The sequence below is a fragment of the Rissa tridactyla genome, chromosome 2 (assembly GCF_028500815.1).
Source record: "Rissa tridactyla isolate bRisTri1 chromosome 2, bRisTri1.patW.cur.20221130, whole genome shotgun sequence".
NCBI classification, from domain to species: Eukaryota; Metazoa; Chordata; class Aves; order Charadriiformes; family Laridae; genus Rissa; species Rissa tridactyla.
The window spans coordinates 145552171-145795963 of record NC_071467.1 but is presented as its reverse complement, the minus strand read 5'-3'; the positions used below and the strand labels follow the sequence as shown (position 1 = coordinate 145795963).

The window sequence follows — 243793 nt, the reverse complement described above, 5'->3', positions numbered from 1 at the left end:
AAATATGTAAGTAATGAAAAAACCCTTAGAGGCTTTCAGGGTACACTTTACCTCTGTTTTCCTGAATGTTTAAAGCATTTAAAATACTCAAAAGGCTGAAAATTATTTTTATAATTGTAATGAATGACTTCGCATGTTACAAATTTCATATAATTTATAAAGGGAGCTTGTAACCCACATGGCCCAGATCTGGTCCGGCCTGTTAAATACAGCAGCTTATAAAGGTGAACAAAAAGAAAAGTAGGCCTGATACCTTCTAAAGGATATAATAAACAGGTAGCAGAATATAAATTAAGTAATCAAAATTAGCGCATACATAATTAATGGGCAGTAGCAAGAAGATGAATTGTTTCATGACTCCTTTTAGGATCCATTGTTTGAGAGATACCAGAAGGGTTGAGAGAGAGGACTAAGTTTTATCATGCTGGGTACTGTATTTACTGTCTCCAAGGACTTATAATTCACTGTGACACTACTGCGTGTCTTTCTCTTACAACATAAATGCAACGAGGAGAGTTTACAGTTAAAACCAGCCTGGCCAGCAGTGCCAGTCCTGTTGTCTATACTAAAACTTGCAGTTCTGTCAACAGTTTAGTCCATTGCGCAGCAGTAGTATCAGGTTCAAAATCTTCTAACAGGTGCAAAAGCAAACTAGCACAGAAAACTGAAAAGATTAATTCTTGGAGAGCTGACTTTGTAATTTTGAGAACAAATTAGTTGTAATTCCATAGATTCCCATGTTATAATTCAGGTATTTCGAACACAGTATCATACCAACTCTTCTGTGGCCACAGTTGAAAAATAAAGCTTTTCCTTTGGCTGCAAGAAAAATAAGGATTCTATATTTCCATAACTGAATTACATTTCCCTGTCACAGAATGATCACAGTCTAGTTACAGAGGAGGTGATATGTCCTTCAGAAACTGGTAAGGAAAATCAGGCAGCATTTATTTATGAAAATGAGAGGAAGAATCCTACGCAAATACATGTGCACACATCAATACAAACACTTATATTTGACAAGAGTGCTGATGTGTCTTCTCCACTCTGAAGCTAATTTAAACAGAGGCATAATAAGCAGTGGTTTTCTCATCCCAAGCACTGAAGTGACAGTGGTTTTAAGTATACAGGACTTTTGAAGAGAGAAGTGTGCACACAACTGAATTGTGCGGAAACACTGGGATTTGGGATTAAGCATTGAAAGCAGTAAGGGTTTCGTCTGCCCTGTGCAATTCAACCAAGTGCCAGCCAGCCGCCTTCTGTGTCTGAGCAATGCATGAGTTGTGTGGCCAATGGCTTACTCATATTCTATATCAAGTCCAAAAGACAAATACAGAGGAGTCAGAGTGTTTGGACGCATTGATCTCTGCCCCTGTGGCTGTTCAGTTGTTTGAGACTCAGTAGATGGAATGACCCATCCTTGCTATGGCCATGCTCTCCCACGCTGCAAGCAGTGGGTAAAGATGCCAGTGCCTGCCTGACGCAAGCAGGTCTGGCCGGGGCTGTGGGTCTCCTCCTGTCAGCCCTCTCCCCAGGTACGAGCACTGCTGCACTGGCTCACGCTGCCCTCACCTGTTTTCACTGCTGTTCTCACCACAGTGCTCCGTCTTTCCTGTTTCTGTAAGACGCGCTTTGGATCAGCCTTTGCAGTGTCTCAGTCTCTTGCACAATCCTCTTTATATGACATTTGTAAGTCTCATATAAGGCATAAGGTATGCTGCTCTTGCATGATGTTCAGTCTAACTATAAAATAGCTATACATAAAAATGTATGTATAAAAATGTATATCCTTATATGACCTCCTTATGTGCGCCTTTCCGTATTTTCTTATTGCAGGAGGAGCAGCATACCTTATGCCTAGCCTGTGATCCCGTCCTTGTTCAGGCATGATGTGCAGTCTAACGACAAAATAGCTGTACATAAAAATGTATGTATATCAAAAGATTTTCATATGGTAACACAGATAGCTGGCATGCAGAGCAGCCTGACTGTTGAGCGCTCTGTGCTTCCCACGTGGTGGTGATACCGGCCAGGCTTCTCCTCTGGAGGTCCTAGGCTGTGCTGAATTTAATCACCAGAATACCTCTGTTATGAGCTCCCAATTTTTACAGTTAACCTACAAATAACTTAAAAAAAAAATTAGTCTCTTCTATCATATCTTTCCTTTTTTCTTTTGGGGAAGGTGATTTTAATTTATCAGGTTCACTAAGCTGGGCATATATGCGGTAGGATCCTGTACTCTTTGTAAGTATAGAACAGGAAAAGCACTTCCACTATTTACTCATCCAAAAGGCAAGTGTAATGATGTATTCCCAGATTTCTGTAGCACATACCAGGAAACAATTTTATCTCTAGTCATCTCCATGGGAAGCAGGTGGTGTTTTTCTCATTTGCACAGTTTCACGCAACGTTCTCTCAGCTATTTCCTATTTCCTCCTGAAAATAGCAGTGACTGTTTCTTTATCACAGGAGCTGATATTACAGGACCTACTATAGTAATTTAAGGAATTTTTTTTTGTCTAAGGGCATAAAAGCCTGGGCTTTACAAAGTGTGCAGAGGACATTAATTGTAAAATTTACTTTTGGTTTACTTTATTTTTAACTCTACTTTAAAGAACCTGTAGGGTGTTTTTGTTGGTTTTGTTGTTTGTTTTTTTTTAAACCAGGTGTCTTGGTTAAGTAATGTCACACAGGCATACCAGAAAGAGAAAAGCCATACAATCTTTAGACATCTTTCTGTATCTGTGATTGGTGCAACTTCTTTACAAACTTACAAACTTAGCCAAAGATGTAGAATAATGTGTGTCCATCCAGCAAAGGAGTGCAGGGGAAAAAAATTGAAAGCTCAGGAGGAAGCATGTTAGCAGGGGTGCCCCATGTTTTAAGATAGCCCTTGATAAAACAACTGAAGTAGGTATTCCTAAAGGAAGGGGGTACTTCCATTCTAAGTAGCTATCAATAGCATTTTTACTTAGGAGCCTTTATTATTTACTGGATATCTAGAAAAAAGGTAAATAATAGAGGTAATACAAGCGTGTTCTTAAGCTCCTGAGGCATAGGCACAGATGTCCTGGTGCAGAAACCTGTTCTACTTATTCCACATATTCTCTTTTCTTTAAAAGAGGTCTTTAGCATGACATCATCTTCATGTCAGTCAGAGACTTTAAGCATAGGGAGAGGGTAAGAAATTCTGCCTACAGTTCTCACAGAAGCGCCAAAGAGAATCTGTTTCCTGTTACAGATATTTGGTAGAAGGTCCTCTGCTCTAGCCCTGCTCCTCTGTGTGCTTCTTCGCTGGGGCCTGTTAGTGCCAGGTGCCCTCCTGTGGCTTGGAGAAAGGTGTTTTCATAACTCAGGAGGAACGATGCACGTCTTAAAACACAGAATGATAAACTGCCCCCCTGAGGCAAACACTGCTATTGTGTACAATTGAAGAAGATCTGAAAGGGGACCAAGGCAGTACATCATCAAACAAAATTATGACAAAAAAATGGAAGGATTTATTTTAAAAAATTACATTGGTGATTTTATTTCTCTAAACTGGAGAGTTATATAAAGCAGTATAAGATAGCCGTTTATTATACATGCTTGGATTTTAAAAGGGGCATCTCTGTATACTGAAAGCATCATTATTGAAATAAAACCCAATGGAAAGATCACCTACTGTTGTACTTTTATTATCAATTTGAACCTGTCAGAAAAATGTTGATATTTACTGAATAATAGAAAAGTTCTATGCTGTAGAAAATGGCATAATTATTCCCAGAATTCAGACTAGAAGTAGGTATAAAGGAGTCTCTTCAATTTTTTTCCATCTTTCCATCTATATTCTGGTAAGGAAATAATATTAAATTCACAGATAGAGGTATTATATCAGGTTTTACATGAAAGAAAAAATAGTGTTGTAAACTGTGAAGCTGAGAATCTGAGATGAGCAGTGTTTCCCATCATAGTCCAGATAACACTGATGTAATACAGCAGGAAAAAATAATGTAAAGATATGAGTAATGATTTCCCCTGCGTGCGAAAAGGAGAATTTCTGCATTGAGTTAAATAAAATGATTTCACATAGTGAATATCTGTGAGAGTTTTCCCATAACACCTCTGGAGCCGGCTTTTCAGCCACGCTCCCTTATGTGAAAAATCTATGTGTACTCCCCAAACTAAACAAACTGTAACACTTTGTAGGGAATTTTGAAAGGAGCATGTATGTGTGTGTGTTTATATAAAACCATGAACTTTATTTTTGTGGCAAGAGGAGACTATTATCTGGGTAGGAAAATGCAAAGCTCGTGTAAGATTTCACCGATTCATAGGCAGTTTTTTGTTAGTTGGAATATACAGGGATTTTGTCGGACTACATGTCAGTATGTGCATCTTTTTCTTGGATATCCACAGTTGCTTCTGATCCAGTCATTCTGGTTGAAGTAGGTAGCAGGTTTTGTCTTTTCCTCCTCAAGTAGAAATAAACTATACTTCCAGCTCCAACTATAGAAAGGGCTAGAAGAACGTACAGCCAAATGATGCCAGCGGAAAGTACTTTCTCCATTTTTTCTTCTGTAAGCGGATGAAATGGAATCAACAGTTTTGATCTTAAGAGATTTCAGGATCTAATATTTAAGGGGAATTCTTTAACCAGAAATCAGACAAATGCAATATGCATGTAGATTTTCAGTTCAGCGAGTGGTTTTGTTATTTTTTTTACTAACAAACCCAAACAAAATATGATTAAATCTGATCAAAACCCAATTTACTTCCTATATCTAGATACAGATATACTCCTATATCTAGATACAGATGTAGTTTATGGACTTTTTATTTTTAAGTACTCTCAAAAATAGTACCTATAAACTATGTAATTATACTCTTGTTGTATTTGAGCATCTCCTTATAATTCTACTTAAAAGGAAGTATTCTTACCTGTGTTTTCTGTTGACATCTCTGTGTTTTCAGGCACTTTTGAAAGGAAAATAAAATGTTTATTCTGACCGCTTTAAAAACAAATGAGGCATTTTAAACTTCCTGAGTGCAGATATTCCTGACAATTCCCCCTCAATCCAACTTGCTGATGACATTTCTCTCCCAGAGGGATGGAGCTAAGCATGTGTGAACCGCTAGTTGGATGATCGGCTCTTTCATCCCGAGAGCATCTGACCTCCTCAGTTGAGATACCCAACAAGACATGAACTTAGAGTCAGATTTCTGTTATTTCTAAAAATGTTTTAAAATGTTAATTTCTGAGAAACCGCCCACAGGATCCTTAGTCGTTTTAGGGTATTTTCTGAAACAGGAAAAAATTGCCGAATGAAGGTGTCAAGTGTTAGAGATGTGTCATGAGCATTTAATTTGAGCTGAAAACATCTTCTTTGAGTTCAGCCCCTTCTGTCAGAGGCAACCATTCCATGTGGATGTATTTCCTAAGGTAATTGCACTTCCTAAACTTAGCAGGTAAGGGAAAGTTGAACAGAAATATGAAGTTTAACCAAACAAAATGTTCATGTTCTGGACCACTTCCACTTAATCTCAGTTGGTGATCGAACTCATGCATTTTTGCGCAGATGACAGTTTTGCTATCAGGATGGCACCAGCATTTCATTAAACATGATTCTATTATACTGTAGATAAAGGATGCCACAAGAATGTATGTTATCATTTTCCTCTAATCCATCAGCTCAGAGGACTGTAGTGAAAGGAATCACCAATTCCAACATTTCTGCAAGACAGTTTTCATTGCACTCAACAGAACAAGATTTTTTTTGAGAATATATTCGGCTGAAATTAAACAAAACATTGCTTTTGAGCTTATACTGTGTGATATTTGAGGGAAAATGCCACTGGCAACTGGCTTTTTATTAAAAATGAGTGGTCTTTGACCATTCTTTTCCTTAAACACAAGGATCAGAAGCAGTCATGATGGCTGCATGGGGGTGATGGTAATTTTACAGGACTTCTTTAGCCTTCTGAGGAGGCAGTTGGAAGCCATGTGGCAGTATTTAGGCAGCTGAATCCTGCTATTAGTGTCTATTGGTTTTGAACACAAACCTGTAATGTTTTACATTTTTACATTATACAATGAAAATATATTATCAGGCATTATTGACCTTAATGTATTAGAAATATGACTTACTTTTTGGTTTTTTACAGATATATCCTTTTTTGAAAGAACAGACATTGGTGTTCCAGAAGCCGGACAATGCACATACTTCTCCACACTCTTTATACCTTCTGTTTGAAGGTTCTCCCATTTGCCAGTTGACAAAATCCATTGCAGATTTGTCTGTCCATTCCCACTGTCCTAATATTTAAAATGGGCGTATATGTATAAAATACAGGGAGGTAGGCAGATGGAATAAGTTGTGATGGGGAAAACAAGCAATTATATTACGAATAGGTAGTTAAATGTTTCAGTTACATTTGTAAGCATATGTAAGCATGCTTTGAAATAAACTTTGTATATTTTTTATATACGTCTACTTTCAAGTATACAAAGTTGCTTTCTTTTAATATAACATATCATCATTTTGTATGATATGATAGTGTATGATTAAATATTGAAGATATTACCTCTGTCATTTTTCTTTAGCCCTATCCAAAAGTTCGGTGATTTTCCGTGGAGTATCTTAATGGTGTCTGACAGAAAGTTTGTTTCAGTATAGTCTCCTACTGATACCAAATTAGCAGCTGAAAAAATATTAATGAACACATCACAATGTCTCATTTTCTTACAGCTTAAGTCAATAAACATATAAAAGATATGCAAAAAGATACAAAAGACACTGATTTGTGCACATAATAGTCACTAGTCTCGTTATGGTTATTATATAGCTATGTTATATTTTGAGCATGACTGTGAGCTGTATGGATGAAAATCAGCACAAAAACATAGATTTTTGTTTAGCCTTTGGTATTTCAGAGAAGAAAAATTGCTCTCCTGCAATACTTTTTGGACAGGTCCAACCACTCGCCAGAATGTGATGCAAGGAGGCTGAAAGTAGTACATATGATGTAGTCAGCACCCTGCCCCTTGCCACTACAGCTCTGTCATCCACCAGCGGCTGGGCAGCATTTTTGGCAGTGCCTGATGCTAGGTACTGCAAGGGTAGAGAGGATGTGTAAGCAGCTAGAGGTTGCGGTCCAGAAGACGTCCAGAAGTTGATTTATAATTGCCATATGCCCTGGCAGTACAAGTACACAAAGCTGTGTTGGGGTCATCGGGAAATGACTACCTTCCTGGCCTGGCATGTCGGCAAAAGTGTTGGAATTTAGAATGTGGACAAATGTCCAAATGTGACCTTTTATTCTGGTTATTAGTGTAATGTTTATTTTTTCTGGTAATTGTGTGATTTGTCTTTCTACAGAACCATTTCAGGAATTCTGTTGTCACACAGCTGTAAAGTGTAGCCTTTGCAGAGCTACTTTTTCTGTTTACTCAGTCATAGGTCAGTGTTTTCAAAGATACAAGGAAATGCTGCTAGAAATCCTTGTATTCTCTCTTACAATTAGAATACTATCACTCAGACATATAGTGCTGATGTGTAGGATATTTCCTATCTTGGTCACACTGAAATGCATGCTGCATCACAGCAATTCTCAGTGTACAGTCAGGAGGAATAAAAAATGTAAAGTGTCTTTTCCTTCCTCTTGATCCACACACAGCTCTTCTCTCCAGATCCTAGACAGCAGTGGGGGCTGTTCCAGACCAGGAGCTGCATGACTGGATGTGTTTTACTGGTTCATGAGAGGTAAATGACTCTTCCATCTCGCTTCTTGTTTAGCCAGTGAGATCCAATTAATAACCTGTGCCCTGGAACTACCAAAGACAACTTTCCTATGAGTTTGTGTCTCCTAGTTTACACTGTGTGTGGATTCCCTTTTGTTTGGGGAAGGGAAGGCTAACCCTGCAGTCTGTGCCTCAGTGGGACTCTTAAAAGTGTTTATCTCCCTACACAATTACTGACTTCCATAAAACTAGCAGGAATTTCATATTTTTGAGATATTCATATTTCGCCTATTATTTGAGATATCGGATGCCTCTGTCTCTGACAATGTTTACTTTTATAGTGAAAAAGAATGCTCAGAAAAGCAAGCTAAAAAGTATTAAGTTTGAAGTTTTAAAGTAATATAAGATTTGCTTAGCAATACGATTCATTATTTCATGTGTTTAATTACATCCTGAATTTTTCTAAGACAAAACACTCACCTAGTCGGGCACATTCCTGATGAGCTTGAGACCAGCTTCTTTTCCTGGAGGCGTCAAAGTAATAGCAGTGGCCATGGAAAGGTATCCAAGATTTGTGTCCTCTTGATTCAGGGCATTTTCCAGGAAGTTGTGGGGGCTCAGTAGGCACCGTGACTGATAAGAGATCAGGTAGCTGGATTCTTTATTTCATAAAATTTGGTTTTCCTGTTATACTAGTCAAACGGAACTAAACAGACTATATTAAGTTTGTTACCATAGAAGAAATGAAGCATGTTCTAAAAAGAGCTTGAATATGGGGTTGATTTTGTGTTTGAGAGCACATTTTGCTTCATATTCATTTATCAAGTTGATTAGGAAGATACATTAGTCTATCAGAAGAATAGATTCTATCCAATGATGATTTTGTAATTACTGTAGTCAATAAAATATCCAGCTGGTTTTCTGACATAAATGTCTGCCAAATTAGTTAAAACTGCTATTTGTAAAATGTCCCCTGACACTTCAGTCTCATTTTTTGACAGGATCAAAACCTTATGGCAGAAACTGTGATTGTGAATGAAAGTGTTGGTATAACTAAACATGGCTTGCAGGATTTTTTATTAAACTGCATCCTGAATAAATTCCATAGTGATTGATATAACAGGAAGATTTTGGATGAGAAGATAAATGCAGATGGAACGAAAATTAAATGTTCTGCCAAATTACATTTTCTTCCTGTGAGTCTTCTACAGTCTATTTCTTTCCCTATTAAGGGAACATTCAGCTCTCAAATTAGATTCCAGAATATTAAAGTGGAAAGAGACATTATATATCAAATCTGAGGACTTTTGTCAAATTACAACATCTTTGAATGTAATTTGGTATGTAATTTTAAATTTTCTAATGATTCAAGATCTTCCATAATGTTAACAAAATGAGAACATAGCTAAATTGTGAAATCATATTTATATTTATTTCCATAGAAATTATAGACGTTTGTGCTTGGCTCAAGGGTCCTCAAGGGGTTATTTACTTTATCCTTGTACTCACAGGTGACATGAAGTTGATATGTAATTATATCATTTCTAACAGATGTTTGTCCAGTCTGTTCTTAGCAACCTGTAGTGATGGAGATTCCCTGACCTGTACAAAGGATTTATTAAAGGCTTCCGTACTGATAAAATTAGAAGGTTTTTCTTGCCGTGTTTAAGTCTGTTACTCCTTTCCCACTCATATCAGACATAGAGAAGAATTTAATTTCATTCTTTAGGGCTTGTTTTTAATATTTAAAATTTATAATGTGGTTTCTCTTTGTCCTTTGTTTCTTAGCCTTTTGTCCAACTCCAATTAAATTTTTCTTTTTAATCCTTGTTTCCTGGCCATTTGAAAACCCTAGTTGACCGAGAGCCTTTTCAAACTTTGGTGCCCCAAACTGGCTACAGAATTTCATCTGGTGCCTAATCAAAACAGATCTCATAGCAAGTGAATGACTTTTCCTATTAGAATGAATAGTTAAGAAATTAATGATTATTCAATCCTTTGTTTCTTAGGATTTTAGTAATTATTATTATGAATTAATTTATTTCTGGGAAGAATTCCTGTCAATATTTAGAGCTATATAGTTAGCTATTCGTGTCTTCCTGTATACTAGTGTATAAGTACTTTTCCAGTGGCTTGTTATATTAGCACAGTCGATAAATCTACAGGCCTTCTAGTTTCTCATATTCAATTGCTTACCATTTGATTTTTTACAGACAGAAAAGAGTTTTTCCTTGCAAGACGCTGTCTTCCAGGTGCCATCAATGTCTAGATAGACACATGCTAATGTCTGTTTTGGTTCCCCGCTGGACCACTTGCTGTAAGCTAATCTCCATCTGTCAATCCATTGATACTTGCCATTGGTCTGGAAGCAAAATCTGTATGGTAATTTCAAGGTTGCTGAGAGTGACATAGCTGCTACACACGATACTCAAGAGAACTCTCGTGTAACCAGTATGGACTCCTATGCTTACTGTTGCCCCCTTTTTGTGCTTGTAAATGCTAACTGCAACAAAATGCACAGTGTCTGTTATCCACAAATATGAATGCAAAATGATTTTTTTTCTCCCCTCCAAAACGTATCTAACATTAATTCAGAGCATTTTTCAAGCACTGGGAAATGGAAGGGATAAAAGAAAGGGGGCATGAGAGAAGGCATAAAACTGGGAGTCAGATAAGACGTCATGTTGGTAGGACCACCCAAAGGTCTGCATGAAAAATGGGAGTGTGGGTGGGAGTTTTCTTAATAAGCAGCGCCGATCGCCATCCCTTTTGTTATAGTTGTCATGACTGTGAATCATGGGGAAGAGTGTAGCATGTCAAAACACACCTACCATCCAAATGTTCGCTCTCCCCTGTCATACAACTGATACAGACGTCTCACAAACAGAAGGGATTTTTTTCCATAATATTCTAACTTCCTCATGAGAACACCATTAAGAATTGCATTTTCAAATGAAAAAATGTACCCATTGGTCAATATGCACCATATCATATAGCCTCCAGATTCCTATAACTAATTTTTACCCTTGTTTCTGTTCACAACTGTATTTTGCTACTGCTACCATAAATAAGACTATTCTAGTAGAATGTGTGAGCATAAACACACACACAAAAAACGTTTCTTCGCAGGTCTCAGATCTGCAACCTGAGATATAATATCACTGATCACTAGGTATATAAATGCATGGCAGGGGGGCAGGATGGACATTATTCCTGGAATATTTTTTATATTAAAATAAACTAAAAATGTGGGAGATTTTACAATTTATATTTGAGAGTCTTTAAATTACTCCAAATAACACACAGGGTTGTTATGTACTGGTTTGCAGGAGCATTTCCTTGTGCATTTCAGAGTTCATTAAAATCTCCACTGTATGAGTCTTATTTGAAGAATATCAGTAGGTCCTGTACTGATGTAGCATGCTGTTTGCAGCACTACACTGGCAGAAATTCCTGTAGGTTACAAGATGAGAGCGTAACGTAAGATCAGGTCCAGTGTCAGCTTGACTACCTGTATGTAATGGATGTGTTCTTACCGCGTTGCTGTTAAGACCAATCCACAGAGGCTCTCCATATTCCCATGCAAGTAAGAACAACAATGCCTGGTGATATGGGTCTAAAACGCTGGCAAGTTCTGAGGCATTGTTATTGCAGTTTTTCTGTGCTTCCTCCCAATTCATTTTCGAACGGGTGACAGCATAGCTAACGCCACCAGAATGGTCAAAAGCGAATTCCAGCGATGTTGCTGATGACTTAAAGAGTTCAGGATCTGTAGCAATAAGGTGAAAAAAAAACCCAACCCAAGAACAGTAAAATCTGGAGGCCATATTTGACTTGAGCAACTGAATGACATCTTAATTATTTACAAACCTAGTAGAAAATGGAATGGAACACCTTCTCAGTAGCTGTTTATAAGTAACAGATAACGTCAAAACAACAGTGAACTTACTGCATGAAATAAATACATTTTCAGCCTCTGAGAATTTTGAATCAGTAAATTCATAGTATCTTGTATTGCAAAGGTAAATTCACCCCATCAGTCAAAAACCCCACACCTACCCTGTGTGTTTTCAAAATACTCTTTGGGGCTTAGCAGCTTTGTGACTGTCAGGTTTATTTGGGTTGGAACTAGATGATCTTTAAGGTCCCTTCCAACCCAAACCATTCTGTGATTCTGTGATTTGGATAAATCTAAAACTTACCAGTTATGATAATCTATAGATCGTTATGAACTTATGTAATTAAAATGTTTTTGGGTTTTGGCTATTTAATTACACTTTTGAAAATAAAATGATTTTGCTTTCCTAAATTCTGACATTTTATTTATTGTCCCCTTCTCTAAAGCATTGCTAAGTAACACTGGGGTGCAAGATGGTCCCTTAGATTTTACCAATCCTTTGCCTAAAAAAAAAAAAAAAGATGACTGATCTAAAGCATGTTAAACAAGGAAATTGGTTTTAATCCTTGTATTATAAATTTCAAGATTAATGATACAGAGCTCACCGCTATTCTTCTGGCATATATACCCTTTGTACTTATAACATTCCTCATTGTTCCATTTTCCTGTGTCATCAGCATGACCTCTCTTCAGAGAAACACAATCAAACTGTTGGAGTAAGAGAAAGAATACGAGTACATTGATATTAGAAGTTATAAAACAAAGTACTATAACCCCCTGGGTTGTTTCACTCCTTTTTTCTTTGAATTCTGATATTGTAGGGTTTGTACTAAAACTCTAGAAACACCTTTTTATCCTTTTCAGTCCTTTCTGGCCTTGTATGTGGTGGCCAGCTCCACCTTGGTACTGTCTTTGTAATCTTCAGTTCAGCCTGCTTGTTCATTTGGTTATTTTTGAGGAGGTGTACTTGAAAGGCACTATTATTTTCAAGAACCTTCTGTAACACCTTCTGTCTTGACTAATGAGTGACTATCAGTGAGTTTGTTGAGTAAGAATGAAATAAAAATAAATGGAGGTCATGCTATGTATTTGGCTTGCAAAGCCAACTTTAAATAGTGGTTATTCTTGACAGAATCATCTAAATGATGGTCCTTGACAGAGTTATCATCAGCTCTAGTTCTCAGAATTTGTTTCAGCTACACCAGATCAGGTGCTGAGTGCTTCAGAAGATGGAACTTGAAGTTTATTACAACCTGCAACAGCCTTATTATGGAAATAAATGGAAGAAAGGCAATGTGGATGTGCAAAGCAGTCTATATTGGTCTGAATATGTAGAACTCTCTTTTATTTACAGCATTCTGAGGTTTAATTTCAGTGCTAGCAGTGGAGAGGGTTTGATTGGTTTAGAAAGTAGTTGACATCTGTTGGCCCGTAGCAATTCAACTACAATTTTAAATAGGGAAGAAGTAGAAAAAAATGGAACTCTTTCCTCTTGCATCCTCTCCTCCTTCTTTTTCAAACATGAGTTAACATGTCAAACATGAAAATATTTCCAATGTGTATTTACTTCTAAAACTCTAATGTTGCATTTATGTTTTCTCCAAAATGAACAGCAAATTACTATGAAAAAAACAACTTTACACAATCTATCCAATCTTTATTCAATCTGCCCATTGCTGCAATTTTTCCAATTTGGCAAAATTGCAGTAACGCCATTTTGTGCTCTGAAATAGCTAGAATACTCAAACATTGAAACTTTTTATCACTAATCCCAGTGAACAACTTGGGGAGAAGGCTGAAGCAATGACTGTAGCAAAGTGAGCAGTTTACTTGAAGTGATATTTCTCCTCAGATTTAACTTGATGGTAAACGCTAGGTGGTATTTACCTGTTGCAGGTTGTGGCCATCTTCTGGACGCAGACTGGGAAACAAAACAGGTTCTACAAGTTTTGGGGAATCTGGAGCCCAGTTTGTATAGGAGACAGCACTTCCATCAGTCCAAACAAAGTTGAGTTCTCTGAGTAGGTCATTCAAGCCAATCCAGGGATCATTTGAAACATCCTTCAAATGGTAAGTGAGAAAAGCTGGAAAAAAGCCAATCGAAAAGATGAACATGTCATGTCATCAGACTGCTCATAAACAAGTCCTAAAGTATTTCGTTTATTGAAGTCTTGTAAATACATTTTAATTAGCATTTGATTAGAAATTTACCCAGGTTTATTATTTCAAGGTTATGCCAAGTGTTTGCCTGTGAAAATTCTCAAAGAGTGAAAGTATTTGGAACTACAGAGCAAGATTGGAAAGAGGAAAGATAAAAAAAAACCTGCCTGACCACCATGTTATCTAATGAGTTCACTTATTTCAACACTCAGGATGAGCTGATTGACTGATGGAAATGTGTAGCTGTATACAGGTGCAAATGGAAGCCCGGGAACATAGGCAAGGTGAAAATGTGTCTTTCTCTGGCATTCTACTTCTGAATTAAGTTGCAGAATTTAGGCAGTCATTTCAGAGATATGGTAATATATCCCTTTCTACTTCTGGCAGAAACAGCCCATGGTTTCGTTTTCTTTCTCTGTGTCTAAAACTACAAATGCCAGGTCTGGATCTTTTATTTTATGCTAATTCATACCCTATAAAAAATGTAAAGCAGTTTGCACGGAACAGGAGGAAGCAGCCCTTAGCATCACTTAGTCTTTAGCATGACAGATGGTTCCAGTTCTTCCAAAAACATTTCATGCCATGGCCATATAACCTATGTTGAGTATACATATTATAAAATACATATATTTATGTACTGTCTCTTTTTGTTATGTTCTTCTTTGCATGAAATGACCACTGTGTACAGAGTAAATGCTATCTATTACCTAAAGCGGTGTTGCAGTGTACCTTGTACTTGTTCATTATGTATGCTCGCCAGATTTCCTCCAAGGCTTGTACAGGTTCTTCTTGCGCTATGCCAGTTTTCATAGGAATGGCCAAAAAATTTGTAACACTAGGGAAAAATTAGTATAGACTGTTATTGAGTGACAGCAAAAGGAATCTACGATGGAATTACACTTGTTTAAGCAGAAATTAGCCCAACTCAGACACACAAAATAATTTTCAAAAATTAACAGGGACTTAGCTCTGAACCAAGGCAAAACCATTCACAAATTTTAAATTTACTCTCTGTCTTTCTGTGAGGGACTGAGAAAGTCTCTATACACTATACACTACACTATACTCTTTACACTATAGTTGGTACTTTCATTTGAATTCAGTTCAATTTTTTGAAAGTACATACAATATAGCAGTTTTTCCAATGTATCTCAGATGACCACTTCTCAGGAAAACAATTAAAAACCTGTAAACCCACTAATTGGCAAGAACTAGTCAACTGGTTCAATTTTTAATGCAACTTTGCGTAATCAACGTCAAAAGATATCTGGAAGACAAAAGGTGTCTTGTATATCTTTAAGTACCTTCCCAAGGACTAATATCACTGTACCTAGATGGATGTTATCATACCTGATTTTTAAATAAAAGCCAATCTTTAGGACATCCTCCAGGAGGTGAAGGTACCGCTAAAGGAAGTGTTGAATTTTTCGAAATTCGGTGCCTCTCACAGATATAGCCGTTTGAAAAACCACAGCTGACATCATTCCACAAGCCTGAAATCAATTTAAATATAGATAATAAGACACTAAATAAGATTGAAATTTGTGGCAAAGTGAACTGACTTCCATGCTTGGAGGTTCGAAAGCAATCTGCCTGGGAATGTGAGATAACAAGCTTCAGCCCAACTCTACCTCCCATCATCACTGCTTACAGGAGGACTTTGGTCCTGCTGTGACTGTTGGAGTAGAGGCCATACGAGATGGCTGATATGGCAACTCCATGACCTCTTGAGTAGATCCCACCTGAACAGCTTTGTTGCACTGAAACATGCAAGCGTAAAGTAACACTTTATCAGTGAAAACACTATAAAACATGAAACTCCATATGTGTTCTATTCCTTTGCAAACTATTCCCTAATTATTTTTTTTGAAAGACCAATTTGCTGTTGATTTGGATAGAACATATTTTTTGTGCAGTGGTTATATTGTCCCTGCATTCCCCGTTAAAATAAGTTTCTTTTATTCCACATTTATGGCCCCTGAAGAAGCCTCAGATATAATGACTACATTTTATTATGCATATTTTCTCAAATTGCTGGGAAAAAAATGGATTAAAGCTGGCAAGTTATTTTTAACAAACAGGGTAGGAGCAGTACCCATAAAAATATTTTTTGTTTTAAAGTTTTATAACTCACCATCCTTTTTATTTAAGACCACACAATTTTCTTGACCGTGTGCAAAGTTGGGCTCACCCTGGGACCAGGCTGTGTAGTGCACCGGGCTTCCATCCATCCAACTGGAAAAAAATCCAACAACAAAACAGTAGCAGTTGCTCAGGTAGTGTGCATGGAGCAGTTCAGAAAAATCTACCTTAACATACTAAAAATATATTTTTTTAAAATACAGCTGAGTCTGTCTGTAAATTGAGTTTCCATTAGAATTAAAAGACCTTTGATAATGAAATCGCTGCATGCCAATTAAAAGAATAAAAACTCCTTTATTTTCATTAGACATTATCTATGTATTCGTAGCATGCGTATTACCTATAAAAATGCCATTTAAACTAGTGCTTTTACAATGTATTTAAACCAAGGAGAGCACACATTTCAACATGCAATATAACTCTCTGAATCTGCATTTAATTCCCTTGCTGTGGTCCCTCTAGAAGGAATTCTGGCAGTACAAAACTTCTACAACCACTTTTTATGAATCTTGATGTATCTTGTTTACCTACCTAAACTGTTGATCAGCATTCTGAAATAATCCTATGAGATATGATTCCAATTTGCCATTTTTTAAGATCTAAACACAAAAAAATGTACTTTTAGTTAGTGCTTTCTAATATTTAGCAGTTATCTAATATCAAAAAGTGTAATTTTTGTGCTATGGAAGCAAATAGATGAATACACGTTGTATAAATGATCACATGTAGTCACAGAGAGAACCTCTGTTGATGTAAATACCATACAACACATACTTTTGCTTTATTATCTTTATTATGCTGCTTTCCCACTTTTGGCTGCATTATTGGTATGATCAAAGCTTTTAAAGTTGTGTTCTCAATTTAAAAAGAAACTAGTAAGACTTGAGAAAAAAATTAGTATAAAATTTTTTGGTACTTTCCTGTTCTTAACCATCCATGTAATTCCTGTGTCTCATGCTGTCTGTCCTCTCCTCCTTTCCTATCCTTTCCCACATAAACATGGAATCATAGAATTGCCTGGGTTGGAAGGGACCTTTCACTAAACCATATCTCTAAGCACTAAGTCTGCCCATCTTTTAAATACCTCCAGGGATGGTGCCTCAACCACTTCCCTGGGCAGCCTGTTCCAATGCTTAATAACCCTTTCAGTGTAAAAATTTTTCCTAATATTCATTCTAAACCTCCTCTGGTGCAACTTGAGGCCTTCTCCTCTTGTCTTATCGCCTGTTACTTGGGAGAAGACATGAATCCCCACCTCACTACAACCTCCTTTCAGGTAGTTGTAGAGAGCGATAAGGTCTCCCCTCAGCCTCCTTTTCTCCAGGCTAAACAACCCCAGCTCCCTCAGCCGCTCCTCAGAAGACTTGTGCTCCAGACCCCTCACCAGTTTCATTGCCTTTCTCTGGACCCGCTCCAGCACCTCAATGTCAAAGCAAGCATCTAATAGTCTGAAACAGAAAGGAGGTTGTGTGGCTACTTCGGTATTACTAAACCAAACAGGATTATGGCCCAGTTTTGAGGCAACGTCCATGCTGTTAAATTTTCAGCATGCCCCGACACAGCTTTGGCATGTACCTATCAGAACCATCTCAGGCAACATGTAGGCAGTGCCCTTGAAATACATGAACAGTTTTGGTGCATGTTGCAGGGAAACTATTTCATGAAGGTCATAGTTTGTCAGTCCCTGACCTGGGCCAGGCTATACCTTTCTTTGAAAAGTTGTTTTGTTCAGCAACATTATGTGGTATGTGACCATCAGAGCTACACTGGCAGTAGCCTCACATCTACGTATAACATTGTATTCTAGAACATGACATCCAGATGAGAGGTAACCACCCTGTTAAAAGGACAGTTTTCTCAGTATACACCTAATCTGCCTGTTCAGTGCTCCTTAGGTATATTTGGTCATGGGCAGAACTCTATTTAGATTAGAATATACAAGAATATACGCACCCTAGTAAATGGTAGATTCTTTTGTATTTATTTTCCTACAGAAAAGCTCTATTCTGTAGAATAAATACTTTTTCATTGAACATTTAAATCTACTGCTAATAAAAAGTAGTGGTAATATGGAACAAGCACATTCTCCTGTACTTCACAAGCATGTGCAGCAGGGTATATAGGCCATATATTGTATAACATAGCCAAATTTCCTCTTACATTTTTCCACAAAAATTTTCTTTCACTATTATTTCCAATAGTAGCAAGATCTCCATGATTGTTTTTGCAGAATGTTCTGGCTTTCTCCATAGAGACCTTTTCCATGCTGAAGAAATATTGTTTGTCTCCTTTTATAATCCAGCCATCTTCTGTGACTTCATACGCTGCAACACAGAAGAGGAATCTCTATATTCTTCACAGTTCTTAGGCAAAGAGTGATATTACACTTTAGGTAAGAGAAAATAAACAGAAGCTTACTGGCAGAAGGGCCCGGAGGTTCTGGTTTCAAGGGTGTCCCTATAATGAAATGGGGAAAAAAAATGAAGATGTAAAATGTTCAAAAACGTTGAGCCAGTATAAGTGTTCAATTAGTGGAAATTATCTTCATGTCTATCAATTTTTCATATTTTACATATTCAATGCAGAATATATTTATATCATGTCTTTGATACAGAGAAAAAAAGGATGTTCAGGGAATAACAGATGCATTACAGGCCCACATCTCTGTCTTCATAGATTATTCGTAAATGCATTTTATACATCCTGAATGTTCCCTAAATTACGTGACTGAAGTTAGTCTGAATGGCTACTTGTTTCTGAAAGAAAACTAAATAGTGAAAATACTTTACTTCAATGTTGGTGTACTTTGCACAATAATAAGAGATTCTTTATGGATATTTTCTTGCATATGAACAAGAAATTAAAATCCTAAACAAATTTTTGCTTCAAAGTATTTTATATTTTATTAGTATTCATTTGTTTGTGAAACTTTTTTTTTCCTGTGTAACTGCTTTTTGAAGAATCACATTTGACTGAAGATCCACCAGCTTTTGAGGAATAATTTAAAAGAAAAAATTCCACATGACACGGAGTGGGGTATTGGAGCAATGTTTCTCTAAACATGCAAGGCCAAGACCTATAAAAATGTAAAACAAGCATCACCTTTATAATTTTTTTCCCCAGGAATTCATCATAATGTTTGTTTTGCTGTATGTGTAATTACATTAAATCAAGTGTGTGCTTGGGTGAAAAAAAGAGTCATGTCATCTTTTAAAAACAATCATCTCCTGTATGATTGGATAAAAGTTTTAAAAGAAAAAAATATATGTCTGTTCTGGAAGTACAAAGCATTATGGCTATTTCAGTATATTTCAGTATGACATTATGCACTGCTGACTAATGATCGTAATTTCTTCACGCTATAATTTCTGCCATTCATACACTAATAATAATTAGCAGTATACAATTCCTATTGACAGTTTTGCTAATGATTTTTAGTTGTGCTGAAGTTACCAGGAAAGATATCTTCACATCATCTCTTTGAGGTAGATGTCTATGACCATTACTCTTTAAGTATGAGAAGCTGAGACAATGTGCCTTGAATTTTGAATAATTCACCAGTACAGAAATTATCTTATTTAGAAAAGCATCACTTTAAATGTTAACTCTTACTGGTTGTGGGAAGGAGCCTAAGGAGCCACCAAAGCAACATTTCTGTTAGTCTTGGAAGTAAAATGTGTAACTCAATGCAAAGCTGTAATTGATTCCTCTCTTATTTTGCTGAATATCTTTCTCAACAGTAGTTACATTTTGAAAACAAACAAACAAACAAACAAACAAACAAGCAAACAAACCACCACCAAAACCCAGAAGTATAAATGTAGAAGAATTTGCTACTAGTATGAGAGGAAGACGTGAGCCTGCCTATTGTCTTAAAGTATATAAATTTTGAAGCTTGGATTACCATCTTTTGATTACAGCAAGCCTGTTGTTACAGGAGTTTCTTCACATGTCATCTTACAAAGAGCAGGATTCTAGTATGCTGGTAGTCTTGTTTAAATTAGGGTAGGTGACTAATGTGTCCTTGTGTAGCATTCTAGCTGCACCTGAGCGGAGGAGTGAAGTTTCACTTCACAAAGAATACGGAAATTGAAAGTAATCTTTTTCTTTCAAATTGTTCCCCCAACTTGGAAATTCCCTACGAGCAAAAGTTCCAAGAAACATTCAGTTTCATGTCAGTCAAAGCTTCTGGTTTGATAAAAATCTGCTTTTATGCAGAGCAGTGAATTTTGCCAGATAAGCCCTTGAGCTTGCTTTCACCTTATTGTCTATGATACTATAATTATATAAACAAGTATGTTTTCAGTAAATCTTATATATTTTTTAAATAAAACAAAGTTTATCTTTAAGAGTTGAAACATTGTAGTCTGAAAGTATTTCTATGTGTTGACCTATTTTTCCTTATGTAAAATTCCCGTGAAATCAACCAAATTTTTTACCAGCATGTAATTTCCAGAATTTCCTGTTTTGATAGAATGGGATTACGTTTAATTTCTTCCTAATGTGAGTTTAGAGTAAAAATTAACCTACCTTTCTTTATTTCACAAATCCAGTTATGATTGTATTCGCAGTGCACCTTAATCCATGATATGGAAGATGTTTCACTGATTGCTCCACAATATTCAAACGCAGTATTGTAAAAATAATGGTTTGCCTTATAATTCACCTACAGAAGAAACAGAGCTTTGGTTTTTATTCTTATCGTACAGGGAAAAAAGTTGTATTCTGGAAGGAAAGAGAAGCAGCACTGAAGTTTCAAACCACTCCTTACTTTCCTCCTACGGCGGTGCAGCCTACGTGGGCTATTAAAGCAATACAGTCCGCAAGAAAAAAGAAATGCTGCATTTGCGCAGCGTTGAACAGACTCTAGGAGTCCCGTGAAAACTGTAATCAAATGAGGTTATCAATCAATAGGAGGGGAAAGGAACGTGGCAATATGTTACCAGAAACTAATAAAAATCAGGAGAGACCTTTCTCATATAATTGCCACTTAGATAATCACCTCTGTAGCTGCAGCTAGTACTCCATGTTACCGCTGTTGTGAAGGTGTAACCTCAGAGTTTATTGGCCTTTTTCTTTTTGAAACCAGTATGAAGAATAATGATTTAGAGTTACCCAGTGGCAAGGTGGGCATTTTTGGGAATTCTTATACAACTTTCATTTACACCAGTCATGGAAACAGCTCCAATGGCGAAAAAGTCAGAACAACAAGAAACTAGCAAGGTCAAACACTCACCGGCGATCCATCACTCCAGGAAAGTCCGCCATCAGGATCCAAACACTGCAAACCTATCCAGAAAGGCTGAGATGATGGGGTTTTTTTCCTAGATTATGAAAAAATGTATCATGGAAGAAGAGGACAGATGTGGCTAGCTCTGATAAATTTTGCAAATTACATGGGTCAGTAACTCTCACATTTATTGAAGACTTCAAATGGAGTAGAAATTTTAAAAATAACAAAATGCTGTTAGCCAGCAAACTCCCGTTAGCAAGTCAGTGAAGTTCACACCTTAAAATTTTCTACTTTGCAAATGGTTGTGTTGAAAACACAGCACATCATTGTTTTTCTTCATTGATGTTGTGATTATAGTGTTCTTTGAGAAAGAAAATGTTCAGGTTTGCTGGAAGTCACAATTTAGTTTCAAAATGTTTCAGTGAACAAACTTAGAAATGAATCTGAAGGAGAAGCGTTCAACCAATTTGGTTGCTGGGTTGGTTTTTTTTTAATTTAAAAATTTGCAGATGATGACACATTTCTGGAACTCCAAAAATGTCTTTGCAAATGGTACCCATATGATACATTTTCTCAGTTCTTTTTCTTATGAGTATGATGATAAACAGATATAGATTTTCAACTAATTATCTCAGGAACAACTCAAGTATATTATCATTTATTCCTATATAACATATTGTTACACCAAAATATGAATTATTAGATATTTTGTTTACTTACATTATTAAGTTTGCTATCACTGTTTGCTCTTCTTCACTTCTAATGGCGGCCAGGTCTCCTCCTATTTCTCTGCAGAAATCTCGGGCTTCAAACCATGTTCTCTTTTGGTTTTCTTCTCTCACAAAAACCTATGGATACAGGTAGAACACTATGTTTACAGCACGTCAAAAATAAATCTCATGACTGCCTCGTATAAGCAAAATAGGAAAATATTCCATTACATATATATAATATGGATTAAAAAGTATGTTAATTGGATGAGCTTACGTATCACTGATAGAGTGATAACTGCAGTGATTTCTGTGAAGAGCTGTGTAAAATCTTGCTACATTTGTGCAATAACGTAGCATTCTCTGAAGTTTAGATGCCCTATTTGATGCGCTTTTGTCTCATGAGTAGGACAACTGGAAAAAAAATACTTACTCTGAAGCATGAATTAGTGCTACTGGTTGTATCCCAACCCAAGGGACATTTGGAATCAGAAAAGTTGTCGGGAGCTAGAGGAAGAGTGATTTTTTCAGCTAGTTTTTTGCAGAGGAATTTTGCCTTTACTTCACAGTTCTGAACATCCCATAGTCCGGCTGCATTTCCAGTCCTTAGGGCAACACAACCGGCTTCATTCCCTTTGTGAGATGTAAAAGAAAATTGAAAAGTGTTTTAAAGTAGTTCCCTTTACATTTTTACGGCTCATGTGATTCATTTACAAAAAACTTTGAAATATTAAGTGTAGTGTCCACTCAAAGGGGGAGCAACCAGAGTCCGTCATCATCTTTCCTCCCCTTTGAAGAGCTTTACAAGTGCATGAACAACCTGCTGCCTGCCTCTTTCCTATGCCACTCACTGCAAAGATTTGGCAGCCCATTGCCCAGGCTGGAAGGGATTTCACCCATTCTGCTCGGTTCGATTTTGCTCTTATAAGCAATGAGGACCCGGAGAAGAAATATTTTCATGGCATCGTAGAAAGTCATGGAATCATAGAATCATTTAAGTTGGAAAGGATCTTTAAGATCATCAAGTCCGACCATTAACCTAGTACTGCCAAGTCCACCACTAAACCATGTCCCTAAGTGCCATATCCACATGTCTTCTAAGTACCTCCAGGGATGGTGACTCAACCACTTCCCTGGGCAGCCTGTTCCAATGCTTGATAACCCTTTCAGTGAAGAAATTTTTCCTAATATCCAGTCTAAAACTCCCCTGGAGCAACTTGAGTCCATTTCTTCTTGTTCTATTGCCTGTTACTTGGGAGAAGAGACCGACCCCACCTCACTACAACCTCCTTTCAGGTAGTTGTAGAGAGCATCAAAGTCTCCCACGAGCTTTCTTTTCTCCAGACTAAACAACCCAAGTTCCCTCATAAGACTTGCCCTCTAGACCCTTCACCAGTTTCATTGCCCTTCTCTGGACACGCTCCAGCACCTCAATGTCTTTTGTATAGTGAGGGCCCAAAAATGCACACAGTGTTTGAGGTGTGACCTCACCAGTGCTGAGTACATGTATGAAAGACATGACTATTTCAAAGGCAGAATGTTCATATGTGTCATCATGGATGTGTTTTAGCAAAGTTGGGAAACAGTTTAGAATTACAATACAGAAAGTTCCTCAGTAGCATAAATTTACTCCTATGGCAGAGTACCAGGCATTGCCGCGTTCCAGTTTGTGTAGAGAACACCTTCACCAGTCACCCACTTGAACATCCCTGGCTCTTCTGTGTCTGAGAGACCAATCCAAAAATACTTCTCGGAGTTCAGACCAACAAGGCTGGTCAGGTAGGCTTGTTCATACCTAAAATGGCAGGAATCAGATGGGGATTAAGCCTAGCTTTCCCTTCATCTGCCATTTCTCAGCATCCTAAACTACACAAGACTAGAATGAATGGAGTCACCATTACGTTTCCTTTTATGTGGACATATGTTGCTTAACTGGGTACCAGATGGACTAGATTTAATAGTAGGTGAAGCTGTGCTATACTGAAAAACTGCTTCTTACAGAACAGAAGCATCTGTGGTCTGTTCTTTCAGAGGAGAGTACTGGAAAACATCAATGTGTAAAATACATTTAGTTAGAAAAGACATTCTGGATTTATGGATTTTAATTTTTTTTCTCCAGAAGAAGGATATCCTGTTTTTCTAGTTTCACATTTTTTTCCAAAAAGTTCTCGCCTGTTTTATAAAACTCCAATATTATTGCATCAGATATACAGTTTTTAAAACTCTTTTCGTACCTGTCTCCTATACTTGTCAAATAACCACTGCTCCTTTCACAGGTTTTCTTTGCTTCTGAAAATGTTACAGAGGTATGTCCAACTAAGTAGCAGTAAAATCCATGTCTTCCCCAGCCCTGTCAAGTACATGTGAAATATACTTGCAGTAAAAAGAGCATATGTTACAGTGCTTGAACTTCAGTGTATACTCTTAAATCAACATATTTTTAATATAACCTAGTGCGATAATGTATTCATTTGAATTCCAGTGGACCAATGGAAATTAAGCTTAGTAAACATCCAGAAAGAAGAGATTTAATGCATATGAGTCCCCCTTTTTTGACGATTATTAGTAACTGATAAATTTTAACTCATAAAAAATCAGAGGTACACAGAATGGAGGGTGTATTCAGAAGCAGGTGAATAAAACACTTCCTTAGTCAGAACCAAAGAGAGTAGTCTGTGTTATAGTGAGATGCTGACTCAAGTTTCCTGATGTTTCTAGCTAAAAGAACAGTAACTAGAGTAATTAATTGCTGTAACTCATCAGCTCACCTCAAGTCTGACTGAAGAGGCGGCATAAAAACTATTAAAAAGCAAAATTCTCAAAATTACAGCTGAATTCCAAGTCCCTTTTCCCTTCTATACCAGTTCAAGATTCGCTTGCTGCACCCAAGAAAGGTAATAAAATCTGTGTTCAGTATTTGGCTGCTGTCTAATTCCAGGCCTCAGCTCTGTTCCCCATATGGGGTTGTGGGAAATGTTACTAAATATAGAACAGAGATAAATAGGAAAGTAAAAAAAGAGAAAAAGAGAAGAAAAAAAAGGCGGTAGAATACAATAACTTGTTCAAAACAAATCCACTCATAAAAGCAATTTGATTGGTTTGATTTGGCTTCAGCAGTGAGATTTGTCATAATCTTACATCACGTCACATAGTCCAGAAATGGCTCTCAGTCTCTATTATGTCTTAGATAACCACAGATGGTTGTAGAACAATATAACAAATAGGCAGAAAACCGCAGTAGAGGCTTTAGCCTCTTTCACAGGCAGTTCTGAGAGATAATGGGCCTGACTCATATTGGCCAAAAAAGTTTCAAAATAACTTCATTTTAAATAAGGATATGTAGTGCAAATTATCACCCCGAATTTGATATACAATCACACATGTTAGGGAGGAGAAAAAAAAAAAAAGAGATAGTTTCAATGTCAAGTAGAGCTTGTGAAAACAATGGATTTTGCTAACCAGATTCTTGGTTGCGCTTTCTTCTTACCTTCAGGCAAGCAGGATCAGTCTTTTCTGTCCCAGAACCTCCTTGTAGTGGGTCTGTTCTGCAGATGTAACCCAATTTTCTATCACAGGCACTGTCTGCCCAGTATCCATCCTGAATGCAGTTTGGGAAGAGGTGAAAAATAGTGAGGCAAAACCTGTTTCCTTTAGGAACATTACTGATCATTTTGTTTTAAATATTGCTTCAATGGGACAATAAAGATCTATACTTTTTAATGAATTCCAAGTATTTGTGCTCAATTTTGAGGTTATATTAAGCTATGCTTGGCATAGAGTTTACACTCACAATCAGATATGAACATTTATCTAGTTGTCTCCAATTTAATTTTAAATTTAATTTAGAACAACCATCTTTCTGAGTGAATAAAGATACCATTCCCTGATTTGTTTCTAAATTAAATTAATTAAAAAAAATAGAAATAGAAGCAAAAATCATATAGTATAGTGCTACACAAATATGGAATGATTCTACCTCTCCTGCCATAATGACACAATCTTCTTGCCCATTGATTGCATGGGTTGGTTCTCCAGGCAACCATTTGGTGTATGTCACGGGAGTCCCATCGCTCCACTCGAAGTACATTGGAGTGCTGAGATCATTCAGACCAATCCACAGCTCATCCACAGCTTCTAACAACAGAAATTCACTTGTTTTAGTACCCAAGTTGAAACAGTCTATAGGAGCAAGGTTTTATGGACGTGAGCTGAAATTGCCATGTTACAATACAAATTCATCAAGATTAAAGACAGAGGAGTTTATTTTAAGATCCAATTCACATTCTTGTTTCAAGAAGTTAAAAAATGAGATACCAGCAGGAAATGAGATTCCTCAGCTTTATCGGTAGAAGTCCATTACTGTCTGTACAGCTACAAGGTGTCTGAGGCAGATAATCCGCCCAAGTACTGCAGTAACTAGAGCTGTCATTTCCTTAAGTGATTTCATGCAGTGAAAAACAAATGCGCATCAAAATGAAAAGAATGAAAAAGAAAATTAGGAGAGCACTAATGGTTCCTCTTGTGGGTTTTCAGTGTTTGGTTTTTTTTTAACCTATATATCTGTGGGCTTCTCTATAAATATTCATCTCAAGCAAATAATTTTCTTTTTTTAAATCTTGTATGGTTCCTAATAATATGGTTCTCCATTTGTACCAAACACTGCCCTGTAGAAATACTCACTGTAGCCAAGCTGAGAGAGTATGAAGCCATGCTCCTCGGGGTTGTGGATACTGGCCAGATTGCCATTGCTCTCATTGCAGGCAATCAGGGCTTCTCTCCATACTCTGGGGTCTCTGTGAACACTGTAACAGTGATCTCCATACGGCAACCATCCTTCTGGGCATTTAACAGGCTCTGCATCCCCTCAAAATCGATAGATAGTTCAAGTTTTTAAGTAGTGCAAACTGAAATCTAGAAGAACTGCAATTACATTTGAAATCAGTCAACTAACTAATTAGAATTAAAATGGAGCGATGACAGATAAGCAGTGCTTCTATTCATTCCTCATACATGTTAAACATTTTACTCTATTTGCTGTCGCACACTGTACTTTTACAGAAAAAGTACTGCATTTAAACAAAAGAAGAGAATAATGGAGCCAGTGGTAACTGGGTTTCACTAGTGTGAAATACGCACTTTTGGACAGAGGAATATTTTGGAATGCCACGTGTAGTGTTTTCACCCATTATATTTTGCATATTTCATAAAGGCATTATTAATGCAGCACAAGTAATGCTCTGGACACGTTGCTTTCCGTAATAAGTCTCATTAAATAAACCAGAGAAAAGCGTAATAGAAAAGTGGTCTGAACTTGTTCTTTTTGCCATCTTTTAGGTTACAGGCAGTCCCCCTGAGGAGGTGGTTTGAGCCTACTGGTGCCATCTTTCCATGACTTCAGTGATAAGCCTCGGTGTTTTCATTAGAATGCACTGCAGGAAGGGTGAGGCATCTCTAACATTATTTTCACATCCATACAGTCCGTGATACTTTTGTGACAGTGTATGGCTTAGACCACTGCCTCTGGAACCGGGAATAATAACATAAAATAAAAATTGCTTGTGTGGTTACTGGGTTCCAGGAACATTTCCAGTATTTAAATATATTTGGTTAAAGGAATAACAGTATGGTTTGTTCTGTGCCACTCATCAAAGCAGAACAACAAGTGGCAATGCTTTTTTTTTTAAATAGCAAATAGCTGTGAAATTTCATTTTAGTGACACAAATTCTGTCTTTATCAAGGGGTTTTTATTTGCTTGACACACCTGGTGGAAGAATGAAAGGATCCAGCGTGGAGTTTTCCTTTTTACAGATATAGCCAACTTTCAGCTCACATGGCTGGTTTTCCCATTTAGCATCTCTTCTGGGATTTAGTACTGCACAGAGTTTCTCAGGCTCAGGCTCAGGGCTTCCTTCATAGAATAAAGACCAAATTATTTTTATGTAGCACAGGTTTTATGTCAGCAGCTGAAAGAACAATTTTCTTCCAGCCTTTCCAAGTGTCAATTATGGACTCATGACTTCATTGCTACAGTTATTCTTCTACCAGAGATAAGGAAATGTAATTTAAAAGTACCCATCAAAACATTTCTTCAGATGCTCGATGCATAATTCACACTTTCTGCCATATTTGATTGCAGAATAGCGGTCTCAAAAATAAGACATTCCAATAAGTTTTGTGAAAATTGTTGGCTTGCACAGAAGAGAGACTAAACTTCGAGCCTGCACTGACGGAAAGGCTGCAGCAAGTCCTTTTCTTGTTCCCCCCACCTGTTTAATCAGCCTGTGTGTAGGGGTCAGCCATACATCTGCTGAGAAATATCCGCCTTAGGACCAGTAGCAGAATAAATTATGTTGTTGCCCAGTCAGTAGATGCCGGACTGAAGAGTCCAGACATTGGAGGGGTACCTGGTGCTACTACAGTTGCAATGCCGTACACAGACTGTTGGAAATCAGAGTTCATATTTTTACAGCTCATAAAACATCTAGTTTTATATCCAATTTGTGGTCAGGACCCAGTTATGTTAATAGGACTAAGTAATGAGCTTAAAACACCATGTTACAGTCATGAAATCAGAGGACATGGTTTGAGCTAATATCTTTGGGCAGGAACACAGTAAGGCAGCATCTTAACATAGGTCATCTTCACACAAGGAATTTTACAGATGTGAAGAGAGAAGAATGTTCTTCAGAGTAAGAACCATCAGCTGCTAACAATAAAAAGAAATTTCAAAACCTGAAAATTAGACTTCTAGCTCTGCACTGTAGAGCTAAACCAAGCTCAGTGAATGAATATTATTTGTTAAAAATATGAGACAAAAGCAAAATGCCACTGATCTGTGGGATACGTTGTCTGGCAGCTGAGTACGGAGTGTTGGGAACCTAGATTGGACAAAGCCTGACAGGGTAAGCTCCCTCTTCATGGGCGCATGTTATATGGCTTCTAGTTTCTAGAGCTGTGTTTAGCAGAACACAAAAACAGTCATATGGAATTCCTAAAATAAAATATAAGGCACATCTTTTGGATGGTCACATCCAAATCACATGTGAAAACAAATTTTCTCATGTCTGCAATGCCCTTGTGGGGGAGTCTTTCCTTTCTATGTCAGGTTCTGGTCCAGCGGCTTTCAGTGGTGTGCTGGAACAAAGAAGTTCCATTCAGACCCTTTGGAAAGATCCTTTCTGCATGTCTCTGGCAACTTGGCTGCAGGTTTGCTCCTTGCTGCAAGCAGAGCCTCCTCACCTGCCCTCATGCTTCCTGTGTGCCTCTCCTCTGCCTGCCTCTGCAACCAGCCCTCCAGGAGGTTCTCCGGGGCCACGGTCCTTGGGGAATGAGCAGTGTTTTCCTCTTCTCAGAGAGGTCCACAGTGTGATAACTTGCTTTTTCTTTTTCCCTCCCCCCAAAAAGTGTAAGTTATAATAATTTTGCAGTAAACTGTAAATGCGTAGATTAACTCATCATAATAGCCATCATGTGGGGACACAGGAACTCCAACAGTGTGGGCTGCTTGACATGGGAGCTAGCTGCTCTTCTGTTCTGCAAGGCTTAAGGAGTTTGACCAGCTCAGTGGAAGGCAGAAAACCCTCCACCAGACTTGGCAGCTCTGGGCTTTCCCTTCGTCCTCTGTGCCAGATAAAAACAGGTGTCACCTCTGAGACTTGGAGAAGCCCAAAAGATGGAACATGTGTGCATTTATTCAGCATCCAACATTCAGCATTTGCTGCAAACAGCTGTTGCCATGACAATCATTAAGCAACTTTCAAAAATAAGTTGCCAATGCTGCGAACTCTATTTACAGTCTCTCTTGAATGTTAAAGAGGAGACGAGAAAAGGGGAAAAGCATAAAAAGTGAAGGGCTTTGCAAGACTGATGCTCACTGACAGCTGAGTCCTTGCAGGATGCGAGGTCTCATAACCCTTGTGAGATTTGAAAAGATACAGGGGTTTTAACTGACTTGAAGGCATTCCTAGCATGCTGCAGCTCAACTAGTGCTTTTCACTTTATGTAATTCTGATAGGAGGTGAGTTTATTTAACTCCTCTGCTTGAAACTCCTTGTGATATACCCAGTGAAGAAAAGCATCATTTTCAGCTTTTTAATCTGACGTATCTCATAAGCTTTTCAACTCCATTTCCTCGTGATGATGGGGAATACTACAGGACAGTAATTAATATGCATTCAGCATTCTGGCGGGAAACATTCATTCCAAAAACTTAAAAAAACAATTACTACCTTGTGCCCAGTTAAAGTATCTGAAGGGAATGCCGCCACTCCACTGCCAGCCACTGTTGAGGTTCAGGCTGTTAAGCCCAATCCAGAGAGAGGATCTCTTGCTGTCAATCAAATCTAGGTAACAGAAAGAATTCTAATGAGATCTGTTAGGAAATGCTCTGCATTTTCAAAGTTTGGGGGACGATAATAAATGTCTGCGCAGTGATTTCTAAGTTCAGTACAGAATCCATGTTTGCTGGTAATAAACTCAGGGAGTTTATTCTGTAGTTAAAGAGAATTGTGAAAGACTATTTTGCAGATTAGTTTATCTGAATGAAATCTATATTCTACAGTTCTATATAAGCAATAAACTTTGAAAACTGAAACACTGAATATTTATGTTACAAGTTCGCTTGAGTGAGATGCAAATGATACAGGGCCTTAGTTCTGTGCCAGAGTCTACGCAAAAGTCCAGCAAATCTTTAGATTTTTAATAGTGTTATGCATAAAACTTGTATGGTATTTCTGAAAAGCTAGTTCATTAGATATATGTGAAGAATACTGATTTCTTAACCCAATAGTCATATAATGACTGTATTCTATAATGACTTTCCTTTTTGTAAGGTCCATTTCGGGCACCTTTCTGGTGTTTTCTGATCTTGAGCCAACTTTTAGTTAGTTAGAGGGAAATTCTTCATTTTCTTTGCAAAGAATAATAATAATAGAAATAATTTAAAATGGCAAATCCACAACTTACAAAAGTTCCACTGATAAAAAGCTTAATTTACAGTAATTGTGCTATTTCTCTAGCAATACGTATACTATTATTACACTGGCTATTCACTGTAATATGATTAAAGCACTGAAACATTTGTGATCAGTCCAAAAATCTATTAGACACTCTTTTTACAGAGTTTTGCTTATTAGTTCACCTCTGAGATATATTTGTTCATGTATCTCTGTGACACTTAATAATTCTGCATTCTGCTGCTGGCAGCTCTTCCTTGCTTGGTGCCACGTGAGAGCTGACTGGTAGTTTATCTGGTAGTAGGTTCCTGTCAAAGGATCTGCGCTCCAAAATCTGTCATTGTCTGTGTGAGAGAAAGGAGATTTAGTATTGCAGTTTGTTATAAACATCTTACATAAAATGGTATGAGACAATTTAACTGCAAGCTTACTTGTGAAATGAGATTCTGGAGCAAATAAGGCTCAGAACCCCCAGACCCATACTCTTTGTAAAGTAAAAGACTTTGCTATCGACATTAGCAGAGCTGGGCCTTTCATTCTTTATTTTCAATTTTCCCCTGTCAAATCTAATAATCTCCAGGTGAAAAAAAAATAAAGAGATCAATAAAGCAAACCTGCACCTTGGTCATTATCCACTCTGAAAACCTTTTTAGCAACTCATAGGCTATGCCCCAATTACTTCTTAGCTGCAATAGAACTGAAATGCAAATATTTCCAATGATGGAAAGTTTGCTCTTCATCATTAATTACATTTCCAATGCTACAGTCCTGGGGAAAAGGGGTTGGAGAGCTGTCTGGTGGAAAAGGAGCTGGGGGTGTTGGTCGACCGCCGGCTGAATATGAACCAGCAGTGTGCCCAGGTGGCCAGGAAGGCCAACAGCATCCTGGCCTGTATCAGAAACACTGTGACCAACAGGACTAGGGAAGCAATCGTTCCCCTTTGCTCTGCACTGGTGAGACCGCACTTCGAGTTCTGTGTCCAGGTTTGGGCTCGTCACTACAAGAAAGAAACTGATGTGCTGGAGCGTGTCCAGAGAAGGGCAATGAAACTGGTGAAGGGTCTAGAGAGCAAGTCTTGTGAGGAACAGCTGAGGGAGCTGGGGTTGTTTAGCCTGGAGAAAAGGAGGCCGAGGGGAGACCTTATCGCTCTCTACAACTACCTGAAAGGAGGTGGGGTCGGCCTCCTCTCCCAAGTAACAGGCAATAGAACAAGAGGAAATGGCCTCAAGTTGCACCAGAGGAGGTTTAGACTGGATTTTAGGAAAAAATTTCTTCACTGAAAGGGTTATCAAGCATTGGAACAGGCTGCCCAGGGAAGTGGTTGAGTCACCATCCCTGGAGGTATTTAAAAGATGTGTAGATGTGGCACTTAGGGACATGGTTTAGTGGTGGACTTGGCAGTGCTAGGTTAACAGTTGGACTTGATGATCTTAAAAATCCTTTCCAACTTAAATGATTTTTTGATTCTATGATTTTTTTAAACTGTATTTCTTATTTCTAGTCTGCATGTGTTTTAGGTAATTGGAATTTAGAAATTGTCTTGTGAGAGCCCACTGTTAACAAAATTATTCCCTGGGCAAGTGCTAATAAGCTGTGATTACAACTTCGCCTAGCTTTCTATTTGTTGAGGAAAAGATATTGAATTTCTTGAATGATTCATTAGATGAAATGTTTTCTATTTTTATTGTGTGTGTTTATTGCTGTTTCACTTCAGATTTTTAATATACTTTTAAAATTGTAGATTCAGTTGTTAACGATAGTGTCTCAACAATTTTATAATGCCAAATACTTCATGTTTGCCAGTTTCTAAAGTGAGGATGTTCTGGGATTTTTCAAGCTGCTACGTGCAATATTACACCATGAAATAATTTTCAGTATTATTAGTGAAAATGATGGTGGTGGTTGGTAGTTGATAATGAGTTGAACCTGGTTTCCCTGTGCAATACTCCTATCAAAATGTCGAATAGTGAGTCTGTGGTACAGCACTTAAAAATTAGGTCTGAGGTAGCATTTTTAATACCTTCATTAACACCGTATTTCAGTGTCCTTCATCCTGCACTCAGATGCACATACATTTATTTGTTCAGATAACACTATCCTGTCATGTTATCTGAAAAATTACGAGGGAAGGACTAACAATGCTGCTATTTCAGTAAGACCTTTGAGCCAATCTTCTTATATTATGTCTTTCAGAAAACAAACTACATCCTCCCATGCCTGTAGACCAATCTTATTAGACAGAACAGGGATTTGCATGGGTAGAAGAGGTTATACTACTGTTACCACAAATAGCAACGAGGCAAGGAGAATTAGGCTGTGAGCATCATCTCAATTGATGTTTTTATGCTGAACGCAGTCATATTTAAAGTGTACTGGTCTTTTCCTGGGTGGTAGCTACTGATGGATGCACCCAGACAACTATCAGCCTAACTGTAGACTCATTTTTGTTTCTTCTGTAAGGAATGTTATGGCATGGCAGAGACATTTTTGAGTAAAATAAAGTCATTACAAGTTTTTTCCCTTCTGCATTAGTAACAGCTTCTCCGTATTGATGTATTAACCTAACAGTGTTGTGTTATAGCATCTATGTCAGCATTTGGGACTTACAGCCAGTCGGACAGAACCCATACAAATGGTCTGTGTCGAAGTCGGGGGTGGTTGCACACCAGAGCAAGCCGTCTGACCTGCCGGCAGCCGTACACCCGGCGTGCCATTTACCGCTCAGCCGAAAGGGGAAGGCACATGGAGCTCCATTGGCATTTCCTAACAGTGTAAACAGATCTGAGGAGGCAAAAGAGAAATGGTAATATAGGTACAGGAATCTGTGGGACCCAATTCCCTACGTATCTGTACACTCCGTACAGGTACATGGAGAAAACATTACAAGTGTCACACCAGTGTGACTGGGGACCTGCTGTCACCAACAGTGTCTTCCAAGGAATTTCTAGGTAGGTCTTGCCATTTACCATTTACTTATGGTATTGCCAGCTGTAATGGTTCAAAATAGAGCAGTTTCATATTGTAGCCAAGAACCATGAAAAAACTGTAGTGATTTTTGTCTCATTTATTTATAAATAATTTTCTAAAAATAGCATTATTTGGTTTTTCATGTAACTTCCTGTCATTCACTAAAAATAAATCATTGATTTAGCTCTTATAAAGTTGCGGGTTTTTTTGTCATCTGAAATCTTGTAGAGGAACTGAATGGTAGCATGCATGGAATTATTTCCTTATATTCACTATAGGAGTATTAAACTCAAAGATTTTTGCCTTTAATACAACAATGCTAATCCAACTTCACTAGTACTAGTATACAGTTAAATTAAGCACTTTGATTAAAGTTAACAATTAAAAACAGCCTAGATCTACCTTTTGCTTTAAAAATAAAGAAAAAAAATTGCACATTTTGCATCTAATTTATTCTCTCTGAAGCTAAGCACCTGTATGTCTCCAGAATGGAAGAACACAGGCCTGACTATGTGAATGAATCATGTTCCACTCCAGTATTGCCAGAGGTGGAACAGCTGATTTGGTTGAACAGCTGACTAAGGGCAGCAGAAGTCAAAGGACCCTATCCTTGAGGCAAACAGGTGAGTTCAAGACACTGTCAGGATTAACCTTTAAACTTTACCTTCATGGCCTTTAGAACACAAGTCATCCATGGTTCCGTAGATCTTCCATTTATTCATCATCGCTGATCCTGTGTTCAGCATGATACTGTCTTCTTTCCTTTTGCCAGCGCTGAGGAATAAGTCCTCCCCTTGGATTGCCAAGGTTGCATTTCTGCACTCCCATTTCTGGAATTCACTTTTCTTGTTGCAGGGGTACAAAGAAATTTTAGCCTGATTTTGCTTGTAGGGCACTCCCAAACATTGTGCAAATGCCATGCTCATCACCTGGTGATCAGACACCCACCTGAATTTTTGTAACTCAGTGTTTTTGTTGCAAGCAGCTGTTGTGACTGCGTGAGAACTCTGAGCAATTAAACAGAGCTTAGTATCTGCATTGTGGATTAAAAATATTTCATTGTCTGTAAAACAAAATAATCAGAATTAAGGTATTTATGGTGAGCACGTGATGAGGGGAGCTTGTGAGGAAAGAGACACGCTGTTTATTCTATGCTGATCTGACTCATACCAGGAGACTAAATCTGAGTCACTTTTGCAAAGATCAAAGAGCATTTTCAAGACTTTTATTTTCTTCTGGGAGGAAAAATAACTGCAGTTCGTGTAAATACAATACAGAGGAATAAGAGCACATAAAATACATTATGACAGCTTCAAAAATTATATCACTATAATGGAATTTTCATTACTCTAGTAGATTTTATTTTCTAAATCCCTCCTGAAATACACATTTCTTTCAAGATTTCCAAAAGAGACCTTCCTGAAGATTTGGATGCTTGCTGTCACTTCATGCGTTATAGATTTAGTTCACGTTGCATACGTCTCCACAGGTTTGCATTTGTACTTAACACAGTTAGTGAGCGAGCCTTCTGTGACTCTTGCTCCTTCTGTAATTGGCATGTTTGGTTATGGTTTGGGGTTTTTTTAGGATGAAAAACTGTGGAACAGTGACTTATTACCTTGCCTTGTTACAGTATCCTCTCATTAGTACATCTATCATAAGAAGTCAGCATAATGCACGCAATCAAATTATAAACCTCACAAGAACCAACACTGGGCAGTATATAAAGGTACTATAGGTGTGTGCCTGTGCATTGTTATGGAAAGACAATACGTGAGTGCTAAAGAAGCTAGCTAATGCTCCCAAAGGATCATAGGCATCCTAATTTAGTAATCCACCAAGACAAGTAGGCCCTGCTGGGAAGGGCAGCCCAGCACCTGGAAACAGAGATGTAGCATCGCTTCCGTATCCACCTGAGAGAATAACCACAAAAGGGACAGTGAGATACCCTTCCAAACACTAAAGTAAATATGTAGGACAAGGGTAGGATGTTAGGGCACAGCCAGTGTTGAGTAGTGAACAGAACAGAAAGCGTCTGGGAAAGTCTGGGAAGCTATGGCAGGAAGAATAGTTCTTGTTAGGATATCTGTATTTAATGCTTGAGCTCTCCCAAGAAGGCCTTGTGTTTGACCAGCTTAGTAATCTATGGAAGTTTCACTTCTTCAGATCTAAATTTGGAGCTAAGACCTAGTTTCTTCTTCTCTTGTCCATTTAGACAGGAAGTTTTAAATCTTATTAAATCTTTTATTTCTTACTGCTAACTAAATAAGTGTGTCATGTAGTGCCCTAAGTTTCAGCTACTGCCCCTCGTAGTATTTTTGGGTCTAATAATAGGAGTTCTCGTTGGACACTGTGAGGCTCGTGCTTGGGCTGTCATGTGGGTTTGAGTCCCAGCTCGCAGAGCAGAGGGGAGGCCCCCTTCTTTCACAGGCTAGTGCTGGCACAGCTCACGCGGCACAGCGTCTGCTTTTGGAAGCTGTGATTTGTACCCCGCTCCTCCACAAATCTAATGAATTGAAAGACAAAGGAAAAATGTCCTTGAACCTTATCACCATCTTTACATCAAAAGGGAGCTGTGATCTGTCCTTGGTCAACATCAGAGCCTTAACTGTGCCTCTCATCCTTACCCTGAAAGATGTAGTGGTTGTTCCAGGGCTGTCCTTGACTCTGATCTTTTTAATATGTTTTTCACTGGCGTCTGCACAGCCACAGTATTGCACCTCACATCAGTCCACCAGCTCCATCTCGTCCCACACAACATCATACTAAGGCTGGGACATACACGTACAGCACCCTATTTAATTCCTTTCTCTTTTTCATTTTTCATACCTCAGTCACATATACAGACAAGGACTGTGGAGCACACTGTGAAGTCCATCTACTTCACAGAGCAGACATAACCAAAAATTAAGTAGTATCCAAAAGGAAATCTTTATTCGTGTACATGACTGTGTCCTGACTTCTGATTCACAGCTTTACCCCATCTTCAATCTTCCCCTCTTTTTAAAGGTGAACAAGTATCTCTGTATTTGCATATTTTTTAAACTTCTGTGGACCACTCCAGCTAGGATTAATATGAAATGCAGGGCAGCCAAGCTGCGTTAAAATCTTAAAAGAGCCTGAGAAACGAGCAAGACAACAAAAACGCCCCACTTTCACATCCACTTTTGCCAGGGATAAAAAACAAAGACTCACCGAGTGTCTGAAAAGCGGTGTGAACGAAACAGAGGAAAACTAAGACTGTAGAAAAAGTCAGGTGCTTCATTTCTTTCTTCTTATTCGCAAAGAGATGAGCTGAAATTAATTGATGCAGAAGTCCTTAAGGAACCAGTTGGCGCTGGCTCCTTCTCCGTTTTGGAGAGTTTTAGTTGAAAGAGAAAACTCCAGGCTCTAAATAAGGAAATATCCTGTCACATGAGGTATTTTGAAATCTATAAATAATTACAAAATTCAAACTTTGCCTCTGAAAGTGAAGTTTCCTTTGCCTTTAAATGCAAGTGGCAGAGTTTGAGCAGCTCAACATCATTCCAATGATAAATTATTTTTAACTTTCTTTGTTCTGCTCTGGGATTGTAAAGTCCTGACCCTCAAAAACAAAGAAGCAGGGAGAGCAACTTTAGATGGAGGTACTTTAAATCTCATACATACATACCTGGGAAACTCAGAAAACGAATACGCAAATTTCTTGGCCAGATAAATCTTCACTGCTACAAAAGATGCATTTATTTAATTTGGTGGAAAGAGCAATGCCGACTATTTCAGTATGAAAATTTAACCCAGACAGGAAAATTAAATTTTGCTCCGTAACTTGACAAACTGGGCCCTATGTATATACCTGGCTTTTATCTTCTGTGATTTAACAACTGGTAAAACTACTGTGCTGTTATTTCATGAGAATTTATCTCAGGAGAATGAATACAAATTAGCCAAATCTTTACAAACCTTTCTGTTAACTAGTGATTTTGACAACAAAACTGTCTTTCAAAATTATTTAATCCATAAAGGACAAATAAATTTTAATACTTAATAATTCTTTCTCTGTACCAAGTGTAAATGAGACATGAAAAGATGAATATTCACAAACGTTACAAATGAGCTGCATCCCTTTATTAAGTGGATATCAGCCTCAACTACGATGCAAAATCCCTTATTTGTTTTGAAGGAAAAGGAGGAAAGATATTTAGCAGAAATTGCCCATAGAATTTTCTCTCATTTTTCACAATATATTCTGCAAAGGCAAAAGGTCACTTAATGTGAGAGAAGAAACCTATTTACAGAGCATAGCGTCTTCAGAGGTGCGTTACCAATATCAACTATCAAAATTACAAATAATGATATTATTTCGAGTTTTTTTTTTTTTCATCTGTTTACTCTTTTCATTTGGGTTGCCTTTATCATTAGCCGTCAAACAGCACTGAATCCAATTCAGCGTCAGTATTTACCAAAAAAAAAAGATAAATATGGGTATGTGTTGTAACTTACACGAAGCAAAAAAAACAGGTGTAAGATGAAGGGAACTGTCAGTAAAAATAATCTGAGTACCTAATGCCCTTCATTCCCAATCCTCTGCAAAACGTTTTGTGTGCAATATCTACAAACCAGTAATCCAATGTCATGCAAATGTCTCCTTCCCAGTGACTTCTCCTATACAGTTCTTATGCAATTTCTAAGGATCTGTTTTTTCCCAGAGATCCTTGAGATCTTTTTCCTTTTTTTTTTCCTTCAGTCTGTTATAGACAACATAGGTTTCATAGAAAACTTAAAAAGCACAGTCAGTCAACCTCTAAAGCATTTCACCACCAAGACACTGTGGTGTGCCCCTCTGCCTTACTGGTGTGTAGCATGGATACAGAGCTCCATCGTCGGTCCATTTACCAGAGTTGGAGAATAGTAAGAGAAGGCATCCTAAAATGAGCAATCAAGTGAAATAAAAACAGGAATGGATTGTTCCAGCTTTATTTGGCATCCACTTTATTTTATAGTTCATTTATGTTTCTTTTTAGTCATATGCCTTGTTCATGTTTGTGTGTTACCTCCTGTTAGCTTCTCTCTTAAGGTAAATGACTCATTAGATCATGAAACCATATAACATCTCTGCATGCTAATTAAACAACACTGAAGTATTATTGTGTAAGATATAGATCCTTTATTGATATATTCTCATGTTTATAACTGATACAAAATATTCAGAGTCATAGAATGGGACTGAGCGTTTGCAAAGATTTATTTGTTTTGCAAAATCTAAGTTGAAGCCATGAATGAAGGACAAGTATTTGCATTTCACTTATAATACTATGGCAAGGAAGATACTTGGGTAAAGAGTGTAAAACAGGGGCAATAATGCAAATCTCTACTTATTCCAAACACCGTTTTACTTGAGTAACAGCACGCAGTCTCCCGTACGCCGTGGTGAGGTGTGTTCTCAAAGGGCAGGGTTTGGGGCTGAGTGGTCTGCAAAGAGAGTGCTCACCATATGGCTGCACTTGACTCACTAAGTGATGGTGTCACAAATCTCTAATAAGAGAGAACGCTGGGGTATTAATCCATAATTTTAAAATCTAAATTCACACTAGTTCTGCTATTTGTCACGCTTGTTTAATTATCCATGTTATACATTAGTGAGTCTTAGTCCTGAGAGTATTTCTTGAAGAGCATAGAGCTATATCTCTTAATCCTTACCAAAGGAATAATTGCTGATTTTAGTTCATAGTGTCTATAAGGTCAACAAAGATTTCCGTTGTTCCAGCTAGGTTATTTTTTTTTAAGCTTAACGATTTAGTTTGGCTGTGTTATCCCCTTAGACGATGCTATGTTCATTTTTTTCTTTGTTGTTGGTAGAATCATTTTCATCATCCTTTCCAGTTAGGACACAGCTGTATTCTATCAGTGTGCTGCGCCGCCTCGCCTCTCTTTCAGTCACACTTTGAGTTTTGATCTTGAATAAGAAATAAATCATGAAGCCCATCCCTAATAAAATGATGAGGACGAGAGTAAGTAGTATCCACATATTCATGTGACCATGGGCTTTGTCCTTTTTAACATCTGTAAATAAACACAAAGCAAACAGAAGTGGGTGTACTGTGGCCGCCAATAAATATGAAGAGGACTGAAAACTATTGGTCTCATTTCCCCCTTAGTTACCAGGTTGTTGTGAAGCAGCAACTCGCATTTATGAAGGAAATGGAATATAACCTCAACATCTCCCGGCCTTCTCCCACTGTTCTCTTAGGGCAAGGATAGGAGGGTGGGCAAAGACACTATGCTATTTAAGGTGTAGATATTATCGTACGGGTTTTTTTAGGATAAGAGTTTTGTTAAAAATCTATCATAATGTCTCTGTGCCAGTGCCACTCGTAGACCTTAGCGTGCAAAAGAAGGAGCAAAGAAGGGGTGGTGAGTTTACCAAAGTATTTAGTTATCCTGGGATGCCCTAAGTGTCTCATAGGTACTGCTAAATTATGCTGGGAATTAATTCAGTGTCAACTAAGTAAATTAAGTTCATAGAAAGAAATATATAAAAGACAAATAAATAATAAATAGCAATTCATAAAAAAAACCAAGTATTCCTTTTCATGTTTCTCTGAAACTATTGGGAAGGAAAAATAAATCATACCTTCCATGTTTGCAGGTGCTTTAAGAATAGCTGCCAAAGATAAAGACAAATGTTTAGTGAAAATCTAATAAGGTCACATTTTCATCCTGACAGTTTCTGTTAGCAAAAGGTCTAGAAATCTGCGCGTCAAAGTTACCTCATCACTTCTCCTGGAAACACATTTGCTAAATTAACTGAGATGAAATGGTGCGATTGATTTTTAAGCTGATATTCACTGTAATAAAACTGCAGTGTTTTCCATGTTAAAGCCCCTTTCTCGCTTCTTTTGTAATAACAAAAGAGTCTCCAAACACAGGTAGTTTCTGACTATTTTAGCTGGACTGTCTCTTCTCACACGGATAATAAATCTTGCCCTTTTTGCTGGGTCTGCATGCCAGTGGAGACTGGGAACAACTTGATCAAATACTGAGATATTTGACTCTTTTCCTGTACTGAATGCAATTCCTTTAAGACCCATCAGTTTTTAATTTGCCATAATTCATTTGCATCTGTAATTACATTCATAAGCTCGAGTTTGAGTTTTCTTATGCAGTTTTCCCTGGCTGTGCGAAGGGGGCGCCATCTGCCAGATGTTTCCTGGGGCGTTGGGTGCAAGCTGGGTGATGGCGGGTCCAAGAGCGGATCTGGGATCGGCCCCACGGGCAGCGGGAGCCTTGGGAAGAGCCGGAACACGCGTTCCAGCGTGGGAAGCACCGGGAGCCGGGCCGTTGCAGCAGAAGAACAGCAACGCATTAAGCTCCAGGGTGTTTGTGAGCACGAGGGAAACGCAACTCCTAAATTGTTCCTTGGAAGGATGCAGAGCTCCTTGCAATGCAAGATTTACTTGTGCTGAAACCTCCTTCTGCTGGAGAAGGTGGTGTCAGGGAATATTCTCTGTACTTTAGCATTGCACGTAGGGGCCACTCATAGTCGAACCCAGCAAATTAAGTATGTGTTGACACCGAGTTTCTGCTTTCTGATATATCGGGTAACAAAGAATTAACTTTCTGTAGCGTCTATTGCACTGACTACCCAAAGAAAATTAGGATCTGCCCTAAAAGCAGAATTTTCCTTTTCAGAAAATGCTGTGACGCTGCTATGAATGCGTACGGCTGCTTTCCCCACCAGCTACAGCTTTGCTCTGGGAGGGGAAAAGGACAGAACCTCAGAAACATCCCAAACCTCAGGGTTGCGAAACAGGGCAGGAAATCAGACTTTTTTTTTGCGGAGTTAACAGTTAAACTCCAAAATAACACATGGCTGCTTGGCTCACAATATTCTGATATTTCTACTTCCTGACCAAAGCAGATGGTGGTCAGTTACACAGAAACACAATATTAAAAAAAACCACAAAAGCCAACCAAAACACTTGTACTATTTTCAAAGGTCACTATACGCGCTCTGGATCGTGCTTCCGTTCTGTTATTATTTAAGTGATATTGCTTCATCCATGTCTTACTGGAACAGCATGTATCGTAGTACAGCAAGAGGAAGAAAAGCAAATTATTGATGCACCCCTTGTTCCATAGAGGGTGAATACAAATGTTAGCAGGAAAATATGTGTCTATGTTGGAGGGGCGCAAAACAACAAAGGAGTTTAAAAAATTTTCAGAAAATATTGATCATCTTTAGTTATTAATTGAATATTCAGAGAATGCAAGAAAGTCTGAAGTTATGATGCAATAAAACATGAAAAGGGCAGACAGAAAAAAGGATAACTCTATATATTAGTATTAGTTTTGTCTGGTGATATTGAAGACTGTAAATACAGTGTTTTACGTTGGTCTTTTGTAATGACCAGATTGTGCTATTAATGCTGGAATAAAACCATAAAAATCAAGAGCAGATATTAAAGAAGTCACTTACTCTTTGGTTTCTTACAAATAAAACCCTTTTGGGAAGAGCAAGGAAGGATACTCCAGTAGCCGGAGAATGCAGACAACTCCACGCAGTAATCAAGCTGGTCCTCCGAGGGCTGTCCTTCACCCCAGTTGACAAAGTCTAAGGCACTGTTGTCTTGCCAAAGCAGCTGCCCTAATGTTGCAAATGTTAGTAGCAATACTGTTAGTTCCACATCAAAGATCTTCACTAATATTAGTGAATATGAATGTTATTACTTCACTCAGCCTAATAAAGCAATACTACTTTCTTCAAAAATCCCATCTGTGCTTACTTTCTAATGCATTGTATTTCTTCTGATTCTCTTCTTAAAAAGAATATAATTGCGTTTCCAAATTATGATTTGCAGATTTTCCAATCATAATTTAGTTTTAATTTATGCATCCCCATATTTTTGTCAAGGATACTAAAGTTTCAAACTGAAAAAAAAAATAAAGCTAGGCTTTTTTTTTTAATTTCTAAATTATTATTTCAGCAGCGCTCATTCAAAATCAATCAACTTTTACTGTAACGCTTGAAGATATGCTTAGTTAAAATTAAAACATTTCTTTTCTGCATAAACTCCGAAATAAAAATTTTGAAGTACCGATGAGTTAAAATGAATCTGAAAAAAAAAAAATCCTTTCTGACTGATTGTGGATTGACACTAGTGGTGTTTTTTCCAGGTGCATGTTTTCCACTGCACTCTTCTGGTTGCCAGCAGCCTAGTTTTCTCCATACAGAGAAACAGAGAAGCTTGATGCTGTGGGTTCCAGCTGGACACCTGCAGGTGCTCCCCAGCCGTGAGAAGATAGGAGCCAGCTGGGGTCATGTTCCCCACCAGGGCACAGAGCAAAAAGGGTGGGAAAGGCTATCTCACAGACCAGAAATAGGAGACATCTCCTCAGGGAGGGCTGAGGTCAGAGGGATGAATGCATGTCATTGGCTGTGGTCTTCTGTGAGGGTCCTTGGTGACGCTGCAACCGTAAGCGGCTGTGCAAAATTATCATCAATTGCAGCAATTCCTGAATCATTCTAATTTAGAAATGAGTCTCCGTGATTGCCTCAGGTATGGACAGCTGAAATTACTTGTTATATCTCAGTTTCTTAAAAAGCAGTATCTTCTGTGTTGTGCCTCTCAAGAGATATTTCTATCACCTCTCCACATCTTTTCTACTGAACCAGATATGGACAGGATATTTGAATTGAGGCAGTCCCATGCTGGCATCCCTTTGGTGGAACCATGCAATATCCAAGACCTGTAACTGAAGCCAAGCAAATTTCTTTTCTACGGCCTTCCACACCTATTGGATAAAACCATCAACTTCCAAGAATTTTTAGATTATATGCTGTCAATATATCTTTTTGTTTCTAACTAGGTTCTACTATACTTCAATTAGCTCCTTAAAAACAACGATGTATGTTATTCATATTTCTGTCCATTTCATGAAGTCTATTTATGATTATTAGTAGAAGTTAAAATAGTTACCATTTACATTTCTGTATATTCCTATCCAAAAGCCACTTGTCTTGCTTGTGAATAAGTCTGCATGCTCTACTAAAAAGTTTGATTCAGCCACATCTTCTACAGAAGCCAATGTACCACCTATAAGAAAACCAACAGAAAATGGTTGGAGATGTCCTCTACCCTAGAAGTCAGTGGTAGTTACAGCCTGTGATACAGGATAAGGCTAAGGATAAAACCTCTCCTGCTGGGAGGGAGTAAGCAAGGATTTAGACAGAGAGAAGAAAGTAGTGTTCCGCTGTAAGGGAACAGCACAGACTGTGAGTGGCGTCATCAGAAATGGAAGACATGAAAGCACAGTGAAAATGATGATTTTTAACCACCAGGCATAGTGCATATTACTTTCAAGTGATTGGATGATATTTTTCATAGGTATTACAGATGATTTTTTATTTGTTCTTCATGGTTTGGCAAGATATTACATAGCATGTAATATTGTGCAGCAAACAGATTTGCAATTCAAACTGAAGTATTAATTTTTTTCTGGCAATGGTGGTGGAAGAAGAAGGCTAAGAGGATCTAAAAAGATATGAAATGAAAGGACCCATTTTTGGGGGGCAGTATAGTGCTTCCTTTTCTCTTCCATGGCCTTCTGAAGCACGGATGAGGTAGCTGATGATTCAGCAGCACAGGTGGAAGAGGGCCAAGGAGCAGCTCATGGTCTTGGCCAGGACCAGATGCCTCGGAGATGGGAGAGAGAAGTGTTTGCCCTCCCCGGGCTCTGAGGCTGCCAGGGAGCCCTGCTGATAGAGCAAGAATTTTCAGGCAGAATGTGCAGCCCCTTTTGGATCACACACCCCGTGTTAAAAATCAGTGATTATTACTATATTTACTTCTGCTTTTGTGTAGGGAGAGATATGGAAGACAAGGGATAAGGCTGGAAAGAAGGTAACCCGTTTTAAAATCTCACTAGAAAGAGAAATTTTGTGAATGAAGAAATGAAACAAGAAACAAACACAGCTGGGAAAGAAAAAAACCAAACCCAAGAAAAATCAATGACCTTAATTTCAAAATAAATGAAAAGCAAACAGCATCAACGGTGAAAAATAAATGAGACATTGATTTCCTTTTTATAATATGTGTAGAATTTTCAGCATTAGTTTTCAAGACTTTTTCAAAGTTTTTTTTTTTTTTATGTCAAGATTGAAATCCTGTCTTTGGGTAAAACTAATAATTACCTGATTGAACGCACTGAGTCACAGACTGAGCCCAGCTCATTTCATTGGCATTGAAGTTATAGCAGTAGCTTCGGAAAGGAATCCAAGAGATGTGATCAGAATCAGGACATTTTCCAATATCCTGTGGGGGATCAGAAGGAAGTACATCTAAAAGAAATAGGATAAATAGGTGCTTTCATTCAATAGGGATTTCTTGACATGAAATCAAGTTTTAAAAAGCCCTTTCTTAGAAGTACTTAAAATATTCTTCGTCACACAGTGCTAGAATTATCAGTGACTATGTCAGGAGTGACAATGAGGAGCAGAACTGCCCAGTCACAGCTGAATGGCTCAGTGTGAGCCTGCCCTCTTCTGTGTTACCGACTAAATCAAACTTTGACTGTCTCAAGGATATTTGAGTGTTCAGGGGTTTCTGGTTCCAGTTTTTTTGTTATAACCAACAAATTTGTATAAATAAAAGATACAGTAAAAAGGAGAAAAAGAAAAGCCAGAAAACTCTCAAACCCTCAAGAGGTTCAAATAACAATTTGATTTTAAATGAAATATCATCTAAATCATAGTTTGCCATGGAAATTTCTCATTTAATATTTTCCTCAAGATAATAATGCTTACATAAGATTTCTGAACAGCTTTAACTCTGACAGTGCATGGAATAAACCTGAAGCTCATTGAATATTTATGTAGTAGCCCTTCAATTTCCTGCAAGCAGTGACACTGTGGAATAAACCAGTAACACTGTCAGTTGGTACATGCATTTTTTAAAATGAAGTTGCAAATGAATAGATATGAAGTTCAGAGCATGGCCTGGAAAAGAAATTAAAGAAAAACTACATAAAAGCTGATCAAAAGAAACTCAGGATTTCCATTAAGTCTTTGTCACTAGAGCTAACAGAGGTTTCTCTAATACAAATGAGAAAGAAAAAAGTTTCAGTCCCATCCCAAGGTTTGTCTGTAGCTTTTAATTTGTAGTATTCCTCAGTGACACCCATAGAGTCACTATGAAGCGTGAACTTTTGTTTGGGCCGATAACAGACTCTTCTTCTTTCCCAGATACAACTCTTCCTCCTTTCCCCAGTTCTAACAACAGTGAAGCTGTAAACCAGTGTCTGGATGCTGCTTATGTTGAAGGAACAACATTTATTTTATACTCAGTGGACTTTACAGTCCCTCCCACAAAATCCCTGTCACACTTTAGACTTGAAGTGAAAAGTTTAGTACTCCCGCAGTCTGTGTTCTGTCTGCCTGCGACGTAGGATAACTCCTACGGCCGTTATCGCCCCAGTCCAGTAAAATGGCACTGTCTTGGCTGGTGAATGACAACGCCATCAAAACGGAACATTGTTCATGCAAAATAAAGGTATTGACATTACATACCCAGGCTTATTATTCCTTAATATATACTTAGAAAATTCGTATTTCAGTCAAAGCAGATTGAGCAAGGCTTCTGCCATAAAACCAAAAGCGATTACGATAGCTTACCCTCAGATTTTTTGCAGACAGGAAAATGTTTTTCATTACAAGGTGCTGTTTTCCAGGTCCCACGGAGCTCTAGATAGACACAGGCTATTCGCTCTGACGGTTCTTCATAATACCAGTTCGAAAAAGTTATTTTCCTTTTATCAGTCCATCTGTAATAGCCATAACTCTAAAATTGAAAAAGACATTTGACATAATTTTTCTACACTCCCATCTCCTGTTTCAGGTAAGTGGATTTATACAAATGCACATTTTCACCGTGATATATAGAGCTCAGTTGTCTGTCTGTGCTAGTACTGTTAAAATAGTAATTGAATCAGGATTCAGCAACATCAAAATAAGACACAGCAGTATGCCTCCTGCACTGAAACAGCCCATGAAGGTGTTTCGAAGGCTAAATGATGTTTCCTGGGTACTGCTGGTGCTCAGTCCCTTGTTGGGCAACGTTGTGAGGTGGAATCCCCATCCCAGAAGTGTCAGGTCACCATGAAGAGCACTGCGACCACAGCAACATGAAACCTGTGGGAAGCGCAGGTGGAAGTGGGTCTCAGGGTCGGCTGTCAGACAAGGACTCTAAGCTCAAGTACAGTTTTGAGGAGAAACATTCAGGAGCAAACTACAGCTATCACTTTGAAAAATCTGAGAAAATTATTTTGTGAGGACCAAAAGAAAAATATGCAGGAGCAGGAAGTCTTGAGTCTTTGTTTAGTCTTCCCCCTCTCCTTTTTTTTTTTTTTTTGTCCCAGGAAGAATTATGAGAATTACAAGGAAAAGGGAACAGATTCAGATAGTCTATTGCTGACATTAAGAACTGGGAGATAAAATGTGATCTCACTTTAGTGTCTAGACATGTCAAGTGGCCAGGTACGCAAGCTCCCCCTGAGCTTGGCACCATCAGGGCAAGATTTCTGCCCGGGGAACAGGAGGAATCACAAAGCCTCACTCTGCGACAGCAGGGCCAGCTCATTTATAAGGACCAGGAGAACACGTCCGGTGCTCCAAACTTGTTCATAATGGAATTTTAACTGCTTTTCTAAACCATGTTTCTATGACTTTAAAAACGACGAACTTTGATATCAAATGGACGTAAACACTATTATTTTGTTTTGGATAGGGATTTCCTGCGGACTTGTGCAAGTGGGAGGATTCAAGTCAAGGTTTGTGACTACTAATCACTTATATACTCTAAGATCAAGCATTTTGTCTGGTAGGAAGAGGCACTGTTAGAATCATGGAAACACGTTTTGTTCAGCAACAAGTTAACTGTCTCAGACAATGCAGTCTTCTAAGAGGCTTTATCAGAGTGCTGCTATATCATATAATCAGAAACACTATTTTTACACAACATTTATTGCAAGTTTTCCCTAGATATACTGAATTTCAGACGTGTTTTGCTATGTTATATATCAGTGTGGAATCACAATTAGTAAAAACGATCGCTAGTTAAGAAAATTATTACTGACGAAAGAGCTCTTTTTTATTTTCAAGGTACTTTAGTCAGCTCAAAAAACAGTGCAATAGGAACATGGTAGTTAAGTGCATTGAGCAACTGCATATTCACTAGAGAAGCCGAAGGTCATTTTGGCACTCAGTCACAGAGCTAATAAGACTGATGTTCACTTGAGTGTTCCCGTACACAGCGGTGGACCTGGATCTCTGTATCCTCTTCTTCTGGTACAGTATAAGTTTTACTGCTTTTAATCTTTTGGACTTAGCAGAACAAGGAGGGTGTTCAGAGGCACATGGTAGCTCCTGTGAACACTTCTGAGACAAAAAGTAATGAAAAAGCTACAGTTGCCAAGGATCGCGAGGCATTAGCCTTAGGGACCCTGTTGGTCCCTTTGAGTAGAGTTCACCTCTCCTAAAAATGGCCATCTAAAAGTTAACCAGGTAGTTTGACTTAGGCGTCTAAGACTTCCATAGAGTTAGTAAAGGGGCCCACACTGTCAGAGGTTCCCAACCTTCTCCACTGTCTAAAATGGAGTTTCATGATTTAAGATGGATGAAGTTAAATGAAGTGAGTGCTGTCCACCAGTCCTAGGTTCCTAAATCTGTTCATGCTACAATTCTTCCTGCTGATAGTAATCCAACCGTAGCATTTAACTGCACCACCTATGAATTTATTAAACTTACCACATTGCTATTGAGCCCAATCCATAAGGGTTCTCCATATTGCACTGCCTGCAGCAGCAGGAATGTATTACTGTAATAATCAAAAATGCTGGCAAGCTCTGAAGATTTCTCCTTGCAGGCTTTTCTTGCTTCTTCCCAATTCATTTTAGAAGGAATGATTAAATAGCTGCTGTTATCATAAGGGATGAAATCAGAATCTGGAGCAGTTGTGGAACGAAGCAGTTCAGGCTCTGTAGGAAAGAGGTACAAATTTGAGAGGAAGGGGAGAAAAGAGTGAAAATTACTAGCTACCTGACTAGCAGCATTATTTTTGAGTAACGGATGAATGCAGTGTGGCAGCACAGCAGCAAGTAAAAGCATTTCTTGTTTAAAACGCAGAAGACCTATTTTAATGGTAACTTGGAATTATTTGTAACTATAGTGTAAACAGTGCATCCAGAGATTAGGGAGAGGCAGAGGACGAGCTGTGCCTATCTGTAGAGATGCACAGCACCAGATTAAATGACGTGAATACTGGTCACGCAGTGATCCTCCCCCAGGGGGTCTCTAGGTTCCCCTCCCACAGTGCAGGTGAAATTCCTCCCAAGCAAGCACGGTGCAGGATCTCCACACTGCTTCAGTCTCAAGATAGGGCTGAATTTCATTCTAAGTAAAGTTTGCAGCTCTGCTGCTACTTCTTTCCCAGGTAGGATGAAGTGAAAGAGGAAACAGTAGTTGTACCTTAAATGATATATGTGGAAGTAGAAGACAAAGACCTAGAGCTAGTAATGGGGACAGAAAAAAAGGACAAAAACTGCCTTTGTGTTCAGTCAGTGTCAAGAATGCCCTGGCAATTTTTTTTGCTAGTGACACCCTTGTGCAGCTTTCTGCACTTGCACAGGTCCGAGCTGCGCAGCATCTGGCCCAGCTGTGGCTTCTTCCTCTATTTTTACTTGCTGCTCAGCAGTTCCCTGTTTCTATTCCTGCGCACTCCGCAGGGTAGCAGTGCTCCGGATGTGTCTCCCACCCTGAGGATACACGAAGAAAACTAGAACTTTTGTTCTTCTGATTATTGCTGGTCTTGCGATATAAAAGCATTGCTAGAGACTGGTGAGCAAAATAACCAGTTTAACTGACCTTAGTTAACCCCCCAGTGGGGTATGTTTGAGGGGGTATTTTAGGGGGGTTAAGTCCAGGGGTGAGGGTTGAAAAGCTGCTTTTAGTGTATTGTCTAGCTAGCGAAGATACCTATGGTGGAGGTTATTAATGAATTCGTCTTTATGCTTTGTATTTGCTTTATGCTTTTTGCATCACAACTGGCTCCAAAAGGAAAAGCAGACGGGCTATTGTTGTGGGTGACTCTCTACTGAGGGGGGCGGAGGGACCAATATGCCGTCCTGACCCACTTCACAGGGAAGTCTGCTGCCTCCCTGGGGCACGGGTCAGGGATGTGTTGGACAAACTTCTGGCGCTGGGAAACTCCTCTGACTATTACCCCCTCTTAGTATTTCAGGTGGGTAGGGATGAAGTGGGTAGAAGGAGCCCAAAATCGATTAAAAGAGATTTTAGAGCCTTGGGGCGGCGGCTTAAGGGATCAGGAACACAAGTTGTATTCTCCTCTATCCCTTCAGTGGCAATCATGAATGAGGAAATTAACAGGAAGAGGCAACAGGTCAACTCGTGGCTCCGGGACTGGTGTTATCGGCAGGGCTTTGGGTTTTATGATCACTGGCTGCTATGTGAGTCACCTGGCCTGCTGGTGGCAGGCAGGACGCACCTGTCCCAGAGGGGAAAAGAGTTTTGGGGCAGGAGTTTGCAAGGCTCATTGACAGGGCTTTAAACTAGATATGAGGGGGGAAAGGGAGATAACTGGGCCTGTCAGGAATAAACTCAAGGGAGGCATGCCAGGGCTTGAAGGATGGTTGACTCGTGAGGACTCTCACTCTGCCATTTCATTTGAGAGAAGGGACAGACATGTAGAAATCATGGAAGCACCTGAGAGGGGTCTGGTGGGAAATGGGGCTCACACTCACAAAAAGGTGCTGGAGTCATTGACGCATCTGAAGTGCATCTATACCAATGCACGCAGTATGCGCAACAAACAGGGGGAGCTTGAAGCCATGATGCACCAGGGAAACTATGACATAGTGGCTATCACAGAAACGTGGTGGGATGCCTCACACGACTGGAGTGCCACAATCGATGGCTACAAGCTCTTCAGGAGGGACAGACAGGAAAGGAGAGGTGGACGAGTGGCCCTATGTATTAGAGAATGCTATGAGAGCTCAGAAATCAAGTATACTGATGATGGGGTGGAGAGTGTTTGGATTAGGTTAAGGGCTGATAAAGCTGATATCGCTGTGGGAGTCTGCTATAGACCTCCCAACCAAAGCAGTGAGGTGGATGAAGCTTTCTATAAGCAGCTGGGGGAAATCTTGTGGTCACTTGCCATTGCTCTTGTGGGGGACTTTAACCTCCCAGATATCTGCTGGGAATACAACACAGCAGAGAGGGAACAATCCAGGAGGTTCCTGGAATGTGTGGAAGATAACTTCCTCACACAGCTGGTAAGTGAGCCGACGAGGGAAGGTACCCTCCTGGACCTGCTTCTTGTGAACAGGGAAGAACTTGTAGGGGAAGTAAAGGTTGGTGGCCGTCTAGGGCACAGTGATCATGAGATGATCGAATTTCTGATTCTTGGGGAAACAAGGAGAGGGGTTAGTAAAACTGCCACCTTAGACTTCCAGAGGGCAAATTTTGACCTGTTCAGAAGACTGCTGGACAAAATCCCTTGGGAGGCTGCCCTGAAGCATATAGGAGCCCAGGAAGGCTGGACATACTTCAAGAGAGAAGTCTTAAAGGCACAGGAGCAGGCTGTCCCTGTGTGCCGAAAAAGAAGTAGGTGGGGAAGGAGACTGGCATGGCTAAATAGGGACCTTTGGCTGGACCTCAAGAACAAAAGGAGAGTCTATGACCTCTGGAAGAGGGGGCAGGTCTCTCATGAAGACTATAAGGATATAGCGAAGCTATGCAGGGAGAAAATTAGGAGAGCCAAAGCGCAGCTAGAGCTCAACCTAGCTACAGCTGTTAAGGATAACAAAAAATGTTTCTATAAATTCATTAACAACAAAAGGAGGATTAGGGAAAATCTCCCTCCCTTACTGGATGCAGAGGGAAACATAGTCACAAAGGATGAGGAAAAGGCTGAGGTGCTCAATGCCTACTTTGCCTCAGTCTTTAGCAGTGGAACTAGCTGTTCCCTGGGCACCCAGCCTCGTGAGCTAGGAGACAGGGAGGGGAAGCTGGACGAGGTCATCACAATTAAAGAGGAAGTGATCAGTGACCTGGTACACCTCTTGGATGCGCACAAGTCTATGGGACCGGGTGGCTTACATCCAAGAGTGCTGAAAGAGTTGGCAGACATGCTCGCCAAGCCACTTTCCATTATTCACGGGAAGTCATGGCTAACTGGGGAGGTCCCAATGGACTGGAGGGTAGCAAATGTAGCACCCATCTACAAAGAAGGCAGGAAGGAGGATCCGGGAAACTATAGGCCTGTCAGTCTGACCTCGTTAGCAGGGAAGGTCATGGAGCAGATCATCTTGAGTGCCATTACAACTCATATAACGGACAAGCAGGGGATCAGGCCTAGTCAGCATGGGTTTATGAAAGGCAGGTCCTGCCTGACAAACCTGATTTCCTTCTATGACAAGATGACCAGATTATTGGATGAGGGAAAGGCTGTGGACATTGTCTACCTAGACTTTCGAAAAGCATTTGACACTGTCCTCCATAGAATTCTCATGGAAAAACTGGCGGCTCATGGCCTGGATGAGCATATGATCTGCTGGATCAAGCACTGGCTGGATCGATGGTCCCAAAGAGTGGTGGTCAATGGAGTTAAATCCAGCTGGCGGCCGGTCACAAGTAGTGTCCCTCAGGGCTCAGTGTTGGGACCTTTTCTGTTTAACATCTTTATTGATGACCTTGATAAGGATATAGAGTGTATCGTCAGCAAGTTTGCAGATGACACGAAGCTAAGCGGGAGTGTTGATCTACAGGAGGATAGGGAGGCTCTACAGAGAGACTTGGATAGATTGGATCGATGGGCCAACGCTAATGGAATGTGCTTCAACAAGGCCAAGTGCCAGGTCCTGCACTTGGGCCACAACAACCCCATGCATCGCTACAGGCTTGGGGAAGTGTGGCTGGAGAGCTGCCTGGCAGAAAAGGACCTGGGGGTTCTAATTGACAAGCGGCTGAACATGAGCCAGCAGTGTGCCCAAGTGGCCAAGAAAGCCAATGGCATCCTGGCTTGTGTTAGAAATAGTGTGACCAGCAGAAGGAGGGAGGTGATTGTCCCCCTGTACTCAGCACTGGTGAGGCCACACCTGGAGCATTGTGTCCAGTTCTGGGCACCTCAATACGAGAGAGATATCGAGGTGCTGGAGCGAGTGCAGAGGAGGGCCACGAAGCTGGTGAAGGGCCTGCAGAATAAATCTTATGAGGAGAGATTGAAGGAGCTGGGACTGTTTAGTTTGAGGAAGAGGAGGACATTGTAGAGAGGTTGGTGCTGGTCTCTTCTCACAGGTAATTAGCAATAGAACAAGAGGGAATGGGTTCAAGATGCAGCAGGTAGGTTTAGGCTGGACATTAGGAAAAAATTCTTCACAGAAAGAGTGGTCAGACACTGGAATAGGCTGCCCAGGGAGGTGGTGGAGTCACCATCCCTGAATGCGTTTAAGACTCATTTAGATGTGGTGTTAAGGGATATGGTGTAGGGGAGATGTAGAGTGGGGTTGATGGTTGGACTCGATGATCCCAAAGCCTTTTCCAACCTAAATGATTCTATGATTCTATTTGCATTTGCAAAATAACCTAATTCAGGTACCTCTATGTGTGCTAGTTGGGTAAAGCACAGGTGGCTAAACTTTTATGTCCATAGAGAAAAAAGGCATTTTGAAGGCACAGCTCTTCTAACGTGTTTTGGCCATTTGCCTCAGGATGAGGCAGGTGAATCCTGCCATCAAAGTGTCAAATTGCCACGTTCAGGCAACTGATTTAAGAGTAGATGTCTGCAGGGTAGGTGAAGTCGGCCCCTGAGAGTGTTGGTGGGTGTGCTGGGAGGAGAGAGGCTGTAAAGCCAAAACTATTTTATAATCCTTATCCCAGAGCGTGTTTTGTGTCTGGAATTTCTGAGCTGGGAAAGTAGCTCTGCTTCTTCCCTCACCCCGGCTGCAGGCACAGGCGGGCAGTTACAGCTGAGAACTCATACAGTTCAGTAAATATCTTCCAACAAAGAAAGCGAAAAGTAAAACTTACTGCTGTCCATCTGGCAAATATAGCTTTTGTTATGCTGGCAGTCCGTGTTTTCCCAGTACCCTGCTTCATCTACAGAGCTTTTCTTCATTGCAATACAGTCAGTCTAGGGAAAAATTAAAGAAGAAAATGATAGCTGATCAAGTCCAAAATGTCTGGCAAAATAATAAAAATAGGTTTAAGGAGACAAAGTTAACGGCTTGCTTTTCTAATTTTCTGGCTCTTATTTTCATTTACTGTTTCTTGGAAAATAAACTTATTGTATTATATATGTTAAGCAAATGTACTTTCCTTGGCAGATTACTGCAAGAACTCCTATCAGTTTATTAAAATTCCTTGGAGTGCACCAGAGCTATTTTTACTATGCAGTTTATGGTAACCTGTACTGAATTTGTTGAACTTTCATTTGGATTCATACTGTACAAGGAGAAACAATAAAACAAAGTAAAAATCACAGCTAGTGATAATTAACGTTTTCAGTAAAATCTAATTATTCTAATAATTCTAATTTATTCTAGTGGTAATTATAATACATCACCCCTTTTTCTGCAGTTCTAGACTTCTGCAAAGGAATGACAATAAGTATAGACTCTAAACAGGCCTATTAATCTCTAGGTACAGCTTTAAAAACTTGATCTCTGAAATATTATTCAGCTGCCTCTGCTTTAAGCCACTTTAAGGATCCTAGCTGAGAGAGAAGTCAGGCTGGTTACACTGTCCTTGACTATGTTATTTAAGTTATGCATTTTCTGATATATTTTTTTTTCTGTTTACCTGTATTGTAATATAATTCCTGTCAACTTCTATGACTTTATCTCTAAATTGGAATTGGCTTGCCCACTTTGAATAGTCAAAAATGCTTCCGTCTGTCCAAAGAAATACACCGTCATTGTTAATATCATTCAGTCCTATCCACGTTTCACTGGCAACATCCTTTAGGTAGAAGGTGAAGAAGGCTATTAAAAAAAAAACAAAACAAAAAACAGATAAAGAGAGTAGCTGAGGAGTTGCCTTTCTTCAAATTCAGTATAAACCAAAGTTCAAATAAAACAACCATTCAACTTTTAAAAATATTGCTAATATCAGATTCAGTATTGTTACACTATGAGTTAATGGTAAAAGAGAAAAATTACAATGGGTAACAGCTGAAGCAGTTGATTTCATTTAAAAAAAAATGAAGAAAAGTTTTTTACAGAAAAATTATAGAGATTTCTTGGAAATATTGTAGAATTTAGAGCTAGAAGGGACTTCAAAAGGATTAATCAGTCTTGCCCCAAGGCACATATGTCATTTCTGATGGATGTTTTCTTACTTTCTGACTTGAATATCTGTGGACATTTCATTACTATGAACTATAACTATTTATCACATCTTCCAAGGCCATGGGGAACAGATTATTCTGTTCCCTCCACAAGATGCTTTTGCCAAGAGGTGGGAAGTGTCATAATATCTCATTCCATTCTTCTCTCTGGGTCAAGCAGCTCCAGGTCTTCCTTCATAGGTTATGCTATTTACATCTGGAGGCTAGTTTGGCCTCGTCATTAGATGGTGAAATGTCCTGGCTTCATACTTAGCACCAAAAGGTTCAGACGTCGTACCTTGCACTTGCTCATTGTGTATAGAAGCCAGATTTCCCCCTAATTCTATACAAGCACTTCTTGCAGTGTGCCAAGTCAGTCTCTCTTCTTCTCTGAATCCAAATATTTTATAACACTGCAGGGAGAGTAAAGGATTAGACAAAATTTCAGTTATCAAAGTATTAAAACCATTGGTTTTGATTAATTCAGTTCTGGTCCCTGCAGGTAAAGAGCAGCAGATGGGGGATACACTGAGCCAGCAAGAAGGAGACCCAGCTGATCACAGCGATGTGTCTGCAGCACTTACAAACCTGTCCCAAGGCTGTCCAAGGTTAGTGCGGGGCAAGAGCGGGCGACCTCCAAAAGCTTTTGAGGAATTATTTAGAGGAATATTCATTCTTTTTCAGGAATTAATCCAAGACTCCTGGGTAGAGATTTCAGGTCATGTTACTGAAAAGTAGACTTTTTGAGGGACTGAAACTATTTCCTGACTGGGAACATAATTTGGGGCAGGCGTCTCTCAGGTCAAGTTCTTTCAATTATATACCACAGACGTAGTGCTAAAGCCTGAGGTTGTGGGAGCACCCAGCACGAGCGGAACAGCATCAGGGAGAAGTGCCCTTTTGTACCATGTATTAGTATCCCATGGGGAGTTTTCCTGAATATCAGTCTAAAAAAATGTTTTTGTGGTTGTGTATATTCTGAGGGACAGAAGACGTGTTTTAACTGGCATATGCTGCTTCTCCCTTTTTATGCCCTTTGAATGCATAAAAACTTTTCCTATTGATTGCACTGTGGCATTGATTTGTGGTTTTCATTTGTTGGGTTTTTTTTAAGTTCATATGGCCAGATGTACTTTTGCTTAACTTAGCAAAAAACAAAGCTTGCTTGTTTTCTACATTTGATTTGACGTTTCTTGCTGTTTGTGTTACTCAGCTTAAGAATAGTTGTTATGATAGTCGATTACATATGGATAGCGTGACCTTTCATTTTTTCATCTCAGTGTTACTCAGAAAAAGGGTCTTACACTTACAGATGAAGATAATGGAACAGTATATCTGTGCAGTAAGTATGTCTAAAATAAACAGAAAATTCTAGAAACTGAAAAAGTTACTATGGCTAAAGGCACGTGGGCGTTTACAAAAATTATAAACTAAAACATGCAAACTCAACTTTTTTGAGATTTAGGTACAGACTTGACAACATGAAAATTGACTACACTGCTAATTAGAATACCACTCAATAAACTGGTGTATAAGGTGAGAGGATTTATGTAGTGAGACGAAACAGATAGTTGTTTTCTCTACCTATAGCACATCTTCTAAATATGGCTGAGATTTGTTATTGCACCTTATTGTTGAACAAAAGCCAAGTTTCAGGACATCCTCCCAGAGGTGTAATTACAGTAGGAGCAAATCCTGAGTAATTTGAATTGTGCCTTTCACAGATGAAGTTGTTTTTCACAGCACAGCTTATATCTTTCCAAAAGCCTGTAAATAAATGAAATACAGAGAATCACTGTCTGAAACTCTCATACCACCATTACAGCAGTCAGCCCCCGGCGGAATTCATAAAGCACAAATTAAACCTTCCGAAGGCAGGTGGAACAGTTGCCGTTTACACTGTTTCCCTAATACGCTCCTCCTTCCTTTGGGGTACATTCGTCTTGAAACCTCAGCATGCTTGATATGAAAAACCGTCAGTATTGTTCAACCACCTGTTCATGGGGTAGCCCCAAATTTAAATATGTAGCAAGCATTTTAGCTTTTGATGCTAAATTTTCAACCAAGTATTTCTCACCAAATTTACTCACCAAAATCTTCTGACATTATCACACAGTTTTCATCATTATTGGCAAAGTTGGGTTCATTTGGAGCCCAGGCAACATAGTTCACTGGGGTCTTATCCAGCCAGCTGGAAAAAACAAGAGGACAGTGGCTGCTGGACAGATATCTCCAGCAGTCCTTTAGTTATAAGGTCTGTAGCTAAAGGGCCAAGCAAGGTATTAAGAGTAACCAGAGGGCAAAGGCCCTACACATACTGGAGAGGACTTATCCACAGCATTACTGCTGCTTGGCATCTGGTTAGTACTATGACATTCAAGTCCCATCAGCGTCCCACTTTGCCAGAGGTTGGATCGACAACTTCATACTCGAGGCGAAGGCTTCTTATGGCCTGGAAGAGACTGAAACCCCAAGATCTCACCAATGCACTGCCTTCCCTTTCATCTGAGGAAGGTGTCCTCCTGGAAGCCTTCTACAAACAGATTTCTAAAGCAGGTTGCCTATGAGCAATTTCAGAAAGCTGTTGGGTAAGATGTTGCTCACACTCCTTGCTTCCAGCTCACAGAAATTGAACCACTGGGGTTAGTCTGATTAAACCCTTACATCCATATTTTATCAAAATCTCCTGGGCTTTCTCTGTAGCCATTGGAGATCTGGTCAGAATTAATCTCATCCTAAGGCTGATGTCTAAAGTGGATCAGGTAAATAATATCCTAAATTAGCTGCTTCTCTTCACTTCCTACGAAGGGTTGCTTGGGTGTTTAACTCAAGTTCTGTCAGTGCAAGACTTCAAGTGAAATGAATATTAGCCATGAACTTTTTTTTTTTTTCTTTCTCAGATTTGGAAGGAAAACACATTGCTCTGCTTAAATATAGAAGAACTTAACACTTCTGATCTGAGACTTCACCTGAAAACTATTCAGAGGTCAGTTGCACAAAAGTTATTAACTTGTAAAATGAAAGCACAAGCAAATGCTCCCATAGAGCAAGATGAAATTACCATCATTTGTTGTCCATTACCAGTTTTCCTTTACTCACCTGAATTTCTGATCAAAGCTGACAACTAGGCCAATTAAATATGATCTCCCTCTGAGTATTGTGTAAACCTAAACCAAAAGTGATTAACAGTTAAGCACTGAACTCAACACCAAGGAAAAATCTGGAAGCCACTTAACCATTGTTGTGATAATTTTTTTCCTCTTTTTTTTTTTTATTTTTTATTTTTTTTTTTTATTTTCAGGATTTGCGCCTCAGGAAAGAACATTGTAGGTTCAGACCCAGGTTTCAGGCAGGCAACAGGGATATGGGGAACATCCTCAAGTGAGGAAAACACTGGACAGAAAAGCAATAATCACTGTGCTGAACACTACATATCTTCGAAGAGATATGGGGCCTGGGAAGGGGCCTGGGAAGCAGCCTGGGCCTGAACTATCCTTTGCTGCACCTTTAATGTTTGCATGCCTTTTTCCTCTACCTACGAAAAGCAATAGTAATTTATTTACAGTTCCAGAAGAAATATATTGTTTTATATATAAGTAATGTAGGACAATAGCTCAGGCCTCTAGCCTAGCTAAATAGCTAGACTGTTCTCTTTATTTTATCAGCTGTTCTGCTTCAGAATTCAATTATAATTAATAGACTCAGTGCTTACATATTTCCATAGAAATTGTCTTTTGCTTTCATTCTCAATGACCACAAGATCTGCAAAGTTCTTCTGACAAATTCTCCGTGCTTCTTCCATATGGACACGTTCTTTGCTGAAATAGTACTGCTTATTTTCATATATAATCCATCCATCGTCAGTGGCTTGATATTCTGACAGATAAAGAAGCATATATATTACGTTCATATCTGGTCTGTACGAAGTCTGAAAACTATACAGTACATGTTTGCTTGAAAGAGGAAAAATATCCTACCAAGTTTGTAGTGTGGTTCAGGTTTTAGCAGTGTACCTGTAAAATAGAATATCATCATGAGCAACATTCCAAATACACACACAGAAAAAAAATAATCCAGAGATTTCCTTTATGTAGTTGCAGATGCTTTGTATAATAGAGAAAAAAAATGAAACTATGAATTATCTAATGCATTTTCAAGATTTTAGAGCACATACCAGTGGATTAAATTTAAAAAAAACCCAAACATATAATTTAGAAACATTTATCTAGTGAAAAATACATTATCTTTAAAGCACACATACTTATCTCCAAAAGCACTGTATTGAACAGTCCAGGATGTGCAGTAAACACTTTGTAGATGAAACTTGAATCGGTTTGAAAATTTATTTAGTATTTTTACTTGCCATGCTATTATTAATTTTTATGACATTCATGGGACTAGAGCCAAACAACATAATCCAGCCAATGTATCCAACTTTCAACTTTACCTACATAATAGTAAAATATTCAGAAGTACAGAAAGCTTTAATGCTGATATTTTGTTAATACCACACCTCATTTCTGATATGTAGATGCCATTTCTCCTATCCTGATGTCTTGGCTGTCACTAGGAAAGTCTGTTTTTAAGAGAGTCCTGGAGAGAGCCAAAGTAGGCTGGGGAGCCAGTAGATACCAAACCCCAGTTTCTTATTACAGGACGGAGCATGAGGAAGCAATTAACCTGTTGCTATTCCCAGAGCCAGCTAAAGGCCCTCAAAGGTAGCTCTGCTTGCTCTTGGGGGCCTGTTATTTTGCTCTTTGCAAGGACCACTAATTCTGTTATTAGCTTTCTCCATTTCTTCTGTGGTTTGATGGAGACAAATATGTTATTAAAGAAATTACAGGAACAGTTTAGATGAGAGATAAGCAAACAAATTAAAAAGCAATTTCAATTTTTCTGTTGGGAGCTTTTAAATATTTTCTGCTTCAGCAGTTAGTACAGAATAGAACTAAAATTATTCACGTATCTTCATGATGAATTTGCATACTTTGCCTTATTTGGATTTTATTTTTTAATCCTAACATAACTATAACATTCCTTGCTTCTCCATAAAAAATGGTATGCCTTAAGTAAATATATGGCTTAAATGAATTTAAGGGATTTAACAGCACACCAGAAAGGGCTGCACAGAATGTACTACTTTGAGCTGGTATACGGAAGTCAGTGTTTTGATGGTGCGTTTGTATGACTAATCTACCCACAAGGGAACAGCGATTCTTCCTTTTTGGTTAAGCAATTTTTCAATTTTTCAATTGTAGCATAGTGTCTTACTCACTGTTTAAGGATAACAGTTCATTGGCAGAGTCATCAAATATTAGATACACTTAGTGCTTTTTATATAACTGCTTCTCCCTTCCCCTTCCTATTGTGCCTCCTACTAGTTCCCTGTGTGCATCCTATTTCTTTTCATTTCAAGAAGCTTTTAAGAAGCTCCTGCTCCGTGGAGATGCACACAAGTACTCAGTTTACAACCAGGAAGCAGGGATGTAAAAGTAGGACCAAGAAAGCAAAACAAGTTCTTTCATTATCCATTGTCACTTGGGGTCCTCAGCCTGTGAAGCCCCAGTTTCCCACTGGCAGGCACCCCAACGCGTGTCCATCGGGTCCGTGTCAAGCCCTGGCACCAGGTGCAGGAGGCCTGGCGTTAGGGCCCTGCTTTCCACACAAAGCTGGTGGATGCAGGAGTCCTTCAAGGCTACACCAGACTCTACTTTTGATCTCTTTTTCAGGGTTGCCAGTTTCTATAGCAACTGATCCCTCTGGTTCCCATTATTCATTTCACAGTAGGAAGCTTTTTTCTCTTTTGTAGAGGGAACTCTAGTGTCCTGCATCTCCTGGGTAAGCCTGAAGCTGATAGAAATACAGGGAGGAGATAAAAGGAGACGGTATAAGTACCTTTGCCTTGCAAATTTATTCAACCCATGGCAGAAAGAGATAAAGCCAGAGATAAAGTAATAGGGACATCTTTAACTTCCTGCATCTGAGAACAATTGAAATACCTCAATTCATTCCTCTTGCTTTATGTGTTGCCTTCACTGCAAGTGATTTTAAAATGAACAATTCCCAGTATCTTTCTTCTTTTCAATTTGTTTAAATCCATACAACTTGTTTTTGAACTTGGGTTTATTGCTCCAATTAAATGGGAAAGCAATCGTACCTTTTTTTGTTTCACAAATCCAATTAAGTAAATGTTCACAGTACAAGTCATTCCAGCGCATTTGGGGTGATCCATTAAACATAACACAATGTTCGAGTTCGTTATGGTTGTTGGGTTCATCTTCATCCCAGTTCTCATAAATTACCTGTGTCGGAAATACGTCTCAATTACTATGTGATTTCAGCGGAGTGGAAGTAATTGAGGTTGCCATTGTAACACAATTTCAGGGTCTCATCATCTCAAGTACCTTTTTAATGGGATCGATAGGAGTTCAGGTAGGTCTGAGGGGGCTTTGAAAGTCATGCTGATCATCTCACTTTCCCCACCGCTCCCCGGAGAAAGTGTAAAGATTACATGGTATAGAAAAGAATGTGTCTGATGGAGGAAAAACTGACGGGCCAAGGGAGTCGTGTTTATCTTGCTTTGTGAAAGATGGCAACTTCACTCCTCTGTAGTGACATACAGCAGTGCCCAGTCTGGGATGCTGTCAAGATCTAAGAGCACAGGCTGTGGAAGACGGGATATAACGTGGTACCAGGGATGAAACAGAGGCAATTTTGTACTTCCATTAGTGTGCTAAGACACTGCCACCACTGAGCACTGCAGCCACTCAGCTGATGGATAAAGGGCTGCCGTGCACCTGGTGAAGTTTTAAAGAGGTTGGAAAAGAGGCGTAAAAAGATGAAAATCTATATATTTGAAAGGACAGGAAGTCAATTAATATCCAGCAAATAAGTACTCACAGGGGAACCATCAATCCAGGCAAATCCTTCATCAGGATTTAAGAGAAACAAGCCGATCCAGAAAGCCTGATTGTGCAGTCCTTTATCCCTAAAATAAATCATATGGTATAGATACATGAGTATAGAAAGAGGGGCCACCATTTAAATGCTGGAAAGTGTGGAAACATACTGCTTCCTGTCACGTCTGAATTGGGAGCTACTCCTTCACCGTTGGCCCATAGCCAGGCTCGCTGCCTGCACTCTTTTCAAGATGATCAGAGGGCTGGAGCACCTATGCCGTGAGGACAGGCTGAGAGAGTTGGGATTGTTCAGCCTGGAGAAAAGAAGGCTCCGAGGAGACCTTATAGTGGTCTTCTAGTACCTAAAGGGGGCTGACAGAAAAGATGGGGAGGGACTCTTGATCAGGGAGTGTAGTGATAGGACATGGGGTAATGGCCTCACATTGAAAGAGGGTAGATTTAGATTGGATATCAGGAAAAAATTCTTTACTGTGAGGGTGGTGAAGCGCTGGAACTGGTTGCCCACAGAAGCTGCGGATGCCCCATCCCTGGAAGTGTTCGAGGCCAGGCTGGATCAGGCTTTGAGCAGCCTGGTCTAGTGGGAGTTGTCCCTGCCCATGGCAGGGGGGTTGGAACTAGGTGATCTTGAAGGTCCCTTCCAACCCGAACCATTCTGTGATTCTGTGGGTTTGGTAGTGCTCTGTGTTGGCACAAGACTCGTCACATTTGAATGTAAGTTAAAAGACAAGTGATGTGGCACAGAGTAGCTCAGCCTCCCGTCCCTGTGGCTGCAGGAATTCACAGACAGAGAGAGGATTTAGCAAAAATAAATCATAAATTGAGAGCTATAATACAATTTAACTAATGAAAATAAATGAAAATTGTTTTTCAGCTGCCTTGATTTGCTTCTTGGCACTTCCGATGCAGTTTATTTAATAGTTCATGCTATTTATCTTGTCATACCTATGGACCAGATAAAATAGAGTCCTGTTTCATTCACTACATAAAACGAAGATTTCCCCCTGCAAAGATTTCATAGTGTAAAGCAAAGAGACTTAACAGAGAAGTAAGAACATTTTCAGTCTCACAAGACTTTTCTATATAACAGTTTTAAAGCTATTAGAGAAATTAAACCTAGATTCACCACTATGTGAAACAGGGTTGGTTAAATAGCTATATGTTATGTGCCATTGACATTACAGAATACAATCAGAATGTACTGGTCTAATTTGGGGGGAAAATAACAACATAATTTCTACATTGCAGGCAAGACATGACACCTACAGTACCAGCAAAAAACTAAGTAAAATTAATTATTGTTTGATTTCAGGAGCCTTCAGTTTATAGTCAGAAAATTTTCACATTAAGTCCTTGCATTTTGGTTTAGTTTACACACTAACTGAAGGGGTTTTCTGGTGACGTTAATTGAAATATGAATTGCAGCTAGTTAAAAAAAGGCACAGTTAGAGCTGAACATCTTATTGTCTCCCTTTTGGGAGAGGGACTAACATGTACAAAGTTGATCTGATCTGGAGAACAGCCTTGATAACCTGTGATGAAAATTTCAAAAATATCAAAGCTACTTTGAAATATTCAAGATTAATTTGTTTTTTTTAAAAAAAGCAATGTTTCAGGATGGTATTTCCAAATGAAAATTTTAAATTCTAATTTAAAATTATATTGTTTTTATTCACTCAGTTGCCCAATGTGGCATGAACATGAAAAAGAATCATTGTGCAAGTACTCACGATGCTAATTGCCATATTAAAATTTGATCTTCTCTTGTGTTGATCGTGACCAAATTTCCTCCTATTTCTCTACAGAACTCTTCAGCCTCAAACCAAGACTTCTTTTGGTTTCCCTCTCTCACAAAAAACTATTGAAAAAAAGGGTAAAAACAAATTACTAAATGTGCAAAGTTTGACATATAAGAATATATAACTGACTATGTAATTAAAATCAGTATCACTTTAGCACCCCTTTCCTCTTGAGTGAGACAACATTTGTCAAGACCTATATTAAACATTAGTAATGTAAAGCGTAAGTATTTTTTTTTTCTTAGCATCCTCTATTTTAAAATAAGACAAGAGTAGCACAAAACTCTGAGGAGAACAAAAGGTATCACAAAGTACAGAGAAGAAAAAAATAATTTATAACTTCATTGGAACTTTGACCACTGAAAGGCTCAAAGAAAGATGAAATATCTCAGTTGTAGTATTTTGCAGTAGAAAACAGGAGATTTTTGAGAAATGGAAGGTGGAGGGAAAATCAATAGGTTGGAGTAGAAAAGATAGTATGGATGGAGAAAAGTTTTGCAAGGTGCTGACCCTGGCCAAGGAAGAGATTTTGGTATGGTGGTGCAAGCATACAAGTAGTGCCGCTTTCTGCTATGAAGTACACACGTACTTCAAGTAAGCAACTGGGTGCTTGACATTTTGAGGAAAGAGTAATCAACGATTTGGTAGCTGGCAGAACCAATAATGTTAGTAACAATAATTGAGTGTGACACAGAAATTGAGACCTTCCCAACAGGCAGGGAGACTCAACAGAGAAAGTGAGCGGATACTTAACTAAAGACCTGGAGGACCAATGTTGCGTATTTACTTTTCCTTGATCTATTTTGCGTTTCCTTTACTTTTTTTTTTTCTTTTCAAAACTGAGACTTTTAAAGGCATTTTTATCTAAATGAAGAGAATGCACAAAACCTTTACTTGCTGAAGTGTCACCAATATCAAACTGAACCTGGATCTAAAAGTATCACTAAAAGTATCACGTGCTGTGTGAGAAAAGGCTAGCAGGGGGCCAGGTATGGAGTCACAATACTGGTTTTCTAAAGTCCCGAATTCCTGGAAGTAAATAAATTAGGTGAGGTTCTCACCTGGCGTTTAAATAAAAGAAGCATAATTCTAGTACTCTATTTTTGTGGTTTCAAGTTTTTAATTGTTTACTTTCATGATATTTGATGGATTTGTCTCAGGGGTTTTTGCACTCGAATACCGTGGAGAAGATAATTCCCAAAAAAGGATCAGCACTTGGATCCCTGAGTACTACAGTGACCAAGGCACCAACTCCCCCATGCTCGGGCTCACAGGGAAGGTAGACACACACTTACTTTGAAGCAATAGTCTGGTCGGGAGGCTTCATCCCATCCTTCGGCACAGGCATCTGTGGGGACCTGTACTGGAGGAGCAGAAGGCGACACTCCCATTGCCCGCTGTTTGCAAAGAAAATTTGCTGTCTTCTCACAGCTGACAACATCCCATAATCCAGCTGCAATTCCAGTTGCCATGGCAACACAGCCTTGCTCTTTTCCTTTGTGATATGGAAAATAAATTAGTAAAACGATAGACTTAATTACTCTCTAAGTTATGAGACCTTTGCTTTTATTCATAGAAAATTATGAAAAGGAAGATGCAGATTATGCAGATTAAAAACACCCTGGATGTAAAATTATTTTGAATACCTCCTGCCATAGCTTAGATATGGGCTGATGAGTCTTACAAACACACCTTTGCTAAAAATGGAGATTTGCAGCTTTAGAATACAAATCTTCCTTACAATGGAATCATAGAATCATTTAAGTTGGAAAGGACCTTTAAGATCATCAAGTACAACTGTTAACCTAACACTGCCAAGTCCCCCACTAACCCATGTCCCTAAGTGCCACATCTACGCATCTCTTAAATACCTCCATGGAGGAATGGGGACTTAACCACTTCCCTGGGCAGCCTGTTCCAATGCTTGATAACATTTTCGGTGAAGAAATTTTTCCTAATATCCAATCTAAACCTCCACTGGCACAATGTGAGGCCATTTCCTCTCATCCTATCACCCTCCTTCCAGATAGTTAAAGAAGGCAATAAGGCCTCATCTCAGCCTGCTTTTTTCCAAGCTAAACCACCCCAGTTCCCTCCACTGCTCCTCATAAGACTTGCGCTCTAGACCCCTCACCAGCTTGGTTGCCCTTCTCTGGACATACTCCAGCACCTCAACATCTTCCTTCTAGTGAAGGACCCAAAAGTGAACACAATATTAGAGGTGCAGCTGCGCCAGTGCTGAGTACACGGGGACAGTCACTTCCCTAGTCCTGCTGGCCACACTATTTCTGATACAAGCCAGGATGCTGTTGGCCGCCTTGGCCACTTGGGCAACCCGCTGGCGCACATTCAGCTTGCTGTTGACCAACACCCTCAGGTTCTTTTCCATTGGGCAGCTTTCCAGCCAGACTTCCCCAAGCCTTGTTGAACCTCATACCGGCCCCATAGACTTGTGTGTGTCTAAGTGGTTTAGCAGGTCACTAACCATTTCCACTTATCTTGCCATCCCAGGGAAATCACAGGGCAAATCGCACTTGATTTTTTTACATATGTAGCAGATGGTCTGACAACTTCTTTGGGGTTCCAAATAATTCAATTTCAGGGAGGCTGATAGCAAGTGCAATGAATTTTTTTTAAGGCATATCTTGTGAGCATGTGTGAAGGTCAGAGTTCCCATGTAGATCCTAATCTGTTTTGTTGAAACGCGAAACAGCTGGACATTTGCTGCTTATTTCTGACATAGGCAAGTTGTGGGTTAAAAATCTTTGTCCATAGTAATTTTTCTCAATCTTATGAATTGTTGTTAACTGGTGTTAAAAAGTTGAAAAAAATGAGACCATAGACCTTGTTAACTCGTGCACAGTATTCCCTTCAGTCTAGCCCATAAACTACCTGGTTTTGTACAACTTTGCAGGAGATTGAATTACACAACACCTGACACACAGCTGTGGCTGCGTTTGTTACAGTGGTGCCAAATACAAGGTCTGATGGTGTTGGCCACCTACAGCTCAAAGCACAAAAGAAAGTGCCTACTGTAATTTCTAACACCAGGGGACGGAAAGCAGAAACCCACATGAATTCCAGCTGCACTCCAGTCACAAGGGTTGAGCCCATGCAGAGCTTACCTGGCATTGCTGTGTTCCAGTGTGTGAAGAGAGGAGTTTCACCACTGGTCCACCTGAACGTCCCTCGTTCTTCTGTGTTGGAGAGACCGATCCAGAAGTACTTTTCAGACCTCAGCCCCGTCAAGCTAATCAGAAAGGCTTGCTCATTTCTGAAGTGGAAAACAGTGTTCATTCACAACCTATTACCTTGCAATATTAATCTAAGTGGTACAAACAGAGATATTGCTATCATGCTAGCATGATCCCAGGGCAATAGCTCCTCAGTGAAGTTTGGTCAAAAGTTGGGCAAGCTTTTAAGTGTGGTCAAAAGAATTTGCTGAGGGACAACTTTCTCCTTTCAGCTGAAGGCATCTTCTCTCCTTTCCGCCCAGTTCTGTGAAATGTTGCAAATCGCTGCTCACTTGGGCATCTAGTTATATTCTACTATTTTCCTTGTCTTTCCAGATCTTCGAGGTGCCTCAAGCAGACCACCAAGTCAGGACCAAACTGCCAGCTTTGCTACCCATCACCTCTGAAGGCAGTCACATTCCTCAGAGGCCATGAAGCCTGCAAAGCCTGACTGAGGTACGAGTAGGTTGGAGATGATATGTTCTGCCTGTGGTGGGGCAGGCCCTGGAGAAGATTCCCTATATATGTTCAGAATGTGGCTTAGAAGGTAGTTCAGGAAAATATTTTTTGTTAAGGCTTTCCTATCATAATGAGATAACACCCATCAATAAATAGATGAAAATTGTAGCAACTACTTTCCAACAGAAAAGGACCCCCAAAATAACACAGAAGCTGCTTTAATTAGGAACTGAAAGATAAGCAAAAGCTTTTTAACTCAAGAACCCCCAAAATTTGAAAACTGTTTTAATAGATTAAGTAGCGTATCCTAAAACATTGAATCTTCTTTTTTCCTGCATGGATAATTTCTTTTTGGCTTACTACTACAAAAATTTTGAGAAGTGCTGATAAAGCACTTTGAAGAGTTCAAAAAAATGGACATTTTTTTCAAATTTCCCCATCAGAAGCACTGATTCTGAAGTATAAAAAAAGGTATTTTCCTACCTGCTTTCCACTGTAGCTAGATAAGCTTTGCTCAGTTCACATGTCTTATTTGCTTCTGAGAACGTTAAAAGTGCAGAGCCCACGAAATAACAGTGAAAACCATATCTTTTCCAACCCTGTGACAAACATAAGGTTCTTAATGTGAAATTGGAAAAGAATTCAATATAGAAATTAGCTCTGCTCTTTTGTGTGTAAATATTCAATGTTAAATTTTTTGCAAGTAAGCTTAAAAACGAGACGAGACTGGGCTGCTCTGCTAATAACCAAAAGCTTTTGTTGCTGTTTCCTCCTACAGAAGGCCTTTTTATTTAAAGGATGACATTGAGGTCGTAGTTTTCATCCCTTTTATTTGTACATGACTTTTCGAGGAAAATTGTGGGTGTGCTATTTGTTACGCAAACTGCACCGTAAAGAGCCTGCGATTCATTCAGGGGGGAGCTGCAGCTCCAGCCTTCTGGAGCAGAGGGATCTGACACAATGAAATACAAAACTATTGCAATATGGAAGTGAATTCACACACAAGCCCAGCTCCCCAAAGCTGCCCCTGCCATCCCTAATTTAATGGGTGAGGAGACTTTCTGAGCCAAGAGGAATCCAGTCAGGGCTTGTTTGTGGGGAGGGTAGAAAGGAGGAATAACAGTAAAACGTCCCTGCTTCTTCCTGCTCTTAGAGAGATGTAGATATAATGGTTTTCTGAAAAGGTCAATTCTGGAAAAATTACTCATTTGGAAAAAAATAACCTGCTGATATCACTCAAAGGACAACTAAGTAGTCCATTTTGGTAGGACCACGGTATGGAAAAGCTGATCCTTTTCTGTTTTGAAATCGTTTTCTTTCTTTTATGGTTATTATATAGTAAGGACTTTATAAGGGCTTTATAAATACTTTAGATAGACAGCAGATATGAGAGAAGAAACAAAGTGGCTTTTGGTAATTTTGCATGTGTTGTTAGGCTAAGAGCATAAACACAGAGAATAGTGGTGAAATTATGATTTAAAAGATATATGTAATTTTGTCACAGAGTGGCTCCGTCTGGGAATGGAGGGAAAGGCAGTATTTCTGTACCTGTAAATGAATTGACTTTCTTGAGTATTTCAGAGAAAAAATGAAAAATGCACATGTATCAGTAAAATGCTAGTAGGAAAAGACTAGGTTTCTTCAAGAGTAGATTTTCTGGAAGGTACAAACAGAAAGACTCTAAAAGAAGCAAGAACCAGTAATTAATTCCTGTTCATTTTTCTCAACATAATTAATTTATGAGAGAGCATTTACTTTCTGGCAGCCTGGGTCCTCAATTGTCTCCTTTTCAGAGGACTGTGACGAAGGCTTCTTTTTACAGATGTAACCAAGCTGCTTATCACAAACATCAGTTGCCCAGTATCCATCCTACAATAGCAGGGAGAAGAAACAAACGTAAAAAAAAAAAGGGCATTGATAAACATAGGAAAACTAGTGTTTTTGTCTTTCTTCACTAGAAGGCCCACTGAAATATGTTACCTAGGAAGGCTATAGGATCATTGCTGGAGATCTATTTATTCAGGAAAAATAGACACATCTGTCAGAACTGGTTTAAGATTCATTTAATGCTGTTTTGAAATTAAAGAAAAAAACAAATGACGTCTTGAAGTCTCAGTATTACTTGCTATTTCTATCTATTTCGTGAGAGGTTTTGTAAAGATACATCTCATCTGGTCTGCATTTTGAGCAGTATTATTTCACCACACTTCTGGCAAAAAGGTCAGTGAAACTGAAATAATGCACACCTCAGTGTGTTGCTGCAAACCTAACTATTTTATCCATCAAGGAGAAGACTCGGAAAATTACTAATTTCTTTTAAAAAAGGAATTATGCAAAAAATAAAATTTAAATCAGAGCTTTTTTTCACCATAAAATCTGGGGAAAATTCTATTGGCGCTTAACACCGATATTGTTCTACGATATAACAGTTCCTTCAATAATAGTATTTCTTTCATAACAGCATTTTCAAATTGAAATTTAAAATTCATGACACTTTTTGTGTGTATGCGTGTGCATGCTCAGGCGTGTAAACGTGTCTAAAAACCCAGACAACCATGTATTGCAAGAAAATAAAGTACGTGAGTCAAGCAGTCGGAAATACTATAGGATTTTAGGTATTTGACAGGTAGGTGTAAGTGCTCTCTTTATGTCACAGCTGGTGCCGGGGCTCCACGCCTCAATGCCAGCTCTCAATGAAGTGACACTGAGGGACATAATGGTCTATCGGATTGGAAATTGAGTCATGCAAATAGCATCTGTGATAACCACACAATGCATTAACTAGTTCATCCCCAGTCCTGTCCCAGAGCTATAACGTTTTTTCATTGCTGCAGAATCAGAATGAATCTAATGGAAAAATTCCGGATCAGACTTTTCACCAGATAAGAAATTTCAAAAGGTAGCACTAGCAAAATGCTACCTCTCTATTTCTGATCGCTCCTGTCCTCTGAACATGTCGTCTGGTTGATGCCAGCTTTATGGGGAAAACTATTTTAAGTTAATATGAAAAATTCCTCCTGAAGAAGTATATAATGGCAAGTGATTTCAGACTGAGGGAGTTATTAATTTGCATTACTATAAAACGACTGCATGGTTATACCTGCCCCTTCATGACAACGCAGTCCTCCCCACCGTTTGTGTAGGTGGGATGCCTGCGCTGCCATTTGGTGAACGTCACAGGAGTCCCGTCACTCCACTCGAAATAGAAGTGAGCCTTCAGGTCATTCAGACCCAGCCATAGCTCTTCTGTCGGCTCTGAAGCATGGAAAGAAATAGGTTTCGTAACAGCCCACTATGCAATACGGTGAACGTTTTCACACCCAGAACAAACAGGGACTGAAAAATTTGGGATCTGGTACATGAGAGGTGGTTTTCATGCCTTAACAAAAATGCTGATTTCCTCTCAGGTCTGCAGTAAGAGATGTCTTGGTCTGTACTGAAAATGCCTCAGATTCCATCCAGAAACACTGAGTTTAATAAACATAAGGCTCCTTATGGCTGGCAGAAGATTTTTACAAACTTTCTGAGTATCTGTGATTCAGAACAGCAAAGTGGCCCCTAGCGTGGAGGGTGGGACAGTGGGTGTCCCACCTGTCAGGAGATCATACTGAGCCCAAGCCATGAAGACATCTGCCAATACCTCTCCTTAATGGGGAAGCACCAGGGGGCTAGTAATGGCCCATCAGGGGTGTTCACCAAGTCCAGCATGTGCAGCAAGTGTCAGGACTGGTTACTACAGATACAAGGAAAATCAGAAGTGAAAAGATATTATTTTCTTACAAGGATATACAGCAAGAGGTTAACCTCAGCGGGAGGTTTTGATCTCAGCAAGAAGTTAAATTTCTTACAGGTTTGGAGCTCGGTTCTGAAGATATTAAACATAGAGTAAAGGTGTCAAAAGTGTGATTTTTAGAGATCTTTATGTCTCTCTATTTTTTTCTTTTTCCCACTTCATAAGATTTTACAATGTAGAATATTTCTTGATAAATATAAACACACTTCTATGTTTATGCAACAGCAACAACATAAAAGAATACGGTAAGTTAGATTTAGCCTTCCACTTGTGACATTTCAGAAAAAAAAGGATTAATATTTAATATGAAGCCCAGCTTTTATGTTACAGATGGGGCAAACGAAATACAGGTCTACATATATACTCACTGTAACCAAGCTGTGACACTAGAAAGCTGTGTTCAGCAATGTTGTGGACACTTGCCAAATCTCCATCTTGCCTCTTACATGAAGTCAGAGCATCTTTCCATATTTTGCGTTCTCGTTGAATGCTGTAGCAGTGGCCTGCGTATGGCCACCAACCATCTGTGCACTTAATAGGTCTCAATTCGTCTAAAATTAAAGCACAATTTTTCAGAGTAATTTTGCAAGAGGAAAATAAAGGACACTAGAATAAGGTCTCTCGAGCACTCTTTACAAAAGTGGGACTATATGAATAGACATAAAGCTGTAGTTAGAAATGCAAATACATTCAAATGAAAACCAAATATCATCAAGTCACAGGATGCTAAATATGCAAATAGAATGATGTCTCAAGCAAAGAATCATTGAAAAATGCCCACATTGTGTCAGAGATGCAATTTGAAATAATACTCTGGGAGCAAAGAGAGACTAGAGCAGACGTCATCTTCTCCCCTCTGTCCCCCGGAGCACCTGGGTGCCTGTGCCGTGGTCCCCCGTGCTGCCTGCGGTGGCTGACATAAGGCTCTGCCTCCTGTTCAATATCGTGTTGCAAACACACATATAATTTTCAAATATGAAAAGCAAGAAGTAATTCTTTGGTCACTGCAGGTCAGTAAGCAGTGCAAATCAGTGCAGAGCTGGTAGTTTTCTCTTCATGTTAACTCAGTGGCTTTTTCATTACTTAGATTCCTAAATATCTTTAAAAGCTTACCTTAAGCTTGCTTTAAAAATTTTTCTTTTTAAGGTTACTGCTGGAATGAAAATTCTCTGAAATTGTGTCTGTACATTCTTTAATTTAACTACTTCTTTAGAAGTAGCTTTTAAAGCATTCCCAGATGACAACCTCCAGCAGATCCCTCCTGCATGTGGCATGTTCATAGCCACGGTGTGTCATTGATGCTGGGGGTGGGGGTGGCCACAGATGAAATGTAGCCTGTGTGAGTACTGCTGCTCCTCCTGCTCTGCTGGTATGAACCCACTGCATTGTGTGCTGTTGCCATCAGAGGAGCATTTTTTGCATGAATATTAAAGTAACTGCAGTTATCCATTTGGAGCAAATGAGAAGCATAAAATTCCTACTGTATTTATGCAAATTTGATTGCTGGCACTGGTTAGTGTGGAAAAGCAGCTTATATCTGTCTTGCAAGAATGAATGATAAAGTGATGGAACAAAATAATAATATTCTTCTATGAATGGTCAATATACAATGGGAGGACAAAGACAATACATAAAAGTCTGAGAGTGCATGTATAGCTGTGTTTTTCAAAGGTTTCTATCATCTTGGTTGAAAAATAACATTGCATACCTTTTATAGTTTGCAGATCTTTACAGGTTGGTCTTTCCAGAAGTCAAAGAAAAATCTTTCTTTTTATTTGACTAACCTACCTTTGGGTACGATGCCGGACTTCGAACTGAGGTTTCTCTTTTTACAAATGTATCCGAGTCTCTGGTTACATGCTTGGTTTTCCCATTTAGCATTCCTTCTGGGATTCATCACTCCACAGATTTTCCCAGGGAATAGCAAAGGACTTCCTTTGAGTAAGAGAGAGAGGAGAATCTCGCAGCAAAAATCAATAAGAAAAGTAACAAAACCATCACATTATCAGTTAAAAATATGAACTTATTCTGATTTCTTCAATATTTAATACAAAGAAGCCCTGCCCCACGGGATAAGTGCTATGATACTTTGTAGGATGCTGCTTTTGGTCTATGCTTTGAGAGTGAAGTAACCACCCTCCACTGACTTTGTGTCAGGATAGCACTGGGAAATTTCTGGTTCTTTTCCTGTTATCCCGATGCTCACAGACAGGACAGCTGAAGCTAGACCTTTATCCTGTGTCAAAAACTTCCAAGCTTTAAAAATATTCAGTTGTATATTATATCATCCCTCGGGTATATCTTAAGAATTTCACAGTTCTACTTTCCTATAAAATAGCTCTTGTCTTTTCCATTGCAGTGCGTAAAAACCTCTGTAAGCAGCAAAAGAAATTGCCTGAGACAGAATTTTTTGAAACTTTGATGAGAGTTTAGTTATTCCATCTTGCAACTTTTCTAAAATAGGAGATGGCTTGAAATATTCATGGCATAAAGAAAACATGGGATCACAAGAACGACCAAACAGAAGAAGTCCCCACATGTGAGGGACCGTAAACCCACCTCCGTCTCCCTTCCTTGAGGATACCCAGTGCAGTTTTTCATAGGCTGCTGAGGAATTATGAGCTGACTCTGTAAACCTCTCCATAATACTTAGAATTTCTCCAGACAACATAGTGCCATTATTTTCTAAATATTTTGCTACTTTTGAAAGATTTGATTTATATTTGCGCTCTTGGACAACATGTTATGGGAAAATATTGGTGCCTCATCTGTAGTGTTATATATCACTCCAAATGACACTCTGCTTTCATAAACAAGATCTTTTCTTAGATAAGAAAATAAAAGAACCTGCTACAGCTGATCTCCACAGTGAACTTTGTAATTTGGAAGTGTACTTCTAAAAATAAAGGCCTAGATCTTCAGCTATTGTAAATCAACAAGGGCTTTCCTGAAACAAAAGTAGCTAGGGCAGTTTTTATTAATTGGTGTCTTATCAGAATCCATTCAAAGATTACCACATAGATACAATTCTTACCTGGAGCCCAGTTTAAATATCTGAAAGGGCTGCCCCCGGCCCATTGCCATCCACTGTTGAAATTCAAAGTGTTCAATCCAATCCAGAATGGAAAACTGAACTTTTTAGTTAGCTCTAAATTAGAAAAAAAAAAAAATTCAGCTTTATCTCCCTATCTTCATTCTTAGCAAGTTCATCTAAGAGAAATAAAGTCAAAAGTAAGAAATTTATATTTCTTAATTTAAACCAACCCCAAACCAGTACTTTCCACCTTTCTCAGATGCACAGATTAAAAAATGTAAATGAATGTAAAATATGTGAATGATTAAAATTGATTTAGCAGAGACCTCAGTAGTTAAAAGAGCAAATTAACATCTTATTTCACTACTTAAATACGAGTTTACTTCTCTCACTTTATTTCAATCCAACGTAAGACATGTAAAAAATATCTTATTTTCATTAGGGAATTGTGTTAAAATATTTCTGTAACAGATTTCACGGCGTAAACACACCAAAACTATTACAGAGACAGTGTGCCAATCAGTTGCTTCCAAATTTTTTACTGTGTGGGTGGTTTCAAAGCCTCCTTCACACCATTTAGAACCAAACTAATACCATGATACTTGTATCTGAAGCCCAGTGGAGTTATTTGGAATTTAGGTATGTAAACGTACCCGTGTTAGGACCAATCTAGCCATCGTCATATGTTCTCCTAGAAAGATTAATAATCCTTGAAACACAGAGGAAAAAGGTAAATTTGAGGACCAGACCATAATCCTGCTCAGGAATGGATGCACCAGCACAAAGGGAAGCGGAGGAAACCCTTTCCCCTGGGACAGGCTGCAGAAGAGGCAGTAGCTCCTACCTGGAGCACAGGAGTGGGATGGGGCCATTTCCCTCCCTGTAGAGGTTTGGGACCAATCCTTCATAAAAAGACACCAACTAGAGAAAGGGCATTTCAGACCGTCTCCCTGATGAACCACCCCTGACAGCCTGTCTTCTTCAGTGAGACGGAAGAGGCAGTATAAAGCTCTGGGGCAGCACAACACCCTAACATACTTTAAGGTCTTGTTCTCTATCACTTTACCTCCTATATATGCCTGCTCGTGTATCTCTGTGATGCTTAATAGTTCTGCATTTTGCTGCTGACAGCTTTTCCTTGCTTGGTGCCACGTTAGAGCTGATTCTGAGTTTATCTGGTAGTGAATGCCAGTTGAAACATCTTCTGTCCAAAATTTTTCTGTGTCATCTGGAAGAAGTGAAATAGAGCACTGCTGTTAGGGGATTGATATCACACCAACTAAATGCAAATGAAGTATGTAATGCTGGGAAAAAATCTCTAAAAATGCACAGTATTAACCATATGCTTGCATCAGTTTTAAAGCATCAGAAAAATTGAAATCAGATTAGGCATCAATTAAAAAAAAAGTGTAATTTTCTTGAAATTATAAACATTATTTTAAATTTCTAAGTTTTTAGAAGGGAGTGAATGGGTTTCCAATGTTTCCTTTTAAATTTACTTTTACACAAAATGTAGTACTAGGTAAACCAGGCATATCTGTTTATTGAAAAAAGAGATTCCAGGGTGAAGTCAGAGGAGGAAAGCAGATGTGTAGACTATGACCCTGGAGGCTTTTCACCCTCATGCAGCAGGAACTACCTCTTAGCTCATCATCAAGAGAAGCAGCTTTTTCAAAAATTGCAGAACCTGGCCCTTGACAGCCCAAGGAACTATAAAAGCGATCTGTGTAGCACCAATATGCAGATCAGCCGCAGTCTTTGCAGAAAAACTCACAAAACCTTGTGAAACTGTTGTGTTCTTGGGAAAGCAGTTGGTGAGAAAGGTGAATAGGTCCGTGTCCTGAGTCGTAGGAATCTAAACACAGGTTCGGTGCAGAAGATAGTACAAAGATGGAAGAGGAGGATAATTTTAGCAGCACACTTTTTGTGTAGGCTGGCAATAGGAGAAAAGAACAAGAAAGGAAATGGATGTTAAGGTGAAAAAAACAGCATATAGCAGAAAGAACTGGCCTACAGGGCATGCCTGAGGAATAAAGAACAATGGGAATTTTTTTAAAGGAAGATAACAGTCTAAATTCATGCTGGTCATGCCGTGCACTTAAGACACATAAAAAGAGATCTCAAGGAGCCTCCTCACCACTCTGGTCCACAAAGAGAAACAGCCACCTCCCGCAGGTGAGTCAGAACCTGGCTGGGCTGAACCATGCTCCAGAGGCCCTTCTTCCTCTCCACTCGCTATAGAGAGAGCATGTGGCTACTGGGGCTAATGCTAAACCAGGTGCTTTTCATTGGGGCTGCTCTGACAAGGTTTCACATGAGGGTGAGCAGCCAGTAGCTGATAACGAACCTGGTAGCTCAACAGATGGTTTTCTCAACAACGTTTCATGACAAGTTAACAAACAAAATGCCGGACTTACTTATTAGTGGGCAAAATCCATACAGTTTATCAGCATCAAAGTCTGCAGTTGTCGCACACCAGAGCCAGCCATCTGACCTGCCAGCATCGGTGCACTCATTGTACTGTTTGCCTTCGTATTTGAAAGGGAATACACATGGCTGTCCATTGGCGTTTCCTTGTAATGTAAAGGTATCTAGGGGGAAGAAGGTGTTAAGAAGACATATGAAAATAATAATAAAAAGATAAATCTGGCTTCCTAGTAATGGATCTACCTATCACTATATGTGTCTATCTAAATTGAAAGGTTACACTATCTTATTTTAATTAATTTTTGTGATTCTTCCCCTTGTATACCTAGAGATTTTAAATAAAATGTTTTAGTATAATTTGGGTTTTAAATATTGTGTTTAGAGTTTGACATATATACCTTGTAGGAAAGTCAAATTCTATGATGATAAGTTGCTGAAAAGTTGTGGTTCCTGAAGACACAAAAACCACAAGTAGATCTCAGACAACAATGAGTTCACTGCACTGTTCTGTTCTGTATGGCTCAGTAGGTTTGCTTTATCATTCCATCTTTTCATTAAAATTAAAGAAAAAGGATAGCTGACCAGAGAGAATACAGATCAGGTTGTCATGAGCATATTTACACAGTAAAAATTTCAGGTTTCAATTGCACATTTCTGCACTTGGAGAGGTCTTGCAGATTCACCCTCAGCACAGATTGTTTAAGTTTAGCAATGCTTCGTCTTCTTAAACTTTCACAGTATTACAGGAGCGTTCTTTTGTCCTGAAATTTCTGATACACGCTGTCAATCTCACATTCATGCAAACACATTCATCCGCTCAGTTCTACATACATTACTGCTTTTCCGTTTCTCTCTATAGCTATGCCCCATGAGTGATACACATCTTCAGACTAGAACTATTCTTCTAATTTGGTCAGACTGGAGGGGAGGGGCCAGTTCTTCCTTCTCGTACCTTGTGTCTTGGAGCAGAATGAGAAACTCGCACAGCTGTCATGAAGGCATGGCTCTAAACCCCTTTGACTGCTCACTGCACCGTGGGTGTCATGGGGAGGGTAAATAGAGAGAGCTTCATGCTTCCTCATCTCTCATCGCCTTCCCATACAGTGCCGTAAGATTAAATATTTCCACAGAAAGAAACTCCAGTTTAAAGATCCTGTTTTTATTACCTCCTTTCCCCCCCACATCCCTACATCTCCCCTCTTTTATTCTGTGAATCAGGAACTGACAGGATAATACCCAGCATACTCTTTAGATCATGTATCAAATCTGAAAACAAATACAAAATAATGAGTCTGTGCATTAAAACTGTAAAGCTGCCCGAGGAAAAGCATTTTCATACCTAGTTTAATACAAAACCAACAGGAAACTTACCCGGTGACTGTAATGAACCATGCACGAAAGAAAGAAAAACTAGGAACCTGGAGAAACTCATTGCAAATGTAACTTGCTTCTCATTTCTCTATCAAGAGTTGGACTATAAGATTGGCAGTGTATAAAATCCTTCTGAGTGAGGATAGTGACAGGTCCTTCTCTCTGTCAAAGGGTTGATGGATAAAGCTCTGTACTCTAAATAAGGAAATATCCTGTCACGTGGTGTTTTGAAATAACTAGAATGCACATTGAAAACACTCCTCTCTTTGAAGAACGAGTCGCTTCCTAAAGTGAAGCCTCCATCCTTGTTGCTAGAGGTGGTGACATTTGTCTTTTTCTGGGACTTCGCTAGTGTTTTACAGGGGTCGGTTGCTGGGGTGCTACACAGGACAGACCTTTCAAAAAACAGCTTGAGAACTGGTGACAAGAAAACTGCAGTGAAATATCATTGATTAAAAACTCAGTCTCTGCTTTAACACTTACATCTCAGAAACAAAGGGAGACAAAACCCCAGTGGCTCAGTACATTGCTATCATTACACAACTACATATCTAGAAGAAAGAGAGCAAATTTTACAGGATCTGCAGTATTCAGTGCATTATAAATTACTGCTCGCTTTGAGGGCTAAAATTGCTTTTTTTCTGCACTGTCACACTGCTTTCTTTGATTACAGTTTGGGGCTGGGCTGCTTACTGCTTGTCGAAGATCTGAAAGAAGTGAAGATGTTCGATGCTATAGGCTAGTGATCAGCTTTCCTGTAACAGGAGGGAAACTTTTGCCTGGAATACTTCTGTCAAGGAAAAGGTTGTGTTCATCTATCTGAGAAATTTCTAATGAGGGTACTCCAGGACAAAGCCAAATGTAAGCTAAATTGGAAAAGTTCCTTTTAATCTGTAAGCAAAGTGCTCATCTGAAGACTTCTATTGGCATGGCAATTCTTGTACAACTACTGTGCAAAGCTGTGCTGGCAAATATTCACATGCAGACAAGTCACACAATCACAGAATGGTTCGGGTTGGAAGGAACCTTCAAGATCATCTAGTTCCAACCCCCTGCCATGGGCAGGGACACCTCCCACTAGACCAGGCTGCTCAAAGCCCCATCCAACCTGGCCTCGAACACTTCCAGGGATGGGACATCCACAGCTTCCCTGGGCAACCAGTTCCAGTGCCTCACCACCCTCACAGTAAAGAATTTCTTCCTGATATCCAATCTAAATCTACCCTCTTTCAGGTTGAGATTGTTACCCCGTGTCCTATCATTACACTCCCTGATCAAGAGTCCCTCCCCATCCTTCCTGTGGGCCCCCTTTAGGTACTGGAAGGCTGCTATAAGGTCTCCTCGGAGCCCTCTCTTCTCCAGGCTGAACAACCCCAACTCTTTCTGTCTGTCCTCATAGGGACAGTCCTACTGTTCCTTCTGTTTATTTACATCAGTGAAATTAAAAGAAGTTGTGGCAACAAAATGCAAAAAAGCAAGAAGTGAAATAGTCAGTAGTGAAATATATATAGAAACTGAACAGAAGATGTTATATGAGAAGCAACTCTCTTTGCTTTTATTTATAAGCTGTGAGGGAAAATTATTGCAAGAACTGGTTAATCTTGTTGACTGTTAGAAAGTAGCAAGAGAGAAAAACATTTTCAGAAAAAAATGGCTGGATTTCAGTAAAAGTAGAAGTTGAATAAATTGTTTAATAATAACTATTCTATTTGCAGGTGACATTCAGGGAGGACTTCGTGTGAGCAAGGCTTGCAAGAGTAGACCAAAGTCATAAAGCTGATTGGTGCCACAGACAATGATGGGGTGGGAGAGAAACAGAAGCTGAGTTTACTGAGTGAAACTATATTTTGGATATATCTGAAATCATAAAATGAAATGGCTCCGAGAGACGGGATCCCAAAGGAAAATACCTGGAGGACACATTCCCACCCAGTTTCCTCCTCTGCCTCATGAAGTGCCAGCTGCGGCCCTGTGAGGATTCAGCTCCCCAGGGCTGCAGAGTGATGGGAGGGGGGCAGAATTAGTGCAGACACTGAGGCAGGCTAAAAGAAGAACTGAGCGCTTCAGAGCTGCCCCTTTCACATAACCAACCAGCTTGATGCTGGTTACAAACTTTTTGGGATCTGTGTCCTGCGTGCTGCATTTCAATTGTGCAATAACCTGTTCTCAGCAGGGTGCTAAATTCTTGGTTGTATTTACGCCAAGAAAACCGGAGTCCAGTGCTTAGAAAAGAAACTTCATTACTTTTTATTATTATTTCTTTTAACTTTCCAGCTTGCTGGGAAGACCCTGTGCAGCCTGGGAAAGGCAGATCATTTGCTGGAGCTATCTGCTAAACTCTCTTCCCCATAAAGTTTTTAGCGTCTAAATTATATTTGCAGCTCACCTGAATACTATTTTGTACTGCTTTCCACTGTTTTTCTAGCATCTTAAACTTAGTCTACTTGCAGATTCCTAGCACAGTATCATCTGCTGCAGTCCTTAGTTTTCAGTTCCTTTTTCTTGCATTTAAAAACAGCAAGTTGGTGCTTATTCAAGCTGAATTCAAAGTTGGGGGAGGTGAGGGGGGGGGGGAAGGGAGAAGCCCTCCTTGTTATTGACAAAAGAGTTATTGCACAGAAAGGAGCTCCTCCCTTCCCCTTTCCTCTCTCTTGATTCACAGGGAAGGCTGAAGCTGAAAACTATACTAATAAAAACTTAGTTTATTTCAAAGCATTAACAAAAAGAAGGAAGTCTGCAAGGGTAAGAATATTTTAGTTCGTGCTAGTGAACATACTACAGTATTATCAGGTTATCCTGTTATCAGATTCAAAAAAAGACCAAAACCTACACCTGAGCTTAATGTCTTTTGCTGTTATGAACTGTATTTTCTGTACCAGAAAATCAAAATGGTGAGTTTTTCTATCCCAAACTTATTTGAGGTAAGTATATGAAGCACTATTTTATCAGTGTAATTGGTCTGATGGAGTGAAGTTTGTGAGGCAAAGTGAGTTCAAGATTACAACAGAGTTGGGCAGATTTTATTTTTTGAGTTCTTTGCAACGTCCACAAAGTCATGGGAATACAGTTCTAAATCGTAATCACACTTTATTGAACACTCATTCTCCCTAGTTGACTTTTATAGTCATTTTTCTGTGCGTTTATTTGTTCTTGATAAGTTATTTACACTAGTGTACACTTGAGAACACCTTGACTGTTACAAATCTATAACATCAATTCCAATTTTGTAAAATATGCATGATACAAAAGAGGCTGCTAGTGCAAAAAAGAAAAAAGGGATTTAATTCACGATTACAGATATCCTCCCTGGAAACTTTTAACACATACATCCTTTAATTTCAGCAAGTGACTTGCTCCTCTGAATTAGTACATGCCACAGGGCCCATTCTCACCAACTCTTCAGTCACCGATGCATCATTTTAGAAGTGTTTCATTGCCAGGATCTGTCGATAGTTGGTTTTGTCTTTTTCTCTTGTAGAAATAGACTGACATGCCAGCTCCAAGAAGAGTGAGAACAGCCAAAATGATGAGTGGCCAAACGGAGAGGTGAACAGGTGAGTGAGCCTCTTCATTCTTTTCATTGCCTGAAATGAGTGCATATAACTGAGAGAGACCTTAGTCACTTTTTATCCCACATAAAACATGAAAACCAGCGAGGACATGTTCCCTTCTGCTGAACTTGGAGTCTGTTCAGTGTAAATCTGAGCCCTGATCAGTAGCCAGGTCTCTGTTGCTAAAGTTAACATGGTTCTAGTGGATCTGGATTACAATGGCATACAAGGCATGCAGTGGGTGCTTGTAAGAATTTAATGAAAATGCATGCTTTAGCTATGGATATAGGATGCTAATAATTTGGAAATTAGCTTTACAATATTTTTATGTAAAAAATTTTTATTTTTATTTACAATAATACCTATGGAAGAAATTTACATATACATCTACACAGGTTTTAATGGCCTAGTTAAAGGTCTCTGTGCCTGTTCTCAAAGTTCGTCACAAGTTGGGACACTGCTGAGTTTGTCAGCTCAAGATTAGCTCTGCAACAGTCCAGTTGACCAAGAACATGTGAGTGCTTGTGTGCGCATAAAAGGCGCCGTGGGATTGCCCTAAGTGATTTCTAACCCTGCATCTCAGCAGCTCTCAGCAGGACTTTTCTCTAAAAAGGGGTGATTTGGGAAAACTCATTTTAAGTTGATCTGGTATTTAGGTTTTTATTAATTTTCTCATGAAAGCTCTTACCTTTTTGCTGTAGAGGACTCCCACTTGGCTCAACTTCAGAGACAAATAATAAGACACTTCATTAGAATTCATAAGTTTGACTATTTTGTTAAAATTATACGGGAGCAAAAACCCCTGAAGTATTACCATTGCATTAATAACATATATGTCTGTTATATAAGGCAATGTGAGGCAAAAAATACATTACTGTTTACCTTCCTACTTAATATTACCAAACTATAATTTCCATTCACTTAAAACTTTATATTGCTTTTATATCTATCAACATTCAAATACTGACCCTCTTCTGTGTTTAGTCAAAAATACTTTTCATATTTTTCCTGAAATATTAATTTTAATTTCCTAAGAACATGATGTACAAATTTGGAGATTAGTTTTACATCACACATTCTAGGAAGCTCTGCATGTCCAGCAGGATTCTGCTGTTACAATGAAGTTTAAGATTCTTAAATGTCTCCCTTAGAAAATGCCCTCTGGACCAAGGCTTCCCACGTGCCTATGCATAAGAAAGATAGAGAAAAAGACCTTATAAAATCTTTTTTTGTTGAAAAAGTGCAAAATATGTTTGACACTCAGAAAAGAAGAATTACATGTATTGGATGTTCTTGTACTGTAAGAAAAACTATTCTGAATCAAGAGTCTCTAAATATCAAGAAAATATTTCTCCTTGGCTCTTTTACATTGCAGTTTGAAAACACACTACCCAGAAGTTACAAAGGCAAAATATAAAATGAAATGAAAGCAGAGTAGAATGTAAAACGACTAGGTACAAAGCAACAGTACCCCCTATTAAAGCAGGAAATAGTTACATATCAGAGCATCTCATGATTCAGTGGATGGATTTTAGCACTTCCTTATTATTTTAGTGCTATATAGGATGGAGTATAATTTGTCTGTTCTTAGTAAATCTTTAATGGGGATTAACTGATTTACTGCCACGGGCATGTGCCGATTTAAGCAGGAAAATTAACAATGCATGGGAGATGACTGTTTCTTGATTACATTTCAGTCTGCTTTTTTAATTAAAGACTACATTTGCAAAATTATTAAAAGCTAACCCCAAATTTTCAATTATTTTTCTGAGAACTACTGTGACTTGCGATGTCTTTAGTATTCAAATTTCATCCTTTCAACTTTTCATCCGAACAGAGGAATCTTAAAAATCATTTGACACAGGAAATGAGGTTTTCAGCATAGGACAGAGACATTCCCGGTGATCTACTGGGGACAATGAAAAGCTGGAGAATTAAACTTGTTCTCACAGCTACTACAAAAGAAACTACAAATGTTTAAAGATGGCAACCTACCATTTTTTTAGGTAAGATTGATTTTAACATTTAAATTAAGAGAATGGAATGTTAATGCTTTCTTTCAGACAATTGTATCTTTTGTATCTCCGCTTTGGAATAATACATGTGCTTTTTTACCTCCAAAACATTAGTCTGGTATATACAGTATGGAGGGAAATTTTCCAGAAATGCTGATAAGACAGCTTCTGTAATGACTTGAAGTCTTCATTTAATAGGGAAGTACTCCTTATATTATTATTGCAACACAAACAGCTGGCCTTTTAGTATCCCTGAGGAACTACTGACTTAAAGGTTGTTGAAATCAGGCCCAATATGAAGCTAGTTTTTGACGTTGGGCAATAATAGAGTTTTTGAATGTAACAAGGTTGGAGAGGAAGTTTGATTATTCATGTTAATTCCTCCTTGCAAGGATATAATAACTGTTACAATACTTAGTTCCTGGAAAAGGCATGAATTTGCACAAGAGTGTGACAGATGCCATGCCAATGCCTGTGTTAGGTGCTCAAAAGTTTTCTGAAAGTCTCATTCTCAACCTAGGGTGCATACAACACATTACCATATTCCCATGCGAGTGCAGACAGTACTATGAAGAGCTCGCAGTCTTCAAAACCAGACAACTACAAATGTTTAGAAATGTGGGATATGCCAAATGAAATTGTCAGAAATTACTTCCAGATGCGTGGTGGAGGGCTACAGCAGTTACTTGTAAACAGATCTGCTCTGTCACTGAGGACTGAGTCACTAAGGGCTTACCTTTGGGTTTTTTGCAGATAAATCCTTTTTCAAAAGAGCAATCGGTGTTGTCCCAGTAACCAGATGGTGCAGTCATTGCGACGCAGCGATGCTCCATGCCAGACTCTTTCTCCTCCCAGTTGACAAAGTCCAGTGCAGCATTATCTAGCCATAACCACTGTCCTAAAGAGGAACATCCAGAACAAAAAAAAATTAAAACGTATCTCAACAATATTTTAACACCTTACCTCAGCAAATAACTTCAAAAATGTAATAGTAACCCATTTTTCAACAGAAGACCTCATCGGTTTTTGTAAAAGCATAGTTATCCTCTATTTTCTGATATTAGCAAAGCATTTTTAAGTGAAATATTGAAAATAAGACATTACCATCCACATTTCGGTAAAGTCCTATCCAGAAGCCTCCTACTTTATTTCCAAGTGGTTGTATTGTATGGATCAGAAAGTCAGATTCATCCATATTTTCTACCGAAACCAAAGTAGCACCTGAAAGGCATTAACAAGGAAATAACCATAACCCACGTGAGCAACTACTGGAATGACCTCCTCTTTCAAGTTGGTACAAACAATAACTTTTGAAAGTATTATGCACACTATTCTGTTGGTTTCCCTATTGCTTCTTGCAGAGGACAGAGCCCCGGAGGTGCTTAGTGGCCACTGCCCCAGGATGGTGCCCCAGAAGCAGGAGCTGATGGGGAGCTCTACACCTGGGGAGGCTGCAGCCCCTGGGAGGACAGAAGGCTGCACAGTCGCTTGTGTTAGTTTATTTTCATTGTAGCTTGTTATGATTCTATGATTAGAAGAATTCAAGAGTTTTAGAGACTCTATTGGTAGTGGCCCTGGTCGTCATCTGTGAAACCTCTTAAGAGATTACCTCGAGGGAGGTGATTCTCCCCCTCTACTCCACTCTTGTGAGACCCCACCTGGAGTACCGCGTCCAATTCTGGAGCCCCTACTACAAGAAAGATATGGACGTGCTGGAACATGTCCAGAGAAGGGCCACGAGGATGATCAGAGGGCTGAAGCACCTCTGCTATGAGGACAGACTGAGAGAGTTGGGGTTGTTCAGTCTGGAGAAAAGAAGGCTCCGAGGAGACCTTAGAGTGGCCTACCAGTGTCTTAAGGGGGCCTACAAGAAAGCTGGTGAGGGACTTTTTAGGATGTCAGGTAATGGTAGGACTAGAGGGAATGGATTAAAACTAGAGATGGGACGATTCAGACTGGACGTTAGGAAGAGGTTCTTCACCGTGAGGGTGGTGAGGCACTGGAACAGGTTGCCCAGAGAGGTGGTGGAAGCCCCATCCCTGGAAGTTTTTAAGGCCAGGCTCGACGGGGCTCTGAGAAACCTGATCTAGTGGGAGATGTCCCTGCCCATGGCAGGGGGTTTGGAACGAGGTGATCCTTAAGGTCCCTTCCAACCCGAACAATTCTATGATTCTATTTCTAATGGTTTTGTTTTTAATCAATGTTTTTACCTTCTTATGTGAGTTTTGTATAAAATTTTGTATAAATCTCGTCAGTTGATAATGAAAGCTCTCACCTAACCGAGCACACTTGAGGGAGGCCAGTGCCCAGCTTGTCCCAGCTGATGCTTCGAGGTAGTAGCAGTGGCCGCGGTAAGGTATCCAAGCTCGGAGTTCGGCTGCTTCGGGGCAGTCTCCAGGCAGCTGAGCAGGATCAGTAGGAGCTATAGCTAAAGAAGCCATATGGTATGAAATTGGTATTGCATTATGAGTAACCCAGGAGGTGGGATGTGTATGTAAATAGAGTGGGATTTCTCTCACTCAGCTTTAACTCCCTGGACCTCTATTCCTCACTATTCCTACAGGCCCTCAGGTCAGACAACGAGGAGAACCAGGCAGTCAAGGGCATGAAACACCTTATTTCTCCAATCACATTTCTTAGGACAAGGAAAAAAAAATAAATCACATCCTGCAGCATCTAACTGCCTGCCTTGGCAGTACTGTGAGGAAAGCAGACCCTGAGGGATCATATAGATCTCAAATTTGCTTTTTCCCAACACAGAAAGCTGTTGTAGGCTAATGGATCGCTGATACCACAGTCTCATATTGTATGGCTGCTTGGTCTCTGTATGTTGTCACTTCATACAGAGCAGCCATCGGTGGTGCATGCCTCTGCCAAATTTCTCTCTGTTTCTGATCATGTACACAACTCCAATTCACTTCTATTGGTCTGCACTGCAAATGCAGATCAAATGTATGGCTGGAAGGTTTAACTCTGATTAATCTATCTAATCAAGTCTGTCTTGAGCCTCACATCAGGAACAACGATATTATGCAGCCTTCAAATCTCAAGGAGGGAAAACGACATTGTCCTGGTTTGAGGTAAAACAGAACCAACTTTCAGTTCAGTAATTTTATTTTTTTAGCTAAGCCTCTTCTAACTCTCAGAAATTAACAGCATATTGTGTTTAAAACAGTTCGTTCAGAGTGATAAGACAGTTTGTGCCAAGGAATGGCATGCAGAGAGGCTCTTGCTTATACTTATTGCTGTAACAACCAAGGTCAGCTAATTTTGTTATTTGTCCCATTAGAGGGTCGTAAGCGGAGGGCATAGAGGGGTTCCATCTGCGGGGAGGAGCGGACAGGACAGGTGACCAAAAATTGACCAACAGGGGTATTCCATCCCATCTGCCCCATGCTCAGTATAAATGCTGAGGGATCAAAGGGTCAGCTCTCTTCCTTCAATGGCCGATGTCCGAGGAGTACCCTGTCTGTTCATCTGCCTTTGATCCTGATCCGTGTGTTCCTGACTCCAACTCTGGAACCTGGTTCCCACTCTTCGCTGAGTCCAGCCTGGGACTTACCCAGTACCTATCGGTGACATCATCCTGGAAGCTTAATACGGTTTTGTATATACTGTATCTATTTCATTATATTCCTTTTTATTTTATTCTTAATATTTTATTAAAGTAGTTTAGTTTCTTCTAAACTCATAAATGTCTCTTCATCTCACCTCCTCCTCTCCGTGCATGAGAGGCTGGGGGGGAGCATCTGTCATCAGCCATTGGCTGATTTGGCCAAAACCACGACAGACATAATTTACAAAATGTACAAGCAAACATGCCTATGCATATATCTACTAAGAGTTAAAGCATCATTCACATTCCCGAGGCGCTTACACACATACATCAGAACGGCTGTAGCTTTAGCAATAGTGAGTGGGAGTGAAATTCTGGCCTTTTTTTTGGCTCAGTGACACCTGTGTGTGAACTCGGCCAGTTGCTGCAGTCCACCCAGTCAGTGCACGATCCCAGCACTTACTTATATTACACACGATCTCAAGTGTGATTTATGCTCACGTCTCAGAAAGAACAAAAAGCCTTAAGACAGAGCTTCATCTTACGCATGTGAAAGCAGTGCAGCCATGTCCGTTTGCACAAGAGGCTTTCATGTGCCTGAATTCATGTATCATCCAATAGCAGACCTCCAGATTCTGCAGGGGGGTAGACGGTATCCTGAAGCATACTCCTCTGAAGGTTTTAGCCCAAGCCAGAGCAAAGTCTCTAGGATAAGGCAGACTAAATGGAATTAGGAATGTGTCTTCAAAATTATTATGTTCATTTGCTTACCATCGGACGTCTTGCAGACTGAAAAGTAGCTTTCATTGCAGGATGCTGTTTTCCAAGTACCATCAATATCTAGGTACACACAAGCATTTTTCTCCTTTGGTTCCCCTGCTGCCCATTTCGTGTACCTGGTTTTCCAGTTATCGGTCCATTTGTAATAGCTGCCAGTCTGAAAAAAAAAAAAGAAGTTCTGGTAACAGAGTTTTTTTTTTTTTTTTTATAAAAAGCTCTTACACATAAATATAGTGTCCTATCTCTATTTGTGTTTTTCAGAAAAAAAAGCCCTGTGCTGCTCTGTTTTTTTAAACACCATTTGCTGTTCTAAGCAATGTCACTGGGTGCTCTGAGTCACACAAGAACTCATTGCTTTCAGGAGGGTTTTTCTGAAGTAATACAAATTTCTATAACACGTCAAGAAACTTAGATAAGTCCATCTTAGGTCATTTAGTAAATCCCATATCAAGAGAAGCAATTACAGAGAATTTGTCCCCTCTCCTCTGCTGTATTTAAATTAATACAGGGAGCTTTTCGATGAATAAAGATTACTTGACATTAAACAGGCAAAATAATCTTAAAATACCTCTCTAATACTCATAATAACTTTTATTAATATAATAGCAGTTATAAGTAGCCCTCTATATGGCAAGGAATTAGACTTTCAGAACCACTAATGGTTCCTGCACAATAGCTACGCATGCTGGCTTGTGACTCTCAACCTGCAGCTTTATTTCTTTTACCATTTCTAGAGCTTTCTACCATCATCTGTGTCTTCCTAATTAACTTTTTCTGTGACTCCTCACTCCATTTGGTGCATGAAGGTCTTCTTTGAGTAACTCTAATGACCCCTAGAAATCTATGCGTATACACATGCAGTATAAGTATAAAGTAAAGCCACCAAGTACCTGCACCTCCCATCTGTCCAGCACTTACCATATTGCTGTTAAGACCGATCCACACAGGTTTTCCATATTTCAACGTCTGGATCCACAGGAATGAGTGGATGTAGGCATCTGAAATGCTGGCAAGATCTGCAGATTTGTCTTGACAATTTTTTCTGGCCTCTTCCCATTGCATTTCAGATGAGATGATTGAATAGCTGCTGTCACCATAACGGGCAAAGCCAGAGGATGGATTTGTTGTTGGAATTTCAGACTGCGTGGTAACTACGGAGAAAAAACTGAATGCAGGAATTTACAACATACCACTTATCTATAGCATCGATGTTATCAAAAAATAAGTCAAAAGGTCCAGTACTAACTGTCAGTCAAAGTCTTTATTTAGGCTCATGAAAAATTTTCCACCCTTGGAAGGGTTGAAAGGTATAAACAGCTGTAGCCGGGATTAAACAAGCTAAAAATGCCTCCCGAAAACTATGCATTTGCTGTGCGGGGAGAGTGGGTTCATACAAGCAAGTTAGCTATGCTGAGAGTGAACAGGCTGCAGGAGCTGATTGAAGTGGGGGCAGGGAGAACAGTTTTTACTAATGCTGTAATAAAGGTGAGGCAAAACTGTTTTGTTTTCTGTGCTTTGCTTTCTCTACTCCCAATATATGTCTGGGCAGCAGGGATTTGCATGATTACAGTTCTACAGCAGGAGAGTCAACATTCATTACTCATTTTGGTGTTAAAAAAAAACAATCAATATTCTTCAACAATAACGACGTAGCCAAGAGGCTGTACATTTTAATAGACATCGTATGGCATTTGGTAGAAATGTTAAAAGAGGATTAAACGCTCTGCTCAGAGACAGCCAGGAGTATGGGGAGATCACTGTAAGAGCATGGTTTAATACTGCACTTAAAGAAGATGCCTAAAAGCCTCATATTTCACTGAGAAGAAATCCCTTTCCATTTATTATTCTTTTTTATTATTCATGATTTAAGTACAAGCCTCTAGTCAAGGTAGTGGTTCCTCTCCAGCAATTTCCATGGAACAAATTGTACCTTAAAAATAGTAAGACTTAAGACTGGTGGAGCTCTGAAAGCCTAAGGGACTCAGAATGAGACTCAAAGCTGAAAGAAATCACATCAGTTTATATATTCAGATTATCTGAGACACTTATTCTCAGGAGACTGGATTAAACAGAACTCACGTGAATTCATCTGGCATACATAGCCTCTCTCGTTGTCACAGCTATCATCTCTCCATTTCCCATCCGACTTCATGATGAAGACGCAATCTGTCTGAAGGAGAGGGGAAGATACACAGCCGTTACAAAAGGCAATCAGGAGTGATGAGCTGAAGATCCTATACTCCTAGTGCAAGCCGGATGGGAGAGATAAGGGATGAAAAAATGGAGAGGAGCAGGAGAGGAAAGGGAGAGGAGCTCATTGAGCATTAGTTCAAATGTCCTGGTTTTCAGCCAAATCACTTGACCTGGTATTTATTAGTGACCCCTTAAATGTGAACCAAGCTTCCACTGGTGCCAGTCAAGGTCTGAAGGAAAGGTCTATAAAAAATACTCTTACCAGTTTTATTAAGAATCCTTTAATGACTACAGAAATGACTAGGCTACCTAAACATGTCTTCTCAGTTCCAATTAACAATTGTGTAGAAATGCTTCAAAACATTTCCATGAATCAGAAAAACAGTATGAGAACTGTTATTAAAAGCTAGTCTGGATTTATCTTAACTGAAGCAAACTATCTTGGAGAAAGCAAGCACTCTTTACCAGTTGTTTGTCGTTATTATCAAGTTATCACTATCAGATATCTTTAGTAACAACCAAATTTTCCCTTTGCTTCCTTATTTCTAATTGCTTCAAGAATTCCTTCACGACTCCTCTGATTTCAAGATTGGCCATGACTGTCTGTCAGCATTTCAGTTGAGTATCTCTCTTATGCTGATTTAAACAAGTTTTAGTCATAAACAGGTAGACTGATGGTGGATGTTAAAAATCTCGAGCCACTAGCTGCCTATCATTTCTTCTATGTGTTTTTCCTCCTTTGAAAAAGAGATTGAATTTCATCAGAGCAATAGCCCTTTTACTGAAGATCTCCTTTTTGTACCATCAGAAGCTAGAAAAACAATGTGGGAGCACATTAGCCAGGAATGGGACATATATACAGACAAATTAATGTTGCACCAACCACCTTAATTTTGGCTTATCATCACTTTTCTATGTTTCGTGTTGCAACTTTAATGTTTGTGGTAATGCAGTTTGTGGAGGAACTGAAGTAATACATGCCTCGCTGGGCTTGATTACAGAATTGGTATTTTGCAGTAGGTCAGATGGAAAGCACAAAGTCACTCTTCTTCAGATCCTCTGCTAAATATTTTTGGTGTATTTGGAATAGTTATCCAACGATTTGCTAAACCTCTTTCTGCTTACAAAAGGACTTGCTGTAACTTCCCTTTTAGGAAAATCATCTAGCTGCCTAAGATATTACTTAAATTTCCTGTACCTCCACAGTGACATCTGTCAACATTTCTAAGTCATAATAATCCAAGTAGTTTTGTTTCTGTTCTGGTGCACCATTAGCCCAGTTGGTGTAGGAAACAGTGCTTCCATCTGTCCAAAGAAATGTGGACTCTGCGTTGATATCATTCATCCCAATCCAAACATCAGTCGTGGCATCCTTTAAATGATAGAAGAGGAAAGCTGGAGGGAAGCAAAGATTTCTCATTAAGGAAAGCTGATCATGACTTAAACAAAACAGGAAAAATGTGCAAAAGCCCAGAACTGGGGACATATTACAAGGACAACCTTTCCCACAACAGAGCCCATCTGCCTTTAACTAGATATTTAGATAAGCATCTGTAGGAACGTATGTTACACAAGCATTAAGGTTGAAAAAAATAGCCAAAGAGAAAGCTCTGGAGCAAATTAGAAAAAGTCCCCTTCCCCACTGTGTATGCACACACAGTACTCCAGCCAATCATATTGCCAGTGAGAGAGAGAAAATACAGATGCCTGTTAGTTTGAGGGATCTGTGCAACCACACTCAAAACAGGCTGGAAGTTTCATGAAAACTGAGCACTGAAAGAACTGGAAACACACACTTTATTTCTTATAGGCAATAATTTAGCTATTATTTCACACTTTGGAGTTAAAACTAAGCATAAACTGACCTGGCTAATAAGCAATTTTCATCAGATAATCCTGTAATCTATTTTAGAGAGCACAGCGGTTTCTTTAGTGGGAGACTAATGTTTCTTCTTTCCATAGAGCCCATATATGTACCTTGCACTTGTTCATTTGCTATGGTAGCCAGGTTTCCTCCCAAATTGATGCAAGCGTCTCGTGCAGCATGCCACATGAGCTTTCTTGTTATATTTGAAGCAAATATTTTGAAACACTGGAAAAAAAGCAAGCACTTCATACAAACTAACAAAGGTGGGAACTGTTGTATCAATTAACTATTTCTCCAGAAAAAGAGATCAAGGCTAGAATAAGTGTCAGAGCTCCAGAGTAGAAAGTATGTCTGTCTGCCCAGGTGGATACTTAGCCCCTCTCCTTGCACAAGGTGTAATCCAGGACTCCAGTATCATCGGAACTGATTGCAATGATGTCAGGTACATAATCCCTTTTCACATTTTCATCTGCCTGCTTCCTGCAGTGACTACAGAATAATATAAACCCAAGAAAATGTGGCTGTGGATGACACAGCTGCAGTAAGCGATCTCTGCTGTGCCTTGTCCTGCTTCCAATGACTGTGGTTATAACTGTTCATCTCTCCAAAGTGTATGAAATATCCTTCGACACATTGACCTAACATCCAGAGGATGCAGTAGTAGCGCGTTGTGTATAAAGTAGACAAAACAAACTTTGTCAAATGGACCTTCAAGTCAAATTGTTACAAATTCTGTCACAGCAATGAGGACTTCCAGACCATGTCTGAAAATAAAACTATAGTGAAAACAATTGTAGTTTGGCATCCTCTTTCTGAACTCAAAGCTTTGGGAACCCTGTACAAGCCAAAGGGATTGTTCAAATGCATTCTCATTAAATCATTCCACCTGAAGGACTTTTTTTTCAATACTGACTGTTACAAATTTCAGTTCCTAACATAAATACATAAAACAGGAGAGGAGGAGGAAGCGTTTTCTTAAACAGTAACAGTGTCTTTTAACCCTCTGCAAACTGTGTTCTCTGAAATTTATTCAGCATATGTTTACTTTTACTGTATTTCTCTGTAAAGTGAAATGTCTATAGTAACCTCTAAAAAAGCCCAGCCATCCAGCCAGCATGTTCTGACTGGATAATTGCTCACTGGATTTATTTTATAATCATAAAACCCCCATATTTTTTGCAGTTCTTTTCTTCATTTCCAGTGCTGTAGGCAATTTACTGAAAATACTTGTTGACATACCTTGTTGTTAAAGAAAAACCAACTTTGTGGACATCCTCCAGGAGGCAATGGAGAAGCGAACGTTGAATTAATAGAACTGTTACTTTTTTCACATACAAATCTATTGGCTGAACCACAGTTTACATCATTCCACAAGCCTAGAAATAGTTAGATTGAATAAGCAAGTTAAGATATTATAGTGTTTGTAACAATAATTTATCACTCCTTATTTTGAGTTAGAAAGAGGCTAATCTCTACTTTTCACACCCTTAAAGTGTGTAAAAGAGCCACGCACTACATTTATGCACTCAGCTATTTTTTACAAACAGATGTTCATGGACTTCAGCTGCTCAGCACTGTTGGTTACTGGGATACTGTCTAGCAATTGGAAAAAAGAATAAAGGACTGGGGAATATTATAGTCAATAAAGAGCTAGGACAGGATTCATTTGTCTAAACAGAGGTGCTTAGCGCCATTTGAGAGGCGATGTGAGTTACCTGCAGAGAGCTGAAAGTTACGGCACTGTTTCTGTGAGAAACTTACAGTCAGGTGGGCTAACTCTAGGACATTGCGGGTGGCCACAGTCACCTACAGGTAGGCAACTCAATACTCCACTACAGTAAACTGAATTGCTCTTCAGGCAGCACTGGCTGTGCAGGTGAGATCTCCGTTTGACCATAATGAGACTTCAGAGGTCTGGCTCATATTAGCTATGTTTTGGTATCAGCTCAAGCTTAATGCTTCCCTTATGGTCCAATTCAGTTGCCCACATGTAAACTTCTAGCATCATCTGAGACAAGTTCAGGAACGCTGAGCCACCTCCACAGAGCTGGCAGATACGGCAGGGACCAGCGCCCCTTTCTGGATCAACAGCTAAAGGAGGAGAGATGCATCTCAATCAGACCAGATGCCTATGTTTAGAAAAGTGAATCTTGTTCTTGATGTCTTCATATAAAGGTAGAATTTCATGTGGGACTGCTGAATGATTTGTTTATAAAACATAAATTGAGAGATTGATTTCCTTATTTTCATATTATTACTGAATTCCCATTAGCCTCAGCTAAGTTACAGAAGTGCAACCAAGAGGAAAAATTAGCTCTAGGATTTTCCTCTAGGATTTTCAAGATATTTACACTTAAGAGTACTTATAACCACGTGAGACAGTCTTAGGTCATTAGATGTATTTGTCTCTCTCCTTTCCTCGTTGGCTTGTACCTTCAACTCCCCCAACTTCCTGTAGCTGTCATACGTGTTTTCTTAAGTTCATGGGAGCGAAGACAGACCCCACTCAACTTTTCACTAAGGGAAGTAGTGAAAAGCCCTGTAAAAAGGTGCAATATCAATCTTACAAATCCAGACAGAGACATCTGCATTAAATTACACATGGTACTGAAATCTCCCCGTTCTAAGGACATAGACTCTTCCATGACTGGTGGTTACACCAGTTACTGCATCTTGTTGGCTTGTCACTGGAAAGGAATTGCAGAAAACAGCCATAAAAGATTGTATGTCAACTGACAGCAGAAGTTTGACAGCATCAGTTGTAATCCAAACAGAGACAAGTAAAATCTAATAGTTTAGCCTTGTTACTTACCTTGCTCTGGCAACATTACCACGCAATTTTCCTCATTATTTGCAAAATTGGGTTCATTGGGAGCCCAGGCCACATAGGTTACTGGAGTTCCATCCATCCAGCTTAAAGAAAAGATATACAAATAGTTATTAACTGATACACTTCAATTGTGAGATGAGAATCCTAATTAATATCTCACAATTAAGAAGGTCCATTAATGGGAACTGGCTGAATCTGGAAGGACTGTTACAGATTTTCCTCTCCTTACCCGATTGTTCTAATTTGAAGAAATTTATGTAAAAAAAAATTAGTCTTTGCAAAATAGAAAAAGAAAACACCGAGCATATTTTCCATTGACGGGCAGGACTGATATGACATCATTCAACATCAGAAACTGTTTTCAGTTACCCATAACATGTGATACAGAGAAGAATATTAAAAGTTTTATTTATCTTAACTGATTTCATTGTATCATCTCAGTCAATACCAACTTGTCTTCCCATTCCTCTTCTGCCCTTCCCACGGTTAGTGATTTACAGACACTCAACAGTGGCATTAAAATAGAAAGGTTAAATTAAAATCTCTTCTAAACCTGTTTCAGGTCAAGATTAGAAGCCTGTTCTTTCACCTTCCAGGTATGTCCTAACTAGCAGACGGGAAGGCAGGCAGTGTCAGTATCATGCTCTGCAGTATCTTTAACTTTAGTTTTTTGTTTATTTGTATGTTGGGGTTTTTGGCAATACTTGTTAGTTTTACTGTACTGTGCACTTCTGCTGATTTTTCTCCCGGAGCAGGAGTTTGCAGAGGCTACTGTAAAAATCTCTGTCAGAAGGAGGTTTTGTACTCATTGTCCACATCTTCCTAGTTCTGGAGGACTTCTGTGAAGCTATGATATATAGAAAAAAAGCATAAGAAAGCTCGGCTCTGTAGTATGGAGCGTATTTTAAAAGTGTGCTTTTATAGGTATAAAATCCAGCATAGTAAAGTATCACTCCAACTCCTGGGGCAAATCTTTGAAAGAAACTTGAGAAAGTGGTGTATGGAGGGTATAGCTGCCAAGCCTTTCTTTGGTAAGTGTTTACTCAAGAAAAAATGTTCTTTTCCCATTACTTTTTGGGGAAAACTTTTGGACTTAAGAATATTCTAGGACTATTCTGTTCTGCTTTGTACTTGTTATGTACAGCGGCCTTCAGTCCTTGAAAACAAAGCATTTAGTATCTCCAGCTACAAAAAATACTGTATGTTTTTCTACGTGTTAAAAACTGCAGTGATCATCTTAACTTACCTAAACTTTTTATCAAGACTCACTTCTAGACCAATGAAGTATCCTCTTGACCACCTCCAGGATTGGTCCTAAAACAGAAAGATACTATTCTAATTTAAAACAAAACCAAACATCTTTGAAGTAAAACAAGTAGAAATGGATGTGCTGTTGATTAGGTCCACGGAGCAGTCACTGATGTCAACGGCAGTAAGGCACCTGCTCACAGTTAAGCACAGCAATGTGCTTACACACTCAGGCGCAGAGGCCAGGTTTTCATCTGGAGCATCAGAGCTGTGTCCTGCAGCACTGAGGGCCCTTAGGATGGGGTAGGAGAGAAGATCTTGAGTCAAAAACTGGTACGCATCTTTCATTCTCCCGCTGGGACTGCATCACCATCTCACGCCCACCTCAAGTCTCCCCCTCACACCAGTTATGTCCCAAGCCAGCACAGCTGGCACCTTCCCACATCGCTCTTCCCAACAGCCTGCCTCACCGCCTCAGCACCAGTGGTGCAGAGCAGGATTTGGTCCCAAATCCAAATCCCATGGGACCAAAGGGCACTTTGGGGGGCAATTTCGCAGATCTCATCTCAGACAGATTTCATCAGGGCAAAGGCTGATGGCTCTACTGCTGAGGCAGTTTGAGTTTTGTGAGCAGACTGTCAAAAGCATTTCTACTGTAGGTTTTCTGTTTATATGGACTCTTACATTTTCTTTTAGTGCTCTCTGTAGGAACCTCCTCTCGCTGTTACTATTAACAACAACCAAGTCTGCAGAATTCATCCTGCAAAACTCTTGGGCTTTTTCCATGGAGACCTGTTCTTTGCTGATATAATACAGCTTATCTTCATATATAACCCATCCATCCGCAGTGGTTTTATATGCTGGAAGATAAATTAGGTAGCCTTAAATCTGTAGAACACAGAAGCTTATTTTAGAATGACAATTTTGATAAAAAAAAATGAATAGGATGAATAAATATACACAAACCCCTACCATAAGTGTCGGTTGGTTCAGGTTTTAATGGCACACCTGTAAAACAAGAGAATAGAAGGCATAACGTATTTCCATAGCATGTTTTATGATGTAGCTTGTGACTTACTGCAAGGAGCAGAGTGAGGAACAGAGCAGGATTCTGCAGTCTTTTGCCTTTGACTAGAAAGCAGGCTTAACCACACGTTTCAGCTCCACATTATTCAATATGCATGGTCATCTATTTATAATTTTGTATCATAAGCTGTGCTTCATGCCAGCAAAGTCATAGCTTTGGCTGGATCACACACCTGTGCAGAGCAATGTAAGGGAAAATTGCTCTTCCAGACTGTAAGCCACAGTAGATTTTTCTGAAACACTTTAAACTTTGGTTTTACAGACCCTTTACTGATCCATCAGTAGCCATACCAAAATCCTCCAGAGGGGTCTTCTTATCAAGCAGGAGAAAATTTCCACTAGATTTACTTTAGCTCTATAAAAGATTTCTCTCAGTCCCAAATATTCATAAACAAAAGGAAATATGACTATATATACTGACTGTGAGTTATTTCTGATTCTGACAGAAAAAGAAATGCCGCTGCTTTGAACAATTGCCTTTCCAATAGCAGATGAATAGTCAATAAGATTAAAGGAGAACCTGGAGCACCGCTCCAGGCCTGTTTCATCGGTTCTCCTTACCATATTGTTATGCTATGACCAGCCTTAGTGTCAACTGCCAAACGTACCAACAAAACTGTAAGCCTGAAGTCTTCTCTTGTATGAGATGGCTTCATACAATTTCTTAAGGCAGTAGAATTTTTTCTACAGGAACATTTTTTCTTTGGGGAAAAATGTTTGATCCCGTAGAATCAAAATATCCCTTACAAATGTTTCAATACTCTCCAAAATGTTGATGGCTGCCAGGCAGGAAAGCAGGCAGCCCCAGGGCCATGCAGCTCCCTGTGGCTGCCGTCTGTGGCTTCCCGGGATGCCTGGCAAGTGATGTGCCTGGGCTGCTACCCACGTCATGGGAAACGACAGTGGCTCAGCCAGCCCCAGAAGGTTCATCATCACTGTGGGGCTGGAGGGCTGCAGAAAGGCAAAAAAACCCCTTCTGATTCCATCCATCTCCCATCACCTCCTCCAACCCCTTTTAACTGCCCATAATTTGCCATAAATCCATTCAAATCTGAAGGCAAGAATATGTTTGGTGCACAAACATATTGTATTTGGTTTTTAGGTTTACCTGCGTTAGTGTAAAAACCAGTATTGTAAGGAATTCACAACTCCTTAATACCTACATTGCAAACATACAAACAAAAACTTCTTAATATTCAAAAAGTTTGCAATCTATGAAACCCTTGAAAACACATGGCTTATTTATACATCCTAATTTACATGAAGAAATAAATTAATTTATTCTCATCATCTTGAAAAAGTCCTGACCCACAATATGTTACCTAATACTGTTGACCTCCATTTGGAAAAAGTAGTTTTCAAAACTTTGTGTCTTTCTCCAGCAACTTATATTAGGAAGCAGCTACTTGTAAAGGTATTTAAACTTCTTGCTTAAAGAGAAGACTAGATCTACCTTTTTTTATTTGACAAGCCCAGTCAAGCTGTACTTCACAGACCGAAAGAACCCATGCCTCAGAATAAGTCCGACCGTCAAGTATGCCACATAACTTGCGTCCTCCTGAATTTCTTGAACTGTCATCCCAGTTTGTGTACCTAACCTATAGAAGAAATCTTTGTTACTCTTTTCATCGCTTTCAGCAAGAAAGATGTTTTCGTCTCTTTCTCCATTGGCAAACAAAAACAAAATGAATTTGTCTGAAAGTTTGTCTCTCACTAAAAAGAGGTGCAAATATAGGGTGCAGTAGGTGTAAGAATTTTTACAGTGGGGCAAAGACGTCAGTGATCAGGCAGTCTGTCTTGCCATGGAGGGCTTTTCCTCTTGTTTCCCCCTCAAGCCCTAGACACAGCCAGAGTAGAAACAGGCAAATGGACTGTTTCTAATGAACTCCACATAGTTAAGAACATCCCCCTGCCACCCCACTGACAGAATCACAGAATGGTAGGGGTTGGAAGGGACCTCTGGAGATCATCTAGTCCAACACCCCTGCCAGAGCAGGGTCACCTAGAGCAGGTTGCACAGGAACGCGTCCAGGCAGGTTTTGAATGGCTCCAGAGATGGAAACTCCACCACCTCTCTGGGCAGCCTGTTCCAGTGCTCTGCCACCCTCAAAGTAAAGACGTTTCTCCTCATGTTTAGGTGGAACTTCCTATGCTCAAGTTTGTGCCCGCTACCTCTTGTCCTGTCACTGGGCACCACTGAAAAATAACTGGCCCCCGTCCTCCTGACACCCACCCTTTAAAACCTTATACCCATTGATAAGATCCCCCCTCAGTCTTCTTTTTTCCCGAATAAAAAACCCAAATCCCTCAGCCTTTCTTCATAAGAGAGGTGTTCAAGTCCCCTAATCATCTTTGCTGTACCCTCTCCAGCAGTTCCCTATCCGTGAACCAGGGAGCCCAGAACTGGACACAGTACTCCAGATTCGGCCTCACCAGGGCAGAGTAGAGGGGGAGGGTGACCTCCCTCGACCTACTTGCCACATTCTTCTTGATGCACCCCAGGATGCCATTGGCCTTCTTGGCCATAAGGGTACATTGCTCATGGTCTTTTTTCACTGAGCTAGTCTCCAGCAGATCAGCCCCCAACCTGTACTGGTGCATGGGCTTGTTCCTCCCCAGATGCAGCACCCTACACTTGCCCTTGTTAAATTTCATAAGGTTCTCTCTGCCCAACTCTCCATCCTGTCCAGGTCTCTCTGTATGGTGGCACAGCCTTCTAGTGTGTCAGCCATACCTTCCAGTTTTGTGTCATCAGCAAACTTGCTGAGGGTGCACTCTATCCCTTCATCCAGGTCATCGATGAACATATTGAAGAGGACTGGACCCAGTACTGACCCCTGGGGAACACCACTTGCTGCTGACCTCCAACTAGACGCCGTGCCCCTAATGATGACCCTCTGAGCTCTATCTTTCAGCCAGTTTTGAATTCACCCCACCGTCCATTCATCTAACCCACACTTCCTAAGCTTCCCTATGAGGATGCTGTGGGAGACGGTGTCGAAGGCCTTGCTGAAGTTGGGGTAGACAACGACCACTGCCCTCCCCTTATCTATCCATCCAGTCATGCCATCATAGAAGGCTATCAGATTACTCATACAGGATTTCCCCTTGGTGAATCCATATTGACTACTTCTGATAGCTTTCTTTTCCTTCACATCCTTTGAGATGACACCCAGCACGAGCTGTTCCATCATCTTTCCAGGGACAGAGGTGAGGCTGACTGGCCTGTAGTTTCCTGGGTCTTCCTTCTTGGCCTTTTTGAAGACTGGAGTGACATTGGCTTTCCTCCAGTCCTCAGGCACCCCACCTGTTCTCCAGGACCTTTCAAAGATGAGGGAGAGTGGCCCAGCAATGATTTCCGCCAGCTCCCTCAGCACTCATGGGTGCATCCCATCAAGACCCATGGGCTTGTGGATATCCAGTTTACTTAATTGATCTCTAACTTGATCCTCCTCAACCAAGGGGAAGTCTTCCTTCATCCAGACTTTCTCTGTTACCTCCAAAGTCTGGGACTCCTGAGGGTTGGCACAAGCAGTAAAGACTGAAACAAAGAAGGCATTCAGTAACTCTGGCTTCTCTGCATCCTCTGTCACCATGGCACCTGTTTCATTCAACAGAGGGCCCACAGCTTCTCTAGTTTTCCTTTTGCCTCCAATATACTTGAAGAAAACCTTCCTGTTGACCTTAATATCTCTTGCCAGGTTTAATTCCAAGGAGGCATTGTCTTTCCTTATTTTATCCCTGCATATTCTGACGGCATTCTTGTAATCTTCCCAAGCTGTCAGCCCCTTCTTCCACGTACTGTGAACTTCCTTCTTCCACTTGAGCTTTTTCAGAAGCTCCCTGCTCAACCGTGCAGGTGTCCTTCTTCCCTTGCCTGATTTCTTGCTTTTAGGGATGCACCGATCCTGAGCTTGGAGAAAGCGGTATTTGAATATCAATCAGCTCTCTTGAGCTCCCCTACCTTCCAGAGTCCTAACCCATGGAATTTTTCCACACAGTTTCTTGAAGAGGTCAGAGTTAGCCCTCCTGAAGTCCAAGGTTGCAATCCTACTTGTTGTTTTGTGCATACTGCCCATGATCCTGAACTCTGTCTTTTCGTGATCACTACATCCAAGGCTGGCCGCAACCTTAACGTCCTCCACGAGTCCCTCTTTGTTTGTCAGTACTAGGTCCAGTAGTACATCTCTCCTTGTTGGCTCCTCCACCACCTGAGTCAAAAAGTTATCAATACACTGGAGGAACCTCCTGGACTGTACATGCCTGCCTGTGTGGTCTTCCCAGCAGATATCAGGGTGGTTGAAATCCCCCATGAGAACCACGGCCTGTCATTGTGAGGCTATTTTCCACTGTCTGTAGAAGGCCTCATCAGCTTCCACATCCTGTAATAAACACCCACAACAGTGTCTCTCATATTAGCCTGCCCCTTAATCCTTACCCACAAGCTCTCGACTGTCTCTTCATCCGCCCCAGGGAGACCTCGGTACATTCCAGTTGCTCTCTCACACAAAGAGCAACTCCACCACCTCACCTTACTGGCCTGTCTTTCCTAAAAAGGGCATAGCCACCCACAGCTATGCCACCACGTCTCAGTAATTGCAATGAGATCACAGACCTGCGACCGCACGCAGACCTCCAGTTCTTCCTGTTTATTCCCCATGCTGCATGCATTGGTGTATAGGCATTTCAGAGAGGGAGTCGAGTGTGTAGTTTTCACCCTTGAGGGCTGGTAGGCCTTCTGGTTCTCAAAAATACTAGCATGCTGCCCCACGAGTGCTGAGCTACTACAGCCATCGCCTTCAATCAAATCTAGTTTAAAGCTCTCTCAATGAGCCCTGATAACTCTTGTCCTAGAACCCTTTTCTTAGCACTTGTGCTAATCATCTGCAGACAAGGTAGCTTTCACTTCATCAACTGTGACCTGGTTCAAAATTACATTGTCCAACGGCTGTCCAGTGGCGGTGACCGTATTGTGCATCAATTCATCGTTCACGGCTTCCCTTCGCTGAGGTTAATCAGGACGGAAGCATGGCTTTTGGGAGGGAAGTCGTGTCCTACAAACCTACTGGAGTTACCGCTGAAAAAACTAACATCCACATGGGAAGGAAGAGCCATTTGATATAACCTACTTGGGATTTTCAAAAAGTTCTTGACAAGATGTCTTCCCAAAACTTTTAAAGCAACTAATATGCAACAAGATAAGAGGAAAGATCCTTGCTTGGGTTAAAAAATAGAAAATAGAGAGTAGGAGAAAAGGGAAGCTAATAAGCAGTGGAATCCTGCAGGAACATTTCACATATTTGTGGATATTTATATGAGCTTGAGAGATGACTGGATAAATTCATGGAAATAAATAAATTAAGATTACAGATGTGAGTTCTGGTTCTGAAAGACCCTGAGCTGTCACTTAGTGGGCGATATAGGACTATACTGGGAAATATGCTTGCTGTTTGATTAGCTCTTAAGATACTTCTGGACACTGCCAGAGGCAGGATACCAGGTCTGGCATGACCAATTCTTATATTCTGACGTTAGGTGTTCATATTATATTCTTGGAAAAGAAAATATGTTGGAGTGCTGTGCAGAACGTTACAGATCACAATAAGATACAGATGAATTCCATGTACTCAAATGTGTTGCTGCGATTTTACTCATGATAATAAAGGTTAACAGCCATGTAAATGTTTGCAGGATTAGGAGGTTCTCTTTGAAAAAGATAACAGTAAGAAACCGAAAAGCTCATGTACAAAACCCCAAAAGTCTTAAGCAAACAAATTTGATGAAAAATTTAAATACTCACTGGAGAGCCATCACTCCAGGCAAATCCTTCATCTGGATTCAAGGAAAATATACCCAACCAAACTCTTTCAAAGCTACATCCAGTGCCACTAACAGAAATTACAAGGCAGAGCAGTGTGTAAACATCAACACAAAAACCAACCAGAAACATATTAAACTTTCTAGAACACATTGTAAAGTGCCATGAAGTTGTCATAATTGCCCTATGACCTTTGGTGAAGGGCATACAGATGCATATGTTCTTCACAGAAACATCCAATATTTCTATGGTTTAGTGGAAATGGCTTATTTATCGGACTTATTAGTAGTATTGATATTGTATTTCCTTTATGTTCTGTTTTCTTAGGAAAAGCATTAACAGATTCAGAAAACAGTCTCAGCATTGACTACTTCGAGGTGAGTCAAAAGTAAAAATATTGGTCATATTTTCTACCCTACTAAAAATACCAGTCCCCACAATTTTGTGTATTTCTCAATTACATCTAGTAATCATGATACTGGGGTTTTTTTATTTCCTGGATAGAAACAATTCTTTTTTTCATGAAACAGTTAAAAACATTCATGAACAGATAACATTTCAAACTATCACAGATTTTTTTGACTTTTGAGGAATCCATACGTTTCAGAAATCATCTAAGCACATTCATAATAGTTTATATGAAACATCTCTTAAATCTGGTAAGATAAACATACAGCAGATACTCACTACATTACGCTTCTTAGTAACAGTATCTCCTCTTTACTGTTAATGGTGACCAGATCCCCTCCTATTTGTCTACAAAAATCTCGAGCTTCAAGCCATGATTTCTTTTTTGGTTGTGATCTGTGAAAACACTATGGAAAGATTACTTTAAAATATGTTCTCTATGTTATAATCAAATAAAGAAACAGCCAAGTACAAGTCCATAAGAGAAATAGCGTTAATTACTCTGTTCATAAGATTTTTGCACTAGAGCTGTCTAGCTAGTTAGCATGGTGGTGACAAACAAAGGGAAGGAATTGCTAGAAGAGAATACAATTCCCTTTAATTTGTTTTACCCGCAGGAGGGCCCAAGTCACCTTCCAGAGAAAGGGAAAGGAGAGTGGTTGTGGCAGAGAGGGAAGGTGGCCTGGGAGGAGTCTGAAGATACAGGCAAAAGAATGACCTCACAGTGGTTTACATCTCTCACTTTACATTTGCAATACGATGTCTAACATTTTGCTAGTTTAATAGATAAGAAGCACAAGTTTGACCAAAGCTTAAAATGATGATCTGGGGATAAAGGAGCCCAAGGAAACAGTGTTCCAACTGAGCTTGAAAGAATGAAAAAACCCAAACATAACAAAAAGACAAGGACTCATTAATTCAAATAAAGTGATAAGAAATATTAACATCTCACACTTAGCACATTTCTATTCTGCATGATCCCAAATCAGTGTTTGCACACTATCCTCGTTTCTTTTCAAAGTACTTTTTTGTGCCTTAGGCATAACTGGTTGTACTTCAAATACAAGTTTGCATCTGAAATTCTCTAATAAATGTCCTTCATAAAGACTGGTTTAATTAACCTTTCATGTGACATCTTATGCTTTATTTTGGGGCTAATGTGCTTATCTTAGCAAGGTCCAGCCTTCAGCATCGTGCTGCCTGTAGATGGATTTCATTTTTCTCTACTTTGCTCCCTGAACTCTCACACACCTCAGACAAATATGAGATCTTTGCACAACCTAGTGACCACAGCTGATATAAAAAGCCATGCTAACAGCAAGCTTTGCTGCTTCTGCTATTTTAATACAGCATTTCAACATCGCTGTCTCAATAATCTTGCAAATAGTACGTTGTTTCTTCTTTTTACTTTTTCCTCTTTTGCTTACGTCTTTCTAGGGACTTGATATTCATGTTCCTCTTCATCCATTTTCTGCTTCAATTTATTCTACCCCTGGGGCAAAAAATTCTTTCCTGTGTCCTTCTCCCTGCCCTCGTCTCCAGTCCCTTCACCTTGTCTTTCTTCCTTAGTTTCTCCTGTCTTATGGATAATTATTGGACATGTTTGGGTTGACTTTTTCTGGGTTTTGGGTGGGATTTTTTTGCTGTATTCCAATCTCAGATATTGCAAAATGAAGTTGTCCCTTCCTTTTTCTCGACTTTTTTTTTTTTTCCCAACCAAGCAGTTCAAAGACTTTCTTCTTCTTTTAACTATTTAAGAACTTACTTTAAAACAGGAACTACTATGGTGGTTTGATACCCAGCCTTCAGGGCATGTGGGGACCAGAGCAGTAGTTGGAACAGGTGGAGCTGTTGCACCCTTTGCCCACTGCTTACAGATATATTTTTGCTTTGTCTCACAGTCAAGAACATCCCATGATCCAGCTGCAGTCCCAGTTCTCATGGCCACACATCCTGGCTTACTTCCTTTATGAGAAACAAAAAACATGTTAGATATTTTATACAGTTTAATTTTTTTAATTCCTACTTAAAATCTTTGAGCAGCACTGATTCCCTTCTTGCCATACAATAACACTTGAATAGTAGAGTTAGATTTTAGGTGTCACCTTATTATTTTGCATCTTCCAGATTATTTGTAAATACGTGGAACAGCATGGGCTTTGAAACATTAGATCATTATGGGACTTTGTTGGTGAACAGTCTTCCTCTGCAAAAAATAGTCCCCCAAAAATAAACCCCATTAAAAAAACTCACCTATTCCCTGACTTTTGACCAAACTTTTTATTCGTGTTAAGAACTTTCTTGTATCAGGTCAGATTAGCTGAAAGGCTTTTGGTAATTGAGATAGACAACACTAACTAGATTTCCCTTATTTGTATGCTTTTGGTTCCTGTGGGGAGCTCCAGATGATCTGTGAATATGACCTCCCTTTACACAAGTAATTTTATATCTCTTTCCCAATTCCTTATTACAGATTCAGATAATTTACCAATTACTCTTTTGCAATTTTTTTTTAATTTTTATTTTACATTTTATAATGTCACTGAAGCTTTTTGAGACATTTGTTAGACAAATGATCACTTGGAGGGATGTAGCATATCTTGGGGAGAGCAGATTCCCTCACGGCATTTTGAAATATTCTTTTCTATGCTTCTACAAGAATCCCATGAATGCAGTTTTCTTAGTATCCCAAGTTAAGGGGAAAAAAAAAGGTATAATAATTTTTGATACTGTAATTTTGTGATTCTAACGTAAAATCCTTATTACAATTGCTCTCCTCTTCTCCCAGGCTAACATTACCACTAGAGGGATGAGTGTGGGATAGTCTCAGGAGCTGCCTGTAATTCCTGCTTATGAGGAAGAAAGCAATTTTCTAGATTCTGTTCTTTCTGAAGATGAGCCAAAAGGTTAATCTTACGAGTAGGTATATCAGATATCCTAATAAAAAACTGAAGTTCAAATTGTTCCTTTGACATTAAAAGATGGATTTTGACAACTGACAGTTCTTGTAAAATATACTGAAAGCTTAAAGCATAAAATTCAGAGGACATTGCCAATGCGAACCCAAATAGGGATCACGACTGCAGAGAGCACCCACCATCCACTGTCACGGCACCTACCAGGCATTGCTGCATCCCAGTGTGTGAAGGAGACGGCTTCACCATTGGCCCACCTGAAAGTGCCCGGGTCCTCCACGTCAGAGAGACCAAGCCAGAAATATTTCTCTGGCCTCAGCCCAAGAAGGCTGGTCAAATAGGCTTGTTCATACCTGTAAAAGGGATTGTAATGACTCATGTGAAAACAAAATCATTTATCCAAATCCTACTTGTCTAATCTGATATGAATTGTTTTCTCCTTTTCCTTGCTTCGCACTGAGGGAGAGGACCTTATGATGGGATTCTGACTCTGGATAAGTCAACAAAGAAAAGCGAGGCCTTTTTTTGTTCAACTAGAGACCTTGTAGGTAACTTGGATAATTTGCTGTTTGAGATTGTATTAGAATTGAGCAGTAGTTCCAGAAGTATTTTAGAACATAGAGCCTTTATTTATTTAAAAGCCAAGGAAAAGTCATTATCATACCGACTTTCAACTGTGGCTAAGTAACCACGTTCTCCTTCACAAGTGGTGTTTGCTTCTGAAAATGTTGCTGGAACATGTCCAATAAAATAGCAGTAGGTCCTATATGTTCTCCAGCCCTGTACATGATATCAGGATTTCAATATAAGTTTAAAATAATTGTGATATCGTGTAGTAAGCAAGCGATACCATTTCGAAATGAATGAAGAACAATAATCATTAATATTATGAATTAGAAAGCTTTTGCAATGGAATTACAGATTCCTTCTAAGCGGTTTCTGTAAATGGATTAATACAATTTAAAGTAACTGAGAGAGAGAAAAACTTCATAATAAATAATAAAAATAATTCTATATGCAAATAATATAAATAATTCAAATAATTCCACATGATTCTTGGACAAGGTACTCATTTGATCTGGGAAATTATTGTTCCGTTCTTACATACTTACTTTTTTGCAACCTGCATCAGTAACTTCCTTCTCTCCAGCTATTTGTGATATAGGTTTTCTTTTACAAATATAACCAGCTTTCTTCTCACAGACATAGTCTGCCCAATAACCATACTGTCAGGCAGGAAAAAGAATGAAACAACAATGAAATTAAGATGACTAACCTAAAGAAAATGAATAGATTTCTTTCTTGATAATGAAAACTATTCATCTTCTTTCTCCTCTCATTTTGAAACAAGTATTTTTTTTTTCCTTATCCAATCACCCTAGTTGATAACAAAAATATATCTGCTCACATTCAGTGGAAGAGTAGACTGGGCTATGATAGTGTGGCTACGGCTGGTAGTGATGAGACAGGGTGCAGGGAGCTGGTCCCCGACCTGTTCTGCATGGGCAGTTGTGCCACGCAGCGATGGGCAAAAGAGCAGGCACAAGGGAGGTAGCAGGGATCACCACATGCCACCATTGCCACCAGAGGAAAAGGAGCCGGAGAATGTACTCAAACTACATTCAGAGACCTGTTTTATAGCCCAAATAGTTTCATTGGTAACTTTCAGATAAGCTTAAAGAGATAATTTCAGCAGCGATGCAGTAATGCTTTCATTTTATTATTTTATTTTTTTTTTTAGTTAAAGGTCATGTTTGAGTCTCATCCTTTGTCCCCACATCCCTTTTTCTGGCCATAGACAGCTGCTGAAATAGTTAGGAACATCATTCTTTTGTTAAGAAGATAGTTTCAATATTAAAATAAAATACGTATTGAATAAAGTTACCTGGCCCTTGATCAGTACACAATCTTCTGGCCTGTTGTTTGTAGTGGATGGTTCTCCCAGGTGCCATTTTGTGTACGTCACTGGCGTACCATCACTCCATTCAAAATACATTTGAACTTTATGATCATTCAGCCCGATCCACAGCTTGTCTGTTTTCTCTAAAACATGGAAATACAGAACTAGAAAAGATATCTTATGCCACTGCATCCTTTTCATAGCACCCTTGAGGTCTAGAATATATAATCCTTTTCATAAATCTATAAAACATATATTATTTAGTTTGTTGCATCTTCATTTCATAAATTAATGTTTTCACATAGATATTATAATAAAGACAGTATGCTTTGGAAAATTAGGCTGCAATGAAATCCCTGCACTGGATCAAAAATTTTTGCTTCTCTTCCTCATAGCAGTGGGAGAAGAGTAAATTACCATCCTAATGTTAATGCACTGTGGTGGTATAACAGAACTGTGAATAGTTACTCTTTAGGTTCTGTTGCATTGGTCAGATTTTAAAATACTGTTTTTATGTAATGTGCAGAGTGAATGTTTTAAGCTTCTTTCAATAAAACTAAAAAAGCAGAGAACCCCTCTAAGCCCAGCCCCCCAGCCCTAGGTCAATTGTTCAGACATTAAGTCAAATCAGGGTTTTGACAACCTCCAAAACTCAGCAGGGGAAGGCTGTCAGCAACCGGATCTAACTTTGAGGCTGGCCCTGCTCCGAGCGGAAGCTGGACCAAATGATCTGCAGGGTTCCTTCTGGCCTAAACCAGCGCATGATCCTATGATTTTAGGCATTTTTAACGAAAGAAAAGCAAGGAAAATGAAAGGTAAATTTAGGCAGCATTCAGAAAAATGAGAGAGAAAGAGAGAGAAAGAAAAAGAGAGAGAGAGAAAGAGAGAGAGAAAAAGAGAAAAAGAAAAAGAGAAAAAAAGAAAAAAGAGAAAGACAGACAGAGAGAAAGAGAGACAGAGAGAAAGAGAGAAAGATATGGAAGGATAGTCACAATTTCTTCAGTAGTCACTAAACTCAGCTATGATACCAGAATTGAAAAGTATACGAAACCAAAAATATCTCCTTGTATGGTTGGACATTAAGTAGATAAATTATTCTTTCTGAAGACAGAAATTTTTCTGTCTTGACTATCTTTCATTTTTCCAGTAGTTAATTAGGGCTTTCACTACCTCTAAGCATTAAAAAAACAAAGCGAAACAGCTAACTAGGACAAAAAGTAGTAACATGTCTACAGACTCCTCACGTTTCTGCCAGGGATATTAAAAAGACCATGGTGAGACCACACTGACATGTTAGATCCAGTGACTTGACTACAGTTCTTTAGGCAGCCCAGGCAATTCCCCCTGCCTGGAAGCCACTTTGGCTAGCTTTGGCAGTTGTTTCCATCTGCTAGTGTAGAGAGCTAAACTTTTCTGTAGTAGTTTTCTTCCATCACGTCTGAAGAGACCTGTCAACCGGCTGATCTGGGTGCTGATTGACCAACAAGGTGCAGAGAGTGACTTAAAACCACACTGTAAGTTCCTCAAACGTACAGAAAGCAGTACAAATGTGGGTTTTTTTCCCTTATAAAAAAAAGCACTCTTTCAAAATGGAAGCTATATTTCATAATCCTTTCACTAAGAAAGCTTCTCGCTGGGATGACTGATGTCCTCCTGCCCTCGTGCAAAGCAAAGCACAAGGCAAGACAGTTGAGTAAGTCTGCAAGTTGCAGCACAGAAGGCATCAGTTTTGAAGCAGAAAGCACTGCACCAGCCTAACACCACTGGTCCTCTGGCTTCTTGCATGTCTTTGGCCACAGCGCTTCATGTTAATACAATTGTTACAACTTAATTCAGCTAGCTGGTACTTCTTATATACAGACAAAGGCAAAAGCCCCCTCGGAAACACTCACTGTACCCAAGCCGAGACACTATAAAGCTGTGCTCCTCAAGGCTTTGGATGCTGGCCAGGTGACTCCCTTCCTTCTGACAAGAGGTCAAAGCTTCTTCCCATCTTTTCGTCTCCCTGAAGAGCTTGTAACAGTGATTTATGTACAGTACCCATCCATCTGGGCAAGTAACAAGCCCAACATCACCTAGGAACAAACACCAGTGTCTTAGAGGAGCTCAAATGCCATGCAAAGGACACGACACCAAGAATATTTTCACTTATTCTGTGCAAAAGTTCTAAACTAAGAATTTGCTTTGGAAATTCTCATTGTAAGGAAACGACGGGTACAAAACATGGTGAACATAAATGTGGCATTTTTTAGCTTGGAAAATGAAGGGTTTTTAATACAAATATAATTTAATACAAATTCTAAGGTTCTTATATACACAAATGTCTGTAACAAAGACATTATTGTATTAGTTTTAGCAGCTTCTGTATTACTTAGTACTTATTTGTCAGTTAAGGGAAATCAGAAATTAGCTGCACCTAATAAAGCAGTCTTATGAATTTTACAAAGATTAGGTATATTGATAGAGTGAAAGTCATCTAGACAGATCTACAACTGGATGTATACACAGGGAAACGCCAACAGGGAAATCTTTATTCACTTAAAATATCTTTTATGTTTGCAAAGTGTCAATCTTTCTTCCTTTTGAATTTTTTTTTTTTACTAATGTCTGTCTTCTGAAGAATAATTTTTGGTTTGTTCTCTTTTTTCATGCTCAGCAGTGTGTGTATTCAAAAAGGAGCCACGACTAAGAGATCATAGACAGACAGGGCAAGTTGTGTGTTCTTTGCTTTTACCTGTTTCATTCTGTGTGTTACGGGGCTGGAGATCAGCCTAGTAAGGGTGCAATGGTTGCAAAAAGCAAACCAGATAAACAAGAAAAATTATTATTTATAAGATAAACAAGAAAAATACTAAAACTTTCCTACTCATCCTGGTCAATGTGAATGCTAAGCAATTCAGAAAACAGCTTCTACTTTTAATTATCAACGTATATCAACATACCTGAGGGAACCAACATAAAGTTTTTTTTCTTACAAACATAACCAAGTTTCTGATCACATTCCAGATTTTGCCATTTTGCGTTTGTTTCAGGATTCAAAACCACACAGAGTTTTCCTGAATCTGGAGAGGGGTTTCCTTTGGGAAAGGTACAGAAAAAAAAAAAAAGTTAACTTTTCTGAAAGGCAAATAGAACTCTAAGCTCTAAAATGCCCAGGAAAAATCACTTCTGGCTGAAGTGACAGCCCTAAAGATCACACCTTTCCCAGCTTTGGTGAGAACTGAGGTCGCGCTCCAGTAGTGGGAATGTCTGTATGAAAAGTATGAAAAGTGAAAAGTAACCCACTCACAGTTTTGTTGTTAGAAATGAGAAATGGAAGACTGTATATTTTTGGGAATGATATTATTGCCTTCAGATCTAAGATATTCTGGCAATACATAGAAGTTTCTGGCTTATATTGCTATTAAAAAAAAAAAAAAAAGCTTTTTCTAGAGCTAAATCAAGAAAAGCTAAAATGCATGTTGTTTTGGTGGCTTAATGCTAAAGTCCTGCTTTTTCTCATGCCCGTATCTCGTGGCATATCTTTCTGATAATAGAAATTAAATCAGTATTGGAGGTGTGTGTGTTTTTTTCTTTGGGAATACAGAATCAAAGTCACGGCTACCTGGAGCCCAGTTTAAGTACTGGAAAGGGCTGCCTCCAATCCATTCCCATCCACTCCTCAAGTCCAGTCTGTTGAGTCCAATCCACAGTGCAGAATCTATACCTCCTGTTAACTCTATGTAACCAGAACAAGAGAAATTATTTTATAAATCACTTTTCTATTAGCAATAGTCACTAATACTGTCTCTAGGAAGACTTACATTCTTAAATATCCAACTACAAATATATTTAGATAGTGGGATATCTGATAAATTGAAATATGCCAAAGCTTTGATTACTGTAAAAAGCAAAGAAAAAAACTCTCTGTTATTGTATCACCTAATGCAACATGAGCACAGTGAGATGCATCAGAGTAAATTTGGAATGAAAGGGTTTCTGTAGAGTAGGCTAAATTCTTTTCAGGATTGGAGTTATTTAGGTAGAAATATAGGTACCATGTAAGTATAAAAAAATAATACTTAAGTTCTTAGGAGTTAAATTCACCATTAAAAATAACAAGAGAGACTTTTTTTCCATACCATTCCTCCAGCAATACATGGGTAGGTAGAGCCATGACTTGGGATCTACGAATAACTGATATCTTTCACTTTGACAAATGAATTAAAAGATTAGATGTCAAACTGCATTTGATGCAAAACACATCTTTATTTTGGCACAAAGATATTTGCTTTCTCTTATTTTCAATTTCTTTTAAATGTTGCTTTTGACCAAAAATGAAATTTTCATGTAAATTTCACTTTTTTTTCCCCTTTAAAAAAAATAAAATAAATCAATGAAGTTCTAATGTAAGATAACATTTTTGAATAGAAAGTCAATACTTTGAATTCTGTTGGAACTTGGCAGTGATCTTGAGATGAACTTGCAAATTCTAGAAGATTTTTTTTTTCTTGCTCATACATAGTTAAACCCATAGACATTAGCCAAAACCATATCAAGTAGTCCTGAGCTGAGAAGGTGGGCTGAACAGATCCTGCACATAAGTCAGGATTTGCTTTACTCCCTTACCTTTAAGGTACACTTGTTCATGAATGTCTGTGACACTCAGTAATTCGGCATTTTGCTGCTGGCAGCTCTTCCTGGCTTCGTGCCACGTGAGAGCCGATTCAGAGTTGATTTGGTAGTGGACATTTGTTAACAGATCTGTCGTCCAGGTGTTGTCTTTATCTGTGGAAAAAAATTATTATTTGGGGGGTGATAGTAACTCACCCACAGAAAAATGGTTTGCAGGTCCTCGTTATGTGTGGCATTCTCATTAAATGTCATCTGCGCTCTTCTTTCAAGAGCACTGAAAATGTTACAAGTGGGATGGGGAAGGAGGAAGTTAAGGCCTGTAAACTGACAGGTAAAGCTGGCAAATCTTGCCTCCTGTTCCATGAAGGTACATAGTTCAGGAATTACTACAAGGGCAGTGGTTGCATAGAAAAAGATATTGCACGGAGTTCTGTGGCAGAAAACCTAGAAACAAAAAAGTATGCAACGTCTCCTCCTTCTCTTTCTGGACAACAGTTCCCAGTGAGAGCTGTGAGAACCAACTCTAGACCTGAATTTAGCATCAAACAGTTCTTAGATAAATACTCTTCTTGCAAAGAGCTCCGGGATGTCACAGAGCTGAAAACCCCGGGCACTGCAGTGGCACTGAGCTGCACTGTGCTCCTCTTCCAATTATCTTTGCTTCTTTCATCTGTTGAAAACCTATACATGCTCAGTAAAGCACAATGCAAAATTGAATCAGATATTTGATTATTCACAAAAGCCAGTATGAAGTTGAATTAAAAGAACTGAGAGCTGGGACTGGCTTTCAAAAGCTTTGAAAATTATTCATTGACCCTATGTCACATGCCATTTGGGATCAGTGCCCTAGGTATCTTTGTGGGGACCTGGAAAGCACATTTGACCACGGATTTGAACCACACCAAAAGCACATTTTTAATCAACTAGAGTAACTAGAAAGTGATCGAAAATGTAGAGAAATGCCAGGGATGGGAGGCAGTTGTCTGGAGGGGTAGAAAGATTGCTTTCCAGGCAATACGAAGAGGGCTTAAAAACATCATGGGTAAAAGGACACATCCTACTTAAGTTAAAAAATGTTGACATGAGAATCATACAGACTGAAACGTTAGCTTCATCTTTAAGCTTCCTACAGCACTCATTTTTGTGCCCACATCCATCGCAACAGGAGTCCTCAGAGACAGGTTGTACAACAGTGACAGAATACGTCCTGCCTGGGAAACAGTGATGAGCTCAAACTTAACCTGCTGCTCAGCAACACCACCACAATTACCGGGAACTGCATGCTGCTTTACTCTTCGAACACACTTTTCTCCGCATCTTCATGCAACGTGTTATTTCTTTGTGTAGGGCACTGCAGGATGTGGCAATATGTCATACACTAAAACCATAGAATCGTAGAATGGTTTGGGTTGGAAGGGACCTTAAAGATCACTTAGTTCCAACCCCCCTGCCATGGGCAGGGCCATGTGCATGGGCACATTCTTGTAAACTACACGTTATTATAAATATGTTCATAATCTGCTAGTGCTCGTTTGCCAATACCACAGAGACAGGAACTCTGTGGCAACTAGTAACTTACCTTTTGATGGGCAAAACCCATATCGCTGGTCTGTGTCATAGTCTGCAGTGGTTGCACACCAGAGCCAGCCATCTGACCGGCCAGCCCCTGTGCAGTTGGCGTACCATTGCTTATTGTACATGAAAGGGAATACGCAGGGTGCCCCGAAAGCATTTCCTAGCAGCGTAAATGTCTCTGAGAAAACAAAATTATAAACATAGTATGGAAAATAATAAATGAAGGTAAACTGTGAAAAATGTGAATCCTATGTAAAATGGCTGAATTGCATCTCAAAGTGTTTTCCATGTTACTTGTCCCATAATCATAACAAAATCCATTTCAATGTTTTTTAAGACTTAAGCTGCTGACACATGTTTTAGAGCAGTGCTGTTCTGATGTAAAGTAATATTTCATAGATGAGGTCTACAACTAGATTTTTGTTCTGACTAAGATGCTTTTACAAACTGTCAATAAGGCTCCAGAGCTCTACCCTACGATACTACTATTTTAAACAATGTTAAGATTTATATAAAATGCATAAGAGGAGGAACTAATATATAGATGTCCTGCTTCCTGGAAAAAGTAAACATCAGATTAGACAATCCTTCTCTGGTTTTATTCCAGTGACCATTTAGGTATCTCCCATACAGTGGAACGTCTCCCACATGCAAGGCTTGGGGATTAATATTTCAAACGTCCTGTTAGGTGGTTTTTAGAACATTCATTCTGGGTCTGGGAAAGACATTCAGAATGACCTGACTTCATCTAATAACAAAGAGTAATAACGCTGGTAATTGTAATGATGACATGAGCATCCTCATCTGCTGAGTCACAAAAGCCACACTTCCTCTGCCTACACTGGTACTTCCAGCCCTTTCTCACCTCACTCATACTGTTTTTCTTTCTAAAGGATGCAGTTTCATTTCCATGTTCCTTCATAAGAAACTTATTAGTGTTTATACTCTCTATTAACAATGTACTGACACAGTATGCTGAGCTATAGTGACTTTAGAGAATACTTCTACATAGTGTAGGAGTAAGTATGTGTGTACATAGGTATACTAATATATAATAAATATTTAAGGAATACCTATATATAATACTTATAATACTAATATACTATAATACGTGCACTAAAATAGTGTATATTTTATTTTATATATATGTACCTAATACTTACTTGATCATAAATATGAAATTAAATTCAAGGTTAACTCTCTCAATATACTGATTTTCTAAAACTCTTGTAGTCACCAGAGGAATCAGAATAGTCAGAGCCAAAGATTCAAAACACTAACAATCACAAAGTGCAAAGGATAACAGAATCAATTTTCTGTACCTTCATATCCCGGGGAGCATAAAACATCCATGGGCCCATAAATCTTCCAATTATTCTTTGCACTCAGCCCCTTCTTTAACAAAACATTATCATGTTCTTCATTGCCAGGACTGAAAAACAAATCTTCTCCATGGATTGCAAGGAGGCTTTCATTCCTGCATTCCCACCACTGGAGCTCACTCGTTCGATTACATGGATACAGGGAGATCACAGCCTGATCCTCCTTCGACGGCACCCCCAGGCATAGGTTCAGTCTCACACTCATAAGCTGATGATCAGTGATCCACCTGAATTTTTGCGATTCATTGTCTTGATGGCAAGTGGCAGTTCTAACTGACTGTGCAGTAGAAGCCTGGAGGCAGAGCTTGTTGACTTTGTTATATATTAAAAATATTTCAATGTCTGTAAAACAAAACAACAGAAAGTGAACGGTTAATATAGACTGTATGTATAGTGGATATGTGACGTGATTCTGCTTCCCATTCACATGAACAAGGAGTAATTGCATTCATATCAGATACAAACATGATGTTTTTGAACAGAGTAGCATCAATTTTACTGATTAAAAAGCAGTAAAGTGGACAACGGGATATGTATTTCTTTGTTATATGTCATCATACTGTGGATTAGTGGCAGTCAGCAGCATCAGCAAAGCGGAGCACAGCTTGTTGGGTTGATTTACATCAGTCACATGAATTCTCTCAATCATATTGCCCTCATCTTTACCCTGTCTCCATCTGCACAGCTTTGTAGACCTCTGACCTCTACAGATTTCCCTCACCCTGCCAGATCTTACAGGTCTTCTAGTGGAGTCAGAGCCATCTTTGCCGAGCCATTTGTCTTCCCCCTCTTGAATCCACATGTATAAATGTGGTTCAACACCTCTGGGCCTCACAGGGGGTACTCTGGACTCCTTGGCCTTGCTGACCTACACGACCTGCAGTGTCTCCTATGAGCCATTGCAATGTAAAACTGGGAATAACACTGGGAAAACAATGACAGTCTGAGAAAATAACAAGGACCGGATAGTAGGGGCATCTGACCAACACTTGACAATGTTGAAAGTTATAAGGACTGCCTGTAACAGAAATTGTGTCTTCAGCTCTCCAGATAGTTCCTCTGATCACATCTACAGTGTTGGCTCCAATGTGAAGTCGAAAAAATGAGCTAATTTTAGCCCTACAGTGAGTTTGTCAGTAGCAGTAATGAATCATGCCTATGAATTTGCTCAGCTGCTTTGTGGTGTACTTTGTGACCCACCCAGTTGAATTTCCCTCCAAAGCTTGTGGGATTCATAGTCAGTTTTGGTCCCTGATACATCCCTTGATCATTAGGCATCATATATAATTAAAATGTATTTTAAAATCTAAAGAAATTTCGTTTTAAAAGCCTGCAAAATATTTAAATCAATTTAGGTAATATACAGTACAGTGAAAACAGCTGTTCTGGTCTGCCATGATACCATAGGCAAAAAAAAACCCCAAAACCAGCAAACCAACCAAAACACATACTCTGAGGCAATCTGTAACAAAGGGTTTTACTGAGGAGTTACAAAGCTGAAAGGATTTAACCTTAAACATTCAGGTTTCCAAAAGACATCTGTTTAACATCTACGATAGAAGTGCAGCTAAAGGGATGGCAGTAATAGTGTTACTGCAATTGTACAATAACTTTACTAAAGTTAATCCAACTTCATTTCACACAAATTTTTACTTCATCTGCTGTGTCAATCACAGTGAATTCAGTGAGTCTGTTCAAAAGAGTGAGTGAAAATGATCTTCTTTGTAAACGCTAAATCCCTCTGGATTACACAGCCATCATCTGTGAACATCTCCATATCCTCCAAATAATTCCACATTTCACCGCAACTTTAGTTTTTCCTCACTGATTTTGCTAAAATATATTTGTATTTATTAAAAAAAAAATTAAGCATACTTTATGATTTTCTTAGGTCTGATCTTCTGGGGTTAGTGAAATTATATTGCTGCTATATGTGACTAAAATCATTAAGAATTCAGTCTTTGCTTCCTTCTCTGTCCGTTTCTTTTTTCAGCCAGATCCCGCCCTTGCCCTTTGCCTGCCATTGAGAGCTTCCCCATCTATAAGTCTATAACATACATATAGGTACTGCTGCAGAACCATAAAGCATGCAGAAATGCTGGAGGACATGGAAGAACTTTCACAGACACCTTTACAGGAGGCAAGTGGGAGGCACTTACCCGCCAGCTGGAAAGCACTGTGAACAAGAGAAAGAACAAGCAAGAACCCAGAGAACGTCATTGCCAATGTTGTTTTCTTTTCTTGCCTTCACTAAAAGCTGTGCGATGAGAGTTGCTGGTGATAAAGTGCTGCTGAAGAGAGGACAGTGACCGGTCCTCCTCAGTTTTGAAGGCTGGATGGTTGGATAGAAAGCTCTGAGTGCTAAATAAGGAAATATTCTGTCACATGCCGCATTTCAAAAAAACAAGACCACACAGCACAAATTTTGCCTTTGGAACAGAATGAGTTCTCACTGAGGGCAAACCGTGTGGACTTGGGAAAGCAGGTGATGCACAGAAGGTTCTGCCTCAATATTTTCCTGCTGTCTCTCCTGGTGAGACATTTGGGGAGCTCATGGGATCAAATCAATAGTGAAATACCAAAGAGAGAAATTCAGCCTCAGCTTTTAAATTTTATACCTTTAATTTCACAGTGAAAAAATACCATCAGGAAAATACATCAGTCTCATATTTTCATGTGTGAGATGAGACAGGATTGAATTTTAGAGGTTTTAAGTGAAATTCACTCTGCAGGACATTATAAACATTACTTCCCTTCTAAATGAGATTGCCATTGTCCTACTGACCTTCATTCCTGCATAAATGCAACTAGGAGACCAGCACCCAAAGCTACCTGAAAAATGGCTCACTTCAAAAACATTCCACGTTTTTCTTGTGAAGTAGGTAAATCTTGTCAGCCAGTTACAATTTCATAAAATACCACGTATCTCTTCTTACCCTCAGGAGCAAACACTCAGGAGCTTACATTCCTAAACATATAGGTAGAAACCTGAAAGAAACAGCACTCCTCTCCTGACCACCATAGAGTGTCCCAATAACTGCACAAAAGCCTGACTTTATCACAGTAGATTTTTAGCATGAAAATATTTTGCTTTGTTTAGAAAAACTGCTAAATGGAAAAAAAACCAATCTGTGGTGTGAAAATATCATCTGAAGTGCAGTAACATAGCTGTTCAGCACCTGTAGGAAAAATGTGACAGCAAGAAAAAATGGCATCATCTCCTGTTTGTTGCCAAGATGATTGCATTTCCTAAGTACAGGATTTGTTCCCACTTGGATGCTCAGCAGAAAGACAATGCAAAAAAGAGAGTTAGTTCCCTGAGAAAGTCTACAGGATTAAAATAAAAAGGAGAGACTGAACTGTGAAATAAGAAATCACAAGGAAATGCAAGGTACGGATGTTAGGAAGTCAAAAGCAAAGTTAACGGATTCTTTTTTTTTTTTCAGATGACAACAAAATATACTAACAACAATAAAGTCAAGAGCTTTTTCTGGAAAAGGCATTTCTAGTATTTTTAATCAGCTGCCAAAGATCTCGCCTAGAAAGAGCAACAGTTTTCTTTGACCTGAACTGATTTGTCTTAGACTGATAGCATTTCTTTACAGCATGTGGCCTATTTACATAAAAGATACGTTGTCGTTTATACTGCCAGGAATTTTAACAGCCTTGTTTTATGCTGGAGCTCATACGGCATGAGGCCAAGAGGAGTTCCACTTTCTTCTCCGTTGGACATTGTGCAATAACCAAGAAGCAAAAAGGGAACTGTCCCTTTTCTTCCCCCTCCTCTGCTCCACAAGCCACAGCAGAGCCAACCACAGCCTGGCGGTAAAACAAACATCGGTTCATTAAAAAAAAACCTGATTGCAGACCACTTTTAGGACTAAAAATCTGAACAATTTTTAACTGTGTACTTGGTAGTCCAAACACACTTGTACACTTGCACTTTTCCCAGAACGGCCAATACTGTGAATTTCAGGGTGCTCTGCTGGCCCCTGGAAGAGGATGTCTGCTCGAGGCTGTTAAAATCCATGAGACCAGAGTCCGAGTAAGAGCAAAGCCAGAAGAGCAAACCTCACTGCATCACCCGCACCCAACACCTCCTGACCCCCACGAGCCACCAGATACGTACCTCAGGGAGGTACAGCTACTACCACGCACTGCCTTCTTGTTCCTCAGCACTTCAGAAATGTGGCAATGTCAGGCACCTTCATCTCACCTGTCTTGGTTTGAGATAAAACAGAACCAATTTTATGATTTGTGATTTTACTTTTTAGCTGGGCCTCTTCTAACTGACTAAAGTCTGAAATTAACTGCATATTGTTCAGAAACTGTTCACTCTCAGAGTGTTAAAACCTGATTATACCAAGGAATGGTATGCATAGAGGCTCTTTCTTATACTTATTGCTATAACAACCAAGGTCAGCTAACTTTGCTCTTTGCCCCATTAGAGGGTTGGAAGTGGAGAAACGTAGAGGGGTCACACCTATAGGGAGGAGCGGCTGGGACGGCCAAAACTATGATATCACCGCTGCTCACCGGTGTAGCCCGAGAACAAGCTACATCCAGCCATGAGATGCAGGTTGGCCCATCACAATCTTGAAGGTCAGAAGCTGGGCTACAAGCAAAGTTGTACTCCCTGGTATGAATTTAGCCAATTCTCTGTTACTTCAAAATCAGGTGCTAGACCTACGTGCTAGACGCTAATCTCATAAAGACATTACCAATAGGATAAAAGTTGACTTGCTAAGGATTCCCTGGAAAGCCTACTGAGTGCATGAAACTTCTGCTTATTCAAAGATTAAGAGCAAAAGAGCAGCATGATATCAACAGCACCCTACACCTCAACCTATCTGATGAGTCTAAATGAGAAACAGGTGAAAGGTAACATGCAATGGTTGCTTTGCAGGTGATAATTTGCATATTACTGCTGCCAGGTGTTCACAGACAGCTACAGTGACATAAAAAGACCCATAAAGTGCTTTGGGATCCTTCAAGAGCAAAGATCCTTTAGGATCTGCTCTGCTGAAAGAGCAAAGCCCAGTGAGGTAGATCTTCCCCTGCACTCAGCTGCAGTGGCCGAGAGCAACTGATGCACTCCTGCATTCGCAGACCAGCCCCAACAATCGGGTGCTGATTGCAAGGGGGTTGCTTTCATGGGTTAGAGCATTAATTGGTCTTGCTGTGCTAAATTTAGTTGAATATTTCAATATAGAGGTGAGATGAGCCTATATTACCTCCTATTTGTCTGGGCAGATTCTAGCAAAGGTGACAGGTACTATTTGCTGTCCTTTATAGCCCTTCCCTTTCAGGCTGATAAAAGCATCCGTTCAAAGCTGCTCTGTTTATCAAAAGTTCAAACAATAAGATCCATACAGGTCAAAATAAGAACTAACTCAGGGAAACATACCCCTGGACTGAAAATACCATGGCTATTGCATTAATTTTCTTGACTTTTGTACATACCTAGTGAAAGCAACTGCAAAGCATGGAGTAATTAAGCAGAAAGGCAACTTCATCATGGAAGGGAGAACAGAAAGATTTCCCTGGGGAAAAGCAATTTTGAACATTGTTTGAGGAAGGGTATTGTTTCTTTATTAACGTTTTTCTGAAGAATGAGGATTTATATGCATTCCTCATGAATAAATGGTGTTGCAAAAATAAGTAGTTACTGAAGAGTCTCAAAAGAGCACAATTATGATGTCTTCACATCTTAAGCCCATTATGCACTGCTAGAGACTATGTGTGTGGGTATTACACAGACAATAGACTTTCTAAAAACACATTTAGTGACAAACAAACATAAAATGAAATTTTAAATTAAAAAAACCCCTTCCTAATATGGAATTATTAAATGGATATTCACTAGTTAGCAAAGGAATCCATGAAAAGTCTGCACTTTATTTTTATCTGTAGTAGGAAGTATTAAATTAACTAAACTAAAATTTTAAAATATCCGCAAGTTTTGGGGGTAATGAAAAGCCATTTGTCATAAAATTGGCTTACATTTTCTTCAAAAAATGATGTGAATATTTGCGATGAGATGAATAATTTGGTCCACATGATCTAGTCTTTATCATGCTAGCAGCAACAATGCAATTAGTAATAAAAAATGGCCATATTGTTTTCGCCTCTAGAATTTATTACATATTAAGAAAAAGTCATGTACTCTATAAATATACTAGAACAAAAAGGAAAGCAAAATGCACAGAAATTATAGCTCCATGAACTAATGGCATAACGCAGAGTAGAAATACACCAAGTTTTGTTGTTTTAATCTTCACAAAATAACTTAGTTGTGTAAGAATGGTCAACAGTGTTCTAACTACTTTGAGAAAGTATAAAAAATAGAGCAAGGAAAGGATGCATACTAAAATTAAATCAGCTTTGTCTTATGTGCTTATATTCAGACTGGAGGACCAAAAAATTTCATGTAGCACCACTAAATCATTAATGGTAATCTCCAAGAAATTATGCAAGATGCATAACATCTTAGAAGATTGGAGAAGAGATTTACACATACTTAAATCAGATTTAACAATAAATTTAATTTGGTTTAAGAGGGGAAAACTGTGGATCACATACTTTTGTAAAAGGATCGTGAGAAATAGCATTTAATTTTGACTGCTATGAAGAGATATTTCTTTAATACCTGTGTTGCTAATAGTCTTATTTTTTTGGCAGTTACCAGAAAGTTATTAGACTCATTATACATTGTATGCTTGCATGGCAAGAATAAGAAAGATGTAAATGTAACACTATTGCTCAGTTCAAGAAAGCCTTTTACTAAAGTAGAAATCCTGATAATCTTATCTTTCATCTATTTATTTGGCAGGTGCCATTAACAAATAGCAGTGATCTTATCTTGAGCAGGAGCAGAGGAAACATGTTTCAGATCAAACAGTTTTCTTTATCTGATAGGACCATTTAATTTATATATTCCCTTTTGAACTCTGTGAGGTGATATACCCGAAAACATGAGTAACATAATCTGTTGACTGAGATGAACATTTACATATTTGCCACAGGAAGCCACCGGGTCATTATCAGACCCTCATTTCTTGAAGTGTTTAGTATCAGCCCAGCCTGGTTTCATAAACAATTTGTAGGGACAGCTGAGGCTAAAACATCTTTAGGCCTCGCCTAAACATACTCCAAATTAACACCTCAGTTCACTACATTGCCACTTCATTATCCCTTCCATAAAATCATATGTGGTCTTCTATGTTTAAAGTTCATGCCTTATTTCTGATATACAAATTAAGAAGACCTGGATAATAAGTCTTATGAGGAGCAGCTGAGGGAGCTGGGGTTGTTTAGCCTGGAGAAAAGGAGGCTGAGGGGAGACCTTGTTGCTCTCTACAACGACCTGAAAGGACGGTGTAGCGAGGTGGGGGTCAGTCTCTTCTCCCAGGCAACAGGCGATAGGACAAGAGGAAATGGCCTGAAGTTGTGCTAGGGGAGGTTTAGGCTGGATATTAGGAAAACTTTTTACACTGAAAGGGTTATTAAGCATTGGAACAGGCTGCCCAGGGCAGTGGTTGAGGCACCATCCCTGGAGGTATTTAGAAGACGGGTAGACATAGTGCTTAGACATACGGTTTAGTGGTGGTTTTTGTCAGAGTTAGGTTGATGGTTGGACTAGATGATCTGAAAGGTCCCTTCCAACCTGGGCAATTCTGTGATTCTATGACCCTTTATTATGTGTGCCTTTTAGGAATCCGTTTTCTTTTTGTAACAAAAAAACACTTTTAATAGAGGGACAATACTTTTCAAGTGCAAATAATGTCAAAAGTGTTACTTTTTCCTCTTTTAAAGGAATACCATAATCACAGAAAGATGCAGAAGAATTACATGACATCTGGGCAGATACAGGAAGAACTTAGTCCACAGGAGGGAAGACTGGAGCAAGACATGATAACAGTCTGCGAAGATGAAAAATGTTGCTGCCTGAAAGAAGGTCATAAATTATCATACATATCTACTTGGGAAAGGACAAGAAATACAGGAAAAGAAACAATGGAATAAGTTTAGCAAGGGAGAATTAGGGACCAGGAAAAAACTTCCTAATAGTAGAATTAAGTTCTTGGACAGATTATTTAGTGAGAGACTTAAAAACAAAATAGGAAAGTATTTGTCAGAAATCAACCAGACTCACTTGTCTCTCCTTCACCAAGGATAGTCTTCAGAGTTTTCCAGTTTACCTTTATATTCCAGGAATTTAGAACTATTTTACAAGTTTCAGCTCAACATTCACATATGCTTATGAAAAGAAATATAATTCTGACATTGATCTTCAGTTTAAACTGATGTAACCCTTAACTTCCATGTTAATTTTGATTCATAATTTCTCATTGGAAGAGGTCTTGTCACCCGTTTTGGATACCTATGACAAACTAAGCCATAATGTCCTCTGTTCTTACTATCTTCTGTATGTGGCACTGGGAAGTCCCAGGGTGTTGACGAGCAGCTCAATACAAGTGAATCTTGGGCGCCTGTGGGACACTGGGAGAGAACATGACAACAGTTGAGTGACTGCTACTGAGAAGCTGCCACAAGTGGCCCATCCAATTTGGCAGCCTCTCAGCTGCTTTACCAGACCCACAAGGCACTAGTGCTACTCTAGGGGAAAAATAAAGGGTCTGTAATTCCTCAGGCCAGTCACATAACCAAAGGGACACAGGCTCAATTGAAAAAGCAAGCAAATTTGGTGAAACATAAAACTCAACCACCCTTTGTAATAGAGCAAGATAGAAGTGAAGGGTGAAGGAGAGGATATTTCAGGCTGAGCTTCACCAGCAGCCTGAGTCAGGCCTGTGACAGCCACACTGTGTCCTGTTTCCAGTTGGGAAGGGTGATCCTCACCCTGGAGATGTCACTGAGTCCTTACAGAGCCCTTTCAGCATACTAAGATAGCAGAGATATAGTTCTTTTTTCCTTAATGTTTTGAAGCATCCCATAACAAGGTCAAACTAGACCCAGAATGGGTGTGGGGTGGGAGTGAGAGCTGAAAACCCTCTGGTGTGAAGGGCACATCTCTATCACATATCTCTATCATACTTCTGGCGTCAAGGTCCATTGTGCAACATCAGCCTTGAGTTCACAAGGGATGGTGATACCTAGCCAAGCTTTCTTGGAGAGAAGAAGTAGCTGACTAGTTGAAAATGTTTCTTATTTTCCACAGTTTTGGGGTGTTAAAATGAGAATAGCATGCTAAAACGAAAGAGTAAACTACAGAGGCAAAGTCACCATCAACCTGGTAGATGTCTGAGTGAGCACGAAGAGCTCAGGAGTTCTCAACCCTTGTTTCCAGAGACAAGGCCACAGGTGCTCCTGCATTCAAGGGAAGGGAGGCTTCCATGTGGGAGACTGCACCCAAGGGTGCACATCACAGCTGCAAATGTTGCCCAGCCCTGCCTGATGACCTAAGGGCATTTGAACCTCAATATTTTGGCTAAGGTACAGCAGACCAACGTACGATCCATGACTGCTGATTTGCAGATGCACTTATCAACCTTTTGTACTAGTCTTTAACTGCTTCTCGTTAACTGAGCCTCAGTAATCATTAGAAATAATCAACGTGCAGCTTTAGACTATTGTTTAAATAATGGATTCTGTAAGAAAAAAATAACTGATCCATCCATACTTCCTGGATAACAGTACATAGTTATAAAAATAACTGGAAAAATGCCTGTTCTTTATATTATCTCTATGATGAGTCATTGTTTTTTTCCTTAGCTTTATCACTGTTTCCTTCCTTATAAAAAGAACATATACCACTTTCCAGAAAGAAACACTTTGAAATATTTTCCATGGGCTAATACTTCAAGGAGCACCTGGACGATGCTCTTAGTCATATGGTTTAGTGTTAGCCCTGCAAGGAGCGGGGAGTTGAACTCAATGATCCTTGTGGGCCCCTTCCAACGTGAGATATTCTATGATTCCATGATAATTTCCTACACCTTTTAAATCCCTATCTTTATATCAATTCCCTACCATATCTAAGCGCAGCATTTGACTCGAATATTTAAGAGAAGCATATTGAAGCAGAAAAGTTGGCAGAAAATATATTTAAGACTGTTTTCTTCCCCCACTACCTGTGGAATGGTGAGGTCCAGGACATGATTTGAAATATGGGTAACAAGGATATGTAAAAAATGTCACATCTGAAAAATGTCCTGATGCCAGCTCCCCAACACCGATTCATGGCCTGACCTACCTGTCAGTCTCCATGGCAGTGGGAGGTATGTAGTAGTAAGTAAAGTTTCTTTACATCATCTGGCAAGGAAGACACTGTAGTTCTTCCCCTCCTCACACACCTTCCAACTACAACTGTATCAAACCTATTTTCTGAAAGAGGAGGGAAATTTCATAATTAACAGCTAGAGATAGAGAGAACATTCACATGGACTGCTACCAAAGGAATCTCTTAACTACAAAATGATAAAAAGATCTGTAGGGTTTGGTTTCTTTTTTTTCTGGGAAGTTACACACAGTAGTTCAAGTAAAGAGTAAAAGGAGCTCTAAGGACTGGCTTTAATCTGAAATAGTGTCCAGATTTCTTTGTTATGAAGGGCATCTAAATCTATCACAGCTCTTCCAGGCATAGTCTGAGTATTGTAATACCACTGCAATGCAATTTGGTCATCTTTTAGTTCTTTTTGGGGTATGAATTTATAACACCATGAGGGCAGAAAGTGGTTTGCCTAAGGCTCAGTCATCAGTTAAGTTTACCTACTTCTCAGGACTGCCTAATCCTGAAGCTATCATCTTAGCCTGAACATGCCCTGGGCACACTACTTTAGTCACACCATTTGTGCAAAATTGCCTATTTCGGAGAGAAAGGCACCTATCCCTTGCCTAAAGTAATCTATCTAAAGTCATCTAAAGTAATCTATCTAAAGTCATCTGAGCTCCACTAATGAGCTTGAAAAGAGCTACAGGGGTGACGGTCATGGTTGGGCTTTATGATTCAGATCCCGTTTGCAGGACAAGTTTTGTTCGTCTAGTTTGTGCTGACAACGCAAATCACACATGCCACGGGGAGCTGGGAACAGGGCTCCAGGTCTGCTTTAGCCCAGCCACCAGCCATGGGCATGCACTTAGACCAGCCTTCCTCTTGCCTCTTCTCTCTCTGACTCACCCACTGCTGGCTGCATGGACACAAAAGGAGCATTTGCAGGGAGTCCTCACCTAAGGTAAGGCAGGCACCACATTAGGAACTTCAAAGGGTTTAAATTCAACTTCTTTTACCCACTGCTGGTCTTCCACAAACACCTTGCCTGTTAAAAAACAGACAGTCAGTAATCCGCAGCCACTGCTAACACCTTGTTACCATATTAAAAAAGACTTCAGCGGACCAGAGCACAAAATGCTGAAGGCATCTAATGCTTCGTGTTGAGTACTGCCTTCTCAGGGAAGAGGTAAACACCTAGCATAAATGTACCAAGCTGTTTTCTGGGGATTTATATCCCATGCAAAATGTAGAGCCAGGGAGAAGCACACAATATACTACTTAGCTCTCCTCTAAAATGAAATCTGAGAAAAAGCGAGAAAATGGATAAAAAATTGCTCAACCTGGGCATTTCAGACAGGGTGGCTGGATTACACCCACTGGTGTCAATAACGTGGGGAATTATTTAATGCAGAAAAAAATTACCAGGTTCACCTGTGCATTATTGACCAAAAACTAGCATTTTCTTCACTAAAGCATAGGCAAAGAGGAAACTTAGGAACTTGAAAAGCTGAATCTTGCCATTCCTATCTCTGCAACTAATGAGTGTTAAGAGGATGGAAGAGGAAGTGAAAAATAACTAGGAATGTAGGAATAAGCTATATGTAGAAACATCCATTTGACAGACAGCTGTGAAATGAGCTGGTCATCTACAGACGGATTTCCACAGACAAACCCAGAATCTCTATAGTGACTAAGAAAATTTTGCACTGCACAAACCTGCCCTGATTTTCAACATACTCAGACACAGAAAAAGTTAAAGGTTAGTGTGACTGTTCCCAGCTCTGCCCTTGTGCAACATATCAGGCTCTCCTCCTTTCCAATCAAACCATACCTCCTCTTAATTTTAACATCTGCACAGTGATAGTGTTGTGAAGTCTAACTGACATCTATAAAAATGTTTTCAGCTCCTCAGATACAAGACCTTATGTCATGATACACAGCATTAAAACAGCCCTGATGGTCTGAACTACCTCTAGAAAGCTGGTAAGCCTTGGTCAAAGCTTCAAATTCAAGTTACAACCAGTTCCCAACTAAAGGACTATCCAAGGCCACATTCTCTGCAGCCAACATCACTCTTTTTTTCAGTTAACACTTATCTCTAAACATTTGTCTAAGTAGGCACATCATCCATCAAAGTGCACTTTTCTGGATGCTGTTCATATCACTGCATGTACAGAGTGCCCTTAACTTAGCTGAATTTCCATATCTATGAAGCCAATGTGCATTTAAAATGAGTTTGGGCTCCTGCCCACATTTTTAGTAATCTCGCTCTTTTTCTTGGCAGCAACACAGTCTATCAAACTTAAGGCTGTTCTGGAAAGCTTCAGTGCAGAATACATTTTCCTTGTTATTTCACATGAAGCAGTGTCACTGCATTCATGAGCGCAGTTCTTCATACCAGAACATGTGCGTGCACTGTTGAAAGTACACTCTTCATTTCAGTCACATTTTGCCAGCTGCTTCGTTAGGAGTCACATAAACAATGGGAGATGAGCAAATATTTGCAAGATCGTTTCCTATACCATCAACATCGATTAGTTCTGCACAAGTTCTGCCCAACTTTGCATAAAACTACAGTACGGATTAAAGATCAAAAACAGATGTGATGCTTGGGCTGCAGGATAACCTCTTCTATTATTTTTATCTACTATATAAAGCTTTTTTTTTGAAAGAAGATGAATTTGATTAGTCTTAACACGTACAGATTGGCTGGAGTACTCGGAGTAATTTACAATTCTCAGTGAACACTAACAAAACCTAGACAGGTTTTGAGCATATCAGAAAAGAACAAACAATATGAGAAAAAAGAGGAACCAAGGAATTATAAGGCAGGCAGACTAACTTGAATTCCTGGAAAGGTAGTGGAAAAAATGGTATTATTTGTTAATCATGAGAGGATAACTAGATAGTAAAGAATCATAGTCAAGCCCTAAGAAAAGAGCAGTAATTACCAGTTTATGTTGAACTGGAAGGTGTACTGACAAGGGTTTTATGGAAAGATTTGTTGCTATTCTGTATGTTAATAGCTCACACAATGGCAAAAGCTGTACTTAATACAAAACTTGGCAAATGAACTTAAATTAGACAGTGTCAGGAAGAGGCATTACTGGCAGAATTGACTATCCTGTAAATGGATGTTGGCGTGTGTCCTTCACCCATGCCAGCAAGGACTCCCCCAAAGGGATTTCTAGGTACAGTTTGGCACGTGCAGTGTTCGAGGGACCATTCTCTCAAAGCAGTTTGAGCACAGCCACCACCAGCCTGTTAAGGAGCACCCAGGAGCTTATTACTAGCATAGATGTGGGCCGCTCTAGCCCTGTTGTCCTGAGGAGTTGGTGACATTGCAAATCACACGGATATTATAAGTATAGAAGCTTTGAGTAGGTTGCCCAGGGGAGGGGTGGAACTTCATAAGAGGTTGTATCTGTCAGCAGCTGCTTAGTTTTAGCTGACACTGCCTTTGGGCAGGGCCTTTGCAGTTCCCTATTTCTACTATGCATATGATAAAAGGTTCATATTTGCAGGATATATAAAATTCTAAGATCTTTAACCTTTAACTTATGTTATGCCTTCTATTGTTTACTTTAGCATTACAAGAAAGAAACTGCATTCACACTTTTCTTTCAGTGCATCCAGAACAAAGGAGAATATGTTTATTCAAGAACGATTGAAATCCCTCCTAAATTCTAAAATTAGATATTGTTGAAGCTTATGAATCTGAATTGACACATTGTTTCACAAAACAGCTAGCGTGACATGGAAGTGACACATTCCAATATGAGGACACAGTGTGTCTGTGTACTGAAGTTTTATATACTGATTGTTTTTGTAAGACTCCGAAATAAAATGCAATGCTATCGACTAAGAACTTGACCTTTCCAGCATCACAGCAGATTTGCACAGATGCTGTATGTAAGGAATTATAATTGTTATTTTTGCAACTACCCTGCTGAACTTCACATTTGGAGTATCTCTGAGTGATACTGCTCCTGTGTTCAGACTAGAACGGCTGGATAACAGCTTCACGTCATGCGCGGCATCATCAGCTACTTTTCTGTCCTCTGTTGCCTCTGTCTCTTCACGCAGGCAGGGATGATGTGAAGGAAGAAACTAGATTCATGTGTGCTGCTCCATGGCAATTTGCTTTTGCAGCAACTAATGGGTGCTCACTGAGGGTCCCTGCACACCCGTCTCATCATGAAGAGATTGAGGAAAAAAGGGAATTGGAAAGAAATGTGCAGGGGTTAAGACAGCAACAAGAAGCAGAGGACTGAAAGGTAGACAGCAGTCTTGGGAGTGAATCTAATACTGGGAGACTGAAGATAAGTGGCCGCAGGATGACAAACAACGTGTACCCACAGCCACTCAGAAATGTGAATAGGAGGAAAACATTGCTCTCCACTCCTGCCTCCATACTTCCTTTTCTCAATTTATTTCTTTGGTTTGTTTTGTAGTTTTTGTTTTTGTTTCATGTTGGCATTATAATTAATGGCCTGAGGACATGGGAGCCCAACTGCTTGGAGCCTCACATCTGGTTTGGACCCTGATTTGGAATACCAGCTGCAACTTTTACAACCTACCAGAAGCACTCATCTAATTGACCGTAGGATTTGAATACATGGGAGCATCAACCCAGCTTTCCAAGTTGGTTAGTGTAGTAATCATGGCTGTGGGAAGAGATCCAAGGTGAGTACCTAAAGCAGGACTTTGTCCAAAGAAAATGACAGTGAACAATAATGAGTGAAGATACATGTATTTGGAAATTAATATTCTTTTATAAGCAGGCCTTTAAGCTGCTAAATAAAAAAAAAATAATGCCTGTATTAAACCACTGGTAGAAACTGTAGATTTCGCAATGATGCCCAAAAAGGTAACCCTGTATTTGTGGTACCCTGCTGATGAGCCCTGCACTCACCCATGCCCTGGATCTGGATCATCTGGCTGTGATGCCAGACACAGTTCCAGTGCCAAATTTCTCTGAAGAAAATGTCATGCAGCAGACTGGGGAATCAAGCCTTGCACATCTGCAATCTTGATAAGGACTCCACTCAGTGGTAAATAAAAGATGCTGCAGCTCTTAAGGGTGGCAGGACGTGAGGGAAGCCACTTGTGGCCCACATGCCAGAGCCGGAGATCCAAGCCTGGCATCACCTCGTTCCTGTCGGCAAGCCAAAGCCTGTGCCCAGACTGATCTACTTTAAACAGTGAGAAAGGTGCCAGAGAGCCGTGTGAGCCTTGCCTGGCACCTGCTCTGCATCTGAAGGGACATGAGGGTCCATGCCTGGTCTCATCGGCCACCTCAGAGCTACAGCAAAGTCACTCACTCATTAATCAAGAGCAGACCATGACTTAAATGGACAGGCAGCTTTCCCTGAAACACAGTAAAAGCTATAAGAATATTTTAAAGCATAAGGTAATTAATTACTTACTTTCATTACTATCTCTGGCCCTTTTTCAGCCTTCCCAGGATGTTTCCTAAGGCATTACCAGTGGTATGAGATCTTTAGCTCATGTTATCTACAGACAAACTCGCAAAATAGGCTGGCTCTTCTAGATATGATCCCAGATTTCTGCCATTCTTATTCTTTACCAGTAACTGTATTTATTACTCACATTGGCATGAATGTGGCTGTATCATTTCAGGTATTTTTACATATAAAAATGTGTGAGGACTGTTTTCACCGACATTTAGAAGAGGTCCAGTCCTGTACTTTCTGTGGACTTACATCTCCTGATGAAGCCCAAACACGGAGGCACAGAGGGATGGCAAGAAACATCCATAAACTAAAATGCAGAATGAACTTCATAAAGAATATGCAGTAACTGGCTTGTGAAATGAAATATGAAATTGAAGATTCTTGTGTAAGGAAAGACTGACCAGAGGAAGTTTCCTTTAATGAAAGCAATGGTAAAGGATAATACACACGCAGAGCTACCACTGTTCTTCGTGGAAAGGTGTGAATCAACGTTTTAGTTCTCTGAACTAAACCAGAAATAGTCTACCATCGGGCTACTTACAAAAAGAGAAGTATATTTTTTCTTCAAAGTTGCTTTCTTTTAGAAGTCATCAATTGAAAAACTATGAGTCAAACTGTATTGGCGTGAGAACAGGAATTAAGCAGGATTATAGAATGGCTTTAACTCTGAGGAAAAAAAACCAATATGTCCCTTCAAGGACACCAGATCTCTGCCCCCTGATATACAGACCACTAGAAAATCTTTTCATATTTTGACATTCTGCAAGTTATGCTACACTGCCCTAAGCTGTTCACCCTGTGGAGCGTTTAATAGGATGAACTTGTCAAAAAATTAAAATTTTGAAGTGGTAAGAAAAACATAGTGAAGAGGACTGCTGTCAGAAATTGCTTAGATACATGTGAAGTATCAGAACATCCAAAGGGATTCAATAGGAAGAAAAAAAGAAGTAAGCATGCTGAAGAAATACTAAATATTTTTTTCCAAGAAGTATTTCCAAGAAGACCAGAGAAGTTGTGGGCCCACTGTTGAATGAGACTGGAGCCATGGTGATGGAGGATGCGGAGAAGGCGGAGTTACTGAATGCCTTCTTTGTTTTGGTCTTTACAGCCAGGTGGAAAGAGACCTGGGAGTCCTGGTGGACAACAGGATGACCATGAGCCAGCAATGTGCCCTCGCAGCCAAGAAGGCCAATGGCATCCTGGGGTGCATCAAGAAGAGTGTGGCCAGCAGGTCAAGGGAGGTCACCCTCCCCCTCTACTCTGCCCTGGTGAGGCTGCATCTGGAGTACTGTGTCCAGTTCTGGGCTCCCCGGTTCAAGAAGGACAGGGAACTGCTGGAGAGGGTGCAGCAAAGGGCTACCAAGATGATTAGGGGACTTGAACACCTCTCTTATGAAGAAAGGCTGAGGGATTTGGGTCTTTTTATTCTGGAAAAAAGAAGACTGAGGGCGGACCTTATCAACACTTATAAATACTTAAAGGATGGATGTCAGGAGGATGGGGACAGGCTCTTTTCAGTGGTGCCCAGTGACAGGACAAGAGGTAACGGGCACAAACTTGAACATAGGAAGTTCCACCTAAACATGTGGAGGAACTTCTTTACTTTGAGGGTGGCAGAGCACTGGAACAGGCTGCCCAGAGAGGTGGTGGAGTCTCCGTCTCTGGAGACATTCAAAACCCGCCTGGACGTGTTCCTGTGCAACTTGCTGTAGGTGACCCTGCTCTGGCAGGGGGGTTGGACTAGATGATCTCCAGAGGTCCCTTCCAACCCTATGGTTCTATGATTCTATGATTGCAATACTATGCTTTTTCTCTGCTGGCTTTCTGGGAGGTTATTTATATAGGAAAATTTTGCAACAGTGTACACTGAGTGTACTAGCTAGCCTATCAATAAGTCTCTATGTGGATTTTTTATGAATGCAAAACCACCACTTCTGGCTCAGGAAATCACTCAGCCGCAACTGTTGAGGCCAAGAGAGGCAAATAAGGAGCTACCACTTGATGTTTGTCAACTCTTGAGCTCTTCATTAAGCACCTGCTTTTGGACACCATCAGGGACAGGAAGCAATGCTAAACAAACCTTTACTATGACCTGGTAGAGCTATTCTTAATTTGTGATAAAAGCCAAATTTACTGGCTTAATTCAAGTAGGCATCCCTGGCAATTCTGTTGCGTAGGCCTGATAGGGCTCTACAGGGATCCATGTTGCCATGGCTGGAGAAAATGTCTGACTGAACACGGGTCACGTACACACTTTCAATCAGCTCTTTCTGCTGTTCTTTGTCACTTCAGGACACTCTACAGATGCCAGTCTGTTGACTATTTGAAGCAGACTTGGATACAGTTTAGAAATCTATTCAGGATAATGGAGTTTTTCCAAGTGTGTTTGAAAAAGAAATGGATAGACTGCTGGGTTTTGACAACAAATAGGACTCTATACTTGAGTTTCAACAGTATAAAAATATGCTGCATTAAAACTAGTTTCAGTGTATATTGTTTTCTAAACAGCAATTATCCCCAACTTCTCCAATTACTGACTTAGTACAGGCTTTAGAGGATATTGGCAGGTGCCAAGAAATACTTATTATTCATGCAGGACTTAGAAATAAGAAATTTTTGGTCATAACTGACCACTTTCCTTTGCTTTGGGCATTCTAATTAGCCCCTAAGGTAAACTTTAAGGCTTTTAATTAACCAAAACCACCTCATGAGCTAAGCTAGGCTCACAAACCCAAGGCAGAAGCCATCATCCTCAAAGGGCAGGGCACAAGACTGAACTTGTTACTGGGACTTGCCATTCCCAACAATGTCTCAAGTAGCCAGGGACACAATATCAACACTTCTCTAACATTATTTGCAGTGGGCTACTGACCTCTCTCTCAGGAAGCTGGTTTGCTGGCCTCTCTAATCCAGTAGGAGCTCCTCTGGCCCACATGTTGTGCCATCATCAAATGCCAACCAAGAAGGAGGACCGAACAGCCTCGCTGGTTTTCTTGGATCCAAGAGCATATTTTGTGGTCACCGACAGCTAGAAGGGAGAGACCATTCCTTTGTTTTTTTCTAATTTGGCATGACATGGGAGGCTGCTACAGGTGCATGATGGGTGTGACTGAGTGATCTTGGAGCATGTCTTCTTCTTGGTCCCTTTGGTACAGTCCCTGCCACGGTGCTATGCAAGGCTGGCAGGGACAGAGAGTGACATCAGTCCACCTCTCAACAGGGATGAGAGCAGCAGAGACGATAAACCACAGTTCTCGAGCCGGTAGAACATGATCAGACACCACAGAAATTATGTTGATGGAGGGTCCTTGTGGCATCTGTGCTTTGATCTCAAGTTCATGGAAAGCATAAGCCTGACATGGGTGCTAGCACCGCCCATACAGCCCACGCAGCCAGGAGAGCTGTGCTGCTTCCTACTGTTGGCCATGCCTCATCCCTGCCTCTGCCACATTTTCTGATCACTTCCTTTACTTTTTCCAACTATACAGGCTTTAGTTTATCAAAAGTGCATAATCCTGTATACCAATACTGACCACAGGATTTACACTTAAAGAGCCCTCTGGAGGTCATTTGGGTGAACATCTTGCCCAAAGCAGGGCTTCAAAGCTATGTAATGCTTCAAAGGTTGCTAAGGACGTTTTCCAGCCGAGTTTTGAGTATTTCCATGGCCAAGAATGATATTTCCATAGCAAAATGTATCTATGTCGACACACTAAGTGTGGGAACACAAAGAAACTGTTTACAAAATTCACTCGGAATGACACTTTAGTTGTTTGAGCTATCAAGCACCATATGAATAATTGAGGAAAAAAAAAAACCATCTTATGAATATTTGGAGTGATTTACGATAAAATATTAAAATTCTGGAACTGAAATTATTCTATTACTCAGTGCAATTTCAGTCAAATTATAGAAGTGCACAAGAGGCAATGGAAAATTGCTAAAGGAAGATAATTCATAGAATGTGCTTTTCTCTTGTGATTCTGTAGCTGAATGCAAATAGTTTTCATGCACAGTTTAAGGATTTCCTTCCTTTTTATCTTGTTTCTAGCTTCCTCATTTATTTAAAATCCCTTCCCTATTTTGTGTCACTATGCTGAGTTTTGATATCATTAAATTTCATGTCTTCAGTAATTATAATGCAGACAGTTTTTAGTGGCATAATCAATTCCCTTTCATTTTTAATCCAACTAAGAACGAACAGCTTCACTGTTATGTGCTCTAAATGTCGCTGCTTTAACAAATAACCAGTCAAGAAGTGAAATGGTGTCTTCTTTCCCAGACATTTGTTGTCTTTGCAATGTGTGGAGATTGCACATTTCTACTTGCCCATTTCCTGTTAAAACAATTGTTGTAAACAGATTTTACTCTCAATAGATCCTAAATTTTTCTTGTTTTTAAATTCACTATTAAGTCAGAGTACACAGCAAACAGTGCCTTTAACAGAAGCTTACTTTCAGACAGCAGCCTAACAACCATCCCATGTGGTAGCTCTGAAATTAAAAGTACCATCACCAGGAGAAAAGGCTGCTGTTCCCACTGCCCAGTAATAAAAAACAATTTTCTTGCAACGTAGGATGCAGGAGAAATCTTTGAGTGGATGGGACATGTGTAATCAAGCCTCATTACTATTCCATCTGCCTCCTGACAGCAGGTCAAGACCTCTTGATTCATCCCATTCACTCCCCCCGCTGATCACGGGCCTTGTACACCCAGCATACTTTTTCTTTGTCTTGTTTTTCTTGTCCCACTCTCCCCTGCTCTCCCTCTCGCCAGCAAATAGTCCCCACGCCGGCCAGATCCAGCAGGTGGAATTATCGGCACCTTTCACTTTTCCTCAAATTGAGCATGCCCCAGGACACCAAAGGGTTTTTCTTTCTCTAACAGGGTTAGAAAAAATTCTCTCCCGTTTCCATAGTATCTTTGCAGAGAAAGTGCTTGTCTCTAAGCTTTCTCTCAGTGGCTTCTTGGGTGGTGAAACCGCCCATACAGTTCCTCTGTAGCTGTCTAGGAGAAACCCCTTCCTTTCCATCATCCCATATTTCCCCACAAGTCCACTTTCTGTTCCTCTCAGGAACACCCTGATTTCCTTCCCGTCCTCTGCAGTCCAGCACGATGCTCCAAAGCATATCCCCCCAACCCTGTGCACAATCACCACTCTCAAGGAGGAACCATCACCTCATCTTTCTAGATGCCTCTGCCCTGTGCAAGACCTCAGGGCCAGGGCAAGGTGGAGAAGCAGCCTGCCTTCTTCCTTGATCCCCAGCCATGGCCTTTCTAAAGAACACAGAGTACACAGGCAAATCAGGAACAAACATACAGATATCCCACACCCTCTACCCACTCCCCATCCACACACGTGCCCTCTTCCCCAGTCGGAACGGCGCAGTTGGGCTCCTGGGGCAACAGTTCCCTTTGGCTGTTTTCTTCTCTTGGCCCAGTTCTATGCAAAGCATGCTCACTCAGCACTTCTGGTCCAATTCAAACTCCTTCATTTCTACTTTCACCTTTCCCTTCAGTCTCCTTTTGTTGGACACACACTCTTGCTGCTATTTTTCATTTTTGTACCATCCTCTTGCCTCACTGCATGAGCCCCTATTCCTCCCGTTACTGAATATTATTTCCTCCCACCTCTGTAATCTCTGTCCTATTATTAGCCTCTTCTGGAGGACCACAGAACAACTGCAGGTGATACATGTATATGCCTAACTATTGACTGTAAAGGAGAACTATGTCAACCAGTTCTAAAAGCAGGTGAGATGAGTCTCATCTAGCTGTCTAAATCAAGAGTCTGGATAAAAAGGCAGTATAAAGGTTGCACGGTATGCATTCTCCTGAAATGAGGAACCAGAACCGCTAACCATATCCTAAAAATGCTTTACATATCATTATTTAACAGATAGTGAATTAGAAGTTGTGCCCTGCAGAATGTTGTAGAAGGGAGAAAGCTGCATATGTCAGATAAGGGCACAGCTGAGAAGAGACAAAATGAACCCTAACTGTTCCTGTCTCTGGATAAGGTGACATCAGGACAACTTTATGCTTATGGAGCAGTTCAAACCTTTCCTATTGACCCCGGAAAATCTGTCTCTTGCCATTGGAATCTGGCCTGAAGGCACTAGTTCATTTCACAACTATCTTTCTATTCTGTTTGTATTTGTAGAGCTTTCTTACATTTTGTTCCAAATTACTCTTCACTTCCTTTTTTGATCTCCTAGTTTCAGAAGCGTAAATGACAAAATTAAATACTTTGAGTTCATAAACTTCTTTTTAGAGTCCTGCTTTAGACAAGGAGCTGCAGCTAATATTTTGTTTTCTGTTCCAAGTTACTAGTACTGATATTGCCCAAGAGTTTCTCTCTTTGTAAACTGTGTTTCTCTGTAAAGTGTGTTCTGTTCTTCTTTGTACATCTATCTGCCACAGCTGTGTCACCATCTGACATGACAGGAAGTTACAATAGTGAATTCTTCCACAGCTTTTCCTTCCCTAAAGACAGTTGTTATTTCCTACATTGTAATAAGTTCACTTTTCAGCCATGTTATAGTTTCAATTTAGGGACCTAACACAGTGAAACAGTGAGAAAAGGCAGGACATTCTCTCTTAAATACTACCCTAATACACAGAAAGAAAGGGCAAGAAACTGAAAAAGTAGGTCTCCACATCACGTCTATGTGGAAAGGTGTGCTATAAATGCTATTTTGTTGCACCTAAGCCCAATTAAAGAATCTATGTGGAAGCTGGACAAATTGACAAATTGTGATTACCCAGACCTGTGTTTACAGCAATTTAACCCCAAAGGTTCCTAGGTCCAGTAAAAAGCTTGCTTTGGCACTAAATTTCCCCCCTACCTCTTTCTGGGTGTGTGTCCAAACACCTCAATGTGGCAAATATGGGCAGCCCAGCACCTATTTCATACCTCCATATAAGTAGTGTCTTTAAACTAAGTACTAGATCTGTCTCATCTGAGGAGCATTCTTGGAGCAGGTCTATTAGCTAGGATTTGGTATGAAATACAGTGGCAGCCACAGCTTTCCTTCAGATACCTAGCTGCAGGGGAAGAATTTGGAATCAACAACCTGAGAAGAAACAAAAACTGAGAAGAAAAAGCATCATTTGGTACAAACCAAAGTTTCTTGTAAATTCCCTTTACACTGCTAGGGGATCAAATTGGGGGGAAATGCAGATCATAACCAGTATTTCTTAGAACAAATTTTTTCACTAAGCTGTTATTACTAACAGAATCAAGCTATTATAATGAATAGCAAATAACTATTCATGCAACACATTCCCTTCTTCACTCACCGAGTTCACTCACAGACAGTCACTCACAGCTACCTGCTTGGAGCAATATTTAGAAACCAATCCCAGCTGTATACCCAGTCGCAGAGAGCCATACTGGCACCCCAGGACCTCCTCAGGAGATGTCTGGAAAGTCCCTCAGAGGGTCTGGTCTTCATTGCCAGATAGCAGCCACTGCTGTCTTGGATGTGGTCCAAGTTGTACAATCCTCTGCTGACGCTTCTGTGCACTGCTGGCCTCATACAGTCCCACCAAACTCTTGGTTCAGCTCTCACAGATGCAACAGGACTACTCGTCTATAAAGCTCATCAGTCCTTGGAAACTTTCACAAACTAACTTCTCATTAGCCACCTTTCCTGTCTTTGGCCTATTGTTTTCTGGTGAACGTTTATCTGTCCAAACCTATAGGACCAATTCAGACAGAAAGGCCCTTTCTAGCAAATGTTACAATGGTGGATTAGTCTTTTTGACCTTCTCAGTGTTAGATTCTCACCTGAAATACCTTATCCACTAGTGCGTTGTTCTGTCAGAAGGACGTACATACTATAAAGTGAGGTCTAGAAAGGAACAGCAAAAAGGATTAGAGATCCAGAAGATGTAGCTAGTGAAGTCAAAAGGGAAGAACTAGTGTTACTATCAGAAAAATATGGAGAGAAGACATGACAAGAGCTATCAAAGATATAAGAATCTGTCTCACAAACTGCTAGAGCAGTACAGCACATTAGTCTTAAATTACAACACTTTCATTAGACATTTATTAGGGTAAACTTTGAAATGTTGGGCATGAAGAAGCAATGAGGCACACTGTTTCACTGGATGGTAAAGACTAATCACTACTGGTGTTTAAGAACATGCTAGATTAGGGAAAGAATCCCATCCCTCCTTCCTTTTATTTTCACTTTTATCGTAAATTGTTCTGCTTAAGAAGACACACAAACTTTTACTTAGGACCAGTCCTTTAATGCCCATTTAATGAACCAAAATAGAATAAAAACTTATTTACATGTATTTCATACACACGCAAAATATTTTAATTTAAACACAATTAAAATCTGTCAAAAGATTAAAACATCAAAAAATATCAAATTAAATAAGGACCTTCTCTAGACTAGAGCTTTGAATTATTCTATTGTTTACATTTGGCATAAAATGCATTGGAAAAGTAAAAAAAAAACCCAAAACATTTCTATGTGAACCTACTGTATATTATTAGAGTTTCTGAACCCAGAGAATATACCAGGAGTCCAATATGACATGCAATGCTATCACCTCAGTCATGATCCAAGTCTGGAATGATACTCAAAGGATTAAAACAGACTTGGACAGGGAGAATTTGGTTGGAAATTAGAAAAGACTTTCTAATGCTTGTTTCATTAGGCTTTGAAAAAATGGCCTAAAAAAGTATTCAGTCTTCACTGGTATTGGAGATTTAAAGAATAAATTTTATGTATGTTTCTTATTTTATGTATTTCAGGTATGAATTAAGTATACTTCATCCTGCCTATTTCCCCCCTTTTGCAGAATCCTTTGAGATCCCTATTCTATTATTTAAATGGTAAAATATTTCTATTCACAATACATTCAAACCTCATATTATAGTTGATTTTCCAATGCTTACGTTACAGAATTAGAGCAGAAGAAAAACAATTTACACTTTCCTTTCTATCAATTATATACAGAGGAGGAAAATGTGTTAATTCAGGTGTTACAGGCAACACGAAGGGTTTCTGTGGGTACCTCGGTCGCAAAAGGAAGATGTGGAGTCAGGACTGGAGCAGGCTGCCTGGCTGGGGCAGGGAGCTGGTCCTGCTTCGAGCAGGGACCTATGCCGGTGGAGCTTGGAGGTCCCGTCCAATCTGCGCAATTCCGCCAGCCTGCTCTGGAGATCGGGGGTGGCATCTTCAGGATTCATACAGATCTGGATGTACTTTTTGGACTGTGCTAAGGAGCTTATTCTCACAGTTGCCTGTGGTGAGCATGGCTCTTCTTGTGCCTAAAGGTGATGCTGGACTCATGCAGAGACTGGAACAGCCTGAGTGTTCACTTACACAGTGTAGCTCCAGGTCTGTGTGTATGCTCAGCAGTGCTCCCAGGTAATGTTGTTTGTGAGTAAATCTCTGGATCTGCCTTGCAAGATTGCTTGTTCCTGCTAGTACAGAGAGCAAGAAGTGTCCTGGGCAAAATGAACTAGAATTTCCATAGGAGAAAATCGTTTTGCCTTAAGAATTCTTGTATTCCAGAGCTTTAATTCCCTTTGAAATCAGGCCCAAAGTTACCCTGATTATTAAACTGTTGCCTGCTCATTTTCTTCAATATTAGCAACAAGACAATTTGATTCATGAGTTCCAGGGTCACCATTGCCACGGTATATGGCATTGCCAAAACTGGCTGTAAGTGTTTGCCGACCACGTCTTTTTTTATACAAGAAATAGAATGTAAAGCCAGTTGCTGCTAGAAGAAGGAGGATCAGTATAACAATCATCCCACCTAAACTATTTGAGGACGAAGCAGCAGCTTCACTTTTTGGTGCTGTGAAAGACAAAACAGAACAATTACAACAAATGGCCATAACCATTTCCCTAAGTAAACCAACAACTGGATGAAGTGTAAAAGCACTGAACCATAACAGTTAAAATCGATGCATGTTCCAGATGGACAATGAAAAACTGGGCTCATTCTCTTCTGTGTTCCTTTTAAAAGGAACACTATATTGTACCACAGTATACCATTCATAAAGCAAAAAAACCCCACCCAAACAAACAATAAGACATCCAATTTGAGAAAAGAATTCTTCTTTTAAACAGATTTAAAGTAAAATCATCTGTGACAGTTCAATGGGTATTTAAATTAAACTTCTTTGGAGGCGATTTTAATTGTAAATAATAAATGCCTATAAACTTATCAAAATTTCTCTTTAATGTGCTTATAAGAAGCAAACTTACCGTTATTGACAGGTGAATCATGGGTTGGCTCAACTTCAGGAACTTTGAAATTAAAAAATATACATATTTTACACAGTTTGCAAGCAACCATTCAAAGATTAAATAAAACCTGCATACATAATTTTTATTTTGTGTTCCTGTCAAATTTTTAATAATCACAAAATGGTTTGGGTTGGAAGGGACCTTCAGGATCATCTAGTTCCAACCCCCCTGCCATGGGCAGGGACACCTCTCACTAGACCAGGCTGCTCAAAGCCCCATCCAGCCTGGCCTTGAACACTTCCAGGGATGGGACATTGACAACTTCCCTGGGCAACCAGTTCTAGCGCCTCACCACCCTCACAGTAAAGAATTTCTTCCTAATATCTAATCTAAATTTCCCCTCTTTCAGTTTAAAACTGTTACCCCTTGTCCTATAGCTCTACTCCCTGATAAAGAGTCCCTCCCCACCTTTCCTGTAGGCCCCTTTTAGGTACTGGAAGGCCACAATAAGGTCCCCCTGGAGCCTTCTCTTCTCCAGGCTGAACAACCCCAGCTCTCTCAGCCTGTCCTCATAGGAGAGGTGCTCCTGTCCTCTGATCATCTTCGTGCCCCTCCTCTGGACCTGCTTGAGCAAGTCCATGTCTTTCTTGTGCTGGGAGACCCAGAGCTGGACACAGTACATGGAGATGAAAAATATATGAAAACCTTTTCCCTGACAATTCAGGCTGGATCTACCAAATATTCTTATTAAAAACATTTGGAAAGAAAAAATAAACAAACAAACAAACAAACTGTTGTCTCACTATTAATTGCTTTGAACACTTTTTTTGGTAGTGGAGACAGGTGTTCAAAGTTTTTACACTTCCACAGTGTAAAGATTCACATTTCACACTGAAGAATTCAATTTTTTACACTTGCAAAAATAAAAAGCACATTTGTACTTAAAAGTATTTAAGCTGTATTTTTAGGCAACTTTCTTCCCTCAATTGCTTGGGGAGTATGATTTGGTTAATTGCTTGCAGGACTCTCTGGCTGGGCCCTACAAAGCTCATGGATGACTCCGTTGCCAACCTGCCAATGTGTGGAGATCCACAAGGAGGAGACTCAATTGGTTCCACATTGCATGTATTAGATGTGTGCAGTGGATCCTGTTTGCCAATGGCAAATCTGGCCTATTTCAAACTCTCTCCCAGCTGATGTGCGCAAACACAGCTGAATCTGTATGTGACTCACACTCGCTGCCAAAAAAACACAGGGACTAAGGTAACCATTAAAAATGAAATGCACTGTTCTGTTTGGTTGCCTTGGCATATCTGCCCACGCCTGTGTCAGCAGAGAAATGAATTGGGCCCCACTGCCCACCCTCACTTGACGCTTTCTGCTTGGCCATCCAGCAGATCCCAGCACACTTCACTGGTACCGACCCCACCAGCAGCACCTGCCTGCCTTCTGCAGGAGCTCAGCGACTTTGCCCTGCTGCCCCTAGCTTAAGCTACCAGGAGAGTGCCTGCCTTTCTTCTCAGCGCTAGTCTAGTCACCTGTTCATTATCTACTGGCCCTTGCACTCTAGTCATAATGACTATGAATTTTCTCCACACTTTCACCAGGTGATATGTTTTCCCCTACCCCAGAGTACAGCAAATGCCAAGAAGTCAATGTTTTTAAACTAAGAAGAGGAAACAGGCACAGGTTCTTCTCCAACATTGCTTCTCATTGTCCTTAACAGAAGTTACCCTTGGCTTTCATGCAGATGCACATGCCTCAACATCAATACACAAAGCATACCCAGTGCATAAGCAGCTTGGCTTGACGTATATTAACATCATAAATAGTAGTTAGCAACCCAGTGCACAGAAATTCAGAACTTACTTTTGGGGGTTTTGCAAATAAAATTCTGGTCAACAGAGCAGAAATAGTTCCTCCAGGTTCCACTTGAGACATCCATATCAACACAGTGTTCGTCAAAAATTACCGTAGGCTCTCCTTTCTCCCAGTTGACAAATTCTAACGCACTTCTGTCTACCCATATCCATTCCCCTAAAATTATAAGTATTAACTAGTGAGTGAATGAAGTGGGGAATTTTTTGTAGTCTACCAGGCACAACAACATCAGTTATGGAATTTATTAATTGATTAAATTACTATTAATTTACTTGGATTACCTTGGGCTCATTTCTCACTCTTTTAACAGTCAGAGGCATTCAGATGGGAGCGTACCAAATGTAAACGCTCACAGACAAAGTTAACTCCATTAGCTTTCAGGGCCATGGCTGTCAGTGATGTAAGGAAGCCAAGCTGGCAGGAAGCCTGATGCCCAGGCTGCCTGAGGACTTTTATCTGAAAGCTGTGCCCAGAACTCATCTGTTCTAGCTGCAAACTAACACCTGGCCCACCATGCAACAAGTTGTCTGCCATTGCTGGTGGCAAGAAACAGGGACTTGGGCAGCCACGGCCAAGGGCGCTCACTGCAGCCTAGTTGAGACTCTCCCTGGAGATGTACCCTCAAAGTCTGCCATGAAAAACAGGCTTCACAATTACAATGATGTAGAAAACAGGATCAAATTTGCATTTTAAAAAGAAAGAAAAAAAAAGTTGAAATATTTTTGGATGAAAATTAAATTTTCCACCAAAAAAACTTATGAAAAAGCCCTAAAATTTAGATTAAAAAATGTTGCTAGGCAGCTTATATGAGCTGCTATCCCCTGTGTTGTTTAGAAATAAATTTCAGTTTAAGGCTGCTTCAGCTTTTAATTACAAGATAGTACTTTTCTTAAAAGACTAGCACTGGTTAAATGTCAAGCACTTTGAGTAAAGGGAAGGAAACATTTTAATCAACTACTGCAGTGCTAAGCCAGAACCTTTTACAGGATGAAATATACTCTAAGGATAATAAAGATACAAAAAGTGGAGACTTCTTAGTGGTTTAAGCTTTAAGTATTTTAACAGAAATCTATTAAACATTTAACAGTTGATTTATCTCTGATAATTTATTTAATATTTAGTATATTAGTATTAGTATTTAGTATGTTAATGTTATTTAGTATTCTCTCTGTTTATTCAGTATTTATTTTCATCTCATTATGCATTGTGAAATAATTACCATCAATATTTTTGAACAATCCTATCCAAAACTTTCTGAATTGACTTGCTATGGAAGACAAATGAAGCAAAATAAAGTTCATCTCATCTGAATCTTCTATGGAAACCAGAGAAGCACCTAAAAATAAGAATTAAATATTACATATAATTTCAGCAAGATTTTCCATTAGAAATTAATTATCAAAGTAAATAATCATTCCATGTTTTGTGATCAACTTTTTCTTATAGTAGAAAAGCTTGAAAATAAATTTAAATTAGCCTTAGCTTATAATTGATATACAGACACACACCTACTTATTATCTCTTGGTTCTGGATTAAAAAAAACAAATACACAAACAACCTGTAAAATATCCTAACATAAAAAAAAGGCACTCACCCATTCGAATACATGTCATGGAAGCATCAGGCCAGCTTTCCTCAGAAATGGTGTGAACATAGTAGCAATGACCACGGAAGGGAACCCAAGATCTACCACGCTGCGGTTCAGGGCACTTTCCAGGAAGCTGTGGTGGTTCACTAGGGATTAACTCTATTAAGGAGACACACAGGTTTCAGTGGGGTCCTAAAAGCCAACGGGAACTTGTACTCCTGCACCACGCATCAGCCCTACCAATTTGACAGTGATTACAGTTAAACAAATATCCCAGAGACTTCACTAATGATAAAAGGTTGAACTAATCATGTAAACTAGTAATAAACTATACTAGTTGGAGCTGGTTCTCCAATTTGCTAAAGGCAGTTTTCACCAGTCTTACTGCAATTGTCTTCTGCAAGGCAATTTTTACTTAAAACTTGTGAAACAGAATGAGGAATGAGTCAGTATGCACAAAGGATCTCAACACCACCACAAGCCAGTGGTATGTGTCCAGCCAGTTTGTAGTAAGGTCGTCCAGAGAAGCTGTCTGTTCCTACCCTTGTCCATACATGCAAGTATGACACAAGTTTCTTATCTCCCAATATCTCCCAATATTACAAAAGATACTTTAAATTGTAAAAATATATCATTGATATATTTATAGTTAGGTGAAAATTGATCAGTTCTGCAGGTCCTGACAAACAAAGATGCAGAAAAGATCTATTGCTTGTGGCACGAAATGTCGCCGTTGTCTTCATGATGTGCATGCGTTGACTGGCCTATGAAATGAAATATCTGGAAATCACTCAAGACAGACTAGATCTGGGAGTCCTTCCTTAACAAAAGTAATATTTTATCACAAGGCATACACCATTTATCACAATCTTTGCATATATGGAAAAGCTAAATTCAAATAGAGCCATGAATTTAAATTCCAGACTCCCAAATCACATTTCTCCCACTCACAACTTACCGTCGGATTGTTTACAGATAGATAAAAATGTTTCGTTGCAAAATGCTGTCTTCCAAAAGCCATCCAGATCTATATAGACACAGGCTGTGTTCTTATTTGGCTCTCCACTGCCCCAGTTGTGATACCTGCTCCTCCTTCTATCTGACCATACATAATGGCCATGAGTCTAAAAGGAAATGACAATAAAGATTGTGTTCCATGCAACGATTAGATTGGAAGAAGATTAAGATTGCGCTTGGAGCTATGTAAAAGTTAGGAAACGTCAGAATCATGGTTTCTCATACAAAATTAATTTATCCTCTGTCATGAATATGTAACAGTCTGTCCCAGACTTCCACTCTCCGCAGCAGTTAGGGCAGTGGTCCTACAGATGTTCATTTAGTACCCAACCTAGGTTATTCAATTCACACCATCCATCTCGTACTGTAGATGAGCAAAGGGCCTTGCAGTAACAAATGTGAATATACAATTGAAGATTTTATCAAAGGAGTCCACATCTACACACAGATCAAATAAAGATTGCAGAGAAACTATTGCTAGCGTTCCTCTAATGCAGGCTTCTCTCTATATTAGAATGCAAATAGGAAAAGCAGAAGTTCCACTGGAGAGAGGAATGCAATGATGTTTTTCATGAGGCACACACCACAGACCTTTGCTGCCCATGCTAACAGGGCTTGTGGTAGGTTTCCAGCTCTTGCAAAGACCAACTACTGCAGACAAGTTGAGCATGCATTTTTTTTCAGTGGATTTCACCACTATTTGCAGAGGATGACCAACATAAGTTACAGCCGTGGCTCCTGTCACCCCATCCTGCGCAGCCTAGCCCCTTCTTCCTGTGAGCTTTGCAGGCAGGCTCCCATCCAGTTCTTTCTGCCACTTCCTTTCCTGACCTTTTTCCTTTGAAGTCCTTGGCCACATTTCATCCCAGATTCCTGTCTAATCTTGTTTCCCAGTGCCTGCCTCTCACTGAAGCTCAGCTCCAGTTCCTCTCACCTCAGCACCTGTGCCCTCTCTTGGTCCTGTGTCCCACCAAGCTCCAGCTCTGCCTGTCTTCTTGGGATTTCCTCACAACTCTGGTTCTGAAAATATCCAGCTGTATCATCTTTTTTTATGTTCTTTTTACATGCCTCTGATAGATGCTTCCCCTTTCAGGCCTTTGCACTCTTCGCTGACAGAGTCTGTGACAGTCTATCACAAGGCACTGCCTTTAGCTGCAAAAACCAGCCTAAGGTGTCCCCACCGCCAGAGGCCTGCTCCCTTCTCCATGCTGCACTTTGCCATTTCCCCTATTGCTCAGCACAAGCTCTTGTAATGCCAGGCTGTAAGTTAAAACCAGGCTTAAAATAACCTCACAAAGAAAGAACTATTTTTAACACAAGTTGTTTCTGTGGTGTGCTCCACAATGTGTCTTCAGAAACCAGCGTATGGTAGACCATGGCATAGGAAGTGGAAACTTCATGACCACTTTCACTGCTGTAGCAGCTACATCCTTGGTGGCATTTGAAATGGAGGCCGTGGCTGTTCTCACTTACATTATGGCTAAACGTTTGGGTGCGTAAAACCCCTGAAGTGGAGGGAAGTCAGGTATCTCACCAAGACTTTGATGGCCGCCACACATTCACGGATCTGCACTCACACAGGAGCAAACAGCGCCCACAGCAGTGGATCCTGTCAACCTCGGAGCGAGAAATATGGCTGATCTATGCTGGTCCAGGGTAGTAGTATGATTGTGACAAGCATTTGGTGGACTCACCGTGTTGCTGTTAAGACCAATCCATACAGGTTCCCCATGCTTTAGTATTTGTAACCACAGGTAAGATTCGGCATAAGGATCCAAAACGCTGGCGAGCTCCGCAGACTGGTCTCTGCAGTTCTTCTGTGCTTCTTCCCAGCTCATTTTGTAGTTGATAACTGCATAGCGGTCGTCACCATAATTGTTAAAGCCAAACATCGGAACTAGGGGTTGGGAATTCGGCAGTTTGGGGTCTGTAATGAGCAAACAAACAACAAGAAAAGTCAAACGCTTTATGTTGGCTAGACATACAAGAGTGAGAGAAGCTCTAGTGTACTAGAGTAGTTAAGTAATTGAGAGAGGCTGGAATAACAAATTAAGATGCGTCCCAACTATCACTGCAGTGATGAAAGCCATATTTTCATGTTCTGTGACAAAATTTTCTAATTCTTATCAGAATAACCTTTTAACATAAATATCTGTATCACCTCCAGGAACGTGCCCTGCAAGCTCTAGACCTTCCAAAAGCATATTGTAACTGCGTAGGGCATTGAAGGGAACAATCCTCACAATTTTTCCATGGTATATTAAGACTTCTTGTGTTTGTGAAATTGCTTAGTAGGACTGTAAAGGAAATCAAGCAGGGCTTTCAAAACAAAGAAGTTGCAGTGCTTTTAAGTATAACAGTAGAATTTCAGTCTTGAAGAATTTGCCCATATAAAGACAAAATACTGTTCTCTGTCTCTCCCTCCTGATCACCAAAAATAGTGAAATACATGATGATCCATAGATATCACTTTTTTTTTAATTTACTGATCTAGTTCTTAAAATAGGAAATGTTAAGAGTTTTTTCTCCAAAAACCAAAATGTGCGTTCATTTTGTTAAAATGGTCCATAGTACCTGTGGTACTGTCAGATTAATTTCAGTTAAAATAGGGTTGAATATGGGAAAGTCACTTTTAACACCAGTTTGACATAACCACACTAAATCAGCTGTACTAGAAACTGGTGAAAGAAAACTCACCAGAATTTTTCTGGCATATGTAGCTTTTGCTTGTTTTACATTCTTCATCTTTCCATTTCCCTGCTTGTTCAATAGGGTTCTTCATCATAAAGACACAGTCTTCCTAGAGAGGAAATGAGATTAACAAGAAAAACACGTGGATATGCAGGAAACGTTCCTATTCCTGATGGGTACACAGACTCACTTGCCACATGCAGTCATACAGAGGTTAATAATATGAAGATCCAATATATGAACTCATACAAGCAATGGTCAGGAGCAGTAATCTGACAATAAGCATTTACAACTCAGCCCTAGGAAAGTTTGCATTTGGATGTTGGAGGGCGTTGCAAAGCACAGCACAGAGGCAGGAGGAAGCATCTGTGACTATCTGTATGTGTGTAATCTGTGCATGCACGTGTGTGTGTGCAGGTAGACATGCGTGTGTCGGGTCTGGCCCACAGGACAGCTCAGCTCTGTTGCTGTTGTCCTGGAGGCTATGAGGAAACCTTCCTCAGCACTGAAACTTGCCTGGAGAGCTGAAATCCTCTTCCTGCCCTGATCCAGCACTAGGATCCAAAGTTGTCACCACAGTGCAGTAGTTCAGAGGTAGTGATCAGAAACAACCTCCCAAACCCTCTTCCCTGCAATCTGGGCTCTTTACCTTCCTCCTCTGCTTCCCCCAGCATGAGAAGCTGCTGCTTGGCTCTCTGCAGCAAGAGGCAGCAGCTCTCCCCACCTCCTGTCAGCCTGATCTCATATGCTACCTCCAAACCCCCTCAGGGGCATTAGCCAAGATCTTGGCTGCGAGCGAAGGAAGGTGTGCAGCAACTTGTGTAGGAATATGGGTATAGCCTTCTACAGAAAGCGTATGCATGTGTGAGATGGGGAAGTCCTGGAAATGATGTGGTGTTAGGGGATATGGTGTAGGGGAGAACTTTGTAGAGAGGGGTTGATGGTTGGATGCGATGATCCCAAGGGCCTTTTCCAACCTAAATTATTCTATGATTCTATGATTCAAATCCCAAAACCCATCTTTAGTCTGGATGGCAGCAGAGGTTGGACCTCACAGAACTTCTTCCTGTGTTAGCTGGACTCAAAGCAATTCTGTTATGAAAAAGAGAGAAACTTCGTAAAGCTAGCACAGGAGTACAGAAGTAGTACTATCAAGCACAGCATTCTACATTAGCCACTTTACAATTATTGAACTACACTCAGTTTTGTCTTGCAATTAAACACAAAATGATATAACGGTGCTGAAAGTTTCAAAGTATGCAGAAGAGATCTTTCAGAAGGAAGATTTGATAGAAGGTGTAGAGGGAAAAGGCAAAACTGAGAAAGGAAGATCCAGAGTCTCCTTTTGGATTTTGTTCAACACATTTATCTTGAAAAAATACGTATGAAGTTGAAAAATATATATGAAGGTAGACCTCCCACATGATTACTCTGCTTTTAAAAGCAACAAGATTACTAAAAATCTTCATAAAGGAAACTTTGCAGAAAATACAGTTGCAGCTACATACAATTTATTAATCTACTAAAGTTATAATGCTTAAGTGATAAATAGAAATTAATGTTTACCTTACTATAATAACTTCGGGAACCTTTTGCCCAATTGGTATAGTCAACTGGGCTTCCATCCGTCCATAAGTATGTGTGCTCCTGATTTATGTCATTCAGTCCAATCCAAGCATCAGTTTCAGCACTTTTTAAGAGGGATATGAGGGAAGCTGAAGGAAAAAAGAACAACTGTACAAGGAAGGAAACTAAATGTACCTTTCCCCAACAGTGCAGACTTTAGAGTGCCTGCTTGGAACCAGGATGATGAGTTTTGTTTTTCTCTTTTTTGATAAGATAATAATCTTATGATAAAAATAAAAAGACTAGGTAGTCATTTGATGTTAAAGTCAGGAAAAGTATTTACAAACTCAAAGACGGGCAAATTTTGACACATATAATAATTTTTAATTATTTTTAGGGAATTTATTGTTTACTCTTCTATGCTGTTCATCATCTGAGAAAGCAGGGAAAAAGTTTTAATGGTATTACAGAAATTAACATAAGTACACTAAACCTTGGCACATAGAAAATGAATCTACAGACTGTGCACTCCCTTTTCTTCTTTGGTAACTTCTTTGTTATCCAGACTTATTAACGTCATTTCTAAACAGACGTAACACAAATGAAACTACTTAATAACCAAGGATGTATGTACTGAGATCTCAGCTTTTTGGAAGGCCAGATGCTGTTTCCCTTAGCTCCTGCCTGGACTGACTTTCCATTAAAATAATGTCCTTCCTCTGCTACAGAAAAAAGTATAAACAACAAGCATTGGTGGAGTGAGCATGGAGACGGTACGTGTGCAGCCCTCAGGACCTGAGGCATCGCATTTCCTGAGCAAACATGAGGCCTCACTAAAAAACCTCTAAGTTGCTGAGCAGCAGCAAGACCAGCAGGCTGAGGTCCAGCAGAGCAAGAGGAACAAGGGGAAGTTGGGACTCCAGCACTGGAGCCGCCTTCTGCCTGAGGATGTGTCCTCCACTGACACCCACAGCATTTAGCTCAGCAGGTAGGAGAATGGTGATTTGTTTTGGCTGTTACTCCCTTTGAGCACTATTTTTACATGTACACTTAGAAAAAATTAAAATATGGACATGTTATTATATGACAAGACCCTAATACAAAATCTTAATATTTAAACGTAAGAATTTCTTTGTACACCCTATATTAACCCCAAAGCTATGATTTTAAAAGTCAATCAAGACACTAAAACCTATGCAAGCATTTTTCCAAGGGTGCAATTTCTCCTTCAACATAACCTTATATTAATATGGCATAAATAGTAGCATATATTGCAGAAGCTATAACATCTGTTTTAATCTGTTTATCACGAATTACTTGATGTCTCATTCAGTATCAAAACATTGGTACTTTATACCTTGCATCTCCTTTTTTGATATAGTAGCCAGGTTTCCTCCAAAACTAATACAATTGTTCCGCGCGGCATGCCACGTCAATGTGTCATTTTCGTTAAGGCCAAATACTTTGAAACACTGCAAAAGAGAAGTGTGCCAAATCTGTAACTGGATGGCCTTTTAATTTCTGGTGAAAGCATCTTTGTAACAAGCAAGATAAGCTGAATATTTTAAGCAAAAAGGGAGATTAGGTGATTTAATAGTCCTTTCTAGCTTGTCTTTAAGTCTTTATGAAAGGGAAGATCTTTACTAGAAAACTAGCATAAACCGCAATATTTTAGCATACATTTAGAAGTCAGTCCACTCTCGTGAGACCCCACCTGGAGTACCGCGTCCAATTCTGGAGCCCCTACTACAAGAGAGATATGGACATGCTGGAACGTGTCCAGAGAAGGGCCACGAGGATGATCAGAGGGCTGGAACACATCTCCTATGAGGACAGACTGAGAGAGTTGGGGTTGTTCAGTCTGGGGAAAAGAAGGCTCCAGGGAGACCTTAGAGTGGCCGACCAGTATCTTAAGGGGGCCTACAAGAAAGCTGGTGAGGGACTTTTTAGGATGTCAGGTAATGGTAGGACTAGAGGGAATGGATTAAAGCTAGAAATGGGTTGATTCAGACTGGACATTAGGAAGAAGTTCTTCACCATAAGGGTGGTGAGACACTGGAACAGGTTGCCCAGAGAGGTGGTGGAAGCCCCATCCCTGGAAGTGTTCAAGGCCAGGCTGGATGGGGCTCTGAGCAGCCTGGTCTAGTGGGAGGTGTCCCTGCCCATGGCAGGGGAGTTGGAACTAGATGATCTTGAAGGTCCCTTCCAACCCTAACAATTCTTTGATTCTATGATTTCAGTAGAAATTATGTTAAGTCTTCTGAGCACACTTCTGAGGTGTGACTTTGTGGGAGGAACGCTTAAGAAGACCTCAGAAGACAAAGAAGGATAAGATATGTTATTAAAGCTAAACATCTTAGCTTCTGTTTGTCAAACCAGGTTTGGTTCTCACAGGATAATCACAGAAAGAGTGATTATGACATTACATAATTACATTGATTATGACATTAATCATTCTGACATTACAAAGAAAACAATGAATTTACCATTTCTTGTAATATGATCTGTGAGATTTAACCAAGATGTCATTAGACAGCTTTGTCAGAATCAAGAAACACAAATGTGCCAATTAAAGCATGCCACTGAAAAGTTAATCGGGAAATTTGAGCAAAAAGTTTGGCAAAAGGGAGGTAGGTCCACGACAGTCAGAAGCGGTGTGTAAACACTTGTGGAGGAGTCAAGGAAGGATCCTTTGGGAGCTTCTCTTCCAGGAGGTGAGGAAGAGAGAGACACTTTAGCTTGAGAGAGCACCATGAAAAGGAGCAAACTCTGAGTTTGTGACTCTCTTCCCCAGGGCTGACAGAGGGAAGTAATGAGGAGAAAGCAGCCAGCAGATCTCAAACAAAGGGGCTCTATCGAACTGAAAACATATTTTGGCTTAGCCAACAGAAAGACAGACGGAGCTAGATGAGGCAATGTAATCAAGGATTATCTTCGTTGCTAGGTGTATTCTCAACAGTGCACACTGTTGTTTTATAGCTTTTATAGCTTCATTGGTGACAATCTATGGATTTTCAATACATACAGTCCTTTGTCTTTTGAGAAGGCTAAGAGTCATCTTACGTAATAAAGTGTGGTGAAGCTTATAACTGGATTATTTAAAAACTTTAACAGATGTTTGGTTATAGAAAAAAATATGATAAATTTTCTCAGGGGAAGGTGCCTTAGTGGCTTAACAGCCAGTGCGTAGTAGGCAAGGGATGAATAAATGTCCAGACAACCTGTGACAGCCAGATAAGCTCAGCACAGTAAACGAGAACATACAACAGCTGCACACAAGGAAAGTTGCTCAGCCATCCTTGGCAACATTGAACACAAGCAAAAATATAAGATTAATCTTTCTTCTTGTATGTCTCATAACCTCCCTCATAACTGCTGTGGTCCCAATAGAGGCTATAATTTCTATTTCAGAAATCATATTTTTAGAGTCTTTAAATATACACAGTCAGAACATATTTTGTGATAACTGAAAACCCTGCTACAACTGAGAAACTGAATCAAAGACACTTTTTATTCTGCTCTTTTTAAAATACAATATACAGACATTTCGTACCGCACCTTGTTATCAATTTGGAGCCAGTCTTCTGTACACCCACCCTTTGGTGGTGGTGAAGTGGGAGTAACACTTGGACGAACAGTATTGTTAAGCCTTTCACAGATAAATAACTCAACGCTGCCACAGTTGAGATCATTCCATGTACCTGAAAATAAATTAGAAAAAAAGAAAAACAAAATGCAACTGAGACTGGGATAAAAATGTCTTTTCCTAAAGAAAATCTACCATAGGAAATAGAACTGGTTACAGTTTTGTATTTCTCTCCCCCAGAAATAATGAGTATTTTTTATGTATGTTCCTTAGAAATAGTCAGGTTTCCAGCAACATTCAGAATATGGATATTTGGTCTGAGAACAGAAATATTTCAATGTAGCAAAACCATAGCATTGACAAAGGCGAGTTTTATTCCAAATGCTTAATTCCCCTAAGATCTGTAAGATCCCTAGGATCACTCTGTCTATGTAAGGTACTTGGTCCTTGTTACTTTACTACCTGAGCTTCTCAGAGTCTTATAGTTTTCTGGGGATCTTTTCTCCCTACAGGAGTGTGATGTAAGAATATAACATTAACATCGTCATCCCCATTTTACAGTTCAGAAATGAATAAGAAAATGGCATTCATTTAATTCACTGCAGAGGCTTACAAGGTAATTATCTACAGCAGAGCTAATAATAACTTATGTTTAATGGAGATATTGTCATTATAATTCAGTGATGTTAAGGACATAATTCATCTTATCTTAAAGAAGATCTCCAAAACAGGACATAATATTTACTCCCCAAAAGTGTTGCTTCCACCGACCTCTAACAGAGCCTAGGAAGATTACCTCAGTTGTAGATTTTGAGACTAGAAATGTTTAAAAGTAGAAGAGATTAACTGCTCCAAACACAGCTAAGTTCTTGGCTAGTGTAAGCACAATTGCTTGCAACTCTCTGTATTAAAGGGTATTTTTATTTATTTTAATTAAAATAGTTTATAATATTGTTTAGTAACAATCAAAGCCATGCCCAAGCCCTGGATTTTTAGGAACTGCACAAATGATAAGAGACAGTTGATGTCCTCCAGAGGCAGTCATAAAACGGACAGAGGTTAGAGGACAAACAATCCTGACTCTACCTGCAGATGGTCTGATGCTTAACTGATTTGTTCACACTGAAATTTTCTGACAATGCTAGGAATCAAATTGCAGGTGTAATCCTATGTGTTAGTTGCATATAGTTGAATCTTTTAAAAGTGCATAAATGAAAGAAGAGACTGTGATTTATTTTCCTACGCTTTTTAAGCACTCTATCAAACATCAACCTGCTCTGTACTATAACTCACCCAGCCTCGCACACGCAGCCCTCCCAAGCCCATGCCACACTGTGCAGACTGAATGCTGTTACAGCACCCACCTGTTTGGGCATACATGACCACACAGTTTTCATCATTATTTGCAAAATTGGGTTCATTTGGAGCCCAGGCAACGTAGTTCACTGGAGTTCCATCCATCCACCTGAAAGAAGTAATTTGGGGTAATAAAGATTCTTAGATGAATTAGTTAATATTTCTTTGTAAAGGACGTATTTTGTAATTTTTTGTAAAGCTCTGTATTTTAAGTTGCCCACGTACTAGTTTACAAACACATGTTGTTCTCTGGTAAAATAAAAACAAGACCTTCCACTTGGAATTAGTAAAAAATGTCTTTATATCAACTACCTACTCTGTTGACCTGGACAAGGTCTGAACTAACCATCTCAGCTGGCAGTCCCAGCCTTTCTTGGTCTCTGAGCATCGATAGCCTGCAGGAAACACAACAGTATAGCACTGGACCTGGCTTCCTCCGGAGCACGGAAACCTGAGCCTATTTCAGTAATTTCCTGGGCCCAAAAGCAGTAGCATAAGATCTTGTAGGGTAAGAGAGAGCCTTGAACCACTTGACACTTGGACCATCTTGTTAAACAAAGGAAATCTTTAATATTATACAGCTATTGCTTTCAGCTGTGCAACAATCATTTATTCTCAAAAAGTAGCCAAGAAAAAGGTGAAAAAGCCTCAGTGTGCTGGAAGGAGGGAAGTCAAGTGGGCAATCTGCCAAGATTGAGAGCCTTCAGACAGCATCAGCTCCAGGGCAATTTAGTGTTTTTCTGGTTTTGGAGACTAAGCAACTGTATGTGTGTTTTGCAAACAAACTACAAGTAGGGAATTCAATAGGATGCCTAGCTGCTTCCACTAGCAAATCTCCTGAGACAAATAGGAAAAAACAGTACGTAATAAGCCAGGGGGAATTATATAAAGACAAATAGTGGCACCATCACACAGCAGCGAGGAGGATGAAACTAGTGAGGGAACAAGGGAGAACTGGACAAACAACAGGTTTTTTCTGAGCAGCGGATGTGATGTAGAAAGCAGGAGCTCCAGGAGATGAGACTAACCAGTCTTTGTGGCTTGTGGCTAAGCAAGGCATCCTGAGACAATAGAAGAAAGACTGAAATGAAGAGACTGAGACTCATCTGACCAAGCTTCAAATCCCAGGAGAAGGCACTAGAAAAAGGAGGGGTGGCAGCGAGGTGGAGAAGAGTGACACAGAAGTGTGTCTGTAACTCATCTAAGGCTCCATGGGAGGTTTAGTATATCCCCAGGCAATTTGTTTCCAAAGGCATTTGTAGAAGAATAATGACTCCACGTGGCCTGAAGCTGTCCTGCCCTGGGCTCTGACAGTAGAACCATCTGGAAATTACCTTCCAGACAAGGGCTTTCTAGTATTGATGTTTCACCTCTAAAAACCAACATGATACCTCACTGTAGGTTTTGTGTTTTGTTGTTGTTTTTTTTTTTCTTTGATCATTTGAATATTCAATAATGTCTGCAAGTACCATCTGGAACATCTTAGGGACCTCCGACCAATTTTATCTTTCATCTAACAAGGAAAAGCAGATGGCACTGCACTGACTGTGAGTGAACATCTCAGCCTCACAATACAAAAGCAGAGTATAGACCCAAAAAAAGGGTAAATAGTGAAAATATTATGCGAGAAATGCTCCCCCAAAGGAGCAGAATCATATTTTAAAACTTTATGTGAAGACATGGCTGTAGACAGATTTTCTCAGGCATTGAACTTCAACAGTCTTTTACAGACAGCCATGACAAATATTCACTTTATGAGTCTGAAAAACTTAATTTGTTTTTACTTACCGGAATGTCTTATCAAGGCTCACACTTAAGCCAATATAAAAGTTATTTCCCCAGTCTTTATAGAAAGTCTAAAACACAAAAAAGTAAGAATTTTAATAAGCTGCAAGAAAACAAGTTTCAAATAAAATAAGCAAGCTCTCAAAAACCACTTTAATTTCAGTTGTACAATTGCATAGTATGTCAAGTACAGGGAGTTGGTGGGATTACGTGCCTGAACTGCAAAATGAAAAATTTTCCTCCAATTTCCAGTATTTATTTTTTTTTTTAAAAGTGGAATGGGATGAAAAAGAAATGGAGCAAAAAGCTATGTTAAGAAGTTAAGAACCAAATCTTAAGCAGGCTATAAAATACAACAGAATTTTTAAGAGTTTTAGGAAAGCATAATGACAATTTACCAAAAGGCTACAAGTAAATGGTAAGGTTTGGTACTTAGTCATGTGGAGGAGAGGATGGAACCATATTTGGTTTTAGTAGTATGAAACTATTTGCAAAAGAGTATATCATGATCAGGTTATTCTCTTCCTATTAGAAAATATTTTGTCTTAAATTTTTTGCTGAAAATCTGAAATCTGTTTTGGCAAAAAGAGTGAAAAAGCTTTTATTGAATTCTGTGAAGAAAATGAGTTGTAAAACAAAACATACTCAGTAACTGTAGCTTTCAGATAAAAAGAGCAAGGGTTTTGAGATTTACATCCTGAGAGTGTTCTTGAAAAGAAGCTGAGGATTTGCCTACGTGTAGCAATTTATCAAAATAATGATTATGGTAAAGCTCTTAAGTAGATGAACCCATGAAAGGTGAAAGTGATTTTTTTTATGATGAGGACCTTTTTCTAATATTTCATAAGCGAGCTGAAAAAGGTGCCTCAGTGAAGGACAGAACAGTGCATTTTTGAAGTAAAATATGTTTCTTACATATCTCCAAAGAAAATTTTTTTCACTTTCACCCTCAATGACAGCAAGATCACCGCCATTCTTCTTGCAAAAGTCCCTAGCTTTTTCCATAGGCATCGATTCCTTGCTGATGTAGTATTCCTTGTGATTATGTATTATCCAGTCACCGTCACTAACAGTATATTCATAATCTGCAAGGTAAAACATTAAGGAGTCTGTAATAGAATTTAACATCATTGTATGTTAATTTAGTTCTGTTATTAGAAGTACAAGACTTACTGAACGTGGAATTAGGCTCTGGTTTCAGTGGTGCTCCTGCAATGTAAATCAATATCAGAGTATATTATGTTTCTCAGACATTTCCCAATTAAATATATTTATTCAGTTGTTACCATTTTAATTTCAAGAAATAAAGTTAATCTTAAGGGTATGCTTATTTTTGCCACAGAATTTCTCAAAATATGTGAAAAAAATGGTGTTACACTGAGCAAAATACCATATTAGAGCCAATCACAAGTTAAACTTACAGAAACTATGCCCAACTTTAGGCTGCTGTATTTCATTTCCTCAACGTGCTGCATATGTACCCCAACTTACACGTCTATCTCAGGGATGAATTCACAGTTTTCAACTGCTTTTATTTACATTAAAATGTATTGAGTGTTTCATTACACTTGATGGCACAGTTGGCTCTAATACATGCAGATAGTGTGATCAGACCTGTGAAGGATGCTCATATCTGTCTCTAAAGGTTGCGTAAGGAAGTCCTCTTACCTTTTTTTATTTGGCAAACATAGTTCCGCATATATTCACAAAATAAATCATTCCAGTTCATATTATTATAGCCACTAAACACGCCACATTTTTCATTTCCATCATAATTGTTTGGTTCTCCATATGCCCACTTTTCAAAATTTACCTAAAGTGGAAACACAGCTTTGTTACTATTTTCCTTTTAAAGTGAAACAATTGTCTTATATCATCCTGTTAATGAAAAATGTACTTCATTTGATTTCATCATCTGTCTTGTGCTTTGATGCCAGACCTTGTAAGGAGAAGGATATGACCTTTGCATATCATAGTGATTCCTCTGTGTATTTATAAGCCATGTTAATAAGCTAAGAAGTTATTGCCCTCTTTGTTATCAGGAGGGATGAAGTTGTCCTGCCAAGCTCTAGAAAGAAGTATCTAAATACTGTTATCTGACTCCTCGGTTGATTATCCTGTTCTGATATTTCAACATGAGACAATCTGTCAGTGCTGCCATATGGACTAGGGCCTTGCTGACCTTGATCTACTTAAGACGGGGAGGACAATAAAGCCTAGTTTGAGTAGACATACAAAATTATGTCTAACATTAGTGACAAATGGGAATATAGAATCATAGAATTGCCCAGGTTGGAAGGGACCTTTCAGATCATCTAGTCCAACCATCAACCTAACTCTGACAAAAACCACCACTAAACCTTATTTCTAAGAATTACACTGACCCGTCTTTTAAATACCTCCAGGGATGGTGCTTCAACCACTTCCCTGGGCAGCCTGTTCCAATGCTTAATAACCCTTTCAGTGTAAAAAATTTTGCTTAATATCCAATCTAAACCTCCCCTGGCACATCTTGAGGCTGTTTCCTCTTGTCCTATCACTTGTTACTTGGGAGAAGAGACCAACCCCCACCTTGCTACAACCTCCTTTCACGTAGTTGTAGAGAGCGATAAGATCTCCCCTCAGCCTCCTTTTTTCCAGGCTAAACAACCCCAGCTCCCTCAGCCGCTCCTCAGAAGACTTGTGCTATAGACCCCTCACAGGTTTTGTTGCCCTTCTCTGGACACGCTCCAGTACCTCAATGTCTTTCTTGTAGCGCGGGACATAGAACTCGAGGTGTGGCCTCACCAGTGCTGAGTACAGGGGGATGATCACTTCCCTAGTCCTGCTGGCCACGCTATTCCTGATATAGGCCAGGATGCTGTTGGCCTTCTTAGCCACCTGGGCACACTGCCGGTTAATATTTAGCCAGCAGTGGACCAACACCCCCAGGTCCTTTTCTGCCAGACAGCTCTCCAGCCACTCTTCCCCAGGCTTGTATCGCTGCATGGGGTTCTTGTGACCTAAGTGCAGGACCCAGCACTTGACCTTGTTGAACCTCATACAATTGGCCTCAGCCCATTGTCCAGGCTGTCCAGATCCCTCTGCAAAGCCATCCTACCATCAAGCAGATCAACACTCCCACCTAACCTTTGTCTGCAAACTTACTGAGGGCGCACTCAATTCCCTTGTCCAGATCATTGATAAAGATATTAAAGAGAACTGGCTCAATACTGAGCCCTGGAGAAAAACCACTTGTGACCGGCCACCAACTGGATTTAACTCCATTCAGCAGCACTCTCTGAGCCCAGCCAGCCAGCCAGCCACTTTTTTAGCCAGAGAAGAGTACTCCCATCCAAGCCATGGGCAGCCAGTTTCTCCAGGAGGATGCTGTGGGTAACTGTGTCAAAGGCCTTACTAAAGTCCAGGTAAACAACATCCACAGCCTTTCCCTCATCCACCATGCTTCATTCTGCTACCCACCCCTATCTGCTAGCTCAGGGGCCTGGGTACTCAGAGAACAACTGGTTCTACTACTAAAGACTGAGGCAAAGAAAACATTAGGTACCTTACCCTTCTCCCCATCCTTTGTCACCGTGTTCCCACCCTCATCTAATAAAGGATGGAGATTCTCCTTAATCCTCCTTTTATTACTAATGTATTTATAGAAACTTTTTTTATTGTTCTTGACATCCAAAGCCGTGTTAAGTTCTAGTCGGGCTTTGGACCTTCCAATTTTCTCCCTACGTAGCCTTACAACAGCTTTGTAGCCTTCCTGAGTGGCCTGACCCTTCTTCCAAAGACTGTAAACTCTCCTTTCTTCCCTGAGTTGTAACCATATCTCTCTGTTCAGCCAGGCTGGTCTTTTTCCCCAACGGCTCATATTTCAGCACATGGGGACAGCTTGCTCCTGCGTCTTTAAGACTGCTTTCTTGAAAAATGTCTGGCCTTCCTGGATGCACTTGCCCTTCAGGACTGCCTCTCAAGGGAGTCTATCAAGCAAGCTCCTGAAAAGACCAAAGTCTGCCCTCTGGAAGTCCATGGTGGAAGTTCTGCTGACCCCTCTCCTTGCTTCTCCAAGAATCAAAAACTCTATCATTTCATGATCACTATGACCAAGATGGCCTCCAACCATCACATCCCCCACAAGTCCTTCTCTGTTTACAAACAACAGATCCAGCAGGGCTTCTTCCCTAGTCTGGTCCCTCACCAGCTGTGTTAGGAAGTTATCCTCAACACACTCCAGGAACCTCCTAGACTGCTCCCTCTCAGCTGTATTGTATTCCCAGCTGATAGGGAATAGGTAGGGTGAAGTCTCCCACAAGGACAAGAGCAAGTGATCTTGAGACTTCTCCCAGCTGCTTATAGAATATTTCATCTACCTCTACATCCTGGTTGGGCAGTCTATAACAGACTCACACCATAATATCTGCCTTGTTGGCCCTCCCCCTGATTCTTACCCATAACCACTCAACCCTATTGTCACCATCATTTAGTTCTTGACATTAATTACACTCCCTAACATACAGAGCCATGCCACCTCCTCTCCTTCCTTGCCTGTCCCTTCCAAAGGGTTTGTAGCCATCTAATGCAGCACTCCAGTTGTGCGAGTCATCCCACCACATTTCCATCACAGTTTTCCTGCTGCACAATGGCTTCCAGCTCCTCCTGTTTGTTGCCCATGCTGCGTGCATTAGTATAGAAGCACTTCAGTTGGGCTACCATTCCTGCCACCCTTTTGCTGGGAGAAACCTTAACTCCTACCTCTCCATTCCCAGGCACAGCCATAGTTTCTAACCCATCAATGACCCTCACGTCTCTGCTGCTGCATGACTCTCCATCCCCTGCCTTCACTGAGTCAGCAGAGCAAGGGATTTCACTAGCATCCCGTCCCACAGACATTGGCGCACCACCCCCAGGCTTACCTCTAAAGAGCCTGGTTTCTTCCCCTAGCCCCTTCAAATCTAGTTTAAAGCCCATTCGATGAGCCCTGCCACCTAATATAGAGGTTAGTACAACCAGATTTGCTCAGATCAAGATAGAGATTCCATCACTTTTGGTGTTATTTCATTACATTACTCTAAATGTCATACTGTTATCTATAACTATGAACTATCAAAAGATAAAAACTAATTTGTAGAGTGGAATCAGGTAGTAAAGACTTAAGGCCACTTGTGGCTTGTATAGGAGGAGTTGTGAGAGCTATCTGCCAAGATATACATGAAAAATTATTCAAAAAGCTGGAACAATAAATTATTTACTCACTGGGGAGCCATCACTCCATATAAATCCGCCATCGGAGTCCAAGGCACTTAAACCCATCCAGTAAGATAAGTGAAGATAATCTCTCTTTCTGAATCATTACAAATATAGACAATCAGACACAGTGTGAAATAGAAAAGGAGAATATGTATCATTACATTATTCCCGGTGTTTTGATGCTTGAAGTGTCATTTGAGACAGTCATACAAAGTAATCATTCAATTGTCATGTGGGGAAAAACACATGTGGCAGGAAACAGTGAAATGCAGAGCTTCATGGGAAGGATCACAGCTGTCATGAGTCCACAAATACTAAGTTAAATGAAAATATATTTTAAGGTCTTGGTTTGACCAAGTAGCTTAGGCATCCAAATTCAGACATGTCTGTACTCATAGGCTTGATTTAAACATTTATATAAGCGCATCGATAGGGCAGGCTTTCCTTAGTCTCCCAATTTTTTCCCATAACTAAGGAAAGAAGGCAGCACAAACTATTCCTTTAATCAGGAGTATTTTGTCTGCTGACCAAAATGAGCTAAAAAGACCAGGTTTATCCATTCAAACTAAACTCAGTTGAAGCCAATTTTGATGATCCTTCTTTCATTTTTGTGTATGTTCAGGCCACTTCAGTGCATAGCACCACCTTCCCAGAGGCCTGCCAAGAAACCCTTTTGCTCACCTCTTCCTACTCATTTCCTTCTGCCGCTTTGCAAGGATACACATCGTCTTTGCAAAGTAGAAACTGGTCACCAGAAATCCTTAATGTCTCTCAGAAAGGTCATTTTTTAATTGTGGGTTGTTTCTCTTTCCCTACATTTAAATGATGCACTGTGCAGATACTTACAAGCTCGTTATTAGATTTTGTTCTTCTTCAGTGTGGATACAAGCCAGATCTCCTCCAATGGCTCTGCAAAAATCCCTTGCACCAAACCATGTTTCCATTTTCTCCCTTCCTCCTTGAAAAATCTATAAAAAATGGACAATTAAATACTGTGTTGGGTACTACAGAAATTTAGAAATAGCATTCTGGGCTTCTAGCCTTCGTCTGGTGTCCTGGTCTCTAGTTTTATCACTTACTATTTAATTGTGCAACCATAAGCCTGTGGTTCCTCTATCAAATTTGATTTTCCTATCATCTCCAAATCCCAGTGACTCCAAACTTAGTTCGACCTACACGCAGCACTTTCCAGCACTCCCCCAGCACACCATGTGGGGATGGCTGGACATGTGTTACCACAGACAGGTATCAGGTAGGCAGAGTAAAATCCACCTTCCACGAATAAATGAAACATATTCTCATTTGAAACGACAAGGATTTGCATTCAGAAGTTAAAGACCTACTTTGAAGCAGGAGCTGCTCTGAGGAACGGATTGCCATCCCTCTGGGCACGATGGGAGAGGGATTGTCGTTGGAGGAGGAGGAGGAGTGACTCCCTCCACCAGCTGCTTGCAGAGAAACATGTTTGTTTCTTCACAGTTCAAAATATCCCATAATCCAGCTGAAGTTCCTGTTGTCATGGCCACGCAGCCTGACTCCCTTCCTTCATGAAACATAACATTTTTTACCTTTATTGATAAATAACTGCATCTTCTCAAAGCATATGCTACTTAATTAAATATAATCTGTCCCCACTGCGTTTGGGTGCCAATAACTCACAATAGCTCACATGCATTTCAATTAAATCATAAATAAGCTTTATCAAAGTCTTTTTACATTACGCTATGAATCACCACCTATCAAAGCCACCAAACAACAGTGAATGATACCAACTGACGCGTACAGTCCCACACACTCTACCGGAAGGAGCTACCATGATCTCTGATTTAATCCCTTTAGCACAAACAGAAAGTTGCAGAGTTGTTTTTGCCACTTTATGCCAGTAAAGTTTCTAAACCACTGTTTAGCTTCCAAACTCTCACTTCTCGGGTCCCCAGAGCAGAAACTCAGTGGCCCTTGTGGCACGTACCAGGCATCCCCGCGTTCCAGTGGGTGAAGGTGACCACATCCCCACTGGCCCACCTGAATGTCCCCTGCTCTTCTGCATCTGAGAGACCGATCCAGAAATACTTTGCTGGATTGAATCCAATTACAGAAGTCAAAAAAGCTTGTTCATATCTGTGAAGAAAAAGTACCAAACAGATGTATCGCATTTTATTGTAATTTGTTCATTTCTTCAAACGACTCATTGTATTAAATCTGGTAAAGTTCGGGTGATTTGTTAATATGTGGGAAAAGATATGTACGGATTGAAGCAAGGGTAATGATCTTACTTCAAGAGTTCTAAATCTTATACAAATTAGTTTTTATTTTATGTTTTGGTATTGTAAATCATGTTTAGAATTTAAAGTGATTCTATTCTCCTTTTGTGCTACACGATGAACAACATGAGCCAAACAATACTTGTGTTAATGCATATATGTTATTCATTCTGTATAAATAGGTACTACAGTGTTTTACTGAGCTTTATGATAAGGTCTACATCTTTAAATCTTGTTACTCTGGGGCAAAAATTCTACTCTTAATCTGAAAAGGGTAAGTTTCCAGATCTGCCTGTTACATAGGAAAGGATGAAAAGCTCAAATCCAGAGGAAATAAATAGTTCTATATTTATCTGTTTATTTTTAGTTCAATAAATTTTAAAATAATCTGGCAGCTTGGGGTTGTTGGGAAGTTGATGCCATTTTCTAATTCTTGGAGTCAACAACAGTGTAGGTGTGTAGTAGCAAAGGCTTGAATGTTTATATTGATGACATACAAGCCCCTGACATGTTTTGTAATACTTCTTCAGTTCTACCATAAATTTTCCAGCAAAGGAGTGGTGTCACATGAGACGCTATGAACAACTGCGAAGTAAGAAGGGGTTTCAGTTTGGCCCTTCCGTCCAGGTTGCGCGTATGAAAGGACAAGAATTACGTTTCCATACCTGTCTCTCACAGAAGCCAGGTAACTTTTGTTTTCCTCACAGATTTTTTTCGCTTCTGCAAATCTTGCTGGTAACTGCCCCACGGAGTAGCAGTAAAAGCCGTGCTTCATCCAGCCCTGTCAGCAACAACAGCAGAGATGCAGGGAGGGGCTGTCAGGCTGCGCACCACAGTACACTTCCGAAAGTCACGTTAATACCCCACCCCAAGTCAAAATGAATCCCAGAAACCATGAGAAGAAATGACGAGGATAATCAGACATAGCTTTTGTAACTGCAGCTGTGTGTCTTGGCCCTCGAGAAAGGACGCGCAAAGGGTCATTGCGAGCAGCAAGCCGTGGTTATGCCTTGGAGGTGGCAAGCACGCTCACAGCCGCTGTGCGGCTCCTTGTGTAAAGCCTGCTCTGCTTTCTCTTTCTGTAAGTGTAGCTGTTGCAAGAGGCTCCAAACAAGTTGCAAAATAGTCAGTTCAAATATTCCTGCCTCCTGTGGCCGGTTGAGGGAACCGAGGAGGCTGGGTGCAACCCAACAACGACACACGGAGGGCAGCTTTTGTGGGCGAAGTGACCAGTTCTGCGCTGGGAGAGAGCCGAGAGAAGTGTGCATGTAAGGGGATGAAAAAAAAGAAGTTGACCTAAATTTTGTTTAAAGAAAGAAAAAATTTCCCAATAAGATATTGAGAAGTATCAACAACACAGACAAAATTAACAGCTTTTTAGGGCTCCACCAAGAACGGTCAAAATAATTGACTTCTGTGATACTCACTATCATGGGGATGAAAGTGAGATGCACCGACCTTTCACTGCTTTTGTTTTACACTTACTTTCTGGCAGCCCGGGTGAGTAACCTCAGCTTCCCCTGATTCTTCTGCCAATGGTTTCCTTTTACAGACGTAGCCGAGTTTGGTTTCACAAGCACTGTCAGCCCAGGATCCATCCTGAGGAAGAAACCAGAAGGAGAAATGAAATCTAGAGAAAATCTAGATCGAACAGGAGTATTCACCATCCTCAGAGAGAGCACCTCTTTCTTCCCTTGGCTGAGGCTGTTTCGGCTCTCTTCCTTGCCTGGATGCTTTCTCCAAATAGGGAACACAATAAAGACAGTGAGGGACACCTTCCCTCAGAGCTGTGGGAACGGGGGCTGCATGTATTAAAGGTTCAGCGACTGACGAGAGCAGGAAGGAAACATGCTGTTCCACTCTATTCTCACCAGCATAGTATTTATTATGAAAAATATGAAAAATGTATAATTTAAGTCTTTTTCCATAGTATTGATATGTCATTTTTTGCTGATTCTATTGTAACTAATTTTTTTCCACCTCCAGTAATATGAGCTTCCAATAAACCTGTGTTTTAGGTGTTTTAGGTGTTTTAGGGGAAACATAAGAAAGTCCCTGCTCCAACAATCTACTACGCAGCTGTGAACAGCCACGTTGAATGTGGATGACGAGTTACTTCAACCAATTTCAGATGGGAGATTTGTTGTAACTGTTGCAGAGCAGACCAAGTCTCAGCGCGGTGCATCGCTCCTGGTGCTCCACCATACACCTTCCTAGATCTGCTCTCCAGTCTCCCTCCACATTGAGATATTCTGAATTAAACCAAGTTCCTAAAACCCTTTAAAATCCTTGTCCCTTCTTACATTTTTTTTGGTTTTGTTTTGTCACAGATGTTTTGCTTTTTGGGGAGCACAAAGGACAGAAGAAAGCATGAAAGTAGGAGAGGAATTTTTACCTCTCCCTTCATCACAATGCAGTCTGCCTTATTCCGTGTGTGGGTCGGCTCTCCGTGATGCCATTTGGTGTAAGTCACAGGTGTCCCATCACTCCATTCAAAATACATTTGAACCCTGAAGTCATTTAGACCAATCCACAGCTCATCGTCTGGCTCTGGGGACACAAAGGTAATTGTAGGTACGGGTATGGCTTAACGTGGAACAATCACATCTCACACGCTCTTTCGAATGAACAAAGCCTTTTTAAAAAACTGTTGAGATCAAGGTTACAATGATTAAATGGATAATAACAATAGTGTAATTCCAGATTAAAAAGTGACCTGCAGGAATACTCACTGTACCCAAGCTGAGATACTGTAAAACTGTATTCCTCAATAGTATGAATACTCGCCAGGTCTCCATCTTCTTTTCTACAGGAAGACTGGGCTTCCTTCCATATTTTGGGTGTTCTGTAAATTCTATAGCAATGACCTGCATAGGCTACCCATTCCCTGGGGCACTTAAAATGCTTTAAGTCACCTAAAAAAAAGTTATTTCAAACGATTAATGAGCAGTCCTGTTCAGTGCTTTCTTTTAATCAAAAAGAATATGACCTGTACTGACATGAATTTTAAATATTGGAGCCCATACGGGCAGGGGAGAGAAACAAAAGTCTGAGGATCACAAAGAAGACAAACCAGATTTTTCCATCCCAGTTGTGCTGGGAACTACCCAAAAACTCTTTTAAAGAATGAAATAACTACCAAGTAATTCGGCAGGAAAACTTTCAGGGCACAACTCCATGTTAAACTCCCCTCACTGAGGCTCTGGGTACAGCCAGGTTTTACAGAAAAGCACCTCTTTTCCTACCTAGGGACTTCATCTTGGTGAATTCTGGAGAGTTTGTACATTTTTTCTTGGGAAACACCAATTGCTGGAGAACCAGTTGGAGCTCCTGCAAAGCTCAAACCATATATCAGAGAGCCCAGACACGTTTATGTTATACCAGACGTGTCAGAAATGACAGCTGCACAGAAATGCTACACACTTTGTGCAGCGGCTGTTTCTTGGTGTGAATTTAGTGTGGCCAACCATCTTCCACTGCTTTGAAGGTTCTCATGGTCTGGTCCTATAAAGGAAACTGAAGAGGGCAGGACGTGCACCCAGCATTAGCGTGTGATCAACCACATTGTTCAGTGCTCCCTGGACATGGTTTTGACCTGTGCCAACTTGCATTTCCCTAGGCAACATCCAGGCACGGTTTGGAGGTTAGCATGGGTCAGAAACCATCCCCAGTAAGCTGTCTGGATGCGGCCGGAATGTACAGGATGCCAGCTATGATGTGCCTTTCACCCCCAAAACCAGAGAATGATCTTATATACTAGTATATATGTAGTTGAGGGAGTTACTGTAGAGTTAGTAACATGCTGGGAATTCCCAGGTGGAGTAAATGCATGCCGTTTCCTTCACATGGATAAGATCTAGTTTGCCTCAGGTGGAAAGGGAACTCAATTGGGAAAATGCGCCAGCCTCATATTCTGAATTTTTCCTTTCAGAAAAGAGCAAAAAGAGTCAGAGAGAGCAGGGGGAAAATGAACTCTGGCTCACATCTTTTTGCAGAACACATTTTTAGCGTATTTTTCAGAGCACGGGATATTCACCAGTATTTTGTGGCCTGGATAACATGACCGAATACATAATCCTGCCTTCTTTAGCACCCTGGGATCTTTTCAAAATGACGAACAACATCTAGACATCATCTTTAAAATGAGACAGAAGATTACAGTCTTCTCAGCGTTTGACCCAGGTCAACAAACGTAACCCTTTTGTTTTGACAATACATTGTCATTTCATATATGGCATCTTCCCAGTATTTCTTACTCACTGCATTTTTTGACCTTATTTTTTGACCAACTCACCTGAGGCAATAGTGGAGGAATCTGAAGAGGAGTTTCTCTTTTGGCAGATATATCCCAGTTTCTGGTCACACATCTGGTTTTCCCATTTGCCGTTCCTGCCTTGGAAGGTCCCACATATTTTTCCAGATTCCACAGAGGGATTTCCTTTAGGGAAGAGACACAACATGCAGACAATCCCTCTGTTAACACTGGAAATTTTCACCTCATCACAGGAGGGAACACACAAGTCTTTTGCAGCTGCAAAGCCACTGGCTTTATTCTTCCCAAGAGAGGAGAGGAGGGAGCACCACTGGGGCGGCCGAGAGGGCCAACGTTTCAAACATGAGACCTGCCCTTCTCCCATGCACTGCTTAAGAAGAAATCCAGTGTGTTTGAAGTCCTGCAGCGTGCAGAAAAAAACCCCAAACTTGATACAAATGAAGCTTTTATATAAATTCCTTATAGGTTGGTAGTATTGCAAACAACTCAGCATCCTTTACTGTTAAACACTGGACAGGAAATGCCTGTTTAATTCCACAGGAGTGCTCGCCCTTTGGATTTCCCTGTAGTCACAACAGCTATTATGAAAATACATAATATGGCAGCATGCAAGATGGTGACTTAGATCCTAAGAAAAGAGTGGAATCTTAGTAAGATAATGTATATCAGATAAACGTCATAAGCAGTGACTGAGAAGAACAAGTGAAAATATTTTTTATGCAATGTTTTTCTTCAGTTTTTTTTTCTGTTTTCTTTACATTCTCTTTATATATTTTTTCATGAGCCTTTTGTTTGAGTAATATGCCTGATGAGAAAATTGTGGATGGAAAAAAGATACAGAATGAGCTGTAGATATTTGGTTTTAACTGTTTTCTCTAGATGAGTTATCCGCTTTTTCTGGGAAATTCAGAATTAATGGTGATTTATCTCTGGTGTCATCCCTATTACTGCAATATCCTACCGTTCCCATAATCCCCTGTAATCTGTGAAAATTCTGTGGAACCAAAGGAATAAGGTAACAGGAATTTGGGGAAGAGAAGAGAGTTTTGGCCCAGACACTGATCGTCATTTCAGAACAGTGCACTTACCTGGAGCCCAGTTCAGGTATCTGAAAGGACTTCCCCCAACCCACTGCCAGCCACTGTTGAGTGCACTGAAAAGACCAGTCCAGAGCTTTGCGTTGACACCCAGGTCACTGGTGAGCCCTAAATGGCCAAAAGAAACCAACAGTCAAGTTATTAAATGCCTCTGATTTTGTAGGTTGTTCAATAAAACTTGAAATAAAATTTTAAAGTGTGGAAAAAGTGTCATAGTAGATTTTTTTAATATAGGTTAGATTTTTTCCACTATTTTAATACATTTTTTTGTGAGAAAGTGTCACTAAGACCTATTTTCACAAGGTATATACAAGAATCCATATTAAAGCTCTTGGAGCTGACCTACATTTTAACCATATGCATTAATTTGTGGTTTTTTTTTTTACTTTACCTAATAGATACATTCCTTCATGAAGGTCTGTGACACTTAGTAATTCTGCATTCTGCTGGTGGCAGCTTTTTCTTGCTTGGTGCCATGTCAAAAGCGACTCTGAGTTTATCTGATAGTGGGTCTCTGTCACAGGATTTGTTTTCCAAAGGTCCTTGTGGATGGTGTCTATAAAACACGGTAACAGCACCTTGACAAGATAATCACACTTGATAATGTGGAAAATAAAATCTTCATCGCAGACTAAAACTCCGTAACTGTATGATTTACTAAGTTTTTATACATAGCTTTCCCCACATCTATACTTGTCCATTCAATATTAATAATACATTAGTAACATAAGGAATTATTTCTCCTTACAATCCTAATTTTTCTACATTCAGCCTATTCTTTTTTATTTATGTAACTCATCTACTTTTCTCACAGTTCAAGCCATGTTAACGCACTTACTGTTATATTCTACCTGTACACACACATTTCCCTGTTCCCTATACAGAAAATCTTGGTCTCCACAACAGTTTCTTACCCTGGGACTTCTCTTATGCTCCCCCAGGCCTCCCAACATGACAGAAATTGTAATTTCCAATCAGATGTGAAGCAGGGGTGAAGGGTTAGGGTATTTGTGCTGGGGTTACTGGAAAGCTGTGTTGGGTGATTTGTAGGTGTAAGGAACACCAAAGGCAAGTGAAGGTCACTGCCCGTGTCCTGCACCCTTCCATTCACTCCAGCCCCCCTGTTCTCTGCTCCATCCTGTGATACACCACCGCCTCCTGCTTCCTGATATCTCACCTTCCTCGTCCATTGCACTTCTTTCTGCCTTTCATTTGCCTTGCCTTTCTTCTCACCAAGTCCTAGGGTTTTTCTCTTCCGTCAGTCCCAGTCACCACCCTCACAATTCTCCCTGTACGTACCAGTCTCGGGAACACTGTAGGACTACTCCTCATCTCAGCTGGAAAAACAGTGAGAGTGAAGAGCAGATAGCTCATTTTATCATTGCAGAGCTCATCAGTGAACTAGGCTAGCCAGAGTCCAGCTCACTGTCCGATGCTACTTCCACATCCCAAGGAGATATTGACCGTGAGAGTGGATGAAACTGTTGGTTTCCTGAAGTCTTTATAAATAAATTACCTTTCACTGGACAATTTCCAAACAATTGGTCTTTATCAAAATCTGAAGAAGTGGCACACCAGAAAGAGCCTGCATCATCACTCCGAGGGATGCACTCAGCGTGCCATTTACCGTTGAACTTGAAAGGGAACACGCAAGGTGCGCCAAAGGCGTTTCCTCCCAGTGTATAGATATCTGTGGAGAGAAACATAGAGCAACAGTAGTCAGTTGGTATCAGATGTTCACCACAGTGTGTGCTCATAGGCAGCTCTCTATGGACACAGCTGAGTTGTGAGAGAGCTCAACACGTCAGTGTGTCATTTACTACAAAGCCTTCCAAGGCTGCCGTGCCAATTAGACATGGCTATGGCAAGATATTCAGAATTAAGACTCTCAAACAAGCCTTATTTGGCCCTCAGACTAATTTCTGACTAATTTTTTCTTTTCATTGCTATCTGGACTACTGTGTCGGTGGTGCTTGTGACTCAGCTTCTCCCTTTGCATACATACAATCTGCCCACGGATGATGCTTGGGATCTTTTTTTTTTGTTTTCCCTGTGTGGTTGGAGAGGCCTGGAAAGGAGATATCAGAATATTTTATTAGTCTTCATAAAAGGAAGTTTTATCTCAAATTTGCAAGTGACTCTGCTGGGAAGTGGCGTTCCCATCTCTATGCAGTCTAATTTGCTGCTATCTGAACAAAATTACGACAAAAGTAATTCCAGCTGGAACTGTTGTAGGGCACAGCAAAAACTTTATCCCTTGCTATTTAACTTCCCACCCTACCAGTGGGATGCCCACTCTACATATCCCAAGAAGGATAATAGTGCAGGAAAAGGAGATCTGACTTTCCGGCAGTCCTTTGTCAAGGCGTTAGGACTTACTGCCTCCTAAACCTTTAAGCATTGTTTTTCCTTTTGCTTTTTCCTACTTTTTCTTCTTGCTGGGCCTGGGAAACACTAGGTAAATGCTGTTAAAAGTGGATTATCTCTATGCTAACTAGAAATTAACTTCAACTTAGAGGTCGCACATGGTCAAACCAGGTAATAGCAGCAATAAATACTTAAATATAGCACAATTGCCACTTCTAAAAGTTGATCAGACGTATTTTGAAACAGTCATTGATTTCCTCCCGTTGTTGCTGTACAATCAGAATTCCCATTCTCCCTTATGGTGACAGCATAGACCTTTGTCATTTTATTATTACATTTGGCACAACTGCACTTTCCAAGTTATGCAGAAGTGTATACGGTCTTATTTGCATTGCATTTCTACTCCCTCTTTGTAGTCATCTCTGCATTCTGATGTCACTATAGGAAAAGGGTTGCTGCACGACAAGCAGGTGGTGGAATGCTTTGTAAATAGGGGCAGCCAAGTTACCTAGAAATAGAGATTAATTTTCATTACTCACCCTCATAGCGCTGGGAGCACACGTTGTCTGTGGTTCCATGGATTTTCCACCTGCTCCCTTTGCCCGATACTTTGGACAACCTGATTTTCTTCCCCTTCCCTTTGCCATAGTTGAAAAACAAATCCTTGCCGTGGGTTGCAAGGGTCTCATTTCTACATTCCCACCACTGGAGCTCATTGGTCCTGTTACAGGATTCCAACGTGATGGCAGCCTCCTCATCCTTGGTGAGCACTCCCAGGCACAGCTTGAGGGCCACGCTCAGCAGCTGCGTGGCAGAGACCCACCTGAACTTTTGAAACTCATTGTGCTCATCACAAGTAGTAGTTATGACTGAGCTAGAGTTCTGAGCTTGGGCGCAGAGCTTGCTATCTTCATTATAGATTGAAAATATTCCACTATCTGTAAAATAAAATGAGAATGCAAGCATTTGAGGAGAGATTTCATAGGAGTTAAATCAGCTACTTGCTGTTAGACAGTCTGCTACAACAAAAAATTGAATATACAGAGTATATAAAGAAATCAAGGGAAGTTCATCATGAGTATGAAGGATATTCATCAAAACGCTCTTAAGATGGGAGCAACACAGAAGCAGAAAATATAGCTCTTCCAAGAGAAATTGCTCTTCTTCACATCCCTCCTTAAAGCACATTGTTATCAAATGCCATTCAGAAATGACCTCTATTAAATTTCCTGAGTTCTTCAAAGTTCCACCACCACACAGCATATTAAACAGGCTTTAATTTTGCAAGTAAAAGGGCTTTTTGCTTTCGAGCTATTAAAAAATATTTCCCATACTCAAAATTCAATCATTTTTGAATGGCCCAGAATGACATTGTGGTTTTCAGCTCATCAAGCAAGTGGGGTATTTTTCATTTTTGGTTAATTATTTCGGAGTCTTTTGGCAACCGTGCAAAAAATCATTTCTTCACAGAGTTCAACTTGTGAGTTTCTTAGGAGGGAAGCCACAACTTGCAGCATCATCACTTCAGTTCTGAGCACAGCTAAGCTAACTAAATATCCTAAGTGCCATTAATAGCTACACTTGTAAATAGAAACCTGAGACGCTGCACAACAGGGTTGTGTTTCTTAAGACCAGCTTCAAAAAAGTGGCACAACTTCAGCCTGCTCCAAACCTTGACTATTTTTTGAGCTCTCCTTGTAGCCCTTAACTCCCCTCTAAGCGACAGCAACATCAGCCAACTGGCTCTGCTGTATCATTGAGCTTTACCGCCAGGCAAGGTTTCTTGCCACGGGTGGAATAGTTGAACGGGGCTTCATAGCCCCCCACCTCCACCCCTCAGGGCTGCCAGGGAGTGGTTGAACAGCCTCGGTGATGTTTCTCTGAAAGGCTGCAGTCCTGAACAAGCCAAATGCCATTTCCCCTGGCACAGCTCTCCTGCTGCAGCAGTTCTCCAGAAAGTTAGCAGAGGATGGGATAGAACCAGCTTGGTCTCACCCAGGAACACAAGAAATTCTCCTCTAGTGGATCAGATCAGCATTGTTGGTTAGTCCCTGCTGCTATTCAAGCAATAGCACTGGAATCCTACAGTTCTCTGGCTGGGAGATTCTTGGGGGAAGGAGCTGCAGATACAGCATCATTTTTTTTCCTCTCAGCAGTAGCAGTGTATGAAATCTAACAGGCAGAATCTCTTAAGGTCCTTCCTAAAGCCGTGAGCTTGGAAACAGGACTCCAACATGCAATGGTTAGTGTACCATATTCTACATAAGCTGTATAAGAAGCTCCAGGCACACATCTGCCCGTGGTTCTGTGCATGCTGAGAGGACACTGCCCTGTCCACCGGAGCTGCTCTAATCTCCAATGGAGTAATTTCACATCAATTTTTGTCCACATTCAGCTGGCGGATTTTTCAAGAATCAGCGCTGCCTAGGTTATGCCCACATCTGTTAGCATATTTCTGCCACCCATACACCACCTTGAAAACCGGGTTAAGGAAATAGAAAACCTGTACAGATACCACCAAATTTAAGAGCTGAATAAAACTGTTTCGTCTTACATGCTGTGACTAGATCTAACCTCACTGTCCACCAAGGAGGACATCAGGAAAGCACGTGAAAGAACTTGCAAACCTCCATAGTCAGCAGAGGACAGAGACTTACCAGGCATTTGAAGAGATGTACTGAAGGAAAAGAGAAAAATCAGGACCAGGTAGACAGCCATGGCCAAATGCCTCACTCCCTTCTCCCTTCACCTCAAATTGATGCTGAAGACCAAATCTGTGCCTTGCAAGAAAACTCTTCTGCACTGAACCAGACTGACAAATCCTTCTCAGTTTTTAAGGTCTGACAGATACAGGGAAGTTCTGAGCTGCAAATAAGGAACTGGATCATGTCACATGAGTAATTTTGAAATAATACGTTAATGAATAAACTTTGCTTTCTAAGCTAGTTTCTCTACTTTATAAAAGTTTTCTCTTCCATGGAAATATGAGAGCTAAGAGGTAACATTGTAGTGAGGATTATTGGAAACACACCTTACAATTCAGGATCGTTACTTTTATGAAGAAGGTGACACAAATGTCTCTTTACCAGAAAAAAAGAAAAGAAGTAAAAAAGAAAAGGAAGATTTTTCTATATCAATAACTGATGAAAAAAAGCCAGAGTGCAAAGCAGTACTATGAATAATTGGCTGGGACAGCATGCAAATCAAGTAACTATGACACTGGAATCAAAGACAACCAGAATTTCCCATGTCTGCAGTTCCACAGAAAAGAGAAAAGCTGTAGAAAACAGGACCTGTGCTCTTCAGGAGGTACCTGGCTCTCCTTTTGCTCTGTTCCTGACTATATGGAGGATCAATGTACCCAAACTGACAGCAACAGCTGAAGAAATTCTGAAAAGAAACCACACAATTCTAAGAAGAAAATAATTTGTAACCAGAAAATGGTGGATTTTCAATTATTGCTGGAGAGGAAAATTAAACTCGGAAGGAATAATGCCACATTTTTCATTCGGCTGGTCTGTGAAAGTTTGTACCCCCTAAAGTGCACACCCTCCAGGCATTCTAACAAAATTCTGATGTTTACTTTGAAGAAGCTCTTTCCTTCATGATAGGTAAAAGAATCAGAAATATGTAGAGGGTAGGGAAGAGAAAAGGCATTCCTGTGGAAGGTTTACATCCCTTTTTGCATACGGCCTTTGAAAAATTTCAGTTCCTACAATTCTGGAGAGGCTGGTTTGGAATAACATCCACAATATTATATTTGCAGCAAATACTTTTTAGGGTCCTTCCCTGAAAATTGCTCCTGTTGTGGGCAATGAAAACTGGACACCTGCATGAAGATATGGGATCCTGCTTCTATTGTTCTAACTCAGATGCAGATTCAAAACTCATTGGGTCTAAAAAGGTACACAAGGAATTACAGCAGAATAAGAATTACAAGAATGAAACAAAATAGTGGGACCTGAAGGCCAGCAGATACAGCTAGACCTAAAAATGGCCTGAGAAGGCCACTGAGACCTGAGGAAAGTGAGAGAAAAGAGAGGCCTGCCTTAACAAAGCAGCCGGTGGTCAATTGCTCAGGGAATTACGATGCTCATGCAAAGATGGCTGCACTGAATCTGGAGCAAAGCATTCTGGAACTTCCCAACACGGGAACGCTTGGCTCTGCAAGCTCAACTTTCCAACTTTCCTTGCTTCCTTGTTCAGGAGCTCCAGACATGCAGATGGAAAAAAATATTCTTATTTATTATTTAGGCAGGAGAAATGTAATGTCTTCTTGTTCTGCTGTACACCTCAGCATCGCCAAAGCTACTGAGAGGCAACAAGTACAATTACAGTAGGGAAAAAGAAGAAAGATCTGAAGAAAGACTGGTGTTTGATGAAGGACTGTTATCGACGATCTGCTGAGAGAGCCCGCAAAAGAGTAAAGCATACTAAGGTCAGCTTCTCCTCAGGGTTTGTATGTTGGTCTGAGCAGACCCTCTCACAGCCCAGAAAGTGGGAACGAAAATCGGGAGATTGCAAAGATGTAATCCGGCATCTCCCACTTTACAAGGCACAGCCTGAAATTTTAAAAGTGGCGAGGAAGAAAGGCCGCTGGGTTTTGTGTTGAGTCAGCATTGTTCCCTTGGCAATCTCTGCTCCCAGGCAGGAAGTCACACTCACAGTGTGCAGATTCACCACCTTTCCTCTGAAGTCTGAACTCTTCTGGAGAAAAGGGGAAACGAAAATTAAGCGCAAGGGTGTCAAGAAACGTAGCGATGTGCAACGAGACAAACCTTTAAACACTATCAAATGTTGCCATCAAGTCATTCCTCAGCTGCCCACAGAAATGGATGGGCGAGTCCATCCGGGTTCAACCAGATGCTTCCCTACAGAAGCTAAATAATTCATTTTCAAAAAACACTGGTATTAAAATCTCAAAGGATTTTTGTGGTCATTTAGCCTGCTACAACTTGATATAAGATTTCAACCCAGAATCTCCGCATATAGAACAATTGCAGTCTCCAACTGAAAATACTGTTTGGGTTTGTTTTTTTTTTTTAAAAAAAAGACACACTCTAAATCTCAGTAGAAACATTCTAGCCTAAAAAAACCCCAGAGAGTGAACAACCTTGACATTTCTCTAGACAGGCTCAAACCATACTGGAAGAGCAACATAAAGCACTTTCATGATATATTTTCGTGCTATGTGTCAAATTATTTTCTCTTTCATTTCTCTAAACCGCCAAGGTCAAACATAAGAAATCTTGGCAGAATCAGAGGATTATGGATATGAATTATTAGTGATCAGTTGAAAATTTCCTTTTCTATCCATCACTTATGGTAGTGATGCTACATTCCATTCAAAAATTCGTATTGGAATTTGTGTATAAAGTATCCATGTGACCTTCAGCTTACTGATAACAATTTCCTGTGCTGCAAGTGCCACTGCTTCCATGTTTGCTTTTTTTAATGGGAAACTTGCTTCAACTCCATTGTATTGCGAGAGGAGGGACAGAAAGCTATGCAGCTTAAATTTCCTCCCCTGAAAAATCTTTTGAGTCTTTTTCACTCACACCCTTTCTAGAATGAGCAGGCAGAGTAGATCCACCTTCAGAGTAGAGCTTCTGATTTGGAACATCCTTTATTTTTTCTGTACCCATTTGGACATGAGAGCGGAACAGACACGGCATTTCACAGAAGCAGCTACACCTACTGCCAGCTAGTAACTAGCACGGCATTTGTAATGCTCTTCAACTCGAAGATGATGCTGGGTTTCAGGCAGTATAAGCAGGTGAATGAGCTCAGGACTATCCAGGCTCCAGTAGCTGGGTTCTCTCCCTAGCACTTGTTTTCGGCTGGGATACAGTTCATTTTCTTCCTAGCAGCTGGTATAGTGCTGTGTTTGGGATTTAGGACAAGGATAATGTTGATAACACACTAATCTGTTAGCTGTTGCTGAGCAGCCAAGACCTTTTCAGCTTCTCTTACTGGCCTGCCAACAAGAAGGCAGGTGACACCCAAGAAGTTGGGAGGGGACACAGCCAGGACAGCTGACCCAAAGTGGCCAAAGGGATATGCCATCAATGTGACGTCATGCTCAGCATAGAAAGCTGGGGGAAGAAGAAGGAAGGGGGGACATTTGGTGTGATGGCATTTGTCTTCCCAAGTAACCGTTAGGCATGACAGAGCCCTGATTTCCTGGAGATGGCTGAACACCTGCCTGCCCATGGGAAGCAGAGAACTAATTCCTTGTTTTGCTTTGCTTGAGAGCGTGGCTTTTGCTTTACCTATTAAACTGCCTTTATCTCAACCCATGAGTTCTCTTGCTTTTACTCTTCTGATTCTCTCCTCCATCCCACCGGGGAGGACTGAGCGAGCAGCTGCGTGGTGCCAACTTGCTGGCTGGGGTTAAACCACGACACACTCTTTAGCTGTAGAGATGTACCTGATAATTATGGCAAAGCACCAGAAACGAGACACCCTCTCAATCATTATTTTCTTGCCAATCACACATTTGCATATACACGTGTGATGAAATGTTATCCAGCAGAACCACTCGGTGTGCAGACATTGCCTCAAGATTGCGCAGGGCCCCAGAGCGGGACTGTGCTTCTTTTGGGCAGGGACTGCACCTACTTGTTTGCACAACAGCCAGAGCAGTGAGGCCGGGGTTCCAATCAGGGCCTCCCCACCTTTCACCGTCCCTTTCACATACTTTTCCAGTTGGCACCACCTCTCCATATCATTGAAACGACATAGAATCACAGAATGGTTCGGGTTGGAAGGGACCTTCAGGATCATCTAGTACCAACCCCCCTGCCATGGGCAGGGACACCTCCCGCTAGACCAGGCTGCTCAAAGCCCCATCCAGCCTGGCCTTGAACACTTCCAGGGATGGGGCATCCACGATCTCCCTGGGCAACCAGTTCCAGCGCCTCACCACCCTCACAGTAAAGAATTTCTTCCTAATATCTAATCTAAATTTGCCCTCTTTCAGTTTAAAACTGTTACCCCTTGTCCTATAGCTCCACTGCCTGATAAAAAGTCCCCTCCCCATCTTTCCTGTAGGCCCACTTGAGTTATTAGAAGGCCACAATAAGGTCTCCCTGGAGCCTTCTCTTCTCCAGGCTGAACAACCCCAGCTCTCTCAGTCTGTCTTCGTAGGAGAGGTGCTCCAGTCCTCTGATCATCTTTGTGACCCTCCTCCTCTGGACCCGTTCCAACAGGTCCATGTCCTTCTTATGTTAGGGACTCCAAAGCTGGTCACAGTACTCCAGGTGGGTTCTCACCAGAGCAAAGGGGTAGAATCACATCCCTTGACCTGCTGGTCACGTTTCTTTTGATGCAGCCCAGGATGCGGTTGGCTTTCTGGGCTGTGAGCTCACACTGCCGGTTCATGTTGAGCTTCTCATCCACCAGGACATCATCCTATCCATCATTAATCAGTCAGTCAGGTTTCTAGCACATAAGCCACATCAGGTGGCATGAAGAACCATTAGCAGTGCTACTCCTTGAACACACATGATCAAACAACTGGGCATTAAAAATAGAAACAGCAGTAGGACCAGAGGTAAGAAAATAACTGGGAGAAAGGAAGCAGAGCCAGAGGAGAAGAGGAGTTCCAGGACAAATTTCCCCATCTTACCTGCATATGTATGTAATTTAAGCTTTTTACTAAATCACTCAGCTGACATTTTTGTCTTGGTTTTAAGCAGACATCCCCTGGACAGATCCAGGAAAATATGGTCAATATATTACCTGATCCCAACTTTGGATTAAATGTCTCCACAGTTGTATCATCTCCTTTTTACCTTTACCCTCTTACAGAGTCTTATATAAACAAGACTGTAAAATGAAAAAAAAAAAAATTTAAAAAATCAAAGCTAGTTACTGTTTATTTCACAGAACAAAATCTGAAACCACAAAATGAAACCTTGCAAACCTTTGTATGCAAGTGAGGAATCATGCATGGTTTACATTTTACAAGATTCATGAAAATTAGGGATATAAACTCCACGTTGGGGAATCTAAGATTTCCAAAAATGGTAACAGATCTAGCCATTTTAGAACGGAAATAAAAGCAGCAGTAACTAATACATTGGTAAAGCTATATTGTGCTTGACTTCCAGCACACCCCCACGAACCTATGCTACTTATTGAGAGGTTGCAGGAGAGCAGCACCAACGCGATCACCAGAACTATCCAGTGTTCCTATAAACCTTCAGGACACGCATAGATCATGTTCCTCCCTCTCCTCGGGAACTGTCGTCCTGGTAAGAAGGAAGTTTTGCCACGACCTTCATTACCTCTCCCAGAAAAACCCACTTGTGTCCAGCCACAAAACCAGGAGTTAACACCAACCGCACTTTTCTATTCCAGAGGTCTGTCCCCAGATTCTACATGATTAAATCCTAGAACAGAAACTACAAGAACTACATATTTGGTTCTTTATGTTGTGTGAAATTGTGGGAACTGAAATTATATCATAAAAGGATTTTTTCCCCACATGGTTCAAAGAGGATGTGCCTAAATACAGAGAAACTACCCCTGTAGCTAAGCCCCTACGAATACTTGAAAGGTGGTAGAATTAGAGAGATGTTTGCTGAATAGCTTGGAGAATCTGTGCATGAGCATGGCTTGAAATAAATCTGGTGCAAACTTCAAATCTTGGGAGCCTTCTCAAGTGGATCTATCTACATTTTACTTCCTTTATTGCATCCATTTCTACTGTTCCATTTAGTAACCTCTTTTTGCAAGACCCACACTGGTGAGTGTGGGTCATCAAATCGTGAGATCTGAAACCTTACACATTATACAATGGTTACAAAACAAAGTAACAGCTGTATATAACATTACGCACACACTGAAACTGGCTACTACAGTATTTGCACATGAGAAAATAGCTTTGGCTTAATTCTAATTGCATAATTTTATTAAAACAAGGCACATTTTATTTTATTACATTACATTTTACATTACATATTACATTATATCTTATTACATTACAGTGTCGCATGTTCATTCTGTTCTATGTTGGTCACAAGATCCTTTGTGTCACTCGTTCCAGGAACTGCATCACTATTAAAATACAAATTGTTCTCAAAGCTGTCATTTGTTGACAAGCGATTCTTTCTTCTTTTGTAGAAGAAATAGCCTGCAAGGCCACTTCCAACTAGGATGAGGATGATAACAATAACTACAACTCCTGTTTTACCGTGGTTCAGAGTAGGAGCCTTCTCGTCCTTTGTCATTGCTGAAACCAAATACAAAGAAATCAAGAGGACGCTATACATTCTTTAAACAATTACTGGAAACAGTTTCTTTAGAAAGCATGATGTTTTAAGCTGAAGTGTTCCATTTGTTTCAAAATAATGAGAGAAAAAGGTAGCAAGATACAATTAATTTTAAAATGCTAACATTGCATGCTGTATCACTAATTATTATTTTTTCAAATCTGCACTTGGACACTGAATGAAGAATATTGTATTCTACTAGGAAATAATATGCTTCTAGGAAAAAGATGTGGTACTTGGGTATATCAGAAAATGTAAGTGACGTAATACTGAATATGATTTGGTCTGTTTATGATCTTACACAGGACTAGTTTTTGTATACTTGAAAGGCAATATTCTTACCCTTCGTAGGCATTTCAGCTGGTGGCACTTCAGCTGCTGGTGGCATTTCAGTTGCTGGCATTTCAAAACATTAAAAAAGAATTATATTATTATATTATTCTGCTATTTATTTCTATATTATTTATTATTTATTTCTGTATTTGGAACATACTGAAAATCACATTCAGAGAAATATATGGTAATACATACTACTAAATACTGAAAACACTTGGGTTTGGTCCATACAAAGCTATATACACCTAACAAAAGGCACAGCACAATGGTCTATTGTACTCTGGTCTCACGTGTAAACATGTACATCAACTAGCAGAAAAGATGACACATCAAAGAGCTCCGTGGAGACAGATCCTGACATGAGTGTAAAACCACAAGAAAATCTCCACAGGATCTTCAGGACAGAGATAATCAACCATAATCCTCAATATAATTACAAATTCTTGCAGTATTTGTTATCTTATATAAACATTGCAAGTGTAATAAATTTGGTCTTCCGAGAGACTTTAATGTCTGACCTACACAGACAACTGAAATCACTCATGAACTCCAAAGTGTCTTAGCATGTATTGCATCCAAACTAAAACGTCTATAGCTCATTTAAAATTTAGTATATGGACCACAAAATCTGGCTTGCTGGGAAAACTGGGCCATCATTTAAAATGAAGATGCATACTTTGCCACGTGGACGTAAAATCACTCTGTACCTAAATCACTTTGCAAAATTGTGCCAAGCCAAGCTGCATTTCTACGACAGCGTAGGACTCAATTGTGTCCTATTTCTGAGTGAGCAACTGTGTATAGTCCTTGCATTGACACTGGCATTTGTCTGACTCCATGACATTCCGGCTCAGGAGGCTAGACAGGCTGAAGTTAATCCTAAAAAAAAGTAATTAGCTTTCACTTGCTTCAGCTCCTTGAAATGGCTCAGTATCAAAACAGGTGAATGCCAGTACCAACACAATCAGGTGAGCTGAATGGTCAAAGGAAGTGTGGCTATTGATTTTAACACTTGTTACCTACCTATGATGATTCTGGATAGAGAATGAAAATAAAGTGCCTTTTTGTTTGTCAATCATGATGTAAGAAGACAGTTAAGTAGACACCCAAAGGATGGTTACATCTGACAGTTCTGCACTATTTGCAGTAGAAGATACAGTCATCATTACAAGCATCTGAGTAAGTAAGAATAATTTTGCACAAGACCAAATTTATAGAAAGGATAGCAGAATTTCTTTCATTTCCAGTCTTATAGAGGAAGTGGGCATAATTCAGCTACTACATGCATTTCACTCTTCTCGGTAAACATTAGTAAGAGATTTTGATATTGCAATACATGCTGAAGGAAACGATTAGGATGATTTTTGGGAACCCATATGCACAGATGTCCGTACTGTCAAATTTACACATTCAATTATTTCAGGACACTTCCAGTTTAGCACATTCCAACCATGTTATTCCCTTCGCTTTTCATTCATTCATCTTCTCAACACAGGAGAACACAGAGACAAAAGGTCCAAAACTGTTCATTAATTCACAATTCATAAGGACTCAACTCACAGAAACACTACTTCATATTCAGAAAATGCATGCATATGAGAATGCCAGAGGGAAATAAGCAAAGGGTATTCCCCAGGCTGAGCAGAGGGGATACCCTAAGGAACATATTTTCAAATAGATGATAGAAATTTGTGCGCGCAAAGCACAGGACTAACTTTGTGATTACTCACCAATTATTGATACAGAACAGGGAAACTTGTTAAGTGTATACACTAGGTACAGTTAAGATAAGAACACAATCTTTTTAAAACAATTCTGAAGGGACTTGAGCACTGGTCAGCACTTCTACTTTCGGACAAGAGTTATTTTTTCTTTTTGTTGGCATGTATATGTGCATCTCTTGGCACTCATAAAACCTCTAAACTCCCAGCTAAAATGCACTCTGTGTAACAGCCATCCACTAATACTAGCACACAAGAAGTATACTTCATACATAAAACAAATTCCAAAACGTAGCACTTACTTTTTGGCTTTTTACAAACATAGCCTTTGTAGGAAGAGCAATAGATATTATTCCAGTACCCACTGTTTGCATACATTTCAACACAGTGCTCGTTTTGTTGAGGGGAAGGTTCTCCTACATTCCAGTTGACAAAATTCACTGCAGTGTTGTCTAGCCACAGCCATTCTCCTAGTCACAAAAACATTGAACATAGAAAAACAAGATAGTATTCATTTCCATCTTGACACCTGCTCCACATTTATTGTCTTCCCGAGTAATCTACTTGTGGCCACTTTTGGACACAGGCCTCTAGACTATTTAGATTTTTGGTCTGACACATCACGTCGCCCTTAAGTTTTTATGCAAATGATACAACATGAATTTTTAGAAAATGGCAGGCCAGTCCAGCTTATGACATTACAAAGGCAAGAAAGTTTAAAGAAGTATCTATCTCTCACAATTTATTGCAATGGTGCATTGTCAATAATTTATTCAGTTTATAGAAATTACTGTTGTCAAAAGATAATTTATCTTCAATAGAATGCCCTTTATTTCAGTAATTTGTACGGAGGTTTTGTATTACTCTTTTCAAAGCCCCTGCTGAAGTCTTTCTAAGTTCAACTTTCTTCCATTTGTTTTGCGGTTTCTGCTCCTTCTCACTGACTTTACAAACACAACTTTCCTTTTTAGAGATCTGCTTCAAAAATCTTGTGATCACTGTTGTTCAGCTATGCTGGGACTTTCTGTCTCTTCCTTCCTGTTCCTTTTTTTCTTTCTTTCTTTTAATAGTGTTTTTTATTTAGAATAAACGTGCCCCTTGTGACTCTTAAATTGTACTCAAACTAGCAAATTCTTAGACTCAGCGTGAAAGCTATGTTTTGTTTTCTTATAAGATTCTTCATATTTCGCTTTTTGGTTTCTTGGGGTTTTTTCCCAAATACCTGCCACCCTTTGTGTCGGGGCAATCACTTTTCCAAAGATATGAAATTTAGTTATGTAGTTATGCTGAAATCACTGTAATCACTATACAGTACTACAATGGCATGTACTTGCTGAAGCAGCTTTTGTGTTTTTGTCACTGTAAGAACTGTATTGTTCTGCACCTGCTCTAGAACCACTTTAAAAAACATTTCATGTTTACTCAAAAGCTAAGTAAACCTCAGCTTTTCTTTACGTGTTATGATTATGAATCATTACTCCCTTCAAAGTTTTTCCTCCTCTACTGAAAACTTTCCCTTTTCCTGGTTAAAATTCAAGAAATGTAATTGAATACTTGTCTTCTCCCCAACCATTTTGCCACTGAAGTGGTTGAGGAGGCAGTTGTAAAAGAACACCACCCCAAGTCACCTGAACTATTCTGCAGTCCTGCCTCTGACATTGTTATACTGGAGATTTCAGTCTGAACAGCACAAGACCAAAATAACTTTTAGATATTTCTGTCTTTATGATAGACCTATGTAATTGAAAACTAACTATATTAATGAAAAACCGATAATCAGCAAATTTATGATTTAATTAAAGAAGCCTGTTTCCTGTTTTCTCTTACCTTACCTTCCATAGAGTGATCCAGAAAATAGAAAAACTTGTGATACACAATTCCAAAGACACAAACAATTACAGCTTCAAAGTGAAGCTGTTTTGAGGGACAGCTGTAACCATAGATGGGTGACTGGTCATTCCAGGAGGGTAATTCCAAAGACTAGACGTGACGTTAGCTACATTATTCTCTAGCTCAAAAATTGGAGTATCTCAATGACGAGCATATCAATCCAGGGGCTCTCCACTTTTAAGAGCCATTTGATTTTGGCTTAACTCCCAATGCTGTCCTGTCTGTACATGCACCTTTGTGCCTTACTTTGTTGTGAATTTCTTTTCTTGCTTTAAGATGAACCTTCTGTGCCTGGTGTCTCTGTTATATATTACTGGTTGTTGCTTGATTACAACTGACCAGCTTCCCCTATGATGATAATATATTTCCTTTTCTAATTTCACTTTTTATGTATTACAGAAATATAATGTGACATTTTCAACACTCATGTAAAACAGTTTGTGACAATTATTCACCAAACAAAAAGATGTCAAACGTAAAGAAATTACCATCCACGTTTCTGTACATTCCTGTCCAAAAAGTTGATGTTTTCCCTTCAAGTGGTTCAATGGTGTATGCCAGAAAGTTGGCTTCAGCTGAGTCTTCAACTGATACCAAAGAGGCACCTGGAAGACATGGAGAAAAAAAACATACGTTTCACAGTGGAAAGTATTCTCATTGTCCTAGCCAACGTCAGTCTTATTTTTGACACTGGTTATCTGTGCCAAATTGCAAACAGAGTTTGTGTTCAAAACAGAAACTAATTTTGGATAATAACTTATGAAAGACTCTGGCATTGTTGCTGATATCTTTCTTATCATTTCCATGAAATCGCACTAGCATGTTGTTTGTTTCCTCATCCACTGGGAAACAGCAACATAACTGAACAACAACTATCGGCAAAATACAACAGGCCAATATGGTATCAAGCATAAACTTCTACTGATGTGTTACTATTTAAGAAAACAAAAACAAACCCAAAAAATTAGACAAAATTAAAAGTTTTTAGTAAAAAGTATATATAACTTCAGTCTGTATGCCATATAACTTCGCATATCATAAAATTTGCATGATAAAATGTTTTCTGAGCCTTTGTATAGTTCATGTCTAGCAGACTTTGCTAACTTTCTGACTACAGTCCTTAGTGTAACTTTTTTAACCAGGTCTTGTTTATTTTCCTGCAATCTCTTCATAGACGTCAGAGAAAGAAAGATCATCCTGGTCATACGTTGCCCCGTTAGTGTAGTACCCCATAAGTCATCCACATAAAACAGCAGACATTCTGCCATAATGATTCATTCTGTATGATGCTCTAGCAAAGTCAAGAAGTCACAGCATGGAGCGAGTAGACAGAATGAGCTACACAACTTTGTATGTAATTAAACACTGTAGTTCACCATTAAACACTGGTAAAAGTGCATCTTCAGTTCTCTTTATTTTGGGGTGGGAATCCAGTCAATAGGTATGGAGTCATAGCTGTGTTTGGCACTTGACTGTTTTGATTTGGCTGTTGAATTTTTGAAGGTCTTTTTTCTCAGGTGAGGAAGGCACAGTTACACAGAATGAAAATACAGAAATCAGTTGAATCACTGCTGAGCTACTGATAAATTCTACTACAGTTCAGAATTCTACTATGGGTAAGATATAATTGGAAAATGTCCAGCTGCAAACAAAACCCAGAGTGCAGGCAGGGACAGCAGAACATACGAGAACATGGAATGTTCCCCTTTTTTCACTGTAGGCTTTACATTTTTCTAATTGTTCCTCTTTTGCTGCATAGTATCAGATGTTCGGTTACTGTTAAGTTGTGTGATAAAAAGCTTCACTGCACATCCACAAGGGAGCACAGAAAGACAATGGCAGACAGAGAACCCCTTCCCTGGCTAGTCCCAGGCCTACCACAAGAGCCATCAGCTCATCAAAGGCCAATCTCCACAAGCCCAGAGGAGCAAAGAGGCAGAACAGCAGGTAAAGAACCCAAAGTATGGGCTCAGAGGATGGGACATCCTGCTCAGGTCCCTCCTAGGGCTGTCACAGGACAGCCTCTGCCCTAGTGTCCCAGCATGAAACCCATCAAGTCAACATCAGAGTATCCTTGCGACTGAGAGGAGTTACTGCCTAGGGGTATGGGACACACGATGGGATTACACAAGAGCATTTCAAGGTTGCACAAGACTTACTATGAGATATTCAGGGGAAGAACCAAAGGCAGGGAAAGGGATGGACTTAGATGATTTGGGAGGAACAAGTATGGGAAAATAAGAGGGATAAGGGGATAAAAATACTGGTCATGTGTAAATATTTTGCTGGTTAGTACGGTTGTCTGGCCACACCCTGTGCCTGATCTGCGCTGACAGTCCTATCTTATTAAACTCTAACTATTTTCATGTGTGAAAGACTCTTCACTCTGTGTGCATGCATGTGCATGGGGGTCTTAGCACCAGCAACTGGAGTGGGAGCATGAGTCAGAGACCCTTGTGTTCATGGTGCCACCAAATGGAGCACATGCAGATACACAAGTGTGTGTGATCACTAGGGAATATCAAGTCAGCCTAGACAGCAAGTAGGTAGAGCCAGGTGTGTGTGTGCATCACCAAGGGTGAGACCATGAGCTGAGCTGGCTATCAGAGGGACCAGGGGAGTCCCAGCCAGCTGCTGGAGGAACCATAAAAGCTGCCAGTCTCTAATGAGGAGACCCCCTAGTGTGCGGACATCTCTAAGGGTAAGATCAAGGAGGGAAAGGCTACTGGCGACCAGGGGAGTTCCAACAAGCTCTGTATGTGTGTGCGCCCCTATGGGTGAGACCGTGGGGGACTGACTTACTGGAGGGACCAGTGTGTGTGTGTGGTGGGGATGGGGTCTGTACCAGCAACAGGAGACAAGCTGGTGGCCATGGGGGCTCATATTTCCAGGTCTCAGCAACTAAGGACACTGAGATCCATGGGCCAGCTACTAGGCAAATTGAGTGTCTGAGCCTAGCTCCTGGAGGGATCCACATTGTATTTCTGTATATATTCCCATTAACAGACCTTTATCCCCATCAACTTGAGAGGGGAATACAATCAGGATTTTGGCACAGATTGTGTTCATTTGAGTGCCCTGTGTGTCTGCCTGTGTCAATCTGTGTGGTCACCGATGAATATATGTATAGATGTGTTGCATATGTGTGTGTGCACCTACAGGGAACACAGTCTCAGCCTTGTCACTGGTTGGACTTGCGAGCATATAGCCACGGCAACCTTGCCGCTGCTGGATTCAGCCTGCCCTAACAACTATCATGAAAGATTATGGGTTCGAAGAGAAGGGGATGACAGTGACGCAAAGTCTTAAGTATACTAGCATTCAAATTTTAAATTCCACATAATGCCAGTCTTTTAACACACATGCTGAAACAAACTGTCAGCGCCTTTTTTCATGAATCTTAGTTCAACAGAAAAAGGCAATTCTGATGTACCTGCAGATTCCAACAGCAAAGATGTGGGACAGCTGTGGACAACCTGAGTCAGTGAGCAGAGGCACCTGCTATCACATGCAACACCATCATTCAATTCCTCTCAAACTTCATCTTAAAATGCTTTCATTTATTTGCCCCACTCTTCTTACTGAAAGTCTGTTTCAGAAACTCAGTCCTCCAAAGAAAAGAAGTGTTACTTAATTTCTCACACAAGCTTATTCAAAATTATAATCATTCATCTAAGGCGGAGAACTGCAGATAACAAATAACAGCTGTTATGCGCGCAACTGTCAAGGTCCTTTTGACTATGCATAACTAAGAACACACACTGCAGCTTTCAAAGACTGAGCATCTGCTGTGTCAACAAAAGAACTTAAGAGACTATGGAAATGGGTCACACTGTAACAATTGTCATAGTCTTTAAGACCGAGCTACAGCAAAAGTGTCGTATTATGGAGACTCTTCTATATTTAAAAGTATATTAGCAAATATCTTCACCCAAATGTTATGCAAATGTTGATGCGGAGAACATAGTAAGATTTAAAGAACATATACTAAAACTTGAACTTTCCCTCAAAAATGCTAGTATCTCAAACTAGAGCTGACAACATACTAGTTCATGACAACCCAAGAAGGAACCTGAGTACCAGCAGAAAGAGTGAGATTCTTCTTACTCAGCTCTAGGTGTCTACATTTGACATGGGTTTCACTGGTAGGTTTATTATCAGCGGGGACCTATCAACCCAGTCAGTGGAGTTTAGGGTGCAATTCACCTGACCAAACATCACACCAAATATAAACAACTGCCAGGGAGTAAGAATCTGTATTCAGTTCCACTGACAGCATGAACAAGATCTCTGCATACTCTAATGGGAGGTTAGACACCTGAGTGACATTGCCACCAATGTTATAGACACCAAAGACAGACATATGAAGCCTGGCATAATGAACCTTACATCAGTTTCCCAGAGAAGGAAGCTGCAAGAATGAAACAACACAACAACCCCTGTTTACTAATATATTATCCAGCCTAGAGAGCTGTAACTTTCATTCCAGCGGCATAAAAATGCAATAACAAAGGGGCAAATTAGATCAGGAATACAAAGGATACAAAATGCCATTAAAATAAGATTTAGTCACTGCTGTGGATGAGGCTGACTACAGAGCAGGGTCAAAGGACAAAGTTTCCACTTGTGATCTCCCCTCCAGGCCACACAGCTCCTCTAAAGCCTGGTCCCACACACATGAAAGACAGTGTGTGCCACTGGTACGCGGTTATTTTCCATATCCTCACAAATTAAGGTAATAATTGTACGCAACTGTCTTGTCCAACATTTGGATCATCCTTGAAATCACAAAAATACATAGCACATATTCAGCTGTCCACAGAGAGGAAAAACAAGTCAGAAAGATGTGCTCTTTGATCAAGGAGGATACTTACCTAGTCGAAGACATTCTAAAGAAGCCTGGGCCCAGTTTCTGGTAGATGAAGATTCAATGTAGTAGCAATGACCTCGGAAAGGGATCCAAGACTTGTGCCCTTCTGATTCAGGGCACTTTCCTGGAAGCTGAGGAGGCTCAGTGGGAGCTTGAACTGATTAAAACAAAACAAACAAAAAAAAAAAAAAGAAAGCACAAAATTTTAAGGAAACAGCTTCTTATATATACTTTTATCATGAATAGATCATTCTAACCAAATGTTGGGAAACTCACTCGGATCTTTAAAAAAATGTAATCTTGGTAGTCTACACTGCTTACTACAACACAATAACGGGAAAAAGTCCTAAATCTATGAACAAAAGGTACTGCAAGTGTAGTCTCAAGAAATCTAATCTAGCAAAGAATCCAAGCATATTTTTAACACATTCTTAAGTTCAGCTCAACACTTTACTCACAAATCTATTTTCACACCTGACTGCTTGGCTGATTTAGGGCCCATATGAACTTGGTCATATGGGTTGTGACCTAATATCATGGAATGCAGAAGGCATTATCAGATGATAGTAACAGGAGTTTCAGGTCAAAAAAGTAAGAGAAGGCAGCCTGAAGAATTATCCTTAAACATTTTTATACCACCTGTAGTTTGTTATTCAGTTATAAAAGGAAAACCTGGAAAGCTGTTATAGGTAAACGTTCCTTGTGACTCCTTACGGCTTAGTCATTCAACTCTTCCCCCTTCAACTCCACAGCTGCTTGACTACTACCTAACATTCATTACCTTTTGATTTTTGAGGTTTTTGGTCTTGCATGCTTACTCAATATCAGAATAAACAGCAGAGTAATATGAGCCTAAATTTTGCAAAATATATCTAACATTATTCATGTAAAGTGATGACTATTCACAGTCACACTAGCTCTTTCTTAATAGGTGTTGGCCCTCATTTTAAAGCAGCTCCATTCAACCCAAGTAACTTTTAATGATTTCATCTATTTAGCTCTTGAAATAAAAAACAGCGTCTAAGTATATATCAGCAGACCACCCAGCACAATGAACTCTAAAGAGATAATACTTGTAATACAATGGTTAGATTCAAGTCCTTACCATCATTTTTTTTGCAAACAGAGAAGTAACTTTCATTGCAGAATCCTGTCTTCCAGGCTCCAGCAACATCTAGATAGACACAGCCTACTTTCTGCTTTGGCTCCCCTTCAGCCCATTTAGTATACTTCATTCTCCAGTTATCAATCCATTCATAACGCCCATTAGTCTAAGAACAAAACAAATCAACAGGAATGATTAAAATCTAAGCATTAACCATGTATTTGTCAGTCAAATGTCTGTCTATGCAGCACCTTGTGCTAGAATTACTTTTTTTTTTTGGGAAATCAATAACAAATACAAATGGCTCAAACTTTTAAATTTATGCTGTGACAAGCAGCTATTCATTGAGAAATATGGCAGTGCAAAAAATGCTTTTCAGCAAAAGGAAATGCAGAGTAAGCAACATTGAATTAATTTTCAACTTAACAAAACTGTAAATTTGGGAGTAATAAAAAAAATCATTTAAAATATTTTGTAGGAAAGTCTGAAGACTAAGTTTTGTACTATCTGTTTCCCCCCAAATTTCAAGAAATGGAGATAATTTCAACTTAAAGTATATTTTAAAACTTAATAATTTCCCACCAAAGCTGGTGAACTCAGTGAATCATCCTATTGATGAGGTTAGAGGAATCTTTTTGTTTTTAGGAAGTGGTGTGTTATGTTCACTCAGTTGTATTTCTTTCACGTGCTCAGCCAAATGGAGTGAATGTGGGACAAGTGTCTGTGCCAAAAAGAAAGGGTGGTGCATTCTAACATCCAGAAAGTATCAAAATACCAAAGAACTGTGAGAGAATAGACAAATAAAATTAAATTAGGTAAACCAATTAATTATTTGGCTAACTATCCTCAAAAATGTTGAAAGAGTCATAGCAACAGCATCTTATTCTATTTCTGTAAATTAGTTATTTTTATTTAGAACAAATGCTTTGCACTGTACATCTTAAGATATGTGGATTTTATCTCAAATACACTATATATACAAAGAGATATTTCAAGATATTAGCCTAAAATGTCTTGTTTGGAAGTACGTGGAGTGTAATATCACAGAAAAAGTGTGAAAAATGTGTAATATATACAATTTAATCAGAGTAATGGAAGAGGATGGATTCCTACCTGTAGATCTTACAGCACATAAAAGTATTTAGGACCAAGATATAAACTAATGTGCTAAAGTAAAAAGAGATAATAAGACTTCTCAGTCCCCAATTTGTCCATAAGAGAAGCAGCATCATATTCAATTAATTTGACATTCTTACCACATTACTGTTAAGACCAATCCACATAGGCACCCCATACTTTAACATCTTTAGCCACAGGAATGAATGACTGTAGGGGTCTAAGACACTGGAAAGGTCAAACTGATCACGTTTGCAGTTTTTTCGTGCATCCTCCCAGTTCATTTTGGTATGGATGAACAAATAACTACTGTTACCATAACGGATAATGCTGGATTGCGATGAACTTGTAGAAGGCAGAGACTCAGCATCTGTAAAATACAGGATGAAAAAAAAAGACTCATCTACTTGTTCAAAAGGGGATTATGGTTTCACTGTGGTTGCAAATAGAATTAGACAAAAAGCCTTTTTTTCCTGATTTCACGTTCCCTGACTTCTGATCAGCACGGGTTAGATACGCTATTCTTTAAGCCAGGATCCGTAGTGAAAATCAATTACAAAGCTGTAGAAAGGAAAAAAGCTGCTTAAAGCAACCTCTGTCAAGGACCAAAGGAGCATTCTGTATAATCCTCCAGAATAGTATTACTGAAATTAATTAGAATTAGATTAGGTCACAATTTCTTTAATACAATATTTTTTCATCAAAAGAAATGCTTTGCAGATACTGTTGTTTTCCAGGGATTTTTTTGCCAGAGAAAAGGGAAACCACAACAGACTGGTCCTTAAAAATCAATCAGATATTTAAATCCAGGTTTTCACTGCTTTTTAATTTCCTTTTTGGAGGTCAATTAGCTCAAGTTTGGTCTGAGTGAGTTACAGTCACACTCCAGACAGTTCATGCTGTATGTACAAGTCAGTATTTTCCACAACATATTTTGAAAGCCAAAGTGTTCAGAAAATGACAGACAAAATCATAGAACAAATATCATGTGAAGGGTCACACTAAACACAAAGATGCAGATACATATTCCAGCTCAGGAAGGTAGTAACATGGCAGTTACTGGGAAGGGTCAACAGAGAGTAGTGACTCTAACTGCACCTCTGACACATATGACCCTTGTGTTCCTGCCTGAAAAACAATTTGTGGATGTATTTTTATTGCAAGTGAAATGATGTCGAAATCTATACACCCAAACAATTCCCTGAAAAACCATAAGGTTTGTTTGTGTTTTAACTAAAAAGACAAGTACCTGCATTAATTTGGCATATATATCCTCTGTTGTTATCACAACTCTCATCAGCCCACTTTCCTGCATCCTTAACAGGACTGTTTCTCACGACAACACAATCAGCCTCGAGGTAAAAAGATATAAAAGCAGTTACAAATAGCTAGAAGAAGCAAATACAAAACTTTGTCCCCCTTTTACATCTTCAGACACAAGTAATGCTGCAGTTTTACTCTTGTATCCTTGTAACATTTAACAGCATAAGTTTTATGATGCGAAGGTTCTGTTCCTCTTGCACTTCACAAATTTCTTGATTTTGCTCTCTCTTGCACAACACTGGGTGGATAAGCAGACCAGAGAAATTCCAGTATTCTTGTATCTCCAGGCATGCACCATGGATAGAAAGAAAGCCACAAAAATTTAAAGAGAAGTGAAATCAACTACTGTAGAAAAGATCAGTTAACTTTGCCCCAGAAAAAAACCTGGATCCTCAATGGGCAATGCAAAATTTCTGACATATCAGTCTCTTCATATTTATTGTTGCCAGCTGTAATAGAACACACAGCAAAATCAGAACTGCTCCTGCCCAAAGGCAGCCACTGACCTGTCAGTATCACCCTTACAGTGACATTTCAACTTCCCTGACATGGACACGATAGCTAGAACCTACGTTAGCACGTATTAAACTAACAGTGGTCAATTCAAAAGGCTGCACGTGTACAAATGGGTTTGTGCAATGAAGCATCCATACTTATGTTATTCTATTTACTTATTTGGTTCTGCCCTCCAGGAGGAGATGCACACAGAAACACTTCATTTGTCAGTGAAATGCATTAAGATTTAAATCTTTTAAACCAAACAGTTCATAGTATTTTGTATTAACTATGATAACTTATTTTTTCCTAAGTTAAACTTAAAAATAAATCTGAAATTTATAAAATATGGACTTTGTAAGTTTTCACAGAAGATTTCATAGAAATACTACTACTTTGCATAAAACCAGAAAAAATATATATTATTCTACTACTATGCATAAAACCAGAAAAAAATAGATATTATTCCTCCCAGAAGTAACATTTTAAACATGCTTTCTCTTTTGAACTTCAAATTCTTCCAAATTTTCTCCTTCCATTAGAGATAAGAAGCTCAGAGGTGCTACTTTCAAAATCAGGAAAAAGGGCATTATGCTTAAAAGTAGGATTTCTACATTAAAAGTGGCATTCAAAAGAAATAGAGCTAGTACTCTAATGTGCTGTAGTTCCATAGCACAGAACTATCTAAAAACGCAAGATCAGAGAGAGGAACTGAATGACCTATCAGATCAGTTTGTATGATGGAGAAACAGGGGAAGTTATTTCCTTCTTTTTTTTTTTTTTTCTTCTTAAAAACTGAATGGCTGTCTCTTTATAGAAGCACGTCCTTTCCGCCAATGTGACTAACAGAATTTGCTGCTGCGTAAGACATGGCTGTTTGAGAAGAATGTTTGTAAGTGCTCCTTGCAAGCTACAGGCCAACTGAGAGACCTGCTAAATTCAGGCACTAACATGGTCAGAGGACAAGGAGGATGAGCTCATTCAGTGTGTTTTTGGGGCAAATGCCATGAGGCAGGAATCCCACTGTCCTCTTTACCAGAGCCGATGAGAGAACGCAGGGTGAACACAGAAGCAGTGTAGCCTTCATGGACACAGAGAACTGAAATCTGAAACCAGTCTTTGTATGAGTACTTCACAGATCCTGTCACCAGCTAATAGAGTAACTGCCCAAGGGCTCAAAATCATTCACTCTGTTTGTATTTATATTTGACATGTATAAAAGTATGAAAATAATAAGTCAAGCAATAACATGTCTCAAACCCCAACAAATGCGTAAATGTAATCTAAAATCAAATTTCAGTGAACAATTTGTGATTGCTACTTACCTGGCCATCATATGAGTATAAATCCATATGTCCTGACGGGAAGCCTTTGGCCCAGTTTGTAAAATAAACTCCTGTTCCATCTGTCCAGAGGAACCTCATTTCATGATTTATATCATTTAATCCAATCCATGTATCAGTAAGAAAATCTTTCATATGGAAGGTGAGGAAAGCTAGAGTAAAAAAAGGCAAAGAAAAAGAGAAATACTTTTAATGAAAGACAACTGAAATGTCTGGCCTCGTTGAGATTGGTGACATTAAGTATTTTTTTTGTAATATAGGACACTTCATTGTTGACTACACAAGTAAGTAAAATGAAAATGAGGTGACTTTTGAGTTTAATGAACAGGGAACCAGATATATAACTGTGGCTTTGGGCAAAATACATCAGCTAAGTACTGGTACCGGGTACTGGAATGAATCCCAAAAGCATGACAGAAATGCTTTTTATAATGTCTCAAACATTTTTGAATCCTAGCCCCACAACTGCCTTAGAAATATACAGCTGTGTAGAGCACATACATTTTTGATAATCCCACCAAAATGGTTACCCCCTAATGGCATCAGACAGCACCATTGAGCACCTACCACTTGTGCATCTGCAGAAACAGGGCTGTTACAGAGCCACGAGTGTTTCCTCTCTCCCTGGAACACCTGGGCAATAGCCTGCACTGTCTTAGCAGGGAGCAGAATGCACAAGCGACCTGTTTAAAACGAGTCTCAGCAGAACTATTCATCACAAGCAAATCAATTACCACAGCTTTACACAGTCCAGGAAGGTGCTCATGTGCCTTAGCTAGCGTGGCTAGCTCAAAAATACAGCAGGCTAGGTCAGCTGGCATTCAGCAACCCACTGACCCACAATATATTGAAACACTGTGATAAAATGAGCATATCATGGCCTTTGCCAACTACTACAGTCCTTGTTACAAGCTTGCTTTTCTCTGCAAACAACAGAAGAATTGCTGTCCACTCTATCAACCATTTACCTTCCTTTAAAACCGTTTACCATCCTTTTAAAATGAATGCAACTTACATTTCCAGGAATGAAACCTCTAGATTTCTCTGCCAAATGTTAGCATTGCTGTTCTGCTATAAACTGTAACAGGAAGTCAAGCCTTTATGCCTACATTGCCAGCAATAACAACAGTTTTGTGCTAATAGCTTTATTGCTCATTTCTCTTTAACCTAGAATTCAAGTCCTGTGCATGAACCACTTGAAATCTGTATTGCAGAAACTATGTTGGATAAGAATTTAGCCATGTTTGAAAAGTGAAAGTTTGATTCTTCATCTCTTCTTATGTGGAAAACGTAAGTAGTACTAAGTTCAAGTCATCTCCCCCAGTCAGGGATGCAGCTCTTAGGTTCATTAAAATAAGCTCCTCTAGTGAAAAGAATGGTAAATCTGTATAGTGAGTTGTGGGTAGGTGTATGAGCAGCCAAACCTCTGCCCGAAGCTGCTCAGAGTCAGCAAGTTCTGCTCCTAAAGGTGTTCTGCTTGAGTTAACAGGAATGCCATGCAGCGAGTTAATGCCACCTAGTGAAACTACATCATTTGGACTTGCTGGGTCCAGCTGGCACCATGTGTAAGCGGAAAAAGCTCTACTTTGGCTGCCAGGACAATATACACGTGTGTGTATATATATATATATATAAGCCAACACTAAAATTTGCTAGATACAGGTGAAGACTTCATTGTAAATTTCAAAAAAATTATATGCTTTGGAACCAAAATCAGATATGCAGTCACAGTTCAAATCCTGTCCATATTCACACAAATACAACGGCCATCCTGTAAAGATTAAATGTCATCTCATCTAGTGCTACAAAACTATACACAGTACCTTGCACTTGTTCATTAGGGATAGTGGCCAGGTTTCCTCCTAAATTCATGCAAGCTGTTCGTGCAGCATGCCAAGTGACACGTTCATCTTCTGCAGATCCAAATATTTTGTAACACTAAAACATGAACAAATTCTCTATATATTATTGTTACTCCAACATCCCTGACAGATTGAAAACCACTGCTTTAAGCAAAGCAGGATGGAGAAAGGCAGTAAAATAATGCATTTATCTGAAAAAAACACATTCAGCTTAAAATGAGCTTTTTGTGCTGCTTGTTGTTCTGTATAAAATTGAGTATCTCTAGAAAGTCCTTTGCTCAACAAGACACATACTAGATTTGATCTGAAATCCCTAGAAAATAAGCAAAACTGACTTTTTACAGACAGTCATCTAACAGTGGTAACTTACGTGTGACTGATATGTCTGCCTGTTTATTTATTTGACTCTACAAAGCATCCCACATTAGTGAGGTTAAGGAAGACAAAATGTATTTAGTACCAAAAAAGCATTATGGTTTGGTTAAAAAAAAAAACACAAAAAAATAAAAACACAAAAAACAAACCAAGATCAAAGCATCAATCATTCACGAACTCTGTCTAAAGCCTTTAGGAAATGCATATCAAAAGGTTTGAAGAAATGACTAGCGAATTACTTTCTTAATTGCAACTGAATATGCTCATCTGCCACTTCATTAGAAGTGTCAAAAAAGCACCTTTTCTGCAAAGCAGGGGATGGGCAAACAAAGAAAAGCATGCAGATGTCAACCAGCTCTCTGCAAAAAAGAGTAATATTTTACTTTAATAAGAAACAATCCCATTAAATAATTCCCTTGTTTTCTATTTAATGCTTTTCCAAACATCCAATGTGTGCTGTATTTGTTATGGTACCTTATTACGAAAGGAAAGCCAAGTTGGACGACATCCTCTTGGAGTTGAAAGTGTTGTTGGAGGAACAGTTGAATTAATGGAACTGTTGTGCCTTTCACATATGTAGGGATTTGGATAACCACAGTTTATATCATTCCAAAATCCTGAATGCAAGATAAATGGGGAACTGTATGACACCACATCCAGAGCTGGTTAAATGAATTTTACTCATTCTTACACAACGTGCTTTAGGTCGAAAGATGAGGTCAAATGCTCAGAGTCTCTCAGTTTATTATCATCCTATATTGTCATCCAAAATAAATACGTCACTTTATGCACACTGTTAATTACAGAATGTTAAAAGCAATGTAGAACCAGGTACTACAAATGTCAATTTTGTAGCGGCACGTTAGGCCAATTTTAATAAAAAAAATAAAACAGTTGTATAGTAATAGTTGTATAGTAATCACAGCCACAGACTTCTATCAGAGCTTCCCCATGCCAGGCTTAAGGTGAACATGAGAGCAAAAAGCTCTTAAGTCCTGAATACAATACTATATTCTACTTGTATAACATTTTGCAAAAGAAAAAAAAAAAGGGGGGGGGGGAAGATGTGCCACTCAGAGGGAAAAAAAACCCAAAACTGTTGTGGCACAAACACACATATAATGAAATTCAGGAAAAAACATACAAAACTCACCTAAATTCTTATAAATAACTACACAGTTTTCATCATTATTTGCAAAGTTAGGTTCATGCGGTGCCCATGCCAAATAATTCACTGGAGTGCCATCCATCCAGCTTAAGAAAAACAATCCAAGAAAACACTTCTTTAATATACAAATTGAACTGCTTCCATGTCATAAAAAGTAATTTTGTGCTATGTTTAATACAGCCACCCATAGTTTAAGGTGTACAAGTTTTTTTGACCAATTTGCCTCTTTGCTAATTGCACTAAACTTACTCTCTATGCAAAGACGTAGGGTATGTGTCGAAGTTGTGTTTGCTCTGCATTTAAGCAATATGCTGACACTTTTGCAACTGATAGGACAATATCCAAAATAATCGTTCAAGCCAACATGAAAGCAAGACACCATTTCAGCATGAGAGAGCCCAGATGCTCACCATTTCCCACAAGTCATACATTTTCTGTGCCTACTACAGACATAAGAGATTTTATTGGTAACACTGGCAAAATGCTTGATCTTTCCCCCACGTACAGGAAAAGGGCACGACAAACCACCTACAGGGAAATTCCTGTGACAACGGGCCTTACCATAAGGTAAAATACGAACATCAAAAAAGTTTTACATCCACATAGATTAAACAATAAAGAACAATATCATAACTGGGAACCAAACACTTATTAAGAGACATATTCCTATTGGACTGCAAGTGACAGAGGTGCCCAGGTTCGCCCTTCAGGCACATATGTATGATACTTCATGTAAAAGCATATTTATCTTAGGGTCCCTACAAAAACAATGGAATGGCACAGACCCCTCTTTTTCAGAAGGTGATCTGGCCCACCTGACATCCTAATTATCATCTGGATAGTCCTATTGTCACTGTGGGCTAGAAGGAGATCCAAGAACTACTAGGTATCTATTCAGGCACTTCAAGACCTAGACTGAACTGAATCCAGGCCTAAGTTAACATCACATGTAAAAATCAGCATGGTGCTGCATACTGACATTCAGAGAAGCTCGCAGAAAATTTGCTTATCCTCACAGTGCATGTGAAGTTATACAATGCATCACAGAATACCAGGTTGGAAGGGACCTCAAGGATCATCTGGTCCAACCAGATGGCAAGAATAATAACAGCAACAGCTATCTTGGTTCTACAAAAAAAAAAAATAGGTTGCATTTTTCCCTTTATTACAGTCTATTCCCAAAAGTTGAGGAGGGGGAAAAAGAACGTTTTTACCTACCCAAAATCCTATGTGTTTTGATTGGGTCATCTATTTTCAATATAAGTCATGGAATAAAGGAAACTAGAATTCCTGAATAAAAATTCAAAAGACATTACCTGCAGTGTATTTTTTCTGCTAGCTTTGGGTGAATTCTATTTAGGAAACATGTGGTAAAAAGAGATTATCCATGGATAATCTGGATCTAAATTAACATGGCATTAAACCACTTGAGAATCCAACCATGCTTAAATTAAGACTCAAAACTAGGTATGTCCTTTGAAATTTCATGCCCTGTTGAGTTAACTTGTTTGGTCCCACAGACTACAAAATCTTAAAACAAACAGTAAAGCAGAACTTTCCAAACCTAACACACCTGATGCAAATTCATAAAAACAAAGTTCACGCTTTTATATTGTTAAAGAATACGTCAAGTTTTAGGGTTTATAGATCTACTCTAGCTTCTAGTGGTGTCAAGCAGAAATACCATTTACTTGAGAAGGAGTTGGGTCTTCTATGAAGAAAAAATTTCATCAGTATCAACAGGAAATACTTTTTAAAAATTCCTTATATTAGCTGTACTTTATTGGAGTATGGACAAGGCAGACAACAGCTGAGGGTAAAATTGAAATCAAGCTTTTTTCCTGCTATAATCAAATATAGAATAGTAATAGTAGGATGAGAATGCCTAACAGCAGAAATGGGATTTTTAAAAAAAGTGGATTAAATATAATGGCACATTGTGGTATATTTACTACAGAATACATTTTTACAACCTCCATAATCAAAAAAAACTAAGCATGAAAGTCCCACAGAATTCACAGGAAAAACATTTTCATTTGCTTTGACAGGCCACAATTTCATTCAAGCACTTCATTAATTTTGCTCCACTCAGTAGATTATTATAAAGCACAATGCAAGATCGATAATTTTAGTTGACCTACCTTGTCCTTTGGTCAACACTCAGTTGTAAACCAATGAAATATGAATCCTCTTTGCCATTTTTCAAGATCTAGAATGTAGAGATTAAAATTGTATAAATATCCACTTTTTATCCCACAAATCTGTTATGTTAATAATGAGTAATATACACCTCACTGACAGAGGATATGAAATGCTATATTATCTAGCTACAACATTTAAGTTAAAGCAGCTCACAGATGACAGTCCACAGTCAAACTTCATCATTGGCCAAAAGGTTTGGTCGCTTCATCATGTTCTTTGGTCACTTCTCACAGTCTTACTTGAAAGTAACTGAAATCGGCACCTCTTGCAGTCTCTGCAGTGGACATCATCTGACAAATTTCTTGCAATGGACAAGCCTTCCTACAATTTGCATATAAATTGATATAGGACCTTATGTCATCTCACTGCCACTCTTCAGACAGCTCAGGAAAAGTTTTGTTGTTCAAATCTGACTTTTAAGCACATTCCCAATTAAAAGAAGTTGGCCTCCAGACAGTACAACAGGCAACCAACCCCAGCCTTCTAGGAAATATCAGGTTGGAAGGGACCTCAAAGATCATCTGGTACAACCTTTTTTGGCAAAAGCATGGTCTAGACAAGATGGCCCAGCACACTGTCCAGCTGAATATTGAAAGTGTCCAGTGTTGGAGAATCCACCACTTCCCTGGGGACATTATACCAATGGCTGATCGTTCTCATTGCGAAAAATTTTCCTCTTGTGTCCAATCAGAATATCTCCAGGAGTAACTTGTACCCATTACCCCTTGGCTTTTCCATGTGACTCCTTGTAAAAAGGGAGTCTCCATCTTCTTTGTAGTCATCCTGTAAATACTGGAACACTGTGGTATGGTCTCTCCTTTAAAAGCTCTTTCTCATGGCATAATCCATACGTCAAGTTGTTCTTCCTGCATAATGATATTCTCACCACAAGAAGAAGGAGGCAAAGGGGAAAACTTGAGGACAAAAAGAGGCTGCTAGGTAGACTACATCCCAGGTACACTGACAAGATCAAAAATCAATGTTCTGAGTGTTGCATGTAAGCCAATATCTGTTTTGATTCACTACTTAAGATATCTTGAGTTTATCTGTTGATAAACTTTACTTTCAGTTAACTCACCCACCTTACAGAATCATTGTTCTTTTAGCTTATTGCTAAAACAAAGCCACAGATCAATTAAAAGCAAGCATTGAGATTCATCTTAGCACATTGCCAGTTGCAGACAGATATAATGTGGTATAACTGCCACACTGAATAGGAAAAGCAGATAATGATCTATTTAATGCTTACTGTGCCTCTTTCTATACAAAATACCAAACCAAAGTTGTCCTTGTCTCAGCTATGAAATAATCTTTAAAAAGACCTGAGTTTGTTCTTCATATTAATCTGGCTTAATGCTACTGCAATTTCACTATCGTAAAACTCATAGGGAAAACACCAGCGTGAAAAGGATTTGTGCCCATGCTCACTTGTTTCAGATGATTTATTCCATAGTATTAATGATTTTTCTTACATATCGCCAGAGGAACTTTCTTTCACTTTCGCTCTCAATGACAGCAAGGTCTCCAAAGTTCATTTTGCAGAACTCACGACCTTTTTCCATAGGAACACTATCTGTGCTGATATAATATTGTTTGTCTTCATATATAATCCATCCATCCTCAGTAGTCTTGTATTCTGTAAATTAAATGGTAAGCTGACTATATTGTTCCTGAGATACAAGACATTTTCATTAGCAAAATTTTTAAAATGCTTTTAGACATACACATACACAAATAGTAATAGCAGTAAGACTTACTGGGTGCAGGAGATTCTGTTGGTTCAGGCTTCACACTTGCCCCTGTAAGGAAAAAATATTTGTTAGGATTGTACACTTTTAATATTTACTATGATAATAATTTTAATATTTACTATGATTGATAGGCATGTTTTTCTATTGACATTGGATTTTATGGTTAGCAATGGATTTAACATCAAAAACTAGGAGGAACTAAATAGCCTAAATCTCTTCTTTTCAGTACGCTATTCAATTTTAAATACATAATCTTGTCCCTGAGGCTCTAAATATAAGCTATTCCTAATTTGCAAGGTATTATAAAATACCTTGAAATTTACCTGAATTAAGTAATTATTTTGGTATTCACTGGATGCAGAAGACCTTATGTCCCAAAGCGTTAACTCTATTAAGACAGTCCTATAACTCCCTCTCCCTCCTTTCCCCAGGTCACTTAAACATGAATTCTGGCTTAAACCAGAGACAGCAGGAATGCAGGTCAGGTTATCTTCTTCCGTGGTGCCCCTGCTACTACAGAGTGGGGTTCTTTCCATCTTTCTCTGGTTGAGAAGAACTTCTACCTGGATCCTAAAAATTCCCCTAGATAAAATCTCACTGGAAAAGATCCCAAGAAATAAACTGGTCCTTTCTGAAAAGAAGATTCGGGCTAAAGAATTCCCCAATTTGTTTTTGCCATGGCATCATGGAGATGGCATCCTGGATGCCATCATTAGTGTCTCAGGAAAATAATTTCTAATACAGGAGATCTCTGTCTTTATAGGTTTACCAATTTATTTTGTGCCAAAATGTAATCTCACAGATACTGGCATTTTAATAAAAAATTCTGTGCCTAAGAAATTCTTTTACCAATACAAAGCAGAGCTGGTACTTTATTGTGAATATTCTAATGCAGCATTTTTATTTTGCTCCCCTCCCTCCCAATATAAGAATGTAGTAATATGTTTAAATGAGGACTTTCTAAAATACTCAAACGTAGGTAGATGCACTGCTTGTGGAACTCATGGTTTCCCTACATTACAAATTGTGTCTTGATGTCTTCAGAAAATAAAAAGCATCCAAACTGAAATCCCAAGAGAATTTAGCAAGAAATCAACATATGAACTTAAAACCCAATCAAAGCAAAACAAAATATCTCGGAACCAGGCTCCATCTTGCAACTACAGATACGATTAGCTAACAAAACAGTACCTGAGCCAAGTAAAGGAGGGAGTTTTCACACATAAAAAATCAAGTATGTGAACTGATTTGCAAACTATTTTCTAATAACTTGAAACTCAACTCAGAAAAAAAAATCCAAAATAGGGTTTGTTGGAATAGGCATGAACTTCTCTAAGAGAAAAGTCAAAAGTGAATGTGAATATTCAAAGTAACATTTCCTATTTTTCAAGTATCACATTTTGCCTTCTGAAATCATAAAGAAAGATCAGTGAGAAGTTCCAGCAGGACACCAAAGGCTCTTTATCTTTAAATGCATTGAAAATATGCATTTTCCTTACAACACTCTGATATTTCACATTCCACAGGGAACCACTCTGATAAACAGGTTTTCAAAATTTTTATTTCTCAAAGTTAAGGAAGAAGTCAACTGAGAATCTTTTCTTGTTATACTAATATACAGGAGTAAGTGATACCTTTTCTTATCTGGCAAATCCATCCATATAGATAATCACAGTGCCTGTCATTCCAAAGCATGCTGGAATCGCCACTGATCTCTGCACAAAGTTCAATTCCTTGATAATTATTGGGTTCTCCAAAGCCCCAGTTTTCATACCTCACCTATGAAAGAAAAGGTTTTGTGAAGATTCTGTTGTATAGAAAGAAAATAACAGAGAGAGGGAGGAGACTTCAAATCACAGGCCTACAATTTGTTCATACTGTCAGTTTAAAAACTTAAAGAAGAAGAAACCAGAAACTCCCCATGCAAATGCTGACATTTAAAAATTTTTTTCAGATTCCAACTGGACTGCAGCTTAGATAACAGTTGTTTCCAATCACACTTGGAAGAACATTGACATTTTTTATAGGACCTAAATTCTGTAAAATTCATTTAATAACAATGATGAGGCATGTTTACACGATGGTATTAAATTAAGTTAATATCCTGTATGAGTAAAATAGTAGGACATTATTGAGACACAACAAAAATGGTGGCACTTTTCTCAGAAAAATATTACTGCTATTCTAATTTTCCTGTATGAATTACAATTTCAGTTTTCTGTATGGTAAACTTCCATCAATATACTTTGACCAACCTTGCATGAAATACGTCCACATCTCTAAAACCACTCTTTTTTTCTACAAGTTTTATATCTTAGTCTAAAGTACAGCCAAGTCACACTGGCATAAAACAACTGCCCTCAGCTCCATGGAATGTAGGCCATTTCAGATAAAGATCTAATTAGCAAAGAATAGAAATAGTAAAGATGGACTGTTTTACTCAAAAAATCCTTGCATTTATAAGAACATCCTTTTAGTCTACATGAATATAATTTTCTTGTTGATTCAATGCATTTTCTCATCAAAAAATCAAGCCATGAAATCGCTATCCATAAGCTTTCCTAAAGAGAGCATGACACAGTAGAAGGTTATGATTAAGCATAAAATTACGCACAAACACATACACCACACACATTTGAGAAGCACAGGGAATGCAAAATGACAGCTGTGGAAAATTAAATCACTCACTGGAGATCCATCACTCCAAACAAAGCCATCATCAGGATTCAAGTAATATAAACCCATCCAGAAATGCTGGTGGTAAAAGCCATTGTTCCTAAAAAAAAAAAAAAACCAAAATAATAAATGTGCCATTTATAAAAATTTTAAACATAAAACCAAAACTAATAAGGGCATTACAATATTTTTAATAATCTATCATTCACAACAGTTAATAAGCTTCTCTAAAAATAATCCTTACAGCTGTTAGAAACAATAACAACCAGGGTGGAAATTAATTATTACACGACCCTGTCTAGCTGTTATCACTATTCATTAACTCAGACTGAAATACTGACCAAGAAAATGTCCAGATACAATTCAACTCCTGAAAATAAGGTAGCTTAATACTTTTGTATAAAGGTTCAATAGCTACGGTTGCTCCATTTATCAACTTTCCATTTTCTCTGTAAAGGCACTTATTGTTTCCAAACTCAAAGTTACTTGCTGCAGTTGAATCACATTTGAAAAATAGCACCTTAAACTAGTCCTTGTCTGCAAGCAGACACACTTTGCTGATTTATCTGATTTTATTGAGTCAATTTGTGGTAATGCAGCATCTAAGACTTCTTCCTTACTGTAAATACGTAGCTGGGATTCTAGTACGGTTGTAGCATTTTGCAAGTCTGCCATGTTTCAATCTTGCTTCCCAGTTAGACGGGGATGTACAAGTTCATTGAGTGCGGTCTATTCAGGTCATATTTTGAGTGTTACCTTTTGAAGAGTATTTGATCTCATTCAGAAATCTCACACCTGCTTTTTAAAGTTCAGGGACTTACTAACCTTATTTACATTCCTTGTGTAGGAAACAATGAATCTGAAGTTACTTCTGCTTTCTGATTAGGTCATAAAAATGACAACCAACACATTGACCAGACTTATATCACAACTGTTATCCTATTTGTACACTTGCTTAGGTGAAAACAGCTGGCATCTGTGGTAATTTTATAATATCCCCAAATCCACAGTAAATACTTTTACTTCAGATGATAAATGTTTCCTCAACTAATCTTTCCAATCTCATTTTAGCATTAGCTTCTGGGGTGGTTGCCACTAGTCACACAACTCTTGCTATTTCACCAGCTCTGATTTTTTGCTGTGTTTGATACAGTTGCAGATAATTAATCCAGACTGGCTTATACTGAAGTAAAAACATACACCTAAAATGAAATATTTCAGAAAGATCAAAAGGCTAGTTAAAGTGAATGGATGACCACACTACAGATACTCACGCAATAGAATGCCATATCACATACTGTTCTTCTTTACCATTAATGGAGGCTAGATCTCCTCCTATAGCTCGACAAAATGCTTGAGATTCAAGCCATGTTTTCTTTTGCTCTCCTCTTGAAAAAGGCTAAAGAAAGCATTTTGCAATCAGACAAAATAGAGCATAGAGATCACAAGATCAAGAAACATCAGCTACCCAAAAGCAATTCATTTACAATTAACTCGTTCTTTGGGAATTACAGAAACTTTAAATACAGGATTTATGAGTGTTCACCTCTGTGAAACACAGGCTTAGTAGGAGTGTCTTTACCCCAAGTTAGCAAACTGCATTGCTTACAGGAGTATCTTCTGCAAGATAACAACTGGGAAAAAACCACTTTTAATCTTAAAAGAATGTGAAATTCAGTCTAAAAAAAATGGGAGATTAGGATCAGAAGATCAGACTTAAAGACTGGGCTTTAATGGAATAAACAAAACCATAAGCATTTCAATAGAAAGGAGCAAGTCCTCTATATATAATCCATAATTAAGTTTATGAAAGAGTAAGACATATGTATACAAATTCTTATTGCATGTAAGTGCAGCAAACAGAAACTACCCTAATGCAGAAACAAGCAACATACTTACTTTGAAACAGAAGTTAATACGATTGTTTGAGTCCCAACCTTCTGGACACCGGGGAATAGGAGTTGTTGTAGGAACAGGTGGAAGCGTCACTCCCTCTGCCCATACTTTGCATAGGAACTTTGCCTTTTCTTCACATTTTATTACTTCCCATAATCCACCTGAAATTCCAGTCCTCATGGCAACGCAGCCTGGCTTTCTTCCTGGTTGTAAACCGGAATGCACAAAAGAAACAGTTAGCAGACCATAAGAACTTAGAAAACTTTATATTCTATCCTGATGGAAATTAAGTCTTTGTACAGAGTCAAAAATGTTTCTAATGTTAAAGCAGGTTCAGAGGAGGGCCATGAAAATGATCAGAGGGCTGGAACAACACTCCTCTGAAGAAAGGCTGAGAGCTGGGCTTGCTCAGCTTGGAGAAGAGAAGGCTCCAGGGACACCTCATCACAGCCTTTCAATATATAACAGGGGTTTATAAGAAAGACAGAGAGAGACTTTTTACCAGGGCCTGTAGTGACAGAACAAGGGGCAATGGTTTTACAATGAGAGTAGGTTTAGATTGGACATAATGAAAAAAAAATTATGACTAGGTTGGTGAGGCACTGGAACAGGCTGCCCAGAGAAGCTGTGGATCCCCATCATTAGAAGTGTTCAAGGTCAGTTTAGATGGGGCTTTGAGCCACTTGATCTAGTGCAAGATGCCTCTGCCCATGGCAGAAGGGGGATGACTAGATTATCTTTAAATGTCCCTTCCAAGCCAAACCATTCTGTCATTCTATGATTCTAATTCATGAAGAAAGGGGAAAAAAAAGAGAGAAAAAAAAGCAAAAGCAAAAAAATCTGTGGTCCATCCATATCTAAGATACTGAATTGTGCCTCACATAAAATAGTCTCCAGTGGCTGACTCTAGCAACATCATAATGTGTGATTCAACAAACTCCCCTAAAACAGAAGATGTGGTTAGAGCTAGTTTCTCAAATTTGTCAAATTTGACTATGATTTTCAAAAATGAACCTGCTAAATATAGGCCTAGTATTGGCTTCATGGTCTACATAGCCTTACCACCCCACTTGACACATTCAAATCATCATTTAGGGACTGAAATTAAAGAGAATCAGAGGATCTCCTGAAAGGCAAATGCAACACACCAGAACCTTGAAGGCTGACGACCATCCCCTTTCTGACGTGATCATGTCAGAGATGAAATGACCTCCCACCCCCGTACTTTTATTAGAGAAAAAATTAGCAATGTTCTCATCAACAAAACTTATTAAATAAGGAAATCACAATTAATCTAGCAAAGATATTAACTGAAAAAAAGATTAAACAGAAATCTTCCCTTGGCCCTCTTGTCCTTTCCTACAATCCAATTTTCTCTAAGACCAGAGATACTTAAAGCATGCTGTGATCTCACACACCTCAGAACATGCAGTGAGCAAGTGCACTATGAGATATGGCTGAACAGGCAGGACTTGCAAGCAGGCTGCAGTACGCCTGCAGAAATTGCTCTCCCAGCGTAGTACAGACACAAACTTTCCCAGAACAGATGCAAATCAGACAGCTGATCTCAATTTAAAGTTTCTTCCCGAGCTCATGTTAAAAACTCATTTCAGCACTAAGCAGGAAGTTAGCAACAGCATGGCATGCTTGAGAAAGCAGCCAGATATGCTTGAGACCAATTAGTCATTATACCATCAAGTGAGGGCTAAGGAATGAAGTAAAAAAATTCAAGTAGTGAGCAATGTATTTTGGGCACTGGAATCATTAAACTGTATAGAGCCACACCTACCAGGCATTTGGGAATTCCAGTGTGTAAATAAGACAGATTCACCATTAGCCCACTTGAACGTTCCCTTTTCTTCTACATCTGAAAGTCCAATCCAAAAGTATTTTTCTGTTCTCAGTCCAACTAGGCTAGTCAGATAGGCTTGTTCGTATCTGTTCAGAAGAACACAACTGTTAAATTAATACTGTTAAATTTCTTTTTTAAAGTTGCAAAATGCTTGTTATTTTCTCAGAATTACTGCTGTACCTTCTTGAAAGTGTAGTTTGGATGGATTTACTTGAACAAAGCACACAACAAAACATTTCATAATAGGTATTTTGTAAGCTTGCCCATCAACACTATTATGCTTTTTCTTTGGATGTCCAGTAAAGAAAATGTCTGACTTCAAATTGGTGGGAAAGAAGAAACCTGACATCTGTGTTAAACCACTGTATTTTGGGGGAGTTTCTAGTACCCTTGTATTTTAATGACTTCTTGTTTCAAACAAATCCACAACTGGAAAAGGAATCTCAGCATTATTGAAGAAATATACAAAAGTAGAGTCTAGAGTAGTATGATACTAAATTATCAGACTAAAGAACACTGCAAATTAGATCCAATGATCATGCAGGAAAAGTTATGTTTCTGAAAGAAAACTATGTAGAGGTAAAGTCTGTCATAGTTCATTATGGTGTTTAAACAAACAGGTCTTAAGAAATCAAACCAAATAAAAGTCTCCCCTTAAGAAGGTATAGTCTGAAGACCACATTAGTGTTAAATCATTTTTATGACAGCTGCAATGCTACCTATGTTTAGAGAGCTACCATCAGTGACAGCTAGGGCTTTCACACTAGAACATATCTATTTAAATTATATAGAAAGGAATGAGAAAGTGTAAATCATCGAGTCAACTGCAAGCAAAATAACCTGTGTTTCTTAACCCTAACTTTAATTTTCTCAATATTCCACTTTCAATAATGCGCACCAGCTGCTCAGAAATTTAGCACATACTTAAGCCTAGCTGAATTGCTATGGATTTTTAGGTACCAAGGACTTCTATCATCATTTGGTTTCTTATTTATATTTTTTAAAAGTAGCTAAATTCTGAGAAGACCGCATAGGTGAAAATGATATCCTCTTGCTAAGCTGGACTACCTTTTGAAAGGAATTCAGAGCCATATCTCTTATTTTATTAATCAAAATTGGATTCTGCATTCCTAAGTCAAGTAAAACCCATCCTCAAGCCACTATGATTAAGGAAATAAAAACCATAATTTTATTTTTTTCCTTGACATAACCATCTATATCAATAGCGATTTCACAGCAATCATCTATTTTTACTATAAACTGAATTCCTGGATTTGAATACACATGCAAATACTGTGAGGGGTTCTGTACCTACAGATAGACATCCTCTCAAACAAGACTTTTGGCCAGATCAGAATATTTTGTTTTAATATTCAGATGGCACTAGATGTTAAATCCTCATGTGATCCTCTCATGCTAGTACACTTTTACATACCTGTCTTCAATAGTTGCTAAAAAGGCCTGATGCCTTCCACAGGTTTGATTTGCTTGAGAAAAGGATACAAATGTATTCCCAATGAAGTAACAATAAAAACCATGTCTTTTCCAACCCTGTCAAAATAAACATTATGTGATCATGTATGTTCCAGCTTTTCAAAACTTCTTTAAAAACAAAAAAAAAAAAAAAAGAAAACCAACAAAGCAAAACTGATTTATACCAGTCAGCTAACCATTAGACAAAGGAACAGCTGAACTGAAAAAGCCAGACCAAAACAGGCAGGACCACAGCTTTTTAAAATTTTGATTCATGAAACAATTTTTCACATATAATGAATTTTTAATCAGGGCATTCCACTTACGAAGGCATGAGAGGCTTTGCTGTGCACCTTTAGTGCTCCGTATAGGATTATAACTAGCACACAGGCATTGTGCAATCATGAGAATGGTCTTGAGAAGCAAATTTCAGCTTGGCTTTTCAGAAAGGGAATGACACCTCAAAGAGGTTTGTTTATTATTAAGTAATAGTAAATCTCTTCTAATGTTTCTTCATTCAAATGTCATTAATTCAGGAACATGTTTACAGAAGAAGAATCTGCTGTGAGCAGCCACAACTGACACAAATTTTCTTCTGATGGTTTTCAATTTCTCACCTATGAGGGACTTTTTGTATGAGCATGCACTTAGTTCTCTAGGCAAGGATAACATACATAAGCATTAGGCTCCCTTTATCTTCTCCAACAGTTGAATATTTGTAAGGTTCCCAGGTACTCTTTTACAAACACCGGGGAAAAAAAACCTCAAAGACTTCCTCTGCAGCTGTGTTAAAGCAGATTTGGGAGAAAAGGCAATTTCATCATGGAAGACAAAATCCCAGCAAGATGCTCTATGAAATAACAAATTACAGTAGGTTTTTTGGAATTACTGAGCATTATGTTACCAGAAGGTGAGCATCCACTGGTAGTTCAGAAGGAGCACAATGGATTCATTTTGCTCAGGTACTCTTAACAAATTCTTCATAGAGAGCACCACCAGAGACCACAGCAAAGCCTTGAGAATAGTATGTAGACAAGCACACCCTTTCTTCTGTGAATAATTTTGAAGAAAATTGTAGGCAGAGCTGAAGAGCAACTGCTGGTACAGGCAAGTTCCTCAAGAGGGCTTGAATGCCAGGCAGAACAGCCTGCTGAAGAGACTACAGGTTTGAGTTTTGGTTTAAGTACTGGAAAAAGAAAGGGAGCACCAGATGCTAGTCAGAGACTAGATTTATTAATAGGTATCACCTATCCCATTTGCCATAGAAATGAGAAGGCCAACTGTTCTGATGGTGACAACACAGAAACCATTTTTCCTGTTTTTTCTGTCACCTAGGTGGCATTTTCTTCTCTTAATCATTCCTAAAAGCCTGATCAGGTCAGACAGCTTTTGCTTCACTTACTCTTTGGCAGCCCATGTCAATAGTTTCCTCTTCTGTAGAAGCTTCTGACATGGGTTTCCTTTTACAGATGTAGCCAATTTTCTTTTCACAAGAATGGTCTGCCCAAAATCCATCCTGAATATAAAAACAGAACATCACTGTTAAGTGGGATTTAGTCTTCAAAAAAGGTGTTTTATGCTCTTAAGTATTTAATTTTTTTTTCTAGCTTTGAAAGAAGCAAAATCTACATCTAAATTCAGTACTTAATTCCAACCTCATTCCAACCTCACTTCTACTGGGGCTGATTCACCATTGATTACACCTTCTTTGATTATCTGCTCTTCTGAAAAGTGACCCCTTGGAGTGATAGCAATACACCATCTTTACAAAGACTACTGATTTAATAGGCATGTAGGAAGAAAGGGAGATGTCACTACTCCCTACAGAAATCCAGTTGCAACAGGAAAAAAACCTAGAAGACAACATTCCCTAGTTAATACTTCTATAAAACTTTGAAGATGCAAAATGTTCCTTGTCAAAGTTAGAATTAACATTGTTACTCATCATACTACAGATTCTCAGAAGAAACAATGACATTCAGTCGGAGCTACACTGAAGCTAAAAAACTCACACCATGTTCCCCTTTTAGTTCAACAGATGAAGTTAATGGGAGAGGAAGAGAAACCCCTGTGCAAAGCACTGTCTCGTTTGTGCCTTAGAACCGCATCTAAGACCACCAAATTCAATGAAAAAAATAGGCAAAAATCATAACACAATGAAAAAGCATGTTATAAATAGAAGTCCTTTTTGATGGCATTGTTGCATCTTACAGTTCTTTTCTAACTTTCCATTAGGAGCCTGAGGGTACCAAGAGACCTAAATGGCCCTGATCACTTTCACTTGGGACCTCTACCCACCTGCCTGCCCATGGGCCCTGGACCTCCACTTAAGGTCAGACCTGGGCCTTCAATGCCTGTCCATTCTGTAACAGAAGTACTTATCTCCAGCTCTAGCAATGTCTGTACCTGGCTATGGGCCTTGTTGAGCCAGACCCTGAGCATTGGACTGTCTTCCTGGCTTGATCTTGAATTTGCGTTATCACTATGGACTGGCCCAGCAACCACTAGATTGTGTCTGACCCTGGTTGCTCTCCAGACCTGATCCTGACCCAGCTACTTGGCTGGGGAAATTAATATGCTATACCCTACACAGCCTTTCCTCTTCCATGGATACTACTGCAGTTTTGCTCTCCTAAGGGTGCTGTTTTAGTTCTTTTCTTCGTTCATTCCTGGTACTGATGATGTGGTTCCTTTTTTACCTTCATCTAGTGCTGCACCTGCTAACTGCTCTGTGTCCCCTACAGCTTCCTCCTGCTGCAGAGCTGACTCAGCCCTGTCCTGCTGCACTCAATCTCAATTTCTGAATTTGAGCGTTTGTGCACCAGAATGATGGAGACACGTGAATCAGCTGCATGCATGCATGCCGTTAATGCTGTTGATGATTACACCTAAGTGAAGCAAGTTAGAAAACTAGGCCTATTGAGGTCTGAGTGTGGGCTTACCCTATGAGGCACGCTCTGTATAGTGTTCAAGCCAATTGGGAAAAAAGTTTTAGTTCTCCTCTTCAATTTATAAGTGCGCTTACCGAAAGTACAACCCTTAAGTTTTAATTTTGCAAAATAAGAAAATGCCTTTGGTAAATAGGTTTTTTCCTCCTGATAAAATAGGTAAACCCTAAAGAAGGTGATAAGTTTAATATTTTTAATTATTACAAAGAGGAAAAATACCATTTCACAACCTCAAACACAGATTGACTTCTATATCAGGTATTATCTCAGTTTCTGTAGTACACCGAGGTCATCAATCATTGCCATATTCCAAAAGGCAGCCTTTTCAAAGCAGTTTTTTAATTGTAGATATACAGCCACCCAGTAAAAGCTTCCACTAATGCCATTGCTAACCACTTTTCTCACAGCTCTTCATGTGCAGTGCAGATATAAGCATCACATCTAATCCACCTAGACCCGAGATTTATAACTTTGCCTAGAAAAAGAAAACGAAGGCTTCTATTTTCTTCTAAAGATAGTATTTCCCTCTAACATCATTAAAAATTGCTAGTGCAATTTCCTAAGGTAGCTTATATATCCCATATTCATTTAAAGCAGAAAAAATCCAAACATATCGAAAATGTCTTTGTAGCTTCCTGAAGAAAAGCATTTACATGTTTGTGTACTTCACAGTGTAATTAAAGGTTTCTTCAAAAAAGCCCACATGCACAAACTGAAATCCAGAAATATGGGGGGCAGAAATCTTCGGGGACAGTTGCCTTCATGGAAAGCCGCCACTTGCCTCCTTCTCAGGGAAGACAACAAAACCAACTTTCTGGCAACCTTGAACAGTGATCCTACCTCAAAAAATAACACCTATAAGACTCTAAAATAGGCTGCTTCAAACAGTAACACCCCCTACTTTTGTGGTCTTGCATAGAAAAAAAGCTCAAATGATAAATAAAATGATAAGATAATTAAGTCAATAGGTACATGACTTTACCTTTCCCTTCATAACAACACAGTCCTCTTGCCTGTTGTTTGCGTGAGTGGGTTCTCCACGAAGCCACTTGGTGTAGGTGACAGGTGTACCATCACTCCATTCAAAATACATCTGAACCTTGAGATCATTCAACCCAATCCATAGCTCATCAGCTGGCTCTAAAACATACAATTAACAAGGTTGATAACAGTCCTTTTATATGATATGAACTTTTATCTTCATGGAACAGAAAATAATTTATTCTCAGGAAGGTTAAAAGTCAGTCACAGGAAATTAAGACTCCTTGTTTCACAAAGAGGGCAGATCATTCCTCATATATCCACTCCAGTCATCAGGAAAGGCCACTGTAGTGGCAATACTGTAAGAATATTTAAGTTTGTATAAAACTGTCACGGTTTGGGCTGGGAGTGCACAAAAAAGTCAGGAGGAGACACAGCTGGGACAGCTGACCCCAACTGACCAAAGGGATATTCCATACCATGTGAAGTCATGCTCAGTACATAGAGCTGTGAGAAGAAGGAAGAGGGAGATGTTCAGAGTGATGGCATTTGTCTTCCCAAGTAACTGTTACATGTGACGGACCCCTGCTTTTCTGGAGATGGTTGAACACCTGCCTGCCGATGGGAATCAGTGAATGAATTCTTTGTTCTGCTTTGCTTGCACGCATGCCTTTTGCTTTACGTATTAAACTGTCTTTATCTCAATGCACAAGTTCTCTCACTTTTACTCTTCTGATTCTCTCCCCCATCCCACCGGGGAGGACTGAGCGAGTGGCTGCATGGTGCTGAGTTGCTGGCTGGGGTTAAACCATGACAAAAACAGCCAAAATACTCTCTTTGTAGAATTATGTTGCAACACAACTAGATTCATTGGTTTTTTTGCCAGCTCAAAACTCTTGTAACAAGATATGAATAAACACCTAAATAAAATGATACCTCCTCTTTTCCCCCTACCTTTAGTACAGTGAAGAAAGTGCCCTCCTTTCTAATGCTCAGATACTCAGTTTTGTCTTTTAGAGCTGACAACCAGAGTACTTGCAAGTCTTCCCATTACATGTGTTCCCACGTTTTATTTCATTTCAGAGCAAAATGAAATTCATGTAGTTGTTGGACTTTTTTCAGTTTACAGTTAATGGAGTTAACTGCTGGTTTTTGGCTGGAAGGAAAATGCAGGACTGATCAAGGATCTTACTTTACAGCAGCTGCTTCTTGGAGGTTTATTTGTCTGTGCTTAAAATCCTCCACTCTAACACATTGCTACTACAATGTTCATACCTAGTTTTGTTCTGAATAAACTATTTGAATAACAAGGATTAAAAATTCGGGCATTTATAATCAGTCTGAACTCCATCATCATCAAAGGGTATTCCTCTCTAGAACTGATTTTATGACTTTGTTCAGTGCAATTGGCATCTTTTAAATTATTATTTAATTATTTATTTATAGTCTGTCGGCCACCCTATGCTAAAGGCAGCAGATTTTCCTTTTGTCCACAGCACTATGCCTCAGGTCACACTGACCAACTACATGCACAGTCCTTTCCTTAGATAGCTGTCTTTCCAAGCAGAGTATCAACTACTTGGTTTCTAGAACTTACTCATTGTGAGTATTTTCCACAAATGATAGGGAGGCTACTTCTAGCTTTTTTTTCCACTGCTTATGACCTTGCATTTCTATAACCCATCTACAACACTGAGAGGTTTTGTTATCACAGTTCTTGACTTCTTCCATAAGTCTTCCTCTAACATCCTCTATCCAGACTGACCACAGTCAACCTAACAATGAAATCACACATGGAAATTAAAAACGGGATTGTGCGCACACCCAAAAAGACATCAGCTGTGGGAGTGGGGCTCTCAATGGAACTAGAACTGTTTCTTTTCTGTTGCTGCACTAGCAACAGAAGTGCCTGTAAAGCACTTAAATGTCATTGCCCCAAGGCAATTATTTCTGATTAACACATTTCAGATGGAGGTTTCCCTAGATATCCCCACAACTTAGAACTCTCCTGAGACATTTCTCCCATCTGCTACTTACAGGAACATGCAGGCTTCCCATTTTAATCAAACAAGTTGCTGCAAAAATCACCCTCCCAGCAAAAATCACCCTCCCAGCTTGTAACTTTAATGGAGTCTCTCTCCTTTCTCTTCCCCTCCCTTGTCTCTCCCATCTTTATTATACCCAAGTATCTTCAGCCCTCATGGCTTATTCATACTGTCCTTACCATCTCTCCCTCAATAAGAAGGGCTCAGATTCACAGGACATCAGGCTCCATTTTCAAACAGGCACCTTTAGCTGTTCTTCCAGACTGTTCTTCCTGTTGAGAAGTCCCCCAACATCACATCTCAGAACTCTCCTTTAAACTCTTCTCTGCTACCAAAATTGAAACCTGTTCCAATTTCAATGCCCATCATGCTCTCATTCCCTCCTTAGCTACCACCATTCATGGTCTCGAATTTCTTTTTTTGTTTAGTTATTTGTTAAAACATTTCTGTCTGTGTTTATGGGGGACCTAGCACAGCAGAGACCTCATCCATGGCCAGAGCTCCTACTATAGAGGTCTCACACCATGGTAATACAAACAATAAATAGCATTCTTTAACAACATGATTACACCAAAGACATCTAAATAAACCATGCAAATCAGAAATGATCAAGAGCTATTTCTGGTTCCATGGAGCCTGCTCCTACACAACATTTTCTCCTCTGAAGAAGAAATGCTGCCATAGAGTTTTGCAATCATCTCTAAAACTGGGTGACTAAATACCAAGATTATTTTTTTCCCAGCCACTTGTAAATAAGCTGTTTCCCACTCTCTCAGACATGCACTGGGCCATATCACATGCTGGAATTCTGTGTAAACATCCAGAATGCACTTCTTTATTCTTCTTCATGTTCCTCTCTAAAGTTCTCCTTTGTGGGCGATGCCAACAAAAGCTTGGCTACTATGACAATACTCATCTAGTTGTACCCCTTCTTCCTTTTTTTTACTTGGGACTGTGAATTGTTTGGCGCAAAGACAGACTTCTGTTCTTTCTGTACAGCACTTATTGCAGCAGAGTTCTGATGCAGACAAGATTTTCTAGGCACTGCAATACATGGTGTTCTCATTTCAGTGGTGAGCAAGAGTAATCTGATACTGTCATAAACTGCCTTAAAAGGCTTCTTTAGTTGTTCCAATTTTACTCCTCTAAAAAGAATGCTTTCAAAATAGTCTGTTGCAGTGAGTGTACCATATGTGAGAGCCTGGTTTCCTTCAGGACTATCTGCCTTTCAGAAACATTCACTTTTACAAAAACAGTGGAGAGCAATCAGTTCAGGAAAGGTCTTTGGAGAAGGCATTAAACTATGAAATAATCTACTTCCAAGGAGGAAGGTGAAAATACAACTAATTTCCTTTAGAGCCTTATTTCTAACAAGTCCCACCTTTCCTAATAATCTCCTTTGAAAGCGTAAAAATTTCATGTTGTTCATGAAAGAACAATAAATCACTCTTTCAGGAATGTGAAGACAAGCACAAGTTGCCATGGAGTTGGCTAAGATACAAAACTAAAACATATCAGCTATTTTATGATTGCCACTCCAGGATTGCTGTTACACTGCAGCCCAAGTACACCGCAGCCCAAGGCAGCTTACTGCACTTTCCGTGAAGGATAAACTAACTTACACTTACCTGGCACTAAAAACACACATAGGATCAGATACTGCAAAGAAGCATGCATAGGTGGGAATATGCTCCTCCCATCAAAAAGCACTAACTGATCCTACATGCAAAATCTGGTCCATGTAAAGCAACAGCAACCACAAAATTGCCTCAGTGTCAGCATGGTTACATTTCCCCTAATGAACACACAGCACCTGTAGCTTAACTTGCCTTGCAACAACTTGAGTGTGCGCTCAGAAACCAAGTGTGTAAGTATCATACTTAATTTGGGGCACATCTGAACCCACACACTGAGACAGAGAGCTTCTTTGTTCAGAAGAAACACAAGCAGTGTGACTTGAAAAATATGGACATGGAAGTACTGTAACAGGACCCAGATCTTCCCAAACTGCCTTTCACCAACAGGCTTTGCTTCCCCTCATCTATTTTAATTTTTTTTAAACAGTCTCCTCCTTTTATTAACAGATACAACACATTCAAAACTCTTCATATTCTTAGTAGAAAGATATATGTTACTGTAAAAAAATACTCACGGTACCCAAGCTGAGAAATAACAAAGCTGTACTCTTCAACATTATGGATGCTCGCCAGATCCCCATCCTCTTTCCTGCAAGATGTTAAGGCATCTTTCCACATTTTGGGGTCCCTGTGAATTATGTAACAGTGACCAGCATATGACATCCATTGATCAGGACACCTAATAGGCACAATAGTCTCTGAAAAGAAGAATGACCATAAAGAGTTTCAGAATTCTATTCTTAACTGAAGACTGAAAATCACATAAGGAAAGATTTAACAAAGAAATTAATTATATTTTTTTTTCCATGAAGAACAGCAAAGCTGAAAAATACTTGCAGGGATTATAACCTGCACGCATGACTAAAAGTTGAAACTTCCAGATTTTTTTAAAAGAACACTAGAGTTCCAAACAAGTAGTTGCAACTTGTGAAAAGACAGAATTAAAAATTACCATAAAAGACAGTTTTGACTTCTATATGCATACATACATACTAAAAAGTAAGGTCTGCAGAGCTCTGCTTTATCATTTTTCTACACTCATGTGAGCATTTCTCTCCCTCCTCCATGATGTATAGCTATATGTTAAGAACCTGGGCTTACAAAACATATATATGAAGGTAATTTCTTCCCGAAACCTTAGTCACTTTATGGATTAGCCCCATTTGCTAGACTAGCAAAGAAAAAATAACTGCTTCTACAGGATCATGAGATAACCCAAATAAGAATGCTGCTTTTAGGAATCCTTCTTAAAAGCTTCACTGAGAAAATTATGCTGTCAAACTAAAAGATTTATGCTTAAAACTTGTTTTTAAAAGTTCAACAGAACAGCACCAGAGTACTGCCAACAACCACAGTGCGGTTCAGCAAACAATTCAGCCCTGGGAGGAGTGCCATCCGAACATATAATAAACAGAATATTGCTGTTGCAGAAACAAATCATAATTCTTGCAGCACTTTATTTGTAATCAGCAGATGGGTTTAGCAAACACCAATATATAGAGTAGAACAAGGACAGCAGGTTTGCAGAAATTCTGTTGGCCAAAAAACTTGTCAATGTCAAGGAAGCAGCAGCAATGTGTTTGTGCATGAACGTGGGGTACATTCCGTAGAAATATTTAAGTAGGCATTCAAAGTCATGACCAGTCAGGCCCAGGTTGCAAGAGCATATCCTGTTTCGACTGGAATATGCTGATGATTAGTGTATACTAAAGCATCACAACACAGATTTCTAGCACAGCTATAGACATAGTCTGCTGTTTGCAGACCTGCCTCAGAAAAGCGCTAGCATGTTCTCACAAAGTTTAAGTAAAACTGAACACTGTCACCCCAGGACAAGGGGCTCAGTGCTTGGTCAGAGCCCTGACAGTCCTGCCACAGGAGAGGAAGAACTGGAGTAGGGAGTGGGGGAACCCCAGAAAAACAAACTGAATGTATGTTGGGAGAAACGAGAGAGGACAGAAGTGGCAAATGCTGTTGTAGAGGTCAGTCTGATGCTTCAGACAGCTTCCTAATTTGTCCTAGTCTCAGCTCTGAGCATATGCATTGTACAGTGATTTGCTGTAACAGTCAGAAAAAAAATCTAGGCATAAATATAGGCTTTGAAAAAAAATCTATGCATATATGCACCTCCAACACACTTAGTGCACCCTTCTGCAAACTGTAAACACTGCATAGAACAGACATCAGCAGTTCAGATACGGCTACAAGGACAGTCACAAAGGTATATATTCCCTACTGAGTCTGTGAGCGTCTCTTTTTCAGACCAAAAGAGACTGTGAGACTATTGCTGTAAAAACTAAAGGAGCTATGGCAGGGTGGGAGGCTCTTTTACTCGTAAATCCAGTAACACCAGTGAATTTGTTGCAGGCCACAAAACAAGAAAAACAGTTGACAGTCCAATTTCTTTGGTGCAAGTCTTATTGAATGACATAGCTGGGGATTTCTCAGTAAAAGAAAGTCTTCAGTTCCTAATTTCCAGTACTCAGCAAAAAATAATTCTGCGCTTCCCTATTCTCCTTTTAAAGAAAATACATGACAACACAAAGCCATACAATCTATTTTTTATTCTAATGGAAACAAGTACTACTCTCTAAGCTTCATTTGACTTAAGCAAAAGAAGCAATGCAAATTAAAACAAATAAAATGCAACACAGGAAATCACATTAATGTGTAAAAAATGTTATTCCAAATGTAAAACTGATGAAATTACTGTGGAATAGATCAAGATACAGAAATGAAGTTTGTAATCGTAGAATGGTTATTCCTCAAACAGAGAGCAAATGCTTTTGTAAACTATAAGCTTGGCTTCCTGAAGTCTGAAGATTTCACAGTGATTAGCTTGGGTGTCTAAAAACAAGAAAGCACTATGTGAAGTGTGTCTCATGATTCATTTTTCTCTCTCTCACGCTCATTCTCTGTAGTCTGGTAAGAGAGAGGTCACACAGCAGTCACAACAGTGACACTATGAGCATTTATTTCCTCTAATCTAATGTTTTATGAAACATTAGAAACTTAATACTTTAAGAACACTTTGTTGGATTGGGATGAAATCTATTTTGGCCGTCACTTTGTGGAGGTAGACAGACAGCCTTTCCTTAGAAAATTAAGTTAAAAAATACGCAAGTTTTGAGTGTCAAATTAACAGGTTCCTATTAATCCACTTTGCTGTGTTACAGCACAAATGCTTTAAAGCCCAAAGATTCTGCATCACTTAGATGCATAAAATGATGTGGCCCCCTGCTGGAAAAAACACTTCTGCTACAAAAAAAAATCGTACAGCTGTTGGCTTTGTGAAAATCTTCATCTGCAACATAAATAAATGTTCTATAAAGATTTTTCTCTATTTTATTTTGGACACAAGCATGATTATATTCTGTTGTAAAGTGTCCCAGAGTCCTCACATACTGCCTTGTTAGACTCAGTTGTAACTTCTAGGGTTTAAATTTCAAAGGATTGCTTCTGGTTTTAATGTTAAGTGCACAACTAAGTGCATGGATGAATTCGCGAATAATTTATTTCTTGACTCAGGAGCCCTAGTCAGGAAAACATCATCTGCCATGAGTTTTCCTTCACATCATTAGAAGCTGAGGGCACTTAACACCTTGTATGATTGCATGCTTATCCCTTTTGTGACTTCCCCCCACAGGACATTTTGGAAAATATATTATGAAGTGAATCACTGACAATCTCTGGTTCACCTGTCAACAAGTTTACCTAGCAATTTCTGTACAATCGAAAACTTTTGTCTCGTTTCTGTTTTTACTCCAAATTACTAGTAAACTGCGGGGGAAGAGAGGGCAGAATCAAAAGCCTAATGCATAAGAAAGAAATGGCCATTAGACTCCCCAAAACTGAATTTAAATCTACATAAGGTAGCAGCCAGTATTTAATTGGTAGTATATTTTTGGACATCAGTGTTTAAGAACTTATGCATGAAACCTGAAAAGCTGAGCAGCAGCCAACTGAACAATCTAAGACAACCTATATAAATTAAATTGTCTGGTTTTCAGCTGTATACAAATATTAACAAAACTTTACATCTTAATTTAGGAAATAATTAAAATATCCACTGAAGTCCTTCTCAGTTAAGGCAACGAATATGCTCAATTTCAACACTTTAGTATTAATTTAATTAATTTAAGCATGAAATGTTGATGTCAATATTTAATTAATGAGAAAAATGGCTTTTGAGACAATTTTAATTAATGAGACAAATCATTTAATTCATGAGAAAAAATGTGGTTTTTTTCTCTTAGCAATAAAGAAAAACAAATTAAGCAGAAGTCTCTACCCTAAGTGTTTTTGACAGGACTCGTTATATATTGGCAAATTCAGGAAAAGCATTAAAAGCCCATAGTTTTTAGGCCAAATGTCAAACACTGAGTTCCCAAAATATCTGCTTTGCTGATAATTCGTATTAATAAATGGACTGGAAATCCAGTAATGGTTTAGCTTACTGCTTCTAAAACCTATACAAGATAATGCCAGTGGAAATACCTATATGGCCTAGAAAAAGAAAGAAACTTGGAAAGAACAGAAGGAAGGAGTGATGAAACAAAGGAATAAGATAAAAGGTTTTTATAGTACACAGAGAGCTAATAAGGAAACAGGTCTAAATAAAGCTACGAAAACTTATCCCTGTTTTGTCTTTCCTATGTAGATTAGGCAAGTGCCATAATTACATTTCTTCTGAAAAAGTGTCTGTGGATATATGTTTTAAATAATTTCATAAATAATTTAGATATTTTATATATATACAAATAAATAATTTTATACATCTATATATAAATATATATCTATTTATAACACATATATGTATTATTTAACTACATATATGTAATTATTTAACTTTCTCAAAATAATTAAAAAATCCTCTGGTCCACTACCAACTTGCACTGGCAAACTTACTCTATCTCATAACTAGTAAAAATGACAGGAAGAAGAAATAGACTAGATTCACTGAGTACATGGGGCTTTAGATGGTTAAATCTTTTTCTTTTTTAACATCAAATTATTTCTCTTTTTATTTTATGAACAAGATGTGATAGTTCTGCTTGTTTTTGGAAAAGAGAACTCCACCATTTCTGCAATTTAGAACTCGGAGCTACTGAAGAAAGATTATTACACAGGAAGTAGGGAGGCCAGAAGAAAAAGGAAGTATAAACTGTTCACTTTTACAGGGAATCTTGGTCAAGCCATAGCCTGCAGAGACCCTTGCTTGGTTTCACCATGTGCAATAACAAACGGCTATTTGAATTACAGATAAAAACCACTGGTCATTAATAATTTGTGGAGGTTTTGTTACCAAACCTACCTTTCGGAATAATGAAAGATTCTAAAGTAGCATTTCCCCGTTTACAAATATAGCCAAGTTTCTGGTCGCATTCCCGGTTCTCCCACTTAGCACCTTTGCCAGGATTTAATGCTGCACAGATTTTTCCAGGTTCTGGAGAAGGGTGTCCTTTAAAAACAAACAAAACAAAACCTCAACAACAACAACAAAGTATAAGCACATCATTGTTACCCTCCCCATTCCTCTCACATTCTAATCTGTTCCATGCTTTAATTATAAAATACATTGACATATAGGCAGTTGTGATTCACCACAGTCCTTTAGAATAAATGGGGCGGTTCATTCCCTTAAGACATATTTTTTTCACAGCAACCACAAGTTGAGATATTTATCCAGTTCACAATTTAACAGCCTCTTCACAGGTTCAAAGTCTTGATGAAAAGCATTAGAGTGCAACTATTTATTTTGTTTTGTCCCATTCTAAATGAAGAATGTCTAAACTCCAGAACACAATCCTTAGGTGAAAAAACTGTTCAGTAAGCTAGTCAAATTCTGTACTTAGTATAACAGTAAAGACAGAAAAATAATAAGTAATTATTTGGCTAATGTGAACTTCTTGTTCACTTGTCTAAACAATATGACAATAGCAGGATATTTGGATATTTTCAATTGAAGATTAGCATTAGCGTTAACAGAAACATCTAGAAGAAAAGTAGAACCTGCAGAACAGAACAAATTTCTGCACTAAACCAGATGAACTTTTCAAGATCTGGTCGAATGTGATTGAACTTAACATGGGTTTTTTTTTCATTTCTGAACACATGCCGTTATACTACATAACAAGGAAGTGTCACTACTACTTGACAATAAACACAGCAAACTGATATTTTTTTAGAGTGCAAGATTGTTCACTGAAACATTTCTTATATCATTATGATTTCATTACATTAGATTACAGTTAACTTTTATATTTGCAGTCATGTTATATATTCTCCCCATAGAAGAAAAATATATACTTGCTTCAAAAGTACAAATTTAAACTGTTTTAATGCACAAAAAAAAGTTCAGCTGTTAGCAGTTAGCTCTCCCAAATGCCTAACCAGCATAATTTTAGTTTAAATGTTGATAACTTAGTTCCCATGTTTGTCTGTTATTTATTTAGGGATAGTGAGATGGAAGAATATGAAGCTTCCACAAATTCTCTTAAAATATACTAGTGGAAAAAGAGTCAGCTCTTGAACATCCAGCATAATGGGGATGAGACAGAGGTAGGCTGACCAATATTAAGTCATGAAGGAGATAGCACAAATATAAAAGAGGTTATATGGACTTAAAGAGTATTATCTTTGACTGAAATTAAGGAACATAAGGAGTTAAAGATAAATGGAGCCCATTTTGGTTACACCCAAACCCATCTAATTCTTTACAGGACAACTGAGAGTTGTCCACACTTCTAACAGCCATGAACAGCTCCCCTTGTTACTTTGGCTCCACCTCACAATCAGTTTGCTCCCACTCTTCATTACATGCAGATCCTCATCAGTGCATTTGGATGACAGACCTATAAATACCTTCACAGCAACTTGCAGTTCAGCCCATCTGTTTACCCTTGTGTGCTCACTCCACTGGAGAGCTATTTATAAAGTAGTTCAATTCACCCTTCAAAGCCTACCTACTCAAGAAGTCTGTCCACCTAAAATATGCTTTTGGCCTCATCTACACAAGGAAGCCACTGGGTAATACAATGGAGTGTACATTTATAGTTACTGCAGATTAAATACATGTGACATGCTCAATGAAAGTAAGTAGGAGTATTTACAGTGCATAACTTCAGACATGTACTTTAGTCTCCAAAGGCTTCCTGAATAGTCACTGCAAAGGAAGAAGGGTCATGCAAAAGGACACCCTAACATAGGCACTCTGAATAGCAAACCAGAAAAGCACCTCTTCTTCGCCATGTATACAGTTGGCATAGAGACCAACTTTTTAATAACGGCATCAGAGTTCAACATCGCAGCTACAAATGTGAAGTTGCTGGGTTTGCTTCAAAGTAGACTAGCCTAATGTGGTCAGTTTGATACATATTACTACCATGGGTAGGTTAATCGCAAATGAAAATGAAAATCTAATCTTTAAGAAAATAACAAAAACAAATTGGAAAGGAAAGGAATTTAAAAACAAACAAACAAAGATTTTAAAAAAAAACAACACCCAAACTTAAAAAGCCTACACTGAGCTGTCTAATCTCACAAATGAAGATACGTATTGCATCAGATTTATTCTGTATTCGTATAGAAATTGAATAAATCAAGAATATATACAAAAGAAGTGTAAATAGATGACTTTTAAAACTTTCCTCTGGATTTTGATGCTACCATTTCCATTGTGAATAATAAATTAAGCCCAATGTGTATCCCTAGCATAAGGGCCATTACTCACAGTGTTTATAGCCACAGTCAGAATCTTTCAACATCAAACGACATCTAATAATTGTAGAACAGAGTACTAGAAAAGAAATATGTTACATGATGACCAACTTTTTGCCTTTTAAACTGAGTAGCAACATATTTAACCTTACCTGGAACCCAATTTAAGTATCGAAAAGGAGCACCACCAACCCATTGCCATCCGCTGTTGAAATTCAAACTGTTAAGACCAAACCAGAGAGCGGTACTCAGTTTGCCAGTCAAACCTAGGTAACAGAGACAAAGAGAGATACTGGAAATGCACAGCAAGAGCAAACACTCTCAAAACAAGAGCTAAATTCTAGCTATACCATCTGCTTCTCCTTTTTCCCAGTACAAGTTTTAACAACTTTCAACCTTTTAGCTAAGGTGGCTATGCTAAACCTGCACAACATGTCATCATCTCACATGGGTCGCTGCAGTTTTGGAGTTTTCACAGTTTTTGGTGTGGAGAATTTTACTACAATAGAAAACAAAATGACACTTCTGCATGCTCTTTATAAGCCGATGATCGTAAATATGAAACAAATCACTTTTTTCCAGAATTATAAAATACTGAATTGATAAAGTTGCACAAAAGGTGACAAAACCAAAAAATCAGTTTTCTAAAATGAAACGTGAATACTTTCCTGTTGTATAGTTTATTTTCCAATAAAATTAACAAATGTAAGTTTCAAATTTACAAAATGCCGTAAAGTAAAAAAACTGTCTGCATTTTAACAAACGACATTAAAATGTGGTCATTCCAAACGTCATCTTTTTGACAGCACATCTTGTACATTTTTCAGCTCATCTGATTACACTTCTTTAGCCAATGATACGTCAGGCTTCTAAAACCAGTTCCAAATTAATCCTCCAGTTCTGAAAAGCACCTAGAAATATCAGGCTTATGTATGGTCCTGCTGAATTCTCTAGCATTATTTATAGTCATTATTAATCAATTGTCCATCCCTGCCTTTCGTATAAGACTTGGAAGCCCAGCTGGATGACTGCTAATTTTTTTGAATTAAATGTATTTCTGCATACCTCACAGAAAATCATTGCACTATACATATTTATTTATGCTTCTACCGATGGCATCATGCCAGCATGTAATTTTGCTCTATATATTTCAGTTGTCTTTGACACCATCATTATGGGTAGCATTTGAGGCATGGCAATGTTAAAAGGAGGGGTATTTAAGCACTGGAAAGGACTGGAATGTCATACAGGAGCCTGATTTGGCACCAACACATTAATGGGTTCCAGTACTTCTTCTACACAAACAAGTTGTGTTTAAGACAATCAAGAACTGGGCATGATAGGTAATCCTGGTTCTGCCAGGAGAGCTGTAGAATGAAAAACTGATATCCACATACATTTGGGAGCAATATCTAGTAGTTTGCAATTAAAACACACCTACTAATAATTCACTTCTATATGTCAGTGCCAGGTTGCTCCCTTGAGCATTAATTTCAATGATAATTTCATCATACTTAGTAAAAAAAAAAAAAAGACCCATGTTTTGAACAAATCCTTAAATTGAAAAGAGAAGTTTAGACAGAACAGACTGTTCATAGTATTAAAAATGTATTTATCATTCCTCTAAATTGGAGAAATATGGATTTGATGGATGCACTACTAGATGGATAAGGAATTGGCTGGACGGCTGCATCCAAATTACACTTAATGGCTCAATGTCCAACTAGAAACAAGTGGTGTCCCTCTAGGGTTTGTGTTGGGACCAATACTATTAAATGTCGTCAGTGAGATGGACAGTGGGATCAAGTGCACCCTCAGCAAGTTTGCAGATGACATCAAGCTGAGTGGTGCAGTTGACAAGCCTGAGGGAAGGGATGCCATCCAGAGGGACCTTGACAGGCTTGAGGAGTAGGACCCATGAGAACCTCATGAAGTCCAACAAGACCAAGTGCAAGGTCCCCAATATCAACATGGACTCACGGCTGAGTGGATTGAGAGCAGCCCTGCTGAGAAAGACTTGTGGGTACTGGTGGATGAAAAACTGAGTATGAGCCAGCAATGTGCGCTCCCAGCCCAGAAAGCCAACCATATCCTGGGCTGCATCAAAAGAAGCGTGGCCAGCAGGTCGAGCGAGGTGATTCTCCCCCTCCAGTCCTCTTATGAGGCTCCATCTGGAGTACAGCATCCAGTTCTCAGGTCCCCCCAGTACAAGACAGACATGGACCTGTTACAGTGGGTCCAGAGGAGGGTCATGAAAATGATCAGAGGGTTGGAACACCGCTCCTGAGAAGAATAGTTGAGAGAATTGTTCAGCCTGGAGAAGAGAAGGCTCCAGGGAGACCTTATCATAGCCTTTCAACATATAACCGGGGCTTATAAGAAAGACAGAGAGAGACTTTTTACCAGGGCCTGTAGCGACAGAACAAAGGGGAACGGTTTTAAAATGAAAGAGGGTAGATTTACATTGGACATAATGAAAAGTTTTTATGATTAAGTTGGTGAGACACTGGAACAGGTTGCCCAGAGAAGCTGTGGATACCCCTGATTAGAAGTGTTTAAGGCCAGGTTAGATGGGGCTTTGAACCACATGATATAGTGCAAGATGTCCCTTCCAATCCAAATCATTCTCTGATTCTATGAACTTACACAGAACAACATACAGCTTATGGCATAGAAAAGTTTATCTTCCAACTGATGGAACATATTTAGCATATTTTCTAATCTATTTAATAGATTAATCAGTGGACTGCTTTATGTGTGTACACAGTCTAAGAAGGTAATAAAGAGGAGATTGTGTCATTGTAGAATGCAAATGTATTCATCACTAATTCAAGACTGAATTTTCTGAGGAGAAGTTTGGAAATTACTTCAAAAAACACTGAAGAAGATTGAAAATAAAACAAGCTATTTGTAAGTCCTTTTGTTTATTAGTTCTTTTTCTTTCTTTTCATATTTTAGCACACACTGATGATATGACAGCTTTAAAGATATAGGCAAAAAATGCTGACTAGTATATGCAACAAGTAGAGCACAAAAAGGATGCAATCTTTGTATCTGCATCTTTGGTTTACAAACTATATTGCATTTTCCTGCATTCCAACGTTCATTCTTTATTGTTTGCATTATCTAATTGCTGTATTTTTTGTTGCTGTAAGTTTCTGGCAATATTAAATCAGGATAAAATAATCATTATCTGTCTGATTTTTCCAGCTGAATTGTTCAAGATAACAATTTAAATCTACCAACTACCAGAATTGAACAAATATCCATTTTCAAGATGCAACATGCTCTATAGATGTCACTGTTACAATAATGCACTTTTAAAAAAAACTGATGGATAATATTACCCTACCTGTCAGGTATGTTTGTTCGTGCAACTCTGTGATGCTTAATAACTCTGCCTTCTGTTGTTGACAGCTTTTTCTTGCCTGGTGCCATTTCAGAGCTGCATCGGAGTTTATCTGATACTGGACGTTTGTTAAAGGATTTGTATTCCACAACACATCAATACCATTAACTGCAGGGAGAAAAGGAAATGTCGTAACTGATCATGAAGATGGAGCCAGAAAAAATACAGAATAAAGTGTGTAATAAAAATACACAAAGCCTAAACACTGCTGTAGACAACTGGTTTAAAAGGAGACCTGAGGCTCCCTAGTGTGTCAGTAAACCCAGGGTAGAGCTAAACTATGACAGCCACGTTGGACAGTACATTGGTAATGAAACAACGCCCCTGTTTTCTCTAGCATAACAAAGCTGCTGTTTAAGGCAGTAGATGAGCAGCTGAAGTCATGCTAAAACAATTGATTTGTCACTGTGGAGAAAAAGACTAAAAACTTCCAGACCCATGCTAGCTAAGGTATATATCAAGCTGACCACTTTTCTGAGATAAGAAACCCCAATTTTTTTACTAATTTTGGGTACTGCGTAAAGTGGCTATGGATTTTCTTACTGTGAGAGAGGTAATCAGACACAAGCCGTGAAGGCAATATTTACATTATCAGCATCCATCTCACACTTTCCTGCAATTTGCCATTTGTCTTAAGCATGTATCTGACATACCACCACACTTTCTTCTCTGCCATGTGACCTGACTGTCATCTCCTTGAATATCTGAACTTGGCACTTTTAGGCAATGCCAAACCAGTGAAAAACTCATCCAGCAGAGCCCAACATTAGAAGTGGCCCCAGAAGGTACCACACTCCTTACACCGCTGCAGCCTTTCCTGGCTTATCTCAGTTGGATCCCCACAACCAGCAACAGACAACAGTGCAATCTTGCTCTGCCAAAAATGGAACCTACAGGAGGCCCCAACACTGATCTAAATAACACTCCATAAAGAGATTAAAGTTGCATGACAAAAGCACAATATAGCAGAGATCACTGTATGTCTGCTGACAGTGGGAAAACGACTGAAATTCCTGCAGCCTGTGTCAGAGTTTCTCAACTTGCAAGCTGTGAAAAAAAAGAAAGAAAGAGGTCTTTTTCTTTTCCAAATTGATAGAGATCGGAAGATCTACATGTGCAAATAAAAGGAAAACAGTACAATAAACAAAACTCAAGACAAACCATGATACATGTTAAATGTCAGCAGGTCAGTAACCAGTTCCACTTTTTCCTGTATTAAATTTGATAAACTATAGATAATATGAAGTGCTTCTTGAAGTGCTTCTTTTCAGATTAGCCTTAGAAAACAAAAATCAAATATGACCTACTGTAATATTGGCATGTGACTAAAAATGGGAACTTTCATCCCATTATTATTATCCACAAACCAACTTCTGTCCAAAATATTTCATGACTATCAGAAAGCAAAATTTCTTTGTTACACTGTGTTCTACAAGACCATAAATTCCTGTGCACAAGCACAAGCCTGGGATAAAACACAAATTGCAGAAATATTAAAATCTATATTTCAATAAAGAAAACTGGTTCTGACTTGATAGAAGGGGTTTTATAAGTCCTGTACAATTATTACAGAGGAAGAAGTAAAAAAGTCTCAGGCATTTATCCAACCTTCTACCTCACTCCTCCAGTCTTATAAATTATAGCTGACTTGCATATGGTGCTCTTCTGTAGAACTTTGGTCTTTCATAAAAATAAAGTTAATTTCTGAATTAATTTGATATTTGAGTTTGATGAGGTCAAATGCCTTCACAGAGCAGGGAGCAGGATCTTGTAAAATCTATATGCTATCGTTTAAAACTTAGTATCCACAGAGAAACCAGAAGATTCATCACTTTTCTGGAATGCTATATTTTAGCATCTAAACTAAATTAATGTTAAACCAGCCTGTCCTTAGAATCATAGAATCTTCATGGTTGGAAAGGACCTTTGAGATCATCGAGTTCAACCATACACACACAAAAAAAAAAAAAAAAAACCAAAAAAAACAAAGAAAAACAAAACCTACAATCTCTGTCACTAGAGCATAGTGGCTTAGTACGTAACTAGAAATAAAGAATGAAAAAGCTGAACTTTATCCCTACACAGATAAATTCAGCATGCATTTTTGTATACACTGAGATTAGTGAAATCTATTTCCACTACGATTACTATCAAAATCGCAAAAGTACAATATAGATTTCATTCGTGTCTTTGAACATTCTGTCTTTAAAGAAAAGAAAAGAAAAGAAAAGCAGATCAAAAATGCATTGAATTTCAAACATAGTCCTTGACAGACAAGTTCAAACTTATAGGAAAGTCATAAAGTCCTGAACAATGCAAATATTTATTACATTTACAATTTTTAAAATGCCAACTTGATTACCATATCAAAATATGGTATTTGTCCTGAGAGATTTTAATTTTAAAATTGCAAGCTGATATATGGCCTTTGACTAGCAGTAACAATAAAAGTGTTCTTGTTTGTTTAGTTATCTATCCAGAACAAGTTGTAATCTCAGTCCAATATCCTTGGAAACTGCATGAATAGAACCATGGCAAACAAAAACTGGATATAAATCTTGCTAGACAGTCTATAAAATAACTGCCATTGCTTCCTTTCTGAGCATAGAGTAGGGAAGGAATATCATAATAAATACACTACAGTTTAATGGGAATTTATAATATAGTATATGAAGTTATAATGCTGTCAATAGTAAAACAGTCTAAAGTATACTAAACTTCCTTCACATGCTTATCTTCACCTTAGATGTCATTTGCTAAAATGCTCCTCTCTTTTTTTTCCCATAGATAAATTCGTGAGGTCCAGAGTCAGGTTACAAGTTCCAGATAAATCAGAAGAACCAACACAAATCACCTCACACAATTTAGTTCACCAATTTACCAAACATTTTCAACCACCCTGAAAACCACAATGAAAAACCTTTCAAAACATCTTGAAACAGCAGCACGGGGGAAAAGCCTGTCATAGAAAATAAATTCAGTATTTGTGAATAAATACAAGGATGTAGATTTGCCCAATGATTAACATACCAGTCCAAGACTATTTAAATATTTCCTCATTCTCTGCAGTATTTATTTCCTTCCTAATCAGCTGCAAGTTTTATGTATCATTTATAAGGCTTTCTAAATTCCTCACAGAAATTCTAGCCCTTTCATCTGTCAAGAAAGGGGCCTCCATGGACTTTTGCCCACTGGAATACAGCTACAGGCACACCTCATGACTTACTCTCCTGATGGTCTTGTTTTCTTTCCCAAAGCCTACTTCTACACTGCAGTGCAACATACAGCACAAAAAGACACAGTGTAACCTGTAAAGAACAAGTATTCCTAGGCTACTAAAAATCGTCTGATGTAGCAATACTTCCCAGCTTCTTCCTGTGGAATTTCAGTTTCCACTATCACTGTATCAGCATATCTTTTTGAAGAACCAAATTAGCTTGTAATATTAGTTGTAATAGTTTGTATCACATATTTTCGTATTGGCACCTTTGCTACCCCAGACAGCTTATGAAGCAACAAACACTTTAATCTTATTAAATAAATCGCAACATACAAAGACTTAAATGTTCTGTGTTAAAGGTGCTGTTGAAATTTATTAACTTATCAATCTCTCATGCAGTGCATTCCTCTTTCATAGGGATGACTACCACAGCCCGCCTCTCATTAAAATATATGACCCAAACTTGAATATTTTACAGGTAATACTGAAGAATCAGGAAGGAAACATGCAGGCAATCAGCATAAAGCAGCTTTTTCCAAAAACAATCACAGCCATCTGAATGGATTTCCTTGAATTATGCCAAAGAATTAAACAAAATTTTAATGATGCCTCCTATTTGCTTTACTCAAAGAACACTAGACGTAGCATTCTTAAGTTGATCTTGCATGTGCTGTATTAATGGGATTTATATTCCCAGCATGTTTTTAATATCTTGAAAATAATACTGGCATAGGAAAAAAAACCGCAATTTTTATTTGCCTAAAATAATGACTGTAACATTCATGGCAATCAGGCAAGGACACTGATACTCCATCATCAAACCAGTTAAGATCAACCCATGCTGTTTTCTTCACATCAAAGAAAAGACATATTTTCCTCCTTAGCTCTGACTGCGGTCAGATGGAGCTTTACAGCAAAACACAATAATAAAGAAGAAGGGAGGGAGAAGTGCTACCTCTCTCAGCATGACAGAAAAAGCAGCTGATTGCGGACAAAATACTTAGTACATATTTTACAGAAGTTCAGGGAAATTTTATTCAAATTTAAAAGAATTCAAATACATACAGGCATAATACTCCAATTTGCTGAAAGTAATATCAACATTTCTAAATAAAGTTCTGTATATTCATAATACTACAATTGAAACTAACTATACTCAAACCAGGGAATTTAGAATATAAATACTTCTCATTGGTTTTAAATACTATGTAGCACACAGATTTGGGAAATACTGGGATTTAGTAAAAAGTGCATGTAAGCACTTTCATGTTTAAAAGGCAACTCATTCTACAAAGTAGTCTTAATTTTCAATTAAGCTATATTCTAGCTTCTAGATCTGCTGCATAAACTTCTACACGGCCTTTTGCATATACTAATTTAGCACCTTTACATCTAATTAACTTTCTATTTAAGTAAATGGTGTAATTACAGATTCCAGCATATGATTAACACACTTTCACCCGGATGTAGGTAGTCAATTTTTTTTTATGCTGAGCCCTATATTTGCATATTTAAGTAATTTCTAAAAGGATAGCAGGATGCATGGAGCCAGAAAAATGCAACATTTCAAACTGTATTTTAAACAGTAAAGCACATGATAAGGACACCAATATTTCCAGGCAGCTGGATAACAGCACAGCAGAATCTTGAACATACAAAACTTACATTTCAATGGGCAAAATCCATACATCTTGTCAACATCAAAGTTTGAAGTGGTTCCACACCAGAACCAGCCATCTGATCTGCCAGCATCTGTGCAGTCAGCATACCATTTATCACCAAACTTAAAAGGGAATACACAAGGTGCTCCATTGGCATTTCCTTTTACTGTGTAGGTATCTAAGGAGACACGACAATTTAAAAATGTATAAGCAGTAATAAGTATAGCATATATATCAGTTCGGCTTTATCATCATATTATAGCACATTACAGAAAGCAGAGCTTGCTAGCTTAGTATACAAGCTGTACTAGAAATGGGACATTGATAATTTTACTCTCTAGGTCTAAGCTGATATCCACGTCCACAACGAGACAAATTTTTATTGTTTAAGGAGACCACTGACCAGAACAGGCTGAACAAAGACAAGTACATTCCTGTGCTAAATTTTACATGCATAACAATCAAAAGCGTAAAATCCACACTACTGTAGATTGGGATCCACATAACATGCCATTTTCTTTTTAAGCACAAACAACTGCTGGTTCTTCTGTCAATAACCCACTCAATTGCTGACCATTTTAGACAGTGAAGAGCACGCACATGTAAAATTGAAAGATATATACCACAGAGTGACTTCAATATATTATGCCCAAATAAAATCTCCATTGGCATCTAAAGATATTTTTTTGCCATCAGAAACCTGCCTTAATGAAACTTATCAAAGTAACTAAAGCAGCTTTCTTTGTGTGCACATATAACATACATGCATTGAGAGAACATAAAGGGGAACACTACTTGACAGGGACTGTTGGAGAGATGACATACCAAGGCCACTGTCTCACAGATCTGCTAGAAAACAAAGGAGGAAGGAATGGGAGGCCATCACTCCATCTCCCCCCGTCTCCTTTCACATAATTTTCTTTGCCAGGGTACTTTTATTCTGGCTCTAGACCAAGGACTAATACCGTAATCAGCCATTGCGTAAACCCTAGAAAATGCATCCTTACCTCCCTCTGTGCCCATTTCTTTTATCAAACTATACTAAATGGGAAGCCAAACGTATTCCCAGATACTTACCATACATATATGTATATATGTATGTATGTATCATACACAACCTTTTCAAATTTAACTATTTAAATTATTTTATTTCTTTGTCTAACACTTCAGCGCCAACTCTGAAACTCGCTTTGAAAACCTAGGAAGGCATCTTCAATATGCTGGAGCTGAAGATATCAAGAGTTAGCTAAATTCTTACAGCATAATTCATATTTGCTCCCCAAGAAAAAAAAAAAAAAACAAAACATAATCAACAGACTATACACTCACACTATGTCTTTCTGTAGACTTGTAAATAGTAAAAGCTATCATTGACTGTTGTGTGATAGTTATACATGTGTTCTGAATAACCATAGACTTTTTTTTCCTTCTCCAAATGAATCACCACTATGCAAGGTTAATTATCTATCAGAATGTTGACAACTTTGACAAAAAAGCAAAATGAACCCCTCAAAAACCAAAGCTCACAATCAAGTATTGCTGATTTCACCAGAAGTCACAATCACTGATCATTAACAAGATGAAGGAAATTCTCCTACACTTCTAAGTATTTTAATTAGATACGCATAGAAATGAGTTTGAAATACAGAAATTAATTCACAGAACTTTACCTTCGTAGCCTCGAGAACACAGATCGTCTGTGGTTCCGTAGACTTTCCACCTACTCCATAAACCAGATCCCTTGTACAGCATAATATTCCTTTCCTGTCTGTTTCCATAGTTGAAAAACAAATCTTCCCCTTGGATTGCAAAGAGGGTCTCATTTCTGCATTCCCATCGCTGAAGTTCACTAGCCTTGTCACAAGGATACAGAGTGATCGGAACCCAGTCTTTCTTCGAAGGCACTCCCAAGCACAATTTGAATGCTACGCTCATAAGCTGGTGATCTGAGACCCACCTGAATTTTTGTGACTCACTTTCTTGAACGCAAGGAGCAGTAGTCACTGAATTAGAACTTTGAGTAAGTACACAGCGCTTGTGTTCTTCATTATATATTAAGAAGATGCTAGTATCTGTAAGACAAAAAACACTGGAATCATTTGGTTTGAAGTAATCTTACCTACTGCCTAAATGAAATATGAATCTGGAAACTACTCTTGGGGTTAAAATCTCATCTGATCAGCAAAAGAAGGTGCGGTACTTCTGTGGCCTACACCTGTTAAAGTGACTGTAGAATGCAAGCAGTTCAGATGTGAGGACATTTCAACTATTTTGCATCAGTGAAAGCATCTACGCTCAAAAGTGCAAAGCAGCTGAGATGCGGATCTAGTGTCTCCTGTAGCTTTACAGCATGGCTTAAAGTGAAGAGGAAAAACACACTCGTGGTATTATTCCAAGCTGCAGCCACGGGAGTTATTGAAACAACGGAGCGTGCACACCATACACTGCAGATGTTGACACTGAGCACGCCAGCAGCACTGGCTCCTTGATCCTGGCTCCCAGGCGTGAGGAGATGACAACAGCCATTAAGTTCTTCAGGCTCTGCTTCCCCACAGTGGGGAGTTCTGTTCCCATAAGCTCCACTAAAATCCTTAAAGTCTGAACTGAGGGGAAGGATTTTTTTTTAAGCTTCATACACAAGCTACTTGTAGGGCTGGAACGGCATATTCATTTTTCACTCAAGTGCAGTAATCAGTGATTTCTTTCTCCTTTCTTACATTTCTCCATTATGAATGAAATACTGGCAACAGTGGGATTTGCCATCATCAGGTATGTCTCTTAATGACTTATGAAAATCTACAAGTCTCTTCATAGCTCCCAAAGTTATTTCTCCCTCTTAGTAAACAGCGCTTCACAGCATGCATTTTCATGTATTCAAGGTTTATTTCAAAATTGTAACCACTAGAAAAGTTTTTAGCATCTCTTACGCTTGTATGTACTATGGAGTGCAACATTTCTGAGCTGGTCTTGCCCAAAGACTGAGAATTTGTCCTCTCTGATCCCCCAAGACACATTTTAGCACAGTAACTTAATAGTTCTCTCTGATAATGGATCGCATAATGTAATAGCATGCACAAGGTCTTAAAACTGTATTTTAACCAGGCTAGAAGTTAGGAAAGAGAAATGTTAATTTATGTGACTCTGGGAATTTAAGGTAATTAAAACATTATTTATATTCATGTATGATTACCAAATTAAACAAATTCTATAATGCAGAAATATTTAAGGGGAAAAAGGTTAATCACAGAAAACGTTCCCTTCTGTACTGAGGCTCCAATGTGGAAAGGATCATATTTTTCTGCAGAAGAACAAACTGGGAACAAATAACCTCTCTCTCAGAGAAACAGCTGACCTAGACTTATCTCATCCATGGTTGTTTCCTTCTCCTGTCCTTTGGCTTCCAACTCACTGGGAAGTAGTGTAAAACTGATGAGCAGTGGAGACAGAAATTGTTGCCCTTTGCCAATCTGTTTTACTCACAGACAATACAAGGAAATGTATAATTATCACTGGTGGTGATAACTTTTTTTATTCTTCTTTTCTACTAGCATTTAGCACAATGTTCTTGTAAACTGATATATGCAATGCTTGCAACTCTCCTTTCCTGAAATCTTATTTAAAGTTTCTAGGTAAAAGAGATGTCAGGCATTTTCACATGTGTGGAAAACACTGCCTGATCTTTCAAGCTACTAAAATTGCATTTGTTGCCTAAAATAACATGCCTTATTTTATGCCGCTTATGGTGTAACAGAGAGGATGCTATGCGTGTGAAAAAGCTACACCAAAGTTGAAAGCCTGGATTGCTGCACCCAAGCCTGAAAGGGTGCAGAGTTTTGGTGTCAGAAACAAGGTTAGAAAGCTGAACAAAGAGGTCTGGCCGGGGGCGGGGCGGGGGGGGAATATCTTTGGTCCTCTGCTTTCCTGACTGCACCTCTACAAAGAGTTAGCAGACTGTAAACACAACACGGCTGCTTATACAAGGGCCCCAGTGCACACAGGGCTCTGACAGGGAATTATACACAGGTAAGCAGCTAAAGAGCTAACGCAGAAAAGCAGGCATTGAAAGTAAGTTGGCACCAAAACAGTAGGACAGCACAGGAGGCAGCAGGATGCAGGAGCAACTGTGGCTGAGGCTGTAGTTGCAGGATTTCTTTCCACTCAGAGTTGCTCCTGTCTCCTTTCTGTGTTCTGCCTGCTTGGACACCGAAGAGGACTCCCATACAACACTTCCTGTGTGAGTTATTAGATAGTCCAGAAGAATATGAAAAAGCAAAGTATTTGTGCAACACTTTCTATGCCCTGCCAACTCTTCTTTGTAAACACTTGATACAGCTCCCGTCAATATGATGAGTTGTGTCTGTAAAATGGGCTAAGCAGAATGACTCATATAACTGTTACTGTGTTTCACTGTTCTGCAGCAATATTTGTTACAGAGCTCTCATAACAGGGTACCATTCTTTGCTATAGATGAGCTGTAGGTGGTACGCTTAAAGGTCCACCACAGCGTGATCATGAGTACCACAGTCTTGGTACTTTGAATTACACCAGTTTCTAACAGACTAATCCATATTTTGAAAATTACTCTGGGAAGGAGGTTCTTTAAAATGCATAGGAATGTGCCAGGCATAGGAACCAACTCACCTCACCGTTATAACCCATTCAGGGAAATCTAGCATCTTTTCCTTCAACTGTCCTAAGTAGATCCTAAAACAATTTTTCTCACAGGCTTTCATTTTTCTTTACCCACCACGCAGTGACTATTTGCCTATCTCTGGCCCCAGCTTATATCCACAGAATTGTGCCATGTACTGTAAAGTCTCACCGGCCAAGTATCTCTTCCACCGTAGAGATTTCCCATATGCCAAGGTAGCCTCACACTCTGCAGCATTTCCAAACTATCACAGATTATGCAAGTGTAAATCAAGAAGCAACTCATGAAGCCAGTGAAGTGCTACCAGGGTTAAACGCTGATGGAGACCATCAGAAGAGCACACCAAAGTGAGAGAAGGGGGAGCAATGAGGCAGCAAGCAGGTAGGATGACTGTCTTCTCCAAGCAGACTCTCACTTACCAGATATAGCCTACAATCATTGCTGCTAATTACACAAAGCAAGAAAGGTTACAAGGCAGTGTTATGAAGTTGTTCTTCAGAAGACCTCAAACCGGAGAGCAGAGGATGCTGAGAGGCTTTTGGTAAGGGCAGACACAAAACTTCAACTGAAAAATAGCAGTGCACTAGAAATCACGGTAATTCTCAGAGCGAGAGAGTACGAGCTCCAGGTTTCCCCAAGAGACACAGCTTTCACCTGTTTTCACAGCTCTGATCCGTGCCAATACCTCAGCAACCTTAACATCCCGCCACGAAAGACGCCTGCCAAAAGCAGGTCCCTGGGCCCATTGAAGACCAGAGGACTGGAGCAAAAGCTCCGACACCAGGCACGAGGCAGCAGCCGAGGGAAAGCTGGGTGGCAGCATGAAATCGATCGAGGGCTGAAACCACAGGGCAGCGGGGGGAAACTGAGGCACGGCCGGTGACAGCCCTGTTTGCGTGCCCATGGTGTTATGGGTGCCAAAAGGCCGCCTCATCGGGCATCTTCGCCCACCGGGCACCTCAGGGTGCAAGAGACAGGCAGGGCGGGCCCGTCGGCCCGCCCCGCCGCATGGAAGCTCCCCTCAGGCAGCACCGACGGGGTTAAAATGGCGGCGGGCTTCTCCACCTGCCTCGACGCTCCCTCCCCCTACAACCCCAGGTCAGGCTGGGCTCGGTGTCCGCCGCGACCCCGCTCTTTGCCGCGACCCATCCCTCGCAAGCCCCTACGGGCACTTACCCAGTAGCGGAAAAACCCGGGGGAGAAGTGCGAGGAGAAGCAGGAGTGGGGAGGGAGCCATCGCCGCTGTGAGGAGAGGGCTTCCCGCCGGGCAGGTCCTCCGCACTTGTGAAGGGCTGGTGGATCAGGGGAAAGCTCTGGGCTCGAAATGATAAGGAAATATCCTGTCACATGGGGCGTTTTGAAATAACAGGAATTCGCTGTTCAAACTTTGCTTTCCTAAGCCTTTTTTTTTTTTTTTTTTTTCTTCCCCCCTCAGCGGAGGGAAGAGCCTCCTTTCAGGCACATGCAGGTGATAACGTGGTGATAGCTGAGAGGAGGGCTGGGTGGTTGGGTTTAGGTTGTTTGGTTTTTTTTGTGGTGGTGGTGTTTTGCTGGGTTTTTTTATCCCCTTTGCCACTCTGTCAGCTTTGCATGTGGGTCAGCCCTTTGTTTTCCAAGAAAACGAGCCAAACCCGCGCCGGGGGGAGGGGGACATTCCCCCCCTCCTTTCTGTGGGAGGTGAACCCAAGTCTGGAACCAAACCCCCGCTCGGAACGACCGGGTTTCTCCGGGACTGCAGGAGCAGCAGAGACCTACTTTGGGGAAACCGGGATTTGGGTTGCTTCCCCGCGTCCCTCCTCCCCCGCTGCCGAGCAGGTTGCTCCAGCGGCCGCCGGGAAGCGGGGACGGGACGGGGCGGGGGGCGCAGCCTGTGCCCGGAGTTGGGGGGGAAGGAAGAGCCGGAGGGGATGCGCGGGCTTAGAAAAAGTCTTAACGAGGCATTTTCTGAGCTCCAATAATTGAAATCAAGCCTATTTATTTATTTATTTATTTATTCTTCGGGCTGTGGTGGCTACATCTGCTGTTAACAGGATTCAAACCTTGCGCACAAATCGAGCGCAAGGAAGAAGCCAACCTTGCTTCCCGGCTGGGTTTATCCAAGATGAAGCACCCAGGTGGAATTAATTACCCTTTCTGAAAAGGTGCATTTAGAGCACAGTCTGTCTTGAGATTTTTATGGCTTCTTCCAGTGCTGGGTAGGAGACCTCTCCATGCATTTTTTGTGGGGAGCAGCATGTTGTTATTTAGAGGCCATTATCAATATATGATCTGAAGGGCCCCAAATGGATTGAAAACATAAGTCTTACTGCTGGTCTGTAACATACGGGACTTACCAAGCATTGTGAGACAGCATACGTGCATTTGCAAAACATCAAGACTGCTTCATGTGTGTGAAGCATGTTGTACAGCAGCTGTCCCTGTACTGTCATGCACTCAGAAATCTCATAATTGTTGGAAAAAAACCTTTGAAAACCTCCTTGCTGGAAGTTCTGGATGGAAAAGTAGAGCATGTCCAGGGAAATACCAATGTGAGATTAAGTATGGAGGGAGGCACGGAAGAGTGAGAAAGTACTTTGGTGATATTATTGGAGGAGAAGCAGCAATCGACATGAAGTCCAAGCTCATTTGAAGTCCATGATGAAACTCCCATCAGCATTGGAAGGGATTCCAGCCAGGCACATCAGCTGTGCTGTGCCCTCCTGTGGACTACGTGCGGGAAGTGAAGAGGAAGTGCTTCATAGTTTCTCTTGACATCTGTGGACCCACATAAAGTTCAGGAACAGCCTGGCCCAGGGACAGGAAGTGGGAAGTATTTCAGCTATAATCGGCAATGTTCTGCATCATTATGTTGATGAACTCTCATCTGGGAAACTTCATCTATTGCACATGACAGTATATGTCAGATATTTATTATTTGCTAACTATTTGCAATGGCCTTTGTGCTGAACGAAGATCTGAGTGCTTGAACTGAAGAGATTATTCCTAACACAAATAATCATAGTACAATTCGGAAATGAAGAATTCCTCCATATTCTAGCACTACCACCTTCAAAAGATTCAGGCATTCAAAGCTGTTTTTAGAGATGGAAGAAAAAATATTTTCTGAAGACACCTTAATATTTATTTTATTAGCAGTTAGCAACACCTGGAAGCACAGGAAAACATATAATTCTAGAAGAAACAAGTCAGAAGATGGAGATGCAGATGCTGCTTGCCCCAACAGAATACCGTTATTTTAAGACTGGCACTGAAAGTTTGGGAATTTGTGGTATAAGGGAGACACTGTGTGAAGTTCAGTCTCAATGTAACTAAGTACAACTTCCACAAAAGTCTTTAGATCTAACCCAGATGATTCAAATAGTGAAGAGGGCTACACATAACTTAAGTGCATAAGTGTATCACACAAATAGGCAGAAAAACGGCAGTAAGTAGTTGAGTAGTTACACCTATTTGGCGGTCAGTATACCAAGAATGAGCTATACTCTGAAGTGATACAAGGACCTGTGTTAGGCCATTCTTGAAGATTCTCAAAAGTGAACTGGACTAGGAGCTGAGCAACCTTATCTAAATTTCAAGTTAGCCCTGCTTTGGGGAAGGGGTTATACTGTATGGCTTCCAAAGGTCCCTTCCAACACCAGAAGAGCTGATTCCAAGACAAGTATTTCAGCCTCTCTTGGAACCAAATTCCTTCCCTTCCTGATCTGAGAACTACCCTTTTCTTGTTGTCCTTTGCGTACACCGCAAATACTGCCACTTCAAAGCCATTTTGAGTGTGGGGGGTGTGTGGGTCTGTGTGTGTGTAAACCCTGTCTAGAGCAGCACAGGAGCTTTTTCACGTAGCCTCCATGTCTCATCTGCAGCATACTCCTCGGCAGTTATGTTTGGATCTGGCTTGCTCTTTGTCACTCATCACACAAATACATGAATTGTGTATTCCGGTCTGATATAGTCCAAGGGAAAGCTTTCTCTCTTTTGAGACAAAAGGATTCAGCAAAGTCTCAGGCTGTAGTGATTGTAGGCAAATAGTTACCAAAAGTCCAATCTGCTAAATAACTAATGACAGGATGCATGCCCTAGATAAACATATGTTTTCATCTCTCTCTGTGGGTAGCAAGCAGCTGCCATTTACGTTTGGAACAGAAAGGCCTAAATTCCTCTGAAACAGGTCGGACCCTCTCTACTTCTGGCACATCCAGTACTTGCAACTGGTGAC

The 243793-nt window shown here is 39.5% G+C and overlaps 5 protein-coding genes across 12 annotated transcripts; all 5 read right to left on the bottom strand.

Annotated features, from left to right (window-relative positions):
- Positions 1 to 3064: 3064 nt before the first annotated feature.
- On the bottom strand, positions 3065 to 37137 carry LOC128904906 (macrophage mannose receptor 1-like). 4 transcript variants are annotated; one of them, XM_054189907.1, is made up of 30 exons: positions 36981 to 37137; positions 34450 to 34848; positions 33426 to 33599; positions 31004 to 31162; positions 30093 to 30206; positions 27626 to 27772; positions 26544 to 26726; positions 25840 to 25994; positions 25351 to 25461; positions 24098 to 24213; positions 23510 to 23658; positions 22297 to 22496; positions 21874 to 22001; positions 21157 to 21244; positions 20451 to 20586; positions 18339 to 18377; positions 18081 to 18244; positions 16452 to 16519; positions 15913 to 16013; positions 15129 to 15271; positions 14508 to 14613; positions 13506 to 13702; positions 12224 to 12326; positions 11257 to 11489; positions 9917 to 10082; positions 8201 to 8353; positions 6565 to 6681; positions 6128 to 6295; positions 4921 to 4956; positions 3065 to 4557 (listed from the first exon to the last, which is right to left on the bottom strand). In XM_054189907.1, the coding sequence occupies exons 1-30, from the start codon at positions 37048 to 37050 to the stop codon at positions 4358 to 4360; spliced, it is 4323 nt and encodes a 1440-aa protein (XP_054045882.1). In that variant the 5' UTR covers positions 37051 to 37137; the 3' UTR covers positions 3065 to 4357. The 4 variants fall into 4 exon arrangements, with proteins under 4 accessions (XP_054045882.1, XP_054045883.1, XP_054045881.1 ...); XM_054189908.1 differs by having other exon boundaries at positions 25840 to 25997; positions 26544 to 26717; XM_054189906.1 differs by having other exon boundaries at positions 3067 to 4557; positions 25840 to 25997.
- A 1712-nt stretch (positions 37138 to 38849) lies between these two features.
- LOC128904909 (macrophage mannose receptor 1-like) lies at positions 38850 to 78349 on the bottom strand. Of its 2 annotated transcripts, none has more exons than XM_054189914.1 (29): positions 78199 to 78349; positions 76818 to 76991; positions 75467 to 75628; positions 74401 to 74514; positions 73155 to 73301; positions 71735 to 71917; positions 70674 to 70828; positions 69329 to 69442; positions 68057 to 68172; positions 67007 to 67131; positions 65177 to 65376; positions 63813 to 63940; positions 62066 to 62153; positions 61323 to 61467; positions 59143 to 59178; positions 58878 to 59041; positions 58265 to 58332; positions 57256 to 57356; positions 56793 to 56932; positions 55464 to 55578; positions 54640 to 54821; positions 53869 to 53971; positions 48568 to 48797; positions 46438 to 46603; positions 44959 to 45105; positions 43745 to 43861; positions 42244 to 42411; positions 40399 to 40428; positions 38850 to 39827 (listed from the first exon to the last, which is right to left on the bottom strand). In XM_054189914.1, exons 1-29 carry the CDS (start codon positions 78257 to 78259, stop codon positions 39583 to 39585), a joined length of 3924 nt encoding a protein of 1307 aa, XP_054045889.1. In that variant the 5' UTR covers positions 78260 to 78349; the 3' UTR covers positions 38850 to 39582. The 2 variants fall into 2 exon arrangements, with proteins under 2 accessions (XP_054045889.1, XP_054045888.1); XM_054189913.1 differs by having other exon boundaries at positions 38851 to 39827; positions 67007 to 67155.
- A 2867-nt stretch (positions 78350 to 81216) lies between these two features.
- LOC128904908 (macrophage mannose receptor 1-like) lies at positions 81217 to 118265 on the bottom strand. 2 transcript variants are annotated; one of them, XM_054189910.1, is made up of 30 exons: positions 118096 to 118265; positions 115877 to 116278; positions 114559 to 114732; positions 112974 to 113132; positions 111970 to 112083; positions 111308 to 111442; positions 110258 to 110440; positions 108351 to 108508; positions 107578 to 107691; positions 107130 to 107245; positions 106670 to 106818; positions 105316 to 105515; positions 103830 to 103957; positions 103125 to 103212; positions 98778 to 98922; positions 97211 to 97246; positions 96923 to 97098; positions 96237 to 96304; positions 94973 to 95073; positions 93400 to 93536; positions 92271 to 92385; positions 91492 to 91688; positions 90180 to 90270; positions 89019 to 89251; positions 88092 to 88257; positions 86040 to 86192; positions 84869 to 84985; positions 84501 to 84662; positions 82438 to 82470; positions 81217 to 81782 (listed from the first exon to the last, which is right to left on the bottom strand). In XM_054189910.1, the coding sequence occupies exons 1-30, from the start codon at positions 118154 to 118156 to the stop codon at positions 81613 to 81615; spliced, it is 4281 nt and encodes a 1426-aa protein (XP_054045885.1). In that variant the 5' UTR covers positions 118157 to 118265; the 3' UTR covers positions 81217 to 81612. The 2 variants fall into 2 exon arrangements, with proteins under 2 accessions (XP_054045885.1, XP_054045886.1); XM_054189911.1 differs by lacking the exon at positions 111970 to 112083.
- A 21625-nt stretch (positions 118266 to 139890) lies between these two features.
- LOC128904905 (macrophage mannose receptor 1-like) lies at positions 139891 to 175406 on the bottom strand. Its single transcript, XM_054189905.1, has 30 exons — positions 175235 to 175406; positions 173117 to 173515; positions 171727 to 171900; positions 170602 to 170766; positions 170202 to 170318; positions 169135 to 169278; positions 167573 to 167755; positions 167236 to 167390; positions 166326 to 166439; positions 165506 to 165621; positions 164549 to 164697; positions 163923 to 164122; positions 163426 to 163547; positions 162586 to 162673; positions 159010 to 159154; positions 158515 to 158550; positions 158257 to 158426; positions 157345 to 157412; positions 155565 to 155665; positions 154173 to 154315; positions 151972 to 152086; positions 150615 to 150763; positions 149055 to 149157; positions 148052 to 148284; positions 146299 to 146464; positions 145347 to 145499; positions 144971 to 145087; positions 143740 to 143907; positions 141889 to 141930; positions 139891 to 141475 (listed from the first exon to the last, which is right to left on the bottom strand). The coding sequence occupies exons 1-30, from the start codon at positions 175293 to 175295 to the stop codon at positions 141231 to 141233; spliced, it is 4341 nt and encodes a 1446-aa protein (XP_054045880.1). The 5' UTR covers positions 175296 to 175406; the 3' UTR covers positions 139891 to 141230.
- A 6066-nt stretch (positions 175407 to 181472) lies between these two features.
- Positions 181473 to 240895, bottom strand: MRC1 (mannose receptor C-type 1). Of its 3 annotated transcripts, none has more exons than XM_054189902.1 (30): positions 240757 to 240895; positions 236600 to 237001; positions 234934 to 235107; positions 229992 to 230156; positions 226792 to 226905; positions 224235 to 224381; positions 219436 to 219618; positions 215240 to 215397; positions 212712 to 212825; positions 211272 to 211387; positions 209774 to 209922; positions 207988 to 208187; positions 207363 to 207487; positions 206101 to 206188; positions 205047 to 205191; positions 203419 to 203460; positions 203134 to 203297; positions 201601 to 201668; positions 199445 to 199545; positions 198766 to 198908; positions 197878 to 197992; positions 196037 to 196206; positions 194143 to 194245; positions 193034 to 193263; positions 191778 to 191943; positions 190677 to 190829; positions 186291 to 186407; positions 184215 to 184382; positions 182198 to 182251; positions 181473 to 181815 (listed from the first exon to the last, which is right to left on the bottom strand). In XM_054189902.1, the coding sequence occupies exons 1-30, from the start codon at positions 240815 to 240817 to the stop codon at positions 181565 to 181567; spliced, it is 4386 nt and encodes a 1461-aa protein (XP_054045877.1). In that variant the 5' UTR covers positions 240818 to 240895; the 3' UTR covers positions 181473 to 181564. The 3 variants fall into 3 exon arrangements, with proteins under 3 accessions (XP_054045877.1, XP_054045878.1, XP_054045879.1); XM_054189903.1 differs by lacking the exon at positions 240757 to 240895 and having other exon boundaries at positions 236600 to 236783; positions 236887 to 237001; XM_054189904.1 differs by lacking the exon at positions 240757 to 240895 and having other exon boundaries at positions 236887 to 236979.
- Positions 240896 to 243793: the final 2898 nt, after the last annotated feature.

Excerpts from the sequence above, each read along its gene's own strand:
- LOC128904906 (XM_054189906.1), bottom strand. The coding sequence starts at position 37,050 with ATGAAGCACCTGACTTTTTCTACAGTCTTAGTTTTCCTCTGTTTCGTT. Across the intron at positions 26,727-27,625 it reads TCCTTTCATTCTTCCACCAG|GGGATGCAGAGCCTGTTAAA; the intron begins GTGTGTCAAGCA and ends ATCGATTTTGAG. Across the intron at positions 12,327-13,505 it reads ATGGCCACAACCTGCAACAG|TTTGATTGTGTTTCTCTGAA; the intron begins GTAAATACCACC and ends TTACTCCAACAG.
- LOC128904909 (XM_054189913.1), bottom strand. The coding sequence starts at position 78,259 with ATGAGTTTCTCCAGGTTCCTAGTTTTTCTTTCTTTCGTGCATGGTTCA. Across the intron at positions 74,515-75,466 it reads CGAGCAGGCATATATAGGAG|AGCTAACTAAAAAGTTCAGT; the intron begins GTAAAGTGATAG and ends TTTCTAATTTAG. Across the intron at positions 71,918-73,154 it reads GTCCGGCATCGTACCCAAAG|ACGAATTGAGACCTATTAAG; the intron begins GTAGGTTAGTCA and ends CTTTAATTTTAG.
- LOC128904908 (XM_054189910.1), bottom strand. The coding sequence starts at position 118,156 with ATGACGTTCTCTGGGTTCTTGCTTGTTCTTTCTCTTGTTCACAGTGCT. Across the intron at positions 95,074-96,236 it reads AGTCTTGATAAAAAGTTTAG|CTGGATGGATGGAACTCCAG; the intron begins GTAAGTTAAGAT and ends CTTTTCTTTAAG. Across the intron at positions 93,537-94,972 it reads GGTAATGTTGCCAGAGCAAG|GCTTGTGGAATGATGTAAAC; the intron begins GTAAGTAACAAG and ends AACTATTTCTAG.
- LOC128904905 (XM_054189905.1), bottom strand. The coding sequence starts at position 175,295 with ATGGCTGTCTACCTGGTCCTGATTTTTCTCTTTTCCTTCAGTACATCT. Across the intron at positions 163,548-163,922 it reads AGAGCAGCTCCTGCTTCAAA|ATTTTTCAAGGAGGAAGGGA; the intron begins GTAGGTCTTTAA and ends CATTTTTTATAG. Across the intron at positions 149,158-150,614 it reads CCCGAAGTTATTATAGTAAG|GAAGACTGTGTCTTTATGAT; the intron begins GTAAACATTAAT and ends TTTCCTCTCTAG.
- MRC1 (XM_054189902.1), bottom strand. The coding sequence starts at position 240,817 with ATGGCTCCCTCCCCACTCCTGCTTCTCCTCGCACTTCTCCCCCGGGTT. Across the intron at positions 201,669-203,133 it reads GAAAGTTCCTCTGGCGATAT|ATCTTGAAAAATGGCAAAGA; the intron begins GTAAGAAAAATC and ends TCTACATTCTAG. Across the intron at positions 198,909-199,444 it reads AGTTATTTATAAGAATTTAG|GATTTTGGAATGATATAAAC; the intron begins GTGAGTTTTGTA and ends TCTTGCATTCAG.